The sequence below is a fragment of the Zootoca vivipara genome, chromosome 2 (assembly GCF_965207765.1).
Source record: "Zootoca vivipara chromosome 2, rZooViv2.hap1.1, whole genome shotgun sequence".
Lineage (NCBI taxonomy): Eukaryota > Metazoa > Chordata > Lepidosauria > Squamata > Lacertidae > Zootoca > Zootoca vivipara.
The window spans coordinates 96,044,961-96,333,318 of record NC_142584.1 but is presented as its reverse complement, the minus strand read 5'-3'; the positions used below and the strand labels follow the sequence as shown (position 1 = coordinate 96,333,318).

Genomic DNA, 288,358 nt, shown 5'->3' with positions numbered 1-288,358 from the left:
TGGGCTGGCCGTTGACTCTTCCTTTGACAGTGGTGATGGGATAGAGTTCTCCATTGCACCTGTGGTGGTGGACTAGTTGAGAAGAACAAGAACCACGTAGTATGCCCAGATCTTTCCCCCCACAGTGGAGAATAGTCTGGGGGGTTAGCCTGGGAGATGCCACTGCTTTCCCAAGCAAAATAAACAGATTATCTGCACAAGGCGAAGCCAATGTGATCTAGCAGGGAGACAGGGCATCATGGTATTAGGAATATACACAGGAACATAGGAAGCTGTCTTATACTGAGTCAGACCATTGGGCCCAGCTAGCTCAATATTGCCTATGCTGGCTAGCAAAGGCTTTCCAGAGTTCCAGGTGTGGGGCATCCCCATTCCTGCCTGGTGGTGCTGTGGATTGAACCTGAACTTTTCTGCACGCAATGGAGATGCTCTACAACCAGAAGCGGGGACCCTTGGCAGCTTGAGGGCCACATTCCCGCATGGGCAACCTTCTGGGGCCCACATGCCAGTGTGGGTTTGACCAGAGACAAAATAAAAAATAAAAACAGGTGGAGCGACCTATGTAGCTCCTGCATTTGCATAGTAGGCTACATTCAAGCCATGGAGAATTCTGAGCTTTCTACACAAACGACATCACTTTCCGCCCAGACATTTGCATTAATCACAGTGTACTTGTGATTTGTATCTCCCAACTTTTCAAAGGAACTGCTTTCTTTGTGGGTGAAATTGTAGGATGACCCCATACTTCAGTTAAAACATAGTGGCATGGGATAAAAATCACTGGGTTGGCCTGTTACAGCAGAAGTATCCATCTCTGCTTTGACAGTAGATGTGTGGGACACAAAAAACTAGTCCACCCTACTGGCTTCCAGTTCAGCTGTCCAAAGGGTGGAGACTGCAGAACAGGCAAATGTTTGTGACTCAACTCAAGTTTTGATGGATGCATAATGGTTCCAGCGAAATGCAGACTTCTCTGAAGCGACAGTATCAAATAATCCAGTTACCATCAATCTGCCCTGATGCCTGCTCTTTCCCAAAATACCTCATGTAAATATTTCAGAGGGTCTTTTTTCTAAATAAAAAAGTCCTAAAGATATTAACCTTTCTGAGGAAACGAAAGCCCCTGAATTGTTCTTAGCTGTGTTATTCCTTATTAATGTTAAATTAGCTGCCTCATGCCTAGTAACTGAAGCCTTAATGTATTATTCAAATCTTTCTACTGCTTCAGTCTGCTGCTAGCAAAGCATAATCATGCAAATGGGACTTGAGAGTGTTTTCGCCGCCCCCTCTATCTCCTTCTTCCTGCAGGAGTCTAACTTGGATTTCCAGGCAGAATTCTCATATTTGTTTAAACATGGTTAGTCTTCAGTTGTGAACCACTTTTTTAAAATTTTGTTCAATGAACTGGAAACAACCCCCCCCCCCACAAGAGGTTCATTATTTGCACTATGGAAAACTTAGTGTAACCCACCACATTGTTTGATGCATATATCTTATGGTCAGAGTTACTGGGCACAAATTGATGGGCTGCCCAGTTGAACTGAACTGGGGTTCAGGAAAGGGCTATAGCTCAGAGGTAGAGCATCTGCCTTGCATGCAGAAACTCTGGAGAGCTGCTGGCAGTCAGTGTAGACAATACTGAGTTAGATGGACCATTTGACTAACCTGGTATAAGGCAGCTTCCTGCGTTCCTATGGGGTGTGTGTGTGTGTCTTACACAGCCCCTAGTTAGAAATCAGAGTTTGAATGAATGAATGAATGCCCAGTTGACAGATGCTAAGAAGAAACCTGCTGAATCCAGCCAGAGGTTTATGTAGTCCAGCATCTTGGTTCCCACAGTGGCCAACCAGATGCCAACAGGAAACCGCTATACAGGCAGGAAGTCAAGAGCCCTGTGCCATTGCTATTCCCATGGTGGCATGTTGCACCTGAACATAGAGACTCCACATGGCCAATATTTTCCCAACTCTCCTTTGAAGAAGAAGAAGAAGAAGAAGAAGAAGAAGAAGAAGAAGAAGAAGGAGGAGGAGGAGGAGGAGGAGGAGAAGGAGAAGAAGAAGAAGAAGAAGAAGAAGAAGAAGAAGAAGAAGAAGGAGGAGGAGGAGGAGGAGGAGGAGGAGGAGGAGGAGGAGGAGGAGGAGGAGGAGGAGGAGGAGGAGGAGGAGGAGGAGGAGAAGAAGAAGAGTTTGGATTTGATATCCCGCTTTATCACTACCCGAAGGAGTCTCAAAGCGGCTAACAATCTCCTTTCCCCTCCTCCCCCACAACAAACACTCTGTGAGGTGAGTGAGGCTGAGAGACTTCAGAGAAGTGTGACTAGCCCATGGTCACCCAGCAGCTGCATGTGGAGGAGCGGAGACTCCATTAAGTGAATTCTCTAATATGTGAAAAAGCAAAAACACACGGAAGGCGTACAAGTTCTGCATCCGTGGATGAGAAACAAGAGTGTCCACGCCACGTCCTGCACCTACCTTCCCTTATGGGTCCATCCCTGAGTGTGTCAGCCCTGCCCCCTTCCATTAATTCATTTTCAAACCTTTTGCCTTTCATGTCATCCCATTCCCTCCAACATGTTGAGTCCCAAAACCAGGGCGGGTGGGTGTCTTCCTGTCTGTGCTCCCATGTAAGTCGCATGACCTGCGCAAGATCATGGAGTCCCCCCCCAACACACTTTTTCGGGGTTGTGCTCTCATGACACCCAAAAATGCATGTTTTGGGGCACTGCAAAAGATTGTGGGCCCCCCCAGTGCTTTTCCAGGGTGAAATCTCAGGGAGAAATCGCACAATATCAAGTGCCCAAAATGGCCACTGTGCTCTTCCAGTAAAAAATGGGATGTCCCAGATTTTCCAGGACACTTGTGGGGTATGTCAGCCTCATTATTATTATTGTCCAGGGCAACCCAAAGCAACTTACAGTCAACCAAACAGGCAGATAAAAGCCCCCCACCATACATTAAACCCAAGAGGAGAAAGAAACACATTTAAAACATCCTGTCCGCTTCTAAAAGGTCACAGATATTTAAATCACATTCTTCCTGCATACATATGCCAGCTCATTATTCAAAATAAAAGAATTAATAGGCTTTTCATGTGTTTAAATATGGTAGGGAACGTGATGGGGCTAATTTGTTGTTATTTATGTGTACCATTGCAGCCTGCAATGATGATGATGGCTGCCATATTCCTATCAATGCTACTATTTTGGTTATAGTTACAATAGCAGTGCTTTCCATTATTGCAGCACGTAAGCCCCAGAGACCTTCAGCAATGAAATTAAGCATGCTCCAGTAAAGGGAGGGGGAAGTCCCTGGTTTCCACACAGTATATCTGCTGACGGTATTTAAAATATTTGCTTCCAGCTTATGAGAAGTTAAAAATTAAGAGTGCTACCTCCCAATGAATAATTGAGGCACAGAAGGCATCTCTCCATAAGTGGAATCCATGGTGGTATTTATTCTTCGCACATAGAAGTGATAAATGATCCTGGGTTATATAATTTGAATGCCGTAGTTTCAAAAAACAAACAAAGCAATGACTTATGAATTTTGCAGAAGGGGAAGTGTAGCCACTGGGATCCTTCCTAGATATGAGTAAGTGGGCATATTTTCTTGTATGCACTTTCTCTCTCTCTCTCACTCGATAAGCAGCACTTCATATTTCAAATGAATCTTCACCCAGGCATTGCAGCACTGGGCCTGTTTTTAGGCACATGCTAAATACTTCTTGGCATGTTATCTCTGTGGCTCAGAGAAAATAATCATCACATTAAATCTGCCCAAGGTAACACAGGAGAGGTGTATTTCTAATAGGCAAAGTGAGACAGAAGAGCCATCTAGAGGTAGCCTGGCTGAGTTTATATCTCAATGAAAGAACTTGGTGACTTGGTGAGTTAGCAAGCAATGAATATTAAAGCCAATAAGCAATAAGCATATTTTTATATTGTAAACTGCCCTGTGATCTTCCGAAGAAAGGTGGTTTAGAAATGATCAGTATCACTATGATAATCATCATTATTATTTACACTAGGCACCCCCAAACTGCGGCCCTCCAGATGTTTTGGCCTACAACTCCCATGGTCCCTAGCTAACAGGACCAGTGGTCAGGGATGATGGGAATTGTAGTCCAAAACTCTGGAAGGCCGAAGTTTGGGGATGCCTGATTTATACTATCCATCTTGCTATGCTTAATCATCATCAGTGGCTGCTAGTCACTGGGTGTGTCCCCCCCCCCAATTCTGATTCTTATATTAATTTGATGACATTCTGTTTTCATTTGTGCTCCTCATTGTCCTGTTATCTCTTGCATTACTCGACCATAAAAAAACAACAACCATTTTTCTTCTCCCTAAGTTCAGGTACTCAGATCACCACTTCGTGTATCTGATGACATGAGCTCTGTGCCATCAGTGCTAATGTTGTAATAAATGCCTTAGGTGCCACGAAAATCTTCAGGGATTTTACTGCAGCAGCTACTGTTTCAGTGTATCTGAAGAAGTGTGCATGCACATGAAAGCTCACACCAATGACAAACTTAGTTGGTCTGTAAGGTGCTGCTGGAAGGAATTTTTTTATTTTGTTTCAACTACGTCAGACCAACACGGCTACCTACCTGTAACTAGAGCTAATATGCTATGCACTCACCCATACCGTACTATGGTGCTAGTTTGCTGGGGCGAAAGCTGATCTGGAAGACACAGTGTCTGAATGGAAAGCCAAGGAAAGCCAAGGGCTTTTTGAGTGTGGTGTTCAATAGCGATAGTAAGGCAAGAGTGGAGAACCTCAGGCCCCAGGTGGAATGAAGTCCTCAGGACCTCTCCATCTAGCCCCTTGGACTCTCCCAAGGTGACACCCCTTTCCAGTCCACACCCTCCTCTAGTGGTTTTTGCCTGGATGGAATGTGTCCTTAAGAGGCATGATAATGCCTCTTGCTTGACTGGATAGATGAGAGAGAGGTGTGTCAGATGTGTGTAGCTCTATATTGAAACCTCTGACTTTTAGGATATAAAGGTAAGATTCACAACTGTGGCTCCACCTGCTTCTGGCCCCAGCAACCACAGATCTATGGCTCACAGGAGACTGTCAAAGAGGAAATGTGAGCCCTGAGCTGAAAAAGGTCACCCACTTCCTAGCAGTAAGGCAACGTGCTTTGAAGATTCCATATGTTTCAGAGCTCAACAACAACAACAAATCTTTAATACGGTCAAAGACCAGAGAACAAGTTAAGACAATCCATAAATCAAATATAAAATTAGAAGTTGGAATTGTGTTAAAAGATTAAAATCCACTTCAAGGAACTGGGATTTACATTTAAAGTTAACATTTAGAATTTTAAAATTTTAAATTAATGAATCTCTACAACCTATTAACATTAAGAACAGCATTCCTTCAAGGGTTAAAATTCAGTTCTCAGTCACTGGTCATTGTTGACACCACGGTCTGTCGTACTCTTGTTGCCAACGGGCCTGGTGATCTCCAAATCTTTATCAGCGAAGAGGTGCCTGATATAAGCCTCCTCTGTGCGACCAGGCAATTTCCCCAACAGCGGTTCGATCAGTCATGGTACAGTGGGCAGTATAAGAGAGCCAGTGTGGTGTAGTGGTTAAGAGTGGTAGACTCGTAATCTGGGGAACCGGGTTCGTGTCTCCGCTCCTCCACATGCAGCTGCTTGGGCTAGTCACACTTCTCTGAAGTCTCTCAGCCCCACTCACCTCACAGAGTGTTTGTTGTGGGGGAGGAAGGGAAAGGAGATTGTTAGCCGCTTTGAGACTCCTTCGGGTAGTGATAAAGCGGGATATCAAATCCAAACTCTTCTCTTCTTCTTCTATAAGAGGACGTGCCCGATGGATTCAATCTCATTACAATCACATGGGCACAATCTTTGGCCGATTGGTATATTATGATATCTGCCCTCTAAAAGGGCTGAGGAGAGTCAGAGCTCAAGTGTACCAAGAGGTCCACATATATTTGTAACTCCCTGATCCATAGCTCAGTCCATAGCTGCCAAGTTATCCCTTTTTTAAAGGGATTTTCCCTTATGCTGAATAGGCTTCCTCGCGAGAAAAGGGCAAACTTGGCAGCTATGGCTCAGTCCCTCAGCCACCATGCTATACCAGCTCACCAAGGACTAGATATGAAGATGCATGGGCCTACCACTGAAGATCAGTCCCAGGGTTGACTCTGAAACAGATCAAGGCCAGTCTGGTTTATTTTATAAAACCAGAACACACTGCAAGTGAGAGAACCGAGAAGCAGAACTTTAATAAAAGGCAGCTGTGAACACCTGCTGATATTGATAAAGGGATGGCCAAGTTTCTTGAAAAACTGTGATTGTCTAAGTATCTGCAATAAGTGAAGTTTTAATCTGAGCTTATTATAAATGTACTTCTGTGTGCCTCCCCCTCCCACATGGTAAGTCTGCACATCTGGTTAGCAGATTCTCTTGTGGTTTCCAACTTCATTTCTGTTCAAGCACCTGTGGAATCCTTGACTCTTAAGTGGGGGGGGGAGAAAGAAAGGGAAAGGGAAAGGAAAAGGCCCATCCAGAAAGCTGAGTCCCAAATGCTGTGCTGCCTTCTGCATTATGTATGCACCTTCTGATCATTCTCGCCAGATGTGGGAGGGAAGGTCTACTCCTGCAGAAGCTGCCAGTACAACAGCAAAGGGCTTTTCAAGTCCTCCGAGACGAAGGTTTATATCAATACGTATTCAAAATGAACAGAGTTGAAATATTTACGTGGGGGATTTGGGGCCTTGAGCCGTAAAACTTGCTTGATCTCAATGCCAAAAGCAGAAGAGAAAAAACAAACAAAGAGCCAGCCTGTGGGGGGTGGGAGCCGTCTGCCTACGAATTCCTCTCTTCTGCTTTCACAAAAACCTAGAGCCATTGGTAACATAAAAACAGATACATATTTAAAACCTTGCCTCTTTCACAATAAAGGAGAACAAACAAGGATGTTTTGGCCTCCTATCATAGAGCTGCTAAACATCCTGTAAAACTTCAAATTAAGAGTCATAAAAGTTCAAGAAGAAGAGGGGACCAAGTCGAGATTGTAGATGGTTGGGTTTGGCGCATGATTTATGAGGGAAATACAGTAGGCAGATTGTCAGCTGTTACAGAATGCTGTTCAGGACCAGTCCTATCATTAGGCAGAGTGAGGCGGCTTCTTCAGGCAGCTGGTTTTGTGTTTCATAAAAGGTTGGTTGTGTAATTTAAATTTTATTGCATTGCTGGGATAAGGGACAGGGAGAGGTGCTTGTGGGGACTTTAGGAGAACAACGTACATTTGCTGCTCAGCCTCAGGCAGCAAAATGTCTTGCACTGGCCCTGATGCTGTGAACATAGTCATCGCTGAAATAACTTTACAGGGCCTTAGGATGAAGTTTGATTCAGTTCATTTTTAAAGGTGAATCTACCCAATTTGCACATTCCAACAGAATTTGTGAACTGGTCCACAGCCATACTTTGGAATTTGCACTTCTCTGAATTTTGCAGTCCAGTTCTTTAGACAACTAATGTGTACCCAAAAAAATGTACTTATTAGGGTGAGGTGCACATAGAAATGAATTATATTAGGGAAAATTGCTTTGCAGAAAATGAATATATTAGGCAAAATTACAAAAAAGTAGAAATTCACATGAAAATGCTGGATTTTCATGAGGATTTCTAAAGATATATTAGTATACTTGCAAACTGAACTGAAAGATTGCAGTAATGAGAAACTAAGAGGAACAGAAGTGAACAAATTCACCCATCCTTAACTGGCTCCTAGTTTGGTTTCCGGGTTCATTCCAAGTGATGGCTTTGGATCGTTAAACAGCCTTGCAATTGCTTCTCTCCTAACAGTCCTTGCTTCCTTGTAACCTAAAACCTCTGTTTATTCTTATAACTCCTGCTGTTCTTGAGCAGTGGAAGCACTTGGGTACTAGGAAGAGAAGCATCTTTTCATCTGTGTTGCTGCAGCAAACGTCCAAATGCAGCAACCTCAGACATTTGGCTCTAGGCGAGGCACCACAAGACTTTTGGATAAAATGATCTCGTATTCTCTCCCCTACCACTAAAGTAACACAGATACTGAGGCTGATTTTGGATGTCTGAAAGCACTTGTTTCTTGATGAGCTTAGAGGGGCTACTAGAGTGGTCCTTTGCAATCTTTTCACTTTTTTTCCCAGGAGCAAAGTGCCCAGGGCCATTTCCTATCACGGCATTGACACATCAAGAAATTGACAGAGAGCAACTAGAGGTGAGCCTGGCAAGTCACTGATGTGCTTTGTGAAGGCGGTCTCATCTGATCTGTTCAGTGTGACAAGCAGCTGAGCAAATGGAGGTGGTGAAAGGAAAACAAATATGTAATCTTAGCTGACAGATTAATCGACTACAACTTTAATTGACCCTCCATCATTTTTAATTTTTTTTAAAAAAATATTTTTATTAAATGTTCCAAATAAACAAAAAACAACAAAAACATTTTTAATCCATCATTTTTAATCCATCATTTTTAATCAATGATCACACACACACATTTTTAATGCAACCACAAAAATATTTTTGACACTATTTTTCTTCTGGTATACCTTTCTCTGATAGAGAACTTAAGAGAGTGGAATGCCTTGGAATTGGGCCACCAAACATTAGAAAAGTGGTTTGTTTTTCAAGGGATGGGGGAGATGATTAATTCCATTCCCATTAAAAAAATGAACTCTACCTAATTGTCACTTTCTCCCCCCCCTCCTAATTTTCACTTTCTGAAGCAGTAAACAAACTGAAACAAAAGTACGTCTTTGAAATTTTCAGTATAGTTCTGCAGCCAAATAATATGTACAAAAGTGCATATACTAGGGTTAAGTGTGCATTAAACTAACACACGAAAACACACTCTATGAGTGGAGATTGCCTCGAAAAGATGTGTATTTTAGAGAAGAACATATACAAATAATATGAATATTAGGAGAAAATTGCACTAAAATGTGATGAAATTTCGTGAAGACTGAAAACAATCACAAATACGTTCGGAAACGTGGAGAATGGAACTTAAGACTGAAAACGATGATATAAACAAAAACTCATACAGCCCTAATACGCACCCAGGTTTCTCTTTAGGTATGCAGAAATAAATGTTTGTTGAATATAGAAAATAATAGCAGCAGTAACAGAAATCTCACGAATGCCCCCACAACCCCCTGTAAGGTCGCAGGACTTACAGACTGTTCACGGCAGATGTGCTTATTGTGTGAGTGAAAGAGAAAAGAGTTTGAAACTATAAAAAAAACAGGCAAACTGTGCAGAGAAGGGAGGGGGCAAGGGAAGTAAAACAGCCCGTTCAAGTCCCTTACAACTCATTGTGAGTATCTTGCAAGAGAGGAGTAGCACTGGAGGTGGTAGTAAAGGGGGAGAGGAGGCACAGGGGATTGCAGCTTTCTTCAGAGCAGGAGTGATGCCACCAGGGTAATAGATGGGTCTTCCTTGCTCTGGCAAGTTAATCCTCAGTCTTTCACGATTTTGTGATAGACAGTGTAGAAAACAAAGATAATAATCAAGCAGAGGCTGCATACTTCTTTCTTTTTATTTGACTGAGTTCCTACCTTCAGGCTAACTCTAAGAATGCCAGTACTTTACTGGATCGTCTGCAGTTCTTATTTAAAGCAAACACTGCATTTCAGCTGGCTGAATATCTTTTGTTCAGGCTCGGTGTGTTTTACAAGCTGAATGTCTTCTATAAACACCCATTCTCTGACGATCAGCTGAGCCTAATAAATCGGGGATTATGGGATCCACTGCTGCTCTCTGAAGGGTGCATGCCTGAACAAGATCAAATCACCCAAGGGACGATTTAAAGCAGACTACGGGGAGTAGCTAAATAATAAGCAAATTCAAATAAATAAACTTCTGCCCAGATATGATAACACACATATATTGGAATTGTTTGCCTCACCTTCCTTCCAGATTCTCATCCATTTGATCAACTGTTTTCCTCACACCATTTCAAATCTCCATATTAAATTTCTTCTCATGCTGAGGGTGGAGGAAAGGTCTTCTTCTTGTTTTTGGTGTGTGTGTGTGTGTGTGTGTGTGTGTGTGTGTGTGTGCGTGCCTGCCAGAAATAGACAATTGCTAAGAGAGATTTATTTAATATGATCATATTATATATGGACATCAGCTTCCTTTAAACCAGGCATCCCCAAACTTCGGCCCTCCAGATGTTTTGGACTACAATTCCCATCTTCCCCGACCACTAGTCCTGTTAGCTAGGGATCATGGGAGTTGTAGGCCAAAACATCTGGAGGGCCGAAGTTTGGGGATACCTGCTTTAAACTATATGGATTTAACAACTATATGGATTTAACAGCCTACTGGTGGGGGGGGGGAGAGAGAGAAATACAACTGAAGGACTTAGAAATATTTTGCCCAGAATCTACCTGACACCATTCTTTATGTGCTATGAGAGTGATAGGTAAAGGTAAAGGGACCCCTGACTGTTAGATCCAGTTGCGGATGACTCTGGGGTTGCGGAGCTCATCTCGCTTTACTGGCTGAGGGAGCCGGCATTTGTCCACAGACAGCTTCTGGGTCATGTGGCCAGCATGTCTAAGTCACTTCTGGCAAACCAGAGCAGCGCACGAAAACACTGTTTACCTTCCCACTGTAGCGGTACCTATTTATCTACTTGCACTTTGACGTGCTTTCGAACTACTAGGTTGGCAGGAGCTGGAACCGAGCAACGGGAGCTCACCCCGTTGCGGGGATTCGAACCGCTGACCTTCTGATCGGCAAGCCCTAGGCTCTGTGGTTTAACCCACAGTGCCACCTCAATATTAAATAGATGCTTTTAAAAATATATATTCCAAAGAAATCTGAGCATTTAAAGGTTTGGTAGCTGCACAGTGGGAAGTAATGTCTCGGTTTCCTCCCTGCAAAAACTTGTGCTTAAATGTGCCCTCGGAACCAACTGAGAAAGTGACTGAAAAAGTATATATAAAAAGAACATTAATGGGTAATAAATTATTGAGAACAAACTAAAACAGCATGTAAACAGCATGGCCTTTAAAAGCCTGCTTGAGATGCCTTCTGCTGTCCTGAAAAATGAGCTTCTCATGCCTAAGTTAAGTTGCCGACACTCTCTTGAGCCTCAGATTGCTTCTGACAGAGGGCAATATTTTAACACAGACATATAAAGAGTTGTAAATACCAACAAACATCAAGGAAACAGGAGAAGGAAATGCAGATATGTTATGAGAAAGTACCCGGAGCTGCAATGTTTCCTCATTTCTAGAAAGAGGCACTATGTTCTGCATTATATTATGGGATGGGTAACATGGGCATCATGCTTCACTCTGAATCAAGGCACTATCTGTCAGAAAGTTTGAGATTCGGTTATTATTGACTCATATTCGGTACTACCTCTTCCAAAAGGCGTTTTTCACTGGCTATTCTTTTTGTTGCCTCCAGACTGTCAGCATTTTGTGGCTCAAGTGCATTAGCTGTGTAATGAAAGTGGGTTAAAATGCTTCCTGTCACGCTGGCACAACGGATCCACTTTTTAAAAATAATAATAAACAAACAGATGCTCATTAGTGTATAACCACTCCACAAACAAATCAGAATGACTGCTCAATAAAGGCTGGTCATAGTGTAAGCTCCAAGAGGCTTACCTCCTATTTTCGTTTATGCACAGAGCCAAACCTATGACCAGCCCTATTATTAGGCAAAGTGAGGTGGCTGCCTTAGGCAGCAGAAACTGAGGGGCTTGGAGCAGACAGAACTGTATGCACCACACATAGCTTGGCCTGCTCCTCCTAAGCTAGCTTGCTGCAAATGAATATGGAGATGGAGAAGGAGGCTCCCTACAACCTGTGCTGAAGTAACGTTCAGCTGCACTCTTATTGGCTTCAGTACATTGGATTTGCTTGTTTTCATAGCCTGCTGTTCATTGAATATTTTCAACCCCACAGCAGAGAACAAAGTAAGAAAAATAAGCACCAGGAAAAACACCAAAATACAAACATTTCACAATCATATAAACAGACCCAGTAAACAACAAATTAGCATTAGAAACTGTGTCTTAAGGGAAACAAGCAAAACTACAATGAGGGAAAAAAAATCAAAATTTCTGGTTTAACCAAATGCCTAGGCAAAAAAGAAAAGAAAAAAAAGAAGACCTTCAAACTGATTAAACTGTCTTAGAAACAGTTCCCACCCTGTTCTTCACTAGTGGCAGCTGTCTCTCACACAAAGAGAGCCCCACTCTGTGCCATCAGACTCTGGGGCTTTTTGAGCAACTTAACACCTTCCACCCCCACTCTCAAGGTATTCAGGTTCTCACCCCGAGTGGCGAATTGTTGCCTGAGTGGCATGAATTGTCCCACTCCTTTTCCGAAGGAGGAGGAGGAGTTTGGACTTGATATCCCACCTTTCACTTCCCTTAAGGAGTCTCAAAGCAGCTAACAATCTCCTTTCCCTTCCTCCCCCACAACAAACACCCTGTGAGGTGAGTGAGGCTGAGAGACTTCAGAGAAGTGTGACTAGCCCAAGGTCACCCAGCAGCTGCATGTGGAGGAGCGGGGAATCAAACCCGGTTCACCAGATTACAAGTCCACTGCTCTTAACCACTACACCATGCTGGCTCTCAGTCGCAACAGAGCACAGACAAATATGAAAGAGAGAGAAAAAGAGTGACAGTAATAGCTATTTCTCTCCCTTTCCCAGTCCCCAGGAAACTCACAGTCCTCAATAATGGTAAGGAGATGTGGATTTGCTGGCCTCCCCATCTCTCTTCTTCTCCTTACTAGAGTTCAGGAATGGGTACTTTGCCTCAAGCAGCAAAATGCCTTGGACTGGCCCTTGGTCAACAGCAGCGCTGTGTTTCAACTACTATAAACTGCTATTCTCCAAAAGGAATTATCATTAATGTAAAACTCATAAGGAAAGGGTTTCCCATTTTATTGGAAATTTCAAAAGTTGTTGGACTACTATCTAAAATGTCATTTATTTTTACTTCAAATCCTGCCCACCTATCGCTGCTCACACAGAGGGAACAAACAAACAAAAATCCCAGGCAGGGGGCCTGGGAATGCCCTCCCATCAGATGGCAAGGAAATAAGCAACTATTTGACTTTTAGAAGACACCTGAAGGCAGCCCTGTTCAGGGAAGTTTTTAAATTTCTGATGTTTTATCTGGGAAACCCAGCCAGATAGGTGGGGTATTATTATTATTATTATTATTATTATTATTATTATTATTATTATTATTATTATTATTATTTTCAAGGCTCCAGGGACCAGTGTCCAAGTCCAGTGATGATCCCAGGCTTCCACCCCTGCCAGTTATGTGGACTGCTGGGAACCAGCGTAACCTAGAACAACCTGCATTTGGCCATTGCTCAGTGCAGAGCACCTGCTTTGCATGCAGAAGGTCCCAGGTTCAATCTTCAGCATCTCCAGGTAGGATTGGGAAGGAATCCAACTCTGGAAAGCCATTGCCAACCAGTGTGGACTATGCTAAGCAAGATAGACCAATGGTGTGACTCAGTATAAGGCAGCTTCCAAAGTCTCCTATGTTCTATGGGGATTGTAACCCTTTGGAGGAAACTGTCTAGATGCTCCTTAAGAGGATCTGTAGATGCAGCATTTCAGTTACACTTTAGGTAGTGAAGCTCAATTGGCGCAGTTCAGAATAGCTGAAAGTCAGTAAGGTCTTCTTCATGCTGGTCCTTGGGCACATAACCTTGCGTTATGAAAGGCCTATCTACCTGTATGTATTAGGGAACTTAAGCTAATACACACACAACTTTGCTTTACTTCCTCCTAAGCGCAGCTCAGACACGGTGAGCAATAAAGCAATAGCTGAATTAGAATTCTGTTGAGCAGATAGAGGAAAGAGCCACGCAAGAACACAGGACTGGAAATTTCAGAGTCTGTCAATGCATAAAGGAGAAAAAGTCATGAATCACTCTGCAGAGCATCCTCTACATAACCCTTTGGCTTTCAGTTGTGAACAGCAAAAACGTTACATTCTGTTATTCCCAGTATACCTCATCTATTTATCCTGCCGAAGCTTTGGGGGGGCGGGCGTGTCGAAATGTTTTTATGTACCAACCTCCTGCTGCTTTTCCCATTCAGGGAATGCACTTTGGAGACTGTGGGCCTGCCGTAGAGACCCACAAGTTGCAGCTACTACTCCTAGCTCCTGGACCTATATGAGGCATGTGGCCAGAATTACACATTTGCACTGCTGTACATGCTTATGTGAATTATTTTGCATGTACTAATAAAGCTGTAATATGTGAACTGGTTCTGAGGTACATTGCACCTCGGAGACATCATAATGCATCACATTTCCAAAGTAAATGTTGCCTATAAAACAAAACTTTTCTACCTCTACTGAGGCATCTACAGTATTGATCATTAGGATCCAACTTAATGAATCCCCATTTTCAGAAACAATTAACCTTCAGTAAGTCTTCTAATTCTGTATAAGATCCAGGGCCGTCTTTACTCGGGGGTGCAAGGGGTGCAGGGCACCTGGCTGCCAAATTCTGAGGGGCGCCTGGCGCCCGCCACTGAAACCACCTAAGCTCTTAACTATCTACCTGTTATGAAATAATAAATAATTTTGATCAAGCCTAGAAAAACAAAATACATATAGGAAATAAGGATTATAAGTTAGAATTTTTGTTTTTGTATTTTTTTGTACTTTTTGTATTGTTGTATTTTTTGCATTTTGTATTTTCTTTTTGTGTTTTGTATTTTTGAATGTTTTGTTGTTTGAGAAAATCTTTAATAAATATATTATAAAAAAGAAAACAAAAACAAAAACATAATACATATATACCTAGGTATTACCGAAATGTATACCTATTGTATCACTAAAGGACTTTCGACTTTGTGTGCTCATTTATCAAAGACGCACCATGCCAGTGGTGGTGCTTGTCATTCACCACTTACAGTTCAAATTTGTTTAGAGAAATTGTTAAAAAAATCATGTTTATTTTCGCTAATCGTCAGCATTTTCTTTGACTACTTAGTACTTAGGGCTCTACTACACATGCGTTTCAGCATGCGATTTTAGTTTTCCATTTCCACAAAAACACGCCTAGAGCACACACTATGAATTCCGCGAGCTGCATTTTTTCCTTCATTTTACGGCGAATGCTAAGCGAGAAACACATTTCTTTTTCCTCCCTTCTTTTATAAACAAGAGATAAGGCATAAGCGTGGTGTCTGACAGTAGTATAATAAAAGTTAATTTGGGGGCTGAACTAAATTTGGGGGTGCTGGGCATATCTTTGCACCCTGGCGGCGCATATGCTTAAGACATCACTGATAAGATCTGGTCTATGTCTAGGGCTAGCCCACTACATTTTGCTGCCTGGGGCAAAGGAGAAGATGGGGCTTCCACATACAAAAGCCAACAAGACTAGCAGTTGAATGTTACCTCAGCACTGGCAATGAGACAGCATCCTTAATCACACCTGAGGGCAGCAGGGTAGTTGAGGAGGGTGCAAGACAGTCTGTGTGGTACAGACAACTTAGTCTTCCAACAGAAAAGAATGCTACCCCTCACCCAGCATCTGCCACCTGAAATGGCTGCCTCAGTATGCTGAATGCTAAAGCCAACCCTGCCTATATTTTACCTCAGGGACCACTAAATACTTTAGGCCAATGGGCACATTTGGAATTTGGAATTTAGAGAATCTGCCATGGGTGCCAGTCACCTGCACCTGCACCAACAGAAAAATAGAACACAGTAATCTATTAAACATTAAAAGCCTCCCTGAACAGGGCTGCCTTCAGATGTCTCCTAAAAGTCTGGTAGTTGTTTTCCTCTTTGACATCTGTTGGGAGGGCGTTCCACAGGGCAGGCGCCGCCACCGAGAAGGCCCTCTGCCTTAACACAAAATGGCTACCATATCAAAAAGAGCAGAAAAGGAGACTAGGTATGAAATAGTCCAGGCATCACACACACACATACTTCAGTGGGAAATGGGTTCGATTCCTACAATTCTGTACCTATACAATATGCCCTGCCTCATTGTTTGCTTACTCGTATGTGGGGTTTTTTTTTAGCAAGTTCTAGAAATGCTTTTTCTTCTTTTAGTTTAATGCTATGTGATCTGACTTCATAACAATATTTTTTTTTTCATTGTGTGACTGAATTTGTAATTTAAACCTGCCCACATTTTTCCACTTTGCTGTGTAATATGCAACTGTCAACCAAATACTTTTGGGGTGTTGTTGTTGTTGTTGTTGTTGTTGTTGTTGTTGTTGTTGTTAAACATTAGGGTGTGCTGGTTGGTCTGAAAGCATCTTCAGGAATGGCAGTGAGAACTATGTGAGTTATTTTAGCAGGTCAAGCTGCTGCTTGCTGCTTAAAGCAGTGCACATATGAATGACACTTGTTCCCCCCTGTATTGGGTGACAAACACTCTGTTTCCTGTCGCAGTTTCTGCCAGAATGTTGCCTCTTCCTCACCTCTGAGCAACAGAAAGTAGATTGATGGTCAACTCCAACACCTGTGATTGACTGAAGAATACGCTTCCTAAAGCGATGGCTGTGTTCAGGTCTCTGTACCAGCACATCCACGGGAATGAAGATCAATTCCTGCTATTAGGAAATCGATAGCCTAAAGTCAGCTTAGAGGCCATGGGGCAATAATGAGATTCTCCCTGTGGCGGCCTGGAGTCATACTAAGCAGGGGAGGTTCAACTCCCAATGTTTATGGCAAAGATAGGCAATAAATCACAATGTGCTCGCATTTCTGTCCATGTGAACTATCATGAAAGGCCTAGATCAGGGCTTGCCATTTGGCCAGGGATTTCCTCCCAAGTAGGCTCTCCCATTGCTATTTCCTTCCTCTGGTAGAAATAATAAATAAATAAATAAATAAATAAATAAATAAATAAATAAATAAATGGGAGTAACCAATGACTGGCAACTTATTAGCAACAGCAGGACATTTAAAGACAACAACGGGTGGCAAAGGAGAGCCTATTAGAAATGATGGTATCAGCACATCAGAGTGTAGGTGAGAGAGTATGGGCCACATCCACACTGGCATGTGGCCCTTGGACCCAGAAAGGTTTACCACAAGAGCTGAGGTGAGAGCACTTCCAATGTTGGCCGACTTCTGATGAAACCATTAGGAAGACCATCAGGGCTTGAAGAAGATGGTTGTGTTCAAGGGCACATGGGCTTAACAGCAATAGTTTAGAATTAGGCTCAGTTGTCTGCTTATGCATCTGAGGTGGCTTATGCATTTGAAGTAGATGAATAAATAAATGTGGCTAGGAGACTGTGCTATGAATCAAGAGTCTCCTATCACCTCTTGCCACTTTGGGGCTGGGGGAAACACATTCTCAGTTAGCTTTGCTCTGCAGTCGGGGGGGTTGTAATTCCAACTTCTCTTCCAGGGTTGCTGTGAAAGACTTACAGCTAGATAATGCTTGTGAGCTGCTTGGAATATTCAAATCTTAAGCATTATTTTCTCTCCAAAGGGTTTGTTGCTGTTTTGGCCTCTACTGCTATGCTAGGCCAGGCAAGGAGGAAGGGAATAGCTGGACAGATCTGGGGAGTTCTTACCTGGTTCAGAATATAATCTGAGATGGAGAAGAAGCTGGGGGCAAGGAGGGAAAGAGGAACAGCACTGAACAGCATGGGCTTGACAAATTTGTATCTCAAGCCACTCCTAACTTTAATTTCTCTACTGGAAATGTGCAACTTAGATCTCCATCTGAGGCTCTTCTCTTTGTGCGGAAGGCTTTGGCGGTTAGTAGAGTGGCCATTGGACAGAGGACCTTTTTAATGGTGGGACCCTGGTGATGGAACTCCCACTCCAAACACAGGCAGGGAATCAGGCAGGTGGCCCTCTCGGTAGTGGCGCCCACCCTGTGGAATGCCCTGCCATCAGATGTCAAGGAAATAAATAATTGTCTGACTTTTAGAAGACATCTAAAAGCAGCCCTGTATAGGGAAGTTTTTAATGTTTGGTTTTGTATTATGTTTCCATATATGCTGGAAGCCACCCAAGGGGTGGCTGGGGCAACACAGTCTGATGGGTGGAGTACAAATAATAAATTTCTTCTTCTTCTTCTTCTTCTTCTTCTTCTTCTTCTTCTTCTTCTTCTTCTTCTTCTTCTTCTTCTTCTTCTTCTTCCTTCTTCCTTCTTCCTTCTTCCTTCTTCCTTCTTCCTTCTTCCTTCTTCCTTCTTCGTTGTCTTCACCTGGAATCGTCTTTAAGTGTTTTTTTTCCAATACAAGACTTAGTCCATACTGTTTCCTGTTCCCTCACCCTTTTAAGAGTAATTGTTTTTATTGACTGTACACCATTTCTTACTTGTATTTTATACTGCCTTTGATTGTTACAGCATGTTGCTGCTTATTCAGGTTTAGTTTTGTGCCTAATGATTCACTGTGATATTTTAGATTGTTTCTTTTTATCGATTTGCAAACCACCTTGGGGGTGATTGTAGCAGGGGGAAATTGTGGGTTTAAAATTCTTAAGTGAAATAAATATTTGGTTCTGATTTCAGATCCCATTGCAGCCACATCCACTGGGCGCCCTTGGAAAGTTGCTAACTTTCCAATGCAGTTCTCTTCCAGCAAACAGAAATTATGCCTGTTCATCCTTTTTAGGAAAACTTGCCTCACACAAATTGAAATTGATCACCTGTTTCTTGTGTCCCCACACTCTCATAGCTGGGCACACAACTTGCATGATCCTTCCCCATTTCTTTTTACACCAGGCTGAGAGTGCCCTCAAGATATAAACTCAAAAGTATTTAACTTTATTGCTCAAATAATTCTTTACCGAACAGTCAGGTTTTGATTGTACAATCTGTTTAAAAGCCTGCAATTATGGGTGATGTTGGTCGCTTTTAGCTTTGAAGAAATGCAATTTCTGCAGAGGACCTCAATCATTTGTTCGGTGGACATTTTATGGAATACTTTACAGGCGTGTATGGGAGAGCAAGCAATCATGGAGGCAGCTGCACACAAAAATGGCATACCTGACTCTGTGCTGCTCATGGATCATAGAAGCAAACCTGTTTAAGAGATGCAAGCTGCCTTAGAAATGCCCACAAGATCATTTTAGGTTATGAAACTATCCCTAGAAAAGTCGCTGCTCTTGTTGTACACACTCAAAGCCAATTTGGAATCATAAGAGTTGCCACTCAACAAAACAAAACAAGAAAACACCTACAGTTGCATTTGTGGGATACTGCTGGAAAAAGCAATGTTATTTATTTATCAAGAGCCAGCGTGGTGTAGCGGTTAGAGTGCTGGACCTGGACCCGAGAGATCAGAGTTCAAATCCCTCAGCTCACTTGGCCGGGGGGCGGGGCATGGACCAATACCTGTCTCTCAACCTACATCACAGGGTTGTTGTGGGGGTTAAATAAGGATGGGGACAACTATGTGTGGCACCTTGAGCTCTATAGACCAGGAATGGGGAACCTGCAGCCCTGCAAATCCCACCATCCCTCACCCATTTGAACACATTGACTACAGCCAATGGGAGTTAGAATCCAATAATATCTAGAACACCACAGGTGCCCCAGCCCTGCCATAAACCTATGTCTAATCTAAAGTTTTCTCTCTCCCCCAATTGGTTTAAGTGGTTCCTGCTGTAGTTTTTGTCTGTACTTTGACAAGGCCATTACCCTTCCTTTGCCTACTGTTTCAGTAAATTCAGTATGTTTCCAGAATTCCCATTATTGGAAAAAAGAAATAAATCATCTCACACAATATCTTTCAGAGGTATATACCTTTGCTTTGTCAGCAAGGCTACTTTATAGTTTTTAGCTTCAGAAGTGCATGTAACCAAATGATTGAATTTCCCCCTCCTTTGGATGTGCTATTTTTCTTCTAGCTTTTGAAGCATGCCTCATTCCCCTTATAATTCCATTTATTCAGTATGTTGGTTGCACTGCAGGAAGCTACTAATGTTGAATTACAAACTCCCGAACTGCTCTGAAATATTTGTAGCATATACAAAAGGCAGCTCTTGCTTCCAAGTCAACTTAATATTTATCTGAGGCTACACACAGAGCTCCAATGTGCATGGGCTCCCTTATTTATTTCAATGCATGCAGTCAATTTGCACATGCAGTGGAATTCATACATAGATTGGTTCTTCCATTGAAATTGATCAGGAAACCCCTGCAGATGTATATTAACAAAGGGTTTGGGCCCATGAGGGGAGGTTGCTTTATGGTGAAAGTCTGATAGAATTTAGCTAGGCAGGACTGGTTGGAACAGGACCTAGGACAGCTCCCAGAAAAGATGGGTGTTGTTCCAATAAAGACCAGTGCTCAACAAGTTTCTAATTTGTGTAGGAGGCCTACTGAATATCCAGCCAGGACAAAACTGAAAGGTACAACATCCTGGCTTGAAACCTGGCAATCCAGCATCACTTGATGTTAGTGACTGACAGGATGGTGAGAAGTGGTGGGAGTCTTACCTCCATCTCCTAGGGAAGTCTCAGAGGAGGAAGAATCAGAGCCAGGGGAGTGGTGGTGGGCCACTGAGGATAGGTCAGGGGATGAAGGGCAATGGAAAGGGGGCAGGATTATACACGTTTTTGGCTTTCTGCACTATCTCTGGAAGTAAGTCCCGTGTAAGTTGAGAGTTGCCTGCAATTTACAATGGCCTGGCAGGAGAATGAAAGGATAGGGCAGGTCTGCAAAAAGCACAACAGTTAATATATTTATAAATGAGCCAAATTGTCAAGGGTTTGTCACTGGAATCAATAGACTGATTCAGCCTGGAGTGATTCACAGCTATTTGCACTCCCCCCTGCTAAATAAAACTTCCATACGTTACCTCACCCAAAAATTATGTACTGCCAGCCCAGAGAGAGAAAGAGAAAGAGAAAGAGAGAGAGAGAGAGAGAGAGAGAGAGAGAGAGAGAGAGAGAGAGAGAGAGAGAGAGAATGTACAATGGAAGGTATATAATTTGGTTGCGGGGGAGGGAAATGTTGCAATAAGCATCATTATACCTGAAATGCAAGAACCTTGAATGCTTCCATCTGTTTGCAACTGGTTAATATTTTTCTCAAGTTTCAGGTTGCATTGCAAGCTGCTGCCTGTGCAATCTTTTCTCTCTCTCTTTTGCTTATTTTTCTGCCAGCATCCGGACAATAAAGCTGTCAGTATCATTACAGGCCCATCTTTCTTGGCTGGCAAATTGTCTAGTGAGGGCTATAACCTTCTGACTGCTGCTTTGTATAACATAAGTATCCTGTCTTAACCAAACAGAATTTAAATATTTTTGCGATACGAAGCATGCACAAACATCTGCACGGAAACAGGCTCAATAATATATTTCCCAAATACCTGCTTTAGCATCAATCTTCCTCCAGTGACAATAACACAGATATCCATTTGTTGCTGAAAATGTATTGACATATTTGGGTGCTGGGGGTGGAGTGGGGCTGTTATGTGGCTGCTCAACTGAATTATCTTCAAGGAAGATACGGCTGCTGCTTTTGGAGCCAGGAAAGGTTGATTACAAAGTGGATTAAGACAACTGTGTACTATAGCACAACTTTGGGTATCCCTGGGATTTAGGGAGGGGTTAAATGCATGGAGTGCAGAGGTTGAGCCCCTCTCTCCCCATGTTTCAGATTTATATATCCAGTTATTATGGAATAATCACAACCAATACAATCCTGAACCCTCCCGGCACCCCTGCTTTTGCAATTGTCTTGAATACACCCAGCAGTAGAACCCGTGAACCTTGCTATTGAGGTAGTAGGGGTGTTTGCAAGCTGTTTCTCTAAGCTTCTCATTTTCCCCCAATATTCCACAATAATTTGTGATTAAAAATATATATATTCATGGAAATTTGTCAACATTTTAATGCAAATTTCTCCTAATAAACACATTTTTTGTATGCAGTTTCGACTAAAGAATGCAACAGACATATTTTTGCAAGCAATTTTCCCCAATACAATGACCAATTGGACTGATTAGGCTGTTTTCCAAACCCCCTTCACACTGACGACAGGGAGGGTTTTGAATCCAGCCTTCACCCATGGAGTTACACCAGTCTTACTCCTCTGGTACAGAACTCCCCCTTCTGCCTACCAAACATGCTGGCATTAGCCCAAGGAAAGCCCTAAAACAGGGCATTCTGGGGGTGGTGGATCCTGGGATCCACTGACCACTGAACTGGGCTCATTGCCATCAATATTGGCCCAATTGTTGTACCCACTCCAGAATGGTGTCACAATTTGCCTGCCTCTCGCCTTCCAACCCCGCCAGAATAAGCAACAGGACTGTGGGTGGGGCAATGTCTCTGCCGCTTCGTGCCCTGGTAGTGGTTGGATTGTCTTGCTCATCTCTCAGATAAAATGGCCATAGACCTTCTGGCACTGAAGTACCCATTTAGCCAGTGTGGTGTTGTGGTAAAGAGTGGTAGTCTTGTAATCTGGTGAACCGGGTTTGCATCTCCGCTCCTCCACATGCAGCTGCTGGGTGACCTTGGGCTAGTCACACTTCTTTGAAGTCTCTCAGCATCACTTACCTTACAGAGTGTTTGTTGTGGGGGAGGAAGGGAAAGGAGAATGTTAGCCGCTTTGAGACTCCTTAGGGTAGTGATAAAGCGGGATATCAAATCCAAACTCTTCTTCTTCGTAGCCATGAAACCACACAATCCCTCCTCAATCTAACCTGTCTCACAGGTTATTGTGAGGATTAATTGGGGGAAGTGGGTGGAATCATAAATCCTGCTGTTTGTTGTCCAAGTGTATGGAAATCTTGAACTAATCTATGTTGCTAATGGGACCTACATGGGATTTCTCAATTTCCTTGTACAGATTTGTTGGAGTTTCTTCTGCCTTTTGATTGGCCCAGTTCTTCATAAACACAGAGGACCAAACATCCAACCAATCAAATCACAAAGAACTAAAATAGCCCTCAGCACTGTGCTATTGACAACCGTGTGCTGGTTTTTGTGTGTGTGTGTGTGCATTCAATCCGTAGTACCTCATTTTCATGACAAAGACTGTAATTGAATCCTTACTCCATACAATATTATTCAGAAGAGTGACAAACTGCATAACTCGAAGGATGAGTGGTAGGAGCTTAAAGCCCCTCTCAGATTGGATTTCATACCAGCAATATAACTGAACAGGTTATCACAATTTTCACCCATATAAATCGTTCCCTCTGAAACAAACAAATGCATGGTGTAGAACGCTGGGGCTCTGATGCAGAGCTCTGTAAACAAAACTGAAACACGGTGGCCAGCCTGAATTTATTTGTATTCCACTTCTCTATCAAATGGGATTCCATAAGTACCCAAGGTTTGAGCAGGCTAGTGTTATCATCCCACAGCATCTTGAATTGAGGCACTGTGGAAGCTAATCAAACACTGGCACAAAATCTAGACAGATAGATCTTAACAAAAAGGACATTTGCAGCACTGCCTGTTCTTGAAATAAAATGGGTGGCTGGTACACTCACATTTCCAAAGCTGCTACTGTGTACCTGAGATTTAATGGTTCTTCCTGGGAAAGCTGATATAGGGAAATTCACTCTGGTTTCATAAAAAAAGGCACTAAAGCATTAACTGGGCATTCTTAAACAATCAGAAAACCTAATCACTTTTATGTTTGGTTTTTTTAAAAGGGCAATCTTTCACATGGCAACAGTGCTAGAAAAAAATACCTCTGTAATCATTTTAAATAATTGTCTGCTTAATAAAATAGCTGAAAGAGTCTCCTACTCCACATTTCTAAACACATAGGTTGTCAGTACTTGGCAGGAGGGATTCGAGTGCAAGTAAATTTAGGTTAAATTAAAGTGGATGAATGTACTTTTGTTAGCCTAGTGTAACAAATCCACTTTAAAATGCAGAGACTGTTTGCAGTTAGGAAAATGAAGGGGAGATCATAGAATCATGGAGTTGGAAGGAATACCAGGTGTCCTCTAGTCCAACCCCCTGCAATGCAGGAATCTCAACTAAAGCACCCAAGACAGATGGCCACCCAACCTCTGCTTAAAAACCACCCACAACCTCCAAAGGGAGACCATTCCACTGCTGATCAGCTCTGAAAGGTGTAGAATGGGGTCTGAATAATGAAGAAGAAGATGTCTAAAGCTGCACAAGCAAATCATGATGAATGCTCATCGCCATATAACTTCGCCACAAACAAATCAAAACAAATGCCCGATAAAGTCCTGACATAGTCTAACCTTGGCATAAGATTTGTGCAAGTAATTCAGGATAAATATTCAACCAACAGGTCATCTGGAGGAGCCCACAGCCACGTGTTTACTTTAGAAGGGTATTTGTAGAAGGAAGTTGTCACTTCAGCATTTCCTCAGTGATCGCTTCTCATCTCAAGAAATGGGAATGGAATCAAAGTGAGACCGGGGCCTCAAGCCCAGTAACTAAAAGACAACACCCTTTTGTTGATAATGTTCAAGAGGGTGAAGTTTGAGAATTATTCAAAACACTAAATAAAGATCGGGAAGATGGTTTGCTATCATGAAGAAAGGATGTTGTTGTTGTTTAGTCGTTTAGTCGTATCCGACTCTTCGTGACCCCATGGACCAGAGCACGCCAGGCACTCCTGTCTTCCACTGCCTCCCGCAGTTTGGTCAGACTTATGTTGGTAGCTTTGAGAACACTGTCCAACCATCTCATGCTCTGTCGTCCCCTTCTCCTTGGGCCCTCAATCTTTCCCAACATTAGGGTCTTTTCCAGGGAGTCTTCTCTTCTCATGAGGTGGCCAAAGTATTGGAGCCTCAGCTTCATGATCTGTCCTTCCAGTGAGCACTCAGGGCTGATTTCCTTCAGAATGGATAGGTTTGATCTTCTTGCAGTCCATGGGACTCTCAAGAGTCTCCTCCAGCACCATAATTCAAATACCTGTTTCCAATTTTCTGTGCCTCCTTTCTTTGGCTTCCAGTCTTTTTCTGTCTCTGGAACACTTGATGAGCAAGCTACACACAAAGTTAAATTCATATTTGTGTCAAGGATGCAGTTTTATTTGTTTGGGTTTTTTTAAAATGCAAATGACATGAGTGGAAGAGACTGATAATTAATGGAGCAGTAGTAGAAAGGGAATTATAGCCTTTCTACCTAGGGGCAGTCCTGAGGAATATCCTTCATATTTGCTTTCAAGTAAAATCTCTTGTTGGCACCAATGGAAGATGTCCCTCCAAAATAAATACCAGCTTCAGAGGAGGGATTTCCCTCATGGTAACAGTAGAGGCAGGCAAGAGTTAAATTTCCCTCCTGGCCTGCTCAGGTCCCAGTAAAAATCCTCACCCTTCTTATGCTATTTGCATTTTTAAACAACCCTGCAGATGAGAGGCAAATTCAAGCAAATGGCTCTCACCTGCACGTTCAGACATGCAAAGAACCTGCAAATGTAATCTGATGTTTGAAAAATACAGTGAGTAACGTTTACTGGCTGTTTTCAATATGTTGGATGCCGATATGATACATGACTTCTAGCCCCTTGTTGTTGTTCTTGTTTAGTCGTTTAGTCGTGTCCGACTCTTCGTGACCCCATGGACCATAGCACGCCAGGCACTCCTGTCTTGCACTGCCTCCCGCAGTTTGGTCAAACTCATGTTCGTAGCTTCAAGAACCCTGTCCAACCATCTCGTCCTCTGTCGTCCCCTTCTCCTAGTGCCCTCAATCTTTCCCAACATCCCAAGAAGCAGGCGTCTTTTAATTTCGGGACTGCTGTCACCATCTGCAGTGATCAAGGAGCCCAAGAAAGTAAAATCTCTCACTGCCTCCATTTCTTCCTCTTCTATTTGCCAGGAGGTGATGGGACCAGTGGCCATGATCTTGGTTTTTTTGATGTTGAGCTTCAGACCATATTTTGCGCTCTCCTCTTTCACCCTCATTAAAAGGTTCTTTAATTCCTCCTCGCTTTCTGCCATCAAGGTTGTGTCATCTGCATATCTGAGGTTGTTGATATTTCTTCCGGCAATCTTAATTCCTGCTTGGGATTCATCTAGTCCAGCCTTTCGCATGATGAATTCTGCATATAAGTTAAATAAGCAGGGAGACAATATACAACCTTGTCGTACTCCTTTCCCAATTTTGAACCAATCAGTTGTTGGTTCTAGCCCCTTAAAGGCATAATTTGCATTTTACCAATGTTACCGTAACATTCTTCTCATTTACAAAAGTGAATGTGGTCAAAACTACCTTTCTTGTAGTGTGAATGTGCTCAAACAGTTGGATAGTTTTAAAAAGTGACGTGGCTAATTGGTATGCTCATTTTGGAAATTAAGATCAAAATCATCTCAGTATTCTTGTTTGACCACTCCCCTTCCGGGGGGGTGGAGTTGTGGAAGGGCATTCAGGACCTCACTGTGACCCGGCTGGGGGTGGAGTGATGCCGCCCGCATCATTGGGACTTCCAGCCGTGTCGTGCCCCCTGGCTGACCAATCAGGTTAGCCGGGGGGCGGGGCTGCTGCCATTTAAATTGTGGTGCAGCTGGGGCGGCGGCCTCCTTTCGCCTCCTTTGTTGGATCACCCAGCCCACCTGTGCTCTTTTTATGCATTGCTTGACTCTGGCCTTGCTATGGACTACTGTCGGTCGCCTTATTGTTGGGGCCAGGTAGGAATTTTCCCACTAGGCAAATTGGCACCAGCCATTTGGTTATCGCCTTTGTTGTTGTTTAGTCGTTTAGTCGTGTCCGACTCTTCGTGACCCCATGGACCATAGCACGCCAGGCACTCCTGTCTTGCACTGCCTCCCGCAGTTTGGTCAAACTCATGTTCGTAGCTTCGAGAACACTGTCCAACCATCTTGTCCTCTGTCGTCCCCTTCTCCTAGTGCCCTCAATCTTTCCCAACATCAGGGTCTTTTCCAAGGATTCTTCTCTTCTCATGAGGTGGCCAAAGTATTGGAGCCTCAGCTTCACGATCTGTCCTTCCAGGGAGCACTCAGGGCTGATTTCCTTAAGAATGGATAGGTTTGATCTTCTAGCAGTCCATGGGACTCTCAAGAGTCTCCTCCAGCACCATAATTCAAAAGCATCAATTCTTCGACGATCAGCCTTCTTTATGGTCCAGCTCTCACTTCCATACATCACTACTGGAAAAACCATAGCTTTAACTATACGGACCTTTATCGGCAAAGTGATGTCTCTGCTTTTTAAGATGCTGTCTAGGTTTGTCATTGCTTTTCTCCCAAGAAGCAGGCGTCTTTTAATTTCGTGACTGCTGTCACCATCTGCAGTGATCAAGGAGCCCAAGAAAGTAAAATCTCTCACTGCCTCCATTTCTTCCCCTTCTATTTGCCAGGAGGTGATGGGACCAGTGGCCATGATCTTGGTTTTTTTGATGTTGAGCTTCAGACCATATTTTGCGCTCTCCTCTTTCACCCTCATTAAAAGGTTCTTTAATTCCTCCTCGCTTTCTGCCATCAAGGTTGTGTCATCTGCATATCTGAGGTTGTTGATATTTCTTCCGGCAATCTTAATTCCGGCTTGGGATTCATCTAGTCCAGCCTTTCGCATGATGAATTCTGCATATAAGTTAAATAAGCAGGGAGACAATATACAACCTTGTCGTACTCCTTTCCCAATTTTGAACCAATCAGTTGTTCCATATCCAGTTCTAACTGTAGCTTCTTGTCCCACATAGAGATTTCTCAGGAGACAGATGAGGTGATCAGGCACTCCCATTTCTTTAAGAACTTGCCATAGTTTGCTGTGGTCGACACAGTCAAAGGCTTTGGCATAGTCAATGAAGCAGAAGTAGACGTTTTTCTGGAACTCTCTAGCTTTCTCCATAATCCAGCGCATGTTTGCTATTTGGTCTCTGGTTCCTCTGCCCTTTCGAAATCCAGCTTGCACTTCTGGGAGTTCTCGGTCCACATACTGCCTAAGCCTGCCTTGTAGAATTTTAAGCATAACCTTGCTAGCGTGTGAAATGAGCGCAATTGTGCGGTAGTTGGAGCATTCTTTGGCACTGCCCTTCTTTGGAATTGGGATGTAGACTGATCTTCTCCAATCCTCTGGCCATTGCTGAGTTTTCCAAACTTGCTGGCATATTGGGTGTAGCACCTTAACAGCATCATCTTTTAAAATTTTAAATAGTTCAGCTGGAATATCATCACTTCCACTGGCCTTGTTATTAGCAATGCTTTCTAAGGCCCATTTGACTTCACTCTCCAAGATGTCTGGCTCAAGGTCAGCAACCACACTACCTGGGGTGTATGAGACCTCCATATCTTTCTGGTATAATTCCTCTGTGTATTCTTGCCACCTCTTCTTGATGTCTTCTGCTTCTGTTAGGTCCTTACCACTTTTGTCCTTGATTATGGTAATCTTTGTACGAAATGTTCCTTTCATATCTCCAATTTTCTTGAACAGATCTCTGGTTTTCCCCATTCTATTGTTTTCCTCTATTTCTTTGCATTGCTCATTTAAGAAGACCCTCTTGTCTCTCCTTGCTGTTTTTTGGAAATCTGCATTCAGTTTCCTGTATCTTTCCCTATCTCCCTTGCATTTTGCTTGCCTCCTCTCCTCCGCTATTTGTAAGGCCTCGTTGGATAGCCATTTTGCTTTCTTGCATTTCCTTTTCCTTGGGATGGTTTTCGTTGCTGCCTCCTGTATAATGTTACGAGCCTCCATCCATAGTTCTTCAGGCACTCTGTCCACCAAATCTAAATCCTTAAACCTGTTCCTCACTTCCACTGTGTATTCATAAGGGATTTGATTCAGATTGTATCTTACTGGCCCAGTGGTTTTTCCTACTTTCTTCAGTTTAAGCTGGAATTTTGCTATAAGAAGCTGATGATCTGAGTTACAGTCAGCTCCAGGTCTTGTTTTTGCTGACTGTATAGAGCTTCTCCATCTTTGGCTGCAGAGAATATCGCCTACCTTGTAGCAATTGGTTATCGCCTACCTTGTAGCAATTGTCACAACTTTGTAAGGTTAGGCAGTTAAGCATTGGGTAAATCTTGTTCATGGGAGGGGAGGTGGTTAAGGGTATCCCGTTAAAGGGATCCAGGAGTGTGGTTCCTGTCTGAAGCCTGGGCATGGGCATGGGCTAGGGCCATGTCATGACCCCATCAGGAACCATGGGGGTGCTCTTAATTGATGTATATCATAGGGCTCCCCCTACCAGTGGTTGACCCTTCAGAGACTTCCTGCAGATGGGCAGGAGTCGGGATATAGTCTGGTTTCACCCAATGCCTAAGCCAAACTGCTCACATCTGTAGCCAATAAAGTTGTGGTCTTATTTATCCCATTAACTCAAAATATTTGTGTCTCTGTGTTCATTATCTAAGGGGAACTTTGGGCCCTGGGGCCTTGCCACACAAATGGAATCCTTCACATGGAGTCTTAGATTTAACTAAGATAAAATGTAATTAAGAGGACTCCTATTCACAGGTTCCAATAAGCCAAAAATAAGGCCAGCTGCAAGACTATAGCCAGAACCTATCCTATTATTTTATTTTATTTTACAATGAGGGTATCTCAAGTTTAAATCAGTGATAATAAACAATTTGCCCTTTATACCTGAACATTCATTAGGGCATTAGGTGTTTTCTCAAACATTGTTATGTTCAAATGATTTAATCTAATCTCTAGCCTCATTCCTGCCCCTAGACTGCTAAAAGTAACACACTTACGGATCCTAATCTTAGCTGGAATCTCCCCAGGAAATCTTATCATTTAAAAACAGATGAATGAGGGTGAAGGTTAACAGAGAGGAGAAATATTTATTTATTCTGTTTAACTAATTGCTAGGCACCTTATTATGAAACACTGGAGTGCCATATTTTTAAAAGAAAGATTACAAAATAAAGAAGGAATGAAGTACAGATCCAGACCAAATTTGGAGAGAATTTGTACCCATCTGTACCGATCTTTGGTGTAAGCAAAGCTGTGGAAAATAAGATCATTGTTTGGGCAACTACCTGCCCATTGTCAAAAGCCATGTGCAGACAATACTGATCACTGGACTGCTGTGAGGGCAAATTGCATTTCAATTGCTGTTTTAAATACGTTGCAACATATTTTAATTATTAACTGGCATGCCTTTATCATTATGTATTTTATGATTAATTCTTTTGAATGTAAACCACCTTGAATCCCGATTGGGGAGAAAGGCGAGATATAAATATTTCAGACCAACCAATAAATATCCTGAGATCCGAAAAATCATTTTGACTTGAGATCTAGTGTGTTATGTTTTTGTGTTTCTTCCTAGATATATGATGCAAGTCTTTCTATTCCACTGTTTATGCAGGCAATGTTGAGGCAATTTCTTAAAGTAAACCTCACCCCAAAGTTTGCTGCTTTTGTGCTCCCTGTATGTCATACCTGCCAAGTTGCTGTCGGAGAAATAAGGGACTGGGCGGAAGTAGCAGACCGAAAGTTGCGCTGCCGCCATTTTGGAACTGGGCGGAGCATGCTCAGAAGCTACTTTTGATGCTGCTTTGCCCAGTTCCAAAATGGCCACCATGCCAGAAGTCGCACTGCAGCCATTTTGGAACTGGGCAGAGCAGCATCAAAAGTAGCTTCTGAGCATGCTCCGCCCAGTTCCAAAATGGCCGCCGCGCCAGAATAAACCGGGAAAAAACAAAAAAACCCGTTTTTTTTCAGCTAGGAACAGCTGGAAAAAATGGGGATTTCCCGGGGAATAAGGGAGACTTTGCAGCTATGCTGTATGTTGGCCTTGATCCAGTTATCCAAGGGGCAAGGGTGGAGGACACTATCATTCAAGCAACATCTTCTGCTTTGTGTCGAGGAGGTTTAAAGGGTTGCCCTGGGCCAAGCAGCTTCTGCCTGAGACATTTCTAGTAGACTTCACTTGCAGGTTTCCCCACATAGACTTTTCTGGAGGCCTGCTCAAAAGCAAACCTAAGCGCACCTCTATATCAAAATTAAAAACAATCCTGATCTGGCTGAAGTGATGAGCTCCCTCTGAAACCATTTCCCACCACTTCGTTGCAACTAATTTGATCCATCCACTTCAACGAAACTTAACAGCATTCGACAAGAACCCTTTAAGCAGCGCAAATGATAAACTTTATGCCCTTTTAGGGGGGGATAGCAATGAATCGGGAGCCTAGCAGATATAATAAACGGAAAAGAAATTGCCAATGAGAAGACCTGAGCAAAAGCTCTTAAAATACTAAGCCATTTTTATATTGGTGGCAAGTTCTTCATCCCATCATTTATCTAGGTAATGGGCCTTTATTACTTGCAAGAGACGCTGTATTTGCTCACCGAAGAGGATGAGATGTGCTCTGTTTGTATGAATATTTGGTCAAGAAGATACTAGGCCTCTGCCACGTGTCTTCCACCCACCGTTCCCCAGTCATAATGTATTTACTCTACAGCAAAACTTATTGCAGAACACAGACAGAGCCCCACTTTCCTTCCTTAATAGCTATTCCTATCTGAGGGGATTGTGCAAACATAGACAGACCATCAGACGGTTTTAGCCAAGTGAAAGGTTAAGCTTGGAATGATTTTAGTCAGAATACATTTATTTCAGCAGTGATGATGCTCGAAGTTAAATGAAACTACCTGCCCGCCCGCCCCCTCCCTGATAATGCTAAAATCCTTCATCAAGACCTAAATAATAGGAAGCCTTAGAGGGGCATTGTGGATAAGGTGTTACATGTAGCTTGGGAAGACAGTTGGCCGCAGTCCTGCCAGTCATGAATCTCAAAGTACCAGTTGCTACCCTTCAGCCTTATAGAAGAGTTTGGATTTGATATCCCGCTTTATCACTACCCTAAGGAGTCTCAAAGCGCCTAACATTCTCCTTTCCCTTCCTCCCCCACAACAAACACTCTGTGAGGTGAGTGGGGCCAGCGCCGTCTTAAGCGCCCCTGTCGCCATGGTGCGCCAGATCTCTCTGGCGCCCTTCTGCCCCGTTTCCTGGCGCGGTGGGCGGGTGGGCGCGGCGCTGCTGCGCGGCGGGCGGGCGGGCAGGCACAGCGCGATCTCTCCGGCGCCCTCCCGCCCCGTTTCCCAGCGCGGTGGGCAGGTGGGCGCCGCACGCAGCTGCGCAGCGGACCGGCGGACCGGCTGGCCAGCGGGCGGGCGCAGCTCGCAGCGCCCTCCTGGCGGGCCGGCACCATGGTGCCCTGCGCCACCGGGGGTCTACGACGAGCCGGCCCTGAGTGGGGCTGAGAGACTTCAGAGAAGTGTGACTAGCCCAAGGTCACCCAGCAGCTGCATGTGGAGGAGCGGGGACGCGAACCCGGTTCACCAGATTACGAGTCCACCGCTCTTAACCACTACACCACACTGGCTCTCATATATCTTTAAGCCTAGAAGTCAGTCTCAAGTAGGGATGAGAAGAAATTCCTTGCAGTTCGCAATTCATTGTGAGCCTAGCTACCTCCAGCTCCCCGAAACAATATGTGAACATGGCTGCCCTTTGAAATTTGTACTCCTCTGAATTTGGCGAATTTCTCCAAACAAAAAAGATGTGCATAAGAATCCGTATATTAGGGAGAAGAGTGCAACGCGGAAATAACACACACACACACACACACACACAAAATGTATTATTTAAGGGGAAATGGCTTGCCAAAATACGTATATTAGAAAAAATTGCACAAAAGTGTGCATATTAAAAGAGATGCCCCCTAAAATGCCAATGAACTTTTGGTGAGGACTTTTGGTGTTTTAATGTTGTAACTTGCTCTGGGGCCATAGGGTGAAAGAGAGGTAAGAAACTGAAGAAGGAAAAGAAGGAGAAAGAGCAAACTGATGTGGAAATGTGGCATACTGGACATAAGACTGGAAAAACAAGGAAACGAGACAAATGGGCATTGGCGAAGTCTTCCACCTCTAGTCTCAAGAGCCAAGCATCTATGCTGGCCCCCAGTACCAACTTGTAATAATGGCCCCATTCCTGCACAGATAAGACAATAAGAAAATAATAAGAGCCCCGCTGGATCAAAACAAAAGCCCAAAGGAATGCAGCATCCTTTTCTCACAGTACTAACCACATACCTTTGGGAACTCCACAAGCAGCACCAGTGCAACATCATTTCTCAGCAACTAGTCTTCAGAGGCATCCTTCCTGTGATGCTACATTTTCTCTGTTTCTGAAATTGCATGACAATTCACACTGCTGCTTTTCTAATATGCTCTGAAACACAAACATCCCCTTTGCCATTTTTGTTTAATAAAACATGCAGCCGGAGAAAAGCACAAATATAGGTAAATGTAGACTATCATGCAACTGTTTTGGTTGGTCCTAAGAAAGGAATTGTGATCCTCTTGATGTTTTGAGTGTGTGTGTGCGAGAGAGAGTATCTAGGTTTTGGACTTAATTCATTTGCTATAGGCCTGCCGTCAATTAGATTTCAGTGGTACCTCGGTTTAAGAACAGTCCGGTTTAAGAACGATCCGGTTTACAAACTCCGCAAAACCGGAAATAGTGTCTTGGTTTGAGAACTTTACCTTGGTCTAAGAATGGAATTTGAACGGTGGAAGGGCACTGGCAGCGGGAGGCCTCGTTAGGGAAAGCACGCCTCGGTTTAAGAACTATTTCGGTTTAAGAATGGACTTCCAGAACAGATTAAGTTCGTAAACCGAGGTACCACTGTTGCTGTCTTCGATCTTTAGGAACACAGGAAGCTGTCTTACACTAAGGCAGACTACCGATCCATCTCAGTTTTGCACACATTGGCAGGCAATTCCTGACCTTTAACCAAACTGGCAAAGGCTGATGGGAGCTGGAGTCCACAGCCTCTGGAGGTCCACAAGTACTAGGGGGGGGGGAAGCACCTTTGGCATTTAGGTTTTATTTCAAAATATATAAAAAAGCTTTTATTACTTGCTTTGAAGATAGCTTTCAGCAGATAAAGCAAAACTGAAATGGGTAATATTAAAGGGAAGGTTTCTGGCATACTCCTGTAAAAAAAAAATTGTGAAAGTTGTGGCCTATTAATAGCTGGTTTCTAAAATACAGCTTCTTTTATCTTTAATCAGTATCTGGTTTTTTTTTATGCTCCTTACCTCATAGATTGGCATGTTGCCATCCATTTGGGGCCGAAATGCAATTTAGATACGGACTGGCTGTGATTCGATTTGCTTCTGCTCAGATGGAAGGAATGGCTTCCATGTTACTTCTACTAATGCTGCATGAACTAAAATAAAAATAAAAATTATAAAGTGTTTACATTACGATGAGCCACCATGACGGCTACCCTAATGGAACTGGAGTTCTAAAAATGCTCATTGGTGATATGCATGCCAAGAAAAAGTGTCTTTCCTAATCTCCCCTGCTTTTATTTTTAAAAAAAGCACATGGAATTTTAGCAAATAATAACATGCCCCGTTCAAATTCATGACATGCACAACTAATAAAGCTCAAGAGAATGAGGACCATGGCTATTTATTTGCATGAAAAAGCTTCAATCTAGGATAAACTTTGGCTAAATTAGTTTTTAATCTAGGTGACTAGATGAGAGTTTGACCCTGAACTGTTTTCAAATTGACCTGGGAGAATTTATTCAGCGAGAAGGCTATGAAGCTGATGTTCCAGGCTGGCATAGCTTGCTTTTTATTCATTAATCTCAAAGCATCTCTTGCGCAGCAGAAAAAAAATCACCCTTTTTTAAAAAAACAAAAAAGACTCACCTTATGTGAATTTTCGTTTGATGAGACACAACAATAATAATAATAATAATAAAAGGCTGTTTGAAACCTTAGCAGGAATGTATTCTTTGGAAATTTGAACAAGCAAGGAGGTAGAGGCATCGATTCAGCATTCATTGCCCTCGCTTGACCTGCATAAAAGAGAAATCTACAACTGTAGCCCTTTATGAATACATTAACGGGAGAGATCTGGCTGGTGCATCAGCACTCTATTACCCAGAATGATTGTTCTTCGCTTTTTAATAATAAATGATCTGACAAGTCCTTGACACAAAAAAACAGCTTTTAAAACACCATTGTTCAGGGGGCTGTCAGAGGAAAAGAGGAAATAAACACCATGCTAATATTTCCCATTTCCAGGTTGAGGAATAACCTCTGCACATCACCAGAGGTGAGGGATATTGCTCACTGCGCTATGCCATTTATCCAGGCTGCGTCAAGACTGTTCAAAACTTTTGGCAATGGATCCCCTTGGACTCTGGCATACGGCACTGAGCTAAGACTATGTGGAAGATGAGGTCACAGCACATGACGCCTGGGATTCGGGATTGGATTGAACGAATGAAGTTGCCTTGTTTCAGTAGTCTTCAACTTTTTCAGATCCAGGACCCACTTTTAACCAAAGCATGCATTTCTTAAGGTTTGAACATAGACTTCTATGGTGGTTGTGTGTTGTGACACACTTTAGATTAGAGTGCAACCCGGCTATTGGTCCTGACTAACCAGTTTAAGATCTGTCTCTGAGTGACAGGACATTAGCATGTCTAGCACAGTGCTGGTTACTCCAACAGGTAGTGTCTCTATAGACAGAGGTCTGCCTAAAGCAAAGATGCTTTAGCCGGATTTACGTATAAGCTAAACAAGCTATAGCTTAGGGCTCCACTCTTTTGGGGGCCCCAAAAAAATGTAAAGGAAAAAAAAACCCTGGATGTACATTTCCAAAATCTAAGATAAAAAACAAATAAAATAAAACCTACATACAGCAACAGTGTTTTGTGTTGTGTAGGCTCCTATGATGTAAGTAATGGGCTTCGCCTGCTAGCCTGCTCCCTAAAATATCACTGGTTTTCTCATTTCTATATATAGAGTGCCTACATTCTGCATGGACTGGTTGCAGGGCAAGATGTGCAAATGGCTTTAGATACCTGTTAGGACCACAAATTACCATGCAGCATATATTCAACACAAAAAACAGTGACCATTTCTTGTTGACAAAGGACAGCTGGACGTATGTTGTTGTTTAGTCGTTTAGTCGTGTCCGACTCTTCGTGACCCTATGGACCATAGCACGCCAGGCACACCTGTCTTGCACTGCCTCCCGCAGTTTGGTCAAACTCATGTTCGTAGCTTCGAGAACACTGTCCAACCATCTTGTCCTCTGTCGTCCCCTTCTCCTAGTGCCCTCAATCTTTCCCAACATCAGGGTCTTTTCCAAAGATTCCTCTCTTCTCATGAGGTGGCCAAAGTATTGGAGCCTCAGCTTCACGATCTGTCCTTCCAGGGAACACTCAGGGCTGATTTCCTTCAGAATGGATAGGTTTGATCTTCTTGCAGTCCATGGGACTCTCAAGAGTCTCCTCCAGCACCATAATTCAAAAGCATCAATTCTTCGGCGATCAGCCTTCTTTATGGTCCACCTCTCACTTCCATACATCACTACTGGGAAAACCATAGCTTTAACTATACAGACCTTTGTCGGCAAGGTGATGTCTCTGCTTTTTAAGATGCTGTCTAGGTTTGTCAACCTAGCTGGACGTATAAAGGGCCCCATTACCTTCGGTAGCTTAGGACCACATCAAACCTAAATCCGGCCTTGGTTCCATGTCCCTCCAGATGTAGCTGGTATCCATTCCGTTCTGCCTCAGCCAGCATGGTCAAGGGTCAGGTGTCATGGGATAAGGCAACAGGCCAAAGGTGCCGCATCCCTGACCTCAGGTCTTTCAACTGGAAATCCTAGCTTTTGAATATGGATGGGAATTCTTGCACTCAGCAAGTGTCATTTTAGGCAATATGAAGGGAAATGTGAAATAGTGTGTTCATGCAAAACAGCCACAAACTAGTACAAATGGTACACAGGACTCTCAGAGATAGCTGTAGAGATGAAGCTAATGGAGAATTGCCTCCACTGACTCACAAAATCTATCTAACACATTCACCAGTCATTGTTTCTTCATTACTGGATGATAATGATAAAATGCAGCCAATTGTATTATTATTTCCCTTTTTGATTGGGGGGGGGCTTCTCTCCTATTTCCTTTTACTTTGCATTTCGTTTCCTTATTTGATTCTGCTTGATTCAGTATTATTACGTTCCTTACTTAATTTTGTGATATATATTTTTAATATTTTAAATATATCCAGCCCACATAAGATTGCCGCCTTATTGGTTAATAATTCAAACATGTGCCACATGCATTACCCAATATGTTATCTTTATTAAATTCCAGCCTATTTGTTTCAGGGTGGAACTTCCAATTTGTTGAGGTTGCCTTGAACTATCGTTCTTAGAACTGCTTACAACAACCTCTTCCAGTCTGGTGCCAACTCATACTTTTTAGAAGTCTACGGCTGGAAGATAGAATTGCCTAAGGAATGTCCAGTATCTACATTGCGTTGCTTGGAAACAGTTTCTTCCTGCTGTCACTTTTAAAGGGTGTGTGAAACGGAGAGCAACATTGAAATGAGACCTAGTGATTGACCAGGAAAAATATAGTTGCTTGTTGTAGTATTTATGGTTCCGTAACAAGTGGATCTATGTTGATATTGTCCCTGTGCTGTAGAACACTGTGTTGCTAACATAGAATCAATGGGTTAGATGCTGTCCGGTGGCTTGTGTGATTTAGAGGTAGCCAGATGTTGTTGGATTCCAGCTCCCATCAGCCCCAGACAGCATGGCCAATGAGCAGGAAGTTATAGTTCTGTAACAATCTGGAGGGCGCCACATCAGGTAACCTTGGAATAGCTAATTGCTTCTAGAGTGCAATGAATTGCCTCTACTGAGCAGATGGTCATCCCACTTCACTCAGTCACACATACACTCCCTCCTCCTCCCTCTTGTCTGCATAGTGATACAGAAAAACTGTGTTGGGATAGAGCCAAACGATATGCTTCCTTGTATGATACAATAACCTATCTTGTTTTCCCTTAAATAATTACAGGCACAGTTGAGCCTGATTCTTATTGGAATGGCAGCATAGGTTAGGGGAATCTGATGTCTTCACTCCCCACAGAAATCAGATCTACCTCCACATGGCTTGGAAAGTTAGAAAAAAGTCTCCATTGGTTATGAGTTAAACGAACCTCTAGTTTGACACTTATTCCAGCCTAAGGGCTGTTTCCCATGCTGTGTCTCAAGTATAATGGACTCTAGTCTCTGAAATATATGTGTGTTAAAAAAATGTTTGTTTTTAAGATCCAGCAAGACTCTTTGATGTTGCTGGAACAACAAGCTAACAGGGCTACTGTTCTGAAACTCACGCATAGATTGACATTCTATAAGTCAACTCAATAGATGCAAGGATCCACCCGTCTAGACACAAAGTGCTTTTGTAATAGCATCAGTTCTTCTCTTGCGAATAGATGAAATGAATGCACTTGCAACTTTCACAAACCTTTTCTCTCACACACCTCTCCTCTATTGCAGAGGGAGAGAGAGAGAGAGAGAGAGAGAGAGTTATCTTACCCTGTCTCTTCTTCAGTGTTCATGGAGATGTAGCCACTACAGTCAAGTCATTTTCACACAAAACAAAGTGCAGAATGTAATAGGATACCACCCATGTGACCAAAGTTAACCAATCACACGAGAGTGACTGGGGAGCATTCTGGAATCAAACACACAGTAAGGCATGTAAGCATTCCCAATTTCAGTAAATTAAATCACTATGCTTGCTTAACACAATGTTTCACCACGGATATTAATTTTAGTTGCTATGATTATTACATAGCCATTTTAAAATCCGCAGAACACAATGTATATGGATTGCACTATGCATCTCATTTTTGTGGGAACAAAAGTTGAGAAGTAGTGATTGTGTCCAAGCAGGTCATGGCAAAGAGGAGAGAAGAGGATCCAGTACGACTCCACCTCTGTCTTTCTGTTTGCATTCATATCTACATATCTACTTATCTATCTTACAACAACACACACTATGTGTATGTGTGTGTGTGTAGTCTAGGAGACATGTTTCAAAAACTGCAGGAAAAAACTTAAAGTGGAGCTTAATGTGATTTCTGTTGAGAGTCTAATTGCTATGCAGCCTCATGTTTGGAGCCCGAACTGTAGGGGGAACGAGCTGGAAGGTATGCGCCAGAACGACATTGTCTCATTATGCCACATGCTTCCTCACTTGGAAAAATCAGCTGTGACAAGCCACTTTCGTGGGTGAAGTGCTCAAAAGGCATTGGGGAGGCTTGGGGCTGGATGAAAGGTATTTGATGTCAATAGCATTTGACATATGCAGGTTTGATATGTTTCCCGCTTCTAAGCGATGCCACAGAATGCAACTTATGAGAATAATACAAAGGAAGAGGACACAGAGCTAAACTCCTTGAGATAATTGCTCTCAGTTGTTGCAAGGTGACCTTCCCTTTTCTCTCAACACACAAGCAACATATTGGGCAGAGTATGTAGCACAGCACATTCTCCTCCCCTCTCCTCACACAGTGGTAGCTGTTCACAACGCATCAGATGTTGCAAAGAGGAAGCAATTATGAAGCCCAAATATCTTGCTCAGAGAGGCAATGCAGATTGTGTCCAGGGCTGTATTTAAAAACGCAACCTTTTCTAGGACTGGAGGAATCTTGGATGCATGCATAGATTTTTTTAAAAAAGCACAGAAGTGGCAGTGGCCTTCAGTGACAACAGCAAACAGCTTCAAGTGCCCTTTCTCCAACAGAAGCTCTGCCCTCCTCTTTTCAGATAGTTTGCTAACAGCATCTGACTAAAGAGAGTCATGGAAACATAGAATTGTAGAGTTGGAAGCGACCCCAAGGGTCATCTATTTCCACCCTGCCCCTCCACAATGCAGGATTCAGAAATAAAGCATCCCTGGCAGATGGCCAGCCAACCTCAAATAAAAGAGGTAGCCTGTTCGTTGTTTAAAACTATCCACTCAAATCATGAGGGCTAGAAACCTGCTTTTAAAACCAAATCTGGTATCTCTGAGAAAACAAGATTTTTTTAATGCTATGAAGCACAACCATGGTAATGCAGATTTTTTTAGAACATGTGGCGTACGTACCTGTAGTTGTCTTTATTTACCACAACCATGGTAATGCAGATTTTTTAGAACATGTGGCGTACGTACCTGTAGTTGTCTTTATTTTGTATTTCAGCTGCCTTTTCCATTTTGCCTCAGGTGGCAGAATAGGATGTGCTGTCCATGGCTATGAGAGCCAGCGTGGTGTAGTGGTTAAGAGCGGTGGACTTGTAATCTGGTGAACTGGGTTTGCTTCCCTGCTCCTCCACATGCAGCTGCTGGGTGACCTTGGGCTAGTCACACTTCTCTGAAGTCTCTCAGCCTCACTCACCTCAAAGAGTGTTTGTTGTGGTAGAGGAAGGGAAAGGAGATTGTTAGCCACTTTGAGACTCCTTAAGGGGAGTGAAAGGTGGGATATCAAATCCAAACTCCTCCTCCTCCTCCTGTAGCAGGTGGAACAGTGTGGGGTAGGGTGGCTTTCCTAGTTTCCCAACATGGTGCTCTCTGCCAGAACCCTAGGAAGAGGAGGGACGATGTCTGTGCAGTGCGAGTACAGCATTGGGGGTGTTGTAGTCACACTGCTGCTGTGCCTGCACCACACTGACCTCCTCACTGCCTCACCCCTGCAGTGACCTCCACATTGGGAAGCCAGGTAAGCAACGCCACACCAGCCAACTCCACCCTGCCAGCTGCTACTGGCTATAGACTCAACATGATGGATTCCATGTTGGCCTCTGTAAGCAAAATGTATGGTACAATACAGGTGGTACGACGGCGGTGACACTGTGGTCTAAATCACTGAGGCTCTTGGGCTTGCCAATCAGAAGGTGGGTGGTTCAAATCCCCATGACGGGGTGAACTCCCGTTGCTCGGTCCCAGCTCCTGCCAACCTAGCAGTTCGAAAGCACACCTGTGCAAGTAGATAAATAGGTACTGCTGCAGCGGAAAGGTAAACAGCATTTCTGTGCACTCTAGTTTCCATCACAGTGTTCCATTGCGTCAGAGCGGTTTAGTCATGCTGGCCACAGGACCCAGAAAGCTGCCTGTGGACAAAAGCCAGCTCCCTTGGCCTGAAGCAAGATGATTGCTGCAACACCATAGTCGCCTTTGACTGGACTTAACCATCCAGGGCTCCTTTAGCTTTTTCTACCTTATAGGCTCAACATTATTGATTCCATGTTGGCCTCTGTAAGTTAAATGTATGGTACGATACAGGCCAAAGCACCCCACTTATTAGCATTACATGAAGCAGAAATTTGCTTCTTGTCCCCACCGATAGAGCCACCTAGAAATGTCACGAGTCCAGAGGAGTCCTCACTCCTCACCTTGGATTAGAGCATCAAACATAGACAATGTGCGCGCCAACAGCAGTGCTACACTCTCAGCTTAACAGCGCAGGCCACAACCACCTTGTTTCAGAACCCACGACAAGAATTTCTCATTCGAACACCCAGTGCTTCCGGGAGAAAATTAACGTCTGGCCAATTCCCTGGCCTTTTTGCCACAGGCGGGAAGCTGCTTTCAACACGCCGTCGCTGGAAGCAGAAGCAAACAAAATGAAATAAATAAACAAATCCCCACAGCGTACCATTTTACAGCTTCATTTTACTCGAGTTTGAAACCTCAGTCAGTGCCGGAGACACTAGAACATGAGTAATGCTCTGTCTGAGGAACTGGAATGTTCCGGAGGCCCTAAGCCCCTTTGTCAAGTGTGTGCATTTTTTAAAAAATAATAATATAAAGAACAGAGGCGATGAGAAATAGGCCTGGTTTATTGTTGCATTCAGGGAATAGTTCCTTCTCCACACACACCCCTCTCTTTTTCTATATACAAGTCACCACCACAGAATGTCCACGGGTAATTTATTTCCAGGCTCCAGCCAATATTAAGTTTGGTTCTGCATCACAGAAGCGTGGAATTTGGAGGGCTTCTCTTAGGCCATCTGCTCAAATCTCCTCTGGACGTAGGGCAAAGTAACACAGTAAGACAAAGTTGTTAAATTGTTATACTGTGGAAAACTATATGCAGGTGCTGTCTGCAATCTTACTTATTTATTTCTATCAAGTATTTATGTGCTGCTCTCTCGTAAAGTGTACGATGATAGGTGCACAATAAAATACAAAACCCATTACTTTCTAGTTCTTCTTTGGCTAGTACCCTTAAAGTGATTATAAGAAGGTTATGAGAACTCAGGCTTTACATTTTTTTCAGCTCCATTTGCAGCCTTCTGCGTAAACATTTGCAAGACCGCATTGCACACAGTGTTATGCAGCTTTGAGTATTTGTCTAATTGGGCACATCCTACCCATTGTTTCAAAACAGATACAGTTGTGAGAATTTAGAAATTGCATTCCATTTGAACTGAAACGAAACACTGTGCTTAAATATGGGGAACGTTTAAGCATTAGTTAGGGTTCAGGGTATTTTACTGGAGCAGGCATGACACAAACACTGTTTTCTTAAAAAGAGAAAAAGAAAAAAAACTTGGCACTGGTGGGGTGGAAGGAATCTCTACAGCCCCTCAATGCAAATTTTGTATACTTGCATGTAATTATTTTTGCATGCTTTGTTCTGAATTCCCTATTGAGGGAATTTGAGGATTTTTATAGAATTTGGAGAATTATTTCAGGGAATAATGTGGTAAGAGCAAATCGTAATAGGAATCCTGCATTTAAGAGAACTTGGCGGAAGAAGCTTGCAGTCATCGTCACCCAACCCACCCTTCTTTTGCAGGTCTTGCTCTTGGGTTGTCAGCCACCATAAGGACTAGAAACATGGTTATTTTTATAGAACTGCTAGATATATTCAGTGGTGACATCATATAAACATTTAAATGGTTACTTATTAGTGGCAGAAAGAATATTGATAGCTAGAAATTGGAAAGAAGTGAAGAGTTTAAATGTACAAAAATGGTATAACAAGGCAACCCCGTATCGAGAAGTTTTTCATATGTGATGGTCTGTTGTGTCTTTGTATATTTGTTGGAAGCTGCCCAGAGTGGCTGGGGCAACACAGATGGATGGGTACACAAAACAAATTGTTGTAGTTGTTGTTAATGTAATTCAGGATCTGAAAACCAATGCAAAAACATGTGTAGCTAGAGGGCAACAAACCTGAGGCTTTCAGGGCAGACTTGCGCCATTCATCCAGAACACAAACATGGACAAAATGTACTTGCTTAAATTCCTTAATACATATGGCTGTATTAACTGTTTCCTTTATATTGATATTAGCAATTTCCAGTCTCTCACCACTTCAGTGAACTTACTACTATTGTTTACATCTAAACCATGCTTTTGGGTTGGGGAAAAGGGGAAGGGAAAGTGAGGATATTCAGTTTGTAATTTTTTTCCTTTTCCTTTTTCCAATGCTAGAAACACAGTGTTTTTTTTTTAAAAAAAAATGAGCATTCATATTCCCAGGTACTATGCCATTGCTGGTTGAACCCCAGAAATGTGGTCAGGTGACATCATTGCTTGGCTCCCACAGCTCCTGCACAGTAGAAGAAATGGCCCAGTCAATATGCAGCACATATGGTTAACGTATTTTAAGTGAATGATTGACCTGCCATTCTTAAGCATCAGAAGCAGAGATCCAGGTAACCCGCCAGTTCATAATAGGATGCGACATAATACAATTAGGTCTCATTCAATTCTATCTTTGAATGCTCTCAGCATGCATTAAAGTTCATAGACATCAATGAAGAATATAGTTGAAAGATCCAGGGAAAAACAGGGTTCTTGCCTGCCTTTTTATTAGCAACTAGAAGGAAGAATTCTGTTGACTGCAGCTTCTCCTATCAGAGCACTGGAGTAAATGAACCCTCCTTTCTGTGACTTAAAGGAAAGTCCATTTATGTGTGGAAACTGTTGAGCATATATCCCACATGTTGTCTCTGAACAGAGGGCACCAGAAGGCATGACCAATGGTCTAGGATGATGGGAACTGTAGCCCAACAACATCAGGCAGGTACCATATTGGCTACCCCTTCATTCACAATGTTCTTCTTAAAGCTAACAATGATGCCATGAATGGATGAGTATCCAGTGTGTTGTCCTAGATTTTAGCTGATTCCCATTTTTTCTTGCAAACTGCTGGGGAAACGGCATGGTAAGCACTTGTTCGCTTATGCTACACCATTAGGTCACTTTGAAGATGCTCGAACTCAGGACAAAAGGGAGAAACGTGCTAAAAGGAAGGCACATTTGGCAAACCCTCACTGTGATCAACTTCTGCCTGGAAACCTATGTCCCCACTGTGGAATCATAGAATCATAGAGTGGGAAGAGACCACAAGGGCCATCCAGTCCAACCCAAGGAAGGACGTGTGAATCCAGAATTGGTCTCCACAGTCACTTACGGACTCACTGTTAAGACCATGTTCATGGAAGACAATCTTACTCAGCTATGAGGGATTGCCAAAGAAGGAGGAGGAGGAGGAGGAGGAGGAGAGATCAGTTGGTTATTCCTCTACGTAAATGCCTACAGATACAAATATTGCAATGTTTGCAAAATAATTGGAAATCAACACTAATGTGCCTGTTTATAACTTCCAGAAAGGTACTGGCACAACTCAAAAGTTTGAGCTTATATAATTTACTAGTATCATGAAGCCTGTTAAATTAACGGGTGCTAGAATTAATGCTATGGTCCATGGGGTCACGAAGAGTCGGACACGACTAAACGACTAAACAACAACAAGAATTAATTAGTGAGGTCCCCCCCCGGTGACTCACCCACCGCCACCACCTCAGCCCCTCACTCAGTCCCTTCCCTGCCCCCTGCCCCAGCCAGCTGCCTCCTCAGCTTCCTCTCTCCCTCCCCATTTCCCACCCTCTTTTTTCTACTCTTTTCTCCCTCTCCCTCTCCCTCTCCCTCTCTCTCTCCCCCCTCGCTGGTCCCAGTTGCAGCAGCCCTTCCAACCCCCCCCCAATCCACACACACTTCCAGGGACTAATTCCCCCTTCCCCCGCGGGTGCGCCCGCCCTCCTGCTTTCGCCCCTCAGTAACGGCTAAACGATCCTTCAGCCCAGCAGCCGCATCACTTGCGGCTCACGCTCTCTCTCTATCCATACCCACCTACCCTCCCTTTTGCCGGCACACGCCTGCCTCCTCTCTTTCCCCTCTAACGGAGAAGAAACCAGGAGGAAAGAGAGAGATCCTTCCGTAGCGCAGCAGAGGCAAGGGGAAGCCGCACACCTTTTTTGTTTGTATGGTTGTGTATAAAATGCAAGCATGTAATCTCTCTCATGGTCCTGGTTTATCCCATCCGAAGTCTCTGCGCTCCAAGTCCCAACGGCTGTCCGTGGGGCACATGCGCAGTAGCGCAATCCCACGGACACACGGACTGGACGCAGAGACACTTGCATATTATTATATAGGATTGTGCCTGATGTCAAAAATGATCATGCAGTGGGCCCTTTTTGGATATTAAAGCTGAATCCAACAGCTTCGTGAGACTCACACTTTACATATGAAGATCTGATTGGTGTTTATTATGGAGGAAAACTGGCTGGCTGAAAAGAATGATAAAACGATGGATGAAAATGGGGAAAGCAGTGGAATGGATCCCATTCTAAATATAGCTTCAGGCTGAACAGAAATCTTAAAGAGTCCAGTCAAGTAGAAATATGCAAGAAAGGAACCCCAACACTTCCCCTATAACGAATCAAGGGTGACTAAAACTTGCTTTACCCGAGCAATACATCTAGAGCTGCCAACTGACCAGAAAAAAAGGCCTGGCCTGCTCCTGTGCCTTTAACAGCAGCTTCATATGCCAAAATGAGCAGATGAAACCTAGTATGGTATGGATATGAGCATTATCACATGCAAAGGTCTGTTGTTAAGGCTACATAGGAGCAGGGGGCTCACACAGACCAACTACATCTACTGGCAGTGGTCTTCCCCAGAACTTCTATCCTCTAGCTGGAGATGAAGGAAATTGAAAAGCATGTAGTCTTCCACTGGGCAGTGCCTTCATAGAATTGAAGAGTTGGAAGGGACCCAAAGGGTTGTCTAGTCCAATCACAGCTTCCTTCTAAGCTTTCTCCACCCAGCAACAGTTTTGTCTCTAGTTCTGCTACTTGTGTGTTGAATGGACTTTTCCGTCTCAGCCAACAAGTCCATGCTACATTCAGACATCAGTAGCCCACTCCTGGAGGCTTGGCAATGCTAGACCAGTTGCACTTTATGTCTTGAGCATTCAAATGCAGTGAGAAAGTACCCTGGAGTTTCTGTTTACAAGGAAGAAAGTTTCTTTGAAGTTCATTTAATGGCGATCAATCAAGGCACAATATATTTTCAAAGGAAGCCTTCCTCATCATTCAGGGTATTTCCTCCTCCCCCCCCCAAAAAAAAGAGCAGTGGAATAATAAATGGCTATTTCCGACCCAGTTTCTATTTGAGGCATGCCTTGTTGAGCAGCATTGCTCCCCCTTCTCAGCAATTCTCGCTCCACAGCACCAGTTTTATTTGCTGGGCCCTCCGAACAATGCTCTATCCATCCATGTCATGCATATAATATCAAATTTATTACAGCAGCTCCTCAGCATATTTTCAGCCGAGGCTTCATTCTTCTCGCACTTTCTGCAAATGAACAACAGTTTTAGTTACAAATGTTTCCCGGCGAGACGGCGGACCTGACGGTAGAATGAAACGCAGTGCATTTCTTCCCGACGTCTGACCCCCGTACAACCAATCATTATGACACACTGCTGAGAAATGCCATTCCCGCCCTGCACCTGATGTATTTCCACTCTAAAGCGAACAGTTGTGGAAACTGAGAGCTGCTGAGCCCTTGATTAGCACTTGAGCAGAGCCAACGTATATATCTCTGCATCACTCTTAAGGACGGGAGAATTAAAGTCCCATGTGACCAGGAATCAAGGAGAGGCTGCAAGTGGAGCGGATGATGGATCAGGAATCATCTTCCCACTTAGGGACATTGAAATGCCATCATTCACAGAGACTGGGGCTGTCGTGAACATGCTTCGACTGTGTTCTTGGCCCCACTAGATTCTGACTGTGAGATACATTGGTACATTGAGCTAACCAATAGTCTGAAAACTCTCCCTTGTGGAAGAAGCTCCTTCCATGCTTGATGAGGAACCTCTTCATGTCATCCATAGAACTCCTGTGCATCGCGGCGGATTCTAGGGCATAGTCTGGGATGTACACAATTTGCACAAGGTAACTGAACAAGCTGAGCCTCATGCCACACAGTGGGTACTGAAAGCATGAACATGCCCAACAAGCTATGAATTTCACGGGCATATCAGGAAGCTCTTTATGATAGAAGGTTGTCAGGAAGCCACGCAGTCAGATGGGTGGCATATAAATAATAAAATCACCACACATCCCTTTTGATACTCCATCCAGTCTAGTCAGAGGCATGATCAGCGTTCAAGGATAGATTCCAGCCAAGCAACAACAGCCCTAAGGGGTGTGCTAGGGAGGGGTGTAGCCTGGGGAGGGAGTTGTTTATTTTCATTGTATTGAGTTATTTGTACGCTGCTTAGGGATGGTTAAGCAGTATAAAAATTGTCGAAATAAAACAAAAATTAGAGTGGATTAGAGAGCAACATGTGGCACCCAGGCCCAAGGTTCCCATGTAGTGTAGTGGTTAAGAGCGATGGACTCGTAATCTGGTGAACCGGGGATCGTGTCTCCGCTCCTCCACATGCAGCTGCTGGGTGACCTTGGACTAGTCACACTTCTCTGAAGTCTCTCAGCCTCACTCACCTCACAGAGTGTCTGTTGTGGGGGAGGAAGGGAAAGGAGAATGTTAGCTGCTTTGAGACTCCTTCGGGTAGTGATAAAGCGGGATATCAAATCCAAACTCCTCCTCCTCCTCCTCCTCCTCCTCCTCCTCCTCCACCTCCTCCTCCTCCTCCTCCTCCTCCTCCTCCTCCTCCTCCTCCTCCTCCTCCTCCTCCTCTTCTTCTTCTTCTTCTTCTTCTTCTTCTTCTTCTTCTTCTTCTTCTTCTTCTTCTTCTTCTTCTTCTTCTTCTTCTTCTTCTTCTTCTTCTTCTTCTTCTTCTTCTTCTTCTTCTTCTTCTTCTTCTTCTTCTTCTTCTTCTTCTTCTTCTTCTTCTTCTTCTTCTTCTTCTTCTTCCTTAACAGTGCTGACAGACTTCCAAGCAGAGCTTTTTTCCCCCAACCGAACTCAGCAGAACTCTGTTCTGGCACTTCTCAGGCGGGTACCATTGCCATTCTAAAAGAATGAGGTGAGTTCCGGCACTTCTTTTTCTTGAAAAATAGCACCTCTTCCAAGGATCCTCAAGCTGTCGCCAAAGCATGGTTTGGAAGCCACTTACATTAACTGGGCAATGCCACAATTTGTACACTTATACAGGGCAAAAAATGCTGCCCACATACAATATACAACTTAAGCTTAAGCTTGCCTTGCACCAGCACAACAAAAAAGACTCAATTTACTCAGTGAGCAATCTAACAAATACATACAAAAGGCCTTGTAACTTTTGTTAAGCTTCACTGCATTTCTTTCCCACACAAAACTATCACGCTAGGTCAAAAACAACAACACACCAATCTGGGATTTTATTTTATTTTTTTTGCTGGCTTTATTATTCTTCTTATTATTTTTTGCCAGTGTTACACTCATAAGATTTTATGCTTCGCTGCTCTAATCATTTGCTCCAAACCAGTATTTCTTATAAAGTGCCTCAGATTCAGAGAAAGACATTAAGGTGATTATTAGCCCTAAATGAACTGAGGAAAATATCTTTCTGACTAGCCTGCACGTTGACTTGCTTTGCGTTGCACTCCGAAACAGGATAATACCCAGAGGGTTGTTTTGTTTTTTTAACACTTTGCATTTCAAGAAACCAGGGACTGAACTTGGAATGGTGGAAGTCTGAAATACTTCAGCTTGAACAATGCCCAGTTTGAAAAAGTCTCAGTGGGCCAGGTCCCGACTTCTCCAAATTCAGGTCTAAGCTATTCTCTAAAGTACTTCTTCGCACGGGACCCAGGTGGCGCTGTGGTTAAACCACTGAGCCTAGGGCTTGCTGATCAGAAGGTCGGCGGTTTGAATCCCTGTGACGGGGTGAGCTCCCGTTGCTTGGTCCCAGCTCCTGCCAACCTAGCAGTTCGAAAGCACGTCAAAATGCAAGTAGATAAATAGGAACCGCTACAGCGGGAAGGTAAACGGTGTTTCCATGTGCTGCTCTGGTTTGCCAGAAGCGGCTTTGTCATGCTGGCCACATGACCTGGAAGCTATACGCCGGCTCCCTCGGCCAATAATGCGAGATGAGCGCGCAACCCCAGAGTCGGTCACGACTGGACCTAATGGTCAGGGGTCCCTTTACCTTTACCTTTTACTTCTTCGCACAGCTCTTTGTTATGGAACTTGCTCCCACAGGAATCCTTTGAAGACAGAGGTCCTCTGGCTGAGTCGGGATGGCATGGGGATGAGGGACAAACTCCCTTCTCTTGCAGGGCCCCAATTAGTGCCATTGCCTTCCGTTAAGAGCTTGGGTGTAATCCTTGACACCTCCCTTTCTATGGAGGCGCAGGTTACTACAACAGCTAAGGCGACATTTTTTTACCTTCGCCGCATTAAGCAGCAGTTGGTCCCTTACCTTTCCCGCCCCGACCTAGCCACAGTGATCCATGCGACGGTCACCTCCAGGCTTGACTACTGTAATTCGCTCTACGCAGGGCTGCCCTTGAAGCTGTCCCAGAAACTCCAGTGGGTGCAGAATGCTGCAGCGAGGCTCCTCACGGGGTCCCTGCCATGGGAGCATATTCACCCAGTGCTTTTCCAGCTGCACTGGCTCCCGGTGGAGCACAGGGTCAGATTTAAGGTGCTGGTTTTGACCTTTAAAGCCCTTTATGGCCTAGGACCCTCGTACTTATGGGACCGTCTCTCCCGGTATGCCCCGCGGAGGACCTTAAGGTCCATAAACAGTAATACCTTAGAGATCCCGGGCCTGAAGGAAATCAGATTAGCCTCTACTAGAACCAGGGCCTTCTCAACACTGGCCCCGACCTGGTGGAACACTCTGTCTCCTGAGACCAGGGCCCTGCGGGACCTGATTTCCTTCTGCAGGGCCTGTAAGACAGAGTTGTTCCGCCTGGCATTTGGCCTGGAGCCAACTTGATTGCCTCCCCCATTTTCCCTTTCTTTTTCCCTTTTATATGAGGCTGCATTTTTAATTTTTAATTTAATTTCGATGTATGTAGTCTTGTTGAGTTGTATTTTAATCAGTTGTTTTATATTTGGTGCTCTGAGCCTGGCTTTGGCTGGGGAGGGCAGGGTATAAATAAAATAAAATAAAAATAAATAAAAATATATTATTATTATTATTATAGGAGACAGTGATGGCTGCCAACCTGTATGGCTTTAAAAGAGGACTGGACAGATTCATGGAGGAGAAGGCTACCAATGCCTACTAGCCATGATGGGTATGCTGGAGGAGGGGAGAGTGCTGGTGTGCTTGGTTCCTGCTTGAATGTTTCCCACAGGCATTTGGTTGGCCACTACGAGAACAGGATATTGGACTAGATCAGGCTTCCTCAACCTTGGCCCTCCAGATGTTTTTGGCCTACAACTCCCATCATCCCTAGCTGGCAGTACCAGTGGTCAGGGATGATGGGAACTGTAGTCTCAAAACATCTGGAGGGCCAAGGTTGAGGAAGCCTGGACTAGGTGCTCTCCTTATGCCTTTGGACTCCAACTTCCATGAACCCTAGCCAGAATGGTCATTGGTAAAGGATGATGAGACTTCTAGTCCCACAGTATCTGGAGGGAACCACACTGGCCTTCCTGCCCCATGGTTTCATTTGGACATAACCCCAATCCATGGTTTAGTTTAGGGACCATGATGGTCCATGGGAATCTCTACCACCTGGCAGTTGCCTAATTTTTGTTAATATTGGAGATGACACTTCGTTTTTGTTTTAAAAAGAAAGCACAGAGAGATGGTTTAAATGCAACCCTAGTTTTCAGGGGCATCTAAATTAGGTACTACACTTGGATCTTAGCCAAAAGGCCGAGAAGCGTGAAGCTGAGGCTCCAATACTTTGGCCACCTCATGAGAAGAGAAGACTCCCTGGAAAAGACCCTGATGTTGGGAAAGATTGATGGCACAAGGAGAAGGGGACAACAGAGGACGAGATGGTTGGACAGTGTTCTCAAAGCTACCAACATGAGTCTGACCAAACTGCAGGAGGCAGTGGAAGACAGGAGTGCTTGGCATGCTCTGGTCCATGGGGTCACGAAGAGTCAGACACGACTAAACGACTAAACAACAACAACAACAACAACAAATTAGGTAAGTTGCGGTTTACATCAAAAAGAGGACAAACCATTCTAGGAAGCTTTTAAAAGTGAGAACTACCACGAATTTTTTAGCTCCTCCTGTGCTCATGCAATGACTGTGTGTGTTTGTTTTTAAAGAAAATTCTAAAATGTCTCCAAAATTACTGAGGCACATCGGAGATATGAAGCTAAACCCCCCCCCAAAAAAATGGATGAAAAAGAATATGTTCTTAGTGAACACTGAATATTTGAGAGCATCCAGAATTCATATCAAGTTACCACCTTTCCTTCCAGGGAACTTAAAAGATCCTGTAAAAAATTCATTGCTTCCTCAAAATGCTTATGCAACTAATGCACAAGCTCCTCTTGCCTGTTCTTTCCATTCCCTGGCCCAGTCAGCCCACGTTTCCTGCCCTATATTCCCCTGGGATGTTGCAACAACACTCCACATTTTTTTAATGAGTTGCAATCCTGCTTTACAAGTCCCATCCTATTACAATGACTGGCCCAAGAAACAAATGTCACAGAACACAGAGCTGCATTTTCTGTGGAGAGAAGCAGTCCAAACAAAGAGGTTCTAACCACAGGTCATCGAAATCGAAACAAAATATGCAAGCTACGTTCTTTTATATACATTTACCCTCTGCTTGGCAGGTTTCCTCCTCAGAGAGTGAAGAAACAGAGAAGACTTACGGAGATGCCTGTCTCTTCTCTCCAGGGATCCTGTGGCCCTGTATGGCTGAAAATACCATCTCTCTGGATGGCTGAAAATACCATCTCTCTGGTTCCCACGGGGTAATTTACGAGGCTGTAAATGGGAGTATGCAGCCTCCCGAAGTCTTCCCGGGGGTGGGGGGGTGGGTATGGGAAGATGCAGTCTCATCCGCAGATGCCCACCACCAGCTTCGACTTTGGAAGGAAGGAGGGGCTGGGGGCACTGGATGGAAAGCCCCCATGGGAGCCTGGATCTCCCGGGACGCCAATTCTATGAGCGAAAACAGGCTCCATGACAAGAGAAAGAATGGATATAAGTCGTGGACATGCTTCAGACAAGGAAAGAAGATTTATTCTGCTAAGCTCAGCCACTGAGAAAACAAAAGATAACAGAGGAATGTACCCAGGAGCAAGAAATGGTATGTGACGAACCAGAAGGGGGGAGCGAGAACTTTATAACTCTGCTTTACTGTGCCTTAAAATTTACTTAACAAAACTCCCCCCTGAAGAACCGTAAACAACATTTATAAAGCAAGCGAGATCGGAGAGTGGGAAATTTATTGAATTAATATGGTTTCTTAAATATATAAACTGTGTGACTTGAAAATATAAATAATCAAAGTATGTATTCTTGGATTCACTTGGAATGTGGTTAAAGATTCCTTAAAACATGGACATCAAAGAGAAGCAATCTCATTAGCGGCTGGAAACTTGTCAAGAAACTTCTGAGTTATGACGCAGTTATAATTTAGATTCCGCCATACTGGAGATAAAGCCGGCTACAAAATTAGTCAAAGGGGGAGAGAGCCATAAATAAGACATTAGATGTGTGTTTATAGTTCTGACCTGACAAAATCTCCCCTGAAAAGGCTATATTGAGTAGTGATTGGGATCGATCTGGAGAAATCACCACAGAGGCTTAAAGATTTGATTTATGGGGACTGCTCGAAGATGGCGGCTGCTGGCTGTGAGAAGGATCTTTGGATTTCTGGACGGACTTGGCAAGATACCAGCATGCGAAGAGACAGTGCTAATTTGCAGAGGAATCATAGGCATAAATTCACACAGAAACATAAACAGTTTGGTCAAACTTGCTTGCTCAAATAACTCAGGGGCTTGAAAGAAGATAGAAGGATTTTAATAGATTATTGGATAAGATCTGGACTATATTGATTAGAAAGGCAGTGACTATAAGAGGACTAGGCTTTCTGAGTCTGAAGCATGGGAAGTCAAATTTAAATTTGTATAATTTGGCAGAAGATTTGGATTGTTTAATTGATATTTGTATAATTTGAAAATGGATTAGATATTTAAATTGGAAAATCTAATAAAAATGTTTATATATATAAAAAAGAGAGACCAACTAAGTTTGTTCTTCGTATAAGCTTTTGTGTGCATGCACAGTTCTTCAGATACCTTCAGATACCTTGCGGTCCTGCAGTCCCATTAGCCCAAGCCAGCTTGGCCAATAGCCAGGGATGATGAACGTTGTAGTCCGGCAACATCTGGAAGAATGCAGGTCCCCAGTCTTTGAGATAGCAGCATGCTCTTACCATGAACATATAAAGCTGCCTTAAACTGAATAAGACCTTTGGTCTATCCAGCTCAGTATTGTCTAGACTAGCCTTGGGTCCTAAGGTGTTGCTGGACTACAGTTCCCATCATCCCTAGCTAGCAGGACCAGTGGTCAGGGATGATGAGAGTTATAGTCCAACAACAGCAGGGACCCAAGGTTGAGAAAGGCCGGTCTAGACTCACAGCAGCCTTCCAAGTTTCAGATGGGGATGACATGGATTAAATCTGAGGTCCTCTGCATGCCAAAGTGATGCTCTATCACTGAGCCACGGCCCTTCTCTACAGAATTCAATTTTATTTTTATTATTTATATGCCTCTCATCTGACTGGGTTGTCCCAGCTACTCTGGGCGGCTTCCAGCAAAATATAAAAACACAATAACATCGAAAACTTCCCTATTCAGGGAAGCACTCTTTGCAGAAGCTGATGCTTTTGCGTGAGTGTATGTGGCTGGGGCAACCTAGCCATTTGGGCAGGATATAAGTAATAAAATTATTATTATATAACAAAATTGTTATGTGGAGCCACTGAGCGCTGCATCTCAAAGAAACCAACTGGCCACCTTTCACCATCACAGACACCTTAGGGGAACAACACTGTAGAAATATAGCTGTTGGTTCACAAAAAGAGCAGACCCGTACAAGAGTGGCCCGGACAGAAGTTTAATGAAGACCTGGTACAGACCGTGGGCAATTGCATGAAGACTGACATCATCATCATCATCATCATCATCATCATCATCATCATCTATTATTTATACCCCGCCCATCTGGCTGGGTTTCCCCAGCCACTCTGGGTGGCTTCCAGCAGAATATTAAAATACAATGATTCATCAAATGTTAAGAGCTTCCCTAAACAGGGTTTGCCTTCAGATGTCTTCTAAAAGTCAGATAGTTGTTTATTTCCTTGACACCACTACTGAGAACCCCCCCCCCCAGACCATCCAGATTGGATGGCCTAAGAATGACGTGGCCGAGGACCATCCAATGGCGCAGGGGCTATCCCGCCCCGTGCGCATGGGATGGTTTGCTCCTAGCCAGCAACATCATCTCCCCGGGAACAGGAAATGGCTTTGTAACCAGGTTTTTTGTTGTTGTTGTTTAAACCCGATGCGAAAGCAGTAGCTTGGGGAAACAATGGCTGTTTAATAGGTGCAAAAGTGCAAGAAAGAGTGTCGGGCAGAGGTTCCTTGTGATCCCACCCACTCATACTGCAAAAATCCAGCACAGCATTAACAGAGGCATCTTCCACCAAAGTTGCACTTTTACCGCGCATTCATGGGCTACTGGTCGGAGGTCCCACAGAACTAGTCATTGCAATAAATATTTGCAGAGGTCAGCTGCATCACCCCACTGTTAGGATTCATTCCCCGTCTGCAGTCATAGGGTTATTGTGTATCATATGACTGTATGTGTTTTCATTCCCACAGAGTGGAAGTGACGTAGACAGGATGTTTACGTGGGACTGTTGTTCCTTTGTTCTTTCTCTTTACTGGCTGTTATGCCAGAGAGAGGGAGACAATATGTAGAGCTCCCAGTTTGTTTATATGTAAATAAAGCAGTTTAGCCTTATTTACTGACTTGTGTGTTGTTCATCACATTTGTGAGAGCAATCGCATATTTGGCCTGTGGGACCAGTCTAACAGCTGGCCCCGGGGACGGCCGAATTATTGACACCCACCCTCTGCCCAACCTTTTCCCCATAATGATGTATCGTAACTCCTTGGTTTCTTTTTTAAAAAATGTTCTTATTTATTGTTGCTCGATTCCTAACAGAATTTGTTCCATGAAACCAGTCTGGTTTCTATTCCTTTTTCTTTTTACAAGAGATAATTTGTTACCAGTTTCAAGCAGCCTAATTTGTATGTCATAATAAACTCCAGAAGCTTCACTCTATTAGCTAGAGAGAGTAATACTGAAATATATTGCTTGAGAAAAAGGAGACCCAATGCTTCTTGGCTAGAATTTATCAGAGCAGATGCATCCCTTCTATTGGGCACAATTTGCTTCAATTATTCTTAATGCTTAACGGCAGAATAATTGGGACAAATATTGATGTATATTCTAATAAAAACACTTCCATCAAATGCTTTAATTGCTGGATCCCATAACTACGGCATTTCGCTTTGCCTATTGACATTTGACAAGACTGAAATACGAACCCATCACGTTCATATAAATCTCCAAGCTTGGTTTCGACAGGCATAAACACTTATGCCAACGGAAACACATCTCCAGCTGAAAATAGGCTGCAGGACTAGAGCCATAGCCCTTGGTGGGAGAACTGTAGCTCACTGGGACAGCTCCTGCTTAGCATGCAAAAGGACCAGCTTCAATCCCTGGCATCTCCAGGGAAAGACTGAGGGCCTGTTTGGATGTAACAGTCCTGAGTTCCTAAACCAGGTGTAGAAACTGAATGGGTCTCTTTATCCAGACCTTGGAATATCCCATAGGTCGCATCATTAACTGAACATCCTCAGCTTCCTCAGCTGTTTTGCCTGGCTAGCATGTGGTCTTGAATTGTGATTATGGTGTGTGTGTGAGAGAGAGGCCTCTGAATTTTGGAATTTCACATTCATTACCTACCCCACTTTTGTCTCTAGTCATGCCCACCACCAGCAGGTGACTCCAAGAAGGTCCTCGAGCTGAAAGTGTTTCCTCAACCCTGCCCTAGAGGCTTGCTAGTTTAGGAAGCCAGAATGGATTGTCAAGCTCAGGGGTCAGCAAACTTTTTCATCAGGGGGCCGGTCCACTGTCCCTCAGACCTTGTGGGGGGCCGGACTATATTTTGAAAAATATATATGAATTCCTATGTCCCACAAATAACCCAGAGATGCATTTTAAATAAAAGGACACATTCTACTCATGTAAAAACATGCTGATTCCCAGACCATCCGTGGGCAGGATTTAGAAAGCGATTGGGCCGCATCCGGCCCCCGGGCCTTAGTTTGGGAACCCCTGGTCAAGCTGATGTACTCCTCTTAATCCTATTGAAATACACCCACACCCACACCCACACCCACCACCCACTGCTTCCTTGCAATGATAAGCTGAAAGGCCCACATGCACAGAACAGCTAAAGAAATTCGAAAGTGCTCCAAGAAAAAGGCAGCAAAATGGAAGCCTTTTTCACAGGCGAAGGAATTGGACAGATTTCAGAAAAGCACTGGCCATGAGCATGTGATGTCCCTCCTTAAATACAGAGAGCTCCTTGTTTGCTCCCAGATTTTGCACAAGCTTATGATTATCTTCCACGCCCCTGTCCCTAGCAGCTTGCAAGCTGAAATTTGACACAGGGTGACAAATGGAAGGGAGGGTAAACAGGGGAATGTGCATTCAGCTCAGGATGATGAGTTTCAGTAGGAAACGTATTCTGAAGCCTCAGCAGAAGACCTGAGATTTGAGAGGACATCTGGAAGGTTTTCAGGGAGCTTGTTCCAGGAATAAGGGGGAGCAAGGGAAAAAGAATGGAGCTAAGCAGCAGGAGACCCAAGCACTCTGCATTCAAACTACCATGCTGAAGGATGCAAGACTGGCGCCAACATTGTACTCTTTCCAGCACCAGATTAAGGCATTTTCATTCGCTTTTCAGATTTGCTGTATCGTTTTAGCTTGATGAATAGCTTCCGGTCCTTACTTTTCAGACGTTGCTATATTTTGATTTTTGTTCATTAATATTGTGTTGGTGTTTTTATGTTTATGTACCCTGACCATGTTTGGATTCTTGAAATATTACTGTATTTTGTAATTAAACTATAGGAGTTTACTATAGTAATCATTAAAATAATTTAAAATAATTTGAAAAAAGGTTGGTGTTGATGGAAGAGGTGAGAGACGTTTGGGGGTGTCAGGAGCTGCCGGAGCTTGGATTGGGGCCCTTCATGTGTGGCTGCCCCATGTGGCGAGTCCTTGAACTGCATGCTGTAGCTGCTACCAAGGAAGCTTCGTCTCTTCAGAGCCAGGATTGTCCATCCGGTCAGAACAGGGAGACTTCCTGTTAAGCAACAAGGTTTTCCGAAACCCTGGTGTGCTCCTGTGTCCTTTGGCCCTGAATTCTGGCCAACTCCTTGATTGTGTATTGCCACAGGGAAACAGTGAAGAGTCTTAGAAGTATCCAAAATTGGCTGGTTTGGTTGTATTGGCCAACAACTCATTGTGTCCATTAAAACAGAAGATCTGTTGTCATCCTGGTTCCCTCCAGATGTTTTGGACCATAACTCCTATTAGCCTCAATCAGCATGACTGTGCTGGCTGCAACTGAAGGGAGTTATGCTCCAAAACATCTGGAGGGAACCAAGTTGGCCAAGGCTGTGATGGAAAGATCACATCTCTTTTTCCTGCTTGTGGAATTTGCAGGTCTGTCTTAACATGGAGCATCCGCCGAGCCTTGCCGTCCCAGAAGTGTTTACAGATGCTTTGTCACTGTCAGCCTTCCTCGCCATGACCTGCTTTTTTTCTGGAAGCGTCAGTTTACAAAATGGAAAGAGGTCTGCCTCAAACTCCCATCATGTCATCTCCCTCAGCAGCAGCTCATTCGCAGAGTAACCTACTTCTGTCACCGACTGGCCCCATTAGTTTTCAGAACAAATTAGTCTTGATTTCAATAGGAATTTAGTGTCAGATTATCAGTCAACTTTCTGACACCGTTCCTGTACATCTGCCCTAGGGGGAAACGTTGGCATCACTCCTTCACTCCCTCCCCGTAAAATCTGGAGGAACAAACTGGCTATAGCCCAAAAGAGTCAAGCGAGCTATTAATGGCAGGTACACTTTTTAGCTATGCAGGTAATGCATCCTGCATCAGGGCATTGGTCCAGGACTAGAGAACCAGTTAAGGTAACAGGGCTGCTCTGCATTTGCAATTTTAAAGGGAATCCTTTAATGCTGGGGGGAAATGAAGAAGGATTGGAAGCTGCCTTATACCGAGTCAGATCACATGTCAGGGTTGGAGTCAGCAACAAAAGCAATAGATCACCTGCAGTTAAATCTTTATTCGAAGGAACAAGCCATAGCTCAGGCCTAGTGTTCTCAGCAATTCTTTCCAGGTCTTGCCCCGATGAAGCAGTTGCGAGGACTGAAGGTCGCCGCCTTCCCAGTGTCCCAGTGTGGTGTAGTGGTTAAGAGCGGTAGACTTGTAATCTGGTGAACCGGGTTCGCTTCCCCGCTCCTCCACATGCAGCTGCTGGGTGACCTTGGACTAGTCACACTCTCAGCCTCACTCACCTCACAGAGTGTTTGTTGTGGGGGAGGAAGGGAAAGGAGAATGTTAGCCACTTTGAGACTCCTTCGGGTAGTAATAAAGCGGGATATCAAATCCAAACTCCTCCTCCTCCTCCTCCTCCTCCTCCTCCTCCTCCTCCTCCTCCTCCTCCTCCTCCTGTCTTCTTCTTCTTCTTCTTCTTCTTCTTCTTCTTCTTCTTCTTCTTCTTCTTCTTCTTCTTCTTCTTCTTCTTCTTCTTCTTCTTCTTCTTCTTCTTCTTCTTCTTCTTCTTCTTCTTCTTCTTCCACCTGGAGTCCTCCTCTCCAGGGTCCTTCCCATGCAGTCTCATGCTCTGTCTGTGCATCTTGTTGGTATGGGCCCAACACAGCTTTGGAATTGGCAGTTTGCCTACTACTTCATGAGAATCTTGTAGAAAAAACCAAAACAAACCCACAGCATTAATTGGAACTAATGAGATATTAACAATGAAAAATTTATTAGATAATTTTCATTTAAATTAGTTTCAACAGTCTTTCCTGAATATTAAACAAAAAATTCAGCACATGAATTTCTGGTTTAAGTTAGTTAGACAATGTGGTGTTTCCTGATTGTAGAGCTTGTGTAAATTACCAGCATCGAAAACAAAGTAGATTTCAACAGTGAACATTCCAGGTTTTTTTGTTTTTGTTTTAAAAAACAAATCTTTCCATTACGAAATAAGCATAATGGTTATTGAATCAGTTCAACAGCTTCTGCACCTTTTTTGCATACATACTTTCCACAAATCAAAGGCACGATAAAGCCAATGTTAAGTACTTAAAAGTCCAATTTATTGCAAAATGAAAATGAAGCACATGATTAATACCTTCTTCGCAATTAACAGAACTGGAAAGTTCTTATCTCAAGCCAGATTATGCCCTAATAATTCTCATTATGGTTTATATATTTTTTCACATTCTTTTTAATGACGGCAGGTTCCCTGATAGCTCATACTAGGCAGGTTTGACTAATCTCAGTGGGATAACAGTATAAATGTTTGAAGAACTGTCACCCCCACCCCACAAAAAGATCTTCAGCACGCTATGTCGATTCTCCAACAACAATGCACATTGATTAGGAAGGTCACAGTCAGTATTAAATGGACACACAGTTATCAATATAACATGGCACTATGCTTTGCAGTCACCCTTCACTGCTTAAAAGTATTCACACGAGAAACTCATCCATTCACGATATGATATATCAGTATGATTTCACACAGCTACATTTTTTAGTTTTCTTCTGATGTGAGGTATACAGTGGATTTCAAAGCACAAACATTTAATTTTAAGGCATGTGTGAAACAGGTACACATCTTCTAAGTGAAAAAAATCCAATTCCTGTTATTTTGGCTCAAATGACATAATATAAACGTAACCATTTCTCTACCTTTTCCCTAATTGGAAAAGCTATTTTTTTAAAAAATGGCCAAGATTCAGAAAGCTTACACCCTGAGGGCTACTGGGCATACCCCAATTTGGAGTCTTTTTTTTGTCTTTTAAAAATTCAATTGGCAAGTCTTATCACAAATGGCATTTGTGAAACTTTCAAAAGTGTCTCGCCATGTTGGAAGGCTGCTGTTTTTGAGAAACAAAATTCCCATTGTGTGCTTCCTTGGATCCTGGCCATGATGACCAATAAAGAGACGAACCATTCTCTACTATCCCTCCAGGACATTAAAGATGTACCAAAATACCTTACAAAAATTACAAGTCACTAACAATGGCATATTATATGAGGAAGAAACCAGAGTGGAAATAGATAGTGGTTACTCATCATATGTGCTCACGGATCATTGTGAAATATCACTGAACAACAGGAGCTCTGTGTGAAGTTCCAAACTAATTTTTTTTACACACCAAAAAACTCGTAATTTATTATGGATAGGTTAGGCTGACCAAACAGAGTTTTACTCCTGGCTGGTTAAAAGAATCCTAAATATACATTCGATACAACTTGGGGAATGTTGTGTGTTATATAAAGTCCTTTGCTGGAAGTGTCTTCTATTTCTTCGTCACACTGGCCACTGCCTTCTTGGCAGCATCTTCAAGGTCACTTGCGGCGGTGATTGGGAGCCCACTTTCAGTCAGGATGCGCTTGGCTTCATGAACATTTGTCCCTGGTGGGAGAAAGAGGAGGGGAAAAGTTAACTTCCGGTTTTTGCCTTCTAGGTTTCGCAAGTCCAGAAGAAGGAGACCGAATGGAGATCCTATTTTACATCTAATGAACATTTTGATGTGAAATCACAACACACACACACACACACACACACACACACACACACACAAAAAAAAAAAACCTCAGCAGGTTTCCACTAGTATTCATGACTGCACATGATAATCTCAAAACACAAAGACAGGGTCTGTTAAGGCTTCAAGAGTCACAGAAATACAACTTCAAGGACACTCTTCTGAAACTTGGAAAGTCCCTGCCAGTGTATACAATACTGAATGAGGGGTAGAATAGAATCATAGAGTTGGAAGGGACCCCAAGAGTCATCTAGTCCTACCCCCTGCAATGCAGGAAACTCAGCTAAAGCATCCATGACAGATGGCCATCCAAGATCCGCTTAAAAACCTTCAAGGAAGGAGAGTCCACAACCTCCTGAGGGAGACTATCAAACAGTTCATACTGCCAGAAAGTTTCTCCTGCTTTTTAGCTGGAATCTCCAATGGCCTGATTTGGTATAAGGTAGTTTTCTATGTTCTCATAGAACCTTTTTGATTGGAGATGCCAAAGGTTGAACCTTGGACCTTTGGTATGCAAAGTATATGTTCTACTGCTGAGTAAAAGGTCCTCCTGGAAGCCTGCTGTATCTTCAGAACAGGCCAATATGTGCTCAGCAGTAAATTGTTTAGGTTAGGGGCAGGGAACCTTTGACCCTTTAGACATTGCTAAGCTATTACTCCCATCAGCCCTAGCAAGCATGGTCAATGAGCAGAGATGTTGGGAGTTGTAGTCAACAACATATGGAGGGCTAAATTTTTCCCTACATCTGATTTAGATTAAGGTCGCTGCAATGCAATGCATGTTCCTTGGAAAAACGGAACACTCTTTTGAGCCTAAGGTTGCAATCCTGTGCACATTTACCTGGGAGTAAGCTTCATTTAGCAGACAGTGGGACTTAATTCTGAGTAAATATGCACAGGACGGAATAGTAAGAGCCGCATTAGCTGATGCACACTTCATGTTCAGTCAACAGCAGCCCTGCATCCCCTTTGAAAAAGAAAATGCCATAAATTAAGAGAGACATTTCAGGGAAGTGTGCGTTACACTCTGTCAAGCTCCTATAAAAGGCACATGCATAACTAAATGAGAGTAGATTAATTAAAAGAGATGACTGATTGCTGCTCACATCCTGTAGCTCTTTGCTCATTAATGCTGAAAAAAAGATAGGCGCAGTTGAAATGTTCTGGCAGAGCGATCACACAAATTCCAGCTTTCCCAGAAGCCTCCTATGCGCTCTGGGCACCTCCTGACAATGATGGCACCTTTCACAGGGTAGGAGAAAGGGCAATGCACAAGACAAAAAGGTCTGTCAGAAATTGAGACAGGCGCTCCCCACCTCCAAGCTCTGGAGGCTTTAATAAGCACAGGCACTGAATGTCAATAAGGAAGATCAATACAAAAATGACAAGTGCCGTCTCAGAACCATCCTGGGAGTGGAGACCTCATTTGGGCCTTGGGTGAAATATCCACATGTATATGTTGGGACTAAAGCTAGAAAGAGGACAGTCACCTTTATGTTTCATTCCTGGAGCAGTAAAGCATTGCAATAAATCAACGGGAAGGCGATCAGTGTCTGGCAGTATAACGTGGAACAGATATATTTCCCCCATGTAAGTCAGGATGGCAGGAACATAGAAAGCTGTTTTAGGCAAGCCTATCGTCTGCATTGATTGGAAGAGGCTCTCCAGGGTTTTGGACTGGGGACATTCCCAGCCATTCCTGGAGATGCCAGAGGTTGAACCAGGGAATTGAACTTCTGAATGCTCTACCAGTGATCGACAGCTCTTCTAGTTAAGTAGGGCTGGCTAAGTCTTATGCAACAAGTGCAAAAAGTGTGGTTCATTTTTAAAAAGCTTCAAAGCGGCTCAATAAATATGCACCAATGAAGTGTTATTCAAATGTCTATGCCCTACAGGAGCTTGTCTACTACTATGCATTAATATTAGAGATGGGGAATGTGATCTTCCAGAAGCTGATGGACCACAATTCCCATCATCCCTGCTGGATAGGGCTGATGGGAGTTGGAGTCAAACTGTCAGCATGGTCAATGGTTAGAGATGATGTAGTACAGAATATCTGTGGGGGGGTATCATGTTAGGGGAAGGCTGGTTGGCTTATTTTTATTCAGAGTGGATTCTCAAGAAGTTCAATTCTCTGTGAGACTTCAATTTCTACACTGGAACACAAAATAAGCAGAGGCTTATGCCCGTTTGTTAAGTAACTACATTTCAATTGGATGAAATGAGTTTCACATACCAGGAATATTAGTAGGTGGCTTAAATCACCATTAACCAGAGAGCTGCAGAATTATCTTAATTGTGGCGGATGAAAAAAATTCTTGCAAAATCTTTCCCTCAAATTGCATGTGAGTGAGAACATCGATCTTTAGGTTTAAGAGCCAATGGTTTCACAGTCCCAACAGCAGGTAAAATCTCTCCATCTCAATTGCAGGAAGGCCAGTTCAATAGCGTTTACTAAGCTTCGAACTGTAAGTAACAAAACCACCGAAGACCACTTACACTAGTCATTTACCACCCACTGTGATAGGTTTAGCCTGTTTCTTTGTTCAAAGTATCACCAAACTTGCAATACTTCTTGTTATAGTAATGTACTAAATGCACCTTTGCACTGAATATACCCATGAAAAGATTATCTTGATTCAACTCATTTACCTCTAATCAAAACTGCTTGATTGTGATGCAGGGAGGGAAACTGAAAAAGCAATGCCAGTAGGACAAAGCCACTTTTCCCTTAGAGTCAAAGTGGCGAATGTGGAGTCGGCATACCTTTTTCCAAGAACAGGATGGAGCAGAGGAACTTCCTATCATACAGTAGTCATGGCTTGACTCTACCTGGCAAAAATTCTAGCAACGTCATCAGAGAACAAAGCCGGGGTCCATCTGTATGATTCAGCTGATTTCACTGCTGTGCTCTTCTGTCTTGTTGAATGGTTAAACCAGGGCTGAATGACCCGTCTTTGTCCATGGAGTTTTCTTGGCAGGGATACTGGAGTGGCTTGCCAGTTCCTTCTCCAGGTGGATCATGTTTAGTCAAAACTCTCCACTATGACCTGTCCATCTTGGGTGGCCCTGCATGGCATAGCTCATAGCTTCTTGTGGTCTCTTCCAACTCTACGATTCTATGATTCTCTGAGTTATTCAAGCCCCTTTGCCACGACAAGGCATTGATCCATGAAGGGATCCGTATTGAAGCTGAGGCTCCAATACTTTGGCCACCTCATGAGAAGAGAAGACTCCCTGGAAAAGACCCTGATGTTGGGAGAGATGGAGGGCACTAGGAGAAGGGGACAACAGAGGACGAGATGGTTGGACAGTGTTCTCAAAGCTACCAACATGAGTTTGACCAAACTGCGGGAGGCAGTGCAAGACAGGAGTGCCTGGCGTGCTCTGGTCCATGGGGTCACGAAGAGTCGGACACGACTAAACGACTAAACAACAACAACAAGAATGACCCGTGGCCCTCCAGATTCTAACTCAACACATCTTTGGCAAAGCATCATTTCCCTTCCTAGGGTCAGATAGGTCTAGAAGGCTATGCAATGTTTACACAGCATAGGAAGAAAGCACGGAGGTTACAAAATGCAGGCACACAAAGACCAAGGCTAATGCATTCTATCTAAAAGGTTAAACACAATTGATATTGGGACAGTTAGAGCAGAATCTAAACCTATGTCTATTATTCTATCAAATATCACAATGTTTGCATCATTGTTGAACTCTTAACTGCCATCAGCCTCGGCCAGCATGACCAATGAGAAGAGATGATGGGCCAGTGCTGTCAACTGTCCCCCCTTTTTTTGCGGGAAATTCCCTTATTCAGCGCCCTTACTTTCATATCCGGGAGTTGACAGCCCCATAGGATTCCTTATCTTCAAATCCGGGGGTTGACAGCTATGTGATGGGCACTGTTGTGCAAAAAGCAACTGGAAGACCACAGGTTCCCAATCACGATGTTTAAATAGTCTAGCACAATGTGCATAAGCCTGCCCTCTCCTTGAGGACGGCATGCTCCGCCCACCCTTTCTTCCTATGTGACTGCTTTTAGTTAACAGAAACTTCCCATGCTGCCCAAACTGAGAATTGTGGTTAATAATAACTATGGTTTGTTTAAAGAAGCCAGTTTTCATAAACAGCGTTTCAAAATGACATGTTTGAGACTAACCGGTTAGTGTTAACCGCAGTTTGTTACACCTGGTGGCAAGATAAACCATGGGCAAGGAAAGAGGAAAGCTTCTGAATTTCTTCTCAGGAGGAGAGGCTGAGAGGGAGTATGCAAGCCCAGAGGAGGCCATTTGGGACTGTGCATGAGCAGGGAATTATCCTTATGATTAATTGCTGCAAAACACTCAAGAGTTATTAATGGACTTATCTGACATTTAAAAGAGTGGGACAGCTCCAGCTTGAACAAAACTCTTGAATGTGTAGTGAGGCCCCGTGGAGTCTTAAAATGCAATCAGACGACTTCAGGCCAGCTCTAGTTAAAAGGGACTTCCGATGCAACATTTTAAAGGAAAAGTGAACTTTGGCACGCAGTGCCGGCAATCTGGAGAGGTATACATAAAAACCTTACAGTAAGTTTTACTTTGTTTGTGCACCAAGTGTGCTGAAAAACACAGGAATAAGGTCACAGAAACTTCTTCCAAAGAAGAGCTTATCTGGGCCACTTTTTGTTGATAATTGGCCATCTCTGAAAAACTATCACTTGGCAGTGCTTGGAGCTTCCTTCTGCCCTGTTTTCTTTCTGCACACATAATGTAGTCCCAATGCAGCTTCCAAAAGACAAACACAGTTTTGACCTTAACTCCCTCTTCCTTTGCCACTAGAATGTAATTAATGTCATCTCAATATTTAACAATTTGTGCTGCTTCAGCCCTTTTAATCGGAGATAATCCTAAATGAGAGCAGAAGGATGTTAGTCATTCTGGGGACTACTGCTTATGCTCATGAATATGCCAGGACGTTTCCACAGAATGTGAAGATAAATTATAATCAGGTCACATCAGGACGAGAATAGGGAATTTTTAAACGGGATAAGAGGCTGAACCAATTTAAGCTTCCAAATTGCATCAAGATCATTTTAATTTGTGTGTGTGTGTGCCAAATTCTTTTTATACTTTCATAGAGGGGTTTTAAGATTTTATTTTCCTGCTCTTGATATCCCCTTTGCCAACTTTTGTATCAACGATACAGAATCCCTAAAATGGCAGTCACCCTAAAATGGTAAAGAAAGAATAAGAATTTGTAAAGATAGATTTTTTTGTTGTATTTGCATTGTTTTTGTGTGTAGAGGTATTTTTTTGTTTGTTATATTATATGGTGCTGGAGGAGACTCTTGAGAGTCCCATGGACTGCAAGAAGATCAAACCTATCCATTCTTAAGGAAATCAGCCCTGAGTGCTCACTGGAAGGACAGATCCTGAAGTTGAGGCTCCAATACTTTGGCCACCTCATGAGAAGAGAAGAATCCTTGGAAAAGACCCTGATGTTGGGAAAGATTGAGGCCACAAGGAGAAGGGGACGACAGAGGACAAGATGGTTGGACAGTGTTCTCAAAGCTACCAACATGAGTCTGACCAAACTGCGGGAGGCAGTGGAAGACAGGAGTGCCTGGTGTGTTATGGTCCATGGGGTCACGAAGAGTCGGGCACGATGAAACGACTAAACAACAACAACAACAAGTGCTTAGAAATTCAACAAAAAAATTGGGGGGGGGGAGAGAAACAATACAGAATCCCTCCTGCAGTATATTGACTTTCAGTGTCTTCAGTTCACATAAAATCTTAGGTGAACTTTTCATTCACCAGGTAAAGTGGTTTATTTGCGCAAAGGAGCCATGAACGAGTAGCTTTTAGGTATCCGGTACACTAATTTCTCTAACTTCTCATGTATGAGTAGTACTCAGAACACTGAAAATCGCAGAGGCCACTGCAGCTGAGCATTATTAAACTCCCCTGCTCCTTTTAGGGAATGAACGATATGCTCTGAGAGAAAAAGATTCCGCAAATACAATCAACGTATTGTGTGAAATGTCCTCCCGCATTCCACCAAGATATTGAAGCACGTTTTGAAATGAAATTGTTGAAAAACCTGGAGTATCGCAGATCAGAGTTGGAAAGCGGCTCAAAAGCCAAATTGTCCAACCCCCTATCAAAGCAGGAAATACAGCTTCCCCGACAGGTGACCACCCAGCCTCTGCCAATAAACCTCTAAGAGCCTATCACCTTCTGAGGCAACTTGTTCCGTTGCTAAATAGCTTTCCCCATCAGTTTCCCCTAATGCTTAGTCAAAATCTCCCTTCTTCTAAATTGAACCCATCCTTTTAAGGTTCTGATAGCACTGGGTTTGTCTCATGACATGTGGCGGTGTTGTGCTAAAATAGTGGTCAGCACACTCCACCTTGAGCAATTATTTGCTGATGCTAAGCAGGCCTCAAAACTGAGGTGCATGGCTGCAGATGGTTGCTGGAGCTGTCTTCAGGGAAATGTCACTGAGAGATCACTCTGAGGTTATCACTCTGGTGTATTACAGGCTTGGCACTTTTGAAACACCATGAAACATCAAGCCGGGACATCTAAAATCGTACTGCTCCCTCTTTACTTGTCAGCCTTCCCTAAACCAAATTCCTTGTTCATTTTGCCACATCAAAATGCTTAAGGGAATGTTAATGAGATCGTCCTAAAAGAAAGCTAATTATACTAGCAGCTTTCTTCTAATGACACCCCTTAGCTGTTAACCATAAAGGATAATTTCTGCTACACAGATGAGATATTTCTAAAACATGTGGGAGAGCAATATGAGCAGGGCAAGAGACACCCGGGCTTGTATCCAACTAAATCATTGCATGAGCGAAACAGCATTGTGCAATGGAAAACCACCTGCACCCACTCCAAATCTGCTCCGAGATTTTACTTAACCTTTTTTCCATAGCAGATTTGAGTGCGGGACAGGAAGCATGCAGGAGAAATAAAGGGAGGGGAGTTCTGTTTTGTTATCTAACTACTTAGTTGGCTAAATGGCAGTTGTGACCCACACATGCAAGTATATCTCAAAAGTTGCCAAGGGACAGCAAACTCATGTCCAAATGGCTCAGTCGATACAGCATGAGACTCTTAATCACAGAGTCAGGGGTTTGTGCCCCACACTGGGCGAAAGATTCCTGCATTGCAGGGGGTTGGACTAGATGACCCTCATGGCCCCTTCCAACTCTACAATTCTATGATTCCTTTGCCCTTCTTTCTTTCCCCATGGGGATCTGGTTGGCCACTGTGAGAACAGAGTGCTGAACTAGCAGAGCTCTTTGGTATGTCTTGTTCTAGCTGTATGCAAAAATCATTTGCAAAATGCACAGTGACTTCAATAGTGGTCTCCTAGTGCAGGCGAAACTCTTGGAAGTTCTTCATCTACAGAGCAGGCAAGGAGGCCAATATGGATAGTATCTCAATAGGAAGCGGAAGGGATATTCACTAGAGCTGAAATTCATAAAACTGGCAGTGTAAGTAGGTGCAGTAGTGTAAATTATTAGAACTTGGGCCACGAGGCTTCTTCAGAAAACATCTAGATTTCTATAAAGCCATTCAAAAATGAGTGAAAAGGGAAAGTAGTAAAGATTCTCACTAATGGCAAGGAATAATCAGCAGTTTGTTTTATCCGAACCATTATTATTATTTTTTAAAAATATCCTCTCTGGTGTTTTGGTTTTCATTTTTTTTTAAAACTCAAAAGTTACATGCAGCTCTACAAAGGACGGTAAACAGAATTGATGTGAGTAAAAGTTTCCATGCAAAAATAATAATAATAAAAAATAGACAAAGTCGGGTGTTCTCATGACGAATATAAACGGGTATGAGTAGTTCATACGGTATCAGTCGCACAAAGCAAACACTTGAATTAAACTGTCTTGTGGAAATGAAAGGAAACAGGCAAATGATGTACAGGCAATAGATATACTATGAGCAAAATTAACTATGCACAGCATGGTGAGGTTTATTTAAAATCAGAGGAGACATTTCAAGGATGTCAATAAACAGAAACGTAAGCTAAAAGCGTTCCATGACCTAAAACGGGTGGAAGCAACCAATTGTTTGCGCCCCCTTTCCTGCCACAAAGCACGGGAATTTGATAAACCTTGCTTATTTTGAGAAATGAATGAGAATATCACCAGAAAGCGCAGCAAATACTGAAATATTTAAAACCTAGAAAGCTCAAGAAATAGGCTTTTGGGGGGGGGGGAGCTTCCCCCTCTAAACTAAACCAGCATTAACCTCCTGCCACTGGATGGTGTTAGAGAACTGTAAACAGGTTTCCAACGCAAAGCTATCAAAATAATCTGCACTTCGCTTGCACGAAAGCAAGTTTGAAAGAGAAAAGGCATAGGATTTGAAGAGAGATTTATGCTGCCTTACTCCAGTCACACCAGATAATAGGGAAGATTTCCCTCAAATTTTAGCTCTTCCAAAGTGGGGCAAAATGATGAACCATTTTATTAAATACACTGAGGAGCTGGGCACCAAACAAATTTGGGCCACTGATGGCCTGAAAAATATACATCTGTTTCCCCACATTATTTATTTATTATTTTTATTTATTAATTTTACTTTTAGAAGGCACAGTAGTGTTACTTTTAGATGCATACTTGCATCTGAAGATGAACAATATGGCAAGTTTCAGATAAGTGTCCTGAATTCTAAGAATAGGTTGCCAAACATTTATTGCAGATCCATGGAGAGATAAAAGATAGAAAGAAAATAAAAACATGTCAAATTTTCATGCAAGATGCTGCACAGGGTAAAACAGTTATACAAAAAGAGGGGGAGAAGCACAAGATCGGCAGTGCAGATCCATATACACTTAGGTTCCGCTATGCAAACCTAATTCGTTCCTGAGAAATGGTTCGTAGGGCAAGCATTTGCATAGCGAGTCGAGCATTTCCATTATTTCCTATGGGGGAAATTCTAATGTGTTCCAAACCAAGGAAGTTTAATTCCCAAATGATTTTAAAAAGCCCAGCAAAACCATAAACAGCAGCATTATTATAAGGAGAGACCACACTCACATTCCTGCTCAGAGAATTGTTCAGGATGCTGAAGAATTGCTTCCTGATTTGTATGAATGCAGGTCCCATCGTTTAGACCAGGGGTGGTCAACCTTTTTATACCTACTGCCCACTAATGCATCTTTCTTGATGGTAAAATTTCCTGACCGCCCACCAGTGCTTGTGCCGGCTTGTGCCGTAGAACCCCCTACCGCCCACCTAGAACCCTGAAACGCCCAATAGTGGGAGATAGGGACCAGGTTAACAACCCCTGGTTTAGACATTTGTACAAATCCTTAAGTTCTTAACTCGAGGTACTATTTCTGGGTTAGTGGAGTCTGTAACCTGAAGTGTCTGAAACCCGAGGTACCACTGTACTGTTTTGAGCACTGTGGCATTGGGAAGTAGTCAAGAGTCTTACATAGGCATTCACACAATTAGTATCGTATACGGAAGTGGGTATGCATTGTTTAGCTCCGCCCCCTCCACTCCATCCGCATTACATAGCCCTGCGGTGGGAATCCCATTCAGTGCCTAGAGACAGGCAGCCAAGTCATGTACCGTATTTTTCCGTGTATACCACGCCCCCATGTATAACACGAGCCCTATTTTTGGGGACTCAAACTGAAGAAAATGGGGAGAGATTGCTCAGAGCTGTTCAGCTTTTTATTTTTTGGCGAAGGATTGACCAGAGTTGTTCAGCTTTTTGGGGGGAGGGGGGGTTGGACCAGATTTGTTGAGCTTTTTTTGGGGGGGGGTATTGCCGAAAATTGCTCGCCCGTCTGAGCAGCGCTGCCACCCATTCTCCACAAAAAACTGCCTATCAGCTGTTCCTTCCCCGCCAAAAACCAGAAAATGCCACCAGCCCTATTACCGTGGCAAAAGCTAATAGACGCCAGACCTTGTCGCAGCCACCAAAGACACCACAGACCAACCAATCCCACATCAACCAAGTATAAGACAAATTGCTAAACGTGATTTTTTTTTTTGGGGGGGGGAAACCTTGTCCAAATAACAGAAAATAACGGTATCCATAGTAGTGACCACAGGAGGAATGACTGCTGGGAGGAGTGTAGAGAGAAGAAACGCCATGGCGCGTCTGCAGCAGCACAACCAGATGCCTTCATCTGCCCCAGCTGCAACAAAACATGTCTCTCCTGTATCGGTCTCTACAGCCACAGCAGGCACTGCAACCTTCCAATGGTTTGACTTCACACTCCTCCACTGACAGACAGATGCCCATAACAAAAAACATAGCCCTGCTACCCTCCGTGTACTGGGAGGGGAAGTGTCTGCGGCAGGGCTCTCTGGCTGTAATTGTGGTGGATCCCCAAGTGATTCAGGAAACCTCCCTCTCAAGATCCTAAATTGTGCAAGGAACCTCCGTAAGCACAACAGGCTCCCCACCTCACATGTTTGTCTTTGCAAGGCGGGGAAAGTGGCAGGGCTAGGCAGGGGCGTGCGATGGGGCTTGATCCTCATTACGCCTCGTGGTGTGCGCTGCACACCTGAACAGGGCTAAAGAGCTGCTTGCCTAGCAATTAGTCCTGGGATTCGCCATCTCTATATCCGGCTGCCATGAAGCCACATACAAATCTATGCCTTACTTGATGCAGTGGGACAGTTAGTAATGTCCCTCGGCGTGTTTTCACTAGAGCTCCCCTATTCGTATGCCACGCTCCATCTTTTGTAGCATGTATCCGAGTCCAAAAGGTATACCTTCACCGTTAAACATTATTACTCAAAAAGGTGCCTCTTAAATCAGGCTTCCTCAACCTCGGCCCTAACACGCCAGCAGAGATGTATTCAAACATCACATTATCTGATCATCCAAACCAGGCATCCCCAAACTCGGCCCTCCAGATGTTTTGGGACTACAATTCCCATCATCCCTGACCACTGGTCCTGCTAGCTAGGGATCATGGGAGTTGTAGGCCAAAAACATCTGGAGGGCCGAGGTTGAGGAAGCCTGTCTTAAATCAATAACAAAATTTTGATGTGGAGCAGCAGGGAAACGTGGTCAAAGGCATTTTCACCATGCTTTTGATTCAACCATTTATTCTGGAGCTGAACATCTGCGTTTGTCGGATGTCGAATTTTAACTGCCTCGTAGTGTCTTCTGTGGGAATCTGGTATCTTACGTACTGTAATAGGTGGACGTTCATCATCTGCATATGTTACACCAATGCATGATGTAAGTAAGGCAGAAATGGAGGTGGGATGACAATGATCCTGGTGTGCCATATGCACTGATTTTATGTGAATTGGTCCATCATCATCATCATCATCATCATTTATTATTTATACCCCGCCCATCTGGCTGGGTTTCCCCAGCCACTCTGGGTGGCTTCCAACAAAACATTAAAATACAATAACCCCTTCCTCTACACCTATAGTTATGTCTGTCAAAAATCCCAATAACTAAAGAGATTCTGGTTTGTTTATTCATTCAGTGGTGTGTTGAGGAGATGGGAGCCCTGATGTCTCCTTAGCTATGTTGAGTTTCCTATTCATTTATCCAAGGGAACAGGTGTGTCTCTGCATAAAATTACACCTGCAATCAGAACTACTCCTTCCACTAAAACGAATGAAGATATGTGAATTTTGTGTGTTGTGCGTGTGTACACAAGTATGGAACCCCAACCTGGAGACCAGACTTACGGAAAGCTGGTAACAGTGGGTTGTATCCCATGCCAGTCCTACTCAGGGTAGACCCACCGAAGTTAATGGATATGGCTAACTTAGGCTCATTAATTTCAATGGGTCTACTCTGTGTAGAACTTAAGTCAGATACAACCCAGAGCAGGCACCCCCAAACTGCGGCCCTCCAGATGTTTTGGCCTACAACTCCCATGATCCCTAACCAACAGGACCAGTGGCCGGGAAAGATGGGAATTGTAGTCCAAAACATCTGGAGGGCCGAAGTTTGGGGATGCCTGACCCAGAGCATCTTGACTGAGGGAAAATCCTGTATCATTTTGCAATTGTGTCTACTTTGTGTGAGCAGTGCCTCTCTGGCTTTAATCCTGTACTTTTAACTATTTGCTATAAAAATCCTGTTAACAAAAAATTGCTAAAAAGGAGCTGCTCTTTCCCAGCACAAATGACTATTTCAAGTTAAAATGCAAAATACACGGTTCTTCCAGTCACCCTGGCTCCTAAAAAGAAAAGAAATGGCTTTTCTGCTGGAAAATTCATACTCTCTCTCTCTCTCTCTCTCTCTCTCTCTCTCTCTCTCTCTCTCTCTCTCTCTCTCTCTCTCTCTCTCTCCTCTCCCTCTCCCTCTCCCTCTCTTTCTCTCCTCATCAAGCAAGAAAATACATGTAATTATAAAGTTACCATTTTCAAACAGGTGAATAATCCTTTCTTTATCCACTGGTAAAACAGCTGGTAATTATTATATAGCTGGGAACAAAGATTTGTCCATAAAATCCAGCTAAATCAAGACAGATCTGACTGATTAAAACTTTACTCATCCAGACATTTGTAATACATTGCATGTGGGCAAATAGTCTTTAAAGTCCAGGGCACAAATCTGTAAAGATTTATGGGAATAATCATGAACCTCCAGTTAGGGGGAAATGTGCCTAATGGAAAACGCAAAACATACTAGGTCCCTCTTCACCATCTTATGAAGCTGTATTTTATTGTACCTGTGGACTCCAGTCTCCCCATAAAAAAATAAGGAATTATTAATTTTAATTAATTTTAATCTCATTCCAAGCGGTGGGAAGTTCAAAGAAGAGCAGATAATACGATTAAGGGTCCGCGATGGAGGATCAGCTACAAGGGAAGATTAAAGAAACTAAATCTACATGCATCTCAGCCAATGATTACGAAACTTGAGGGTGGATGTTTTGTGTCACACGATTTTGGCCTACAAGTATAGTGCTGTTAAAATGCAGATTGTAACAAAACGCTGCTTCCAGTGATCCAAAACCCCCAAAATAAAAATGAAGTATAGAAGGAGTAAAACATCGGAGATCTTTAAATGTGGGACATCTTTGCTCAATGAAAGGGATGTTCTGGAAGACACCAAGGACCTTTTTCACAAGTTGTAGCGATGGCCACCAAGATGGCTTTAAAAGAAGATTAGACAAATGAATGAAGGATAAGGTTACCAATGGCTAAAAGGCTATGATGGCTGCGCTCCACCTCTACTGTCAGAGGTGCTGTTAGCCAGAGGACAGAGCCCTGAATGCCATTTGCTGGGAATCACAAGTGGGGGAGAGGGCTGCTGCACTCTGGTCCTGCTTGTGGGCTTTCCCTAGGCATCTGGTTGGCCACTGTGAGAACAGGATGCTGGACTAGACAGGGTTTTTGTCTGATGCAACAGGACTCCTCTTAAATTTCTCACCCACATCTGCTCTAGGATGCACTCTACAGGACGAACACAAAATTGAACAGGTTATGTACTGTTCTCTCTCTCTCTCTCTCTCTCTCTCTCGTGTGTGTGTGTGTGTGTGTGTGTGTGTGTGTAATCTCATTTCAAAGACACCCACGCATGCGTGCACACACACACAAATCTGGATAGAATTTTCAGTAATTTGTCAAAACTTATCCACTCAGAAGGGCTAAAATGCTTGCAAATTTTATCCACTTCTGTTAAACAGAAATAAGTTATGGGCAATAGTGAATGGGGGAAGCGTGAAGTTTCTTTTCTTCTGAATCAAACTGAGACCCTGAGGTTTCTGAATGTTGCTCCTTTCTGAACCACTGAATTAGAGTCAGAACTGAATGTGTGGTATAATAATAATAATAATAATAATAATATTTATACCCAGCCCATCTGGCTGGGTTTCCCCAGCCACTCTGGGTGGCTTCCTACAGAACATTAAAATACAATAATCTATAAAATAATAATAAAAAGGTCAACGGATGCAAAGGAATGTTGTAGATTTCAAACTTACCTTCAAGTCTGACCACTAGAGGCACTTTCAGTTCAAGCTCTCGGCAGGCTTTGGTGATGCCGTTGGCTATAATGGCACAGTTGACAATCCCACCAAAAATATTGACCAGAATTGCTTCAACCTGGGGGAGAAAAAGAAACATACTGTCAAATTTGTTAAAACATGTGCCTTTTAAAATGGAGGCATAAGGCCGTAGCAGTAGATGCAGCTACTACTAGAAGTGGATGGATATGACCTGAGCCAGTGGAAGCCTGTAAGATTCAACATATAGTCTGCTGGAAAAGTTAATGTAGATTCCTCAATATTATGCAGTAATGGGTGAACTCCCCACAGTCTGAATTGGATTGGATTAGACAGAAGTTCGGTTGCTTTCTCAAAAGTCAGAAGCTTATTTTTTGAGCCAATTTAGACTTCAGAAGTTGTCCTCACCCTTTGTCCTATTTGCCACCAAACTGGCCTTGGGAAAAACTACAGTTCTCAAAAGCTACTTTTGCTTTTGGAGTAAAAAAGATAGATCACTTCCTCTTCTCTTCTCTTTCCCTATTGCAGGGATGGGGAACCTATGTCCCTCCAGATGTTGCTGGACTACAAATTCCATTATCCCCGACCACTGGCCATTTTGGCTGGGACTGATGGGATTTGGAGTCCAACAATACTGCAGGGGACATAGGTTAGCCACTCCTGCTTGAAGGAATGTAAACAGAACACAGCTCTGTTACACTGCATAGGGGAAGGCAGCGATTACTTTCCAGGTCCTATTGAGAGGCAAGCTTTAACAAGCACCTGAGTTTTTTTCCCCTGAGTGTGGCTTGTAAGAACTGGTCTGGCATCTTTAACTGGAAGGGAAGTGGGGAGGGCTATTGAGAGTTGAGCAGGCAAGCCAGGAATTCTTTTTTAGCTTGCATTAAAAACTGAGCTGGAAAAGCTTCCCTTTTCTTTAAGGAGAGCTTTATGAGCTCCAAAAGCTTATATCTGAGTATCAGAGAACTTCACTGGCTTTTACCGCTTGACTTAAAATTGAAGGACATCTTTCAGATTGCGTATTAGGGACCAGCTGGCATACTCTTGATGTGAAAGGTCTGGGTTTTTGGTTTTACAAAGCCTTGAAATGTTTGAGTTCTGGGTTCAGAAGTGGGCACACTGAGTAGCTGTGGGAAAGCCAGATAATTTCAGATGTAATTTCCCATGAATAAAATTGTGGTAATATTGACAAACATCAGTATGTGTTGAAAATGCATAAGGTAATGGACTGAAGTACTTTGAAACATATAGTATATAGGCTGAGCTTTGAGAATGGTGATTAGTGACTCAGCCAGACCTTCTGACTTAAGATTGCCCTGTATAAATAGGTTCTGAAGAGGCCTTCAGTGCCATCCGTTTTGGTAATCTGCATAATTTTCTCGTTTGTTGCAGAATATGCACCTATAGGTCGCACTCCTGTTACTGGGAGATTTGCATACCCAGCAGTTAGAAACATAGTATATAGTACCTGCGAAAATGCAAAACTTTCCCAAAGGTTTTGCCATCTACTGCTTATTGTGATTGCTTTGTGGAATGAGATTGCGCAAGTGTCATGGACAACTGCTGGATAATGTATGCCACGATTAGTGAGCAGCAGCGATGTCCCCTGCAATGGCTCTATTTTGTAAACTCCCCCCCCTTTAAAAATGCTTATTCTTCTTCAATTCTTTTGCAAAAAATTCGTCTTGCAAATCGCGGTTTCCCATAGGAATGCATTGAAATTTAATTAACGCGTTCCTATGGGCAAAAAAATAAATTTCAATGCATTCCTATGGGAAACCACGATTTGCAAGACAATTTTTTCCCAAAACAAATTGACTCGCGGAACGAATTAAATTCGTCTTGCGAGGCACCACTGTAAAAGGACACATTCTACTCATGTAGAAACACCAGGCAGGCCCCACAAATAACCCTGAGATGCATTTTAAATAAAAGGACACATTCTACTCATGTAAAAACATGCTTATTTCCGGACCGTCCGTGGGCCAGATTTAGAAGGCGATTGGGCCGCATCCGGCCCTGGGGCCTTAGTTTGGGACCCCCTGGTTTAGGATAAGCACATGCAGAATTAAGAGCACAAGGGAATGCTAAACTTAGTGTCATTTTAATACGATCAGGATGGCACTGGTATCTTCTCATTAACTTCCTTTTCAGCTAATTTTTACTATATTCTTTTTGTGCTTCCCTTGCAGTCTAGAATAGTTTAGATCTTGCTTTTACATTTCCCTGCTAAATACTGCATTGAATACCACACTTGATGGCATAGAAGGATTACCACAGCGAAGCTCCCCTAGTCAAGAAATAAGTGATTGGAGCCACATAAGACAAAATGTGTGTGATGGGATTTATTAAGGATAAGAATGCACTATGAATAGCTGTCTCTGCTGATTTTGACCTTTCATTTAAAGGGAAGAAAAGACTTGCTTCTTAATCTCACGTTTGAGATGGAAAAACCTGAAAACCTTTTATATAGCTTCTTCAGAAAATGAAAACAAATAATCCAGAGATAGATGGAGCTGAAGCTACCACTGTTGGGAACCACTTTAATTAGAAAAGATTCAATTCCTTGACCTTCGGCAACATAAACTAATCCCACCTTCCCATTTCTCCTCAGATAACATATTTCGCCTTGGAGTCGGACCATAATCCCTTTTACTCTGGCACAGTTGGAAGCAAAGAGACTTCACCAAGTCCATGGAAGAGCAATGAACAAAGGCGCAGGCTTTGCATATAGGCTTTCAAATATATAGAAGTTAAAAGGGCCTTCTTGGTGGCTGCTCCCAGACTTTGGAACTCCCCTAGAGAAGCTAGACTGGCTCTCTCCTTGTTGTCCTTTCATCGGCAGGTGAAGAATTTGTTGTTCCAACAGGCTTTTGGGAATTGACTGCTTTAAGGGCTGGTGCCATGCTGCTTTTATTGTATTCATTGCTACCGTGTTTCTCCAAAAATAAGACACCGTCTTATATTTATTTTTCCTCAAAAAACACACGGCGGCTTATTTTCAGAGGATGTCTTATTTTTTTTAATTAAGTATGGTACAGTTTAACCTACAAGGTTAAACTGCCTACCACTATGGCTTATTTTCGGGGTATGGCTTATTTTCGGAGATAGTTTTGATTCTATCAATGTTTAATTGTTTCAAATGATTGTGTTTTTTCTATATTTGTAGCAGCTCATATTTAATCTGCAAGCTGCCTTGCGTCAGGGGAAAAAGCAGGGTATAAATTAAAATAAAATAATAATAATATTCTGAATGAGAAACTGTAATAAGCACACAGTTGCAGTTTTCAGCTATGTGTTTAACTTCTCTTTGTAAGAACCAGCAGAGCTTGCCAGGCATTGTGATGTCACAATGCTCTGCATTTCTCCATCTCCACTGCCCACGTCTCTGGTTGTGAGGGGCAACCGATGTGGACAAGTAAACTTCTATCATACACTACAGACAAAAGAGAGGAATGAAATGTGATTTCCAGCAGCATATGCATGTTCAAAACCTTCTGGTTTAACTAACACGCCAGCAGAGATGTATTCAAACATCACATTATCTGATCATCCAAACCAGGCATCCCCAAACTCAGCCCTCCAGCTGTTTTGGGACTACAATTCCCATCATCCCTGACCACTGGGGTCCTGTTAGCTAGGGATCATGGGAGTTGTAGTCCCAAAACATCTGGAGGGCTGAGTTTGGGGATGCCTCATCCAAACCATGACTTGGAAGAGTGAGAGTAAGCTGTGCGCACACATGCTTTATCCTTCCCTTTCCTCCTCCCATTAACAGAAATCTTCCTGGTTTGTCAAAGTTTGCTACGATATCTGAACTGGCGAATTGGTTGGAGCAAATCTTCTGAGCCAACTCTCATGATGAACCAGGAAGTGTTCTATTGAGCTTGAGGAAAGGAAGGGGGGGGGAAAGAAGTGTGTGTGCGCACATAACTCAGTCGTGATATTCTAAAATGCATCCACCGAACATGAGCTCTGTTGCTAACACAACTGAAAACCTCCTAACTTTTTCCCTCTAACGTGTTCCTAACATTGGGGGACTGGACCAGCTACATGACAGATCCACTTAAGAAAGCGTGTTTACATCATTAAAGATAAGGAAAAGGATTTTATGCCCAATATAGACACTTAAATTCCTAATGCAGGCACTCTCATTTAAAAATCTGTCTTTTCAGTTATCAAGCTGAATTCTAATCAGCTCCATTGCCAGCCACATGAAGAAGAAGAAGAAGAAGAAGAAGAAGAAGAAGAAGAAGAAGAAGAAGAAGAAGAAGAAGAAGAAGAAGAAGAAGAAGAAGAAGAAGAGTATTTTGGAAGAAAATTAAATTCAGCACTGGATAACCAATGTTATGTGTGCCTGGCTTTAATAATGACAACAATAATATAAATAAAATCAGCTAAATTAGAGAGGAGCCTGAATGAGTTCAATCAGTAGGAAACTGAATCAGGTGGAGAATTTAATCATGGGCTTTATTATAGTTTTATAAAAAAGCCAAAAGACCGGTTTAGACAGCCAAGAGATTCTGTTACAAACTCTGCTGAAAATTGGTGAACATTGTTTATCATTTCTTTGCTGCCCTAAATGGATTTTGCAGTTTTTAACATTCTGGCAATGCATTCTGATGAAGGGGTTCGTTCTGGTATTTTTGTGTTCACAGAAGAAGGAAGGAGACTGAAAATGTGCTCAGTGGGGAAAAAGAAAAACCACCCACTGCATATTGCAAACAAGTCTTCATTAACATACCCAGCATCTGAGGACACAGAACATAAAATGTGCACAGAGGACAGAGTACCCTGCCTGCAGAAGAGAGCGATTTCCTCGAATGGCATATTAATGATTAACATTTCCACCTTGCTTCATGCCTTGCAAGGCAGAGCTTTATCTCTCAGGTAGCCTTTTAGTAGGAAGTATAGATGCAAGCATCTTTGTCCGGTAACTGTTTGCTTTTACTGACTCAGCAGACATGAAATATCCATCAAAGGGAAGCCACGGCCGACGGCAACAGCTAATGCTAATATGTAAAGACATCCACTGCTATGGCCAATGCACCACTCATCAATACGAAGGATTAATGTTGGGAAATAGGTGCTTCATGAGGACTGTCAGCATTTTACAACAGCCTCTCACAAGCTGCTCACAGAATCCTGTTCATCTCTGGTATCTGCAAGTCGAGAATGACGTTTAGCAGCCAGAACCCTAGGGGGTTAAGAAGGGGGCCGGTTAACTTCCTGCCTGCCTGGAACAAGGACCTCCATGCAATTCATTCACATTAGCCAATCACATTTACACCCTTACTGAGTTGCCTTCAGGACCCATTCTTCATAAACTAGTTGCCACAAAGTGCCTGCTTATTGTTAATTTATTAATCCTGTCAAGAGCGTATTATGGCTTATTACCAACCAATATACAAAATATGAAGTACAGTGGACCCTCCGGATAAGAATTAAATTAGTTCCAGGGGTCCGTACTTAACCTGAAAAGTCCATAACTGGAGGTGTCGCTTTTGCGCATGTGCGCGACACAATAGAGCGCTTCTGCGCATGCACGGCGAAACCCGGAAGGTTGCCGCGTTCGCAACCTGAAAATTACGTCTCCAGAGCTGTACGTAACTCGAGGGTCCACTGTACAAAACCACAGCGTCAGAAGGAGGTTATTTTGTTTTAAAAGACAACCTGAGGATCAACTGTCACAGAGACAAACACAACTACATTCAGATATTTTGCCACCTGTTTGATTGTGAATGTACCGGTATTGGTCCCCTCAAGAAAGATATTCAGAATGGTCTCTGAAGGTCAACTAGGAAACCATCTCATAAGAGAATATATTATGCATTCCGTAACCCCCTGATAAACAGCAAAATAAAATGAAAGGCCATTTCAACCTGTGAGCGGTTGAACAGGCAGCATATTATTATTCTAAAATAATATTTTATTATTATTATTATTATTATTATTATTATTATTATTATTATTATCCATAGGTAAACCTATAATAAAGTTCACCGGTGGCTCAAAACAAGAAAAAAATCAAGGGATAGCAGGGCCTTGCATCTGGTACAGGAGGATTTGGAACCCGAATTAAAACTCACAGATTTTTCTCAAAGCAGATGTCTGCACCTAATGCTAGGTTCATATATGGATTAGTGGCTAAGTTCTCTAATGGATACACAAATGGTTTTAAACAACAACAACAGGAAAAGTAGTTTACTCATTTACAAATGATGTGCAGTCAGGGTTAACCAGCAAAAGAGGCAAATCTATGGATGACAACACCAAATGATGGCAATATAGGTGATGGTGGTACCAGTTGTGTTTGTTTGTCCATGGGTCTTTCACGTGGGGTGGGCTACAATTTCATCCTAAGGGGTGCGTGGGTGAAGGGAGCCAAACCTCTGCCTATCATCTTCATATTAGTTAATTGGGTTCGTTAAATATCCACCCTTCACCCTAGGTTCCTATGCGACAGTAAAAACAGTATAAAACTAATTGCAATCATAACAAGAATAGATCCTAAAAGCATACATCCCAAGCGTCAAAGGCCAGGGTAAAGAGATGTGTCTTCAGCATTGGCCAGAAGCTGTATAATGAAGGTGCCAGACACACCTCTGTGGGGAGTTCTACAACTTAGGGGCTGCCACAGAGAATGCCCTTTCCCAGGCCACCCCACTACTTCCTCTTGTTTCGGGGGGGGGGGGGGTGATGGAACTAAGAAGAGAAGCACCCACTCTGCTGATCTTAACAAGTATGAAGCTCTGTAGGGAAGGAGGCTGTCTTTCAGATATTTGAGGCACAAGTCATTTAGGGCTTTAAACACTAATGTAAGCACCTTGAATTGGGCCTGAAAACAAACTGGCAACTAATGCAGAGCTGTTTTTTTAATAATTTGGTTGCTGCATTTTGGAACAGTAAAAGCTCTGAGACAGCCCCATTGCAATAATCCAGTCTGGAAGTTATCAGAGCATGGAATACAGTGGCCAAGTAATTTCTGTCCCAAAGGGACCATAGCTGGTGAGCCAGCCAACGCTGGGCAAAGGTGTTCCTAGCTGGAAAAGGGTACTGGGGCCATCTGAGCTTCTAGGGGCAGGGCTAGATCCAGGAGCAACCTCAGGCCTGCTCCTTCTATGACAGGCCATCTCTCACCACCCAGACTTGAGAACTTGGGACACATAAAATCTGTCTTTTCAGGATTCAGCTGCAATTTCTTGGCCTACATTTAGTCCACCACACCCCTTAAAAACCTGTCTAACACCTCAACTGCCTCCCTCAACTCTTGGAACAGAGAGATGGAGCTGGGAGCAATAGCCCAAGTTTAAAGAGTCCATGGTCAGGGAGAGGAGCAATGGAGTAGTTCCATGGATTGCTACCCCACCAAGACAAGACAACACATGCTTATTGTCAACACATTTGTGCCTTGCAAGAAAGAAAGGAGTACGACAAGGTTGTATATTGTCTGCCTGCTTATTTAACTTATATGCAGAATTCATCATGTGAAAGGCTGGAGTAGATGAATCCCAAGCCGGAATTAAGATTGCCGGAAAAAGTATCAACAACCTCAGATATGCAGATGACACAACCTTGATGGCAGAAAGTGAGGAGGAATTAAAGAACCTTTTAATGAGGGTGAAAGAGGAGAGCGCAAAATATGGTCTGAAGCTCAACATCAAAAAGACCAAGATCATGGCCACTGGTCCCATCACCTCCTGGCAAATAGAAGGGGAAAAAATGGAGGCAGTGAGAGGTTTTACTTTCTTGGGCTCCTTGATCACTGCAGATGGTGACAGCAGTCACGAAATTAAAAGACGCCTGCTTCTTGGGAGAAAAGTGATGACAAACCTAGACAGCATCTTAAAAAGCAGAGACATCACCTTGCTGACAAAGATCCGTATAGTTAAAGCTATGGTTTTCCCAGTAGTGATGTATGGAAGTGAGAGCTGGACCATAAAGAAGGCTGATCGCCGAAGAATTGATGCTTTTGAATTATGGTGCTGGAGGAGACTCTTGAGAGTCCCATGGACTGCAAGGAGATCAAACCTCATTGCCTATCTCAGTCTGCCACTCCATTGCTGAGCCTGGGCATGGCTCTGGACATGTCAGGGAGCAAATGATGTCCAATGGGCAGTTGGAAGTCAGGAAGAGGGGAGAATACATCTCTGCTCACCCAAAGCTCCCTTTTAATATTAGAATCAGAGGCTCCCACCTCCTGCTTTAGACATTCACATAAGGAGGTGAACAACAAACATGGCTGCTGTTGCCATGTCTACAATGGCCTCTATACACACAGTCACTCTGAACTAGGCAAAATCTACTAAAGTATCTATGTGTTTCAAAAGGAAAACAAACAAACAAACAAACAAACAAACAAACAAACGAAAAGCCTTACCACACGCGGAGAACACATCTATAAATCTATATGCAGTCTAGCTGTTTGACGCAGCAAGAATCTCACCTATCACAGGTATCCTTTGAATCCTACATCAGCAAAATGAATATTGCACACAGTGGCTAAAAGTATTTGTGCATGCCAGTATAGGAGTTTTCAAAATGGCTTCTCAAATATGGACCCTCTTAGAAAGCACTGGACAATACAATGGTGTGCATATTACACCTTCATAGCCTCGGCATACATTTATTATTAGCAGCACAGGACGAAGAGCAGAAATTGGTATCGCCGTGAGAAAAACAACCCCAGCTGCTTCTGGACCAGAATGCCAGAAACACTTATCAATTCATAAGGCAGCACAAATGTTGACTTAAAATGAGAGATTGCAAATGTACTTTCTGATACTTTTATAGGCACATGTTAATTCAAAATAAAGACCTCTCCAAAACACAATGGGTCTTCTCAATATAAAGTGGGGAAATAATTTTAAAAACAAGTCCCAGTCTCCCTTTCTCTCTCTCACACACCGAGTATGTAATTGAGGGGGCTAATTAACAGGAGTCCTTAGATCCCAAGAATCAAAGCTGCTGCTAATGTTCTCTTTATGAGATGCTTCTATTGAAGACAAATTAAATGTTATCTAATCTTGCAGCAGTAGGAAAACCTAATCTTCTGGGTTAGTTTTTCATCTGCTGCTGGTGTCAGATGTCTCCATCAGAAAACACCAGCACAGGGAGAGGAGAAAAAAATCTGTTATAAACAATATTCTAAAATTACTGATATCGCTGTCTGACCTTGCTGTAATCTGTTGCTCTGTAGCTTGATCCATTTATTTTAGCTGAAACAAGCAGCTCAGTAACTGTCAGTAAAGCCGTGTCTGCAGTGAATTAAAAGCTACATATTGGCAGAGAGCTTGCCTCAAGCCTGATGTGATTGAAATCTGACAAAACCTTTTTACACCTGCAGGTAGCTCAATGCATTTGTTGAACACTCCTCCTTCCCAAGGCAAACAAGCTCCGCTTAACCCTTTCATTGGCTGCAGTGGTACCCAAAATCCTGTTGTTAAAGAGAGCATTTCCCTTCCGATTATTTCACAAAGATGTTACTGTCACAGTTTTCCCAGGCACAGGAGAAGCCAATTTAACACGGGAACTAAGGAACGTTTTTGAGTATCTGGGTGTTGTTGCCGTGAACTTTTGCATCAGCCATAGAAGGGCTAAAATCTGTGCGGAGGTCTCTTCGGCGACTCTGTTAGAAATAAGTCCCAGCGTCTCTTTGGGATGAACATGGAGAGATTTTAAGATAATGTAACTATAACAATTGCTTCAGACTTCCACTAGAGGACAGTAGAAATTCAGAATGGGAAGGGAAAATAAAAATGCAATGGGGGCTTTAGAAAGCAAAAGACCCAAAAACAGTAGTTTGTTTCAATACTTTGGGGTGTGGATTTTTCAAAATCCAAGGAAAGTAAACATGCAAGGTAATTTAATATGACCACCTCTCCCGTCAGCCTAAGGAGGGTAGTTAAAATTAGCCACCCTGGGCCAAATTTAACTAGCTAACTGGTGCGACTCTTTTAAGAACACAGGAAGTTGTCTTACACTGAATAGGACAATTGGTTCATCTAGTCTAGTATTGTCAACACTGATTGACAATGCCTCTCCATGGTTTCAGGCAGGGGGTCTCTCCTGGCCCTTCCTGGAGTTGCCAGGGGTCGAAACATGGACCTTTTTCTGATGCTGAGCATGTGCTCTACCACACAGCTGTGACCTTTCCCTCGTTCCCTTGTGATGCCTTTGATGAAGTATCCCTTTGAACTGGTTCTGTGGGCTGGGGGATGTTCTGCTCTTAGTTGCAGGACCATCAACAGGAGGCAGGACTAGGGGACTACTGCTAGGCCCCATCTCTACAAAATTCAGGAGTTCCACCCTGTTCTATTTGCTTTGTCATATCTATGTGAAACCGCTGGGCAAGATCATCGGGGGACTTGGGGCCAACAATAAGCAGGCGACATTCACATATTTCTCCTTGTCATCAGAATCAGGTGATGAGATGGATGTATTTAATCCAGCACCTGGTTTCAATAATGGGTTCAATGATGGCTAGTAAACTAAAGCTTAATTCTAGCAAAATGGGAGGTTCTGTGGGTGGATGGTTCCTGTGCCCGGGGAAATGGGGATCAATTTGTTTTGTAAGGGGGTGCACTCCATGTGAAAGTTCAGGTCTGTAGTGTGGATGTGCTCAGAACAACTGTGTGAGCTGGTTAGGTTGAGACAGTGACTGACCTAAAGTCATCCAGTGAACTTCGTGGCTGAGTGGGGAGTTGAACACTGACCTCCCAGGTTCAAAGCTAAGGGGCTGAGTGACTTCAATGTGTGGTGTAGTGGTTAAGACTTGTAATCTGGGGAACCGGGTTCGCGTGTCCGCTCCTCCACATGCAGCTGCTGGGTGACCTTAGGCTAGTCACACTTCTTTGATGTCTCTCAGCCCCACTCACTTCACAGAGTGTTTGTTGTGGGGGAGGAAGGGAAAAGGAGATTGTTAGCCGCTTTGAGACTCCTAGGGTAGTGATAAAGCGGGATATCAAATCAAAACTCTTCTTCTTCGACCACTACACTAGAGTGGATTTCATAGGGTGCTGCCTTATGCCAAGTCAAACTATTGGCCTATTGAGCTGACTACTGTGCACCCTACACAGACTGGCGGCATCTCTGCATAGTTGCAAGCAGGGGACCTTCCAAGCCGTACTTGGGAGATTTCAGGAATAAAATCTGGGAATTTCTGGAAGTATGTGCTCTATCACTCGGCTGCAGCCATTCCTCTACAGGTGAGATTCATAAAGGAGATGGTTGTGTTTTAACTGATTTAAATAAAAAATAAAAAATCTTAAAGACATCAGCAGGGAAAGAGAGTGGTGATGGGGAGATGTCTGAATACTAAGTTGGGTCTCGTTAGAAACCTGTAAGTCTCTCAACTCTCTCTGCCCTTATGATTGAAAATTTAATAACAAATACAGGAATGAAATGGCAAGGAGCCCCATTTTATCACGCTTGCCCCTACCAAAGTCATCATAATTCATTGTTTTCCCATTTCATGACTTTTTGAGGGGCTGGCTCGATTTTCTTTTTCTTAGCTGCATTTAAACAATTCCAGGACGTTGCCAGGGCAGGGCAAATGAAAACCCATCTCTGTTATGTCTTGGCATCCACCGTCCAGGCAAATGAAGTGGAAAGATAACGCAAACGAGTTGCTTCTGTCAAAAGCGCCACTTATTTCCAGGATGGCTTGAAGAGAACCCATCAGATCCCATAGCAGGGGTTAGCTGGCCTGGGCACTATGACTGCCTAGATTGGCTCTCAATCGGAATCAACTTGAAACGTTTTCTTCTTCCTTCCAGTTTGCCCTCCCTGTGCCCAAAGTGGTCATGTTATGTGGAGAGGCTCAGGAATTAATAGCTTGTTTTCCTACTTGGCCACCGTATCAGGGAAAAACCTCGTAATGAACTGACTAGCATGTGAGCCACAGTCCCCGCTCAGTGTGGTATAATCAGTATCCTACCGTATAATTGGTATAATCAGTGCAGTGATTAGAATGCTCAATATAATTGTGGCTGCTGGGACGCTGGTTGCAGGACTTCCAGCGATAGCAGCTGAAGGAGAGTTTCCTTCAGCCAAATTGCCCGAGGCTTCAGCTACTGTAGGGGGGGGGGAAGGCTAAAGGGCTATCCTTCCTTGCCATCATAAAGTCCAGGACAGACATGGTGTGTGGCCAAGTGACACCTGTCAGCGCTGCTCATCACGTCAGCTTCAATCTCCGTTTTCTAGTAAGACACCCCAGGTACTGGCAGGGCTTAACGTGGTGCCTTGTTTACAGGACAGCTTTGGCTTGAATCATCGGAAAATAGATGGTAAATAAGATGCAGCAGCGCTAAATTCATTCCTGCACAGGGTGAATACCTAATGCCGTTTTATCGAGCGGACACCACTTCACATCTCAGGAAGCTATCTCAATTTGTGTTTATTTTTATGGTGTATGAAAAATGGGAATTTCTTTTTTTAAGGAAAAATAATAACAATAATGAAGCAGGACTCAAATTATTTATTATTTAAGCCAATGCAGCAACAACACGCTGCATGTTCCTCTGCAATTAGTCCGTGGCACTTTTAAAAATGAACCGAAAGCTCCAGTGACATATAACAAAACAAGAATTATGCAGTGATCTGAGAAGTAAAGCGGGTGGTGTGGAGGAGAAAGCAAGCGTAGGATTAATAATTTAAGCAATGTGACACAACAGGTTGTGTATTTCTCCGGCGTTTTACCAATGCGCTGTGACAGAGAGCGCGTTTCTGTACAACCTCATCATGTTCTACGTGGCGTTGCAAAGCTAAGGGGCTCAGCAACTTTAACCACTCGATAATCTTCTGAAATGACACAATCCCATGTATGTGTGAATGTTCTGAAGGCAAGAGAATGCCCAACGAAAACAAAACTAGAGGAGTTCTTCTGCCAAAAAAAGAATCTTATATAAGAAATAAGATCTATTTTAATCAACCGCAACCTTCCAAATTAGCAAGAGTTATGTATCACCATGACATAGAATGTAAATTTCTTCCAAGGAACTGAAAATTGCAGCTGCTTCTCTGAAGATGGCTCTGTGAGTTAGGTTCAGGAAAGCGTAAATCTAGGCCTCAGTGACTGGCTCTCTCAGCGGAAGGTTTTGGCCTACTCAGCTTGGATTTTGGCTGAAGCGCTTCAGCAACTCTGTCCAAAGAGTGGCCAATGCTGCCTGTATTTATGCCACATACTAAAGCAATAAAACACCACTTTAAACAGTCATGGCTTCCCCAAAAGAATCCTGGGAGCTGTCATTTGCTATGGGTGTTAAAGAGTCATTAGGAGACCCCAGTTTCCCCTCACAGAGCAACCATTCTCAGGAACTGAGCGTTAAGCCATTCTGGGAACTGTAGCTCTGTGAGGGGACTAAGATAGGCACCCCCAAACTTGGCCATCCAGCTGTTTTGGGACTACAGTTTCCATCATCCCTGACCACTGGTGCTGTTAGCTAGGGATGGTGGGAGGTGTAGTCCCAAAACGGCTGGAGGGCCGAGTTCGGGGATGCCTGGGCTGGCGTGGGGGGTCTCCTAACAATTCTCAGCACCTTTAACAAACTACAGCTCAATAATATAGAGGTGGGGAGAGCCATACCTATTTAAAGTGGTGTTATAACAGTATATTATGTTATGCAGTAGGACCGAGAGGCTTGTGTGAAGGATTGAGGGCCGGTGGCTGGAAGGGGGAGGCAACTATGGTAATTATGATGAATCTTCACCCAAGTCGACCCTCACATCAAGGACTGCATGGAGATTATTCTACAGAGTACTAGAGTCTGGTGTTGTCTATCTGTATAGTCTTGCTTCTCCCGAAACCGTGTGGGCTGAAAGTGGGGAGAGGTGTACAAGTAAGCCCCACCCACTGCATGCTAGCTCCAGTTCAGACCTTGCTGCATTGATGGGGGAAGGTTGGAAGGGAAATTCTGACTTGCAATCCTCTTTGTGGAAAAGACCCCTGTCTTATCAGGGTTCCCGATCTCAAGGTATCAAAGTGCAGGACACCCAAACTGAAGAGGGCTAATGTATAGGTTGGAAAGCAAAACCTGTTCTCTCCATACTCCTGCTGCGACCTTCTGAAAACCACACAGAATGTTGAATTTTTCTCCGTCTCTTTTTGGCTGACATTTAGTGCTGTCTCTTATTATAGGCAGAGTTCCATATTTTCCTTAGGGCGCAGGGCAAGTGCTATACTTTAAAAGGACATACAACATACAACAAGGGAACAGCAAAATCTCACCCTGTAGTAACATCATGCCCTGCTAAACAGCATTCCCCAAATATATGCTGCCTTCACTTGCTGCACCTGTCAAAACATTTCCTTTTGATACCCACCCACCAGAATAAAAACAGACGAAGAAACTGTTAGTCACCAGCTAGGAGAGATTTGGGAATTTTCAGCATTTTGTCACCTGAGAAACATCTTTGGCATTTATTCCCTGTGCAGGAGGGGGGGGGAAGCAGCTTCTCAGTAATTCCTATCTAGGTCAAGTCACTTTTTAATTGATAGGCAGACGCTTCTGGAAATAAGGATTCTTAATAATAAGAGTAATAAACATATAAAAACACAGTGTCAGGAGTGGTGAATTGCATCTGTTATGTCAAATATTTACACCTGGCAAATAATTAAAAAAGGGTCTTTTGAGAACATAGTAATCAAAAAGGGTACTTTAATTGTGGCAATTTTAAAAAACGTATTTTTGATTTTGTTGGCTGAGGGTGCAATCCTAATGGTGGCAGTGAGAAAATTGAAGATGGACTAACCACAACATTTTCTCCTGCCCTGGAGGGTAGACTTGAACCCAATAGCTTCAAGTTACAAGAAAGGAGATTCCGACTAAACATATGGAGAAACTTTCTGACAGTTAGAGCTCTTTGACCGTGGAAGGGAGGTTGTGGACTCTCCTTCCTTGGAAGTTTGAAAGCAGAGGCTGGATGGCCATCTGTCATGGATGCTTTAGCTGAGATTTCTGCATTGCAGGGGGTTGGACTAGATGACTCTTGGGTCCCTTCCAACTCTATGATTTTGTGATTCAGCGGTCTGTTGGGCTCCCACAGAAGTGAAGTGCTATTACTTGTGCATAGCCACTGGGGAAGTTGTCTTTGGGGTGGGTTAGGGAGGTGAGCAGTTCTAACAGACTTGTCAGGGTTAATAGCTGTTCAAAATGGAGATCTGGGATGCAGATGCCATTTGGTGAATTAATTTTGCCTTTTGAATGCTAAATTGCAGTGAATGGGTCTTCTGGTTGCATTTTGTTGGGATTCTAGCCCACGTGGGAGTATAGCGGGATCAGGAGACTCAGAAGGCATTGGGACAGGACACTAACTTTGTGTTGCAATTGTCCTCTTTGCAAGTTTAAAGTGGGGTTAGGGGGAAAGTGATGGGTGAGTAGCAAAGACAGTGCAAATTTCCGACAAGAGCATGGGTTGAATGTGCAAATAATTAAAGTACACACACTCCTAAGAAAAGCAGACAAAACGTTACTTCAGAGTAGGATAATAATGAAGCATCTTAGTATACCCAGTAAATATGGTCCCTTGCTCACTTCCACTTAGACTTAAAAGGTCTTAGGGAAGAACTTTTGTCCTTAATGTTATCTTCAGGGACTGCCAGGTTACTTGCTGAGTATATTAAAGGCCATCCATTGTGAGCAAAGTTTTGGGAAGATGAATGTTCATTTTTATCTTCTGCAGGATTATATAAAACTAATTTGATTTTTTTTAAAAAAAAAACCTGAGTAACTGTGACAGTTTAAAAATTAATGATCAGTAATAACGCTCATACAACTGAAGTGCTAACTTCGGAATTCAGATTATAGGATGAACTAGATGGCTCACAGGCTCGGTAATGAGTTTGAAGTCCTTTTATCACTGCCAATTTGAAGCTATAATATTTGTAAATTTGCTGGGCAGCTTTAAAACAAATCACATTTCAGATTTAATGCTCTAGTCCGAATCTGAAGCAAGCATAAAAATGAAGGTGTCCGCATTTACATGTGCTATGTACCTGGTATATTAGCCCAAACAAAGCGTGGCATGCAACAAAGGAACATGGATCCAGAGATCAGATGTGGGTAAGGTATGCCCATCTGCATAGCAAGAAGGACTGAGACACATATCCTAACCTGCAATGCATGGCTCCAATAAAGATGCACATTACCATCATTATGTACTTGTGCCCCCCATCAGTGCTTCTTTCCAGGCATATCACTCGGCTTGTATGATTACAGAGGTTTCAAGAGCTGGATGCACATGACATGCAGATCTCTGGATATACACCTGAGACTTGCTCCATCCAACTCAGCAGACTTCTTTGCATGTACACAAAAGATAGCCTACTATAGTGTGCATCTCTCTTATACAGGGCATAGAACTTCATTTTATGCACTTTTGAGGGGTGAGAGCATTGCTTAATTGCATACTCTCCTATATAAAGGTAAAGGGACCCCTGACCATTAGGTCCAGTCGTGACCGACTCTGGGGTTGCGCGCTCATCTCGCATTATTGGCCGAGGGAGCCGGCATATAGCTTCCAGGTCATGTGGCCAGCATGACAAAGCCGCTTCTGGCAAACCAGACCAGCACATGGAAACGCCGTTTACCTTCCCGCTGTAGCGGTTCCTATTTATCTACTTGCATTTTGACGTGCTTTCGAACTGCTAGGTTGGCAGGAGCTGGGACCGAGCAACGGGAGCTCACCCCGTCACAGAGATTTGAACCGCCGACCTTCTGATCAGCAAGCCCTAGGCTCAGTGGTTTAACCACAGCGCCACCTGGGTCCCTTCACTCTCCTATATACTACTAGCCAAATTAAAGGTTTTTGTGGTAAGACACAAAGCACTAAACAACTTGGTCCCCTTGATACATCAAGGTTGTCAAAGGGTGTGGTACGCCACATGGATGTGGCAGAAGCGGATGGCAAGCCATGGTAGGAAGATTCAAGGACAATCAAAGAAACGTTTAAACATTTCAGTGTAGTGTAGTGTAGTACAGTACACACACACACACAACCAGAAATAGTATCCGTGCCTCTCTTTAAGAGCACTGCCTATTCTTTTACAGTTCCCCACAACATACTGTTGTGAGCAGGGATTTTCAATTGGCAAATACGAAAGATCAGAGAAGAGAAAGGCTTATTTGCGCTGATGAGACGAGAGCTTGTTTGTCTTAAATTACTGTAGACCTAGTATAAAAGGAGATCACCTGGCAAAAGCAAGCTCACACCTCTCGCCGAGTTTGTATGCATACTTAAGGTACATATTCAAGAGGCTCACTTATCATTATATTTTGGGAATGATTCATATTCTTATATAGCTGCATTGTTTTCTACTTTCTGGACGTCCAATGATCATATTATAAAGTAGCTGTGTTCTATGTTATAAATCAAGCAACGCTAGGAGTTGTTCCTTCTTGTTTTCCAACGTATTTCTTATCAATTTAAAATGCGGTGTGAGCAAATTTATCTTCTGAAATTTTAACCTAGAGAAAAAAGTTTAAGAACTATTGCCTTAACACTGCTGGTTGTTCCCTGTGTTACAGAGGCCCAACCAGGAGTCTTGCTGTTGGTTTCGCGCTGTGGAACATTCTTCCACCGGAGATTTGCTGCTCACTTCCAGGAATCTCTTAAAGACCGTTTTATACAGGCAGCCCTATTTGGTTGTTCATATTTTCCTCAGGATTAGTCAGCCATTGTAACAATTATTTTGCATTGCTTTCACAGCCTTTTGTGTTTTATTGCATTTGTATATATTGATGTGCAGTGCCTTGATATTTTATATGAGTTGGCAGTATAGAAATATGTATTTTTTATACAAATAAATGAAACAGTTGACAAAACAAGCTTGCTTTTTTCTCAAGCAGCAAGTGGCGTTATCACAGTTTTGTTGCAGTTGTATAATCTGCCCAAAGCGTTTTGGGATCACTTGGATATAGAAAAACTAAGGGGCAGGTGACATGAAGACCAAGCTGGGAAAGATGAGAGGTTGTGACAACAATCTAAATTTTCCCAATGGTATAGTCTCTTCTTTGAAAAAAGAACAACAAAAGATCTAGATACCTAAAAGAACTGATAGTTTCCATCCTACATAGGGCTTTTCTAGAATTATGCCTACAGATTTGCCTTTTGCTACATTGGACGGTAGCTACAAAGAGATACCTGTCTCCAAACATATTTGCATCTGTAATTTGAAGCAGGCAGAGAATACAATCCTTGGTGTACTGGAATTCCCTTTATCTGACGGTCCAAAGGAACTATTCTTGAGAAATATTTGATCTCGTTTCACAACCTGTTCTAATAAAGAAATTATCTGTTTTCTGTTACAATATATTTACCAATTTGTGACATACAGCACTACATGCTTTAGCTGCAAGGAAGTGTCAGAAGATGGAAAGAACCAGTTAAGGAACCAGCTGTTTTCCTGAGAGTTTAAGGATTTATTCTCCTCAGTTATTTCAGAGTGGTTTTGTTCTTTTTATTATGCCGAGTAATGGTTTTTAGTGTAATTATACCATATTTTCACTTTTATCTTATTTTACCTTCAGTTCAATGCTTATGTGTCAAAACCATATTAGAAATCTATTTTTAAAGTGGCCAAGATCACTTCAAGGCTAGCACAATAAATGTGTCGATTTAAGCAAGCCTAGTGTCACCATTCTGCGCTCCCCCCCCAAAAAAAAACTTCCAAGTAGTCAGGCCAACTGTGTGGCTGCAGGAAACCTGTTGAGAGGATGGCCCTGCTGCAACACAAACCACCAGAAGTGTCTCACCAGGTAAGGTGGAACTGCTGTGCTGGCTTCCCAGCAGATAGGTTGCTGCTGTTTTGCTGCTGGATGAAGGGCGGGGGGGGGGGGGTTGGCAGGGTGTCCTGAGGTCCAGCCCCGAGGGCCTTCTGGCGGTTCCCTCGTTGCGAGAAGCCAAGTTGCAGGGAACTAGGCAGAGGGCCTTCTCGGTAGTGGCGCCCGCCCTGTGGAACGCCGTCCCATCAGATGTCAAAGAGGAAAACAACTACCAGACTTTTAGGAGACATCTGAAGGCAGCCCTGTTCAGGGAGGCTTTTAATGTTTAATCCATTATTGTATTTTATTTTTCTGTTGGAAGCCGCCCAGAGTGGCTGGGGAAGCCCAGCCAGATGGGCAGGGTATAAGTAATAAATTTATTATTATTATTATTATTATTATTATTATTATTATTATTATTATTATTATTATCATCGCACCAGTACAGTCATACCTCGGTTTAAGTACGCCTCGGTTTGAGTATTTTCAGTTTAAGTACTCCGTGGACCCGTCTGGAAAGGTTTAATCCACTTTCCATTACTTTCAATGGGAAAGTTCGCTGCAGGTTAAGTACGCTTCAGGTTGAGTACTCCGCGGACCCGTCTGGAACGGATTAATCCACTTTCCATTACATTCAATGGGAAAGTTGGCTTCAGATTAAGTACGCTTCAGGTTAAGTACAAACTTCCGGAACCAATTGTGTTTGTAAACCGAGGTACCACTGTAGTAGCACTGGATTACTATTATTCATAATAATGATAATACAATCTTATTACCTGCCCTTCACCTTAAGGTCCTGGGGGTGGGTTGTTGTTGTTGTTGTTATCATTATTTTGTATACTACCCTATACTCGCACATCTCAGGGCGGTTCAAAACAACATCAGTCTAAAGTTCAGTATTGACACCAATTTAAAACAAATTGCAAACACAGGAATAGAGCCTGTCCTGAAAATATATACAGTGGTACCTCGGGTTAAGAACTTAATTCGTTCTGGAGGTCCATTCTTAACCTGAAACTGTTCTTTACCTGAGATACCACTTTAGCTAATGGGGCCTCCCAGTGCCACCGCCGCACGATTTCTGTTCTCATCCTGTTCTTAACCTGAGGTACTCTTTCTGGGTTAGCGGACTCTCTAACCTGAAGCGTCTGTAACCTGAAGCACCTGTAATCCGAGGTACCACTGTGCAGCCAACTCAGTTTACACCAGGGTAATGTGTATGGTCAAAACACACTCTCTTTGCTCTCCCAAGGCCACGTGTACTCTCCCTGCACTTCCGAACGCTCGCCCAAGTCGAGTGCAATGGTGGGTGGGATAGCCGATGTTTTTAGGCCGCAAACCCAACCCCTTTATTTTCCTCCCCGCCCCCCCTCCAGCCAAGTGCATAAATCTGAATTCGCAGTCAAAGGCCAGGGTAAGGAGGCGTGTCACGATGCGACGGGAACCATGCCAACCTCCCTCCAACACCCCCCCCCCAACGGTGAGGCACATCTGCAAGCCGCTCTCTGCTCGGTGGCGCCCTGAGAGAGCGCTCACACAGAAAGTGCAGACTTCCCTGCTACCCTTCGGTCTAATTAAAATGTTTAAGAACCATTTAATTACAACGTGCCAAACTATACAAATGCAAAGATCTTTTCTACAGAGACTAGTGAGATGAATTGAACGTTGGGTTGTTGTTTTTTTAAAAAAAAAAACAATTTTTTAATCAAATCTTTAGCGAGTACGCGACTTCCTTGTTTGTAAACAGCTATACTAATGCTAAACATATTTATTCATGACTTGACAAGAAATATAGCTCTGTAATTAATCATTTCCCTATCTAATTCAGACCGCATAGAGAAAAGCACAAACAGAACTTGTAGCCCCTCTCCCATTGTGAAAGTCAGCTATATACAAATGAATAATTATCTGCATTATCAACTATCTACACATGTGTGGCTCTTTTCAGCAGGAACAATGCCATACCCTTGATGCATGTTGCTAATCTCACCCGCATTCGCTCAGCCGTTGTTTTGTTTTAAACTAAGAAAATCCCCTCACATATTAAACGCTCTCTATCATGGGCTATTAAAATTATTGTTTTAGGTTATCTATTAATTGCAGGCTTCTCCATCTGTATTCACCGCTAAGAAGCTAACCCTTTATTAATTGAAAACTCTTTCAAATATCTGGCGGGGCAGAAATGTTAAAGGTCAAGGGTTAAGATGAATTCTTTGAGAGAGCTGCCGTAACTCCTTTAGCTTCTGAGGAAATTAACTCGCTTTGAAAATAATTTTTAAAAATGACTTGAGTTCTTACCGCAAAGGCAAAAAGAAAAAAATAGAAAAAAATACCTGGGAATAAACAGAACAAATATTTAGTAGATTAGAGGACGTTATTAAAAGAAGAGTTTGATACTCAGTTTCAAAGTTCTTATGTGCTTTGAGATATTATCACTGGATGCTATATTGACAACATCCAAGAGGAGGGAGGAGAGGGGAGGTTGGAGGCACCAATTCTTCTTCCAAGTGCCAACTGGGAAGGCCCAACAGAGACTCCATTTCCTCAGGGTCTTGTGAAAGAACAATGTTAAACAACAATTGATGACCTCCTTCTATGAGTGTCCTCTCATATTGTATCACAGTGTGGTACGTTGGCTTGACAGCCACAGACAGAAAGTAAAGAAGAAGTGTGCATGCACAGGAAAGCTCATACCAGGAAAGCTCACTGGAAGGACAGATTGTGAAGCTGAGGCTCCAGTACTTTGGCCACCTCATGAGAAGAGAAGAATCCTTGGAAAAGACCCTGATGTTGGGAAAGATTGAGGGCACTAGGAGAAGGGGACGACAGAGGACGAGATGGTTGGACAGTGTTCTCGAAGCTACGAACATGAGTTTGACCAAACTGCGGGAGGCAGTGCAAGACAGGAGTGCCTGGCGTGCTATGGTCCATGGGGTCACGAAGAGTCGGACACGACTAAATGACTAAACAACAACAACAACAAGGTGCTACTGGAAGGAACTTTTTTTATTTTTTGTTTCGACTATGTCAGACCAACACAGCTACCTACCTGTAACTAGTTTATTTCTGTATTATTGTTACTATTTCTTTTATTACTGTGGAATTTCCAAAATAAAGCATTTGTAAAAATAAAAATAAAAAAACAGCAAGTTACATTACTGAAATAAATGCACTTTCCGACGATATTCTAATTTTCCGAGTTTCACCTGTAACTAAGGAGGTGGGGTGCCCCATCCATTTGGCAGTGAAACAGAGCCAGCCAAAAATAAGGTTGTGGCTCCTACATAAGGGACTATCCCGCGTATGCAGAAGCATGACCTCCTTCCTCCAGTTAAGAGACAGTATGCTTCAAATATCAATTGCTGAAAATAAAAGGAGGGGAGTGCTGCTGTGCCATACCACTGCTTTTAGGCTTCCCATAGGCATCTAGTTGGCCACTGGGAGAACAGAATGTTGGACTAGGGATGTCACTGGCCTGAACCAACAGGCTCATATTATGCTCTTTATATATAACAGAATATTTATTTATTTTTGAGACCCAATGGGCTTATGGGGACCTGTAAGATTTTGAGACATGCAAGGAGAAAAAACAAGGGGTGGTGGTGGTGGTGGTGGGGATGAGTAGGCCATTCAAGCCCCCAGCAGCTTACAGTATGTAACCTGGAGGGGCAGAATGGAGTTTGAAGGATGTGTGTAGTGAAGTTCAAAATCATCACCATCCTCACCATCATCATCCAGATTACGCCTCCCCCCATCCCCACACCATACAAGGAACGAAATTTTAAAAAGGAGTTTTCCTTACATCATAGAAACAATCCTTTACCAGCCAAAATGCTGGACTACGCCAAAATGGCAAAACTAACTGGGAGACTCAGGAACCAAGAAGACAAGAACTTTAAAAAAGAATGGGGATATATATATACACACACATTACCTAGGAGCCCTTTGTAAGCAAATCAAAACCTTAGCTGGACTCTAAAGAATCACTTGTAAAGTAACAAAGATTATGGATAACTTGGAGATATGAAAATTGTGGAGAACGTACTGATATGTAGTTTTAAATACAGTGATGTCTCGCTAGACGAATGCCTCACGCAGCGCTTCCCCGCTCCTCCACACACGCTTCCCCGCTCCTCCACATGCAGCTGCTGGGTGACCTTGGGCTAGTCACACTTCTCTGAAGTCTCTCAGCCCCACTCACCTCACAGAGTGTTTGTTGTGGGGGAGGAAGGGGAAAGCATTCCTCTTCAGGTGTGTGTGGGGGGGGCATGCTGCATTGTATTGCAGGCCTTACCTGCCATGTACAACACAGACAGCAACTGATTAATGGGCATCCGAATGCCACACAATTGCACAATCACGTATGGCACCGAACCTGGAAGTGACCCGAAAATGTCACTAAACAAATCATTAAAAGGGTGGAATGGCGGTGGGACAGACCAGGGCATAACACACTTATGCACGCTCCTCCGATGTGCACGGGGCCCGGGAATGGAACCTCTGTGCAAAATGGTTGTCGACTGTACACATCAATACCAACGAATCCACACAATATTTGCTATTTGTGGTGGCAAATTCACATGCAGCCCTGAACACCCTGCATGCCGATACTCATCCCAGGGCGAAACCTAATCTCACCCAATGGCCATTTTTCTGACAAACAAGCAGGCTAAATAATAATATGTGAAAAGCAAGAAGTGTATTTGTGTCATAGAGGAGGCGGGGGGGGGGAGGAGAGAAGAGCATCAGTTTAATTTTAGAGCTCCGTTGAATTCTGCAAAGGACGACAAAATTATTCTGGAATAACTGCAAATGATAATACATTCATTATCATTGTTTCACATTGTCATTTGTCTAAGTGTCTGCAACCGACAGATAGACCCATTTATAATCCCTTGCCCGTCAGAGACAGGAAAATTCTTTTGAATTAGCTCCTAAACTTGAGCTACCCAATCCAATTCTCTCCGCGAATGACTGGGCAACGGTTCAAAACTTTGCTTGGTGCTGGTGTGCATTATTCAGCCTCTTCAAAACAAACAAACAAACCAACAATCCCCAAATTAGTAAACAGAGACGAACTGATGGGATTTTTCCAAAACGTTTGCCCGACTACTAGCTTCAGTTTTGTTCTGAAGGAAACAAAACAAAAGAATATGTAAAAACACAACAACACAAAATATAAAAGCCCCGATATAGCAGACCCCAGCAACACCTGCTTCTCCACCCCCTGGACTGTAGAGACCCGATACGGACACTCTAGACAAAACATCAACACGTTGCTGCCTGTCATGTTATTCTCCCCCTCTCTTTAAAGTAGGGATAGAATTGTATTGGCATCCTAGTCTTGGTGGAAGGTGTGTGCCATTTCCCTGCTACTATTACTACTATGCCAGTGTGGCGTAATGGTTAGAGTGTTGGTCTAGGACCTGGGAGAGCAGGGTTTGAATCCTCACTCAGCCATCAAGCTCGCTGGGTAACCATGGAACAGTCAAAAACTCTTAGCCTCACCTACCTCACAGGGTTGTTGTGAGGATGAAATGGGGAGAAGAACCTTGTATACCTAATAATAATAATAATAATAATAATAATAATAATAATAATAATATTTGTACCCCACCCATCTGACTGGGTTGCCCCAGCATCTTGAGATCCTTAGAAGATAAAGGTGGTATATGAATGTAATAAATAAATAATAATAACAATACATCTTTAGCAGACAGCTCCTGTTCCCTGCTGTCACGATCTGAATCTCGCACCCTCCAGTTGTCATGCAATTGCTATTTCATATTTTTTATAATCAGGACAGGCAGTTAGTGAGACATGTTTAACATCACATCGAGTTTGACCCAGAGTTTGGACGTGAATGTGGTACTGCCTCGGACAATACACTACCCATTACACAGATTTCTAGTCCTTTCACCACGGCCGGATTACAGAATGTACTAATGGATTACTTAAACAATTCCAACCTCAGCAGTGCAAGAGTGAACTTTATGCTTGACAGGTATGCGGGGCTGGGGCAGGAGGCCAAAAATGAGGAAGCTGTATAGAAAGAGAGGGAATAGAAAAACCATGAATGAATGCATTAACTAAGCGGGAGCCATGTTGTTTTGTGGAAATAGCAGCAAATGGAAGTGGACCGCCTGAAAATGTATTAACGACAGGCAGACGTTCTACAAGTTGCCAGGTATACAAAAATAGCTTGTGATAAAGTTGCATAGTGAAAACTGCAGGTATGCTAAGTGGACCTGGTGAGCTAAATCAAAAACGTGGTCTAGACCTTTGTTTGCAGTTCTTTACAAATGCATTAGTAATGTCTTCAGCAAGACACAGAGGAAGAGAGGATAAGACTGTGAAGAGTAGAGCGGAGCAGGAAGCTTCTTAGGCATTTTTAGAAGGAAAGTCCATCCCATTTTAAAATGTTGGATGTTCCACCTCAGAGTGCGTAATACATGGCAACCTTAGGGCACCATGCCAATCACTGCAGTAATAAACAGAATGGCAACTTTGGACCTAGAAAGATGAGTGCTATTGATAGGGATTTCGGCTCAGAAACCCAGAAGACAAAAGTCAGAGATTGATGTGCATTATAATGAGTGAAATAAGTATTTGATCCCTTTGCAAAAGATGACTTAGTACTTTGTGGCAATACCCTTGTTGGCAATTACAGAGGTTTGATGTTTCTTGTAGGTGGCCACCAGGTTTGCACACATCTCAGGAGGTATTTTGTCCCACTCCTCTTTGCAGATCCTCTCCAAGTCAGTAAGATTTCGAGGCTGATGATGTGTAGCTACTCAAACCTTCAGCTCCCTCCACAGATTTTTGATTGGATTACAGTCTGGAGACTGGCTAGGCCACTCCAGGACCTTAATGTGCTTCTTCTTGAGCCACTCCTTTGTTGCCTTGGCTGTGTGTTTTGGGTCATGCTGGAATACCCATCCTTGACCCATTTTCAATGCCCTAGCTGAGAGAAGGGGGTGTTCACCCAAGATTTGATGATACATGGTCCCGTCCATTGTCCCTTCGATGCGGTGAAGGTGTCCTATCCCCTTAGCAGAAAAACACCCCCAAAGCATAATATGTCCCCCTCCATGTTTGACGATGGGGATGGTGTTCTGGGGTCGTAGACAGCATTCCTCCTCCTCCAAACGCGGCGAGTTGAGTTGATGCCAAAGAGCTCAATTTTGGTCTCATCTGACCACAACACTTTCACCCACTTCTCCTCAGGGTCATTCAGATGTGCACTGGCAAACTGCAGATGGGCCTGTACATGTGCTGTCTTGGGCAAGGAGAACTTGCAGGAGTCCTTCATGGCGTAGTGTGTTACCAACTGTTTTCATGGTGACTATGGTCCCAGCTGCCCTGAGATAATTGACAAGTTCCCCCCGTGTAGTTCTGGGCTGCTTCATCACCATTCTCATGATCATTGCAACTCCACGAGATGAGATCTTGCATGGAGCCCCAGACCGAGGGAGGTTGACAGTTATTTTGTGTTTCTTCCATTTGCGAATAATTGCACCAACTGTTGCCACCTTCTCACCAAGCTGCTTGGCAATAGTCTTGTAGCCCAGTCTAGCCTTGTGCAGGTCTAAAATCTTGTCCCTGACATCCTTGGACAGCTCTTTGGTCTTGGCCATGGTGGCTACTATGGAATCTGCTGGATTGATTGCATCTGTCGACAGGTGTCTTTTGTACAGGTACCATAACGAGCTGGGATTACAGGTAAGACCTCTCCCTTACAGCAGGTGCTTCTAATCTCAGCTCATTACATACAGTGAAGATACCAGGTAGCCTGACATTTGGCTGGCTGATAGGGGATCAAATACTTATTTCACTCATTATAATGCACATCAATCTCTGACTTTTGTCTTCTGTGTTTCTGGGGTTTTTCCTGGTCATTTCTTTGTCAGACGGCAAACGGGCAAATTTAGCTGGGGATCAAATACTTTTTTCCCTTCACTGTATGCTTTCTGTGAAGAGTTAATCTCTGACACAGCCCCATTTCTCTGGCTTCTCCACTTGATGTAATTGCCATAGTACCAATATTTTGAATGCTGATGCTTTTCATTTGGTAAGAGGGGGGGGGTTGTCTTCAGAAATCCCGTGGTGTTATGCAGAAAACACACAGTTTCCCAAACGGGAGTGAAGAATTGAAGCCAGATTTAGCTGAACAGCAGCCTCTCCATAAGATGAACCAAGAATGCACACTCTAGCCTGGTGGGGACATCTGCGTTGGAGCATCATTTTTGGACATATTGTGTGGGCAGGGACTGTTAGGGTTTTGCTATTATAGTCAGGTCATGAAACGTATTCATGAAATGGTTGCTGTAACCATGTTGTCCCATCTGTGCTGAAATCTATTTCAGAGCACACAACATCTTAACCATGCCAGACACCCAAGAGCACGCTGTAAAATCTTACATTTGCAGGCAAAACCTGAAAGGAAGAGACGTAATTCTTCTGATTTGTTGGATAACTGTGTGGGACTTGCCATTACTGAAAGGCTCAGCTGCCTTGTTGCTCATTTCCCCTGTAATTCTACTCACCGAATCTAAAATCTTCTTTAGGAAGCATTATAGGAAATGTTTAAACACAGCATCTTTTGTGATGCTGTTCATTGTTCTCTCCCCCCCCCCTCTGTTTTCAATTCCATTATGTGGTTGTCTGTGGAACTTTGCACAATCAGCTGCGACAGGAGAGTGTTTTGCACACACAAAAAATGTGTAACTGGCATATACCTGGGGCACTCGTGGTAAGAAACAAGTCTTTCCAAAAGAGACGAGCTCTTAGAGATGCTCCTAACCCTGACAAAACAAACACAGCAGAATCCAAGGAATGTCCAGGCTTGACCTTGCCTGTGATGCTAATCTGGCCCATGGTGAGGAAATGTGTGGTTAAATGCTTCTCTCATTTGGGGATGGGAGGAACCTGCTGAATTCATGACATGCTAGCTCTCTCTATATGAAGGGAGCATTTTTCCTGATGGAGCAAACATGCCTGAACTAAACACCTCTAGCCTAAAGAGCTCTAGTCTAGATTCACCACAAAAGACAGTTCATTATGTGAACTGGCGTGAACCGAGCCTGCCATACGGTTCAGAATAGGAGTCACCACTTCCACTAACAGCGAAGAGGGCGTGTGTCTAACCAATTAAACTTGACGGATGGATTACTTCAATTGAGGAGACATTTGCCTAATTGGTTCCATTTCAGTCTGTTTGCCGTGAACCTATAAAATGTCACTTTTACTTTGGATTTCCCCCCTCCTCCCTGCCCTACAATAAAGGTGAGGGGTTGCTTGAGGATAAAGTTGCAATTGGATTCCCCACAAATTAACGAGACACAATGGCAGATGTTCTGCCGTGGAAATCATTTTAGCTCCAGCAATTTCTCCTGAGTTATGCTAATCTCCATCAGCTGTGGAGCTAGTCCATGGTGTTTATTTCTTTTGTTGACTGAAACGCACCACTTTTTCATGTAATTCAGAAACTATGCACACACACGCAAACACACACACAGAGAAAGATAGAAAAGGAAGGGAAAACGCTGAAAAGAATGGCAGAACTTTAATCCGACAGATGAAGACAGCATATCCTGAAAATCAAAGTGGGTAGACGATTCCTTAGAATACACAGATGCCTGCATGGAACTGCTGATCTAGTCCGAGACACTGTTTGCCAAACTAAGAGACAATTAGGAGAGCTACGGCAACACAGGCAATGATGGTGCACTGAGAAGGAAACTGAAAAGGACATGGTAATTTCAAGGTCCATTAGAGACACGGAGGGTGGGAAGGAAATCAATGTTTGCCAAATAGAACGGGGCAAAATCGGTAGGAAAAGGAATTTTAATTTCAAGCTACTAAGCAGGTATTATGAATAATGCAATGCGAAAATAACCCATATATCTATATATGTGTGTAATATTTGCATTTTAAGAACTGGGGGAAAGGTAGAGGGGCTTAAAATCCTCAGAAAATGAAAAGACAGGGCCAGGAGCACCAAAGCTAGTTGCTGCGCTCAAGCCTGGACTACTGTACCATTAAGAAAAGCCCTGCTGGATCTCACCGAAGGTCAATCCAGTTCTGTGAAGATTACGCGTTGATCAGCGTGCACTGATCTCCCATATGTAAAACTAATTCACACACAGGCTTCTTCCAAAACCCATCCTGTTTCTTACAGTGGCCAACCAAGTGCCTATGGGAAGCCCACAAGCAGGGCATAAGCTTAATAGCCCTCTCCTGCTGCTGTTCCTCAACGACTGGTATTCAGAAGCCGGCATGGTGCCTCTGATCCCGGAGGCCATCAAGACCAGGAGTGATTGACAGCCTTATTCCCCCAAGAATTCATTTAAGCAGTTTTGAAAGCCATCCAAGTTGCTGGCCATCACAGTGTCTTATGGTAGCAAATTCCACAGTTTTACGATGCACTGGGCGAATAAGTATTTCCTTTTGTTTGTCCTGAATCTCCTAACATTGAGTGGTACCATTGGATGACCACGGGTTCTAATATGAGACGTGTAGGGAAACTTCCTCCAACAGCAGTCTCTCCTGGAAATCTTCAGGCCAGTTAACAAAGAAAGTACCAAAAGGAAGTACCCAGAACATTTGTGTACTTTTTTTGTGTGTCCAGGGATGGAGGAGATCAGAATGTGGATTCTGGAGTTCCAGTTGAAGTCTCACCCAAAAAATAATCATTATTATGTGTGTATGCGCACGTGTCTTTTGGGGGAAGGCATAGCTGCCAAGTCTCCCGTATTCCCCGGGAAATCCCCGTTTTTCCAGCTCTTCCTAGCTTAAAAAACCGATTTTTTTTCCTGGTTTATTCTGGCGTGGCAGCCATTTTGGAACTGGGGAAAGCAGCATCAAAAGTCACTTCTGAGCATGCTCCGCCCAGTTCCAAAATGGCGGCAGCGCTACTTCCGGTCTGCTACTTCCGGCCGGTCCCTTATTTCTCCGACAGCAACTTGGCAGGTATGGGGGAAGGTGTGCTATGGTATGCCCTATACTTTACTTGCAACAATGAAAGAACCTACGCAGAAGAAAACCATGACTAATGGTCTATAAACGAGAATATGAGAAACTATGGGGCGGCTATGGAGGAGTTGTGGTATGAAAACCAGTAAGGAGCTCAGTGTAGTTAGTTCAATTGCAAAGTAAAAATGGCTGCCTGGGTGGCTGCAGCATGCCCATCCCCCCTTAAAGGTCCATGAGTGGCACACAGCAGAGTGCTCAGCTACCACCCTGATATTTATTTTGCAATAACGAAGGTGAGCTGAATGCAAGCCACTCCTTGGAGACTGGTGATCAGTTGACTTTAATTGCCCTTAATTATACTTGAGCCATCAGCTCCTCCACGCTAGTCATTAATCCCTAAGAAATGTCTTAATGCCTGAATTGTTACTGCTTAGGCATCACACTTGTTTATTTCCCAGGCCTTAAATCTTAAAAAGTAATTTTTCCTCCTACTTTATAAGACTGCATTTCACTGCAGTTGACAAGCTGGGTAAGACCAAAGCGACTTGACCAAACCGCAGCCCCTACCTGCCTGTCAGCTTTCTCCTCCTTAGTCTCAGTGCTTCCCTTGTAGGCGGAGGATGGGGCCAAAAATAGAATTAGCTTGGCTCTAGCTGGCTCTCAGTCTTCTCCCCTCCTAGTCCAAATGAGCACAAGCCACCACTGACCATCGTATCTGGTTTGCTCATCAAAATGCCTACTGTTTTGTTGTGGTGGTTGCATGTAAGATGAGGCTAACCCACATACATACTGTACACACACACCTTTTCTGGAAAAGGAAAAACAAAATCACGCTACGTAGAATTAAACACGTATGTAATCACATTAATGGTCCTCCTACAAGCTGTGACAAGAGACCAAAAATAAAGGATATAGGCAGTTGGGGAGGAAGGAGAACCATAAGGTATTAGGCCAAATTCAATATTCAAGAAGTGGCCAAAAGAGGAGTACTGAATGAGACGCGGAAGATCAATACCTGGTTCTGTTACTCACTTGACATGTGTCTGTAGAGAAATCATTAGGGTTTACATTTTCCAATTTAGCCTTTGATATTGAGTGACCTCCTTGGGCCTGATATTTCAGAGGGGAAAAGGAATGGAAGTGCCCATCGATTTCAGATAAAAATGGTGGGTGCCGAAATGCTTTTTTTGGGGGGGGGGAACCAAATGCACACAAAGATGCACAAGGGGCACAGACAGAGTAGGCAGCAATAGGCGCCCATCTCATGTGAGCTCAGCAGGCTGAGGTCAATAATGACAAGGAGGACTTGCTTCAGAGTCCCAAATCATCACTCCTACACAAAGGACTGTTGCAATAGGGCATGTAAGCAGCCCCTTGAGAAAAGTATAACACTGTTCCTAGACAAAAAGCATTGCTGTTAAGAGAAAGAGCAAGAATCTTTATAAGGCTAAGTAGGATGCCTCTTTGTCCATATGGCTCAGCTTGAGCTTGAGCTTGGCAGATTCAGGCAGGTTCATTTTGTTACCTGAAGGAGCATCTCCACCCCCATCATTCTGCCTGGACACTGAGGTCCAGCGCCGAGGGCCTTCTGGCGGTTCCCTTGCTACGAGAAGCCAAGTTACAGGGAACCAGGCAGAGGGCCTTCTTGGTAGTGGCACCCATCCTGTGGAACGCCCTCCCATCAGAGGTCAAAGAGAACAACAATTACCAGACCTTTAGAAGGCATCTCAAGGCAGCCCTGTTTAGGGAAGCTTTAATGTTTGACGGATTTCTGTATTTTAATATTTTGTTGGAAGCCGCCCAGAGTGGCTGGGGGAACCCGGGCAGATGGGCGGGGTATAAATAATAATAATAATAATAATAATAATAATAATAATAATAATTTCCATTGCTTTGACCCTTCCTCTTTCAAAGGCACACCTTCTCATCTTCCCACACTGAGGGAAGTGGCCTTTTGGAGCAGGGATGGAGAAAGTCTTGTCTTCCAGGTGTTGCTGGACTCCAACTCCCATCAGCCATAGCAAGCGTGGCGTATCATAGGACGAACGGGAGTTGTAGTCCAGTAAGTTCTGAAAGGCCACAGGTAACTTTGTTATGGCTTGGGCATTTGCAATTTCTTCGAGCTTTCATGTAAAACAAAAGAAAGTTCCTAAACACCAGAGTCGAGAATAAAACGTTCAACAAGAAACCAGATACTGATCTCGAATATAACTTCTACTAGGAAAGTCAGGAGCGGAGAGCTTGATCCTTGCAGTGGGTCAGATCCAGTGGGCCCAAGTTTGACAGATGGACAGGGTTGCCCACCTGACATCACAATGACATCAAAGGAACAATCTGCAAAGCACAAGAAACAGCTGGCAGCCAGAGCTTGTCGAGAGCTGTGCTCTAGGCTTTGCAAGACCTGACGGTCAGTGTAGCTCCACCACAACACCCATTTCTTATGCACGAAGATGTCCATATTTGTTCATAAGGATAAATAGGTGCAACCTCTACAACCCTTCCCCCTCCCAATGTTTATGCAAGGAAGTTTTACTATTTGTCAAGACAATTCTGGGCAACACTTTGGAAGCTGAAAAGCAACTTGCGTGCACAGTAAAGTTTAATGGCAAATATCAAATTCACCCTGACCTTTAAAAATATTTACAAGAGGGAAAAATGGATTTATTTTTTAAGCCTAAGAGAGAGTAGCACTGTGATATAATTCGGGGAGGAAAGGGACACACACACACACACACACACACCCAACAAATCATCTGAACTGGATAATAGCTTCAAGGTAAAGTTTGCTTACACTTGTTGTGATAAAAATACGCGTATAAAACATGTGTGGAAAATTGGTTATGTGGCAGAAGGAAAATTATGGGAGAAGTATGAAGTGGAACAGCACAAGGCCCTAAAGAGATTTTATGAACAGAGCTCTTGGTATGACTTCTAAGCCCAAGGGTGTCCATACAGATGAAAACTATGTAGATTTTCTCTGCACAAGTAGCAACAATTTTATGCTTTCCTACATCTTCAAAATATTTTACAGATACTGTTTCTTCTGTGTCATTTTTCCTGCTGCGGCGGCTCCCCCCCTTTTTTTTACTCTCAGGGTTCCTTCCTCCCTTGCCATCTGAGACAAAGGTTTCCCTTCCTGAAAATATCTTATCTATGCTACAGTAAGTGTTCAAACCGCCAGATTGCTGGCAGCCATGAAAGAATGCTACTAGCCCTCATACACCTGGTGAATGCCCTGGAACGTCAAAGGGCAAACACGGCCAGGTGCAAAACTGGTACATGAAAGTGCATCACGGAAAGGACATTTCTGTCTGATGCTGGGGGTGGGTGGGTCTAATGCCCCCTGACTTTACCACCTGCAAGTGAAGGGCATGACGGAGAATGGATTCAGGACACTTTTTTAAAAATTCCATAGCCCACTACAGAATTTCAGTGCCCATCCCTAATCCTCATGTTGCCTGCTTCTAATCAGTGGCGGAGCTCCAAGAACTTAGCTAGAGGTCCTCCGCTGGATAGAAGATATATAAACACGCAAGCATTTAAATGATTGTTTGCAATATGCAAACAATGCCACGCAGCACCCATATTATTTCACATCTTATCTAAGTCGGAGCTGATCCAGGAATCCCTTTGATACCGGGACATGATCTCAAAGCAGGTAAGTTCAATAAGCTGTGCGGTTATATTTTTTTTACTTCTTTTTGAGAGGGGTGGGGGCATCACTTTCACCGCATGTTTGAAGCAATTTCCTCGAGTGACAGGCTGTGTTTTGTCTTACTGAACATTTAACCTCTAGATTTGGACAGCACACATTTGGCTTAGCCACATTTCTTTAGGGAACACTGGAGTGGTTACTTCAAGTGACAGTTTTCTAATTATTCTGTCAAGCATCAATCTGTGAAGTCCTACATTCCTCAGAGCACTGACTGACTGGGCAATCAGCACCTTACTTATAGCCTAAGTATCATCTCCCCTGGAGCGCCTGCCCTGCCGAAGGCTTTGGGGGGGGGCCCTCCAAGCATACACACGGCAAAAGCTGAAAGTATCATAACATGCTGCTAGTGCGTATTCGCACCCTAAAATCAGTAGCTTAAGATAGGCTGTTTTGCATCATGGCCCCTGGATGCAGACTGATGCGAGATTAACAGCAGCAAATGGACATCGCTAGCCAGGGGGCTCCAGATGGATGCTCTTGGACACCACAGAAGACAGAATGCTGAAATAGATGGACCATAGTGTGTCTCAGCATAGCAAGTATGATTGATTATTTAATTTCTATACCACTTATTTAATACTGTAATAATAATAATAATAATAATAATAATAATAATAATAATAATTTCTTTATACTCCGCCCATCTGGCTGGGTTTCCCCAGCCACTCTGGGCAGCTTCCAACAAAACACAGTGGTACCTTGACTTACGAACGACTCGACAACCGAATTTTTCGACTTACGAATGGGGGTAATGGCCGCGCGCTTACGAATGTCTCAACATCCCCCCCAAAAAACCCGCGGCGGTTTTAGATAGGAATTTTTCGACTTACAAATTTTTAGATAGGGTTGCTTCGACTTACGAATTTTTCCGTTTCCAATGCATTCCTATGGGAAATCACGTTTCCAATGGCGTTTTTCGACTTACGATTTTTTCAACTTGCGAAGGTGCCTTTGGAACGGATTAAATTCGTAAGTCGAGGCACCACTGTATTAAAATACAATCATCCATCAAACATTAAAAGGTTCCCTAAATTGGGCTGCATTCAGATGTCTTCTAAAAGTCTGGTAGTTTTTGTTCTCTTTGACATCTGGTGGGAGGGTGGGTGCCACTACCAAGAAGGCCCTCTGCCTGGTTCCCTGTAACTTGGCTTCTCGCAGTGAGGGAACTGCCAGAAGGCCCTCGGCGCTGGACCTCAGTGTCCGGGCAGAACGATGGGGGTGGAGATGCTCCTTCAGGTATATGGGGCCAAGGCCGTTTAGGGCTTTAAAGGTCAGCACCAACACTTTGAATTGTGCTTGGAAACGTACTGGGAGCCAATGTAGGTCTTTGAAGACCAGTGTTATGTGGTCTTGGTGGCCACTCCCAGTCACCAGTCTAGCTGCTGCATTCTGGATTAGTTGTAGTTTCCGGGTCACCTTCAAAGGTAGCCCCACATAGAGCACATTGCAGTAGTCCAAGCGAGAGATAACCAGAGCATGCACCACTCTGGCGAGACAGTCCGCGGGCAGATAGGGTCTCAGCCTGCGTACCAGATGGAGCTGGTAAACAGCTGCCCTGGACACAGAATTGACCTGCGCCTCCATGGACAGCTGTGAGTCCAAAATGACTCCCAGGCTGCGCACCTGGTCCTTCAGGAGCACAGTTACCCCATTCAGGACCAAGGAGTCCTCCACACCTGCCTGCCTCCTGTCCCCCCAAAACAGGACTTCTGTCTTGTCAGGATTCAACCTCAATCTGTTAGCTGCCATCCATCCTACAACTGCCTCCAGATACTCACACAGGACCTTCACCACCTTCACTGGTTCAGATTTGAAAGAGAGGTAGATATATTTAACCTGCGTACAAAAAACTGAAGCAACAACAGACAACTTGAACAAAATATTATGAAAATACACAGCAACATATAAAAATGTTATACTAATACAAAGTTACACACACACACACACACACACACACACACACACACACACACAAGTTCACTTTCCTTCTGACACATTAATTTTCCTTCCTCTCTCTTAGCTTCCAGGTTCTCACCCACAAACTCCCTGCTCACCCACAAAAGTCTCACAATGAGAAGAGTTTCTAGAAACCGCGGACATCACCCTAGTGTCTCATTCTAGCCTTGTTTTTTAATGGGCAGGCCCATGGTGGATGGTACTTCCTCAGGCTATGCTAGAAGATGTTGCTTGGCTACTTTAATAGTCTTTAGCTACTGACTATTCTGGCTGTAGCTGGTGGGAGTTGGGAGTCCAAGAAAGTGTGGGGAGCCACAGGTTCTCCCACCTTAGCTTACACAGAATGTACATAGTTACTGCTTTCTATATAATTTTGTACATCTGCTTATCTATAATTCCACTTTTGTCTCTCATGAGATCCTGGGCCTGCTTTTGTAACTGCAATCTTTCTATAGTAATAACTCATTTTGCAAAGTATGAGGTGAATATTGACTCTCAGTGGGTCTGTGGCTCATCTGTGTAGAGCAGGGAAAATTTGGCTCATGGGTCTGATCAGGCCTGACAGGCCATTTTAGACAAGCCACCGTGCTTTTAAGTCCTGACAACCAGCTGAGAGGGCTTTAAAATGCACCAGGAGTAGGAATGGGGAGATCCCTACTCGGCCATGAAGCCCACTGGGTAACCTTGGACCACTCACCAACGAGCAATCCATCCTCACGGCATTGTTGTGAGGATAAAATGGTGGCAGAAGGAGACGACATACACTGCCTTGAACCCATTGAAGGAAAGGCAGGATACAAAATGAAATCAACCAACCAAATCAATCAATCAATCAATCAATCAATCATAGGCTGTAGGTTTGAGGAGACCCACATCAGTCGCTTCTTCCAGAGCATCTAGTTAAAAATGGGGACAGTCAGAGCATCTTGTTGCTTGATGTGCCTGAGGTCTAAATCACAGTTAGGACAAGATATATATTGGGAAGTATATTGGTTTGAAAACAAAATGGGTAATCAGTTGTAAACTGAGAGCAATCGTTTCATGGAAAAAATTATTCCGGAGATCCGCTTTATACTAGGAAATCAGGCTCTTCTCCTGATCTGGTGGTTTTGGTGCCAATATATATGGAGCCCTGCTCAACTGAGTACTTCTCCATCCCCCATTGTGTGGCAAACAATGCCTTTCTTCATAAGCATGTGTTAATTATTATTTTTTGTAAATAATTTTATTGAAAATTTTCAGCCAATTTTAACATACAGTATTCAGAAAATTACATTTTACATTTTCAGTTTAACCCCCCCCCCACGACTTCCCCCAACTTCCCTTTCTGGTTTAGAGTATATTATTTCTGTTCTCCATATAATTTTATGTACCTTCCATGGTAAAATAAATTTATTTCCTAATGTATTCTTAACCTCTTATTCCATATTTGTATTTACCATTTGTATTTGTTCATTGTAATGTATTACTCAAATCCTGCAAGTGAGTTCATTTCAATGAATTGCCATATATATCTTAAATCCTTTTAAAGGTCGTTATTGTTAATTATGTTATTAATTATTTGTTAACCACCTACAAAGAAGGGTTATATACAGGTTAAACTTACAGTGTAGATGGTTCGGGTTTAGTAATTTTAAAAAACTGTCATTAGTTCAAAGGACTTCTGTGACTCATGATAAAAACAAAATAGCCCGCTGCCAAATAAGGTTTTCTTCTAAGTAACACACAATACGAAAAAAGTATATAAGGCTATATGAAAGTTTTGATTAAAGGCAAATCTTTCACAATCCACAGAGCACATACTCAATCAGGGGCTGAAGAGGAAAACCTCTAGAGAGCTGGAGGAACTAAACAATCCTGGTAAGGTTTCTGTGACTTTCCAGCAAATAGTAATTTGCTCTTTTATATTTCTTCAATGAAAAGTCATGCATTGCAGTCCCAAAACCTTTAAATCAAATGATTTTCTGGGCATCAGGCATTCAAGTTTCATCACCTACTATAAAATATTGACTCTGCACATTTGTTCCCCTCCCTATACCCTCTCCACGACTTACTCTTAACAGTAATTGATTTCTTTTTTTCAAAGACTTGCCTCTGAAGAGGGCTGCAATAGCATCCAGAAGGCATAGCTTAATCGGGACTTAGTTTCAACAAAATTAACTTTGCTTAATAAAAATGTTATCAGTAAATAATAATAATACTCTCAAAACAAACAAACTTAGAAAACCCAATTAGTTAACAAGCTCCCTTTTTTTGGTTCAGAGAAATGATTATTTTAAGAAATCTATCATTGTTACATGTTTTCTGTCTTAATGTGCTTGCTTTAATGACGTACAATTGACATTACCTTGTCAACAAGAATAAAGCTTCACAAACTCTCATGCTTAATAAAACTCTCAGCTGGAGTTCATTTCTGAGCACAACTCAATCTGGCATGTGCTTGCAAACCAAATTAAAAGATTTTTCTTCTCCCCTTTGAACACTGCCTTTCAGCAACTATTTTACTTTTCTGTAAAACGACCTTTGGCTCGGTCCAATATGTTCGCAACATCGTGCAAATGCAAACGCCGTCCTTGGGACAAACGTGACCCGGTAGCCTTGCTGGTAAACTTATCAGGCTTGTTGATGCCATTTTTGTAACGGAGGTGGGAAGACACGGCACGGCCCATCTCCGCCACCGTACTCCCAAAGTCAGGCAGAGACGCTCTGTGTGGGTGGCCCGCAGCTCAATTCTAATTGAGGGGAAAGAATTGCACAATCAAGCCTTCACGCACACAGGCCTCAGCATGGATCGCGGAAAGGAGGGCTGTGTGCCTGCTTGGCCACCACTTCAATTGCTCTGCCACCCAAGTAATTGTCTGAAATGGCTTCTGCAGAGCCACCACCTTCCTCTCAGATAATGTGCCTTCCCTTTCCTGCGCAACAGGGATTTTGCGAAATGCGCCGTAAATGTCTCCCGAACATCCGTTATCAAAATGCATAGGACCTGCATAAAGTCATGCTTTTTACACAGTGACTATTCAGTTACCAAGGGGGGCGCAGGGAAGAAATGTGTTTTTACTCTCTTCTAAATGGTTATACCCCTGCCTTTCCTCAGCACGGTCTCACCACACAGCAAAGGCTAATATATAAACTACAATTCAGATTAACAACAACACAGAGAAAATAAATAAATTCACACAAATATTGCCTGCTGGATTTGAGACCCGCTATGTCGCTCTTTTGTACATTAGCTTGCGTTTTTGTTACATTGCCAATTTCTGCTGGCCAATGCTCAGGGATGATGGGAATTATAGTTCAGCCACATCTGGAGAGCCACAGGCTCCCCACCCCTGCTTTAGATCTACAAGCCAGCCCCCCCCCAAATCTCCAACTCCTAGCAGCAAGTCAGAACCCAAATGTGAAATTCCTAAAAAACATTCACCTATGTTTTCCTGCCACAGAAAATAAAGCTTTATCCCGCCCCCCTCGGTATTTACAGTGCAACCCTATTCCAATATGTCTTTCTCAGACGTGTTTCTCTAGGGTTGTATCCTTAATCACTCTGAGCACCCTTCCCCAACCTGCTACCCTGCAAACAGCCACTTCTTACCACTTCTCTTGTTAGACAAGGCTGATGGTAGTTGAAGTCCAAAATCTCTAGAGGGCACCAGGCTGGGGAAGACTGACTTATAGGCACACGGAATCTAATTTGATGCCACGACTTCATAGAGCACTTTTTAAATTTAATAAACAGAGAGATCTTTTGTTTGTTGGAGAACAGAGCACACAGCCTAACAAGTTTTCTTTTCTTTTCCCACAGAGCAAATAACAACTAATACAATGCTGTAATTAAAGCATCGTCCCTGAGTTGCTTCAGATGTCTTGGAAAGATGCATCCTATTGCCCGGGTTTCCCCTGACCCATAAAATTGGACTCTGCTATTGCTGAATTTCTCTTTTCGTGAAATACTGCTTTACTGGCTTTCATGTTGTATCTCTGGTTTTTATGAAACTTCCTTCCTTCCTTTTATGCTTGTATCTCTGGATATGGGCTTAGAGATTTTTAAATAGAAAACGTTGCAGAAATGCTTTTAAACAGACAAACAAACAAACAAGCTTTGGTAGAACAAAACTGTTGCCAGTACTGATATCCTTATGAAAAATGTAGAAAAGGGAAATGGATTTTCAAGTTACTACACAGTTCATATAACATGGCTCTGAAACGTTCCCCTAAATCAAATGCTCTCGCTTCCCCTATGTAAGGCAAATGCGGTTCTCATCTTTCTCAACCCCCCCCCCTTGCTCCTCTGTCATCCCCTTGCCATAAACACGTTTTGCTGTTCCTCAGTGGCAACCTTGCTGTGCACACTGCCACATACCGCAAGGGACGTTGGCTAAGGGCAAAATCAAATACATAAGAAGAGCCCCATTGGATCAGGCCAAGGGACCCACCTAGTCCAGCATCCTGTTCTCACAGTGGCCAGCCAGTTGTTCATGGGAAACCTACAAGTAGGACCTGAGTGCAACAGCACTCTCCCTACTTCCCCTCCCCATTGCCCTTGGTGCCTAACACACGGGTGGCGCCGTGGTCTAAACCACTGAGCCTCTTGGGCTTGCTGATCAGAAGGTCGGCGGTTCGAATCCACGCAAATGAGTGAGCTCCTGTTGCTCTGTCCCAGCTTCTGCCAACCTAGCATTTCGAAAGCACACCTGTGCAAGTAGATAAATAGGTACTGCTGCGGCAGGAAGGTATACAGCATTTCCATGCACTCTGGTTTCCATCACAGTGTTCCGCTGCGCCATAAGCGGTTTAGTCATGCTGGCCACATGACCCGGAAAGCCGTCTGTGGACAAACACCGGCTCCCTCGGCCTGAAGCGAGATGAGTGTTGCAACCCCATAGTTGCCTTTGACTGGACTTAACCTTTCAGGGATCCTTTACCTTTAAAGGTAAAGGGACCCCTGACCATTAGGTCCAGTCATGACCGACTCTGGGGTTGCGACGCTCATTTCGCCTTATTGGCCGAGGGAGCCGGCATACAGCTTCCAGGTCATGTGGCCAGCATGACAAAGCCGCTTCTGGCGAACCAGAGCAGCGCACTGAAACGCCGTTTACCTTCCCACTGTAGGGGTACCTATTTATCTACTTGCACTTTGAGGTGCTTTCGAACTGCTAGGTTGGGTAGGAGCTGGGACCGAGCAACGGGAGCTCACCCCGTCGTGGGGATTCGAACCGCCGACCTTCTGATTGGCAAGCCCTGGGCTCTGTGGTTTAACCCACAGCGCCACCCTTTACCTTATAACAAAATACACACAGATTAAGGGAACTTCATTAATACAATTCCCGTTTTCACTGATGGTTTTTGTTCTATTTTTCTGCTGGAAAAATTGGGATTATTCATTCAATGGGAGCAACTGCCCATACTCCTCTCGCCTCACCGCCCATGGATGCCCTTGCCTGAAGATCATGTGCTACTGCTCCAAATTTTGTTAATTCAGAAAAGGACAGATTTCCTTCAGTCTAAGTAAAGACTAAAGAAAGTGGAAGAGGACGAAGACTGGATGATGATGATGATGATATTAAGTATTCGCACACAGAAAGTGTGTGAATGCAGAACAGCAATTCCACACTAAATTCCTTGTCTGGAAGCAAACCAAATTGTTTTAGAAGCCGAATCAGGCCCACAGGCCTGTATCCATGCTCTGTGGTTAAGCTGTTCATACCTATTTCAAAATGAAAGGGATTCAGCACCTGTAAAGAATTTTAATGGTTAATTAAGCCTTGCTGGCATCAAGCCTCATGTTAGCATGCTTCTGCTAGCGTAGGACTTTGTGGCTAAGTTTGACAATGCCTCCATTAACACACACACACACACCCACTCTAAGCAAACCATTACATCTCCATTCATCAAATAAAAAGGTATTAAATCACTTCTCCTTCCAATGGCTTGAAAAATGCCCACACAGCAAATGAAGGTTCTACCTTGTAATAAGGAAGGACAGTGCACTAAATCATGGCAGAAAACGTCTGCTCCCCAAAAAGGAGGGAGGGGTTGGGAAAGGAAAACACTGGAAAATTAAATGCACAAAATGCAACGATACAAAATGAAAACCGCTTGCCTGAACACCCAGTTAGTTGCCGGTAAAACAACCAATCGCAGACTAAGTGTTTTCTATTGTATATTAGTATTTTTATTGAGTGCCATCCGAATTAGGTGAGCAGAGTGCAGCTGAATGTAGCTATGGGCAGCCTGAGGAACGACCATCCACCTTGGGCCTCCTATAAAAAGCAAGGCTAGAGTGAGAGACTAGGGTGATGTTCGCTGTTTCCAGGAATTCTTCTCATTGAGAGACTTTTGTGGGCAAGAGTTTGTGGGGGAGTTTGTTTGGACCCTGGGTATTCAGATATGCCTTTGATGATTATGCTTAAAGCCTTGTGTGTGTGGGTGGGGGGCTGCAATCTATGGCACCTGAGAAAGGTCTTAGTAAATATTGCCTCAAAAATCCATAATGCACAAAAGACTGTTTCCTCTTCCTGCTCAGTTCCTGGCTCAATCTGTCTTAGAGTGAACCTGCACCCTTAAACATGGCTGTATTTCATTGTATTCCAGGGCTGAACAACCTCTTCCTCATACAGAAAGGAGGTACAAAAAGCTCACCTCACACCATTTTGTGTGATTCTATCCTTTTTCTGTCCTTTTGGATGTCGTAGCCATTTTGTGCTATGCCACATGTCCTTACCTTCCAAGTTCCGGACTGCAGAATCCGGGACCGGCAGCCATTTTACACCGGAAGTTGCGTCGATGTAACTTCCGGTGTTGCTTTGCCCTTCTATGGGCACCCAAAATGGCCGCCACCGGCTTCAAAAGTCGCTTGTACACATGTCAGGAAGTGTGCCGACGCAACTTCCGGTGTCGCTTCGCCCATCTATGGGCACCAAAATGGCCGCCGCCAACACCGGAAGTCACGTCTATGCACTTCCGGACATGCGTAGATGCGACTTTTGAAGCTGGCGGCGGCCATTTTTGGTGCCCATAGAAGGGCAAATCGGAAAGAAAAAAAATGGCCGCCGGCAGGAGAAAATAATGGAGAAAAACGGGAGACGAAGTGATACGGGGGACCACCGGGAAAAGGTAAGAAAAAATGGGTTTTCCCGGGGGAAACAGGAGACTTGGCAGCTATGCATGTCCACAGCAGCCACTTTGTGATATGCCACCCATCCCATGCCAGCCATTTTGTTACTGGCACCCACAACCCTTTCTCAAAATTTCCAGTGTGTCCACTGTCCTCAAAAGGTTGCCAATCCCTCATCTGTATCATCTCCATTTGAATTTATGAACCCTAGAACTATGTGGAATCACCCAGCCCAGGGATGGATGCTCTCTTGCATCTTAGACAGTGGAGATGCTAAGGGCTGCATGCAAGACATTATGCTCTACCCAGGGTGACCTCATGCCTAAGCACAAGTCCCTCCGCAGGCCAGGTGATGTGGGTCATAGTTTAATCTTATTAGCTCTATGCCCATGGGTAGGCAAACTAAGGCCCGGGGGCAAGATCCAGCCCAATCGCCTTCTCAATCCAGCCCTCGAACGGTCCGGGAACCAGTGTGTTTTTACAGGAGTACTGTAGAATGTGTGCTTTTATTTAAAATGCACCTCTGGGTTATTTGTGGGGCGTGCCTGGTATTTTTGCATGAGTAGAATGTGTGCTTTTATTTAAAATGCACCTCTGGGTTATTTGTGGGGCATAGGAATTTGTTCATCCCCCCCACCCCCCCCCAAAAATAGTCCGGCTCCCCACAAGGTCTGAGGGACAGTGGACCAGCACACTGTTGAAAAAGTTTGCTGACCCCTGCCTATGCCTTTTGAGCAATAAACTTTCTTTTCTTGGCCCCAACTCTCCTCTAGCTTCCCAGCAACTTCATACTGCATTCCTTGCATGGGGTGGGGGTGGGGTGGGGGTGGGGGAAGCAAGTCACAAATGAAAGACGTTTTCATGCTGCGCAGAGGAGAACTGGGCAATGAGGCGTGTAAAAGATGCATGGTTATTTGAATCGGAATGCAAAAGGCTTGTTAATGACCACAGAAAAATATGGTTGCTTCTCTATTACCTAATGACATGCAATCTGACATGTCATGGAGCTGTCGTCATCATGAACAAAACTGATTACATCCAAGAGGCCCACAGACAACTTTCCAATACTGCCTTTTACATGAAATTGGACTCAGACCCCACACAAGCATACAAAAAAGAACTGAACAAGATTATTAAGGAGCTACCCCTACACATCCAAGAACAGATCCTCACAAACACACCAGCGGAACCTCGGCCAGGAACTTTCTATCTTCTACCCAAAATACACAAACCAGGAAACCCAGGACGCCCCATCATCTCAGGTATTGGCACCATTACAGTGGGTGTTTCCGGCTATATGGACTCTGTTCTGAAACCATATGCTATCAGTGCTCCCAGCTACGTACGTGACACCACAGATTTTCTGAGGAAAATACAATATTTGAACAATCTTCCTAACAATACTATACTAGCCACTATGGATGTGGAATCTCTATATACCAACATCCCACACAATGATGGTTTACAAGCCATAAGGAACACCATTTCAGATAAAACCACAGCGGACTTTGCTACCAAACTCTGCCACTTTGTCCTTACCCACAACCACTTCAAATTTGGTGATGACCTGTTCCTCCAGATCAGCGGCACAGCCATGGGCACCCGCATGGCCCCACAGTATGCCAACATCTTCATGGCAGATTTAGAACAACGTTTCCTTAACTCCTACCCACTCAAACCTCTCCTGTACCTGCGATACATTGACGATATTTTTATTATCTGGACACATGGACAACAGACCCTGGAAACCTTCCACCAGACATTCAATGACTTTCACCCCACCATCAACCTAACAATGAACCAATCTATGCAAGAAATACATTTTTTGGACACTACTATAAAAATACAGGATGGACGTATAGACACCACCTTATACAGAAAACCAACTGACCGACAAACATATCTACATGCTTCTAGCTACCATCCCAAACATACCAAACAATCCATCGTATACAGCCAGGCCTTACGTTACAACCGCATCTGTTCCAACTCTACAGACAGAGAATCTCACCTAAGAGATCTACAGCAAACCTTTTTAGAACTAAAATATCCACCTGATGAAGTTAAACAACAGATCAACAGAGCCAGACAGATACCTAGAGAGAACCTGCTGCAAGACAGACCCAAAAAAGAAAATAACAGAACACCACTAGTCATCACATACAGCTCCCAAGCTAAAACAGTACAACGCATCATCAGAGATCTACAGCCTCTCCTGGACAATGACCGCTCCCTTTCTCAAGCTCTGGGAGGAAGACCTTTCATTGCCTACAGACAGCCACCCAATCTTAAACAACTCCTCACCCACAATAATACAACCACCAGACTTAACATGGACACTGGTACCAGAGCCTGCAATAAACCCAGATGCCAACTTTGCTGCCACATACACCCAGACAACACCATTACTGGCCCCAACAACATCCAACATACCATCTCAGGACTATTTAATTGCTCATCCTCTAACATTGTGTATGCCATCAAATGCCAACAGTGCCCTTCAGCTCTCTATATTGGACAAACAGGCCAAACCCTACGCCAAAGGATAAATGGACATAAATCTGACATCAGGAACCAGAAGACAGAAAAACCAGTAGGAGAACACTTCAATCTCCCAGGACATTCTATACAAGATCTCAAAGTAGCTGTCTTACTACAAAAGAATTTCAGAAATAGACTGGAAAGAGAAGTTGCTGAATTGCAACTTATCACCAAGCTCAAAACCATGGAGGGACCTGGTTTGAACAGAGATATCGGGTTCTTATCTCATTATACATGATAAGCGATCTTCAGCCATCTCAACCCTTGCTTTTTCATGCAAAACCATTTGCAGTCGTTTGCGGTCATCAACAGCTATCAGTCAGTCAATCACCCATTTCCACCACCCTTCTGAGTGATCCCCCCTCCCCATCCCCACCCCTCCCCACCCCTTCTCTACATAAGTGCCTGGAAACTTCCATTTCACTGTATCTGAAGAAGTGTGCATGCACACGAAAGCTCATACCAAAATAAAAACTTAGTTGGTCTTTAAGGTGCTACTGAAGGAATTTTTTTATGCAATCTGACAATTCAAATAAATCCACTCCTGACATTCTGCGTTACATTTAGAAGGGAAGGCCGTTGACATTTTGCTTCGTTCATTACCGTCTGCCAGCAATGGTATACTGGACAGCGGTGTGTGTGTGTGTGTGTGTGTGTGTGTGTGTGTGTGTGTGTGTGTGTGTTGCATCCACTTAAAACAAACAAATAATAGAAGCCTTTACAGAGTCATTGGGTGCCAGGAAGCATAATCCATAAAAAAGGCAAAGGCATTCTTCAGCCCAGCTACATTCAATGCAGCTCAAGTGCCTCAATGTGGACTGAAGTCTCATTGATTTGAATGGCACTCAGGCACTTTTATCTTATCTGGACTACGCCCAAGAAATGCAAAAGTCTTTTATGAGAGACTGATTTAAACGCAGCAGTAATGAAGGACCCTCTTTAAGGCTGCCTCGAATTGCCTTGAGCCAAGCAACTTGCTTGGCGCTGGCGGAAAAGGAACAGTAGTTGGAACTGCCATGAAGATTCACCCACACTGGGGAGGGGAGGAAAATATACTTTGGGACGAAGCTCTTTCTACTGCAGACGGTGCCAGAATGAGCTTCAGTCAGGAATTGGTACCGTTAATGTACATGCGAGATGCAGAGTCCATGGTTGGATCTATTTTTAACAGAGACTGGATTGGAATAGCAGCGCTAAAAGAGGTGGCGTTTAACCCTTCTTCAAATGCAATTCTCTTTACCACCCCACAAAACTGAGTGTCCAAAGTCATCATTGCAAGCAGCTTAATGTATTTTAATGGAAGCCAGAGGTTTTCTAAATGGGGTGGGGGCAGGTTCTTCCACCTCCTACATCAATTGCAACAGCATACTTATTTGTGGTGCTTAATAATGATAATAATAATAATAATAATATATTATTATTATTATTATTATTATTATTATTATTATTATTATGTACTCCATCCATCAGGCTGGATTTCCCCAGCCACTCTGGGCGGCTTCCAACAATGATTAAAATACATTAAAATTAATGTAATTAATTAATTAAGGAGGAAGAAAGTATATTTCTCCCTCCTCTATCTCCACTTTCTGTTTTTTTTGTTTCAATATTCATCTTAAATATAATTTATTTCCTCTTCCACCATTTGACCTCTGTTATGCTTGATAATCAGAAAAGCTGCCCGTTATGCTGCAGAACAGGCTGCAATTTTAGGGAAGGAAATCCAGAAGAATTGTTGCTTCAAAAGGAAAACAGCAGTGGTAAGAAAGCATTTTTTAAAAGGACAACTGGTATTATCTTTATAGCCGCGGCAGCTTCGAAAATAAGCAAATAGCAGAAATATTTAATGATACCTTCTTTTCAGGATTCTGATCACTGCCTGAGATGTTGAGAAAATGGAAAGCCAAAAGATCTCCAATTCACACACACACACACACACACACACACACACACACACACACACACACCATAATGGCATTGATGTTCCCCTGCCATTATTTTACCTTCGCTGCCTTAGACAGAAGTGATTCGTTGGACAGGAGTAAACAAGCTTAAGAAAAGTGACATGAATAAGAAATGCTTATTCCATATTCAGAAAACAACAGTCTGTGTTTGGACTGAGGCATGGCTGCAGAAGAAAACAAATTAAGCTTGTCATCAATTATTCCATTTATGGAAGCTAACAGCTGCCAATAGCCAACATTTTACAGTGTTGGAGAAATGTCAGTCAATATAATCTCCTCTGAATACGACAAGTAAAGAGTTATTAATAATCAGCTGGTTTGATTAAAGGTCTAATGTTATTATTGACCATATTCTAAATATTATAAGTAGAAGCTTCTGTTCCGTTAGCAAGAGATACCGCGCTATTCCTGCCTTTTCAAACCTACTTTCAAAATAACATTACCTCGTTTTAAAAAGAGACAATTTCAGAACCCACCTAGTCCTCATTTCTGTGGCCATATGATGCCATGGCAGTTTGGCTACCTATACTTTTCTACTGCTATCTATCTACTTATTTAACTCCCTACGCTGCTATGGTTTTTTTTTTAAGCACCACTTTAAATTTATTAATGTCATGTTTTAATTAATTTTTGTTTTGGTGGTTATTTTGTTAGCTGCCTTGGGTATTTTATACAGAAATGATTGATTTTCTTTTTTAAGCAAATAAAGAAGGAATAATCTAAAGCAGATTTTGGTCCAAGGGCAAAATTCTAACAATTAAGAATGCACAATTGACCACAGCCAAGCATTAGACACACTCAACATAACCTGAGTCAATCACTTGTCTCTAGCAGGTACTCCACTGATATATGAGTGTGAGTGTAGAAGAACAGCCCTTCTGGATCAGGTCAAAGGTCGCAGCTTGTCCAGTGTTTTGTTCTCACCATGGCCAACAAGATTCTGGGAAAGCCGGGAAGCAGGACCCGAGCTTACACCATGCCTACAGCGAGTGTGTTGCAGTCACATGCAAAGGTTTGTGTGATCCTTCTGCCTTATGGAAAGGAAACAAGTGTTCACACAGGTCAGTCCTAAGCAGAGCGGACAGCCTCCCCTGCTATGCTTACAGAGGAGTTGTGTGAGATCTGCATCTGAACTTGACCACAGAAGCATTAGTGACCTCGAATAAACTTCTTTTATTACTCAGTTTCTTGTTTATAGAAAACCATGCCCCTGAAACAGTAAGGGTTTGTTTCAACACGGTGGGCTTTCTGTATACTGATACCATTGCTCAAATAATCAGTCGGAAAGAGGAGAGCAACTTACAGAACCTAATTACAATGCAAGACATGCCTAGAAATACAGTGGTACCTCGCAAGACGAATGCCCTGCAAGACGCATTTGTCTTGCAAAAAATTCGTCTTGAGAATCGCGGTTTCCCATAGGAACGCATTGAAATTTAATTAATGCGTTGAAATTTAATTAATGCATTCCTATGGGCAAGAAAAGAAATTTCAATGCATTCCTATGGGAAACCGCGATTCGCAAGATGAATTTTTTGCAAAACAAATTGACTCGCGGAACGAATTAAATTCGTCTTGCAAGGCATCACTGTAACTGGATTCTGAAGTCTGATTGTCACAACAATGGCGGGGTATTATTTCCCCACCCCCACCATACCAGATATATAAAGATTTCAATTCTTGGATGCAATTAGCCACTCCCATTCAGTAATGGCCACTGAACATTTTATCATGGCAATGTCAACAATGCTTCCCAGAAGGGAATGCCTGAAAGTCTAATGGCAGCCCGTCTTGAACCTTGAAGGATAGGGGGAAGGATGAGAGAGGCGTGGCATCAGTGCTCCAATTGTGGCGAAGAACGTTTAGCCCAGGCACCCCAAACTGTGGCCCTCCAGATGTTTTGGGCTACAACTCCCATGATCCCTAGCTAACAGGACCAGTGGTCAGGGATGATGGGAATTGTAGTCCAAAACATCTGCAGGGCCGAAGTTTGGGGATGCCTGGTTTAGCCAAACCATGCTCTTCCTCTAGCTTTCTAAAAACAGCATCTAAGGAAGTCGTTACAAGTAAACTTCCCCACCCACACCTGCCCGTCTTGTAATCTGGACGCTGCACTATAAAGGTGAGGAGAGGTCTTGCGGCAACTGTGTTTTGAGACCTGAAGCAACTGGTGTCTGGAATGGTGCTCTGCTGCTGCCCTAATGACAGCAGCATCACTGTGGACTGGGACGGTGTGGGGCAGAGGCAAGATCAGGGTTGTGCAGGCATGCTGGCAGGGCTGATCGGGTGCTCCCACTGCTGCACAGCTCTGATCTTGCCTTCACCATGCCCCTGCCCCCATCCTAGTAAGTCATAGCAATTCTGCCATCAAGCAGAGCAGCAGCACCCCTCTGTGCTGTCCACTGCTGCCTTTAGGGGTGGAAAAGGCAGGTGCAAATATAAGAATAAGAATAGTTTTCACTGCACCATCAGTGTACATGGATGTGCATTATAGAGTGGAATAGTCCAGGTCCCTGCTGTGAAGAGCTTACAATCTAGAATTTCACAGAGGAGAAACAACAGAAGGAGGGAGGTTGGTAGAGACAAGGCTGAACAGGGAAGCAACATGCAGTTGTTTCAGTAACATGTGCCTAGGCTTAGTTGCACACTGAGTCACCGGAGGGCATGGGAGGCGCTAAAGGATAGTACCAAAGGCTTCATGGAAAAGGTGGACTTCGAGGAGGGATCTGAAAACAGGAAGAGGTGGCATCACACAGGTCTACGAGGAAGGAGGGGACCTTCAGGTGTTGGTGGAGCTGGAAAAGTGAAGACAGGGATGTAATAAAAGAGCAAAGGAAGTAGGGGAGGGCAAGTCCATGGAGGGTTCTGAAGGTAAGGACAGGGAGCTTGTGCTGGATCTGAGAGCAGATAGTATAGTGATTTGAGGAGTAGCTTGGCTACAGCATCTCAAGGCTACAGCATCTCAGGGAATGAATGTCCTGATGCTGTCTGTCCCAGTCTTGGCCAGCGGTGGAAGGCCAAACAGTTCTTTTCAGCAACATAAACACAATGTGATTTGAGGCAGATGAATGGGAAGCAATGCCGAAGAGACAAGAGGAAATGTAAGTGGAGCAGGCGGATTTTTAGAAAGGCTTTGCAAAAAAGCGTTCCTGTCTGTTACATTCCAACAAACAGTGCCCTGAAAACTTCCCCACACTATAGGAGTACTGATTATGAAAAAGAGGCAATCTGTAATTCTTCTTCTGAAACCATGCATAGCTGATGCATGTCTGCATTGAACAGGAGACAGATCGCTTGAAATATTTCGATGGAAATCCCAATTCGGCTCCGCCTGCAATATTCCTCATAACTTGCTGTGGAAAGGAAAAGGTGACGTGATCTCTCTGGTGTGCACAACTAAAGCAGTGGCACGAGGGGCAACGCTTAAGATCAGCCTCACTCTGCAGGGCTAAAGGGACAGGCAGCTTAGATGCGTTTGATTTAAAGGGAACTGCAGCATGAATATATTTTAAAAGCAACAACTCAGGAAGCAATAGCAATGGTATACAGAGGCATACAGTCAAAGCCAATGGGGTTAATATTTTTCCCTTTTTTGTTTTTTTTAAAAAAAGGATGGCAATAATTTCAGTCTGATTTGAAATCTACAGTGGACAAAGCCACAGGCTCCAATTGTACCTACCTGTCAAGGCCTGACATTCCTATTAGCAAGGCGCCCAAGGGCAGACACCGCTTTTAGCAGGGCACTTATTTTACAAAGGAAGGCAAAAGCCCATCTGTTCAGTGGGATGCTTTATATATATATATATATAAAATGAAAGTGAAAACTAAAAAGACATATTCTGAAAAGCAGCAGGACGCAAGCTGGAGGAAGAACCGAGAAAGTAAAAGTGGAAAGAGTGAAAGAGAACAAACATGGCGAGGGAGGGAGGGAGAGAAGCAAGCTCGAGGTGGCCAAATTCCCTCCGACTTACAGAACAGGAAGCATTTCTATCAGAGAGCCAAGTGGATAATATTAATTAAAAGAGATAACATGAAACAGAAAAAAACAAAAGGAGCAGATGAAAGGAAATCAGAATTATTAAACAAAATTGCGACGGATTAAAAAGAAAGAAAAAACACCAAATGGAATAGACACTATGATCAAATGCACCAGGCCCTTTGATTCATTTGCCATAGAAAATCTCTAGCAAAGCCAGGAATTGAAACTCGATGTTTCTGAGATGGTGATAATAGAATAATAGAATTGTAGAGCTGGAAGGGACCACGAGGGCCATCTAGTCCAACCCCCTGCAGTGGAGGAATCTTTTGCCCAACGTCGGGCTCAAACCCACAACCCTCATGTTCTACCAACCGAGCTGTTGTTTGGCGAACAGCGTACAAAAATCCAGTTGTGGTGTTGTTTCTTTGCCGCCACTCACATTTACCCCTTGAATCATGGCACGATGCCAGTCACTGCTACAGCAATGTGAATATGGGGGGAAATGTAGGCAGGGGTAATTATACTAGTCTTTCCTGCCCAACTGACTCAGTTCATGCCCCTTTTTACATACTCAGCTAAGAACAATGGAACTGCTTCTCACTGCACTGTGATTCCAGGCTGTTGGGAAATTTATAAATACCCCATCAAGACTCCTGTGCTTCTCTCCTTCACACCATTAGAATATCCACATAAGCGACCCAATAAAATGGCATTACACGACTGGCATGGTGAGCAAGTGTGAAAGCGGTCTGCATATATTCTGTATTCAGGTGCTCATTGTATCACAGTGGTGCAGGAACTCAGAATAATAGAATGGATGGGGCCCCAAGCTACATCTGGTACAACTCCCTGCAATGCAGGAATTGCAGCTAAATTCCTGGCAGATGGCCATCCAACCTCCAATGAAGGAGAGCCCACCACCTTCTGAGACAGCCCCACAGAAATGGCTCCCACACAACTAGGAATGCATAAAAGTGTGGCATTGGGAGATAAGACTTACTGGGCTTGCTAGCTTCAAAATGCAATGGCTGTGGTGGAAACGGCCAAATGCCTGCTAAGTTTTATGACATGATTTCCTCCTTACACTTTGCATACATACAATCAACATCCATCTATCTCAAAAGACAATGGAGTGCGCCTTCAGGGGTGAAGTCAAAGCACAGCGTTAGCAGCACTGAAGTGACCTCTCCAGGGCGCAAGCCTGGACAATGTCTAGGGAGGTTCCTGGGCTGCCCAGATGACAAGACCCTCCTCCCAGCCTGTGGTCGAAAGGAAAACAGAGCAATACGTTTGGCATCAGTTTGGCTGTAGGAGTTGCCGGAAGGAGGTGTACAAGGCACCACCCAACTATCTTAGGGACTTCACTCTGGATTTATGTAGGGTTTACTCCTTGGCCCTTTCTTCTCAAAAGATATCCTGCAAAGCAGTGGAGGGTGAGGATCAGAGCTGTCCTCCTCCTACATGGGCTACCTTCTCAGGTTGAAGAGCCCCATCTGCCCCTGATACAATCAATATATTTAAATATTTCAAATACAATAAAATTGTGGCTGGGTGAAAAAGGTGCTTGGTGTTACTTCCAAAGGAATCAGAACAACGGGACCACAGAAAGATTTTGTGCTAGACTGTGAACCTGAGCTGAAGGTTTACAGAAGGTGGTGAACCCACTCCCGGGATCAAGCTGTAGTTGTGAGCGGCCCAAGCACACATAACAACCGGGGGCCAGGAATGCAGATGCATGTCTCCAAAATCAAAAGGGGGTGTTGAGACAGATCAGCAGGGCTGGGAATAACTTTGTGCTAGGGGTGGGGCTGTACATCTGCATGCACAAACGGGAGATGCCTGCATGTGAAGCTACCAGCCCATGGAGCTATGGCATTTCCTCTCTGCCAGTTTGGAGCTCTGCCACTGAGCCATTAAGGCCCTTCTCTTGTAGCTGAACGGGACTGAGCCAAGGAGACTCGAACTGTCACAACTTCAGAGAATTGCTGCATTCGATGCTGCTCAGTGCATACCTTTTGGCTTTATGAAGACAAACATACGAGTGCATCGAGAAAGCGTCTGTGCGGAGTCAACAGGTTTTACCTTGGGATCAGCAGTGAGCAGTTTGAATGCTTGATATACTTGTGCTTCTTTCACGCCTCCACCAAGGTCCAGGAAGTTGGCAGGCTTTCCGCCATTGAGGGAAATGATATCGCATGTTGCCATAGCAAGCCCAGCGCCATTGACTGCAATTAAGAGAATCAGAGTTGCTCATTTTAAAATGACGAGATGCAGACTCCTATGGATGTCGTTTAAAAAGTGCCACTACCACTACCACTACCCAGAGAAGTTAGCATTTAAGAGCGGTAGAAAAACGCTGTAACTAATAATACAATAAATAGAGAAAGAGAGAGAGAGCAGGGAACAGTGTAAAAAAGATGGACCCTCAGGTTTAATGCACATGGACACAAAGAAGACATCAGCAATATTTGGTGCCTGGCATTCTTAGGCTGCTATTTATTGATTCAACCCCCCCCCCCCAGTGATTATGCAGAACCAAATGGACTAAGACACGTTTCACTATTGGGGGGGGGGGGGCGTGTCAGAAAGAAAGGCCACACAGCAGCTTCCTGCTCTTTGCTGCAATTGCCATTTATCTCTGGAAATAGAGCAGCGCTATTTGCAAGTGTACTTGGTGCTTGCTCATTCACACGCACACACTCCTTAAAATATATGCATTCTTTAAGAAGAGTTAGGGAGCACTGTGGTACATGGAGTGTTGAAAAAGAGGAGCACGAAATGGGAGGTGCCTTAAAATGCTAGCTGAAGTTTATTTGTTTGTTTATTTTATTTTATTTATGTCCTCTCTTTCCCCCCAAGGAGCTCAAGGCGGCATATGTGGTTCTCCACCTCTTCATTTATTCCCCACAAACAACCCTGTGAGGTAGGCTAGGCTGAGAGGCAGCGGCCAGCCCAAGTTCACCCAGTGAGCTCCGTGGCTGAGCGAGGAATTGAACCCTGGTCTCCCAGGTCATAGTCCAAAGCTCTAACCACCACACCACACTGACTCTCTGGGATGTGATTTAAATCATACAGATCATCACCAAGCCTTAAATTCAAGTGGTTCAGGTGCCTATCAGTTTGAAAGCAAAATGGAACAACCCAAATTAAAGAAGTGGTTTCAACATACTTGAAGGACTCCTTACCATATCTTAAGTAAATACATTTGTAAATTAAAGGGTGCTTCCCCCCCTTTTTTTCTTTTTAAAGTGGGCCTTCCAGGACAGCAACACAACGAGAAAATAAATGCAAGATTGCACTGTCTGAAAAGGGAAGTTCTGGGTTTGCTAGGAATTCTATAAACGAAGTCCTTTCTATCTTGCTACCATTTGATTGTGGAGGGCAGGACAAACCTCTGCCACGATCACAGCTTTGCTAAAATACAGGATTTCTTCATTTTATGTCTGCGAAGGTCGCCATGTATGTGTCTGGCCATGCACCCCTGACTATAAATCTGATTATTATTATTGCTTGGAAATTAAACAAAGGGTCTGCTGGTTTCTCTTTAAGGTTTCCAGACTCAAAAGAGAGCAGGGCAATTAAAGGCACAGAAGTCCTGTCCTCTATTGAGTCTGGCAACCCTACCAGTGGGCCTGTTTGCTGTTGACTCTCCAACTACCATTCTCTGAGTGGTGATTTGCAGAGTCCTGGACTTTGGCTTCATGGTTGAACTCCAGCTGCACCACTAGGTTCAAGGCCCAAAGTAGTATGGTGGGGTGGGGGGGGGGAAATGGGGTGCTAAGAAGTCCAAAACAGTGGCACAAGGTTCCTTTTCCAGGCTGGCTGAAGAGGAACAGTCCCTTCTAGAGTCAGGAGATATACTGCAACGTTTTGTTGCAGGCTCCCCACTGGTTTTGTATAAAGAGAGGAACCCTGACAGATGCTAGGAAGAAAACAGAAAGCAAACCTTGCTTGGGGACTGCATGTGACTTGCAGGCTAAAGTATGCCCATTCATAGGGTAATTTTAATAGATTAGTACTTAATAAATGAGGCATAATTTTAATTGTGCATAATACAATGATGTTTTCACAGTTTTATGTTCTGAACTTGCATATACTTTCCCAGGGAATTAGGAGCAAAAACCATGTTCTGAAACCAGCAGAAACCCCACGAAACGTCTCCTTCACTTACCACTGATCCCTTAATTCCCCTGGCAGTTTTATGGACCATGTCTAATTTCATTAACCTTGGCATAAAGCTAACATCCTGTTGGAAAATATTTAAAAACTCAGTTCTTCTTTTAACCAAACTCCCACTGGATATTCTTTTGATGACAATGCTTTAGATTTTATCTTCTTTTTTAATGGTTGACACCTCTGCTATGTTAAATGTTGCCTGTGTTGCAAATACATTAACTCATCTGGGTAAGAGAGAAGAAAATGCTTTGGCACGTTAAAATGATTGCTTCTTTACAAAGTAAGCTTTTTTTTAAAAAAAAATCCTTGAACAGGAGCCTACAATCCGGATGGGATGTTTTAGGCATATAGTTTGATTGTGCTATTGGTTTAATGAGCTACAAATCCTTTTAAAAATGTTAATTCCAGTTAGATTAAGACCTCAGTACCAAAGCTACAAATTTGTTCTACCACAATCTCTGAATCTCGCAATTGAGCATGGAGAGAAATCAACGTGCCATAAACTGTGAGGAGCAAAAAGCTACTTCTCTACATTTTTTTTAAAAAATTCCCATGAAGGCTTTAAAAAGTGTAAATTGGTACAGTGGTGCCTCGACTTACAAATTTAATCCGTTCCGAAGGCACCTTCGTAGGTCGAAAAAATTGTAAGTCGAAAAGCGCCATTGGAAACACGATTTCCCATAGGAATGCATTGGAAAGGGAAAAATGCGTAAGTTGAAGCAACCCCATCTAAAAATTCGCAAATCGAAAAAACCCTATCTAAAACCGCCGCGGTTTCCGTTCGGATGTCGAGAAATTCGTAAGCGTGCGGCCATTTGCCCCATTCCTAAGTCGAAAATTTTGGTTGCCGAGTCGTTCGTAAGTCGAGGTACCGCTGTATATCTATGGTAGCTTTTGTTACGTAAATGGCGCCACGGACCCCCTGGGTGAACAGACCACCAATTTGGGAACCACAGATCTAGAGGCTTATCTACCCCCACCACCAAATTGCTAATAGCAGCTTGGGGGAGAGAGGCAATTTAGATTGGGGAAAATGCATGGGAGGAGCCAGCTAAAGTCCACTCCCCATTCCCCTGATCCATTAATAGTCCCATATGGCTGTGTCAATGTTTGAAAAAGTGAAAGATTCTGATCACGGATTGCTTGAGTGACATCTAGTTGAGGTCTCAGCTATTCTAAAATCTTGCCCGGGTGGTGGGTGCGGAGCCTGGACTGGCATCCACCAGAACATAATGACTTGCTCCAGTGGATAGGTCTATGCATGTGCAGAAGAGCATGAACCATTAAAAAGGCCCCATTCATTGTCTGTAGCACATTTTCTTCTATGGCTTTCCATACCGGAAGCAATACAGAAAACACCGAATCTAAATTCAAATGATAGTTCTGGGTATGCAGTCAAAACATTCTGCCCAGATTCCTTGGGGCAGCAATTACTTTTTCTTCCGTTATTTAGAGTTCATTTCTATTCAAATGTTGACAACTTTTTGGATACATGGCTGACAATTCCAGTACTGTAATGCAGTTGTGGAGTAAGTAAAACACCCACCCACCATCATTTGGCATCTTTGATGTTCACAGAGTGCGCATATGCCAAGGATAATGACTGCATGCAGCTTAAATGTGAAGAACAGCGCTCTGCTGCACATTTTTAATGTTACTAAATGGCCATGTTTGGACGATCATATCGCAGCTTAATTAGCCAATCTATGAATGAGCCGTTGAATTCAACCTTTGAGCTGGCAAACAAACCAGGAAGTCTTCAGTTAACTATAGTTTCCTGTTTCGTCCAACCTGGGAGACTACGGTGAACAGCTTCAGAACAAGCCAGGATATTAAGTCAACTTCAACATCTGAAGCTCTTAACCATAGTTTCCTGGGAAAGCCAAGTTTACTGCAAACTTTCTATTTTGTTCTGAACCATGGGATGTAGATGCAGCCGTGAGGCTCATTCATACCATGGCTCATTAAGCTGAGATACGATTATTTGAATGCAGCCTCCATGGTTGTTAATGGTTATGTCAAACACATGGCTGGGAATCCAAAAGACAACTTTAGTTATCATCAAAGACCTGCATGCATGGCAGAACTGTTGACCGGTTTTCATTGGACTGCATACCTCCATGTCCTATTGCATGCTGGTTTTGAAACTCCCCCGGTTTCCAAATTATCCCCCCCCCCAATCTTTTAACACATAAGGTTTTTGAATTGAAGCGAGAAACTTATAGTATGAATGCATTTTTGCTTACCGAAACAGGCAATGTTTCCATCCAGGCCTATGTACTTCAAGTCATATTGGGCAGCTTCGTTTTCTATAGGCTCATTCTCAGATTTGTCATCCATGGCAAATATCTCTTTTTGCCTGAACTCAGCATTGTCATCAAAGTTTATCTTGGCATCAAAGCACACGACTGAATGAAAGGGAAAATGAAATCAATACATCAGAGCTATTGAGTGGTTAGTTCTAAATCTAAAATGGAGTTGCATAATTTTCAAGCACCACACTTTTCAGTATTGAGAGTGCACAGTCCTGATCTCTGCAAAATCAATGCCCCCCCCCCTTGAAGGAATAATACAGAAGCAGGCCTCAGGGACTTAGAACAGCAGACATCAAAACTCAATTTGCCATAGGCCTACCAGGTGTCAAGAGTCTTAAACTAAGATGTGGAACGCCAGCATGGCGAAAACACACAATGAAAGTGAGGGCAGAAAATGGACACTCAACAGAGCAGTCTCCCATAAATGTTCTCAACAGACTGACGTAACAAAGTTCAGCAGCATGCGTTTAATTACAAATCTGTAACTGCTGTAGCTCTTACGCGTTATGTTAATAAAGCCTTTAAGCGATTGTTTTAATATATCCTGCACAGACAGGCAAATAAACACAGTCAGAGAAAAACAGGAGGATAAATTAGGGAGGAGGAGAACCACATATGCCTTCAGCTTTTTTTGGAGGAAAGGTGGGATATAAACAGATCTAAAAAAAGAGAGGAAATGCAACCTAAAATCAAACAGAAGTAATCAAACAAAAAAGCAGCTAAATATAAACAAGTTGCAATTTTAGAAGCAGATCACGCACACAAAGAGCCATGCGATTGCACTCTCCTTCCCGCTTCCGGCTCCAACCTTAACCAGGGTTTGCTCCTAACCGAGCTATGAAACCCTGATCCATGCCTGCACCGCCAGCAGGACTTTCCTGGCACACCTTTCTAACGTCACCATGGAAATCTCATTTCTGCAGAACTTTCACCATTAACAAGAGCAACATTGCAAAAACAGCAGGGAAACAAGCCCACCTATTAATATTTATAAAACATTTTCTGCCGTCAAAAGAATATTGTTACATACATGATAGATTATACAAATGCACTTTTTCCTTCTTCTGAACAAATTTCATAGAGAGCCCCGACACTTATATACTTGGAGTGCTTCCCCTCTGCTTTTGCTATTGACATGAAGCTGTCAGAGATGCGTGAATTCAACAAGGGGCAAGGAGAATGCTGGCAGTCCTTGGGGCCAGCTAGGACAGACATTTTAATCTCCGATTTAAGCAAGAACTGCAACAACACTTGCAGAGTTCTTCACAGTTCCTGTTCACCTACTCTAGAATGTACCTGCTTATACCCTGGTCCACCTGCAATATATATTTAAAGCAGCAGGGTTAGTGTCGGGAGACTCCTTACAGGGACCCTCCCCCAGTTATCCTGACCAGCACTTCGCCCAGGGACAGCGCTAGCAGAGGGTCAGGAGAAGGGAATTAGGAATGGAGCTGAGTGAAGTGGAGAGGAGAGGGGGCTCTCAGACGTGTCAGAGCCTAGGCACCGACACAGCTGGCCAGAGGAGGAAGGACAGCGCAGCGAGGTGTCGGAGCCTCTGCAACGCTCCAGCCAAAGGACGGGAGAAGGAATGCAGCCCCTTCTTGCACCCGAATTGAGGCATGCGCCCACACGCAGGGCTAGGGGGAGGCGCTTTGGGGTGCCCAGGCTTTTATGCTGGTCCAAGATGCGACGTAAGCCATTGCCGGGTTCTGAATCGGACTACGCAGTCATGTTTTCTGATATCTCTGCACTGTAAATAATATGCACAATAAAGCTCTTAAAGACAGAGCGGACTGCAGCATCTTTACTCGAGAGTAGCCACAACAATCCCCTGACAGTTAGGGTTATGGCTTCGCCCAAAGAATCCAGGGGGTGAGGGGATACATGTGGGCAGTGGCCACATTTATAGTACCATGACACCACTTTAAATAGGCATGGCTCCCCTGCCACAATATTATGGGAGTTGTAGATTGTTAAGGGTGCTAATATTTGTTAAAGGGTAAAGGGGCCCCTGACCACCAGGTCCAGTCGTGTCCGATTCTGGGGTTGCGGCGCTCATCTCGCTCTATAGGCCGAGGGAGCCGGCGTTTGTCCACAGACAGCTTCCGGGTGCTCACCTCATTGCAGGGATTCGAACCGCTGACCTTCTGATCAGCAAGCCCTAGACTCTGTGGTTTAACCCACAGCGCCACCTGCATCCCTTCGCTAAGATTTGTTAGGATTTGTTAGATTTGTCTCAGGGAACTCTGGCAACTGTTGCTCTGTGAAGGGAGAAGGGGTCTCTTAATAGGTCTTGGCACTCTTAACAAACTACTATTCCCAAGAGTCTTTGGAGGAAGTGACCGTTGTTTAAAGTGGTATGATACTGCCTTAAATACATAGTGCAGATGGGGCCTAAGGTGAAGTTCTCCTATTTCACCAACAGTTATTTTTGCATTCTTTGAAGACTACCAATTTCTTTTCAATGGAAAATATATATTAATTTAATCCAGGTTTTCATAAGGGGGGGGCAGGAGGAGATACAAGAGGTAAACAAATTGCCTACTTGCTCCAAAGCAGCAGAACATTCTAATCCTATTCGTAACCACACTCATAGATTGAACGTGGATATACATTTGGATGCAAAACACCCAATGCCATTCCCAATATTAAAGCAGGATATTTATATGGGCTTCTGTCATCAGTCTTGAAATCACAGAACCGTAGAATTGGAAAGGACCCAAGGGTCATCTTGTCCAACCCTCTGCAATGCAGGAATCTCAGCTAAAGCATCCATGACAGATGGCCATCCAACCTCTGCTTAAAAACCTCCAAGGAAGGAGAGTCCACAACTGTTCCACTGTTGAACAGCTCTTGCTGCCAGGAAGTTTTCCCGTATGTTCAGTCAGAATCTCCTTTCTTGTAACTAATGTAAACGAAGATCACTATCCTAGGTTCCTGGTGACATGTTACATAACAATTGCAAACTACTGTATCCAGATTGAGGCCAGGATCACGGCATACAATAAACCCACCACTATCTACTGCATCGGCTTCCATTGAAAGGAATGGGAAATGTCTAGTAGTGTAAGCATGGGACTGAAATCTCACTTGGTTGTATGGCTAATAATTTCCATAGATGTCGATGGGGCTGCTCACATTTAACTGATGGGGATCCGCTCTCAGACATGGGGAGAATTTCCTGATTATAACGCTGGCACTTCTGTTCTGTTGTCTAATGTTCCTCTCACACTGCAGTACCTGTTGTGTTACGGAGATGTGACTTTTCATGCCAGTGATTAAAATGTCACTTAACAACATGGCTTCTCCCCCACCCTTTGTGCACATTCATGATTCTGTCCCCCAGTGAAAATGGTAGGAAAGTATAGTGTGCTGTGCTGGGATCCTGCCCCAAATGTTGTCATTTTACTCCCATAATTTCCTGGGTTAAGGGAGCTGCAAATGGATTTTTTTTCTGAAATCAGGTTGCATGGAAATGAGTGCTAAACGTGTGGCATATTCCATTAGTTTTCCAGAAGTGTCTTTTACATTACGTGTAAGCTCAAATACAATGCAGAAATCAACAGTGAGGAAAACATCAGGGAAATGGAATAAACTGCTGTGTGGCTGCAGCCCTAATCTGCATGCAGTTTGGATAGCTCAAAACACCTAGAATCCAGCTAGAAAGTGTAATACAATAATTTACAAATAATACATCTTTCTTTTCCATTTTTTTTAAAATCTGGTTTCTTTTACTGTTCTGTTCGTAGTGCCACAAATCTATTCAAAATGCCGCAGGGAATTTCTTAGAGGCGAGGGGGAGAGCAGCAGCTCCTGCCACAGAGGCAGCATTTGTAAATTCTGATCATTAATCATCTCCCCCAATAATTCAGTTTAATTTGACTATTGTGTGTTACGGTCATAAAACAAACACACACTTGATCATGACTGTAATTCAATCTCTGAATTATTGCCATGTGTTACTATAAATGAATTATTTTTATGATGTTTCGCCATTTTTATATAAAAAAGTCACTTTACTATATTTCATTTTGTGTGTCCAAAGGAACACGATCTTGAGGCAAAGGGAAAATGTATCTTTCCTGCATCACCGAAGATCTGTGGCTTGTAAGAGAGCCATTAAGTAACCAGATATTTTCACTCTAGGACTCAAAACATTCTGTTTTATTCACTAATGTGGCAAGTCCCTTACTGGGTTTATCTGTTAGATACAAATTACAGCACAAGATTATGCTATTTGCTTATAACAGTGTGGACTAAAACTGATGGCAACTTGCTGCATTTTTATAACCAAGACGTAGGAAAAAATATGTCAAATCAACGGGTTTCTCGTTTATTTGGGTTTCTTTATGCACAGTTATATTTCTTTCTCCATTAGTGGATCGGATCTATGGTTCACATCCACCAGGAAGAAAGGGTTCGGGCTTTGTGGGCCTGATTCTGTGGAACTCCCATTTGCAGTCAGATACGCCCTTCCCTGCTGAATTTCAGGTGTTGGGCAAAGATCTTTCCATTTCAGCAGGCATTTTATGAAATTCCATGAGCAGGCATAATACAACTTATGTTTTTTACTTGTGGGTTTTGTTTTAAACGCTGAATTATTTTGATTGGTGGGTATCTTTATTGAGGGTGGTATACACTGCTTTTGTGACTATCTATGGTGCAAATCTTTCCCAGAAATATTAGAAGTAAAATAGAATAAAAACAAGGTTGTTCACCCTAAAAGCACCGCACTATTTAGACTTCAATCTAGTCCACATGTTTCTTGGGATTTGGACAGTCTTGGGATACTGTCTGTCTGCCAAGAAATAAATAAACTACTGCAATTTTGCATTGCCTCTCATCCCTGAACATTCCTTATGACACAAATGAATCAATACAAGTTTCACTCACATATTGTATCAGAAATGGGGAAAATAATCAAATAAAGCAACAACAGGGTGGAAAATCCATGGAAAATGAGATTTTGACTGCTTGAAATGTGACAGTAGCTATGCTGGAAGCTGTTACGAGAAGAGTTGTATATATAAGCCTCCCATAAATAAACATCTGTTAAGGGAGATAAAGATCCTGTCGAGAGTCTAATTGGTCTTTAACTCAATGCTGTGTTAGCCAGGCGAGGTGCAGGCCTAAAGTGAGTTTCAAGCTATGGCTATGAAGGCAATTCTGTTTATAATTAGCCACTGCCCTAGCCACGAGCGTGCATGTATTTAGGGTGCTCACATGCAGCAAGAGAAGAAAGGACGTGCTCAGGGTGGTCCTGTCAGGATCGGGCATGCTCAAACTCATGAGGCAGAAGCAGAACTCAGGGTGGTAGTGGGGGTTTATGATAACCAAGGATGGAGGCTCTCCCCCTTTTGCCTCTCCCAGGGAGTGTAGAGCTTCATTTAGGGTCAAGGAGGGTATTGAACTGGAAGGACAGATCCTGAAGCTTAGGCTCCAATACTTTGGCCACCTCATGAGAAGAGAAGACTCCCTGGAAAAGACCCTGATGTTGGGAAAGATGGAGGGCACAAGGAGAAGGGGGCGACAGAGGACGAGATGGTTGGACAGTGTTCTCGAAGCTACCAACATGATTCTGACCAAACTGCGGGAGGCAGTGGAAGACAGGAGTGCCATGCGTGCTCTGGTCCATGGGGTCACGAAGAGTCGGACACGACTAAACGACTAAACAACAACAGGGTATTGAACATCTGCTGAGCTGGAGGCAGCAGAGGCTGAGCAACAGTCAAAAGGGAAGGACAGAGAATTGTTGTCAAGGACCAGGTGACACTCTCCATAGATGGGAACAGACTCCCTCTCCCAGAGTGTGCATTTATAACCTCAGCGGTCTTGCACGGCAAGAGAGCCATGCAAATAAGCACACCGGACCTGGCTTTTAAAGGCTTAGTGGGATGGGTGTGGAAATTTGTTGGGGCATCTTGGTTGCCCCTGCTCAGTTCCGAACTTCTTTGCCTGGTTCTTGAACTCCTGACACCTACTGCCAAGTCGGCTGCTTCATTACTTATGTGAATGAAGATCTCTGTAAGAGCCCCTGTCGTCGTGTTTTGGGCAGGCGTCAGGACTTGCTCATGCAAAGAAACATGCAAACAGGACTAGAGTTTAGCATTGGTGAGGGCAGAATCATACATCACAGTCAAACCTTGGGAAGAAGGTGGGGATTTTGAATGTGACAGTGGTGGAAAAGAGGCAGATGGTGTGCCCATGGCACATTTCTTAGAAAATTAGGAAGGTTATGTTGGCACAGGGATGTAGTACTGAACTCCCATGCATGTGAGTTCATCTAGAAATTCCTATTTCTCTGTTAGATCAATGTGCTTTTTAAAATCTTTCTTCTTCTCTTCCGTACCTTGTCCTTCTGGAGTTTCGCCAAAGGGATTCACTTCAACTTGAGTGGCATCAATTTTCAGGAAAAGGTTGTACAGCTTCTTAATTTGATCGGCAGCCTAAAGTTGAAAAAGTGGTGCATAATTACACAAAAGGAAACCAGCGGAGGCAGGCAGAGAATTATCCTGAATTAAGACGCTAAAGATGTTTGTATTTTCTGCATCAGTGTAAAAGCAGCTACAAAAACGTTAATGACATAATAGCATTCCTTTATGAAACACTAATGCTATCTATTGCTTTTAAATCAGTGGCCGATTATTTTAGCCAGGGGGAAATGGAATGCTGATTTGAAACATTGTCAAACATTAGAGGCTCACTCTTCGCAGGGCACTAAATAGAACTTTGTAGTTAAAAAAAGAAGAAGAGTGGTGTCATTAATTCAAACAAACTTAATTTAAGCAAAATGAACCAAGTTTGAGAGTTGATAATGAATACATTATGCTGATATTGAAGTTAAAGTGATTACCTTAATGAGGCTAAATTCAGAAACTGTGAAGCAATATGCAGCTGACAAATGCAGATTAGTTGCTGAATTTGTTTGGAAAATGTATAAACCCTCCCTTCCAGCATCAAAATGCAACTCTGACAGAAGAAACAATTGTTGAAAAATTGGCTTATTTGCTCTCTAAACTCAGCTCTTATCTGTTTTCTTGTAAGCAGCATTGGCACATGATCAGAACTAACTAAATAACTGCTGCATATTCCTTAAATGTAATTGTAAAAAAGCAAATAGGGAAGCCACTATTTGGAAACAGCACTAACTTTATGATCTGCTGAGCCTTTTATAACTCCCCCCCCCCGCAACCTTCCTTGCAATGAACTACAATTCATTCAGTGTTCTACTTTGATAACTATATTAGAGGAGGGCAGCTCAACTGTTTGTGCCCACGTTTTGTTCTCTGGGAACTTTATCCTCCAATATCTCCCCACCCCATCATCATATCCTAATATTTTCAAATCCTTTGAGTATCTCAGGGATGTGGACCTTCTACGCGTTGTTCAGCTCCCATAATCTCCAGGCAACGTGTCCAATTGTCAGGGTTGATGGTAGCTGTAGTCCAGGGGTCCCCAGACTTACCGGGCTTTGGGCCGGTTCCCACCGCGCCGATCTTACTGGCGCGGCAGCGCGCTTCCAAGTCGGAAAAAGCGCCGGAAATCGTTTGTGTGCATGCGTATGGGCCTCCCCCGACCCGGAAGTGCACCAGAAATGACCTCTTCTGGGTCGGGAGAGGCCCATACGCATGTGCACAAAGGATTTTTGGCGCTTTTTTCCAACCTGGAAGAGCGCCGCCACGCTGCACGCTGTAAGAGCGGGCGGTGGCGGCGAGGGTCGCCGCGGGCCGGATTGTGAGGCCAATTGGGACGCATCCGGCCCCCGGGCCGTAGTTTGGGGCCCCTGCTGTAGTCCAACAACATTTGGAGAACCACAAGTTCCTTGTTCTTGGAGAAAGTGATCTGGCTACCCCAGTGATCCTCAAACTTTCTGCTTTCAGGAAAAAAAACCCTTGCACAGTCCCTTCCCTGCTCAGGAACTCCCATGCATATTAGAAGATTCTGGGGAAAGTTTTGTGTTGCTGATTCAGTATTATTTCACATGTGTGACCTAGAGGATGCCACACGATCTCCTGTGGCTGTGTGAAGGGGGAACAGGGGGAACATTAAAAGCCTCCCTGAACAGGGCTGCCTTCAGATGTCTTCTAAAAGTCTGGTAGTTGTTTTCTTCTTTGACATCTGTTGGGAGGGCGTTCCACAGGGCAGGCGCCACCACCGAGAAGGCCCTCTGCCTAGTTCCCTGCAACTTGGCTTCTCACAATGAGGGAACCGCCAGAAGGCCCTTGGTGCTGGACCTCAGTGTCCGGGCAGAATGATGGAGGTGGAGACGCTCCTTCAGGTATACTGGACCGAGGCCATTTAGGGCTTTAAAGGTCAGCACCAACACTTTGAATTGTGCTTGGAAACGTACTGTTTCCAAAAAGTTTTGGAACCATTGGTTTAGCCTGCAATCTCTGAAGTGAGAACCTTTGTTCTGCTTTATGCATTCTGAAAAGCTCCAGAAGGACACAATATGCAAACCACTAAGTTTGTTAATTTTTTTAAATAAAAAAAATCAAAATTAAAAGATAAACATCCCACAAGAAGTTGGACTGATACAGTCCTCACTCAACAGCAATTGATTATCTCTCCCCCCCCCCCATTGAACAAAGGGATACGATCAAACATCTCCTAGAAGAACAAAAACCCAAAATAGGATGGAAGCAGAAATAGCAACACTCTTGCCACAGATGACTGAAATAATTTAGTAAGGTCTACCTTGGCTTTCTAGCACTAAGGCACTATGGTGAGGACAAGCTAGCGCTGGAACTCTGAGCATTAGTTAGATGGATTCCAGCACTCATTTATAACGTGTTGTTGTTTAGTTGTTTAGTTGTGTCCAACTCTTCGCGACCCCATGGACCAGAGCACACCAGGCACTCCTGTCTTGCACTGCCTCCCGCAGTTTGGTCACACTCATGTTGGTAGCATCGAGAACACTGCCAGTCATCTCGTCCTCTGTTGTCCCCTTCTCCTAGTGCCCCCAATCTTTCCCAACATCAGGGTCTTTTCCAGGGAGCCTTCTCTTCTCATGAGGTGGCCAAAGTCTTGGAGCCTCAGCTTCACGATCTGTCCTTCCAGTGAACACTCAATGTTGATTTCCTTAAGAATGGAAAGGTTTGATCTTCTTGCAGTCCATGGGACTCTCAAGAGTTTCCTCCAACACCATTCTTCAGCGATCAGCCTTCTTTATGTTTCAGCTCTCACTTCCATACATCACTACAGTGATACCTCACAAGACGAATGCCTCACGCAACGAAAAACTCGCAAGACGAAAGCGTTTTGCGATCTTTTTGTTGACTCGCAAGACAAAGTTTTCTATGGCCGTGCTTCGCAAGACAATTTTTTTGCCTTATTTTTTATTTTATTTTGCTTTGCTTTGCTTACATTGGAAAAGCGCGAGACGAAATTTTCGTAATACAAAACGACTTGCGGAACGAATTAATTTCGTCTTGCGAGGCACCACTGTACTGGGGAAACCATAGCTTTAACTATATGGACCTTTATCGGCAAGGTGATGTCTCTGCACTAGACACATGCAAATAGGGCAGGCAGATGCAACTGAGTGCTTGGATCCTGTAGCTAGACAGGACATGTTTGCAAGCCTTAACAATTCACACATAATGTGACCAGGTACAAAGGAAAGGTGACAATAGGTGCACCTGCATGACTGTGAAGAAGTACAGGTCGCCTTCTATTCAGACTGCCTACATTTCCAAAAAAGACTAGGCATACTCAGATGGCATTGGAACAACTTAACCTTCAATATTGTGGTCTACAACCCGGAGCAACGAAACAGAGGCTGGTTTATCTAGCAGTTTGTTCCTCTGTATCATTATATTGGGGAATCAACAACCACAGATCAACAACCGCAAGCCTCTAAAAGAATCAGCTAGCCTCTGGTTGCCAACTCTGAGGCAAAACAGAAGTACGGACAGACTGAAGTCTGTGGCTGTCTTGGGGAAGAAAGGGGGTGTGCCCCCCATATGCCACAGCATCCCTCCAATGGTCCTACCTTGAAACAAACTGCTGACCTGGTAACAACATAGAGGAATTTGTTCATAAAATAACTGCATGGGTGCTATGAGGAATCTTAGCCCTTGGATGCTTGTCTCTAAAGCAGAGCTGGGGAATAGGTGGCCCTCCAGATGTTGCTGATCTCCTATCAGCTTGGCATGCAGAAGGTGCCAGGTTCAATCCCTAACCATTTCCAGGTAAGGCTGGAAACATGCTGCATCAATCTCTGGAAAGCCACTGCCAGTCTGAGCTAGATGAATCAGGGTCTGTCGCAGGACAAGGCAGCTTTCTAGGTTGAGAGTACTCTCTGGTAGGCCTCGTCCTCTGTTGGTGGAGCTGCTCGTTCAAAATTTATTTGATTGACTGATGGATTTCTATACCGCCCTTCATCAAAAGATCTCAGGGCGGTTCCCAAGATAAAAGCACAGATAAATATTTAAAACAGAAACAACAAAACAATAACCCCCGCTTCCCACAGACACATTTAAAAGGCCATGGAATCAGCCCAAGGCCTGGTTGAAGAGGAACATTTTCGTCTGGTGCCTAAAGATATATACTAAAGGTGCGAGATGAATCTCCCTGGTGAGAGCATTCCACAAACAGAGAGACGCTGCAGAAAAGGCTTGTTCTCGTGTTGCCACCTTCCAGACCTCAAGTGGATGGAGGAGGCAATGAGAACCGTTCTTTAAAGGCCTTCACTGATGTTCTGTGCACAAAAAGTGGCTTACATAAGTGGGAACCAGTGGCCTAGGGAGTTCTGAGGAGAGCAGAAGTTGCTGGAGACAGCACTAGATGGCTGAATGTGAATTTCCCACAGTGCCCCAGAGCAACCGTGCGATGATCAGGGGCATTTAGGGGGAATTAAAATGGCAGCTGGGTTTAGCCATGTGGTGCTGCTCAAAGCATGGAGCTGGGAGGAGAGCAGGCATCAGCAGTGGGTTCTCCCGGCTGCCCAAGGATTCCACGTGCTGAGGCCATAAGTGATTTAGTGACTACTTGTAGCTGTTCATAGTTTACTTCGTCCCAACGGTGCTTATGGTTCTCACTGACATAAGACACTTTTCTGCACAGAACACCAGTCAAGGCCTTTAAAGAATGGGTCAAATTGTAATTTGAATGAATCGCTCCACACGACCAGTACTATAAACCCCAAATGTTTTTAATCTGAAGAACAAAGAGCAGTTCCCTAACCACACATTTTATCAAATCAAATATTTACCATGTTTACAGTAAAGTTGTCCACAATAATGTTTGAAATAATTTGGATACTGTGAGGGGGAAAGGGTACAGAGAGGGCCCCCCCCATCCTGAGGAGCAGCTCCTCCACCAGCAGTAGCGTCAGCGGGGAGGGGGAAGAGTCCAGTGAGGAAAGAGGAAGGAGGAGACGGGGCTCTAGCAGCATAGGAGAGCCCCTGCTGCACGTGGGAGAGGAAGAGAGAGAGGGGGAAGAGGGGGAGAAGGAAAACATGGAAAGGAGACCCTTTCCCCCTCCGGTTCCGGAATTACGCAGGAGGAAACGCGGGAGGAGATTTGGGGTGCCCAGACTCTTATGATGGAAGAGGACGCGGAACGCGCCATTCCAGGGTTCTGGGTCAGACTGAGCGGATGTATCCTGTACAGCTCTAGCACTGTAAATAGCCTGCACTTAATAAAAGCATGAAAAGGCAAAGGTCTGGAGAGTCGTTACTCTAGAGTAGTTGCAACGCATCGCCTGTGACAGATACTAATGGAAAATGTTAGTATAAACTGAAATTTAACCCACCCTCCAAAAACAACAACAAAACAAAACACCCCACAAGGCAGTTGTCAAGCAGTATTAAGATTTGTCACAAGGACTCCACAGTATGTTAAACGGAAGAATTTCACTGTCGTACTAACTAGAATTCTTCCGGCATCTACCTACTGGGGAATATAAACGATTATGATAAGACCAAATTAAATAGACCTTTGATTGTACTGATGTAGACATTATGTTTCTATGCTCCAGTAAATCACACAGCAAAGGTTATAGCACATGGGAAGAAATGTATTAGCTGTTGTTTAGTTAAGCAGTTCATGCATTGTGCTAATAATTAAGTGCTAGAACATGCAAAGCTAGAAAGATTTAATAATAATTCTCTCTCATTAAAGATACTGCTAAATCTTCAAATGGGTGTTAATCATCTTAATGATTATGCATTTGTTAATTGCACAGTTGGGATAGAAATTAATTAGAAGTGGTGTATTAAAAATTCAAAGGTTTTACAAAAGTGGCATTTTGATGATAGGGGAAATTCTGTGCAAAACCCCTCACAAAAAAACAATTTATCATCCTTCTCTTCCCAGAGCAGTAAAATAAAGATTAAGCTAGTTGCAAAACAGGCCTGGTGGCTTGCATTTTCATGCTCCCATTTTGGAACATTAATGATAAATTTTAAGAGGGAAATGCATGCTGAGAATCTACCATCTACAAAATGGCAAGCTTTTGCTTTTCAATAATAAGCTGAAAAAATTGCAGGAAAAAAATTCTGTAGAAAAATTGCAGAAGAGAGCTGTGTTGGATGGTAGTCGCAAAAAGATCAACACTGCATTCCAGAGCCATTTCAATCAACAGGCATTTTCACATTTTTCAGGATTGGCTACCCTGGAAGGGATGGCTGGGGACATTTCTCTTAAGCATCTAGTGAAAGAATTAAGTGCTACCTGTTTATATTTGCATTGTATTTGTTATTTTATGGTTTGCTGCACTGGGCTCCTTAGGGAGGAAGGGCAGAGTAGAATTGAAATTAAAATAATTAATTAATATACAGTCGTACCTCAGAAGTCGAACGGAATCCGTTCTGGAAGTCCGTTCCACTTCCAACGTTCGGAAACCAAAGCGCAGCTTCTGATTGGCTGCAGGAAGCTCCTGCAGCCAATCGGAAGCCGTGTAAGCCGCATCAGATGTTCTGGTTCCAAAGAACGTTCACAAAGCAGAACAATCACTTCCAGGTCTGCGGCGTTCCGGGGCCAAAATGTTTGACTCGCAAGGCTTCAGGATCCAAGGTACAACTGTATTTGATATAATATAAGTCTCTATTGTTATGCAGAGTAAGAAATGGACAGTTTGTATACCATGGATGCATGTAATCTTGTACACTCTACATACAGCCATTGGGGTACCTCTTGGCATTGTCCTCATCACAAAACTGCACCCAGGAGCAGGGATTTGCAAACAATTACAAATTGTGGACATTCCTGTGTACTGGAGAAAGTACAGCACCATCCCTCCAGCTACATATGGGCCACTGATGCTGTTTCTTAGTCATGGGACGTGATGGAATTCTGGGAATGAGCTTCTGGAAAGACGGATGGGGAAGCACAATTCAAGGTAATGGCTGAAGAAAGTAGGTCATCTCCAGTAAGCAGTGAAAGGCTTATTGGGTTGGATTCAAACTTAGTCCAGCTCAGAGTATATTCATTTATTTCAACGGCTCTATGCTCAGCAAATGGGACATGGGTGGCACTGTGGGTTAAACCACAGAGTCTAGGGCTTGCCTATCAGAAGGTCGCCGGTTTGAATCCCCACAATGGAGTGAGCTCCCGTTGCTCGGTCCCAGCTCTTGCCACCCTAGCAGTTCGAAAGCATGTCAAAGTGCAAGTAGATAAATAGGTACCGCTACAGCGGGAAGGTAAACAGCGTTTCCGTGTGCTGCTCTGGTTCGTCAGAAGCGGCTTTGTCATGCTGGCCACATGATCTGGAAGCTGTACACCGGCTCCCTCGGCCAATAATGCGAGATAAGCGCTGCAACCCCAGAGTCGGTCACGACTGGACCTAATGGTCAGGGGTCCCTTTACCTTTATGCTCAGCAAGCCTACACCTAGATCCTACCTATTTGTTATCCCAAACCAAGTTGGCATGCTCTGAGAATAGATTCTTGGGATGAAGCCAACCAAGTTACACTCAAGAGCTGACCCACTGAAATCAATTATTGCAACCAACTTACAGTAAGTCCATGGATTTCAAAGGACCTGCTCCGAGTATGATTTAGTTCGAACCCGTATTTTGAACACTGATTGTCTGCCATAACTCCTAAATGAGAAAGGAAACCAGAGGCAGTGGTATCTCATGGGCTCTGACGCCACCAAGGTCACTGGCACACTGGGTGCAATCCTACCTACAGTGGTACCTCTACTTACGAATAACTCTACTTACGAATGTTTCTACTTACGAATGGCGCTCCGTCCGCCATCTTGGATGCGGTTTAATAGGATTTTTTCTACTTACGATTTTTTTCTCCCAATGCATTCCTATGGGATTCGACTCACAATTTTTTTCGACTTACGAATGTGCATTCGGAACGCATTAAATTTGTAAGCAGAGGTACCACTGTATATATGAAAAGTCCCTGGAATTTCAGAGAACTACTGAGTAGAAAAGGGTCCCAGACACCTGAACGCAGTCATGGTTTTGTTCCTGGGAAAATTTACCTGCTGTTGCAGAAGTCCCTTGAATCCCAGATTTTCTGCCAGCCGTTGGGCTTGAAGATCCTTCACACCTTCAAAAATATCTATTTCCTCCTGTTGCAATAAAGTGCACAAAACAGAACTAAGATATTCAGTTTGAAAACAGATCCATAACTTCAAAAGTACCCCCCAAAATGCTTAATATATATTTGCAAGTTATTAATTAAAATGTGGCAAGTTGCCAAAAGTCTGAGACTGAGGCTATAGCAGCTGCCTATAGGGTATGTTATAATTACCATGCCAGCCAGGAAAGAGAGTCCCTCCCCAAAACTATGTAATTCTTCAGTGTGGCATGCTGACAAGACAATCTGACACCAGTTTTCACTTTTAATTACTGTACAGATGGCATCGATGAATACTTAGTCTGTTAATTTTTGTGACTGGTCCTGGCAAGGAACCACAACACTGGTGTCATTGCCCGGTAATGTTTCTCCATTTGTGTACATTTCAAATGTGCATTATGGAACTCTACGTGCATGTGCCGTTAGCTCACCAAATGTATAAAAGGGATCCTTGTTGCTAAGTGACTGTCTCATGATAAATACTTTTAAGACAGTTCTAGTTACAGGTAAGTAGCCGTGTTGGTCTGCCGTAGTCAAAACAAAATAAAAAAAGCACCTGAGAGACCAACTAGGTTTGTCATTGGTATGAGCTTTCGTGTGCATGCACACATCTTCAGATACACTGAAACAGAAGTCACCAGACCCTTATGTATAGTCAGAGGGTGGGGAGGGGTATTACTCAGAAGGGTGGTGGGAATGGGTGATTGGCTGATAGGTGTGGTAAACCTGTTGAGGACTGTTAACGATTGCAAGAGTCCCATGGACTGCAAGAAGATCAAACCTATCCATTCTTAAGGAAATCAGCCCTGAGTGCTCCCTGGAAGGACAGATCGTGAAGCTGAGGCTCCAATACTTTGGCCACCTCATGAGAAGAGAAGAATCCTTGGAAAAGACCCTGATGTTGGGAAAGATTGAGGGCACTAGGAGAAGGGGACGACAGAGGACAAGATGGTTGGACAGTGTTCTTGAAGCTACGAACATGAGTTTGACCAAACTGCGGGAGGCAGTGCAAGACAGGAGTGCCTGGCATGCTATGGTCCATGGGGTCACGAAGAGTCAGACATGACTAAACGACTAAACAACAACAACAACAACAACTGCAATTGGTCTTACAGGAAAATTACCAAACTTAAAACCATGGAGACCTGGTTTGAATAGAGACATTGGATTCTTATATCATTATACACGTTAAAGCTATTTTTAGCCATCTCACCCCTTGCTTTTTCCTGTAAGACCTATTGCAGTCGTTAACAGTCATCAACAGGTTTACCACACCTATCACTGTGAGAAGCAAAGCTACAGGGAACCAGACAGAGGGCCTTCTCGGTAGTGGCACCCGCCCTGTGGAACGCCCCCCCACCAGAGGTCAGAGAGATAAACAACTACCTGACATTTAGAAAACACCTAAAGGCAGCCCTGTTTAGGGAAGTTTTTAGTCTGTGATATTTTAATGTATTTTGATGTGTGTTGGAAGCCGCCCAGAGTGGCGGGGGAGACCCGGCCAGATGGGCGGGGTATAAATAATAAATTATTATTATTATTATTATTAGCCAATCACCCATTCCCACCACCTTTCTACGTAATACCCCCTCCCCACCCTCTCACTATATATAATGGTCTGGTGACTTCTGTTTCAGTGTACTATATCTGAAGAAGTGTGCATGCACACGAAAGCTCATACCGATGACAAACTTAGTTGGTCTCTAAGGTGCTACTGGAAGGATTTTTTTAAAAATTTTAAGACAGTAACCACTATTAGAAGGTCATAATACAACCAAGCATTCCAGTAAAGTAACATGAAATAACAACTAGCTCTAATGTGGTGGTGGTGGTGAAACGGCATTTCACAACAGCGAGTAAACCATTTGTATTGCTAAGGAGTGATAACTAGAGACACAGCGAAAGAGCATTTTTTTGCTGAGGGAGCAATAGAGGCTAATTTATAGAGGAGCAGAACCAGATAGATAGCCACTGCTGGACAATACACTTCAGACTGTAAGAGAACAATGCATGTTTGTTTGGATGCTCCCCTCATGAAATCGCCTCTATGATTGTGGAAGCCTTGACACTCCAATTTTCTTTTTCCTCAGAGGTAAGTCCCCTTGTGTTCAACCTAAGTGACCTTTCTCTTTAGGGCCAGTTTGGAATACCAGCAGAATCTGGTGGCAAATATTCGCTTAGAATGTGCCCCTTTAGGCTGTAGGTGGGGTGTGGAATATTAAGAGCTTTGTTTTGGTCCAGGAGGAGATGGCTTAACTGTATCTTGGGTTCAGATGACATGCTAAGCCGGAAGTTGGTTTAGCTGTCATGCTGAGCTAAAGTAAAAGTACTGGGAAGAAGCAGAGTGAGTATTAAGCTCCTCTCAGGGAGCCATCAGTTTTGCAGTCCTGGTAAGCCATCTTTTGACTTGCTATGACACTCCTCTGCCAAGAGAAGTGTCTGTGAACAATTGCAGGTCTGCAATACTTTGTTCAGAACACCGGTCCTATCTATCTAGCCGCCCAGAGTGGCTGGGGAAACTCAGCCAGATGGGCGGGGTATAAATAATTTATTATTATTATTATTATTATTATTATTATTATTATTATTATTATTATTATTATTATATCCCAGAAGCTACTCTGAGTAGCCGAAACTCTTCAAAGTCTCTGCAAACTGTAATCCTTTCAACTGGAGATACCAGAATTTCAGCCTAGGGCCATCTCCACGTGAAGCACCCTGAGCTGCGACCCCCCCAATACAACATGTGTTTGGCACATGAACAGCCCATTCTGCAATGCGCCAAAGGCACATAACTTGTATGCATGGAGACTGCGAGCTATATAATTGCAAACTCTGAAATGGCAGGGTTCTGACTATGTGGGCCACTGTGTGCATGGTCTCTGCGAGCAGCGGGTGAAGCTGTCCCCTGCACACACATCGCTGTACACACAGAGGACCTGATCTAATACCGGCAAAGAGAAAATGGATCCATTCAATCTGCATTTGAGCACTGGTATTGTAATAGTCAGATGGATTCACAGTTGAAAGACTGCAAAAGAAGTGATAGTTGTCAGGGATGTTGTAACTTAGCAACAGGGAACTTCCAGACCAGGATCTGCGCTAGATGCTCCAGTCCTCCCTATTTGACCAGCAAGGTGATTTCATCCAAGGCAAGCCATGCCCACCTTCCCCACACATGACACCATCAGCTGTACTCATTGGTGGGGATTGCAAAGAACAATGTTTTTGCTTGCATGATTTGGGTCAGGGCTGCCCACCAGCCAAACTTGGTCCGCAGGGGAATGGGAGGTAATGATGCGGATCCAATCCAGAATGCCGGCCATAGCTGACAATCTCCAACAACAGTTTCCCATTTGTACTGTAAGCTGCCCTTTGCTGTTCCCAATGAAACCAAACCAAACCAAGTTAGACCCGTTATTGTGTGCTGTATGAACCTGGCTAAAGGAACTCAACACGCCGCCCAGTTTGCTTTTTCATGATATTGGAAGAAATTTTCAAGCTGGGGTCATGGGAAGCTCCAATTTCCCATGCAAGATTTGCTGGTGCAAACAACAACAACAACAACGATGATGATGTAAAGCAGGCATCCCCAAACTTCGGCCCTCCAGATGTTTTGGACTACAGTTCCCATCTTCCCCGACCACTGGTCCTGTTAGCTAGGGATCATGGGAGTTGTAGGCCAAAACATCTGGAGGGCTGCAGTTTGGGGATGCCTGATGTAAAGATTTTTAAAAACCCAAAGTCACCAAGCTTTGAAATGTACCTTGAAGATGAGTTCCGGGCTTTTAGCTGCCACTTCTTCTATATCAACCCCACCTTGTGGGCTACCAACCAGAACAGGTCCATTGCAAGCTCGATCCATTAATATTGCAAAGTAAGTTTCTCTTGAAATGTCTAGTGCTTCTGCCACCATGACCTGCAAAGTACAATTTGGCAATGTATTATTAGCACGTCTTTGCTGGCAATATCCAACGGAGACAGTATTTCGTTAGCTGCCTTGGAGATTCAGGCTTCCGAGTGAGGAAGTGGCCATTATTCAGAGAGAACACATTGTACTGTAATAAATGTGCACTGGAGTTCGACTCACATTCTTGAATCCATCATTGATTTCTCTCATCACGGAAGAAATCAATGACTTCATTAGGACATTGGTATCATACAGTTCCTTTCCATTTCATTTTCCTCGGGATTATGGAAATAACCCACAATGGAGATGAGAGAACACGAGAGGAGAAACTACCACAAACTAAGAAGGGACATTTCCACAAGTTATTTGAAACGAATGCAGTAACAGTATACTTACCTTGGTCCTATTAGCAAGCTCTTACATCAAAGGAAATAAAAATAAGAGACAAATTTAAAAGGGCAATTTTAACTATGTCCAAAGCTGAGAGTGATGGGAGAATTAATTTACATATTCTTCTTCTTCTAGAAACCTGAATGTTACCTGTGCAAGGTAGATTAGGTTGAGAAACAGTGACTGGTCCATGGTCTCCCAGTGAGGTATTTATGGCTAAGCAGGGCTATGAATGAACCCAAAAGGCAGTGTTTTGTTGATATCCCATATATTTGTTTTTGCTATTTTCCCATTTCTGAGCATAATCTCTCCCCCCCTTCCCCCCCCACTTAACAAGGGCTTTTTCCCCAGCTGGAACTCACTGGAACTCAGTTCCAGCAATTCCCAGGTTGGCGCCATTATAAGAGAAACAAGGGAGGTGTTTGTGGTGAGTTCTGGCACTTCTTTTTCTTGAAAAATAGCACTGCATGTATCCCTCTTTTTATCTAGATTTTTTACCCCCTTCCTTCCTCCCTTCCAAAACCCAAAAAGCACACAACCATTTTGTTTAAAAAACCCCTTGGCATTTGAAGAAATGATTACTAATACAGTATGCTCTAATTTGTAGCAGTAATTCAACTACACATTTCTGAGTTACTTTGAACAGAATTCTGATTTTTTTAAAAAAGTATAATAACAACAATTATGATAATAATAATAGTGGTTTATCCATGACACTCCATATATTCTTTTGTCCCTTGCAATCTTCCTCTGCTGTGTTATCAGTGGCCACTTACGATGGCTCTGTTCTACTTCAGTATGCCTCTGAATGCTAGTTACTAGAAATCACAAGTGAGGAGAATGCTGTTGCGCTCAGTTCCTTCTTTTGGGCTTCCCATAAGTGACTGGTTGGCCACTGTGAGAAGAGGATGGTGGACAAGATGGGCAATTGGCCTGATCCAGAAGAGATCTCCTTAGGCTCTTATACAGGCTTGCGGTGGTCTCCTTCACCATACTATGCTGTTTCAATATAACTGGCCTGTGACATGCAATGCTCAGCCACCTCATAACCATCATTTCTGTATCGGTCCCTCTTACTCTGCGGTTGCGCACATTCAGGCCCTGCTCACGGGCTTCCTATACGCATCTGGTTGGCCAAGGTGAAAAACAGGAACCTGGACTTCAGAGGCCTTTGATCTGATCCATAATGCCCTTACGTTATTCTCCTAATGCTTTGAGAAGAGGTGGAAACTCGGCATTCTAATCTAAATGCCAACAGATCCCTTCCCCTCACTTGCTTTTGAAAATCAAACAGCCTTTGACTCAATATATACCGATTAAGGAATAAAGAGGGCATGAAAACGCATTTCTAGTGGCTGCCCTTCCACCTCTTAGAAATCTTGGCATCTTTCAGGAGCTCTACAAGATATATCCGTGTAGATTGGCTTTTGTGAATGCTCTTTTTACCTTGCACTATATTATTTCTGCTCCAAGCCTTCAAGATGAGGACCACTATGAATTTAAGTGAATGAATGAATGAATGAATGAATGAACGGGATCCTCTATTTAGAACCCATTACTGAGAGGTTGTGTAATATCTTCCAAGGATCAACCATGACATTGAAGTCTTTTTTTAATATAATAATCACCCAGATCTTTAATTCAAACTTTAATAAAGTTAATTCCCTTATTGCTCGGAGAAAAGGGACAGGTAGTGAGTTGTGATAAACGGAAACTGTCTTTGCAGATAACCAGGTTCTCCAAATGCCATGAGGCCGTAAGAGAATTTTATGTAAACCTATAAAATAGCTGCCAACTTCTGAAGGAGCCGAGGGGAGTGCTGTTTATTTAAGACAGATTGATCTTGCACCAACATATTAAGCATTACTTCAGGGAGAGGAAAGTCTTTACCTTCTAAAGCTCATTTGTTGATAAGGACATCATCTGTACTCAGGACACAAACCACAATGCTCCTAGTTCCTCCCTCCCAGCAAGCCTCAGAACTGTAGTTTCATTGGGTTGCTGAGAATTCTGCATTTGTGGTTCTTACTGCCACTTGCAGGATCACACCCCCAGGCTTCTAGGAGCAGGGGTGGGGTGGGTATAAAACAGAGGAAGCAGTAGAGGTGGAGAGGAAGTAAATCCAATATTTCACAATCCTCACTACACAGTGTTTGACATCTGCCAAATATGTCTAACATTTTAAAATAATTACTGCAGTGGGGGGACAATGGCCCCAAACACACACACACACATACACCCAATTCACGGGTTACAGCGGGTTCACGCAGGAGACTGTGTGCCATTTAGCACATGGCAGCCGGTGTGGCGTAATGGTTAGAGGACTGGACTATGACCTGGGAGACCGGAGTTCGAATTCCTACTCAGTCATGAAGTTCACTGGGTGACCTTGGCCCAGTCACCATCTCTTACGGGTTTTTCATGAGGATGAAGGGGAGGAGGAGAACCCATGTGTACCACCTTGAGCTCCTTGGAAGATAACGGTGGCATATAAATGTAATAAATGAACAAACAACTATGACATGCTTCTGTCCTTGTATGCTTCAAGGAAAGCTAGGAAGGTGAGATGAAAGGGAAGCTGTTTGTTGTGGATGAATCCACATGTGTTTGCAATGACTAGGGAGCGCGCAAAACGGACTTCAAATAGGAAATAGATTGTGCTCCATGTCTTTCAATAACAGGTCAAAGTAGTTGCTCTGATTCCTTCTTTCTGTACTGAAATGGCCATTCCAATGAAGGAAAGCAGAGATCTACTTGTATGGGAGCTGAAGAACTTGCAATTATCTGATTCGGGGCAATGAGTTTAATCTATTGCCATGTTCCATGAGGTGCCCTCAACAGACTTGTAACTTCTGCTCCTCATATTTATGATCATTTTAGCATGAGCAAATGGTTTTTTTTACAGCGACAGACCAAATCATTTTTAGCAGCAATTCACTTATAATGTTCCAGCTTGCATTCATCTTTCTTCAAGTATGGTTGAGAAATTAGACACAAAATTCAGGTGTGTCAGCAGGACAGAAACACCCTTCTATGCCATTCAATGGACCGAATTTGCCCTCTTTGAAACGGTACCACTTTGATGGCTCATAGTTGTTAACGAGCATGGCTTTGGAGCAAATCTATGTGCTTGATGTTGGTGATCATAGAATCATAGAGTTGGAAGAGACCACAAGGGCCATCCAGTCCAACCCCCTGCCAAGCAGGAAACACCATCAAAGCATTATTGACATATGGCTGTCAAGCCTCTGCTTAAAGACCTCCAAAGAAGGAGACTCCACCACACTCCTTGGTAGCAAATTCCACTGCCAAACAGCTCTTACTGTCAGGAAGTTCTTCCTAATGTTTAGGTGGAATCTTCTTTCTCGTAGTTTGAATCCATTGCTCCGTGTCCGCTTCTCTGGAGCAGCAGAAAACAACCTTTCTCCTTCCTCTATATGACATCCTTTTATATATTTGAACATGGCTATCATATCACCCCTTAACCTTCTCTTCTCCCACAAGCTGATCATCCCACAAGCTGTGGAATGGAAAGGGGGAAAGAACTATCTCATGAGAGAAATAGCCCTGATAGCCTGTATTGAGGGCAGAAATGTTGACAAGGCCTTAGCCAAGCTCATATAATACACCCATGTAAATAAGAATACATTCTATCTTTTCTAAATTGCAGTGTGTTCACTGGCCTTCTGAGGTTGTCATTAAAACAAATCTTCTCTAACAAATTTTGGCCTTGGGAGTCCTGTCTAGTCAATACTGTCTTGTCCACTGGGGCACTTAAAAAACCTCCTTTTCAGTAGCCATCTTGTGATCCACCAGTAAATACCGTTAGATTTCCCCCTCGCCGTTTCCCCCCAGCTGATTTGGTCTCATCTCACTGCAAAAATATCCAGCGTTGGTTCCCAAATTACTTGACATTGCCTCCTACCTTAATGCCATCTGCAAATTCCATCAACATGCTTCTCCATCCCTTTCTCTCACCCACACTAGTCATTAATAAAAACTGCCCACACAGTTGGGTCACTTAAACATTTTTTTCAGCTGTGCAGGAGCTCTTGACAGATAAGCAGCTTCCACGCGTTGGGAGAACATCAAAAGGGCACTTCAGTGCACATTCATTTGAATAATCTGTTCTAAACATACAAGGCTTTCATTTCATATCGATTTCAGAAGAAAAGCAGAAAGCCTAACCATCTAATAATGGATGTGCAATATTTCAATTGCAAGTGAAAGAGAAACATTTCCCTGTCGGTATACCAAAGGCAGTTTTTAAGCAGTAACTGGAGAGATATGGGCCCTTTTTTAGAGCACATGCATTTAGGAAAGATGGGTGTCGTTTTCATACACCTAAAACATCCTGGCAATGATCCTGCACACAATTATTACAGATCCAGTGAAATCAATGAGACTTCTGCACATAAAATGGAGCAGGCTGGAATAAACGATTTAAGTCAAGAATGCTATATTATTATCTGCTTATCACATTTAGCATTCATTGGGCATAATCTAGTTCCTGCTTTTTTTCTGCTAGATCAGGGGTGGCCAATTCCCAAGAGACTGCGATCTACTCACTGAGTTAAAACTGGCAGTGATCTACCCCCTTTTTTTCAGGGAGGAGGTAAAATGTTGAGCTTTCTTTAGGGGAGCCATAGTTGTTCAGCTTATTTGGGGGGAGCAAATGATCTACCAGTGATCTACCGGTAGATCACAATCTACCTGTTGGACATGCCTGTGCTAGATCATTGCTTGTTATTAACTTCTGTTTGCCAAGCCTCCCTTCAAACTCTCAAGCCCTCTTCCTGATAATCCCACCAGATCAAGTCCATATCAGCCCTGCATCCATCAGAAAGCTAGCTTTCCTGTGAAAAGGATGGCCAACTGTTTCATATTCCTAGAATCTCCAGCTAGGGCTGGGAAAGGCCTATCTGAGACCCTGGAGGACCGATGCTAGTCAGTGTCAACAGTACTGAGGCAGATGGACCAATTGCCTCACTCAGCACAAGACATATTGCAATGGGCCCACTAGCTTCACGCCTGACAACATTTATTATGATTTGCAGGTTGGGGACTCTCTTACCTTCTGAACTTTGACACCACCCTTCGGAGTTTGCTTTGTGGTGAGATTGTATCCAATCATCTGTTCAGCAAGCTTCCCTACCACTTTAGGGCTAGGAAAAGGGAGAGAGAAAGGCAAAAATCTACATTAAGATGGATGGCTTTTTTAAAAAATAATAATAATAATATTGCTGTAATTTCCCAACTTACTCCTTGGTTAGATGCACGCCTCCTTTCAGCCCGCTGCTGAAAACACCTTTTCCTCTTCCTCCGGCCAAGATTTGAGCCTTCAACACAATTTCTGTAGCATCTGTGAAACAAAACGCAAGGCACGTTGTGGTGCAATCCAAACCATGTTGCCGTGCAAGCTGCCACCACTGGGACAGCCCGGAAGAGAAATGTCCCCTTTGGGTCACTACTGGTCACTCTGTCAGACTGCAATGAGGGCAAGGGCACATCTCCCAGGAAACTGTTTGTGGATGGGCACGCAACCTAGATGACAAATGGGAGGACACTGGGAGAGGGGGTGGAGATATGAGTTAACCTGGCTTCTAAGTGCAATGCTTGGAAGCTGTGTCAGAGAATGAATATATATTCATTCAATGTACAAATGTGTACTCATTCAATGTACAAGTGTATATCCAGTGTGACGGGTGGGTGTTAGGTGACTTTGCTATTTTATGTTTCTTTGATTTGTTGTATTTTTTATTGTATTTCCCTTTTGGATTGTTCACTGCTTTGGGGCCATTTTGGTCAAAAAGTGGCATATAAATTGTAACGTAATACAATGTACTCTTCTACCCAGCTATTTGCTTCCCTTGTTCTTTACATTTTGCTGCTGTGCTTTGTCCTTGTTCTACTAACCGATGGTGATTTTATAGACAGGCTATTTAATGGTTTGAGGGATTTTAATATGAATGCATTTTGTGAACGAATTTATTGTCTGAGTGTGTTGAGCACCACTCCGAAAGGCATTTTGCCTGGTAAGTGGTCAACGATTTTTAATAAATAAATAAAATTTTAAAAAATTGTTTTTGCCTTTTTCCTAGACTGTCCTTCATCCAAAGTATAGCAGGGTAGTGCATGCAACCAATAAAGTAACATAAAATAAGAGCATCAGTTCAATAATTCAATAATTAAAACAATACAGTGGTTTTAAACTCATCTGAGTTACAGCCCTCACTCAAATGCCTGTCTGAAGAAAAGTGTTTTCAATTGACTTGTAAATACCATCAGTGAGGAGAACATTGTATTTCCAAAGGGATGGAGTTCAAAAATCAGGAAACTGTCGTGGAAAAGGCCCTCCCCCGGTCATATTGGGTCCTGCCCATCAATGGACCATGGGGAGAGGCTCCCCGACAGAACACAGAGTCCTAGGGCAGATATGAGAGAATGAGGTTCTTTTTATAGTGGGGGGCCTGCTTTGCGAAGTATGGGTTCGTACACTAACATTCGCATTGGGCCTAGCAGCGAATGGGCAGCACGTGCAGCTCCTACAAAATAGTGAATATGGGTTCACCAGGTAGCCCCACACAAAGCACATGACAGTAGTCCAATCCTGAATAATAATAATAATAATAATAATAATAATAATAATAATAATAATTTATTATTTATACCCCGCCCATCTGGCTGGGTTTCCCCAGCCACTCTGGGCAGCTTACAACAGAAAAATGAAATAAAATAATTAAACATTAAAAGCCTCCCTAAACAGGGCTGCCTTCAGATGTCTTCTAAAAATCTGGTAGCTGTTTTTCTCTTTGACATCTGATGGGAGGGCGTTCCACAGGGCAGGCGCCACCACCGAGAAGGCCCTCTGCCTGGTTCCCTGCAACTTGGCTTCTCGCAACGAGGGAACCGTCAGAAGGGCCTCGGTACTGGACCTCAGTGTCCGGGCAGAATGATGGGGGTGGAGACGCTCCTTCAGGTATACTGGACCGAGTCCATTTAGGGCTTTAAAGGTCAGCACCAACACTTTGAACTGTGCTCGGAAACGTACTGGGAGCCATGAAGTCGCATGAGCATGGATCGTTGTGGGCAAGCAACCCTAACTCAGAAGGGGCAACCAGTCTACGCTGGAAATAGGCACAGGTGGCCATTGAGGCCATCTGGACCACAAGCAACAAAGCTGGATCATAGAGTGGATCATAGAGTGAAGGTCCTGTGTGAGTGTCTGGAGGCGGTTGGAGGGTGGATGGCAGCTAACAGATTGAGGTTGAATCCTGACAAGACAGAAGTATTGTTTCTGGGGGACAGGGGGCGGGTGGTCCTGAATGGGATAACTGTGTCCTTGGTGCGCAGGTGCGCAGCCTGGGAGTCATTTTGGACTCACAGCTGTCCATGGAGGCACAGGTTAATTCTGTGTCCAGGGCGGCTGTCTATCAGCTCCATCTGTTATGCAGGCTGAGATCCTACCTGCCCGCAGACTGTCTCACCAGAGTGGTGCATGCTCTAGTTATCTCCTGCTTGGACTACTGCAATGCCCTCTACGTGGGGCTACCTTTGAAGGTGACCCAGAAACTTCAACTAACCCAGAATGCGGCAGCTAGACTGGTGACTGGGAGTGGCTGCCGAGACCACATAACACCGGTCCTAAGAGACCTACATTGGCTCCCAGTACGTTTCCGAGCACAATTCAAAGTGTTGGTGCTGACCTTTAAAGCCCTAAACGGCTCCTTCGGTCCTGTATACCTGAAGGAGCATCTCCACCCCCATCGTTTAGCCCGGACACTGAGATCCAGCGCCGAGGGCCTTCTGGCGGTTCCCTCACTGCGAGAAGCAAAGCTACAGGGAACCAGGCAGAGGGCCTTCTCGGTAGTGGCACCCGCCCTGTGGAACACCCTCCCATCGGAGGTCAAAGAGATAAACAACTACCTGACATTTAGAAAACACCTAAAGGCAGCCCTGTTTAGGGATGTTTTTAATCTGTGATATTTTAATGTATTTTGCTATTTGTTGGAAGCCGCCCAGAGTGGTGGGGGAAACCCAACCAGATGGGCGGGGTATAAATAAATAAATAAAAAAATAATAAATAGAGTGCCTCCTCATTATGCGACTCCATCCAAACGGAGATTCCCACTAACATCCCCACCCCACCCAAGCTCCTACTATAAAAGAAGTGGGTTGATCTAAGATTCGGCGTTCCTGCATCCTGTTACTGAGAATCCTAGGAGATCAATGCATACATGGGTAGAGCTTGCAACAGGATTGATGAGTTAAAGTGTGTGTGTGTGTGTGTGTGTGTGTGTGTGTGTGTGTGTGTGTGTGTGTTCCTATTACAAAAGCATAAAATTTAAGCCAGAAAAAAGAAATTACATTCTCCCGTCCACACAGCTTGTAGGAGGTGTGCACTAGAAAATATCTGCTTCCCAAGCACTTATTTTTGACACGTATCACTTTGAACCTTAAATCCTTCCCCTTGAAGATCTGCCGTGCATTCCAATACCCCCCCACCCCGCTTTCCCCATCCCCAGCTTTTCTATAATTCATGCCGCCCAAAAGCCACATAAGAAGGAAATCTAAATGCAACCAAAAAAATAAAATAAAAAACAAATCCCGTTTTATATCTGTGTTGTCTAAGCAAACAAATTATTAAGATGAATTTTTAAAAAATAAGCCACTTTCCAACTGACGATAGCAAGCCAGAAATTGCTCCGCCCGCTGTGATAAAACATCTATTTTGGCATTGTTAATAGACGCTACGAGCATTTAATTAGATTACTTTGAGTCGCTAACCATCCCGACAATGAAAGCCTTGTACGCACCATGATAAGTGCTGTCAATTATGACTGCGATCATTACCCTTTGTGCCACAGGCTCTTCAGGCCAAGTCAGTTACATTCATAGCCTGCATGCTGATTACTTTTTACTTGGCAACAACAAATAAGGAGAGAAGACAGACTGAGAGAGAGCGGGGTAAGGGGGGATGAAAGAGGTGGTTAAAGGGGGGGGGGGGACTTCGGTGAACCTGCCAAAAGAGCATCAAGGCAGTGAAAGAACTTTCATGGCAACTAGTATGAAAGCCATAAATAAGTGCATAAGAAAAGTAAGATAACTATGGAAAGGTTAGACCTCCAAGTACTAATCAATACAGCGACTTAGCGGAACACTTTACAAACAGGTTCCTGACACCCTTGGGGAAAGTGACACGGAGTAATTTAATTCCACAGCTATTTGCCCAAGCTCTGGAAAATGAAGTAAACCAGCCAAATCTTATTTTACAGTAACTAGGCCTGATGGTTTAGTATTTACCAAGCTGATTCGCTTCTCCAGTGTCGCCGTTTCCATTTTATTTAAAGACCCGACTCTCGCAAAGCGCACCACAACCAATTCCTATTTGCCGTTGCGCTTTCCGTGTCGTCTCCTGCCTGAATTCCCAGATTGCGTTAGGAAAGAGTACCTCGCACAGGAAATTTAATTGCATCCGAAATATATACATGGTTCGACTGTCCTCGCAGGATGATGCACAAAAGAAAGGCACAGCTTCTAACAGGCTTTGTATGGAAATGAAATAAGCCCATATTCAAGAAACAACATTAAAATGGATCTCTTCAGTTAACGTCTATCATTCAGCTCCAATAAAGCTACAAATAATTCCAAGAGAGAGAAATCTTTTTCTAATTACACACTAGATGCCTCTCTCTTTCCCTGCATGTATATGTATGTCTCTGTGTGAGAAAGTGGGGGAAATTCCAATACTGTAGCCTATTGCTATTTTTCTTTATTTAAAAAAACCAGGTGCCGGAACTCACAATTGAATGTCTCCCTTGTTTTCTTATAATGGCAATGGTGCCAACCTGAGAAGTCCCGGAACTGAATTCCAGTGAGCTCCAGCTGGGGGAAAAAGCCCTGATTTTATGTAATTTTAGAAAGTGGCTGGCACAATTAATAAAATGTCATGTCGATATTTACAACCAGGGGTGTGCTACAGTGCAATATAATGTAGCATTTTCAACACTCCTTCACTTTGCAATTAAGGCCTCTCAATCAATTGCTAGTCTCGTCTTCTGGCCGATAAGACTTACTGTGAAACACATTAGCGAGTTTTATAGAGCTCCAAAGTAAACACAACAACAACAACAAATTAGTAAGATAAGTCAAACGCTTGTTAGAAGTGCATTGCTTTTGTAACCAATTCAGTCATTAAGTATTGTACCAGCAAATCTTAAAAATGCATTATTAGCCACAAAAAAGCTTTCCTGAGAATTTATATTATATTATTACAACAGGATGATCCTGATATATATGTGGATCTCCACTGAACTGACAGGAGAAAACATCAAAATTTGTAGCCCTGCCTTAAGATGGGGTTGGCTGAACGGAATTCAGCAGATTCTACAGCTTATGGTTAGACTAGGGTTGCTATACATCCAAAATTTTCCGGATATACCCTGGTGGAAATGATGTCCGGGGAAATATGGACGTATGGCAAGCCATGTCAGCAGTGCTATTTTTGTTGATTTGCATGAATAATAGCTCAGAATAGGCAATTATTTCTGCTCAACAACTTTTTTGGGGGGAGGGGGGAAGCTCAACAACTTTTGTGTCTGGATTTTCACCTACGGTAGGTTAGAAAAGGATTTGGGTGACTGATTTGAAACTTGGTAGTGCACTGGGTAGGGGACCCAGGTGGCGCTGTGGGTTAAACCACTGAGCCTAGGGCTTGCTGATCAGAAGGTCAGAGGTTTGAATCCCTGTGACGGGGTGAGCTCCCGTTGCTTGGTCCCAGCTCCTGCCAACCTAGCAGTTCGAAAGCACATCAAAATGCAAGTAGATAAATAGGAACCGCTACAGCGGGAAGGTAAACAGCGTTTTCGTGTGCTGCTCTGGTTCGCCAGAAGTGGCTTTGTCATGCTGGCCACATGACCTGGAAGCTATACGCTGGCTCCCTCGGCCAATAATGCGAGATGAGCGCGCAACCCCAGAGTCGGTCATGACCAGGGTGGATAAAAATCAATGATTTTTTTTAAAAAAAATCAAAAAAATCGGATTTTTTTATTTAAATCAGATTTTTTTGATTTAAAAAGAATTTTTTTAAAATAAAATGCTTTTTGAGGGAAATATATTACCATCCAAAGGTTATTCCATCATGAAATAAAGATTAGTTTTTTAATTATGTAGAATAAGGTTGTATATGTTTAATTTTGGGGGTAAATAAATTCCATTAATCCATTCACAATGTCATGCTCTTCCAGAGGTTTTTGTAAGATTATTGAGCAGTTTCTCTGCCTACAAGATATTATCACAGATGCTTGGTTTACTTTTGCAGTTCTCAAAACTGAATTTGACTCAACAGAGATCACATGCCTCTTCTTCACAGCAAAAATGTTATAACATGAACAGAGTTGAGAAAAAGACCTTAATCCTATTGTTCTACAAACCTATGAATACAGAAACAACCCCTTCAGTGCTAAGTTTCAAGAAGTTCAGTGAATAGAATAGAAACAATATTTTTCTGATTGTTTGGAGTGGACAGTATTTAGGTTTTTCATGTGTAGGCTGGGCTGACAGTCTAAATTTCTTTAAATATATATATTTTGTTTTTGTTTAGCCAAATTAGTTAACAAGCATGGATGTTTGTTTAAGCAAATAACATATGCTGTAATGTTATTGTTTCAGTTGAATAAATCTATTTAAATAGTTATTATTAAGGTAATGATTATTTTTCTCCTTCCTAAGTACAACAGTAAAGTTGTCCAAATATAAATGATTAACCTATTAAACTGGGGATAAAAAACTAATATGAAAAGTTATTCTAAAAATCTTCATCTACTTGCATATTAAAGTTATACCAGCAAGAATTAGTCTTTACATAGAAAACTATGATTTAAATCAAGCCTTACTGACTAGTGATTTAAATCGTGATTTAAATCAGTTTGATTTAAATCAAATCCACCCTGGTCACGACTGGACCTAATGGTCAGGGGTCCCTTTACATTTACTTTACCTAGTGCACGAATTGAAGGTTTGAGGCCAAACCAGTAGGAAGGATAAGAAATTGCTTAATACAACATGGGGTACAAGTTAGATATGAAAGGAAAAGGGGAGGAGAAATTACAGAAGATGAGTAAGAAGTCTGATGGATGGGCTGGGGCAGGAGAGATATAAAAGAAAAAAGCCCTCTCTAGAGTCTCTGGACCACCAGCAAATAAACACAGTGCCTGTACATTTGCCCGTCTTTTAGATTCTGCAATTGCTAGAAACTTACTCTTTTTAAAATGAAAGCTGGGAATCTAGATGTTATCGATCACCAGGCACGGGCAGCCAGGAATGCTCTATTACCCTCTCTGTGTATGTCCATGGGTCATACTCTACATATGGTCTCTGCTCCAAGGTGTGAGAGTGACCATCTAAAGCAGGAGTCAGCAAACTTTTTCAGTAGGGGGCCGGTCCACTGAGCCTCAGACCTTGTGGGGGGCCAGACTATATTTTTTGGGGGGAAATGAACAAATGCCTATGCCCCACAAATAACCCAGAGATGCATTTTTAAATACAGTGGTACCTCGCAAGACGAATGCCCTGCAAGACGAATTTTTCGCAAGACGAATGCATCTTGCAATCTGATGGTGACTCGCAAGACGAATTCGTTTTGCAAAAAAATTGTCTTGCGAATCGCGGTTTCCCATAGGAATGCATTGAAATTTAATTAATGCGTTCCTATGGGCAAAAAAAGAAATTTCAATGCATTCCTATGGGAAACCGCGATTTGCAAGACGAATTTTTCAAAAAACAAATTGACTCGCGGAACGAATTAAATTCGTCTTGCGAGGCACCACTGTAAAAGGACACATTCTACTCATGTAAAAACACCAGGCAGGCCCCACAAATAACCCAGAGATGCATTTTAAATAAAAGGACACATTCTACTCATGTAAAAACATGCTTATTTCCGGACCGTCCGTGGGCCGGATTTAGAAGGCGACTGGGCCGCATCCGGACCTGGAGCCTTAGTTTGGGGACCCTGTTCTAAAGATACAGGGTGGTAGAATAACACTATTGTCATGGTCAGACCAGTGAGGTCTTTTGGTAAGGATTCCCCACTTTTCAGAGGGATGGAAGCCAAATTAATATGGTTCACCCCCAGTGTCTTCTGAAATTCAATTGATTTGGGAGAAAGGCCAGGATATAAATTTAATAAAGAAATGAAAAGAATGCTGGTCAATTATTCCTGCAAAAAAAATCCTACAGGGTTGGAAAAATCCTACAGGTTGAAAAGAAACCTTATTAATATTCATGTGTAGGGAGTAAGATCTTTGGCTGCTGTGAGCAGAAAAATGCTCTTTCAGGTATGGTTCTGGGGAGCAGGGAGATTGCTTAACAGCAGCTACTGTCTAAACAACTGCACAACTAGTTGTTGGTCCTCAGCAAGGGCCGGACTCTAGGTAGTCCAGTTGTGGGATTCAAAGTGGGCTGCAAACATTACATGGTCCACAGCAGGCAGGTGGTGAGTCCTGAAGCAGCAAACGAAGACGAGAAGGAATTTCACAGTGAGCCCTGGATGCCATCGTTCTAAACCCACTTGCTTCCTAGCTCTAGTTCATTTCAATGTCAACTCGGTGAAAGGAGTGCCTGTTTGGAGGATTGTGTCCAATTCAAAAGACTTGTACTCAGTCTGGGCCGACCTGTCGCAGCAAATGAATTAAATCTATACAGAGCAATTCTTTCAAGGGACAAAACCTTTGGTATTAGATTTTACAATACATCTCCTTGCGTTTTAGTGTTGTGAATACAAATTGAAGTGCTGCACCTTGAAATTGCAACAGGACTCCATACTATAATGAAAGCTTATTGTGAATCAATAAAAATTGGACCTACTTTAGCAACTATGATTGCTCTGGTCCACTGGAAACGCCTGGAGCAGAAACGAGCAGCTTGTTTTCAGCCCACTGCTGTGTCTATTTAACTGCTGGATTCCTGATCACGAAACAATATGGCTGGGTGAGAACAGTGACTGAAGTTTTGATGTGGGATTGCTAATTTTACCTACCTACACATTGTTCTAATATTCCATTCACACTGATGGGAGTTTACAGTCTGCTGCAAGAATAGTAACAAAAATATTTTGCTCTCTACACATAAATAACACCCCATGATATGAATGTGTTATTGGGCTATTATTGGGGGGGGGAGCCACTTGTACTAAAATAATCAAGCAACTACTAAAACTTTTAAATAACCTCCCATGCTCCCATGAATGCTTGATCCAGGTATTTATTTAGGGATTTATATTCCCCCTTTGGCCACCTCATGAGAGGAGAAGAATCCTTGGAAAAGACCCTGATGTTGGGAAAGATTGAGGGCACTAGGAGAAGGGGACGACAGAGGACAAGATGGTTGGACAGTGTTCTCAAAGCTATGAACATGAGTTTGACCAAACTGCAGGAGGCAGTGCAAGACAGGAGTGCCTGGCGTGCTCTGGTCCATGGGGTCACGAAGAGTCGGACACGACTAAACAACAACAATTCCCCCTTTTGTACAGACCATATGGTAGCTAACAAAACTGAAAAACATTTTTTTAAAGAGGGAGAGGGCAAACAAGTAGCTGGTCTATAACGGGAAGAAGAAGAAGAAGAAGAAGAAGAAGAAGAAGAAGAAGAAGAAGAAGAAGAAGAGGAAGAAGAAGAAGAAGAAGAAGAAAAAGAAGAAGAAGAAGAAGGGAATATTACCCTGTTTCTCATATTTTAAGACATACCCATAAAATAAGCCATAGCAGGATTTTTAAGCATTCAAGGAATATAAGCCATACCCCGAAAATAAGACATAGTGATAGGCGCAGCAGCAATGCCGGCTGCGGCAGGAGGAGGAGGAAAAAAATAAGACATCCCTTGAAAATAAACCATAGTGTGTTTTTTTGAGGAAAAAATAAATATAAGACGTGTCTTATAATATGAGAAACACGGTATTAAAAGGTTGCTGGGTTCCATTAAAAGCTCAAGTGTGTAAGACGAACATTTGCCTAAACCTAAAAGATAAGTACTGGGTCCTCCATAATTTGGGCACTATCATCAAGGCAGCCCCTTACAGTGACACAAATAACCCCAACACTTCTAAAGGTCAAAACCAACATATTGAATTGGCCCAGAAACTAACTGGCAACAAGTAAATCTCTTTTAGCAGAATATGTTCACGGTGGTCAACTCCAGTTAACATCTGGTTGTCACCAGATGCTTCAGGAGTATATCCACATATACACAGTTACACAAATCCTGCCTGGATGTCACCAGAGTATAATGCACAACAAAATCAGTGGTCAAAGCCTGGCTGTAGGGCTTGACTTGCCCATTTGACTTCAGAGCAAACAAGAGGGGATTCATTACCTTCTCTTGCCTGTGTCTTCTACGGGTTGCCGGGCTCATCATTTGACACCTATAAGTTTCTTCCAATGAACACGCCCCTCACTTCCTGCTCCACACCCGTTCCATCTGATTTTTAGGGCTGCAAAAGCTGCACATGCTCTGTAAAGTTTCCCCAACACTCATTTCTGTGATAACCTATGTTACCACACAACCTGAATGCAGTGAGTCTTGTGATTATGGGTGCCTCACTGCTACTTGTGGTTAAAAACCCTTTTCTTTTTGTTGAGCCGATGTGGTACAGTGGTTTAAAGCATTAGACTAGGGCTCAGGAGAACCAGGTTCAAATCTCCACTCAGTCATGAAGCTCACTGGGTGACCGTAGGCCAGTCACAGCTTCTCTGCCTAACCTAAATCACAGGATTGTTGGGAGGGAAAAAAACGAGGACAGAGAAGGAGGAACCAAGTATAGTCATACCTTGGAAGTCGAAAGCAATCTGTTCCAGAAGCCCGTTCGACCTCCAAAACGTTTGGAAACCAAAGTGCGGCTTCTGATTGGCTGCAGGAAGCTCCTGCAGCCAATCGGAAGCCACGGAAGCCGCATCAGAAATTTGGCTTCCCCAAAAACATTCGAAAACCGGAACACTCACTTCTGGTTTTCGATCGTTTGGGAGCCGAAACATTCGGCAGTTAAGCCATTCAAGATCCAAGGTACAACTGTATGTCACTTTTGAGCTGCTTAGGAGAAAGGCAGGATATAAATGTATTTTTTAAAAAACTACGCCCCCTTTATACTCCTGGGCCTTTTATTTATATGGGCTATATTCCTAGCACAGAAACCTAGCAGGTGAACTTTTTTTTTTCTGGCATAGAGATCCAAGTGGCAGAAGAAAAGCCTCTTCCGCTGTTAAAGACAAGGGACTGGGGCCAGAATAAAGGACGACAACCTAACCTGGGAGCTGATGATCCTTCAAGCCACAGAGTGCTTGCATCACCAATAATATTTCGAGAGGAAGTGGCAATTCTTTTTCCCTCCCCTGCTCCCCTTCCGAGGAAGAAGATCCAGAATGGTGGGCAAGACAGCTGCATGCAAAAACCGGCCTCTGCTTTTATAAAGATAGCACTCCCACAAATAACAAGCGGATAAATGAAACTGAGGTGTGAAATGGAAGTTTCTCTACGAGACAGAGATCAGCCTCCCACCCACAAGCAGAAATCGGCAGTGTCATATTTATGTTAAATGCCTACGTAGCAACTTGCATGGTTCTTTATTTTTAAATCGATGCCACCCACATTCTAAGCAATCCCCCACTTACGTTTCATCCTCCACAGAGGCAGCCAGGCCTTTCCACACAGGTTTCCAGATCCTGCCCCATACATTCTCCCCTCCCTTGTTTCAGAACTAAAGACAGATAAATTATATATATATATATATATATATATATATATATATATATATATATATAACTCCAAACTCTTTAAAATGTTGTCTATTTATTACAAGATCGTAGGCCTCATTAAAATCCATAATGATAAATTACCCAGTCTCTTGATCCCATCAGCCGATGTTATTAATTGTTTTCATATCAGTTATTACACACTTCACTAATATTAAAAACTGAGGAGGGGGGGAAGCTAGATAAACTCAACTATGGTGTACCTTGACTGCTGCAAAGTACCTCTTCTATGTGGCAAAAAGCTATGTTTGCGTGCCGAGGCACCAAGAGGACCCCCCAAAAAACTCACACAGACACCATAATTTTTGTTGTTTTTGGCATTAAAATTTGGCCACAACTTTTTTATTAAAATACGATCAATCAAATGTGAGTGGTTGCTTAGTCATTGGTTCCCAGCCATCTGTCTCCCGCCTGGGACAGATCTGACTCCCTCTAGCCAAGTAGGGGAGTCAGTAAGTAAGCACCCCCTGAGAGAGGACGGGGCAGGGGGCACAAGCCCTTCTTTGTCCTCTCCCCAGATGCTCCCCGAGGCTCATGCGTGGTCCTGACCCCTAGAGGGGATAAACAGACAAACATGTGGAGCCCAGGATTCCTTTAATGGAATACTTCTATATGGCAGCAGCAATCACATGAGGGTCAGGCCCAGCCAAAATCCGTACCCCTCGACCAATTATTTGAACCAATGACTAACCGCAACCTTACAAGTTGTGACTAATTGCAGTATGGTAGGCAAAAAACGCCTGACACCAGCCAATCAGTCAAGTGGAAAAATTCCTACCAGGCCCCTGAATACAGGCAACCCCTAGACAGGCACTGCAAGGTCAAGCAAAGGGGCCTAAATAAAGCGGAGGGCGGGCGGGAGATTCGAAGCGAGCAGCAAAGAGGCAGCACAAACTGCTCCTTCAGTTTAAACCAAGCAAGGGCTGTCAATCAACAAATTGCAACAGGGAAAAAAATCCCCAGCAACAATTAAACCACCAATCAAAGCCAAATATCAGACCCACCCCAAAGCCCTGGGTCGTCTTGTTAGCCCTGCCGCAACCCATGCTCTCTCCTATGGAGAGAACCTGCTGTATATGGCAACCTTCTGTGGTCATGGATTCTAGCACAGGAATGTGCTTAATTAGTTGTCTGGTATATGAAAGCCTTCCACAAGCTGGTGCCCTGACCTATAATTCCCAACAGCTCCAGCCAGTCTGGCCCCAGTAGGATATGATGTCACAACCTTGTATTAGTAATAGCTGTGGGTGAAACCAAAGAGGATATGTACAGGGAATCAGGCAGAGGGTCTTCTCGGTAGTGGCACCCGCGCTGTGAAACGCCTTCCCATCAGATGTCAAGGAGATGAAAAACCATAACTTTTAGAAGACGTCTGAAGGCAGCCCTGTATGGGGAAGCTTTTTAATGTGTAATGTTTTATGATGTTTTCATATATGTTGGAAGCTGCCCAGAGTGGTTGGGACAACCCAGTCAGTTGGTCGGGGTACAGGTATTAAAGTTGCTGTTGCTGTACTCTAACAATGCTAATGCTTTCCTGAATTAGTTCAGCTATCACGGATGTGGCACCAATGATGTAAGGAACACAGGAATAAGGCAAACCTTACCGGAAGGCTCACACTGCCATCTTGAATCTTGCAGAGAGGGACTCAGCAGCCATGCTGGTGAATACTGAAGATACCAATATCTCATTTTGGGGCAAGGTACTGGAGAGTGTGGTAGCCTCTAAGCTCCAGGGGTTTCTGGAGGAGACTGATTTTCTAGATCCATTTCAATCTGGTTTCATGTCAACCCATGACTTGGGTTGCCTTGGAGGATGACTGCCAATGAACTGGGCAGCAGGAGTGTGTGCCTATTCGTTCAGCTGGACTTCTCAGAGGCTTTCAATACCATCAGCCACGGTATCCTTCAGGCCAACTTGCTGGGATAGGACTTGAAGGCATTGTTTTAAAGTGGTTCTGTTCCTTCCTGGAGCGGTTAACCCAGAAGGTGGTCCTGGCGGACCCTGTTTGATGTCTTGGCCATTAGCCTGCGGGGTCCCTCAAGGTTCCCCATTTAACATTCACATGCAACTGCTTGGAGAGGTTGTCCAGAACGTTGGGACTTTGGGACTATTTCTCCTTTCCACCTAAATCCAAGGACGCTGTTTTGGTTCTAAACCAGTGTCCGTTCTCAGTAACGGACTGGAAGAGGGTGAACAAATTGAAACTTAATCCAGACAAGTCAGATGTGCTCTTGGTCAGTCAGAAGGCAAAACGGGGAATCAAGATTCAGCCTACACTGGATGGGATAACACTAAAGCTGAAGACACAGCAGTTTGCATGTACTCCTGGACTCAGACCTGAGCATGGTGATGGCCATGGTTTCTGTGGTGGCCAGGAGGACATTTGCACAGTTAAAGCTTGTGCACCACTGCACCCGCTCCTTGAGATGTCTGATTTAGCAACAGTGACACATGCCTTAGTTACATCCCGTTTGGATTACTGTAATGTGGTCTACATGGGGCCACATTTGAAAAGTGCTCAGACACTCAGGTCTGTCTTAAGCATATGCGGTGTGGGGTGCAAAGATCCGCCCGGTGCGCCCCTGGTTGCCCAGTCCCAGGCGCGCAGGATGACAGGGCCGGCCGGCCGCCCCAGTGTCTTGCTGGCTCGGTCGCCCCCAAACTCGCAGCGCAGAGCTGTCCACAGCAGAAGAGCCCGTCGTGGTGCTCCGACCAATGGGTGGGCTCTTCCCCGGACTCAACTCTTAGGCCACAGGCACTCTGTGTGTGTGTGTGTGTGTGTGTGTGTGTGTGCGCGCGCGCACGTAGTTTTAATTCTATTAAGTTGTAATTGTTTTTTAATGATTCCCCCCTATCTTTTTAGTGATTCTTCTTTTTAGCTATTGGCTGCCTTGAGTGCCATCTGGGAAAAAGGTGGGGTATAAATAAATATATTATGAAATATAATGATGATAATAATAATAATAATAATAATAATAATAATAATAATTTCAACAACCAACAAAACAAATTGGTACTGTTGTTTTGAGGTTTGGGATAATACTCATTGATCTGTGTCAAGCCACACCCCAGTGCTTGCGGTACAGATTCCCGTCAATGCAAGAAATTTTGCCCTCCCTCCCCCCTAAATATGTTCTCGGGATTCTCCCAACCTTCCAGAGCAGGTGTGGGGAGGACGTGGGGTAAGTGCAGGGGGGAGAGAGGGGAAGAAAGTCCTGTTGCAGAAGCAGAAATCCTTGCCCTAATGAGAGGCATTAGCCGAATGCCCTCCCCTGCCTCCAACCTTAGCTATGCCAGCTTAGTACTGCTACTAAACTAAACATGACGGTGGTCACCATGATATCATTGTCACATTGAAACTCACCAGCAAATAAAGAATTTAGGTTCCGGCAAGAGATTAGGGATGCAGGTGGCGCTGTGAGTTAAACCTAGGGCTTGCTGATCAGAAGGTCGGCGGTTTGAATCCCCACGACGGGGTGAGCTCCCGTTGCTTGGTCCCTGCTCCTGCCAACCTAGCAGTTCGAAAGCGCATCAAAGTGCAAGTAGATAAATAGGTACCACTCCGGCGGGAAGATAAACAGTGTTTCCGTGTGCTGCCCTGGTTCGCCAGAAGCGGCTTTGTCATGCTGGTCACATGACCTGGAAGCTGTACGCCGGCTCCCTTGGCCAATAACGCGAAATGAGCGCCGCAACCCCAGAGTCGCTCACGACTGGACCTAATGGACAGGGGTCCCTTTACCTTTAAGAGATGTGATAAACAGGTAGAGGTGCTATAATCAGCTACCATTGGAGGCTATGATGGACCCAATTCAGCACAGAAATCGTGCTTGAGAAAACGTGTAAGCCTATGTCTACCCATAACAGCTACATGAGCAGACAAAGGGAAGTCACACAGGAGGTACGGTATTCCCCGCCTTCCTTCCTTCCTTTTTTTTTTTAAATATTATTGTTATTAATGCAGGTAAACGTTAGCAGCGAAAGATTGCTCAGCTGTGTCTTCAGATTCATAATAGCATTTATTATAATGCAGCTTGGAGGATAACTTTTTTTTATGCATCATGAAGTAGGCAGTGTTGAAATCAAGTAGTCATTAAGAACGAAATACACAGCTCTTGCCCCCAGCAGCAACAATATGCACACCTGTGCTTCCCTCTTCTTTTGTAATGATGGCAGAACAGAGCTGGGAGGTGGGAGGGAGAGAGGGAACCTTTGCTTTTTAGCCTGCTTCTTTATGCATGGCTGAACTGCGGAATTCACGGTGGGAATTTTTATTCATCTCCAACTCCAGAAAATGAAGAATTAGAATAGCTTTGTGAATATATATTCCTCTCTCTCTCTCTCTCTCTCTCTCTCTCTCTCTCTCTCTCTCTCTCTCTCTCTCTCTGAAATAGAAATAAGTTTTCCTTAAGAAAGTATATGTCTGAGACAGCACTTGGGCCCTACTGTGAGAATGGCAAAGCGTAACAGAGGCTATAATCCAACACACAGTGAGTCCCATTGATGACAATGGGGTTAGCTTCCGAGGAGACATGCATTGGATTGCAATGGGAACCTCTTATCCATGGCAGACAAGCTTGGGAGCTCTGGTGGCCAGGAGCCTCTCACCACAGTCCAAGCGAGCAGAATAGACCACATTGCAAAAGCTACTGCTATGTAATAAATCAACACACTCCGATAGATTGGGGCACTTTATAAAGTCCAAGCAGACAAGACCCTGCACCCAGAGTCTTACAATCAAAAACCTGACATAGGAACATAGTGGTGAGGGGCAAACAATTTTTTTTAGTGCTTTTTTTCCCTACATCTACAAAACAAACTAAACACAGCCGTTTCATAAGTTCATTAGTAACAGCACATGGAAGTAGTTACAGGTAGGGGTAGCTGTGTTGGTCTGACGTAGTTGAAACAAAAAATAAATAAAAAATTCATTCCAGTAGCACCTTAGAGACCAACTAAGTTTGTCATTGGTATGAGCTTTCGTGTGCATACATGTATCTGAAGAAGTGTGCATGCACACGAAAGCTCATACCAATGACAAACTTAGTTGGTCTCTAAGGTGCTACTGGAAGGAATTTTTTGTTGGTTGTTTCAACACATGGAAGTCAACTGAAAATAATAATAATAATAATAATAATAATAATAATAATAATTAAATATTATTTAAATATTACAGAAGCTTGGCAGTTTCTAATATTTTAACTTTGTTTACCAAATACAATAATATAAACATGCTGAATTAATCACTCCTTCGAGCCCCAGAAAATACCCCCGTGCAAACTGGAAATATTCCAATGCAAATTACGCCCGTTTAAATGCAATTCTAGATTTTCTAGAAAAACTCCTATCACTGCATAGAAAGACAACAAAGGAAGGAAAGGGAGATGCGGGCAAGCATAGCACACACATTTGTTTCAGCTACCGTTATCTAGGATTGTAGGGTATGGAGACTAAGGAATTGTGCCAAAGGTATCGTGGAAAATGTGAGTTCTGAGAAGGGATGTGAAAGGTGCCATTGTGAAGGTGCTCTGGAGGACAGTCCAAACTGCAGAGGCCAGGAAAGAAGGAAAGAAGGGGTTAGTGAGGAGGAGGAGGAGGAGGAGGAGGAGGAGGAGGAGGAGATTACACTGTTTTTAGACTTGAATTCCAAACCTGGACAGAGTAGTTTGCCCACCAGCAGGAGAGAAAAAAAAAACTACATTGAATCCAACAAGCAAATGTTCTATGGAGAAAGCTGCTTATATGAACAGCACAGGAGGAGGTAGAAGACAGGTAAAGTAAAGATGTTGTCATCACCTGCCCGGCTCTTTCACACAGGGCAGGTGACGACCCCCCCCCCCAAAAAAATCACCTGTGGAGTCTTGGCACCCATTTGATAGATGTGAACAGTCAAATATGAGACACAGGAAGGACGGAACCCATCTCTGTGCAAAGAGATTTGTGTACTATTCAAGTCTTCTTTGGATGATCTAAACAGAACTAAATTGGCTCGCTGTCCTTGTGCTGACCTTCCTGCTTAGGGGCAAAATTTCACACACAGACATGCGGAGAGCAAAAAAATAAATAAAAGGAATAAAAATGAAAGGGATGGGCGGGGAGTGGAAATCTGACGGGAATTCGTTATGATGTTTCTTTTTTGTGCAGTGAAGGCTGAGTAATTGGAAATTGCTGGTCAAAAGCTTGTTTTCATGTCTAACGCCATCGAGAATCGAGGGAACACAGTTCACCCAAGCTATAGAGGGACACCACTTATAGATGCCACTGCTTATAGATGCATGGGCTATACTCAAAAGGAGGAAAAGAAAACAAAGAGGGGGTGGGGAACTGCAGACTAATTATATACAGTACAGAAACACCGCAGAAGGAAAGTGAGGCATGTATTTATTTTTGAACGCGTCTTATTGCCCTGTTTATTGAAGGATGTGAGGTATATCTGCAAAGAGTTTTTATTTGCTAGCATTAACAGCATTGAGCTCCCTCACTTCACCATTGAAAAGTGACTGCATTAAACAGTATGAGAGAGAGAGAGAGAGAGAGAGAGAGAGAGAGAGAGAGAGAGAGAGAGAGAGAGAGAAATATTATGGCCCCGAGGCAACTGGTACATATTAACTACTGCAAAGAGATGAAGTCTCTCAGAAGCAGGCACCACCATTTTATAATTTAATATACACCAGAACAAATAATAAACTGAGCACTGGTAGTTCTGCAACATACAAATTTTGAGCCCATCTCCAAAAACTGTTTTAAAATAAAAGACAGCTTTGAGGAGAGCATTCGGGTGGACGTCATGGGTACATGACAGGTATTTATTATTGTTTACCTCTAACATAAATGCCTAGTTCTATTTATTTATTTATTTATTTATTTATTTATTTATTTATTTATTTATTTATTTTTAAAAAAGAGTTTCATGCACACAGATCATTAGGTATGTTAAGAAGAAGGCTAGGTTAGAACTCTTCTCCTTTATATCCAGGCTGGGTTCAAACATAAAACAAAACCACGGTTTGCATCTGAAATTGGTTAAGCCCACAAATTGTGGTTTGGTTTGGTGCTGTTTGGGAATCTGATGCTGCAGTTTGAAACTGGTTTGACACTACAGTCTGTGATAACTATGTTTTGCTGCTATTTCAGAGTTCAGATTTCACTGACAAACCATGGTTACACAAACTGCTCCATCTCAACAGGCTGCTTCACCATAGAGATGGGAGCAAACTGACAGTGCTAAGCACTGAGCAGATGGGGAAAACCAGGAAAACAACTCAAAACTATGGTTTTTCTTGTTTTACAAAAGGAAGCTCAAGTAAGGTGTAAGTTCTTAATCGAGGTTGGCAAAAGCCATGGTTTTCTGTTACACCTGAACTCAAGTGTGGTGGAGTCTCCTTCTTTGGAGGTCTTTAAGCAGAGGCTTGACAGGCATATGTCAGGAATGCTTTGATGGTGTTTCCTGCTTGGCAGGGGGTTGGACTGGATGGCCCTTGTGGTCTCTTCCAACTCTATGATTCTATGATTGTCTCCCAAGACAGACGGATGCCAGCAATAGCTGATGAGCCCCTAAGCTAATGAACAGAAGGGATCCCCACAACCTTCAGGCTTTTATCCTAGGAATTGGGAACCTGCCATCAGACTCTCTTCAGTCGCATCCGTCTGCGAGAGTCGGCCTATCCTCTCACAAATGTGTTTGCACAGACCTTGGAACATGTTCCCGAGCAGTGTGACTTGTGGAAGATAAACAGTAGTGGTTGAAAACTACCAGTCAATCTCCGGGATCCCAAATGATAAGGGGCTTATTTTAGGAAACTAATGATTGAGGGTATGGGGAGAGAGATAAGCAGGACGCAACATAAAAAAGGAATATAAATTCAACATCTAGCAAGCCTAACAGTTTGAGTAAGCTGCCAAGTTCCACTTATATGCCGGACGTATTAAAACGGCAAACAAAATGATTACCTCATCTATACCCTGTTTGACACTGAGGTGGACAGGCAGAAGCCGAACCAATGGGGAATCTGGATCAACATGAGGTAGAGCACATAAGTCAGGCATCCCCAAACTGCGGCCCTCCAGATGTTTTGGCCTACAACTCCCATGAACCCTAGCTAACAGGACCAGTGGTCAGGGATGATGGGAATTGTAGTCCAAAACATCTGGAGGGCCGAAGTTTGGGGATGCCTGACATAAGTCTTCAGAGATGGGCATTTGAGGGTGATTATCACTGCCCAGAGTAGGAAAGAGGTACAAACTGGAAGGATCTCTGTAAGTTCCTGTCAGACATATTAAACTGAAGAGAAAACGTTTGGCAGCCTTGACTGGGACTGAAGGGAATTGTCGTCTGAAAAATCTGGAGGGCACTAGTTTTGAGACTGGCTGTGCTATTGTGTATTAGAAGTGTAGATGGTTGAGATGAATCTATTCCATATTTGAGCAAAGGAATCTTTGCTCTAAGGCAGTGGGTCTCCAAGTATTCCTCCCCATGGACACACTTGACAATTGCTGAGGGTCCAGGCAGACCACTTCATGATAATTTCCTGACTGCTGTAGCAACTATTAGATGCTGCATGGATTCTAGTTATATGTTTATTGCTTCTTTGTTTTCTTATGATGTATTTTATTGCATTATAATTTGAATTCCACAGAATTCTTTAGAATTGAAATTGTAAGTGTTCTTTACAAACATGCCACAGGCGACCTGAAGGGAGCTGTGGTTTGTGACGACACGTTGAGAACCCTTGTTCAAAGGAAATCAGCAACCGCGAAAAAAGATTTCTCACAGCTTGAGTCAGCTAAGGGACCCTGTAATGCATTCACAATTTTCTGCAAGGTTCAAGGGAATGGAGGGAGAGAAAAAAATATACAACATTCAATGGCAGCCAGCATACAAATTAAAATAAATAATCAACAAAGTATTAATTGCAAAAGAATGCTGAAGTCTTGCTAGCTCTTTAACAATACTACATCTTGTATTTCTTTTTCTTAAAAAAAAATGCCACATTTTTATAGCGCAGATGTCAGCCTTAAAACACTCATATGTTGTTGAATTTATTCTAGAACTACACAGCTACAGAATGCTAAATAAAGATGAGAGATAGGAACACCTTATGGACTCCAGTTATAAGAGCTGCTTAAATATTTGTAAGCATTTAGCATAAAACAATAAGAGACTTCAAATGATCTTGCACACAAGCCCACTGAATCCTAGTGATATTTAAGCATCAAACCTATATATATATAGGTTTGGCCACCGACTTCCAAATACAGTCGTACCTTTGATCCTGATCGCCCTGGAAGTCAGACGTTTTGGCTCCCGAACGCTGCAACCCCGGAAGTGATTGTTCCGGTATGCAAACGTTCTTTTGGAACCTGAACGTCCAACTGATTGGCTGAAGGAGCTTCCTGCAGCCAACTAGAAGCAGCAATTTAGTTTTTGAATGTTTGGGAAGTTGAACGACCTCTGGAACGGATTCCGTTCCAACTTCCAAGGTATGACTGTAGCTGAAAAAATGCTAGCACAGGGAAACAAACCTCGGTCTGATTGAACAGGGCAAACATAATAATAATAATAATAATAATAATAATAATTTATTTATACCTCGCCCTTCTGGCTGGGTTTCCCCAGCCACTCTGGGCAGCTTCCAACAGAATATTAATATAACAATAATCTATTAAACATTGAAAGTTTCCCTATACAGGGCTGCCTTCAGATGTCTTCTAAAAGTCTGGTAGTTGTTTTTCTCTTTGACATATAGTGAGAGGGCGTTCCACAGGGCGGGTACCACCACCGAGAAGGAGGTGCCAGAAGGCCCTCGGCAGGGAACTGCCAGGAGGCCCTCGGCGCTGGACCTCAGTGTCCGGGCAGAACAATGGGGTAGAGATGCTCCTTCAGGTATACTGGACCGAGGCCGTTAAGGGCTTTAAAGGTCAGCACTAACACTTTGAACTGTGCTCGGAAACGTACTGGGAGCCAATGTAGGTCTTTCAAGACCGGTGTTATGTGGTCTCGGCGGCCGCTCCCAGTCACCAATCTAGCTGCCGCATTCTGGATTAGTTGTAGTTTCCGGGTCACCTTCAAAGGTAGCCCCACGTAGAGCGCATTGCAGTAGTCCAAGCGGGAGATAACCAGTCACCAGCCTAGCTGCCGCAAACCCAATATTTGTTTATGCTGAGTGCCTTCTCAAGATCACTTGACCAGTTTATTTATGCCTTAAATGCAAAGAGTCCCCGAGCCTGCACTTCATAAACTTCATAAAGCTAAACACATATTGATTATTCAAGGGGATTCTAGTGAGGGAAACACAAAGCAGTCTGCATGATAGAAGGCAGCCCAATTATCCCTGCACACCAGCCTTCCTTATTCGTGGTGCCTTCCAGATCTTTTGGACCATGATTCCCATCAGCCCTAGCCATTGTATCCAGTGGTCAGGGATGATGGGGAGTTGTAGGCCAGAACCTTTATAGGGCACCAGGTTGGGGAAGCTGATATACAGGACCTAATGGGCTAGCATCTCAGACTTTGCAGACTGCACACCACTGTGTTTTCAGTCCTCAGCTTCATAGCAAATACTGCTGAATTTAGTCAAAGCTGCTGAAAGGGGTTTTTGTGTGTGGTGTGTGCACAGTTAATTGCAAAGCACTACTTTGGATAGAAATGATATCTACCTTGCAGACTCTCTTTCTTGACCTTTACCCCCCGTGTGTGTCAGATTTCCTATGCGGCTTTATAAATAGTGGCTTGTTATCATAAACAATTACATCACACAGTGTACGAAGGCACCCTACAAGCTGCCAGCTTTATTAAGTTAATAATAGATTTCAAAGTGTGAATCCTAATTAATTTCATTTTCCATACGCACACAAGGCTCCATGGGAAGCCAAAATTATAGAGTAGCCATATGGTGCCTCATAAGTAATAATTAAAACTAATTTCCTAATCTTCACTCGGTAAAAGGGAAAAAAAATACAAATAGTTTTCAGACAATGGAGAAAATGAAACTTTGGTGGTCATAACTTCAGTCATCTTGCGGAGAGGGAATCTTGTCCCCCCCCCCATTTGTTTATTTATTTACTTGTGCCACGAGCCAACTTCGAAAGTTGATGAAATTAAAATAAACAGCTGCTCTGATTCTGACAATGTGAGCTGGTGATCTAAGAGAACTTAAAAGATCAAAGGTATTAGGCACAATTCAGAGAACAAGGTCATAAAAACATGGGAAGAACATAAAGAAGAGCCTGCTGGAACAGACCACCGGCCTATCTAGTCCCATCATCCTGTTCCCACAGTGGCCAACCAGATGGGCGTGGAAAACTAGCAAGCAGGATTCTCCCCTCCTGTGGTTTCCGCCAACTGGTATTCAGAAGCATTACTGTCTCCAACTGTGGCTAGCAGCCATTGATCACCCTCTCCCCCATGAATTTGTCTAATCATCTTTTAAAGCCATCTAGGTTGGTAGCAACTGGAATGATAGGGTTCCAGTGGAATCACCAGGACTTCAGTGCTTATCCGGAGGGTGTTCATATGAATAACCCTCACTTGTTGCTAAGGGAGCAGGGTTGTGCCCAGCTTCCACCCCTACAGCACAAGAGCAGCCATGCCACCCACTAGTTGCACATACATTGGAAGAGTGTACCGATATACATGCATAGACATGCTCCATGTGGGAGAGATCCTCACTGGGTCTTCTGAATGTGTAGATCAGTGTTTCCCAAACTTGGGTCTCCAGCTGTTTTGGACTACAATTCACATCATCACTGACCACTGGTCCTGCTATCTAGTGAAGATGGGAGTTGCAGTCCAAAAGCAGCTGGAGACCCAAGTTTGGGAAACGCAGATGTAGATGTTGATAGAGTGGCCGCCACTCCCCACATCAAAGCTTGAAGAACAATCTTTATATGTCATAAAACATGCACCATTCTTGCATTTTGCCCAAGGAAAACAAGGGTGCTCCTGTCATGAAACACAGTAAGTCAGATATTAGTTTGTACAGTAAGTGTGAAATATAGTAAAGGTAAAGGTACCCCTGACCGTTAGGTCCAGCTGCGGATGACTCCGGGGTTGTGGCGCTCATCTTGCTCTATAGGCCAAGGGAGCTGGCGTTTGTCTGCAGACAGCTTCCGGGTCATGTGGCCAGCATGACTAAGCCACTTCTGGTGAACCAGAGTAGCGCACGGAAACGCCGTTTACCTTCCCGCCACAGCAGTACCTATTTATCTACTTGCACTTTGACGTGCTTTTGACGTGAAATATACTCATGAGTTAATGGCACTACACTTCTATTATTACAGTTTTTAATGTAATCAATAATGATCTGGATGAGCGAGTGAATGTTGGAATGAATATTATCTCTGCTTAAACTGTTGGATGCTGTAAATGGCTATCTCAAATAAACCGGCTTTTGCCACAGAAAAACCAAGATGTGAGCTACCTTCCTTGGAAGTTACGAATTAGCATAGTATAAATTGGGTGAAATCACGCACTCAGGGAAGTGGTCTTCCAGAAAGGGCAACAGCATCCTGTTAAGGCCAGAGATCCCTGTACTCATGTCAACAAGCTTGTCATTAACTTTCAGAAGAGGAAAAAGAGAAAGGTCTGAGCAATTTCTCAGAGGGCTGAACAACTAGATGCAAAAAATTACAAGAGCTTTGGCGACAAAGATGTCTTGAGGCAAAAACCTCTGCAACATCCTAAGAAGCAGTCCATCAGCATCCCGTTCCACTATTCCTCTGCACTACTAGAATGGCCATCTAGTTAGTCAGAAGCCCAATCTTCGGAAACTCTCCTTTGATTTTTTTTTAAAAAAACTTTAGCTGCAAATTGCATTACAAAACATAAAAAAACATACTTGTACACCAGAGTTCCTTACGAAAACACTTAAGGATGTTGGCATAAAGCTTAACAGAGTCATGCATTTTCTTAACGGGCCCCACAAAAAATATAGATAGAATCTTTCATCATCCTTGCGAGATATTACTGGGTGAGGAGGCCTAAGTACATTTCTAGTTACAAACATTTGTCATGTTCAGTCTTTATTTAGACATTATTCCAAAGGTGTGTATATAGAAGATGTTGCATTGTATTATGACCCAAAGCTTCCAGGCTTTCTGTTACACTTTCTAAGCTTATGGGTTTATTCGGCCCTTCACTATGCTATTGTACACTCTAGTTCTTGCTATGTCTCAAAAATAATGAAAAAAATAAGCCTTGGCCTCTCTGGGAATCTCATGTGGGGCAGTGAATTTGCTGGTTGCATATCTTGCTCTCCTCTTCCATCACGTTTCCCTTTCTTTATCTGATACAGAAAATGAATGAATCTCTCCTGGCTTCTGTCAGGGGACAAACAGGGGAGCACCGTTGCCTTTGTGCCCTAATTTAACCTGTGGAGAAGAAGATGGACCAGATGAGGAATGAAAGAAGACTCTCCATCTGGGTATAAATAATAGGTTGTTGTTGTTGTTTTGCAAACCAGCGTTACCTAGTTGACACATTTTTTTACAAAGCAATTTTGCTTGCATAATGGTTCTTGGTTCACTAACGCAGACTTGTTTTCGGTCCGATACAGCCTGTATTAGACTAGACCAGTGGTTCCCAACATTTTTTTGGCCATGCCTCATCCAAACCATCTCTAAAATCCTGATGCCCCCCTCCCCGTGACATATAATTCTTACTATTCAAAAAATGAACTCCTATTCACATGGAGGAAGCCTAAAAGGCCATTCACTGTTAATAATGCATTCTCTAATTGCCCCCCCCCCAAAAAATCAAACTGCCCCCCTGTGGGGCGTGTGCCTCATGTTGGGAACCACGGGACTAGACAATCTTCAGCCCTAATTTATATCCTGCCTTTCACAACATGGTCCCAGGGAAGGGCACAACATCTCAAAATGCATTCAACAAAGTATCAATAAATTACTGTAATAAAACTCGATTTAAATCAAAGCAGTACAAATTAAGCATATGCATCCCTTACTTACAGAGGGATGTGGGTGGCGCTGTGGTCTAAACCACTCAGCCTAGGGCTTGCCGATCAGAAGGTCGGCGGTTCGAATCCCCGTGATGGGGTGAGCTCCCTTTGCTCAGTCGCTGCTCCTGCCCACCTAGCAGTTCGAAAGCACATCAAAGTGCAAGTAGATAAATAGGGACCGCTCCAGCGAGAAGGTAAACGGTGTTTCTGTGTGGTGCTCTGGTTTGCCACATGACCTCATGTATGCTGGCTCCCTCGGCCAGTAAAGCGAGATGAGCGCTGCAACCCCAGAGTCGTCTGCGACTGGACCTAACTGTCAGTGGTACCTTTACCTTTGTCCCTTACTTGGGAACAACTGAAGGCTTCTTCACATACCTTATGCATGTAGGCGCTCCATGAACAGAAGGGGAGTGGCCCAATTTCAAAGTCATGTATTTTCCCTTCTCCTAAACGCTCACAAAGAACTACTATTAAAACAGCTGCTCTCTTATGGCTTTGAATCCACTCAATTGCCCCCCCCCCAAGCTACGGTTACACCAGATTAATAAAGGACAATATTGTGGTTGGGGAGATATGAAAAGCGTCTTGGCGAGTTCTCGCTAGATTGCTCTTCAAAGCAAATTCGACACACAGCCTTCAGGACTGGTGTTTTAAAGCCAATTTTACTGGGTAAATGAGAAATGAAATGAGATAATGTGTGCAATAATTGTCTTCTAGTTCATTACCGCTCTTCAGAAACCCAAACGTGTACAATCAAGTCGTTTTCTTGAGCCAGTGAGATTGCAACGTTAAATGCCTATGTGTTTCTCTCCACCCCCACCCCCCTCCCGCCGCCACCTAATATTAATTCAGTAGACACTTACAGGACCTGGTACATCTGCCTATGAAACATATAAGCAGCGGGAATTAAATTGGGGTTAGCTTCTTAGTTACAGCCTGAAGCTATGTTGGAGTATCAACACAGTCCTGGTTTATTTTTTTGTTTTGTTTTTTTCTACAAAGGGAATTGTATTAAAAAGAGAAATGGATTACTCCTCTCCTAAAATCCAGCCCCCTGAGCATCGAGGATTAATGGTCCATGTACAGTGAGAAACTCCACCCTCTGAGAAAGAAGCTGCAGGTCTCTTATAAAGGCCAGATCTGAAATAGAGGGAAGCAAAGTGCAAGAACTGCCATCCTCAGAGAAACAGCACTGGCTGCGGACTTGGAACATGGAAAATGGGGGGGGGGGGTAAAATGCGCACGCGAGCGTAGGAAAATCAGAACATGTGTGAGGTTGAGCAATCATCTCTCCTAGAATAACACAGCTCTCCTAGCCCTCTCCAACGAAGCGCTAGATAAAAGCTTTAGCCAACCGTAAAGAAGTAGTGAAACATTGGCTGGCAGAAGCATAGCCAGTGACAGAGGTCGCTGTCAGCTGCATCCACGAACAGTGGTCCCTCGACTTACGAACGATTCGACAACCGAATTTTTCGACTTGCGAGTGGGGCAAATGGCCGCACTCTTACGAATTTCTCGACATCCGAACGGAAACCGCGGTGGTTTTAGATAGGGTTTTTCCGACTTACAAATTTTTAGATGGGGTTGCTTCGAGTTAATAATTTTTCCGTTTCCAATGCATTCCTATAGGGAATCGCGTTTCCAATGGCGCTTTTCGACTTACGAATTTTTCGACCTACGAAGGTGCCTTCGGAACGGATTAAATTCGTAAGTCGAGGCACCACTGTACGATCATTTCTTCCTGCACTTGTGCATGCGTCACATGGAGGACATAAGTGGGGCTTGCATTGGAAGCTCTAAGCCTCCCATGACCTAAGCATTTAACTGTGCAGTTTAATCCCACTTACGGTAGTGGGACTTAGTCATAACTGACTTTCATTGTGCACAATGAGCCTAAGCCAGTGTGACCCTAGCAAAAGATTGCGGGCATCAAGCCAAGATGTCTCTGTGTATCTTAGCTCAGACACGGACAGGGCAAACAGCTATCCCCTTGCTACCTGTACTAACTTCTCACCTGCAGCCACCTGTACTTTCCCAAACACCTCTCCAGAGTATCGGAGGTACATACTAAATATTGTAGTCTGCGCCGTATGGGTTCATACTTGGAGAGGCTAATAGCCTCACAACAGGTACAATACAGGTAGGTAGCCGTGTTGGTCTGAGTCGAAGCAAAATAAAAAAATTCCTTCAGTAGCACCTTAAAGACCAACTAAGTTTATATTTTGGTATGAGCTTTCGTGTGCATGCACACTTCTTCAGATACAATAGTTTTGCACAAACAGAGCACATGATTTCATCTACCTGATTTGGGGTGATCATTCCCTCCTACTGCAGCCCCATATGATTCACAACATTTGACAAGCCTTCAATTATCATGAGAAGCTTTCCAAGAGGTACAGGGGGCTGCAGCTGTTGGTGGAGGAAGAAGGTCAACCTGTTACGTTGCATGACCTGGCCTTTTCCTAGTGCAACACCTGGGAAGGCGAAATTACAAAAGCAACAGAGCATATTATTCCCAACACATTTTGAGTGAAGGGAGATTTACGGATCTGCTTTCTCTTCCCATGCTGCCTTGAAGGATGAGGCAGGATATAAAAAAATTAAATGAATCAATAAATGAAAAGGGCCATTCATGAGCAGAAATAGAAGCGCAGACACAAAACATGATAATAAGCCTAAACTTTGATTAAGACTTGTAAGCTTACCGCTGTATGATTAAACATAGATACCCTGGCTCATAAATAATCAACATTTCAGACTGCAATAAAATAATTCATTCAAATCTCAATAATTCAATATCTATCCTAACACGTTTCTATATATAACAATCAAGATCAGAAACATGCCTACCACTTTAATGCATCAGAAATCAAATGAAGCTCTCTCTCTCTCTCTCTCTCTCTCACACACGCACACACACACATTCCCTCTGGGAGTGGGGGGGTGTAGCTGTTGATATAACTAATACATTTGTAGGGTGCTTTCTAGAGCCTACTCTGGTTCGACACAAAAAGTTGCCCTCATCCTTCTCTTCCTTCTCAAAGACTGGCTTTTCAGCTGGCCCCCAGGTCTCCTCTCAACAAGCATTCAGGAGAGGGTGAAATAAAGTGAGGGTTCCTTTAAACCGAAAGAAATGCTAACATACTTTTGCTGGTGACATAAAGCAATGAAATATTACAATGTCACTTCCTTGACACCGCAGACCAAGGGGGCACAGTTGGCAATTTTCTGCTGACATCTCCAAGGATGCTATCGAGGGATCGAGTCGCCTGAAACTACTCAAACAAGTCCAAAAGCTATTCTCCTCTTCCAAACAATTCCCCGAGCCAGAATGATGTTGTTTTCTTAGACCAGGATCCAAAGTAGAAAGTTGACCCAATGAAATTTTCATTAAAAGAAACAAGGAGACACAATAACTGATGCTCTGAAGAGGTTGGATACTAAAGCTGGGGTTCAAAGAGTGGTTTTAGGTACCCACACCCCAAAAATAAGCTTATCTCTATTCAGTTACATTCGAGGCCATGGGTAGCCAAAGTGCATCCTTCAAGTGTTGTTGGACTACAACTCCCATACTGTCTGGCCACTGGCTATGCTGACTGGGGCTGATGGAAACTGGAGTCCAGCAACATCTGGAGTGTACCATGTTGGCAACATCTATGTTAGAGAATTTTTAAAATATATATTTTAGTATTTAAAAGCAGGCTACATACCTCACTCCAAACACACATCGTGTCTATAACCAGCTCTTGAATTTTATCAGTATTTGCTACACAATGCCGTGTGTGTTTGCTGCTCAAGAAACAATTCCGAAGCCTTCAAGAACAAATGATAGGCATTTTGGATTCTGGAAGTCAATTTTGGCCCAATATCTCCTCCCTTCCTCGTGTGGAGAACCTTGACACCAGTGTTTCCCAAACTTGGGTCTCTAAATGTTCTTGGACAACAATTCCTATCATCCCTGACTGCTGGTCATGCTGGCTAGGAAGGATGGAAGTTATAGTCCAACAACATCCTGGAACCCAAGGTTGAGAAAGGCTGCTCTAGATGTTCAGGTCTACAATTTTTATCAAGCTGGCTGAGTCTGTTGGGACTCATAGCTCAAATAGTACGGCAGAACAGTTATGTAGGGCTACCCCAAAGTTCCTTGTGCTTTCTATGGTAGAAGTAGTCATATTCGTTGTGAAACAGGGAATGGGGGGGAGCATCCTTCTTTTTGCAATTTTTGCATAAAGAAAAAAATCTTTACTTTAACTCTTCTCTGTACAGTCTAAGTAGCATTGTCCTCAGTGAGGTATGTAGGATACACTGGCCCAGTTCACACATGACACTAATCCAATCCAAACCATGGTTTAACATGAATCAGGAAATGTGTGGGTTCCCAGAATGAAGACCATGGCTGCTGCACTCAGCCCTTGGTGCTGCTTCTTCACCAACTGGGTTTGAACACAAACCATGGCTTAGCTGAATCGTAGCCACTGTTCTGCTCCTCTAGTCATGCCATGGTTTGGCTTAGCATTATGTCTGAACCCAGGCTCATGGCTTGTCTCACTCCAGATAACCCACAAGCTATAACCAATATTTGTTCATGGTTTACTGTTTATGGTTTGCCTGGGGGATACAAACCATGACCCTCAGTTTGGACATACAATGGTACCTCGGAAGTTGAACGGAATCCGTTCTGAAAGTCTGTTTGACTTCCAAAACATTTGGGAACCAAGGCGCGGCTTCTGATTGGTTGCAGGAAGTTCCGAGGTACGACTGTAATGCTAAGCCAAATTCTAAACCACAGCTTAGTCTCAGGTAGTGTGGCAACATCAGGACCAAGAGTGGAGAGCTGTGGCTATGAGCTTCACTTCAAGAACCTAAAAATTTGCTCATTTGTGCTAAGTTATGGTTTCGCTTAGTACTGCATGTTAACTTGGCCATGCACCTGAAAACTATTTGAATAAGTCTCTGTATATCATTTTTCCAGTAGCAAGAAACCTAGAAATGCCATAAAAATTAATCTAGCACTTGATATTTTGAAGCTCTTTTCCATTTAAAATTCTATAACTCATAACATTATTGATTTATGGGAGGGTGTGTGGCATAAACTTTATTTTCAGCAAGTGCATTCCGCTTAGAGAAATGCCTAGATAAAGCTCACCAGGGAATAGGAGAGCAAGCAGCGCTTCACACCTTGCCCTTTGTTTAGATTGTCAGTTCTTCCTTTTGATCTCTCTTCTACACTTGAAAAACCCAAAAATTGATTTTCCCAGATGAGCGAAAAGTAGAAAAGGGACGATGTTTTATTAAAAGATTCTTCATTCTCCCCACAAACTCTTATTTCCTTATTTATACACAAAGAATACCAATAATCTTTGTTGTTTCGGGAAACTCGATTACAGGAAAGAGATACTCTCAGAAATTCATTCATTGCAGAATAATTCACAGAACAGCTGTTTCTAATCACTCTAAGTTGCCTCAATGTGGAGATTTTTTTAATCTCAAAAAATGCACAAAATGAGCCCTGTAATGGCATACAAAACAGAATCTCCAAAAAAAGAAAGAAAGAAGAAAAAGAGGAAAATTCTGCACTGTAAGACCATATAAAAATGTCTTTGGAGGTACTCAGTGTGAACGGTTTAGCTGAAGAATGGAGCCATGTTTTGGAGTGGTGATGAATTTGAGCATAGGAACCTTGCTGACTCTGTGTTCATCTTGTTACTTGAGGTCCATCTAGGTCTTTACTGCCTACCCCTGTTCTCCACAACCACATGCAGGACTCTTTCCCAGTCCTGCTACTTGAGACCACCTGAAAAAGAATATTGGACCTGGGACTTCCTACTGAAAGAAGCATTATCGGTCTGGTTCCCACGTGCTGAGCCAAAACATGGCTTAGTCAGAACTTAGTCAGCTGCTGCACTAAGTGAACTAAGTCAAAGTTTGCCTCAGCATGTACCGGTAGTCTGAACCCAGGCTCATTGTTTAGCTCTCCCAGACAAACCACAAGCTGAAAACCACTGAAAACCCCTTGGTTATAGCTCATGACTTTTGTGGAGCAACCACAATCTACTCTCCAAGGGGTCGTATTTTTGTGCAGGGCCATGATTTGCCTCGGTGTGACACAAAAACCAGGCTCCTATATCACGGAGATGTGCCTCCTTCCCATTTTTCTCAGGAAAAGAGATGGAACCACAGAAATGATCTCTGACACTGTCGTAACTGCATGTCTTTGGGTAGTGGTCTTTTGACAAATTTCGACGTCTGGCTGGGTTTCCCCAGCCACTCTGGGCGGCTTCCAACAGAAGAATAAAATAATTGATTAAAGATTACCCCTTAACCTTCTCTTCTCCAGGCTAAACATACCCAGCTCCCTAAGCCGTTCCTCATAAGGCATCGTTTCCAGGCCTTTGACCATTTTGGTTGCCCTCTTCTGGACACGTTCCAGCTTGTCAGTATCCTTCTTGAACTGTGGTGCCCAGAACTGGACACAGTACTCCAGGTGAGGTCTGACCAGAGGAGAATACAGTGGTACTATTACTTCCCTTGATCTAGATGCTATACTCCTATTGATGCAGCCCAGAATTGCATTGGATTTTTTAGCTGCTGCATCACACTGCTGACTCATGCCAAGTTTGTGGTCTACCAAGACTCCTAGATCCTTTTCACATGTACTGCTCTCAAGCCAGGTGTCTCCCATCCTGCATTTGTGCCTTTCAATTTTCTTTGCCCAGGTGTAGTACTTTACATTTCTCCTTGTTAAAATTCATCTTGTTTGCTTTGGCCCAGTTGTCTAATCTGTTAAGGTCATTTTGAAGTGTGATCCTGTCCTCTGGGGTTTTAGCCACCCCTCCCAATTTGGTGTCATCTGCAAACTTGCTCAGGATGCCCTCAAGCCCATCATCGAAGTCATTGCTAAAGATGTTGAATAAGACTGGGCCCAAGACAGAACCATGTGGCACCCCACTAGTCACTACTCTCCAGGATGAGAAGGAGCCATTGATGAGCACCCTTTGGGTTCGGTCAGCCAGCCAGTTACAAATCCACTGAATGGTAGCATTGTCTAGCCCGCTTTTCTCTTTGAGAAAAAAAATCTGGGGTTTTTTTTTTGGGGGGGGAGAGAATGAGTGAACACTGTCCACATTCAGGAATCCCCTCCAAGTTATGTTAAACATATGAAGAAGGGAAGCTCCCAACATCCGTGCCTTCGATGGGACATCCGACAAGGGAATCCAATGAGTGGGACTCCCAATTTGTTCCACAACTGAATTGTTTGCTTCTGTTTGCTGCACAGTTTCTTCAATGCCAGGAAAATGGGGGTTGTCAGTTGCGACCTGTCATTTCCTCACACCAATGCGGCCTGGGGAAAGAGCAGAAGACCCTACCCTGGAGAGGACACTGGTTCACTTCACTCTCCAGTGACCAGGCTTTCATCAGTACAGTGGTACCTCGGGCTACAGACGCTTCAGGTTACGGACGCTTCAGGTTACAGACTCCGCTAACCCAGAAATAGTACCTTGGGTTAAGAGCTTTACTTCAGGATGAGAACAGAAATCGCGCGGCGGTGGCAGGAGGCCCCATTACCTAAAGTGGTGCCTCAGGTTAAGAACAGTTTCAGGTTAAGAACGGACCTCCAGAACAAATTAAGTTCATAACCAGAGGTACCACTGTAGTTCCTAACATAACTTGCAAGTCAGCAAAAGGAAAAGGGAAATGACAACTATTTATATCTGACTGTGCTCATAACAAGTGGGTGAAGGATGAAAATGTATCACCATTTTGGTTTGCTACCTGAGAGGGAAGAATCCATGACCAGACAGGAGAGAGAAAAGCACAAGGATGTTACCTAGATTAGTTATTTGCGAGCTATCACAACCCTAGCAAGATATTGTAATCAAGTGCATAGTGCCTATTTCTTTTAGGAGTATGGAAAGAGAACTCCGATCCTGTGTTCAAACTTTGAACCAAAGGAGTTTCTGACTTGTAAGTTGACAGGTAGATCTTTTATGGTTATGGTCTGTTTAGGAATTGCTAAGTTCAGCTGTGTTGTAGGTAAATGACAGATGTTATGAACAAGCAAACCTTTAGACTGTCCTGTCACCTCAACAAACAGTGGCTGATTAGGAAGTGGCTGATTAGGATTTTATTAGAAATGTGTTTTTTGTTCTTACTTTCACATCAGGTTTCAGCTCTCATATACCAAAGAACTCCAGAATGTGGAATATTAGGTAATTAGTAATGATAATGGGTTGCATCCTACAATAGGAGTAGCCCCATTGGGGGGAAAATGGGCATTTCAGTAACTTATCCACAGGGAACTTAAATTGCCGCCCTTGTCCTTACAGAGACTGTGGAATACTGTGCTGTACACAGATAAAGAAACAGACAGTGGGAGATGATCCTTTACTCTCTCTCTCCATCATTACAATTAAGTTAATGAACTAAATGTTCCTGCCAGAGTGTTCTTTATACCGGTACCCAGCATTTCCAATATCTCCCTTGATATTCAAGAGTAACATGCAGTCACGATTTTGCATTCCTCCATTTGTCTAGGGTGCCTTAAAATCCTTAATTTGCTGTGTAATGCTGTTTCTTCTAACTACATGTTGAATACTAAAATCTTAAGTAAAAATTCAGATTTAAAAGGTGAATGGCGATTAAATCTTTGTCCGCACCTAACAGGAGCAATGAGAAACTGTGAAACAAGAGGAAAAAACACAGAGAGTGAAAAAACTCCAGAAGGACAGCACTTTGGAGATACACTACATAGGCACCCCTCTCTTTGTACACACACAAACTCACAATATTATTAAAGTAGTACTTTATATCCTCAAAGGAGCCAAAGGGCAGCAAATATGCCAATACTGTGGAAGCTCGGGTTGCGAACGTGATCCGTGCAGGATGCATGTTCGCAACCCGCAGCGTTCACAACCCACATCTGCGCACGCGGGGTTTGTGATTAGCGCTTCTGCGCATGCGCCGAACCCGGAAGTAACCTCTTCTGGTACTTCCGGGTTCGGCGCGGAGCGCAACCCGAAAAAACGTAACCCACAGCGGACGTAACATGAGGTATGACTGTACTAAAACAACCCTATAAGAACCGTTCAAAACTTATTAAAGCAGGCACCTACTGTCACACCAACAATTCCAGAGTTGCCACAGAGAGGACTTTTGTCATCAAATGCTTCAGAAAACAGATTTATTTTATTTTATTTTTTTAAAAAACTACTAAAAGTTTAATCATGCATGCACAAACACACAAGGCAGAAGTTTTATTCTGCCTGTTTATTTTATTTATACTCTCTTTCATAGCACTCTGGAAGGAACACTTGGCGTTGTTTTTCATTTGCCAAAAATAGAAGCCGGCCATTGTTTTATAGATTTAGATAAAAGCTAAATTACGAGGATAAATATGTAACATTTGCTTTCTTAGCAGCAAAATTTAGACAGGCTTTTCTGGATAAAAATGTAGGAGAACGTTAATTGCTAATTTTATTTTGTGCTTTTGTACCAGCTCTTAATAATACTCAGTGGCTCTCATGGCTGTTATTATTCATTTTGAATACTGTACTAATATAGCTATATACCTAAAGTCTCATTTAGAAGTAAAAAAGAAAAGAAAGAAATGTAGGAGGAGATTGCAGAAGCGATAATCTAGATACCTAAACCGTGTCTGTCTCCCCTTTTCATCCCTCTATTTTTTCAATTCAGTGCATTATTTTTTGTGGAAATTGTTCTGCTTTGTGAGTGCATTAGTAACAATGAATGGATGCTAATGGCAAATACAATATTAGGCAAGCTTGGCAGTTTCATAGTTGCAATTAACGTTTTTCAGGTGATTAGCCCAAGAAAGTATGTGAGTCAGCATACAGTACACAATTCTTTGGGTTGCTAAAAATTTGTTGGCGTGTCAACAGTTTTCAGTACATTTGTGTTTTTTATTGAGATTTAAACAATGAAATGGTTGTCTGAAATGCTGTTGTCTTTAAGTAGTATTCCAATTACAATTTCTGTCCAATATAATATTTATAATCACATAAAGTATGTTTTAGTCCCTCTCCCCCCGCAATATTCATGATGAAATACTTGTGGTATGCTGGGACAAAAATTAACATGAGTGTCTTTTTTTCTAGCTTTGTTTACTAAATACAAGTAAATACGCTAGATTTTCTAATGCAAATTACCCTATGCAGATTTTTAGGAAAACCCACATATCATTGTTGACGTACCTAAAGGCTTCCATAGGATCAGGCAATTTACCTCAAGCAGAGGTCAACTTGAGCCTTGCATAGGAAGGTCCAGAATCCCACCAGATCCCCAGATCCTGTGCATTGCCCAACTGATGGATAAATATGCTTCCAGAATTTCCTAAAATCCAACCAGATCCACATCTCTAGGGGCAAATCAATGTAAACCCACTAGTATCTAGGACAACTCCTTCCAGTGGCTTCCAAACTTCTGCTGAAACTGGCTACCTTAAAAAAAGTGCCACCTCTTCCTCTGTCATGGAACCATTGCAAGGAAGTCTTGGACGTTCAGGAAACATGACCCATGCCCAACACTGTCAATTCCTCCACCAACCATTCCCTCTCATCTGCTGGCTGCATACTTGGCAAGTACATTCTGCTTCTTTATATGAGGGGAGATCCTGAATAGCGCAAGGGCCACCCCTCCACGTGGTGGTGTCTGTGGTATGTGCATTGACACATGAACACAACAACCCTTTCCCACAACTCAATGAAGTAGTCGAGTTGGCAGCAGCAGGGCAGAGCTGAATCCCCCCCCCCCCGCTCCCTCTTGTGTGCTTTAAATGCGTGAGGGGGTAGATCTGAACGTCCCCGAAGAGACCAGCTTTTGCCTGGTTCCCCTTTTCACTATGCTGACAAACGAGTATAGAGCAATAACTGGGGAGCATCCCTCAGAGTATAAACACAGGCTGGTGTGGGTGGGTTGGTGGGAGAGCAAATGTTGTTCTGGGCAACTGTCTGTTTCCAGGTGAACAAAAACAGACATTTCTTTCGTGAGCACTTTAGGTATGATTTAAAACATGATATGTGAAAATCAAAACCGAATTGTGTGCATGAGGAGAAGCACACAATTAACACTGAAACTATCACTGGAAAGTGCAATTAAACTCCATTACCTCTATGTGCTGTGCTTTTTTCCCTAGCTAATCTCTACCTAAATTGGGAAAGCTTTTCGTACAGCTGAAGATGTTCTGGCATTTGCTTAATCTTCTGCTTCAGATTTGAGAAGTTGTTATGACTTTCAAATCTCTTTATTACTTCCAAAATTTGCAGATTTTATTTATTTATTTTTTTAAAAAAGTATTTAAACACGTCTAAGATTGTATCTCTTTATAGAAATGCAGTCATACCTTGGTTGCTGAACAGCTTAGTTCTCAAACATTTTGGTTCCTGAACGCTGTAAACCTGGAAGTGACTGTTCCGGTTTGCGAACTATTTTTGGAAGCCGAATGTCCGATGGGGTTCCATGGCTTCCGATTGGCTGCAGGAGCTTCCTGAAGCCAATCAGAAGCCAACTGTTGGTTTCCGAACGTTTCAGAAGTCAAACGGACTTCCAGAACGGATTCCATTCGACTTCCAAGGTACGACTGTATTGGATTCAGTTGGAAGAATCTAGCTTTTGCTACATTTACTGATTATTTTTAAGAGATGGTCTTAAAAAGTATCTCCAACATTGTTGTTGTTTAGTCGTTTAGTCGTGTCCGACTCTTCGTGACCCCATGGACCATAGCACGCCAGGCACTCCTGTCTTGCACTGCCTCCCGCAGTTTGGTCAAACTCATGTTCGTAGCTTCGAGAACACTGTCCAACCATCTCGTCCTCTGTCGTCCCCTTCTCCTTGTGCCCTCCATCTTTCCCAACATCAGGGTCTTTTCCAAGGATTCTTCTCTTCTCATGAGGTGGCCAAAGTATTGGAGCCTCAGCTTCACGATCTGTCCTTCCAGGGAGCACTCAGGGCTGATTTCCTTAAGAATGGATAGGTTTGATCTTCTAGCAGTCCATGGGACTCTCAAGAGTCTCCTCCAGCACCATAATTCAAAAGCATCAATTCTTCGACGATCAGCCTTCTTTATGGTCCAGCTCTCACTTCCATACATCACTACTGGGAAAACCATAGCTTTAACTATACGGACCTTTGTCGGCAAAGTGATGTCTCTGCTTTTTAAGATGCTGTCTAGGTTTGTCATTGCTTTTCTCCCAAGAAGCAGGCGTCTTTTAATTTCGTGACTGCTGTCACCATCTGCAGTGATCAAGGAGCCCAAGAAAGTAAAATCTCTCACTGCCTCCATTTCTTCCCCTTCTATTTGCCAGGAGGTGATGGGACCAGTGGCCATGATCTTGGTTTTTTTGATGTTGAGCTTCAGACCATATTTTGCGCTCTCCTCTTTCACCCTCATTAAAAGGTTCTTTAATTCCTCCTCGCTTTCTGCCATCAAGGTTGTGTCATCTGCATATCTGAGGTTGTTGATATTTCTTCCGGCAATCTTAATTCCGGCTTGGGATTCATCTAGTCCAGCCTTTCGCATGATGAATTCTGCATATAAGTTAAATAAGCAGGGAGACAATATACAACCTTGTCGTACTCCTTTCCCAATTTTGAACCAATCAGTTGTTCCATATCCAGTTCTAACTGTAGCTTCTTGTCCCACATAGAGATTTCTCAGGAGACAGATGAGGTGATCAGGCACTCCCATTTCTTTAAGAACTTGCCATAGTTTGCTGTGGTCGACACAGTCAAAGGCTTTTGCATAGTCAATGAAGCAGAAGTAGACGTTTTTCTGGAACTCTCTAGCTTTCTCCATAATCCAGCGCATGTTTGCTATTTGGTCTCTGGTTCCTCTGCCCCTTCGAAATCCAGCTTGCACTTCTGGGAGTTCTCGGTCCACATACTGCCTAAGCCTGCCTTGTAGAATTTTAAGCATAACCTTGCTAGCGTGTGAAATGAGCGCAATTGTGCGGTAGTTGGAGCATTCTTTGGCACTGCCCTTCTTTGGAATTGGGATGTAGACTGATCTTCTCCAATCCTCTGGCCATTGCTGAGTTTTCCAAACTTGCTGGCATATTGGGTGTAGCACCTTAACAGCATCATCTTTTAAAATTTTAAATAGTTCAGCTGGAATATCATCACTTCCACTGGCCTTGTTATTAGCAGTGCTTTCTAAGGCCCATTTGACTTCACTCTCCAAGATGTCTGGCTCAAGGTCAGCAACCAACATGTTTGCTATTTGGATCTCCAACATAGTGGCCATCAAAATATTCAAGAATATTGAACAAATGTGCTCTTCACATGCGTTCACCAAGCGACCAGCAGTAACTCCAGGTGTCTTTCTGGTGACCATGTTGCCCATCACAAAGCGAGATGCCGTTCCAGTCTAACTCTCTGTGCCTCACAAATCTGAGAAGATCTGAGAAGAGGCTGGTGGGTGGGTGAGTGACAGACCCTGCCCTCTCTTGAGCCATCTGTCATGTGCTCAGAACATAGAAGAGAGCGTCGGACTCAAACTTTACACTTGGGCTTCACAGACACCCTGAAACAGAGCAGAGATTCTCACTTCTCATAAATGTCTTAAACGTCTGGAACGAAGTGAGAAGCTAAATTGTCTCAGCATGACAGGAAACATGGGGGAAGGACTAGAGTCTGTGGTGACCACAAATAATTGCTGGCATCGAGATCAGTCAAAATCTATTGAGCAAAAACAAAAGAACAGTTCTGCTGGATCAGGCCAAATGTCCATCCATCCTATCAGACCAAAGCACCCTGCTTCCAACAGTGCCCAACCAGGGCAAAAGCAATACGCCTCTCCAAGGGTGTCTCGCCAGCAATGGGCATTTGTGTATGTGTCTATATTCACATAGGTTTAAGGAGAATTAGTGTAAGGAACATTCTCTATAAATGCCAAACGCACAATATGCTTCTTGTATACTATAAATATATACACTAGGACAGCATTCCCCATAGAACAAATGGGAAAATTGAGGCTAAGAGATTGGCTTGCCTAAGGCATGACAGTTAGCTTAGAAGGCCAAGGTGAATTTCCTAGTTCATCCCGGTCCACAGCTCACTCTTTTAAATCACTAGGCAGCACTAGCTTATTATGTAATTTCTGTCTTCATGCTGCAGATTTTGGCTTAAAAAATGAAGACTGTTCTTGCTATGCATATCAATATGAGGTAGGCAGATCATATAAATGACAGTGGGGGGGATGGCTTCTCCTATGAATTTACATGGCCCAGTGCATTGCAGCAAGATCATATTTGCAGAACAACAGAAATAAATTTCTGGTTCAGAGGAAATGAAATAGCTAAGGTAACTACAAAACTGGTACATTCCAGTTAATATCAGAATGTAAGAAGTGTTTGGAGTCCGATTGCACATTTTATGATGAAGGAATTACTTGCTGTAATGCCTTGATATTTTATAGTTATCTAAAATCCTTACTAAATTTTAAAAGGGGGGGACCAAATACAGTGGTACCTCCAGTTACAAATGGGATCTGTTCCGGAAGGCCAGCCATATCCTGAAAATTCTGTAACAGGAGGATTGATTCTGCGCATTCACGAGCGGCAAATCCATTTCCAGGTTTGTTGCGGCAATAACCCGAAGATTCTGTAACCTGGAGAAAATTGGATCTCGAACACCTTGGCTCCTAAACAAATAGGCTCCCCAACGATAAAAACCCGGAAATGAGTGTTCCGGTTTCTGAACTTTCTTTTGGAAGCTGAACGTCCAATGGGACTTACGCGGCTTCCAATTGGCGGCAGGATTCTGTTTGACTTCCAAGGTACGACGGTATATGTAAAGCATTGGTTCAGGTTTAGGAGACAATTATATGCTGAACTTACAAGTGGATCTCCAAGTCAGCAGAGAACTTATTTTCCATCATATTCCAGGTTACTTGAGTAACTTTCAGATGTAGGTAAACAAAAAGGAAACTTCCTTTTGTTACACATCACATGGTGGCAGTGGACATCTCTAAAGTCATGGGAAAAGTTAAAATACTAGCAGTATACCCAGCACAAGGAACTATAAATAAGACCATATTCTTTCCCACTGCAAATCCTCCCAGCTATCTGTGTCCCTCGGGGCTTGTTAGTTTCATTTCTAGATCCGGGGGACAAAGCACTTGCTGCAACTACCTGGAAAGAGACGGCTGGAGACACATTCCTTCTTTGTGACTGGGAAGAATTAAAAGCCTATTAAGAGAAAACAATGAAAATGATGTATAAATGGTATCTTACACCAGTAAAATTAGCAAAGATATATCACAACAATGATAACAAATGTTGGAGATGTAAAAAAGAAGAAGGCTCTTTTTACCACATGTGGTGGACATGTCCAATAGTAAGTGACTTCTGGAATAAGATTTATAATGAACTCAAGAAAGTGTTGAAAAACACATTTGTTAAGAAACCAGAAGCATTTCTATTGGGCATTGTCGGGAAGGAGATCCCAAAGAAAAAGGTATCTTTCTTTCTGTATGCTACAACGGCTGCTAGATTACTGATTGCTAAGAACTGGAAACTACAAACACTACCAACGATTGATGACTGGCAGATGAAGATGATCGAATTCATGGAGCTGGCGGAGATGACCGGAAGAATCCACAACCAGGGAGAGGAAGTGATGGAGGAAGAATGGAAAGACTTTAAATTGTATTTAAAAAAATATGCTAAAGTAATTTTTTAGATCAGAAAATAAGTTGCAAACAAACTGTGGAATATGTGAACATGATATTTTAGAGGGAAAGAAGTTTTTACAAGGTGAATAATCTGATATAGAATTTGCTAATTATAATTGTATTTAAGAACCACAGGGAGGGGAACCCGAGGAGGTCCCAATATACACTGTGAGGTGAGATAAGATTCAATGCCTTATATGTATTTGTCTTTTTGTTGTTGTTGTTGTTGTTTTTGCCATTTTTACTTTTTTCTATTTTTTGTCTTTAGTGTTTTGTATACTTTTTTTCTGGAAAATTAATAAAATATTATTATATATATATAAAAAGCTGACACACAAGTTTAACTGCATCCACGACCTTCCTTTAACAATAGAGATTAAAATCCAGCAGGAAAACAAACGAGGAAAATGTGTCAATTTCAGCAACACACATGAAACACGGCAAAGATTGTGTGTGGCAGTGGCAGGTTATTCCCATTAATAATATCATTTGGGGCACAATCAAACGAAAGTTTAGTAATCTTAATGACGGAAATTAAGGAGAACCCTGTCTGATGAGACCAAAGGCTTGATCCAACGGCCGCATCTGAGCAGGAGAGCAGATGCTTCGCAGGCCAAAGATCCCTGGTTCAATCCCTGACATCTCCTGGTAGGGTGGAGAACCAGGGAGGACCATGTGGTGTTCTCCAAATGTTGTTGGACTCTCATCAGCATAGTCTAGGCATCCCCAAACTGCGGCCCTCCAGATGTTTTGGCCTACAACTCCCATGATCCCTAGCTAACAGGACCAGTGGTCAGGGATGATGGGAACTGTAGTCCAAAACATGTGGAGGGCCGAAGTTTGGGGGTGCCTGGCATAGTCAGTGGGTCAGGGATGATGGGAGTCATTGTCCAACAACATCTGAAAGATGCAATGTTTGCTACACCTGGAATAGTGAATAGATAGCTAGATGTGTCCCACCCATACCTGCCAAGTTCCAGCCTGAGAAATAAGGGACTGGACCGGAAGTAGCAGGCCGGAAGTAGCAGTGCCATTTTGGAACTGGGCGGAGCATGCTCAGAAGCGACTTTTGATGCTGCTCTGCCCTGTTCCAAAATGGCCGCCGCACCAGAAGTCGCGCTGCAGCCATTTTGGAACTGGGCAAAGCAGCATCAAAAGTCGCTTCTGAGCATGCTCCGCCCAGTTCCAAAATGGCCGCCGTGCCAGAATAAACCGGGGAAAAACAAAAAAATCCATTTTTCGGCTGGGGACAGCCGGAAAAACGGGGGTTTCCTGGGGAATACGGGAGACTTGGCAGCTATGGTCCCACCTGATTTGTGTGCCCCATCCAGAGCAGAATCCCTGTTTCTCCCCCAACCTCCACTTATTTCCCCAATGATGTTCCTCTGCTGTTGGCCTCTCTCCCAGCTGCCCTTCAATGCAGCCCAAAGGCAAGTACAAGGATAAGTCTCTAACTAATCAGCTTCTGACAGCTTGTTTCCCCAGAACCCTTTTTTTGGGGGGGGGAGTAAAACTTGTAAGTTTGTGAAGAACTGAGAAGCTGGGCAGAAGGGAGGTGGGCAGAAGAACCTGGAGCATGCTGCTTTTCTTGAGGGAAGAATGACATACACCATGCTTATAGTCCCGCTAAAGAAAACAGATTTCAGGCTCCTGCTGGGATGAGACTTGGAGCATTCAGTAGGAGGACCAGAACAGAACAAAGAGCTTTCTGATGGCAGAAGCAGGAGGTGGGGAGATGTGAAGAATAGGAGTGTTTTTTTGTGCAGGGCTGCTGGAAAGGAGGTGGGGGGACGACCCAGAGTAGCATTTTGAGAGGGAAAGGGACCAAGCTCTCTTGTTACGTACAGCAAGCTGACAAGTCCACCAGGCCACTGACTAGCTTTGAGAAACTCCTCCTAACAACAGAGGGGTGGTCTCTACAATATATAAAATATTACTCCAAGACACTGCAACCCCCCCCCTTATCACGATTAAAAAGCTGACAAAGAAGCTGGAGGCAGTGTTTAAGTTTGTGGACCATGATTTAATCAGGAATAACTGGTCCGTGTGAATGGTACTGTCAGGGGGACTCCCTACAGGGACCCTCCCCCAGTCATCCTGACCAGCACTTCGCCCAGTGACAGCGCGAGCAGCAAGTCAGGAGGAGGAAATGAGGAATGGAGCGGAGTGGAGAGGGGGCTCTCAGACGTATCAGAGCCTTGACCCAGCTGGCCAGAGGAGGAAGGGCAGCACAGGTGTTGGAACCTCTGCAAGGCTCCAGCCAAGGGACAGGAGAAGGAACGCAGCCCCTTCCGGCGCCCAGTTCCAGACGCAGGGCAAGGGGGCGGCGTTTTGGGGTTCCCATACTATTATGCTGGCGCAAAAACATACAAGCGCCATTGCCGGGTTCTGAATCGGACTAGGCAGTCATGTTTTCTGATAGCTCTGCACTGTAAATAATATGCACAATAAAGCTCTTAAAGACAGAGCGGACTGGAGCGTCTTTACTCGAGAGTAGCCGCAACAATCCCGACAGGTACCAAAAGTGAACTGGAGGTTGAAGGAAGCGTGAATTCTGCGATTAAAAGGTTTGTGGGAAGACACACTTAAGTATGTAACAGCTCAATGCAGAAGGCAGTTAAAGTGATGTTGCTGCTTAAGATGAGTACCTTGGGTGGTATCCAACTAGTGTTTTGGGCTAGTCCAAATATTGTCACTTGTGCAATGTGCACAACAAAACCAACAAAAACTGTTCTCCATCTCTTCTCTATACGTTCTCACTGTCCAGTAGAGCTTCCTACAACCTTGCAATTTTACTTTCTCATTCCTTGCTCCTACGTCCACACCATTTTTCATTTGCAAGCCAAGATTCAGAAAAATTGGTTACTCTGCATTCCAACACTTAGGGCTGTATCTGTTAGTCATGCTGAGAGTATACTCAATAAAATTGTTGTTGTTGTTTAGTCGTGTAGTCGTTTAGTCGTGTCCGACTCTTCGTGACCCCATGAACCAGAGCACGCCAGGCACTCCTGTCTTCCACTGCCTCCCACAGTTTGGTCAAACTCATGTTCGTAGCTTCGAGAACACTGTCCAACCATCTCGTCCTCTGTCGTCCCCTTCTCCTAGTGCCCTCAATCTTTCCCAACATCAGGGTCTTTTCCAGGGAGTCTTCTCTTCTCCTGAGGTGGCCAAAGTATTGGAGCCTCAGCTTCAGGATCTGTCCTTCCAGTGAGCGCTCAGGGCTGATTTCCTTCAGAATGGATAGGTTTGATCTTCTTGCAGTCCATGGGACTCTCAAGAGTCTCCTCCAGCACCATAATTCAAAAGCATCAATTCTTCGGCGATCAGCCTTCTTTATAGTCCAGTTCTCACTTCCATACATCACTACTGGGAAAACCACAGCTTTAACTATACGGACCTTTGTAGGCAAGGTGATGTAATGGACATTAATACGAACAAGATAACATTCATTGCATTGCGACCTACACAATCTCTGTCTTTTGCAAAAAGCCTAACAATACAATTCCCACCAGTAAAATCCATTCCTTTACACTTTACTCAACATAAAAACTACCCCTCTGAATCAGATAAGAAGTCAACCTAGCCTAGCACTCTAGCTTGGCTCTCATGGGCAGCTGCCAGCAGGGACAGGATACAGATTAAAAGCCCCCTACTGATCTTCACATCTGACAGAAGAATCAATGCCTTTTAATTGTCACGTCTAATAGGCATTGACAGACTCGACCTCAGGGATTTATCCAACCTTTTCGAAAGCCACCCAAACCAATGGCCACACCTTATGATACAGTTACCATGACACAAATTCTATTAATTATGTGTTGTGTGAATTGAGGCCTTCTATTTTTATTGTTTACTGTTTGCAATTTCAATTTCATTGCACGTCATTAAATTCTATCATGCTTAACTCTTCTTTCTCCTTCTCCTTCCAGAGCTGAGGATCCCCAACCTATTTAGGCTTTCCTAAACGGCCCAATCCTTTTTATCAGTTTAGTTGAAATATGCCACAAAACAACACCTAGGGTGTGGCCTTTCAGCCCTGCTTGTGTGATTCCCAGAAGCCTCGGGTTGGCCACCATAGGAAGCAAAGATACCAGACTACATGGACTTTTGCTCTGATCCATGATGAATCTTCTTATGCCCTTATACTGTATCCGCCCGCATTCTTTTGATATGGAGCCTAAAGGTAAAGGCACCCCTGACTGTTAGGTCCAGTTGCGGACTACTCTGGGGTTGCGCGCTCATCTCGCTTTATTGGCTGAGGGAGCCAGCGTACAGCTTCCGGGTCATGTGGCCAGCATGATTAAGTCGCTTCTGGCAAACCAGAGCAGCGCATGGAAACGCTGTTTACCTTCCCACCAGAGCGGTACCTATTTATCTACTTGCTATTTGATGTGCTTTCGAACTGCTAAGTTGGCAGGAGCAGGGACCAAACAACGGGAGCTCACCCTGTCACGGGGATTCGAACCGCCGACCTTCCGATCAGCAGGCCCTAGGCTCACTGGTTTAGACCACAGCGCCACCTGCATCCCTTGATATAGACCCTAGTACATGCTAAACAGGGGCGTGCCACGGGAATGACATTGCGACCCTCTAACACTGCTGTTTTTAGTTCCTTTCCTGATAACACCATAGCATTCGCTTCCCCCACCCTGTCACCCTCAAAAATTATAAGTTAAATGAAGTACCATAGAAAGCATAGTATTCCTTAGAACGTACAAGAGACAGATGGTTCAAGAAATGTGAGCAGGCGTATGCACTCAACGTCCTACAGAACAGACACCAGAGTCAGTCTACGCTGACCTACTTTCAGAGTTGGATGCTGCAGTTCCAAACATTTGCTTGCCAAAAAGAATATTTCACTTGATAAATTAATCTCTTTTCCAACTGTTAGCCACCCAGTTCTGTTCACAGAGATTGGGGGGTGGGGATTAGAGCTCACAATATAGCACCCCATCTTTCCCAACCTGGGGTCCTTGCATTTTGTCTCCCATCAGTTCCATTCAACATGGCCAATGGTCAGGGACTATAGGAGTAGCAGTCAAAGCATCTGGAGAGCTCCAGGTTGGGGAAAGCTGTAGCAATGTGTTTTGCTTCTTTGTCAACCCAGATCTCATCTATACAAGCAACTCATCTGCATGACCGCTATTTGGAAGTAACAGACATCTGCTGCAAGCCACAATGGCAATTTTAGGCCAGGCGGACCTCTAGTTGCAATATGGCATCTACCTTTACCTACCTCGGGTTAAGAACTTAATTCATTTTTGAGGTCTGCTCTTAACCTGAAACTGTTCTTAACCTGAGGTACCACTTTAGCTAATGGGGCCTCCCGCTGCCGCCGCACCACTGCCGCACGATTTCTGTTCTCATCCTGAAGCAAATTTCTTAACCCGAGGTACTATTTCTGAGTTAGCAGAGTCTGTAACCTGAAGCGCTGTATACCGAAGTACCACTATAAATGCAGTCATTTTTTCTGCGGGTACACATACCCCTAAACATTTTGTGAATATTTGTATTTTTGTCCATTTCCCCCGAGTTAAACTATAAAATGGTGATTTTCTTGAGTCAAAATGAGAGTACCCCTAAACATTTTTAAAGGAAAAAAAGCACTGCATACGTGAATGCATGAATACATAGCTAGATAGCTGTTTTCATACTATTCAGCATATTATAGCGACATATCAGAAGTAAAAAAAAAAAAAAAGTCTGGAGACATGCAGAGGACTAGAAACATGGATGTCCCTTCTCTGCTACAAAGCAGCAGAAGGGGAACATGGTTCAGCAATGGACATGGCATGTGCAGGGGAGGAGTGGCTTATCCCTACACTGATGGGGGACAGCCGGGGACTGAAGAAGCAGCGGTCCACATTCTGAGATCCATTTTCACCACCAACCGTCTACAGCCTGTCCCTCAGGAAAAACCTGCCAGTTCCACCCCTCCAGCTTATGGAGGAGTGCTCACAGGAAGCTGTACTGGATCCAACTGAATATTACTAAACCAATCTGTGCTAATGAATGTAGCAATATTAACAGGTAATTTTTGGGGAAGCCTTTGTGATGCCAGTGGTCAACATCAGGATAACACTGTTTCTGGAAGAAAGACAAAAGTTATGGCAATCACATGCTATCTGGTTTTTCAACCGTGACTATTATTTTACATCTTGTCTGAGTATTTCAGGAACATGAAAGTGACAGCGAAATTAATGTCAAAACAAACTGACAGCCCTCGCTGTACTAATGCATTCCATGCTATTGGGAAATTCTGATTCAATCATACCTAGCCTGCTCTGACAGCAAGAAAAACAACTAGAGGAAACAACGTTCTTGAACTTTTTAAGCCGAGAAACAAGAATGCCACACCATTCCTCTATCCTCAGAAAATCAACTGAATAGCAGATTAAGAGGAATGGATACAGGCCACTCTCCCTTCTCCCATTTCCCTTTAAAGTGGGCCTTTCCAAATATCTGATGGATCCCCCTTTCAGGTTCTTCTATAAGGGACATTCATAGAAAGATCCAGCAGTCATGGGGAGACCCACCCCAACCTTTTAACTATGGATATTTCCTTGGTCAAATGGACTTACAGCAAGGGAACCTTCTGTTTTCCAGTTCTATGGAGTTGGCTTGTAGTAACAAGTAGAGGTCACTACTGGCAGTCTGAGTCTTCCACGATTTTCCCAGGCCCAACAGCTTGGAAGCAGTGAATATTCTCTCTACAACGGCAACTCGCAGAGGAACTTAGTGTTAGCAATTTCACTCCTCCGATGCTGCATTTGTGATTGGTGTAAATCACATGCCTGTCTGAGAAGAGTCTGGGAAACGGAAGACATTCTTGTCTCTTCCGCCGTATGTACTTTGTAATGTACTTTCACTTTTACTTTTTCTTCTCTCGGAGCTGGAGAGAACGGACGCCATTATGCTTTTGTCTGTACATAAAGGTAAAGGGACCCCTGACCATTAGGTCCAGTCATGACCGACTCTGGGGTTGCGCACTCATCTCGCATTATTGGCCGAGGGAGCCGGCGTATAGCTTCCAGGTCATGTGGCCAGCATGACAAAGCCGCTTCTGGCAAACCAGAGCAGCACATGGAAACACCGTTTACCTTTCCTATTTATCTACTTGCATTTTGACGTGCTTTCGAACTGCTAGGTTGGCAGGAGCTGGGACCAAGCAACGGGAGCTCACCCCATCACAGGGATTCGAACCGCCGACCTTCTGATCAGCAAGCCCTAGGCTCAGTGGTTTAACCACAGCGCCACCTGGGTCCCTAAAAAACACACTTCCTTGTCTGTACATAGTGTGTAAATAAATAGTAGATTAGCTCTACAATGTCTCAAGCTTCTTGCTTTGTTCTGGCAGAAGGTTGTGTGCATATATCATCTCGTATATGTCGCTAGAAGTGCACTGGAAGAGAAGGGAGATGCCTTTGAGAACCACTGCTTTATACTCAATACACAACACCCTTTGAGAACCAATGCATTATATATTCCACACCTCCCTCCTTCCTTTTTAATACCTCTCTCCAAATCAAGTTGCTACTTTACCCATGCCTCAGCCATATTCTTGTAAAACATTTCAGACATGAGGCACTGTCAAGGTTTAGAACAGTGACAAGATCTATGAAGCTCCCTGGGCAACCTTGGCTCTCTCTCTCTCTCTCTCTCTCTCTCTCTCTCTCTCTCTCTCTCTCTCTCTCTCTCTCTCTCTCTCTTTCCCTAACCTACTTCATGGAGGTGTTGTGGAGAAAAAATTGGGGCGAAGAGAACATGTGTAGCGTTCTGAGCTTCTCATTGAAAATGTGGGATAAAAATTAAACCAACAACAAAACCTCTATGGACAACTTGTGGCTCTCCAGATGTTACTGGAAGACAACTCCCATCGAGCTCCAACATGCCAGTCTTGTTGGCTAAGGCCAACAGAGTCGGAGCCAAACAACATCTGGAGACAACAAGTTGCCCAGCCCTGTCGCAGAGGTTAAGCAGTGTCTTAAGTAGGCTATCCTGTCTTCACCGGAAACTGCTGTTGACATGGAATAGGAATAGGAATAGGAATAATTTTATTGGCCAAGTACCAAAATACTTGGAATTTTGCTTCAACTACACTGCAATGTAAACATACCTTATACAAACACTGTTCCACTCACAATACAATAGCACAGCAAAGGAACTCCACCCACAACTGGCCTCCCCTTTCGCTACACAACTATGAATTTAACAATTTGATGGCACAAGGGGGGAAACTGTTCCTGTGCCTAGCCGTTTTTGTGTAGAGTCCTGTAGCGATGTCCAGATGGAAGTAAATCAAACAGATGATGACTGGGATACAAAGATCTGCCACAATTCCATCTGCTAGCTCGGATAGCATAAAGTGTCTCTACTGAAGGCAAACTAGCACCAATTACCCTTTCTGCAATTCTTACTGCTCGTTGGAGCCTTTTCTTGTCCATCTTGGAGGCTGTGCCATACCAGGCAGTAACAGAATTACAGAGAACACCACATGATTGTATATCTTGCGTCAGAGAATAAAAAATTCAACCTGGGAAAGTGGTTGGGTGGACATGGGTAGACTCATGTCTATGTGGTTTCCTCAAGTGAGAACATTGGAGGACTTGAAGCCCATAAAGCATGTGTCAAACTGCCGTACATGGAAACACAGCCCATGTTAAGCATGCAATAGTTCTGTATTTTACACATCAGGAAGGTGGAGTTACTCAAAACACATCCTCGCTTGCACGCCTAGTTATTTTCACAGTTGAAGAGTAACAGTATACATCATGATAAATTAGAAATAAAGAACCCAAATTATCCTTGTGCTCGTGTTATTTGTAATACAGTCTGGCTTTTTATCACATTTATATATTACGAATCGTGCCTTCTGCGGAAAAAGTCACCAATCAAACTCCCTTAAAACAAACAAACAAACAAACCACACAACATAGCCAGGATTAAAAAGAATGGTTTCTATGGCATATGCTAACTATGAAATTCAGTACTCAATTTATAACAATATTTTGTTTGTATTTTTGTCTCCATTCCCACTTCCAAGTGGCAATTTTAGTAATTTGATCAGAAATCCAACACGGAGAACAGTAACTCAGCACAACATTAGTGTCAAACAGCTGAAATGAGATTTTGATTTGCTGGCCCCCTATCCATTACTCACATTACTATAAATCTATTTGATTCAAAGACGTTTGGTGGCAGAGAAGGGTTATAAAATAACTAAAGGTATGCTGCAGCTTGCACTCACTTACGTCCTTAGTGAAAGTTTCTAAAAGTATAAATGGATATTTCTAAGTGCTGGAGGGCAGGGGAATAAGAGAGGGAGGGAGAGTAATTTTCTTATTCAAGAATTTCCCTATCAACACTGCTTTATTAATTACGCTTGATTTGTTTGGAGACCACATGTTACTTTGAGCTGAGGTTAGGGAATCCTGTGGCCCTCCATATGCTGTTCGACTCCAGCTCCCATCAGTATAACCAATGGTCAGGGACAGTAGGAATCTAGCAAATTCTGTAGGCCATGGGTTCCCTACCTGCTGACTTAAAATATTATGATGAAGAGAGGTCCTTGTTGACTGACAGCCAAGCTGGAGGCTTACATACAAAATCTCTGCTCAGGTATTTATTTTCTTGGTGGTGTTGGGCAAATGGCTTACTCCCTTTTGTCTGTGTCTGTAAAATCAGCCAACATGAATAAATCCACCCCTTAATTTCAGAGATTCTTGAGTACATTAAAGGTCTTAAGGGGCAAAATTTGGGTACCCCTCCCCAAAGTCTAGACTGCCATTTTATGCACCTTGGAATGGTGAATGAAAAGAATGCTGTATGGGCATGGCAAATGGAAAATTCAGAAGATCTCGCTAGACTGGGAGTTCAACACCATATTAATTTCCAGCAACAAAACTGCCCTCCGGCTCAGGTGCAAAAAAAGATAGGTGGTAAATAATAATAATAATAATAATAATAATAATAATAATAATAATAATAGTTGTTGTTGTTGTTGTTTAGTCGTTTAGTCGTGTCCGACTCTAATAATAATTATATCCCGCCCATCTGGCTGGGTTTCCCCAGTCACTCTGGGCAGCTTCCAACAGAAAAATAAAATAATTGATTAAACATTAAAAGCCTCCCTAAACAGGGCTGCCTTCAGATGTCTTCTAAAAATCTGGTAGCTGTTTTTCTCTTTGACATCTGATGGGAGGGCAAAACATATTAAGGACTGATGGAGAAGTGATGATAATTAGCTAGCATGGAGATTAATTTCTTAGTTAGAAGAGAAGGTGTCAAGGCAGCCTTTGTTCGTTTACCTTAAGCCAACACCAGTTCTTACCTACAGTACATACTCAGCTTCTTTGTTTGCAGCTCAGCTTCAGGTTTCCCAGTTGGTATAAAGGGAGGGATGAGGAACCTTTTACGATCTAGAGATGCCATTCGCTTTGGGGCAATCTTTAGTGGGCATGGACAGAGGCAAAAGTGGCTGGAGAAAATTTTACCTCTGCACAGAAAGCTGTTTTCTATAGACACACTCCTCTCTATTCTCCATCCAGATAAAAAAAGAGGCATCATCAGGGTACAGGGACACAATTACAAGGAGACAGGGTACAGGGGCATGGAGCTGCGGGACTTCTTCCAGCAGGTAGAAGGCATCAAGATCTGCATGTCCTCTGATGACGAGGAAGTGACTGTAAAGATCGGCGGAGACCAGGTAGTCACATTCCCTGATTGGCTTGGGGTGAATTCTGCAAAATTATGCTCAGTGGAGGGGAGACATCGCGATAAGATCTGTCAAGTTTGACTGACGTTCAGCTGTTCCTTGTTTGTGTGTCAACAGAAGAAAAAAACAGAAAATAAAACATGTTACTTGACCTTGTCTGCCTTGCCAGCTTCTTGGGGATTCCTATTGACCCTGGGAGTGAGAATTATTAAGTTGGTTTTTGTTCTTAGTTTTACTATGTATTTTGTGTTTTTTTTATATTGTAATTTTATGTTATGAAGCGCCCTAAGATCTATGGATGAAGGGCGGTATATAAATTTAATATATAAGAATAACCGGGCAAAAACATTCTGGGGTAGTGAAGCAGGGCCTGTGAAAGCTGCAGCAACAGTAAGTCCGGTCCAGGAGCAATGGCCAAGGTTCAGGAGTCCAGGATTAGCAACAAGAGTTCCAAGAATGCGTGACATTTGCAAAGTTGTCTTTAAGGTGCTACTGAAGGAATTTTTTTATTTTGCTTCGACTCAGACCAACACGGCTACCTACCTGTAACTTGTTCCAATGAGTTTCCCTCTTTTTTCTTGATGCGCCACCTCTTCTTGAGGTTTATGTAAATTATGTAAAACTATGTGTGTGCAAATGCGCTTCGACGAACTCACAGAAAAACTTTTAAATGTATGGTTACAGGTAGGTAGCCGTGTTGGTCTGGGTCGAAGTAAAATAAAAAAAATTCCTTCAGTAGCACCTTAAAGACCAACTAAGTTTTTATTTTGGTATGAGCTTTCGTGTGCATGCACACTTCTTCAGATACAGTGAAATGGAAGTTTTTTTTAAATGTATGTACTTTAAGTGCAATTTTTTTGTTCAGTGCACACAAAATGCGTACAATGGGATGGATTGGAGGATTAATTGAGTGTTGAGGAGATCAAAATTAGCTGCTTAGCACATCCCCCACCCACAAGGGAATGCAGCTTTTTCAGCAAAAAAATGCCTGCTCGCAGAAACGTCTATTTGAACCCAAAGAACTACGCAACCCCGCACAGAGCTGTCCTCTTCTTGACAGTGAATGGAAAAGTTTTCTCACACAGCAGAACCTTCACTCACCCCACCAAATGAAATTCTTGATCAGAGATAGGTGGAGGTGGGAATCCAAAATACACAACAATTATAAGCAGGGCTCACATCCTAGTATTAAATCCCTTCGTCACAAAGAACTAACTGAAGGCAGCCCCCCCCCCTCCAGAGAAACCTTCCCTCAGCAAGTCGAAGCCATAAAGGGAAATCTGATCTTACTCTTTTCATGCAGCAAAACCAAAATCTAGCAACTTCAAATGTATCTGCAGCTCACAAATGAGGTTGTTTATTCACGTTCATTAGAAGTCAATACCAATGCTGATATTTTTAGGTTGCTACCTTAATCCCATCTGACTCCTCTCTCTAAAGAAGTTCAGCCTCATACCTGACAACGATCAAAAGCCCCGTGCACATACTAACAATACATTATGATCGTTCTCTCACAGAAAATTTTGGAAGCAAGCTCTCAAATCTCTTGGCTTGCTATGCCATGTTAATTACAGATATAAAAAGACAAAATTGTTTATTTTGAACTTCTATCATAAGTGAGATTGGGCATAACAGAGTACTTTCATGATTATACAGAATGTGTTATTTCCTTATTTGTCGGTTACTTGCAGGCTCTTGACCTGGAGCATAAAATGACTTAATGCTGACTTATAAGCAGTGCTTCTTATGAAGTCGTTTCAACTAAGAATTGCTTAGCAATGTGCAAAGCCAAAAATCCTTTGGGTTCTGTCTTTTACTAGACAGAATCCCCTTTGCAGGCACGGATTAATGCCATGACTTAAATTTTCTAGTCATCCGCTATGCTTGGGGTGGGGAGAGTCTACCAACTCCATTAAGCATGTTTACAAATCCTTTTATGTTCTTTCCCCCTTTTTCACTAGCAACTTCCAGCAGTTTCTGACATATTTTCAGGGAAACCGTTAATCAAGAAATGTATTAAATACATAGGGCGTTCTAACATTGCCACCGACTTTAGTATTGCAGAGGTTTGTATCTGAAGGGACTGTATTCACCACTAAAAATTTCATTTGCAAACAGAAATTTTTGGAAGCTGTTTATTAACTGCAAGAACTGGCAGTCAGGCAAACTATTCCAAGGCTGTCTCTCCCTGGCTCAACGCAGATGCAACACTTCCCAATCTCTGGATCATGGTGAATGAGAGATCGTGAGCACCCCACAAGCTCACACACCATCCACGCCCCTCAAGCTGAGATGCTATGGTCAGCTGAAACAATAATCAGAATCGGGTTTCAAATGCTGATTTACATCGAACTACAGTTAGGGACCCAGGTGGCGCTGTGGTTAAACCACTGAGCCTAGGGCTTGCTGATCAGAAGGTTGGCGGTTCGGGCTTCCGGTCCGTCGCGCCGGTGGAATAGGACGCAGGGACTTCGCGCTACGAAGTCCCTGGCTTCGTGGAGGGGGGGGAAGTCCGCAGAGCGAGCGGACTCCCCGAAAAAACACCGGGTAGAGAGTCCCGGTGACATAGCCGCCCAGCTGTTTGCTCCAGATGCGATTCCTCCGCTGCCCGAGAGCTCCGTAGATCGAGAGCCAGCGGAGTGGAGTCGCGGGAGCCATTTTTTGGGTATCATCTTACCTCCTTGAAGTGAAGCTCCGAGTCCTTAGCCTGCAAGCGGCGGATTCTTCCAAGAAAACAAAAGATTTCTATAAAGTAAGTCAAATCTTTATTTGGACTTTAAAAATATCAATTTTGAAGATAGGAAGAGATTCCAAAATAACGGAAGCCAATCTCTTCCAAATGGCTAATCGGGAGGAGCATTAAATATCCTCAAGCCGAAAGGGGAAAAGTTTTCCAGATTGTGGACCCGAGAGAAAGAAAGACTTTTTCAAACCTTCCCAGCCCCCGGTGTCGGTACCCCTTGAGGTTCAGCATTAATAAGGGAGAAAGTGCCTTGACAGCTGTCAAAAGCTGTCAAACTGCTAAAAGACTAAGAAAATCAATTTTATTGTTGTGGATTGTAAAAACTGGTTGAAGATGATTCAGAAGTAATTTAATTGGAATTCAAATTTGATTTGTGATGAAGTTAAAGACAAAGGAGAAGATCAGCCAAGATGGAGCCGAAAACGTGGTAGAGAGGAATTTTCCAGTACCCTTTGGCCCTTATCTCCTGCCTGCCTGTGGTTAAGTGAAGTATGAAAACAAAGTTTTCTCGAGCCTTCCAGGAGGCTGTGTTGAACTATCTACAAATATGGGAAGACATTTACAAGGAACGGCAATATTTGAATCCAACAGTAACGGAGATTGAGGTGCAAGACCAAGATTTAGCGGACAATTTGGATTCTGAGAATGTGTGTGAGGAGCAACAATTTCATGATAATTTGGAGACTGATTTGGACCAAACAAAATATGTGTTGGATGATGAAAAACAAAGATTTGAACAAGGAGACGAGGCCGACAAGGAGAAGCAAAGTGAAATAAAGATTGATGGAAATGAGGACCCTGGAGGGACTGAAATGTGGAGTGGTGTTAGCGAGGGGAGGGAAAGGCAGAGAGAGGGGGGAATAAAGGCCTGGAATTGGAAGTGGGAAAGAATTGGTGTGGGGTGAAAACTTTAGTTAAAGGTTTCTTTTTTCTGGCTGGTGAATAACGGTTTCTGAAATCTTGGCTAGCTAAAGGAAATGCTGATCCAATTGGGGGAAAAGACATTGGGAGGGGGGAAGGAGAGTCTCGTATAAGTTTAGGGTTAGGAGTTTTCTGGAGGGATTAGAAGAATGGTTGAGGAAATATTTTAGAGTTTTGTTTTTAATATTTTTTGTGTTAAGAGAGGTGTTTGGGTAGAGAGCTGCCTGTCTCCCTCTCTTTACTCTTTGCACCCAGTGGCAGGGGGTGCTCTGAGGGGAGAGGGAGGGGTAGAAGGAAACCCAGACACAAAAATGGAACCTTTAGAGTGCTGAGCCCCTCGGGTTATCCTCGTGGCAGGAGGGGACTCGGGGGGGGAGCAGCATGAAGAAGGAGGAGGATTAAGTTATTATGATAGGAATAAGATTTTGAATTAGAATAGAAAACCCGCCATAATCAATCAAAGAAGTCAGGGAATCCAGGAGGAAGAGAATCGAGGAAGCCACAAACATATTGTTAAGAAAATAAGATTTGAGAACTTATATTTTTTTCTTTTTCTTTTTTCTTGTTTTTTCTTTCTTTTTTCTTTCGTTGTTTTATTGTTAAGTAGATTGTTATGTTGAAGAATTAGCTGGGGGGGAAAACCAAACCTCAGAGAACCTCCGCCTCTGTCCTCTCAGTGGCAGGGGGGGTGGGGGTGGAGGAGGGAGGGGGAGGTCAAACCCAGCTTAAAATGGACCCCTTTGTTTCTCAATGCCCATGGGTACCACTGGTGGCAGAAGTGGTATTGGGGGTGGAGGGAAAATGAAGGGACAGAGTTTATTTTGTATGTTTTGTCTGTCTTGTTTCTATAAAAACTAATAAAAATTATTATAAAAAAGAAGAAGAAGAAGAAGGTTGGTGGTTCGAATCCCTGTGATGGGGTGAGCTCCCGTTGCTTGGTCCCAGCTCCTGCCAACCTAGCAGTTCGAAAGCATGTCAAAATGCAAGTAGATAAATAGGAACCGCTACAGCGGGAAGGTAAACGGTGTTTCCGTGTGCTGCTCTGGTTCGCCAGAAGTGGCTTTGTCATGCTGGCCACATGACCTGGAAGCTATACGCTGGCTCCCTCGGCCAATAATGCGAGATGAGCGCGCAACCCCAGAGTCGGTCACGACTGGACCTAATGGTCAGGGGTCCCTTTACCCTTACAGTTAGCATTCAGGACGCAGGTGGTCTAAACCACTGAGTCTAGGGCTTGCCCATCAGAAGGTCGATGGTTTGAATCCCCACAACGGGGTGAGCTCCCGTTGCTCTGCACCAGCTCCTGCCTACCTAGCAGTTTGAAAGCACGTCAAAGTGCAAGTAGATAAATAGGTACCGCTCCGGCGGGAAGGTAAACGGAGTTTCCATGCACTACTCTGGTTTGCCAGAAGCAGCTTAGTCATGCTGGCCACATGACCAGCGGACAAACGCTGGCTCCCTCAGCCTATAGAGCGAGATGAGCGTGCAACCCCAGAGTCGTCTGCGACTTTGCCTATCTTGTGGGCATGGAGAAAGAGAAGACACCCAGCTAAGATGATCTTTCTAGGGAATGCCAGGGTTTCTCAACCCCAGAGTACAGCAGAGAAGCACATGGCTCTGTATACCAACTGGAAAACCTGCAGAAGTGCAATGGTGGTTTCTGTTTATGTAACTATCATGGCATCATATCCTGCAATGGCCCAAATGACGTTCTAGATAGCTAAATGAAACATAAGTTGGTTTGTAGGGATAAGTAGACGAACAACATATCAATTTTGAAATGCATTATTCAGACTGAATTCTAACTAAACACAACAAAATGATGCCCCAACAAGCAAGTTAACTACAAGGACTCTGTTAATTAACGGCTTAGTGGAGCATGGCAGTAATTTCATAGCTCTTGCAATTCCCTTTACACAAAAATTCAAAGATGTCTTAAATAATCCAGTTAATTCACTGCACACTTGATACACTTAAATAAAATGGAACATTATCGCTGCGAATGATGGAAACATGCTTTCAAAGATGAAAGATGAAAGACAGTTCAATGAATGAATCATAAACGTTTTTCCACTGCCATGTGCTTTACTGACATAGTGCTGAAACACTGGCAGTAGATAAATAAATTTATATATTGCTTAATGTTGAAATGGGCCCCTAAGTGATTTACAAAGTGCAAAAAGCCACAAATATTTAAATATAAAGGTAAAGGTAAATGTAAAGGTACCCTCACTGTTAGGTCCAGTCGTGGATGACTCTGGGGTTGCGGCACTCATCTCGCTCTACAGGCCGAGGGAGCCGGCATTTGTCTGCAGACAGCTTTCGGGTCATGTGGCCAGCATGACTAAGCCCCTTCTGGTGAACCAGAGCAGCGCACGGAAACACCGTTTACCTTCCTGCTGGAGCGGTACCTATTTATCTACTTGCACTTTGACGTGCTTTCAAACTGCTAGGTGGGCAGCATAGCTGCCAAGTTTTCGCTTTTCTCGCGAGGAAGCCTATTCAGCATAAGGGAAAATCCCTGTAAAAAAGGGATAACTTGGCAGCTATGGTGGGCAGGAGCTGGGATCGAGCAACAGGAGCTCACCCCGTCGCAGGGATTCAAACTGCCAACCTCCTGATCGGCAAGCCCTAGGCTGAGTGGTTTAGACCACAGCGCCACCCACATTTAAATATAAGCACCCTTAAATAAAACAGGCAATGAAACAATACAATTAAACAGAGAAATTTAAAAGGTCGGGAGATCAAGGGAATGCCTGTGTAAACTGGTCCATTTACAAAAGCCAACAGAATGCCGGTACAGATGGGGCTATCATACTTCAGCAGAGACACTTTCCTCCATCGTTCTGTATCATGCTTGTTTTCAGAACTGTTCAAGCCCACATTGGCTAGGCTCTGAAACTATGCGTTCCCACTATGCATTCCAGTTTCGTACAACACTGTTCAGTCACAGCCGGGCTCCTGACTTGCTCCAGTCCATGGACCAACCATGGCCTGCCCAATGCATTAGACGTGAACCCCCACTTCAGATCCCAGTTTGGGTTGGGTGACTCTCAGGAATGGGGACCTGCAGAGAGGTAGGGGAGCTGGCAGAAACTTGTGCAAGCAGAAACGCATTTCAGACTTGACAATGCCGCTCCCTTTGTTATTGTTGTTTGCTCCATGTTCGAAAAACACAATATGCCCCCCCTTCTGATATTAATATCCCTGTAATCATACACTGCAATCAATGGCAATATCATTAATAAACCATGGAAATGCCAAACAGTGAGAACATTACTCAGTCTAGAGATCCGTCTCTTTTTATTATGACAGGCATACAACTAGTTTTCTTTTCAGTCCTATTTATAAAAGCCCTTATCTTATTAAGTAGTATCACATCTCAAGTTAAAAGCAGCGAGTAAAGGTATGCTACAATGTCTTTTTCTGGGCTCAGCAGTCCTTAAAGTGAGCTGATGAGAGAATGAAAAGGGAGAGATTAAAAATGATGAGTTCAGAGCCTCACAGGAGATAATTTTCATTTAATCTGCTGAAGTGGCACACACCGCTTTCTCCTGCCTTATTGTCATTGTAATCTGAAGGACTATTACCGAAACAACTTTCACCTATGGAAGAGCAAGGCTGCATATGTAGAGCTTAGTTCTTTAATTTGGAGCGTAGCACTTACCGGCACTAAGCACACAGTTACGAATTGACTTTGAAGTCCCATTAAAGCAGGCATAGGCAAACTCCGGCCCCCCAGATGTTTGGGGCTACAATTCCCATCATCCCTGACCACTGGTCCTGTTAGCTAGGGATGATGGGAGTTGTAGTCCCAAACATTTGGCGGGCCGGAGTTTGCCTATGCCTGCATTAAAGCCTATAGGTTTCCAACCGAGGTGCGGGACCCATACAGCTCCTGGGTAGCTCTGCCACTTTTCCAGAATGTTGTACGTGGCTTGAATGGCATGGAGCCAGACCGGTTCCTGGCTCAGTTCTTAACTATGAGTGCCCCTGGGTCTTCCCAATTGACCTGAATTAATCGTATGACAAGAGCACAAAGTAGCCAAGACAGATGGCACTTGCCCAATCTCCACATGTGTGACAGGGTGGGCAGAAATCATGTTGCCCTTCATAAAACAGGGAAAGGAAAGGTGAGACTTCACCACAAGACTTCACTCCGCCCCACTCCTTTGCCCCAGAGGTGCTCAGTATAAGTTGCTGCCCAGTATGTGGTGGACGAAAGAACATATAAGGGAAAACACATTATACTACGAGAATCTTTAGTAAGTCACTTTGGGGCTATAAAGCAGGATAAAAGTGCTCAATGAAATATGTTAGGATTCCAAACCAACTACCTGACTGATTTCAGAAGGTTCCCCCATGACATTATGGTACTGGATTCTGCACGTTTGTTGGTTTGTTTTGATTTCCATTCTGTTTTGTGTCTACGTGACACATGCAGCTATTCGGGGATTTGGAGTGAAGCATCGGACATCAAGATCTGTTTCCCTTTTTCACCGAACGCAGGTGAGACTGTGGACATTCTAAACAGGTATCAGGAGTCAGAATCGAGATGGCTGAAATTGAATTACAGTGGTACCTTGGGTTACAAACTTAATTTGTTCCAGAGGTCCGTTATTAACCCGAAACTGTTCTTAACCTGAGGTGCGCTTTCGCTAATGGGGCCTCCCACTGCAGCCGCCGCCGCTGCCGCGCGATTTCCGTTCTCATCCCGGGGCAAAGTTCTCAACCCAAGGTACTACTTCTGGGTTAGCAGAGTTTGTAACCCGAAGTGTTTGTAACCTGAAATGTTTGTAGCCCGAGGTACCACTGCACTCGATCAATATATTTACAGATGGTGATAGAGTTGACCCCGAAATAGTCAACTCTGGTTTGGATGACATTGCACTATTCCTAAAACTGGGTTCACAGCAACAGAGTGCTGTTAGGTCCCCATCTGTGGGTGTTCATACAAGTGTGATCTGCTGGCAATATCTAGGTTAGATCCCTGCTACATGGGCTCAGTTATGCAGACTTAAGATGATGTTTTTAAGCACCAGGTAAAAGCAGCTTTGATTTCCTAGCTTTTAATTGCCTTTGGTGGTTCCCCTGTTGATTTTGATGGTTTTACTGTGGGGACATTTTTTATTGCTATTGTTTGACAGTTTATTTACCTGGTGATCCAAGGAACCTTGGGAATTTGACGCAGAAATGTAATGAACAAAAATAATCTACTTAGAGATGGCTTGGAGCACAGTCCTATGCAGTTTTTTTTTTTTTTGCAGAAATAAGCCCCAGAGTCTGAGGAAACTTGCTACTTAATAATAGTAATAATATTTAGATGTATTAGTCACTTATTACCAAGGTTTCCAAGTGACTTACATAAAGATAAACACATTATACCATTAAAAATTCATACAAACCATTAACATTGATACTGCAAACACCTACAATTCACACATACACAGGGAGACCACCCCCACCCCCTGGCATAACAGCCACAGGGAGTTTTGGCAGCGCACTAACAACATAACAAAATCAGCTCAGTAAATAAGCATGCACAGAGCTGTAGACTTGCATACATATCTAGTAACCAACTAATGGCATCTGGCAGCTTGGTCACCATGCAGACTAAGCAACAATTCCTCCCGCCAGCCACACTTTCTTTTCTTTTCTTTCTTTCTTTCTTTCTTTCTTTCTTTCTTTCTTTCTTTCTTTCTTTCTTTCTTTCTTTCTTTTTTAAAAAAGTAGATATGGGACCTGGCAACACAAGATTGCAGTACCCTCATTATCTAACAGCAAGTTTCTTGCTTAGGGGCCTAGGCAGCCCCATTCTGGAATGCCATTCCAGTCTTTCCCACACACCACTTTCCTTTTCCAACTGATAGTCAACATTTCAGAATTAGTGAGCATGCTAAATTAATAATAATAATAATAATAATAATAATAATAATAATAATAATAATAATTTATTATTTATACCTCGCCCATCTGGCTGGGTTTCCCCAGCCACTCTGGGCGGCTTCCAACAGAAATATTAGAATACACTAATTTCTTAAAGATTAAAAGCTTCCCTAAACAGGGCTGCCTTCAGATGTCCTCTAAAAGTCTGGTAGTTATTTTTCTTTTTGACATCTGGTGGGAGGGCGTTCCACAGGGCGGGTGCCACTACCGGGAAGGCCCTCTGCCTGGTTTCCTGTAACTTGGCTTCTCACAGCGAGGGAACCACCAGAAGGCCCTCGGCACTGGACCTCATTGTCTGGGCAGAGCGATGGAGGTGGAGACGCTCTTTCAGGTATACTGGACCGAGGCCGTTTAGGGCTTTAAAGGTCAGCACCAACACTTTGAATTGTGCTCGGAAACGTGCTGGGAGCCAATGCAGGTCTTTCAAGACCGGTATTATGTGGTCTCGGCGGCTGCTCCCAGTCACCAGTCTATCTGCCGCATTCTGGATTAATTGTAGTTTCCGGGTCACCTTCAAAGCTAGCCCCATGTAGAGCGCACTGCAGTAGTCCAAGCGGGAGATAACTAGAGCATGCACCACTCTGGCGAGACAGTCCACGGGCAGGTAGGGTCTCAGCCTGCGTACCAGATGGAGTTGATAAACAGCTGCCCTGGATGCAGAATTAACCTGTGCCTCCATCAGGGCCGTCTCAAGCAGGTCGGGCGCCCTGGCGCTGAGGCGCGGAGATCGCTCCGGCGCCCCCACCCTCGCAGCGCGCAGCACAGCTTCCGCACGGCTTCGTTGTGCAGCGCCCCCCCCCCTGGCGCCCCGCGCCACCGGGACTGCACCTAGAGCCGGGCCTGGCCTCCATGGACAACTGTGAGTCCAAAATGACTCCCAGGCTGCGCACCTGGTCCTTCAGGGGCACAGTTACCTCATTCCACATTGGGGGTTTTTTTGGGGGGGGTTGCCCCCTTTGGTGGATTTTGTTTTTTTAAAAAATTAAGATTCTGCAATACTAGGGTCCCCAGCCCTACCCCAAGTACAGGAATATCCCTCCTGTTTATCAGTGGTCTCAGTCTACAACCCTGTCAGCGCTCACTATCCAAGTTTGCTGTTTCGCAGGACTGATAGCAAGAAAGGGAAATGAAATTCTGGAAAAGTCATATTGAGCAACAGCATCCGCTGTTCTGTTCTGCACTACACTACACGTTCCGTTATATATGTATATATGCTGACACTCAGAGCCTCTGGGACTAAATGGAATAAAGATTGCATATGAAACCATGTTCGTTATCTTTATATATTTCCGATCCCTAGAATAAAAATGTGTCTTCGCTTCAAAGACTGTATGCAACATGTATGCAACGATATATTTGCAGCACAACATAATTTTCCAGGCCGGTTTACAGCCTCTGCAGGTTTCACTTCATTACTAGTCAACTTACTTAGTCTCTTAGCAGCCTCAAGAGCATCATTTGCAGTGTCAGCCACGAAGAATCTCTGAACTGTGACCCCGTGATCAGCCATCAGTTTCTTGCTCTGGTATTCCTGCAGGTTTAGCCATCGTCTAGGGGCCAACTGAACAGCCTACAGAAATGAGATGGGGAGGAGATCACAATGTTGATTATGAGCAGTTCATGCAGCAGTCAACAGAGCTATTAAGCAGCATAGTTGTGGTCACCTGCAACCCGCAATAAACAAGGCTAGGAAATAACTCTTTAAGGTTTTTGCATAGAGCACACTGTATGCATGTTTATGAGCAAAATAGTCCACATCCTTAGAAGGCGGCATTTAGATGGCACCAGTGTATGGTACTGTACAGTACTTCTTAATTTTATCCAGGTGTGCTCCAGCTTCTGTGAAATAAATTGCATCTTGGTGGTTTCCCTTTCCCAAGCTCCCAAAGTACAAAACATCGTTATCAGCTTTATTAGATTAGGTTGTTCACGCTTCCTTCCAGACAAGTCCCAGTCACAATATTGGGGTTTATTCTTGTGTAACTGTGTGATTTTCAGTCTTAATTTCAGTGCGGTTCTCACCTGAATTTCAGACTTTCCAAGCATCCCCAAATGAACAAGAAACGTACATTAAAAAAAAAGGCATCAGGGACAAACAGGTTCTAAATAAAATCTATATTAAAAAAAATGAGAACCACTATGATCTAGCAGATATTTCATCCATCTCTACTGATGGATATCTAGTGGAGTACTGGTTAGGGAGCCCTGTGCTGCAACCAGCCATGAATTTGTTATGTGCTCCAAATCTGGCTACTTCTCTCCTCGGCTATGCCCCTAACTCCTTCCAATTGTCACTGAATTGTGCAGAGAGAGAGAAAGAAGATTGCGCGGGGGGGGGGGGGGGAGAAACCTTTGCATGGAACTGAAGAGGGTTAAATTGGCTGTTAAATTTCTATTTCCTATACAACTGAAGATCTGCAAACCTAAGAAACGGGGCAAGTTGGCCCTCAGTGCCGAACACAATGAACGCTTAAGACCTAGCCTACTATTACAGTCCTGTAACAGCATGGATTCTTCTAGCACCACAACTATTTCAGATTTTGCTGCTATAATCACTTTCAAGTTGACCTAAAATTAGAACCTGATCAGCTTAATAGCTTCTTCAAGCCCTATGATCCTGTGCATACTTACTTTTTTTTAAAAAAAATGCTATTTAAATATTTGTGAGCATGGCTACATTTTACACTAGTTCAAACCAAAATGCCAAGATTAAAAGGTGCCATAGATCTTGAACCATGGTCCCTGGGCCTCATCCCCTTTGCCAATCAGGCATCAGTCAGGCCATATAACCACAACACATTATAATGCTGGGATAGCTCAGTCGGTAGAGCCTGAGACTCTTAATCTCAGGGTTGTGGGTTCGAGTATCATGTTAAGCAAAAGATTCCTGCATTGCAGGGGGCTGGACTAGATGACCCTCATGGTCCCTTCCATTTCTATGAGGGGCTCTGTGGCGCAATAGATTAGTATGTCTGTCTGTTAACTAGAAGATTGGTGGTTCGAGCCCTCTCAGGGATAGCTGTGGGCAAGATTCCTGCATTGTAGGCGGCTGGAAAGGATGACCCTTGGGTTCCCTTCCAACTCCACAAACCTATGCCCCAGAGGCCAAAATTGTGAACTATACAAAATCAAAACTCCATCCAACCACTGTCTGCTCCACCTGGAAAACCAAACTTCAAGCTACGCCGCATGCAGCCCAGTGTTCAACATCTACTATGTAAGGAATGGGGATCCTGTGGCTCTCCAGATGTTGATCAACTCCAGTTTCCGTCAGCGCCAACCAGCATGGTCACTGGTCACCAAAAGTGGGAGGAGGAGGAGGAGGAGGAGGAGGAGGAGGAGTTTGGATTTGATATCCCGCTTTATCACTACCCGAAGGAGTCTCAAAGCGGCTAACATTCTCCTTTCCCTTCCTCCCCCACAACAAACACTCTGTGAGGTGAGTGGGGCTGAGAGACTTCAGAGAAGTGTGACAAGCCCAAGGTCACCCAGCAGCTGCATGTGGAGGAGCGGATACACGAACCCGGTTCCCCAGATTACAAGTCTACCGCTCTTAACCACTACACCACACTGGCTCTCAAGAGCTGTAGTTCCAACAACACTTGGAGAGCCACAGGTTCTCTGGCCCTGCACTATATGAAACTGTCTAAGTGGCTAGCTGTCTGAGCAACTCAGAGGTCCTGGTCAAGCCTGCCACCAATTCTCACTTGCTTATCCATCTTGAAACCTTGCTAACTCAACATGCAAGGCTAACTCGCCTTTTCGCCCCAAACGCTGAGTGTGCCAGTTCTTCCCTTGTACTCTTCCACGTGCTTGCATTATCCAGCATATGGGTGCAACCCTGCAAAGGACTGGCCCCATAATGAGTTACTGACAATCATATTCCAAGTCAAAGTAAGGGCATAAGGAGAGCCGTAGTGGATCAGGCCAGAGGCCCATCGTGTTAATCATCCTCTCTTCACAGAGGCCTATGGGAAGCCTACAAGAAGGACCCAAGTACAACAGAGCTCTCTAAATTTGTGATCCTCAGTAACTGGTATTCAGAGGCGTGCTGCCTCCAACCATAACCAGTCCTCCATCCATTTGTCCATTCCTCTTTTAAACCCATACAAGTTGGCGACCATCATTGCCTCCCATGGGAGCGAGCGTCATGAGAGTGTCATATGACCACGTAAAAGTATTTCCTTTGGACTGCCCCACATCTTTCAGCAATCAACTTCATTGGCTGCCCCTAAGTTCTAGTACAGTGGTACCTCGACTTACGAATGACTCGACAACCGAATTTTTCAACTTACGAATGGGGGTAATGGCTGCGCGCTTACGAATGTCTCGACATCTGGAAAAAAAGCGGTGGTTTTAGATAGGGATTTTTTGACTTACGAATATTTAGATGGGGTTGCTTCAACTCATGAATTTTTCCGTTTTCAATGCATTCCTATGGGAAATCGTGTTTCCAATGGCGTTTTTTGACTTACAAATTTTTCGACTTGCGAAGGTGCCTTCGGAACGGATTAAATTCGTAAGTCGAGGCACCACTGTATTATGAGAGAGGGAGGGAAAACTCTCTGTCAATAGCAATGTCAACCTAAACAACTGTAGTACTACCCAGCCGTGCTGTAATTACATTCTATGTCCTGTGGAAGACATCCTCCTTATGGAGAGATGAACTGTGCCCCTCTGGCAGCTAACCTGCTAGAATCAAACAGCTGTTCATCTAGCAAAAGCTACTATCGGTCCACCAGCTGAGACAAAACAGACACATAGGAATTATTGATTAGATTAATACTGCAATGTTATATATATATATATATATATATATATATATATATATATATATATATATATATATATAATCTCCACACACACAGTGGAAAAGTGGGTTCTTCCTCGACAGCTTTGCATTACAAAAAAAATAAAGTAATTATCTCACAGCTATATACGTATATGGCTTGCATGCAATATTAAAGCCTTATATCAAAAGGAGCCGTCCATATGCTGCTGCCTCTACTTTACGACTGTACATCATGGACCACAACTATCAAAACATGCAAGGATGTATTGCATCCTATTTGTAGGATGCAATAAATAGGCAGCGCCACAAAAAAAGTGAATAACACAAAACAGTAAGAACACGTTGACTTTCCTTGCAATAAACTGGCTTTTTAAAAGTATATTTGGAGATTTATTTATTTATTCAATCTACACAGGAGGGCTGGAGCTGGAACGAAAAGCTTTGGTATGTGCAAGGAACACTGTAAGAGAAAGAGAGAGTGTGTTCTGCGGGCTCTCAAATGCCTGGGAATGCTACACAGAGTGAATCTTCCATGGAAGGAGCACTTTATGGCCCAGTTGGTATGTACACAGCTCAGCTTATTCAAGCAAGCGATGAACAAGCCTCGGACCTGCCTTTTGTGTCCTCAGCGCACAATTCAACATTTCCAAAAATGTTCCTATTTAACCAGGACTTTGGTTGACTGACATTCAATGCCCTTTAAAAATATGTCCTGGGGTTGCTCTTGTTTTTAATTTTGATTATGTATTTTGTGCTTTTATATTGTGGTTTTATCCTGTGAACCACCCTGAGACCTGTGGGTATAGAGTGGTATACAAATTATTATTATTATTATTAATTAATTTATTATTATTATTATTATTATTATTTATTTCTCAGGCTAGTTGACCATCGTTTCTTATGCCCCAATCAGGAAACTTCTGGTTACCAGGTTCAGAGTATGCCAGGATCTTAAGCCAACTTCAAACCATGGTTTATGATCTTGGCTCATTCTGGCCTTACTAGCTGTAGTCTCCCTAGCTTGGACGTAAATGGAACTATGGTTCATTAAATCAAGAAACACTGAACCACAATACAGAAGGTTTCCAGCAACTGATACCCAAGAAGCATTGCTCCCTCCAACTGTGGAGGCAGAGTAGAGCCATCATGGCTAGTAGCTAATCCTAGCCCTCTGCTCCATGAATTTCCCTAACCCTCTTTTAAAGCCATCAGAGTTTGTGGCCGTCTCCTGTAGGTGCAGATTCCATGGTTAAACTATGTGCTGTGTGACAAAGTATTTCATTTCTCTGTCCTGAATCTTCCAACATTCAGCTTCACTGGAGGTACAAGAGTTCTAGCACTATGAGACAGTGTAAAAACAACAACTTTTCTCTATCCAACATCTCCATGCCCTGCATTATAGTCACCCCCAACTTTTCTCTAAGCTAAAAAGTCCCAAATGAGATGCCTCAATTGGCTCTTGGTTGCAGAACCTGACAAAGACAGACTGTGATGTTAACTTCAAAATGACCGAGAGATATACAGACTTTGGCTTGCCTTGGGCTGCCCAAAAATCATAATGAGCTTCCAAGGCTCAGAACCATTCTGAGATGCACTCCTCCCAACAGGAAGAGGTCTGGACCTTTTCCATATCCTGCTATTCTTACAAGATGTCTCTGTTGCCCATAGCTGCCAAGTTTTCCCTTTTCTCGCGAGGAAGCCTATTCAGCATAAGGGAAAATCCCTTTAAAAAAGGGATAACTTGGCAGCTATGCTGTTGCCTCCACAGCACAGTTCAAACTAGCCCCAGTCCAATGCCGAAGCTCGAAGCTAAGGAAGAAAGTGAGGGAAACTGACCCTGGCTTTGGGTTTTTAATTTCAAAGACAGCTTCAGAGGGCCAATGCATCTTAGAACAGGCTACATACTGATTCCCAAGACTGAGGCTGGAAAGATACATCTTCGTCTATGAAGTTGACATGCGCTTGCAAGGTGCTCGTAGGGCTTCCTGGGTGCAGTTCCTCACAGACAAGCTCTCCTTCAGCCTTGAGGGCTTTGAGATGCAAAGCTGGGAATCAACACTCAGAAAAAAATGAACCTCAGGCACTTCCCCAGAGGCAGGCAACCCACCTCTCAATGGAAGAGGAAGCATGGAAGGCATGTGGCTTAAATGACAGTACAGTGGTACCTCGACATCCGAATGCCTCGACTTCCGAAGGTTTCGACTTCCGAAGCCGGCAAACCCAGAAGTCTTTCTGCCACACATGCGTCGCATGTGCAGAAGCGCAAAATCGCACTTCGCGCATGCACAAAACGGACGCTTCGACAACCAAAGGATTCGACTTACGAAGAGCGTTGCGGAACGGATCGCCTTCGTAAGTCGAGGTGCCACTGTAATAGGCAGTTGCTGTCTACTCAACAGAGAGCCCTTGTTGATGGGTTGGGGAAAGCACCTCAAACCCTCCAACAGCAATTTGCAAACCTGGTGAGAGGCATAAACCTGCTTATTTAGGTTTAGAAACTCCCGGCTGCCATCTTAAAGGCAAGAATAAAATGTGTAAGACCGAAAAAAGAAAAAAGAAAAAGCAATGCACATTTTTACTATGATTTTCCTTTCTTTTCTATTTTTGCCCTTTAGACGATGGCTCAGCATGCACAGTATTTGCCGACTACAGGCTGAAAATGACATTTGCTGAAGCTCTCGCAAACTAAGTTATTTCCTTTCCGCCCCATTCTGGGTAAAGAAACGCAGCTTGGCTTTGTGCATGGGCCTGTGCATGGGAGCCTGCCAACGCCCCCCCCCCCCTGCATACAACCGCTTTGAGCGAAAGCCAGGCTCCGCGCTGCAGTAGGGGAATGGAGTTGCACAGATGCTTAGAGCTGTCAGAGGTGACCTTGAGGCACACAGCCAAGTTTGCTGCACAGTTAGCTGGGGTTTGTGACAGGCTCTTTGTTTGCCTCTGCAACTAAGGAGCAGCAGGAACGAGGACCTCTGGGGGCAAGTAACAAATGGGGCTGGAGGAGCAAGATGCATTTGAGGCGGAGGTAGAAGAGAGCACATCGCTTAACCTCAAGTCACTCAAGGTCTTGTGCACTGGGGTGGGGGTGGGGGACAAAGGAAGCAAAAAAGAAAGGTCCGTTTTGGAAATCCCGCCTCCCTCTCTATAAAAACTGCAACACTAATTGAACATGATGGGATTGCAATAAAATGGGAGGGAATGAAGGAAACAGATAATCATCTTTTTATCCTTTCACTACAATCCTACGGGTCAGTTTTGGCATTCTGCTCGCTCGGGTTTCTGCAGGTGCCTGGAGTCCTTTCCACGCCTGTATTTGTCTTGTTTTGTACCCTTTTTAAGATCATAACTGCTGCCCAATTATTGTTCATTTAGAAATATTCGTGAGTCCTGGAAAACGCTTTCTAAAACAAAGACCAGCTTTTCCCAACCTGGTGCACTCCAGATGTTTTGGACTACAGCTCCCACTGACTGTGTTGGCTGGGGCTGTTGGGAGCTATAGTCCAAAAACATCTGGACGGCACCAGGCTGAAGGTTGACACTGGCCATTACGATTAATGTCACAAATGTAAAAGCACCATGCACATCTTCATTGTCATTAAAACACCACGGGAATATATTTAAATTATTCTTGCATTGCAGTGGGTTGGACTAGATGAGGCTTGAGGTCCCTTCCAACTCTACAATTCAATGAAAACATCTTGCAAAATATTAAACTATGAAACCTTAAAATGAGCTATGGAGAACCTGTGGCCTTAATTAGGTGACCAGGTCTCCTCATTTGGGTCCTAATGTGGCTTGCGATAAACCACACCAACCTGACATCGCAACACTTCAGGCTCAGGGTATGGAAAGTTAAATTCAAAAGGAAGAACCAGAAGAGTGTCTCCAAATTCTTTTCAGCTACTAGAATCAAGAACTTTTTTCACTTTTTGACATTTTTCTTGGCACCAAAGCTGTCAAAGTGGCCCACAGAGGGTAGGATATTCCGGATCCGGCCTCTGGAAGGATTCCGTATCTCGGCCCTGCCTTAAAAGCATCTCAAACAAGAAGTTAGCAACTATTTCTGCATGGTGAATGTCGCTTTTGATGTTTTTATTGGTTAGTTGGCTGTAGCTGGCTCTAATGTTTATACTGTGTTGCAAATGACTTTGAGACGCTTTTGTGAGTAAAGCTATTGATAAATATAAATGACCATAGGTCCTTTAAAGATTTTAGATTCTAATTCAATAAACAAGAAAACTTTTCAGTTGATAAGAAGTTGTGCAAAGGGCTTTCCATGTTCACTCAGTGTTGGGAAATTAAAGCTGCAAAAGAGCATGCCCTTAACATATGCATTTTTTAGACAGTATTTCTACGACATCTAATCCTGTGGTTAGTTCCACTACCTCGGTGCTGGGTGGTTTACAGGGTGGCGATCCCAGATTTGTCTGCTCTCTGAATCAGACAAACAAGAGTTTATGCAAATGACATTCCCATCCCAGATTCGGTGCCGAACGGAAAAGCGATACCGTCCATGGCAAAACATCATAAGGCATCTTCTCTATGAGCCAATTAAAGGTGAGAATGAACAGAATGGAGACTAACATTGTGCTAGCGCCAGAACGATGTCACCCATGCAGTGTGAGCTGTTGTGATTCCCCAACCCCAGCCCACCCTAGGATACCGGTGAGGAGAAAAACAAGCAGTGCTGCTTGGGGCAGAGGGTCCCTCAGTACCTTCCACAGAATTGGGCACACTCCAATAACAGACACATTCCCTTTTCACGATAGAAGAAAACACTTGCGGAATCGGACAAGGGCCTTTTAAGACAGAACTTCTTCCAAGATGCAGGACCAAGTACAATATAATCCTAACCGGTCTATATAAGACTTCAGATGGCCTCAACTCTCCACTGAGAGAACGTCTATCCATAGCAGAGGTAGGGGAGGCTCACTGGGAGCTGTCCAGGGTCCTGATTTCTTTCACCTCCACTTAAAGAGACCTGACCAGCTATGCCTCTGATGTTACCTGCTTCATTCTACAGCTACTGAAATATCAGGACAACTAAAAAATATATTTAAAAAATGCATTGCATCATATAGGCAATAAGTCCTTGTTTCATCACTAAATAGGACATGGGATAAATCAGAATAGCTGGTTAGAAGACAACAGGTGAAAGCTATTTTGGAAGGTAAAATATTATGTACAAATCTGGATGCAAGCCATTTTGCCGTTACATTCGAGAAATATGCCTTCTTTGTCAAAGCCCACAGCTATAGTACTTTCTCCCTTCACGGATTTTCATTTAGTCATTGGCCAAGTTCTTAACATATGCTCAGAACAGACAAGTGCACACTCACGTTCACAATGAACAAACTTTGCAGATTAGTTGCTAGGCATAAGATTCTGGGAGAGAATAAATCCAAAAGGCAAGTACAATGGAGGGTACCATTGGTACTCCTGCTGGTATTCCTACCCACCCCCCTGCCAGGCAAAGGATGAGAGAAACCGGGGGGGGGGGTGTAAAGAAGCAAGGTATTTTAGGTGTTTGCCATTTTTCTAATCCTGATTATTTGTTCAGCTAAGTTACCACAGTTCCTCATATATTCTCTGCCTACCTACCTGCCCCCCCCAATAAAGAATTGGGATTATTTCTTAATCCGATGCAAACTTTGGAGAGGACCCCTATCACTGAACACGGAATAATATTTGAAGAATTCTTAAGGTCCTCTTTTGTAATGCACATGCTGAGCTTGTACAGGATCGCAAAATAAACTAGCTTTCCTTTTATTACTTTACAGTAAAACAATTATATCAGCTTTCTGCATAGAGCTCCCAAGCCCATTTACAATTGAATCTTACAGCAAGTTTAGCAAGTTGAAACATTTACTTGGAAGTAAGGCAGGCAACTAATCTTGAGAATGACAGTATAAAGAAATCATCAGAAGTCTTAGCACATTGTCAATTGAAAGACAGAAACGCACACGCCAGGCATTCTTATTTATCAACATTTCCCTTTGTGGACCACAAAAAAAACATTCCAATCGTCAAGCAAACACTTTCCATCCTGAATTTCAACCGAGACAGGATTTCAATCAGGATTTTTCACAATACACAAACTCCTTGTGATAAATGAACTACCGGTGAAGATGAATGAATGCAGCCTACCCCTGCATACAACAGTCATTGATTATCTGTACACTTTGGAAATCGCTGGAAATTGACTGTGTATTAAAAGCTCTGCAGAGCTAAAGAAAACATGTTTAAAAGTTACATTACAAGGTTCAGAGAAATAGAACCTCTCTCTAAAGAGAAGAAAAATATCCCTCCTATGAAGAACAGCTATCCAAATGGTTTACATTGGGGTTTTCACATCTCATCAGAGGAAGTAATATTAAAGGATTTTTTTATTTTAAAATAAGTGGGTGAGATACTTAGGAAAGCACAAAAATGATTTACCATACAGTGGTACCTCGACTTATGAACGACTTGACAACCGATTTTTTCAACTTACGAATGGGGGTAATGTCTCGACATCCGAAAGAAAACCACGGTGGTTTTAGATAGGGATTTTCTGACTTACGAATTTTTAGATAGGGTTGCTTTGACTTACAATTTTTTCCGTTTCCAATGCATTCCTATGGTAAATCGCGTTTCCAATGGAGTTTTTTGACTTACAATTTTTTCAACCTACGAAGGTGCCTTAGGAACAGATTAAATCCGTAAGTCAAGGCACCACTGTACCTTGAATGTGAGGGAGAAAGCTCATTATTTTGTCACCAGGCAGTTTCAGATGGGCACTGCAAATCTGATTTTCTTTCTTTTCCAGAATTCCTGGACATTATTAAATGTCCAGAAATTTCACATATACATTCCAATACATAATACATTTTTTTTTCCGTTTTGACAAATTCCCACCCCATTTCCATGGTGTTTCCTTATTTCTGCGCTTTGATGCACCCTAACTTCTCTCTCTTATATCAAACAATAATACACTAATGCAAACCTGACCTTCTTGGCGCTCAAAATACTACCATAGACATCTGTTTGGTCATTGCAGGACGAGAATGTAGGACTAGATGGGCCACTGGCCTAATCTAGCAGGTTCTTCTTATGATCTTATAAGCCAGTGTGGCCAAAGCATCTTGCCATCCCCTCCAAAAAATAAACCTTTTAAAAGATATTGATGGTCCCTCATAATCAAAGGATCAACCAATCATCATCTAAGGGCACATTCCAGCATGGTAAAAAGCATGTGAGAAGGTTGTGGAGCAGAACTGGTGAGAGGGTGTGGCTTGGGGAGAATGGGTGTGGCCTAGCAATGGGTGTGGCCTGAGAAGAAGCCCTAGGGTTGGGTACAGGGTTCTGGACCACCAAATACAGTGCCTGAGGACTCAGCACACCTGATTCAGGCAAAGAGTTTTCCTCTTCTTTATATTGATTAATCCAGGCAGAGGCAAACTCCGGCCTTCCAGATGTTTTAGAACTACAATCCCCATCATCCCTAAGGTAACAGGACCAGTGGTCAGGGATTATAGTAATTGTAGTCTCGAAACATCTGGAGGGCAGGAGTTTGCCTATGCCTGGATTAATCCCACGGCAGTATGTTTGTGCAAATCAGTGTGCAGGAAACATACAAAGCTAAGCATGGGCCACACTACAAACATGCCAGATATTTGCAAAGACCACGAACCAGCCTTCCTCGCATGTTGCACGCACGAGAGCTGTAAAATAACTTTCACGTTTGGAAAGAAGCCCTACATTTCTCGGACCATCCCTCTGGCAGCGTAGCCCCCTGGAGACTTACTAAACAGGCTGCTTTCATTTGGCAGGGAATCAAAGCAGCATGTGAATCCAGCTTCTGCATCAGGTACCTGCCAGCTGTACTACTCATTCTGACAATCCCTTCCTGCCACTGTGTGCTGCTGTCAAGAACCTCTAGGTCCTTGGCAGCATTATGCCAGAGGTAGCCATGCAGTCTGGCCTGGCCATGACAGATGGACAGCAGGGGGAACCAGGGTTCGAACAAGGTTCATTGGATGTCACCTGAGATTTACTTACAAGAGAGCAATGTGTGTCTGCCTGTGATATAGATTTAAAAAAATAAATTATGCATTTCCATTTCATTCAAAACAGAGGACACAATCTTCTCACAGTGTGTTTTTATTTTAAAAACGTTACGCTGAGAATGGATCTTTTGCTTCTAAGTAGAAAATTCTAATAATAATAATGTACAGTGGTACCTCGGGTTAAGAACTTAATTCATTCTGGAGGTCTGTTCTTAACCTGAAACTGTTCTTAACCTGAGGTATCGCTTTAGCTAATGGGGCCTCCCACTGCCGCCGCAAAATTTCTGTTCTCATCCTGAAGCAAAGTTCTTAACATGAGGTACTATTTCTGGGTTAGCGGAGTCTGTAACCTGAAGCGTCTGTAACCCGAGGCACCACTGTACATAATAATGTACATAAATATTTAAAGGTCTATGTGTTGTATTTGGTTTTTTTGCACATAGATGTGGTGATTTTTATTTTGTTTTTGCCGCTTTACTGCTTAGTTAGAACTGTGTGATTCATAGAAAGGCAGGATATAAATATTTAAAATGAGATAAATGTTAGGAAAGTCACTTAAATAACACAGATGGGAGTCCAGAGAGAAAAGTCCCAGTAACACTTTACTGAGCAAACTGAGCCAAAAAAAAGGGTATAATTCAAAGAGAAAGGAATAGAGAGGTTTTGTCTCAGGCCTTGTACACGAGCAAGGAGATGTTCAACCAAACATATAGGGGAAAGATCCCTGGTTGTTAAGCAACATATCTACCTATCTCCCTCTTGGCTAGTTAACTGTAACACTAACAAAATTAACTCTTAGGTCATGCAAAGAATGATCCCTGTTGTTGTACTTCCAACAATTAATAAAAAGAGCTTTGCTGGATCACCACAAAGGCATATCTAAGCCAGAATCATGTTTATTACAGTTGTCAAACAGATGCCATTATCCAAGAGGCTGGGTTCTACAGATTCTCTCTGTAAAGATTGAAATGAAAAAGGTCGGCAATAAACTTTTCCTAGGCTTTTCTCCTGGGTAACCAGTTGGGAGCCGCCGACAGCATCCTGACATTCATACACGTATCCTCCATGAATTTGTTCGACACACATGGCCCCTTTGGCAGCTGTAAGCATCCTTCTCAGAGGATCAAGGCTGAATTTCTGAAATATTTACATTCAAGCCTTCATGTGCATTTGTTAAGAAGATAAACCTGGGGTGGAGATTTTGGCCCTTCAGATGTTGGACTCCCATCAGCCCCGGACAGAATGGCCAATGGTCCTAGGCCAGTGACGGCCAAACTTGGCCCTCCAGCTGTTTTTGAGACTAAAACTCCCATCATCCCTAGCTAATAGGACCAGTGGTCAGGGGTGATGGGAATGGTAGTCCCAAAACAGCGGGAGGGCTAAGTTTGGCCATCACTGTCCTAGGCAATGACAGCATTTGGGTTTCCCAGCCTTGATATAAACCATGAGGGTCAAATCCATAAATTGACACACACACTGCAATGAGGAATGTTATACTGCCTGGTAAAGCATCAACATTGGGGAGAGGATTTTTGTAATTTTTGTTTGATTCTCTCAAAGACCATTTAAAACTTGCGTTCAGGAGGGGAAACCCTGCACTTTCTGCACAATTGCCTTTTTCTTTTTTTAACTGTGTTTCTTTATATGCAGCGTAAGAAAAAGAAGTATACATTATGCCTGAAATGGTCTTTAATAAACAGAAACTGTTTTATCGACATTCATCTGGTACCTATTATTCCAATATAAATAAAGGCTATCCATCTTTGAGCCAAGCCATTAGATTTTTTTTTTGTCTTCTATCCTGAAGATGAACATAATTTGTTGATTTCGACAAGGCTGCCATTTCCCATAATTTGTTTATCCACCGACTTTCCAATAAAAACAGTCTCGCTATGACCATTATTACAAACACCAATTCCCGGCTCTGTCTTTTTATTAGCCCATTTATATAAGATGGCAAAAGCATTTATGGATTCCTAGGAACAGGGCAGCCATACATTTCTGCCATTGGAGCTGGCATAAGCTACCTCTGCCTGATTCCTTGATTCCTTCCAGCCCACAATCTAAGCCTTTTCCAAGGTTCCACAAAACCTTTCCAAGGGCACAGGGCATTGCAGCAAGGAAGAAGGTTGAGGAACTTCCCCTTGCATGAACACACTGCATAAGCACTGCAGTGGATCTGACTCTATCTAACTGCTGTGGCTAATAGGAGATTTAAGCTGTATTTGAGATGATTTAGACCCACTCCCGATAATGTGCAGTTTCATTTTATCCAGTCACTCAAGAGCCTTTCATTGAAATTCTCTCATCACTGCACACACAGGGAAGGGGTAGCATAATGGAGAGCAGCTGATACTACCCTCTAAGGGGAATACAGTATTTACTAAGCGACTTTCAGATCCCAGTTTTTCTTCCAGCAAACTCAAAGTACTGTGTATGGGTGGGGACTGATGCGCAAGGGCCTCAAAGCTCATGCTATGCTACTTCCCCACTGATTCTTAGCAACTGAGCAGGATTCCCATACATTAAAAAGCAGGAATGATGGGAGGTAGAAGCCAACAACATCTGAAGAGCCACAGGTCCGCTCCCCACCAATCCATTTTTTGTGGAAACCAGAGAGGAGGGATAGCCAGTCCTTATGAGTCATGTTGATGGTTGGCATCCATCTGTCTCTGGAGACAATGGGAGAGTGTGCCTTCAAATGCAAAGTCAAACCATTGGAGAGCCTGCCGAGGCTATAAGGACCAATACAGGAGAGACATGTTTTGTTGCAGCTGGGGCAGATGAAAGCACCTGGCTCTGCTGCTACAGGTGCAACACCGAATCTCTCTATACACCTCACTGCAGTCATGCCTCCTCTAGTCACTGATGTGGATACACAACCTGACTCTCCTCCAGGCACTGTTAGCGTCTGTAATGGATTCCCACCCAGCAAGGTTGATGTTGCCTGTCTTCATGTCACATTTCCAGACAACTTTATAACACAGAGTTAGTACTTTCTCGCTGAACCATCATTTAATCTGTTTTCACAACCTACTTTAAATGTTTCTGCTTCACACTCTAAATCAGCTTGAGGGTTCTTCTTCTTCTTTTTAATGCAGGCTCCAAGCTAGCAAGCATGTTTTTGACTGGTACATAGTTGACCACCCCGAGTGGCCAAGTCAGCTTCCAGCTGTCCACCTGCCCACGACACAATAAAAACTCTGCCAGCTCAATGGGCAGGGAGTGTGCTGCTGCTGCTGCTGCATAGCTGGAGACGCTTCAAAAACTATTTCAGGAGGCCAAAGGAGATCATGTCATACACACTCTCAGCCACTTTCCATCCCAGTTTACAAGACAAAAGAACTTTAAATCTTTAAACACTATGTGTATTCTTTAAATATTGATAGCGCAGAGGTTGTTTCCGTGGTCTGTAAAACAAATACGAAGCATGGATGCAATGCAAATTGCTGCAGAGAGAAGTACACTAGGAAGGATGGATCTGATAAACATCTGAAATCTTAGACGTATGCCTGCACCAAATACTATTAAGTTTTGTCCGTGCTTTGTTCAAACATTAATTCTGTTTGGTTAGGGGTATTGGAGGAACTAAAGGAGAGAATGTGCCAAAGGAGAGGGATGAAAGAAATCTCAAGGGTGCAGAAAAACAAATGTTTTACTGGGGAAATGCACCAACAACCTGAATATTCGCTTTGGTTCTTCTAGAAGCTGAGAGAGAGAGAGAGAGAGAGAGAGAGAGAGAGAGAGAGAGAGAGAGAGAGAGAGAGAGAGAGATACTGCTAGTTTTTTTCCTTCTGTATTAGGCACATGGGAATCAGAGAACACAGCAAATGGGACGGCGTCACAGTGCTACAACACTGAAGTGTTCGATAAGATGAAAGGTCTACCAATGGCTGCACAAGTAAACAGCAATATGTGAACACAAAGAAGTAAGCTTCAAAAATAAACTCGGTAGATGCAGCAGCCACAGGTCCTGCAGAAGAAGAAAGCACTAGTTTCATGACACACAGTATGTAAAGGAAATGGGAGGGAAATGAAGTCTCCCTCTCGTTATGCTGCCTCACTCAACTGACATTGTTTGCAACCCGGGATCACAGATTTCCTGCTGGTGTTGGAACAGCTCTAGCATTGCAAATGACCAGGCAATTATCTACCAATTACTTAGACTTTGGATGGGGTGGTAGAAATGTGAAATATCTTTTTTTAAAAGGTATTATGTTAGCAAAAGTCAACTTGATGTGGGTGGATGGGAGAGAAGCATTTAGAAAACAGTCTTTAACAGGAAAAGGCAGATGAATTGGGAATCCATTGCTGGGGGAAAGAAGAGAGTAAACATATGTACTGCCTTTCTTGCTGTTCAACATTTTATTCGATTTGCTTGTGTGCTATGACCTGTAATACAAAGCACTCTTTGCAATTTCAAGGCTTCGTGAAAGGAAATACGCCAAGTTGTCTATAATGAAAAAGGGTACAATTCATCAATAAAATGAGCAGAGCTTTTCTATTGCAGACTTTGAATTATTCAATAAACATAACTGACAACACCTTTGCTGCAGCAGTTCATAGCCAAAGGAGCATTAGGAAAGTTAACTTGAGCCAATACAATTTTCAGATGAGACCAACGTAATGCACATTAGGTCACAGACTATAAACTAGTGCCTGGGCCTTGGGCAACCCAGGAACAGCTTCTCCTCTGTGCCCCCATCATGAGGTTTTGTTACCCCAAGCGAGAACGCAACTAAAAGAAGCAGATAACCTAGTCACATTTAACAAAGACCTACCATCAATGTCCCTTAGCACTGAAGATGGCAAGATAAATATTGCTTCAGCAGCAGGGGGCACATAGTATGACAAAATATCAATTATCAACTGGCCCATGTTTTAATTCCGGGGGGGGGCGCATCTTGCCGCCCCATCACTAGGCAAAACACTTATGTGCTGGGATATAGGACAAGGCCTTCTTGGTGTCGGTGCCCTGATTTTCAAACACCCTCCCCTTCAGTGATAGTGCTCCGACTTTGTACACCTTCCCACTGAGGTGAGGGGGGCACAGAAGCTGCTGGCATTTTGGCACCGGTCAAAGAGGTACCTCTTCACCCAGGCTTTTCACCCAGGAAGCTGCTTTGCACAGTGTCAGACCGTTGGCTCATCCAGGTCAGCCCTGTCTACAATGACCGGCAGTGGTTCAACAGACAGTGGTCTTCTCCAGCCTTACCTTGTGATGCTGGCGACGGAACCTCAGACATTCTGCATGCATAGCCAGTATTCTACTACTGAGCTATGAACTTCCCAATAGTCAATTTGCTGCTCTGCAGACAAGTGAATTGAAGTGCTAGCTATTATATTTTAATCTCTGCGAATTTTATTGTAGTTTGATTCTGTTTTGTAGTGTCCCTTGGAATCATGACCTGATGCAGGCAGGGACAGTTCCAGAACAAATATTAAAGTTAAGAACTTTAAACAAATATTAAAGTTCAACTCCAAGACCTCTGAGAATTACAGGCAAGTTTACAGAAGCATTGTTTTGTTTGTTTGTTTGTTTGTTTACTATTAGAAGGGTGAGAGGCAGTATTTGGGGGCAGGCTGGTAGTCATGGAGGCTTATAATTAGTAAAAAAAAAAAATTAAAAAAACCTATGTACTATCACTCTTTGTGAACAAACAGGAGCACCTGATGGTCTGATCCAAATGTTTCTGCTGTATTTGACAAACTTCCAGGTATGTCACATTCCTTTTACCAGATTTGTTCATTCCGATTGTATACAGGCCTAAATTCATGGCAAATACCAACATCCCGCCTCTGTCTTTTAAAGGGATACTTGCGGTCCCTTTGAAGACACGCGTGACTCTAATAGGGAGTCTATTTATTTAAAATATTTTTGTACTGCTTACTCTCAAGGAAAATCTCAAAACGGTTCACAACATTAAAAACATGACATTAAACCACTTCAAAAAGATTTTTTAAAAAACAGGACTGTAGAACCCACTGTTAATAATCAGAAAACATCAGAGCAAAAGGCGAGTGTTTCAGATAATGGTTGGAAACACACTACGGTTTATGTTTCCTAAATAATATGGGAGGGGAGCATTCCAGAGAACAGGCCCCACTACAGAGAAGGCCCATTTCCACATCACTAGATCACAGAATCATAGGCCAGTGTTTCTCAACCAGTGTGCCTCCAGATGTTTTGGGACTACAACTCCCATCATTCCTGACCACTGGTCTTGCTAGCTAGGGATGATGGGAGTTGTAGTCCCAAAACATCTGGAGGCACACTGGTTGAGAAACACTGTCATAGGCCCATAGAGTTGCACGAACCTTTTGTCCAACATGGGGCTCGAACCCATGACCCTGAGATTAACAGTCTCATGCTCTATTGAGATATCCAACATTTGACACGGTCTGTAGGTCCACTGGTGAGTTTCTGGATCTGGATGACTCTGTGGAGCCAGTTCTCCCACCCAAAAACCTTAATCTCTTCAAAACAGTATCTGACTAACCCGAGCTCCTCCAAAGGTGAGGCAGATGTGGTAATTGGTTTTCCGTACGTGTGGAAAGAATGACTAGGAGCGATATCTTTATTATTCTTTCAATTAAATTTTTATCATGTATTCACAGGCAATTTCTTCAAGAGGGATAAAACATTATTTTCTCATTTAAATTTCAATGGTCTGTTCGTCCTGCACAGATGCAAAATCGGGCATTTCTGCTGCAATGCTCTGAAGGCATAATGATTAGACCTAGCACCAAAATATTCAGATATGAACATCCATACACTTACGTAGAAAACTAAGAGATGGTTAAAGGGTTCTCGTTTATCTGATTAACTGAATTTCAATTAGTTGATCAAAATGTAAAGATTTCAGCATAGAAAACCACAGAATGACAATAGGTTGATCCAACCCCAAAGGTTCAATATCCAAATTTATTTTTATGAGATTTTTGAAAAAAAAAAAAACACTGGCAAGTGCTGGCAACATCGGGACCAGTGTGCTAAAGTTCCTGCAGGTTCAGGGCCTACAATAAATAGACAAAGGTGACAAGCATCAGTAAGTGACAATGTAAACTCCTTGTCATTTGGTACTCCTCAAAAGTGTATTGAAGGACATGAAAGAAGGATAGCAGATGGTAAATGAGGGCAAATGAATGATTATGGGAGGTGCAGACAGGCTGGGAAAGATTGATACGTGGTTACGCAAGGCAGGAAGGCTAAGACTAAATAAGGAAGATAACTGTCAAAGCAGATGTCTTGCCTACAAGTCCCCACACAGAAACTATAGAAAAGGATCACCAGGGCAGCGCTCTCTCGAGCTGGAGAATAATAAGGTGACCCAAAGGGGGTCTGTCGTAGTATGCATGCAGCTCTCCAAGCAAGACAGCGACTCTAAATATGCAGACAATCCCAGTTCAAGACCTTTCCCCTCTTGTTTGCGTAACAGATTAGGTGCAGTTTCATGTTTCCATCCATTCTTTTGAAACATTACCTTTAAAAAAGATAATTACTCATTTTGGCAAACGTCTAGATCCAGGATGGAAGAGCAGGCACCAAGAACAGCTGCGGCATATGTTTTAAGTCTTTAGCAAGGAGGAAAAACTCCTTTCAAGATTCCAGAATCATAGCATGGGAACTCGACCACAACTCTGCAAGACGGTCCATTCATAAAAACAGCAACAATCCACTGCCCTAGACTTCCCCATTCCAAACATCTTACGAAGATCCACCGGGGGGGGGGGCGGGGAGAGGGAGAGGGGGAGAGGGGGAGAGAGAGAGAGAGCTTGGAAAAACCAATGCAAACCACATGCACATCTCTCCTAAGCAACCTAATCCAATTCCTGCTTTCATATGTTCTAGTATTCACATACCCCACAAATTCCTTTATTGGCTATAACAAAAGAGGACATCAACTTTATTCTGATGACTTATGAAAGAGATCCTCCCTTCTTTACCTTAATTTACGTTCGTGCCAGAGACCTGTACTGAGAACTCATAACCAAAGTACAGTGGTACCTTGGTTTACAAACAGCCCAGTTCATGAAAAACTCTGAACCCAAACACTTTGTGAACTTTGCCCCGGAAGCCGAGCGTGCTTCTGCCGTTGAGCAACTCGTTTGCGTCCTCCTATTTTAATTTAAGCCTTTTCCTTCCTGCTTCTGCCCTTGCCCCCCTTGAGTCGCCCCCTCCCAATGATAATTAAAGTCTTCTGTTTCTGATTGCTGTGTTCTTAAGTGATATTTGGTGCTTTTGTTTTTGCTATTTTTGTGTTTTTGTTTGTGTGTGTGGCTTTTTCATTTTTGTGACTGTGGCTTGCTTTTCATTTTGTGACTATCATCAGTGCAAGTAAGAAAAAAAAGTAATTTTAATTTTCATCATCTACAATACTGTCTTATTTATTTTATAGTACAGAACATTGATTATTGCTTTCATTTTATGGATCAATGGTCTTGTAAAATTCATGTTAAATTTCTGTTTTAGGGGTTGTTTTTCATCATCTGGAACGAATTAATTCATTTTCCATTACTTTCTATGGGAAAGCACGCCTTGGTTTAAGAACGCTTTGGTTTAAGAACAGGCTTCCGGAATGGATTAAGTTCGTCAAGGTACCACTGTAAAGGATTCTCCCCATTTCTCTCACCGGGGTGGGTTGGGGGGTGGCCCACTGTTCTCCATCCAAACTAGATCTAAGGCAGGCATCCCCAAACTTCGGCCCTCCAGATGTTTTGGACTACAATTCCCATCATCCCTGACCACTGGTCCTGTTAGCTAGGGATCATGGGAGTTGTAGGCTAAAACATCTGGAGGGCCACAGTTTGGGGATGCCTGATCTAAGGGATCACTCTTCATACAACCTTCCTTTCTGCAACACCATTGTCCATATCAGAACTCTCTGGAGCCAGGTTGATCACAACTAGTCCGTGACACAGCAGAGAGTGCACAATTTGAGTGTGTATCAGTGAACCCACTCCCAGGCAGATGCCCAAAGTTTAAAGGCTCCCAAGGGAGGTGCAAATGACTTCCTGGGAATACTTTCTGGTCTGACTTGAGATAGGTAGGGTTTTTTCTTTCCCCTGACCTAGTTGCTGCACAGCAGACTACTGTGTGTTCCCTATTGCAATCTGCAGTGCCCTGGGAGAAAGCCTCTTTTCCCCTGCGAGTTAATTCTGGCTATTCTAGAGATCCTCCCCGGAAACCTGAGAGCACACTGGGGAATCCAGAAGAGAAAGAGAGTTGAAATTGATCGGAAAGTCTTCATGAGATAAGACTGAAGTCAAGGGAAACGAGAACCCCACAATTGCTATTTACTCGATGTCCGGCAAGGGGGGGGGGGTAGGATCAGGCGGGAATGAAGCAACTTGACGCAAAGGTTAACAAGAAGCCGGGACAACACAGCAAAAGTGAAATTCATCACGAAAACTTTCCCCCACCCTCTCTCGCCCTCTAGCTCAGCCCTTCCGGAGAGCTTAATGGTAAGGTTCTAAATATACAACCCGTTAACTTTCCCTGTAAATAATCAGATTGAAATGATAAAAGGTCAGAAAGTGAGTAAAATCAGGAGCTTAAAGGTAAAGGGACCCCTGACCAATAGGTCCAGTCGTGACCGACTCTGGGGTTGCGCGCTCATCTCGCATTATTGGCCGAGGGAGCCGGCGTATAGCTTCCAGGTCATGTGGCCAGCATGACAAAGCCGCTTCTGGCAAACCAGAGCAGCACATGGAAACGCCGTTTACCTTCCCGCTGTAGCGGTTCCTATTTATCTACTTGCATTTTGATGTGCTTTCGAACTGCTAGGTTGGCAGGAGCTGGGACCAAGCAATGGGAGCTCACCCCGTCACAGGGATTCGAACCGCCGACCTTCTGGTCAGCAAGCCCTAGGCTCAGTGGTTTAACCACTGCGCCACCTGGGTCAAATGCTTAAATGAGCTTTGAAAAATTGAACTGGCTCCCAGCTTGCCCTTCAAAAAGCCCCTTCGTTTTGGTAAGAACATTTAATACTTTTGTGCCATTTATCCTGTGTGAGTAGTTACTATGTCGTATTACAGAGAAGGCAAATCATACAAAGAGTCAGGGCATATGAGAAACTTGAACTTAGGGTCAATAAGCTGAGAGACACTCCAACAGCAGAGCAAGACTGGGACTTTCTTACTTTTGCCCCTCATGGTATGAGCTCAGATACAGGCTGCCATTTTCCTTCCATGCTTACCATATGCTTAATTTTACTCACTGTCTTTGAACAGCAAAAGCTAGAAAACCAGGCAGCGTGCTCCTAACACATTCCATGCACCAGAAATTGAGGAGAGTGGTTTTGCGCCGGGTGTGTGTGTGTGTGTGTGTGTCCTCAAATAGAGAAACAACAAACAGAGAAAAACCACTTGGCTTCACTGTTAACACTTAATCTTTGCAACCAGGGAAGAGCGGTGGAACAATAAATTGGTTCATTAGAATAAGGACACTGAAAGCTATTTCAATCCATAGGAAATGGGATAATCAGCATGGAATATTACAGAAACCCTTAATAGCCTCTGACCAAAACAAAAGCTAAGTGTCAAGCTACACAAAGCTCATCTCCCAATAAGCCCACTAACTAGCAAAAAGCTAAAACACTGGAGGGGAATCCATAGAACTGAAACTGTATTCACTAATCCACCAGAATCGCTGGATTATCTACTTAGCATACCAAAATGGGAGGGGAAGGGAGGGCCCCCATTTAATTTCTCTGCTTAATTACAAGTCAAGTTTTGCAGGACATTCAAAACGTTATAAACGAAACAAAACCCTTTAAACAGCTTACTTAACGCTGAGCTGTGAACCACTTCCCTCCCCTCCGCCAAAAAATTAATTTAAACGCATCTCCAAGTATTTATTCTGCTTTTCTTCAGTCTGTCTTCATTTGTTCAGCCTTCAGCATTAACTCACCAAAACATTTTGACTCAAAAGAAATCTATCCTCTCATTAGCGCTGAGAAGTTGAACAACTCCATTTAAGCTTGATAGAAGTTACAAAACCTTAAGGGAAGTTTTGCAGCAAATGAAACAAACAGATTTGGTTTAAGAAAGGGAAAGGAAGATTTGGAGGTTCAATTACAGCCAATGGAAGGCGGCATATCTGAAAACTCGCCCGCTGCACCAATCCAGAAAACGAGTACAATTTCCCCTTTCTCTGCAAGCCCCTTCGCGGCCACCCCATGCTGTTTGAAAGGTCCCCTCCAATTTGTAGCAGATTTGGGAGGTCCAAGGAGCAGCTCGAAGGAAGGGAAATCGCTGAAAAATCACCTCTCGCCATTCTACTGACTGAAGCTTCTACGTGAACTCCATCAATGGAGGGACAGAACCCTATACATTTTGAGTGGTGAGTGATATAGTTCATAAAGTTTGTTTAAGAACAAAAATGCAAAATCATCAATCTGGAAGCCTTCACAATAGAAGGCGCAGGTTTAAAAGAAGGTTTAGGAAAAAATACAATATATCTATGATAAATAATGCACGAATGAGGAGTATACATGAATAGCTAACAGTTGCAGGGAGAAGATCAAGTGGGTCAACGCTCAGAATGAGCACAGGCTTGCAAGAGAGGTTAAATATAATAAAAAGGGTTTCTTCAGCTATGTGAGGAGTAAGAGGAAGAACAAGCAAGCGGTAGGTGCACTGCATGGAGAAGATGGAGAAATACTATTGGGTGGCAGAAAGAAGGCCGAACATCTCAACACCACCCTATCTTCACTGAAAAGGAAAGCAGTGACCAACCTGGTGATAACAGAATAAATGATGCAAGCAGGGAGCTACAGCCAAAGATAAGGAAAAAGTTGGTAAGGGAACACCACAGTTCAAGAAGGATACTGACAAGCTGGAACGTGTCCAGAAGAGGGCAACCAAAATGGTCAAAGGCCTGGAAGCGATGCCTTATGAGGAACGGCTTAGGGAGCTGGGCATGTTTAGCCTGGAGAAGAGAAGGTTAAGGGGTGATATGATAGCCATGTTCAAATATATAAAAGGATGTCATATAGAGGAGGGAGAAAGGTTGTTTTCTGCTGCTCCAGAGAAGCGGACAAGGAGCAATGGATTCAAACTATAAGAAAGAAGATTCCACCTAAACATTAGGAAGAACTTCCTGACAGTAAGAGCTGTTCGGCAGCGGAATTTTCTACCAAGGAGTGTGGTGGAGTCTCCTTCTTTGGAGGTCTTTAAGGGGAGGCTTGGCAGGCATATGTCAAGAATGCTTTGATGGTGTTTCCTGCTTGGCAGGGGGTTGGACTGGATGGCTCTTGTGGTCTCTTCCAACTCTATGATTCTATGATTCTACTTTAAATGAATTCAAATATACAGTGTCTGATGAGCAGCACCTAAGGGCACTCAAGGAGCTAGCAGGTGTAACCTCAGAGGCTCTGTCTATAATCCTTGAGAATTTTTGGAGAACAGGTGAGGCTCCTGCAGACTGGAGGTGGGCAAATGTTGCCCCCATGTTCAAAAAGGGGGAAAGGAAGACCTAAGTAACTACCGACCCCTGAGCTTGACATCAATACCAGCAAAGGTCCTAGAACAGATAATTAAACGGTTGGTCTGGGAGCACGTAGAAAAGGATGCTGTGATTACTACGACTCAGGATGGGTTTCTCAAACACAAGTCATACCAGACACATCTTTCTCTCTTTTTTAATAAACGTTTGGTAGATCAGAGGGATGCTGTGGATATAGTGTACCTTGATTTCAGTAAGGCTTTTGACAAAGTCCTACATAAAATTCTTGCAGAGAAGCCGGTGAAACGTGGGTTAGACAAGGTAACTGTTAGGTGGATTTGCAGCTGGTTGACTGACCGAACCCAGAGAGTGCTCACTAATGCGTCATCATTATCCTGGGAAAAAGTAGGGTGCTACACGGTTCTGTCCTGGGCCCATTGCTGTTCAATGTCTTTATATTCCTTAGATCAGGCACGTCCAACTGTGATCTACTCCCACTATTAAAAAAACTGGCAGTTGAGCTTTTTTTTGGGAAAGCTTCATCAAAGTTGTTGAGCTTTTTGGGGGAGGATGAGCCAAAGTTGTTGAGCCTTTGGGGGGGGATCAGGATCCAGCGATCGACCAGAATCAACAAGGGACATCCCGCGATCAACCTCATAGACAGCCCTGAATTTAGAGGGTACTCATCAAATTTCCAGATGGCACTTTACCTCAGGAGGTGGTGGACTCTCCTTCATTGGAAGTGTCTAAGCAGAGGTTGGGACCCAGGTGGCGCTGTGGGTTAAACCACAGAGTCTAGGGCTTGCTGATCTGAAGGTCGGCGGTTCGAATCCCTGCAACGGGGTGAGCTCCCGTTGCTCGGTCCCAGCTCCTGCCCACCTAGCAGTTCGAAAGCACATCAAAGTGCAAGTAGATAAATAGGGACCGCTCCGGCGGGAAGGTAAACAGCGTTTCCGCGCTCTGCTCTGGTTCGCCAGAAGCAGCTTTGTCATGCTGGCCACATGACCCGGAAGCTGTCTGCGTACAAACGCCGGCTCCCTCGGCCTATAGAGCGAGATGAGTGCCGCAACCCCAGAGTCGGGACCTGGTGGTCAGGGGCCCCTTTTAAGCAGAGGTTAGATGGCCATCTGTCATGGATGCTTTAGTTGAGCTTTCTGCATTCCAAATGGGTTGGACTAGGTAGTCCTTGGGGTCCCTTTCAACTCTACAATTCTATGATTCTATGATTCTGTGACTCAGTTCCAATGTGCCAGCTATCAACAGAAATTATATTGCATATGTAATTAACTCAAGTCAATTTATGACTATTTTGCTTAATGAAAACTTCAAAGCTCTGGGATAGGCATGCTTTCCTGACCTAAAAAATAAGCACTTTGAAGTTCCGGATGAAAATAGATTCACACTGCAATATACAACTGTATAATCAATTGCATAAAATACTGTAATACATTCACTGCATTTGCAAATGAAATAAGATTGCATGTGATATGCATTAGCAACCCCAAAGTTAAATGAAATTATTTTCTCTCTATGCATTGAAAATGTTCTTTTTTTATTTTAAGTACCTTAAGGGAAAGTTTAATGTTTTTGCTCTGATCTTATAAAATGCCTAACTTCATCATTTTACTACATTAAAATTATATTTATGCAAAACACAGAAGTGTTTTGCGTATTTAATACAGCCAAGAAAAAAGTAGATTTTATAGTGCACAAAAAACCCCTATTTTACTATCTTCAGTGTGTGTTTTCCTGTAGTTTTGCTACACACAAAGCTGCTCTACCTTCTCTGAGAGCTTAGTGAAGCCAACTTATGATCAATGATCTTGTCAAGAAGAACTTTTAAAAATTCTGGGAGCTGACATAAATGTCATTTCTACTGCACGAGGAATCCTGACCCCAGCCACAACTGAAGTATCTTTAGGAATATCGAACACAATACAAAATATAACTTGGGAGTTAACTTTACCTATTTTTTCCTCTTGTTTAGCGGTAACAAATTAAACAGAAGCCAGCCGCTTAAAAAATATTCTTACTACTTATGACTAAAATTAGTTTCTAACAATCTCTGTGCCACCTAATTATGTTTTGAACAGTTGTGATTTCCAAGAGGAGGCAGTCTAAGTTCTCTGATAAATAATAATGTAGCCTTATCCATCAAGAATTTGTCCCCATCTTCTTTATAAGCCATCCAAGTTGACGGCTTTCACTTTCTCATGCTCCAGTGAGTTCCACAGTTTAGCTATGAGCTGTGCGAAGCTGTCCGGAATCTTCCAACATTCAGACTTGTGTATGTGTGTGTATGTGTGTGTGTGTGTGTGTGTGTGTGGCATTAGCATATCATTTGCCCTTAATTCCAACACCTATGTTTCTTGTCTGCCTATGAGATTTACTGCTGAACCGATTTGTATCAAATCCTTCTTCCAAAGAGCATGGGGATGGATGCATGAGTTTTCTCCTATATTGTCATGGGCAGTTTGAATGCAGAGGAATGGTGGGAGGAACCAGCCGGGGAACCGCCAAGGGAAGAAGGCTCAGAGCCCAGGGAGCGGCTGGGGGCCAACGATGAGTGGTCAAAGGGAGAAGAGGGAAAAGACCGGGGAGAACCCCCATCGTTCTGCCCGGACACTGAGGTCCAGCACCGAGGGCCTTCTGGCAGTTCCCTCGTTGTGAGAAGCCAAGTTGCAGGGAACCAGGCAGAGGGCCTTCTCGGTGGTGGCGCCCGCCCTGTGGAACGCCCTCCCATCAGATGTCAAAGAAAAAAACAGCTACCAGATTTTTAGAAGACATCTGAAGGCAGCCCTGTTTAGGGAGGCTTTTAATGTTTAATAGATTATTTTATTTCATTTTTCTGATGTAAGCCGCCCAGAGTGGCTGGGGAAACCCAGCCAGATGGGCAGGGTATAAATTATTATTATTATTATTATTATTATTATTATTATTATTATTAGTTGAGGAGGTAACATGGATTGGTGAGCTAAGAGAGTCTGGGGCAGAGAGTAGTCTCAGAGAGAAGCTTAGGCAGGAGAGGAGGGAGGCCAAGAGGCAGAGATGGGTCCTGGTTAAGAGGTGTCTCCCCCTCCTCCTGAAAAGGGCAGAAGAAGCAAGAAAATGGTGGAGGAGAGAATGGCGACGCCAGACACAGCCTCCAATTCCTTGGAAAAAACCCAGGAGAGGAGGGGACTTAGGCAGGTATGGGGAGGCAGTCTCAGCAACTGCTTCACGGCGCCAAGACCTACTGGGTATGAGTCGCTGTGCTCATTAGGTCTGACACTCCTGGGCAGATTGTGTCTCTGCTAATAAAGAGTTAACTCCAATTTGCTCAATGTCATTTAATGCTGGCATGCTCCTGACACATTATATTCTCACACACAAAAAGTCTATGAGGTAGGTTTGGGCTGAGAAATAGTGAGTAACTTAGCTTTCTGGCAGAATATTGATCCAAACCCAGTTCTCTCCAGTCCAAGTACAATAGTGCGCTCGCTACGACCACAGCGGTTCATTACAGAAGGTGTTCCACAAAGAAAAGCAAGTGCTGTGTTCAGTCTGCAATATGAGAATGACTATCCCACTAGTAGGGATGGTTAATGAGTCACATATTTCTACTGTTCTTGTACATTTCTATAACACCCAGCCACTGCCACGAATGTACACAGTTTCCCTTAGTCTTTAGGTCATTGTCTATTTTAATAGCATACTAAGAACTGCCAGAGGGTGGAATGGAAGAGGGGGAGGACAGAGAGGAACAGAACAAGAATGACAGATCGTTTCAGCCTAAGAAGAAAATCTAAAGAAAAAGGGGAAGAAATGTTTTTTGCAGCCCATTAGGTTTGCTCAGCGTATCAGCAAAATGCTCTAATGGTAGGAATGGTTGAGCAATGCAGCAAGTTGGAGAGGTGATGAAGAATTACCTTTGCTTGAAGAGGAACAGATCCCAGTTGAGAAAATGATCAGAGAGGCTTCCGGTTGACCGCGCCATCTTTGCTCAGACGGGGGTCCGATCAGCGGAGCGGACCTCGGCGCTTCAGAGGTGGAGGGAATTGCTCCAGCGAAGCAAAACCTCCTTAAAAGCCCCAAATCGAGCTTTTTGGGGACGGATTTTGCCTGGCGGCGCCAAAAGCGGGCTCTCTCCTCCCCAGATCGGCTTTGTTTAAGCCCCCGAGAGCGAGGAGGTGAACCGTGGCGGACAGGCTGACACTGCTGCTCTGAGAGCGCGAAGCTGCGAGTCTGGGAAGTGGAGGCGGCCAATTCTTCCAAGAATAATTAGCAAATGAATAGACTGTGAGTAATTTGGATTGTTTGGAATTTAAATTAAGGCAATTTGGATTTGGGAGAGAGGGGGAAAAGAGGAAGCCACCCCCCCCCACGGTAACATAAGAGACAGTAAACAGAAACCCGAAGCCGTAAACAGAAGATCTTAACTTAAAAGGATCCCTCAAAGGCATCAAAGAGAATCTCCCCTAAATGCAGGGTGAAAGGGGAGAGAGACTGTGGTTGTGAGTGCTCTGCAGCAAGAGGTAAAGACTAAGAAAAACCTTTCAGGATTTATAAGTCAATTTTTATTTCATTGTATTTCTGAACTTTGTGGAAATTCTTTTTTGGTTTAAATGTTTGTGAAATGTGAGTTCGAACTTTATTGTCAATAAGACTTGAAGAATGCAGCCAGCTTGTTAAAATGGAGTCGAGAAAATAAACTGTGATCATATTCCACCCCACGTGACAAGTTTTGACCTTGGCAGGATTGAACTATGTCAACAAAAAAGTGTTCCCCTGAGTTCCAGCGGTCTGTTTCGACCTTAATGTGGGAAACAAGAATAGAACTATGTCAAGAGGAGACAAAACGGCAAGAGTTACAGCAACAATTTCAGATGGTGATGGCAGAATATGATTTTCTAGAAGATGAAGCTTTTGAAACTGAAAAAGATGAATGTGAGAATGACAATGATGGTGACTGTGATTTGGAAGAAAAAGATGAAGATGAGGGCTGTGATGATTCAACACAAAATGAAGCACACCACGAAAAAAATGATGACTTTACTCTACAAAAAGTTGGATGGAGTGCCCTGCATTTGAGGGGGGCACGATTGGTATTACTGGAACTCCAGAACACCCACAGGGAAGAAGGAAAAAATATGCAGAGAAGAGAAGAAATTCAGGGGTCTTGTATGGTGGCCTGGATGGCAAAAGACTGTAAACAGGGGGTGGGGTGAAGGGAAAGTGATGTTGTGATTATAAGGATGGATTAACAGGTTTATAACTGGTCTGCTGATTATGGAATTTGCTGGATTGGGGGGGTGGAGCCGGTAATCGGGGATGTAAGGTTAAATTGAGAATAGTTATAGTTTTAAAAGTGAATGGATTTTGGAAAAATGTGAAAATATGGAGGCTTATAGAGGGAGTAAAAATTAGGCACGGGAAGATAAAATGGGAGTTTGATTTTTCAGTGATTTGAACATTAGGTGAAAATGATAATAATTGATTTATAAGTTGTATAAGATATAAAGGTGTATTTTTATAAAGTAAGAAACTGTTAAAGATGATAAAAAAGGGATGAAAACCGGGGAAGGGGGGGAGGGGAAGCCCACAAAATATGGTTTTACAATTATGAATGTAAGAAAAAAAAATTCTGTTTTGTACTGTTCTTTTTCTCTTTTTTTGCTTTTTCTTTTTTCTCTTTTTTCCTATTTCAATTTTTTTCTTTTTTTGGTATGACAATAGATGGTTGGATGGATGTCCTCCTGCGTACTGCCCTGGTTTGCTGGAGCTCCCTGGTGGCAGGGGGGGGGCTTTGGGGTCAGGGGAGGGGGAGGAGGACAGAAATCCAAGCATAAAATGGACCATCTCTGACTGTTCACCTACATGAGATACTTCTGTGGCAGGGGAGGATCCATGTGGGTGGGTGGGAAGGAGGTGGAAAAGGTGTTTATGTATGTACCGTTTTTTTTGCAGTTTGTAAAATTAATAAAAAGTATGTTTTAAAAAAAGAGAAAATGATCAGAGAGGCTTCAGTAGCACCAATGGTATAATCCAGGTGTAGGCATCCTAAGGCCCGTGGGCTGGATGCGGCCCAATCGCCTTCTCAATCCGGCCCACGGACAGTCCGGGAATCAGCTCATTTTTACATGAGTAGAATGTGTGCTTTTATTTAAAATCCATCTCTGGGTTATTTGTGGGGCATAGGAATTTGTTCACTCCCCCCCCCCCAAAAAAAAAATATAGTCCGGCCCACCACATGGTCTGAGGGACGGTGGACCAGCCTACAGCTGAAAAAGGTTGCTGTCCCTGGTATAATCCTACACCCAACTGTCTACGTAAATCAAGTCCCACTGAAATTCTCAATGCCGCTTACTTCTGAGTAGATATGTACAGGACTGAACTTTAAAAAATCATACCAAGGAATATATAGGTGACTAAATTCCGTCTCACAACCCGTAATTCTAAGGAATTCTTAATTCAGAAATAATAAGAGTGCACATTGGAGAATAAAAAATCAATCGCTTTTGCCAGCTACGATTTGTATGATCTTAAGGGATGCGGGTGGCGCTGTGGACTAACCACTGAGCCTTTTGGGCTTGCCGATCAGGAGGTCAGCGGTTTGAATCCCTGCGACAGGGTGAGCTCCCGTTGCTCGGGCCCAGCTCCTGCCAACCTAGCAGTTCGAAAGCATCCCAAAAAGTGCAAGTAGATAAATAGATACCGCTCCGGCAAGAAAGTAAACAGCGTTTCCATGCACTGCTCTGGTTCACCAGAAGGGACTTAGTCATGCTCGCCACATGACCCGGAAGCTGTCTGCGGACCAACGCTGGCTCCCTCAGCCAGAAAAGCAAGATGAGCGGCGCAACCCCAGAGGCATTCGCAACTGGACAAGGATTCTTTACCTTTTAATATGTATTTTAGAATCCCAATACGTTGGCATGCTGCAGTATGATGTGCCACCCTTATTTTCAGATAGACGTGTTTAGGATTTCACTTTTGGAGTGTTAAGATCTGTAGCAAATGTTGCAGTTACTTCTATTTGGAAGTTTTTAATATGTGACATGTTAATGTATTTTAAATCTTTGTTGGAAGCCACCCAGAGTGGCTGGGGAAACCCAGCCAGATGGGCGGGGTACAAATAATAAATTTATTATTATTCTTATCATTATTGTTACAGTGGCGGTGGTGGCTACTCTAGAGCAGGCATGTCAAACCTGCGGCCCTCCAGATGTTTTGGCCTACAACTCCCATGATCCCTAGCTAGCAGGACCAGTGGTTGGGGAAGATGGGAATTGTAGTCCAAAACATCTGGAGGGCCGCAGGTTTGACATGCCTGCTCTAGAGTAACGACTCCTCACAGCTCTGCATTTTTATCCTTTTATTAGTGCAGTCTATTTACAGTGCTTAAGCAGTGCTATATACATGTTGTCAGTACATGTTGTCAGTCCGGTGCAGAACCTCCGAATGGAGATTCCCGCGTCTTTCTCCAGCAAAGTAGCCTGGGGATACTAAATCTCCGCCCCCGGCGCTTCTTACGCAATTCCGGGGTCGCTGGGATCGGTCTTCGTCCCGCGGTTTCCCTGCTTCCCCCTTCCTTTCCCAAGCGGCGGCTCGGCTCGGCTACCCTGCCTGATCCCTGGCTTCTGCTTCCTGATTCCCCGCTCGAAACATCCCCCTCCCCACTCCCACTTGGCGAAGAGCTCGTGTTTAAGATGGGAGGGGGCTGTCTATAGCTTCTGTCCCTCACAATTATCATTATCATCATCATCATTTCCCCACACACTGTTCAAATCACCTTCAATTATCATATCTGCACAACTGACACGAGATGATTGGAAACCATGCTGGAGAGGAACAGAACTGAGAACAAGCGGATTTTGGAAGCACTGATAGCTTAAGTCACAATGGCAAGCAACATAATCACCTACTCGCAATGATCAAAGAGGCTGGCCCTAAAGATTTTTATTCCAAGCAAATGAAAGTCCGCTAAAAAAGCGTAGCCGTCAACCTTCCCCATTTTTTGCTGGAAATTCCCTTATTCCAGTGCCATTTCCCAATGCTATCCTGGATTGTTAGATATACCATAGACTGTCCTCGGGACAGGCGAGGCTGCTGATCCCTTATTTTCAAATCCGAAAGTTGACAGCTATGCAAAAGAAAAGGATGTCTGATTTCTTGCTTCCTGGAAATGCAAACATTGACTAGGCCTCTGGAACTTTTTCAGACATGCCCTAACGTTTACCACGTGGTAAGAGCAAGAGCAGGTAAGTGGAAGGCACGGTGAAGAGCAATTTTCCACCAAAACTCAGGAGGTCTTGAAGGAGACCCAGCTGCTGGCAATATCAAATCAGGCTGCAGTATTAGAGGTCATCGCCAAAGCAACTCATAAAAGTAGCCAGGCACTCATAAGAGGCAAGGCGGCAATGAAGAGCTTTTATAGGGACGTTCAGTGGATGATGGGAGCGCCCAGGTGTGCAAATCTTAATAATAATAAAAGGCGATAAAGTTAGGAAATGCGTCAGCATTTCACATTAAGTCCCCAAAAGGCACAAATGAAAGGTATAAACGTCTGAATTACACATGCATAAAGATACAGCAAAAGAAGCTGTTTCTATCTCAGAAACCACCTGTGAGTTTATCCATATGAGCATGCCTGACAACTTTGCTCCTTCTGCTTCTGGTGCCACACAACAAGTGCAAACCTGGGACACAGCCTTTTCAGTTGTGGCTCAACATCACTTGGGAGACCCTCCTGGCCCCACAGGCTTTACGATGGACCAAGAAGACAGTTCTGTTTCATAGAAAGCTTGCAAATTACTCCCATTGTATTGATCTCATGCTACAACAGTCTTTTCAGCCATTTTCGGTATGGTTTATTAGATTGTTTCAGTGTTTATTACGCATCATTCAATTGTTATTATATAGTAAACCCCACCTTGAATAGGATATAGGCAGCTGAAATATAGGTATGAGACGAAAAAACAACGAAAATACATTTTACTCTCCCCAGTTGAGAACAAACTCCCACCTCTGACAAGCTACTCCTGGGATTGTGTATCTGTGGCAGGGTTAGGCGAGCTGCAACCTCACAGAACTACCAATTCCCAGGAGTAAAAGTGACTGAACCATTTTTAGAACCAATGCAAAAGTTCAGTCCTCACACAAAAGCAACAGATCATCGCATGGATGATGTTTTACTCAAAAGATGAATAATGGCACAATCCTAATCATGTTCGCCCACAAGTTGTTGTTGTTGTTTAGTCGTTTAGTCGTGTCCGACTCTTCGTGACCCCATGGACCAGAGCATGCCAGGCACTCCTGTCTTCCACTGCCTCCTGCAGTTTGGTCAAACTCATGTTGGTAGCTGTCCAACCATCTCGTCCTCTGTCGTCCCCTTCTCGTTGTGCCCTCAATCTTTCCCTACATCAGGGTCTTTTCCAGGGAGTCTTCTCTTCTCATGAGGTGGCCAAAGTACAGTGGTACCTCTATTTACAAATAACTCTACTTACGAATAACTCTACTTACGAATAGAGCTCCGTCCGCCATCTTAGATGTGGTTTAGATAGGATTTTTCTACTTATGAATTTTTAGATAGGGTTGCTTCTACTTACGAATTTTTTCTCCCAATGCATTCCTATGCGATTCGACTTTCAAATTTTTTCGACTTACAAATGTGCGTTCGGAACGCATTAAATTCGTAAGTAGAGGTACTACTGTATTGGAGCCTCAGCTTCACGATCTGTCCTTCCAGTGAGCACTCAGGGCTCATTTCCTTAAGAATGGATTGGTTTGATCTTCTTGCAGTCCATGGGACTCTCAAGAGTCTCCTCCAGCACCATAATTCAAAAGCATCAATTCTTCGGCGATCAGCCTTCTTAATGGTCCAGCTCTCATTTCCATACATCACTACTGGGAAAACCATAGCTTTAACTATATGGACCTTTGTCGCCCACAAGTAAGACCTACTAAATCCAATAGGGCTTCTTCACAGATAAATAGGGCGAGGAGTGGCGCCTCAACTAATCTCCCTTATAAATAGCAAACTGCGGTGGTGGGTACCAACAAAATGGGTCCCCTGAGAAGCAAGAGGTAAGCATCAGCAGGTGGGGACCAATTCAGTAAACCCACAACTTACATGGGGGTTATGTTCCAGGGATCGTTCCTAAAGCCCATAGTCAAAACATATTGGGTGCAATAGTGGGCAGCATTGCCAAAGTCTTTTTTTTTCTTCAGATGCCCACCCCCTTACAAACATTTTGCCAAGCCCATAAAACTGTATGTGTGTAAGTTGCAGGTTTCCTGTATATATTTAAAAAGAAACTCTAATGTGGTTGAGAAGGGAAGAAAGACTAATGGGGACTGAGCATGCTGCCCAGTAGCCACAGAAAAACAGAAAAAGAAAAATGGGAAATTGGCAGTGGTAGAATGGGCTGGTTGGAGAAAATGGCTGACAGAAACATTGAGGAGAAGCTGCAACCTTTAGTTGCAGCCCTGCATTTCCTGTTAACGTGTCCCTAGCGATGATACCCGATTTTTAATAATAATAATAAAAGCTCATGCAGCAAAACAGGCTCCCGTGACATGACAGGTACCAACGCCTGCAAAGAAATATTTGCCATGTCAAACTGACCAGATTTTAAGAAAAAGAAATCTCTCTCCCTCTAGCTCTCTTTTATGAAAGAGAGAGATGTGGGAAATTGGATCCAAGTTTGCAATGCAGATGTAACTCACATTCTGAGCCGCTAAAGCAGAATGTGTCAGACGCCTTGCTTCAGGTAGCCTGTTGCACATCTCATCTGCATCTCCCCCCCCCCTTGGAAACAGGTGCAGCGAATCACATGAATATTCAAGCTCCTTTCCTTTTTACTGCACTCTTCTCACAACAAAAGTCTTATCTGAATCGCCCCCCCCCCAAAAAAAGCACACTAACTCCCAGAAAAGCCAATCCTGTTGACCTGCTTGTCTTGAATATGATGCAGTCCAAGCAGAAGAGGGAAGAGGAGGCCCCCAGGCACCACAGTTGCATGGATTAGCCCTGAGGGTGACACAAACCATAATCTCTTATCATTTTTCACCTTCCCCGGTTATTACCATCATCAGGCTTGCTTATCATTCCTGAATTACTCAGGGCACACAACATCCGAACGAGCGCTTTTATTTAAGCGGCTGAAAGTGATATGCCGAGAAGTAACCATTCATTTTCTGGCAAACATACTCTTTCATTTACAGTTCAGTCATAAAAGCCTAATTCAATTTAGGGCAAAGCGGGATATCATTTAAGGTCCATTGAATCCTGAAGGTCAGTATTCTTTCTACTACACACTCTTAAGATAAAGCCTAGTCTTCAGGAACTTAAAACTGCTTGGACATTTTAAAGTCGCATATTCATCCTGCAGAGCAAAAGGCTGGCGTTGCTTGGAGACAGGCCATGAGGAAGGCGCCCAGAATGCTGCCACCAAAAGTTAGACCTGTACAGACCCACCTAGCTGATAAGAATATACACAGAACCTTTGGTCCTTTCCCTTTGTTAGTCTTATTTATCTGCTACTGCTTCCCAGTGAGCTAGTTGAACCATACTAAACCACTGAGCCTCTTGGGCTTGCCGATCAGGTCGGCGGTTCTGTTGCTCTGTCCCAGCTCCTGCCAACCTAGCAGTTCGAAAGCACGCCAGTGCAAGTAGATAAATAGGTACTGCTGCGGTGGGAAGGTAAACGGTGTTTCCGCGCGCTCTGGCTTCCATCACGGTGTTCCGTTGCGCCAGAAGCAGTTTAGTCATGCTGGCCACATGACTCGGAAAGCTGACTGTGGACAAACACAGGCTCCCTCAGCCTGAAAGAGAGATGAGCGCCACAACCCCATAGTCACCTTTGACTGGACTTAACCATCCAGGGGTCTTTTACCTTTTTACCTTACCCGACCCATGGGATTTGGGGCTGCTGTTTTTCCATTCTGAGAAATAACATCCTAAAAAATAGATTTGTTACTGAGCTTTTCTAAAAGGTGCATGCAAACCCAACCCACCCACCCACCAAGACAAATTGTGCTTCTGTTCGTGATTTCCCCTCCCTACAGGGACAAATTCTGGATATTAATCATGAAAACTTTTCTTCAGGCAGATACTGTTACAATACGAAACACCTGCTGGCATTTATCAGTAAGTTATAAGAGTTAGGTTCAACATTATCAAAATCTATTGCGGGGAGGGAGAAATAAGAGGCTAAAGAACAATGAAACTTAAATATCCCTACAGGTAGCACCAGAAGCCTTCCAAAAGGAAGCCATAATCATAAGTGAAATCTTAGCACAGAGAACCGTAGGGTGCCTTCAGATGCCATCAAATCAGATTAAATAACAAGAGTAAGAAACAGGTCAGGTCTGTTATAGGTTTAAAGCAGGCATCCCCAAACTGCGGCCCTCCAGATGTTTTGGCCTACAACTCCCATGATCCCTAGCTAACAGGACCAGTGGCTGGGGAAGATGGGAATTGTAGTCCAAAACATCTGGAGGGCCGAAGTCTGGGGATGCCTGGTTTAAAGAAACACAATTAACCTTGACCTTCCCAAACAATTGTAGAATACAGGTGCGAGTGAATGGTTAGGACACCGAGGCTACAATCCCATGCATTTTCAGACAACTCCCACTGAATTTGGTAAAATTGTTTCAAAGTATGCATGCATAGGATTAAACTGCAAGGATGAAATCCTATGTACATTTATTTGGGGACCAGTCACTGGGATTTGCCAAATGTGAACATTTGACACCAAAGAATCAAGAATGACACTGAAGAATGTTAGAGAGAAGAAACCTCTGGTTTTTGATTGGCTGTACATCCCCCATTGGGACGCGGGTGGCGCTGTGGGTTAAACCACAGAGCTTAGGGCTTGCCGATCAGAAGGTCGGCGGTTCGAATCCCGCGAAGGGGGGAGCTCCCATTGATCGGTCCCAGCTCCTGCCAACCTAGCAGTTTGAAAGCATGTCAAAGTGCAAGTAGATAAATAGGTACCGCTACAGCGGGAAGGTAAACGACATATCCGTGTGCTGCTCTGGTTTGCCAGAAGCGGCTTTGTCATGCTGGCAACATGACCTGGACGCTGTACGCCGGCTCCTTCGGCCAATAATGCGAGATGAGCGCCGCAACCCCAGAGTCGGTCACGACTGGACCTAATGGTCAGGGGTCCCTTTACCTTTATACCCCCCCATTACTCCGCCCACTTGTCCCTGACCCCACCCACTGTTGACCTCCCACCCTGGCTTGGAATGTAGCCCCTAGGCTGAGACTAATTCCCCCACCCTTAATTCACAAATTAATTTACTGTTGCACCACTTTAAAAGGTTTCATTGTTGTCAGTCACTGTTTATAGTATTCTATTCATCTTTGTCTCGGTCCCATCTTCCCATGTTTTGATATTGTAGGGATTTTGTTTTACACCTTTCGTCTCGACTCGGGAGGGGAAAAAAGTGGGGAATCTTAAAATAATAATAATAATAATCTCCAGCCTTTTCAAGACTGCCCTTTTCTAAGCCGAGCATCTGCCTGTCTCTTTTCAATGACAGGCAGTCAACACTGTTAAACAAGACAGGAATAAAGCAGATGCAATGGAAAGTTGTTGAAGGGGGAGCGTTTTTTTCTCTCTCATTAAACTGTCTTGGAGACCTCCACGGACTTCAAGCAGGTGTCTGCCTAGGCAAAGATGTTCAACTGCTGGGTAGAACTTGCAAACGTGGGACTCATGGCTGGTTTTCCCAAGGATAAATAAGTAGGGCAAATGTGTTGTGTTTGTACTAATAAAAAATACTTGATGAGCATCTTCAGGTCTCCTTGTCACAATGCAGAGACACAGATTTAATCAAAGTGTCCGTCAAAGTGTCCAGGGAACTCAAAATTAGCAAAACCTTCAGATACCCTCCTTCCTTGCTTATTTGCCTGCACTGAACATTCTTAGAAGCCATCTTATGTGTATGGTGCCTGCAGGAAAGCTCCATGTACAGACCAGATAACCCTCGGGGTCCCTTCCAATTCTACAATACTATGAGAAGGAGGCCTGTTTCTGGAGTACTGTACAGCAAACGATGCTTGCTGCCGAGTGCCAGCAGATCAGGCCTCGCTGGGCACAGGTGACATGATCAGCTATGATCCAGTACAAAAGCCCACTGACCTCCACCACTAAGTGCCCATTCTGCCCAGCCTACCAGAACTTGTACCATGTTCATAGAAGCGAAGGAGTTTACAGGGAGTGTGGCTGCCTGGGACATTTTAAAATGTCACACGGCATTTTTCCCTCTGGGAGAGGTGACACCTACTTCTGGCCACACCCAGCTGTTCACAAATCATGGTGGGGGTTTATATAGGCCCCATGTCAACACAGTGGCTCAGTGAAATCAAGAGTGCAGAACTTTTGCTGGCCACTGGGACAGATCTTTATCCCCTGGTGTCAATATGCTGCCAGGCAATGCTGTGCTTTGAAGCCCAGGTTGTGGGGCCTTCCAAACAGGCTGTTTGAAAGCCCGCTTGCAAACAGCCGTGCACTGCTCCTTGATCCTTTGGTTTTCTGAGGTTCAAAGAGCAGCAGGGGGCCTGCTTGCAAAAGGGCTTTCAAACAGCCCAGCACACTGCTCTTTGAACCTCCAGTTTTCAGAGGTCCAGGAAGCAGCATGGGGACTGAGAAGTGGTTTCCCCAATGGATACTACTTCACCCTCCTGGTGCCGGGACGGAGCAGCGCTGGATTTTTTTTGGCGGGCTTTGCTGTTGTCTCCGAGAGCGAGTGAGGCGGCACTGGGGAGCCGCCGCCCGCCGCTTCCCTTCCTCTCCTCAGCTGCATCCGGGAGGTGGGTGAGCGAGCAGGCGAAAGGGACGCGGAGTGAGCCTGAGGGGGAAGTAGGTGAAGCGCAACAGCCGCTCTCTTGATGGAGCCGGGTTTCTCTTCCCTCTTCCCCCGTTTTCTCCTCATAGACACTCGGGAGGGTGCCTGGCTTTTGCTCTGCCCCCCACCCCACCCCCGAGCCGCCCTTTGGCTTCTCAGTTCCGGCGGAGCTGCTCCCCGGGGGGACATTTTGTGACATTTTGTTGCGATGGACAATTTTCCACCCATCAGTGTGCCTTGCTCCAGCAAAGGAACGATGGGAATCTCTCTTTAAGCTCCTGTTTGGTTTTGGGGGGGGGAGGTTTGAAGCCCTGCCCTCACCTGAAGTCATTATGACATCAGGTATAGGGCAGGTGGGTGTGGCTTACCCAAAGCAACATGGGGAGACCTGGAAGACCTAGCTTGGCCTGTGGGCAGAGCTCCCCCACTCTTGATATAGATCAGGCATAGGCAAACTACGGCCTGCCAGATGTTTAGGACTACAATTCCCATCATCCCTGACCACTGGTCCTGTTAGCTAGGGATGATGGCAAATTGTAGTCCCAAACACCTGGAGGGCCGGAGTTTGCCTATGCCTGATCTATGCCTGATACAGATGGTGTCATTTTCCCTACCTTGAGCTGCAAACTCACCACCAGCAAGTTTCACAGGCGATTGCATATATATATAGCTACAACGGTATTTTTTAAAAAATGCCTGCTTTACTGTCATTGGGCCAAATATGCAGCAATGGTTTTGAAAGCTGAAAATGCATTATGAGGTTGCTTTAAAAAAAGAACACACAGCCTCTGAACCACCTAATGCACAGCTTTACGGGGATTATGTTTGTGAAATTTTAATACGCAAAGTCCAGCAGCCTTCACTCAAATGAGTTAATTTTCTTAACCCAGAAGTACAATATATTGGGCTTCAGGCTTCAAAGCCTTTAACTGGCAATGAGCATTTCTTTCTTTCTTTTAATGTAACTCGTATAAAAGCACTGAAGATATAGGTGTGTCTGAATTTCAGAATAAAGACGCACATTGAAGGAGCACTAAATGGAAATACAGAATCATCTTTGACCTAGATGCAACTGAACAAAACTCTGTGTGTCCCTGGAGGAGTTATCGTGCAAAAGGGCCCTAAAAATTCTATTATGGTTATTCATTTACTTTCCCTGAATCCTAAACAAATTGGAGCAAAGGGGGCTCTGAGCCACACAGGTTTTACAAGGATGTGTTCCTAAGGTTGGTTCATATGGTGCCTTTAAGTTTGGGGGCTTTCTGGCAAGGTTATGAAAGTGCATTGCATGACTGGCCAACGTTGCCATATAAATGCTCTAAACCATGGGTAGGTAAACTAAGGCCCGGGGGCCGGATCTAGCCCAATCGCCTTCTAAATCTGACCCACGGACGGTCCAAGAATCAGTGTGTTTTTACATGAGTACAGGTGAAACTTGGAAAATTAGAATATCGTCGAAAAGTGCATTTATTTCAGTAATGCAACTTAAAAGGTGAAACCAATACTGTATATGAGATAGGTGCATGGCATGCAAAGCAAGATATGTCAAGACTTTATTTGTTGTAATTGTAATCATTTGTCGTTAGACGGGTCAATTATAAATGGAATGTAATTAATGAAATGTAATAGCAATGTTCATTTTTGTTTATTTTTGTAACTATTTATTTTATTACTCTGGAATTTCCAAAAGAAAGCATTTGTAAAAATTACAAGAAAAATAAAAAAATAATAAATTGCATTACTGTACTGAAATAAATGCACTTTTCGACAATATTCTAATTTCCGAGTTTCACCTGTAGAATGTGTCCTTTTATCTAAAATGCATCTCTGGGTTATTTGTGAGGCATAGGAATTCGTTCTCCTCCCCCCCCTCCAAAATATAGTCCAGCCCCCCACAAGGTCTGAGGGACAGCGGACCAGCCCCCTGCTGAAAAACTTTGCTGACCCCTGCTAGTAAACTTCACTACAGACACACATGCAAGGGTTCTTTTTATGCCACTCCATACCTGCCCTGCCACTTTTTATGCCACTCCATACCTGCCCTGCAGAGTTAATAACTTGCTCATAAATACAAAGAAAACAAAGGAGCTTGTGGTGGACTTTAGGAGACAGAGGAACAAGTTCCATCCACTTTTGATTGACGGAATCTGTGTGGAGAGGGTAACAACGTTTAGATTTCTAGGCATTGAGTTACAGGAGGATCTGTCCTGGAGTGTTAATACAAGGGGGCTTGTGAAGAAGGCGCAGCAGAGACTGTATTTTTTGAGAATTTTAAGGAAAAACCATCTTCCACAAAAGCTGCTGCTTGCCTTCTATCACTGTGCCATACAGAGCGTGCTCACATATGGTTTATGTGTGTGGTAGGAAGCTGTACTTCTCAGGATAGAGCAGGGCTGTGCAGAATTATTAAAACAGCAGAGAGCATTATTGGCTGCTCACTCTCCACCTTAGAACAAATCTACACCACCAGGTGCCATAGAAAAAAGCACTAGACATATCAAGAGATCCAACGCACCCTGGTCACCATTTGTTTCAGCTCCTGCCATCGGGACGGAGATATAGAACTATGCAGGCAAGAACGAGCCGTCTCAGGAACAGTTTCTTCTCTAGAGCGATTTTGGCCTTAAATGGAAAGCCTGGACTTTGAAGTCATCTTATTTTACTTGTTACTTTGTATTATATTTACTGTTTTTAATTAGGTTTTGTAATTTTGGATTATGCGGAATGCTTTATCTGAGTGGATGTAGCAACCGAGTAAGACAATAAATATATCTTATCTTATCTTGAGGTAGGAGACGATTTTGTCTACCTGGACTCCACCACAACCAGCAACCTCTCCATCGAAGCCAAGCTGTGTCAACATTTCTTGGCATGGCTATTGTTCCCCTGTTGTAATAAGAGAAAGAGCGACCACACTGTGTCCTAATGCAATCTCTGTGTTGGGAAACTCCCGGCAAACGGTGCCAGCGGCCAGACCAGGCTTCAATTTGCTGGATCTTCCTGGCAATCATTTGGCATAATGACCCATTCGCCGTCTTGATCACATGAGAACACTTACCAGATTCAGAGAGAGTAAAGCAAGGGGCCATTAGCAAGCCCTTCCCTTGAAATATGCCACCAGAGGAAAGCCTTTCGAGGCTTGATGCCAAAGAAACAGATCACCCAGGGACCCGAATGCGGTGCATGAATCATCGGTACATAACAGGGGACCAAGCATTCTTCTTCAGCAAACACGATTACTGAGTGAAGGATTTGACACCAAGGATAATGAATTGTGAGAGAGGTTCTGCTTTGTGTCTGAACATAATCAGCACAACACAAGCTACAGGGAAGTTCTGCCAATTTTTTCCCTCTCTCTCTCTCCTTCTCCAGTGAGGCACACAGAGAGAAGCATGCCTCCCTCCCAAGTCACTTAGAGGGCCTTCCGTGGTCCCAAATTCAAAACAAGGACAGGTTTCCAAACTGAAGACTGTGAAGGAGAGCTTGCAAAAAGCTGCAACGGTTTACTGGAGTCAAAGAAACAACATTTCTTGTACCCCACCCATCTGACTGGGTTGCCCCTAGCCACTCTGGGTGACTTCCAACAGATCTGAAAATATAAAACATCAAACATTAAGAGCTTCTCGATACAGGGCTGCCTTCAAATGTATTCTAAAAGTAAGATAGTTGCTTATTGCCTTGACATCTGATGGGAGGGCATTCCACAGAGTGGGCACTACTACTGAGAAGGCCCTGCGTCTGGTTCCCTGTAACTTCGCTTCTCACAGTGAGGGAATCGGAAGAAGGCCCTTGGAGCTAAATCTCAGTGTCTGGGCTGAATGATGCGGGTGGAGATTCAGGTATGCGATTCAGGTATACAGTGCCGAAGCCATTTAGGGCTTTAAAGGTCAACATACTAGGAACCAGGTTTTTTTCCAGGGGGTACTCAAGGATATGCACCTCTTTTAGTTGTTGTTAATAAGTGACGGTAACAACTTCATGGTAAGTACCAGCACCTATTTTTCTAGAAAAAAGGGGACCAATGTAGACCTTTTAGGGACAGTGTTTTGTGGAATTCCAGAGGCCACCATTTGTGCTTTCCAAGCTCTTCCAGCAAAAGCAAGGTTAATTTCCGCTTGGCAGTGCCAAGGTTTTGTATCAACCAAGAGGCCTTGTGGAGAGAGGGCTAACATGAGACGAGCCCTGCTCGATCAGATCTGAGGGTCAACCTGGCTTCCCACCAACCAGGTGATTCTAGGAAGCCCACAAGCAAGTCATGATGACAATCATTCTCCCACGGTGTGATGGCCCCTCAGCAACTGGTACTGAACACAGAGGCTCCATTTAACCACAATTGCACCTCCGTGGCATTCTACAATCCACTTCTAAACCCTCGGCCATCGCCGCGTCCTATGCTACCAAATTCCATCGCTTATACCAGTATTTATCAAACCTGGGTCTCCAGCTATCGTTGGACTACAACTCCCATCATCCTTGACCACTGGTACTTCTAGCTACGGATGATGGGAGGTGTAGTCCAACAACAGCTGGGGACCCAAGTTTGAGAAACACGGGCTTATCCGTTCCTTTGAAAAGTATTCCCCTTTCGCCTGCCCTTAATCAACAACCCATTAATTTCATTACATGGTGCAGAGGAAGAAAAGGGCCCCTTTATCCCTGGAAAAGACCCTGATGTTGGGAAAGATGGAGGGCACAAGGAGAAGGGGACGACAGAGGACGAGATGGTTGGACAGTGTTCTTGAAGCTACGAACATGAGTTTGACCAAACTGTGGGAGGCAGTGGAAGACAGGAGCGCCTGGCGTGCTCTGGTCCATGCGGTAACGAAGAGTCGGACACGACTAAACGACTAAACAACAACAACAAAATCCTCTTTCAAAACACCACAATTTTTTTGCAAACTTCTAGCACATCCTCCAAGCTGCATCCCCTAGCTCCACAACAATTTTATTTATTTATTAGATTCATATCACACCCTTCCTTCCCAAGGAGCCCACTCACCATCTTACATTAGAACCTGCGTAAACAATGCACCCACAACGGGATGTCGATAACAAGTGCTTTTGTGCACAGTTGTTGAAAGTTTCTTTGATTTTGTGGCAAAAGAACAAAACAACAACAAAAACAACCAACAAAACGACACTTGCAATTTAAATGTAGCATTCTCAGACAGGTTTTTAAGAGGTGGGGCCATGTGAGGGCAGGAGAGAAGGAATTATTTCTTGCCATAAGGCGCACCTGTTAATAAACTTTTTTTCCTGGTCATTGCAAATCCTGTATCTGTTTTTTCAGATACGTCAGAAACCCCAAAGCATTTTTAGTTTGTAAGAAACGATATAAAAGGAACAAGTAAAATTATGATTAACAACCTAGACAGTTTCACATGGTGTGACGCAGTTAACTGAAGAATGTTGCCTTTGAGAAAGTCTTTTCACTTGTATTTAGTAATTAGACACTGAATTAATTGAACATTTTTATCAACACATTTAATATTTCACATACTCTTTTGAAAAGGCTTTGGACTATATGAAGAACAAAGAACATGCATTTTAAAGCACTAGCTCTTACTTCTTTCAGCCTCTCCCCATCCAGGAACTTTTAAAAACTTAGTTACAATTGCAACATCCCTTTGCAAAATTGAAAGCTTGTGAGAGAATAGCCGGAGTATGCTTGGCTCCATAAAACAAACTATGTTTAAAGAAGAGAAAAGGCATTTTGAAGTTATGGCAGACAAATAAATACCAGAACTTGACAGCTTCTTTTACCCACAGCATTATTTACTGCTATTACTTTCAGCCTGACTTAACTGGTTTCATCATACATGAAAACAAGATCATATTTACATACTAAGCGTTAAAACCTACTGTAAAATCTGGCTATTATTTTTGCTCAGGAGCATGGAACTCCAATTAATTCCCCAAAATTATAGCAAATGAGCATTTTTATTTAAATCCACACTTCGCTTGCTCTAGCACTTTCCCCCAGGAAACAACAATTGAGTTTTCCAATCACAGAATCATAGAGTTGGAAGAGACCACAAGGGCCATCCAGTCCAACCCCCTGCCAAGCAGGAAACACCATCAAAGCATTCTTGACATACGCCTGTCAAGCCTCTGCTTAAAGACCTCCAAAAAAGGAGACTCCACCACACTCCTTGGTAGCAAATTCCACTGCCGAACAGCTCTTACTGTCAGGAAGTTCTTCCTAATGTTTAGGTGGAATCCTCTTTCTTGTAGTTTGAATCCATTGCTCCGTGTCCGCTTCTCTGGAGCAGCAGAAAACAACCTTTCTCCCTCCTCTATATGACATCCTTTTATATATTTGAACATGGCTATCATATCACCCCTTAACCTTCTCTTCTCCAGGATTGCCATTTGTTCCGATTTAGCACTAAAGAGTGGGTTTTCCAGGGCAAAGCAGTGGGGCAAAGGTAAAACTGCTTGGACTCATGCCTAGAAAGCACGGGACAAGTGGAAAAAAGCAGACGAGACCTAAGGCATGTAGGATCTGTGTTAGCAGCTTGTTGCCAAAGTCTGGGTCCAGATGAGCACCCTGTTATCATGGCCAGGACCTGCTGACCTTACATTGAAGACCACAGCTGGCCATTTTCCTTAATGCATTCACATTATCTGAAGAAGTGTGCATGCACACGAAAGCTCATACCAAAATATAAACTTAGTTGGTCTTTAAGGTGCTACTGAAGGAATTTTTTTATTTTGCATTCACAGAAGAATTTCTGACTGCCTTGGCTCTAGAGACAGAATTTATACATTACAGAAAGCACAGGTAAAGGACCCCTGGACAATTAAGTTCAATCGTATTCGACTATGGGGTGTGGCACTCATCTCCGCCTTCAGGCCGAAGAAGCCGGCGTTTGTCTGCAGACAGCTTTCCGGGTCATCTGGCCAGCATGACTTAACCGCTTCTGGAGCAACAGGACACTGTGATGGAAGCCAGGGTGCACGGAAATGCCATTTACCTTCCCGCCACAGTGGTACCTATCTATCTACTCACACCGGTATGCTTTCAAACTGCTAGGTTGGCAGGAGCTGGGACAGAGCAACGGGAGCTCCCCCTCAATGTTCAAAGTTAGCTAGGCGCTGGGAACATTTTGCACCCATCGCTCAGCCTGGACACTGAGGTCTTCCCCTGAGGGCCTTCTGGTGATTCCCTCACTGCGAGAAGTGAGGTTACAGGGAGCCAGACAGAGGGCCTTCTCAGTAGTGGCACCCTCCCCATGGAACACCCTCCCTTCAGATGTCAAGGAAACAAACTATTTGACTTTGGAAGACATCTGAAGGCAGCCCTGTTTAGGGAGGTTTTTAATGTTTTGTTGTTGTTTAGACGTTTAGTTGTGTCCGACTCTTTGTGACCCCATGGACCAGAGCACTCCAGGCACTCCTGTGTTCCACTGCCTCCCGCAGTTTGGTCAGACTCGTGTTCATAGCTTCGAGAACACTGTCCAACCATCTCGTCCTCTGTCGCCCCCTTCTCCTTGTGCCCTCAATCTTTCTCAGCATGAGGGTCTTTTCCAGGGAGTCTTCTCTTCTCATGAGGTAGCCAAAGTATTGGAGCCTCAGCTTCAGGATCTGTCATTCCAGTGAGCACTCAGGGCTGATTTCCTTCAGAGTGGATAGGTTTGATCTTCTTTCCATGGTACTCTCAAGAGTCTCTTCCAGCATCATAATTCAAAAGCATCAATTCTTCGGATTTAAGTGTTTTATGTTTTGCTTTTACTATTCTGCAGGAAGCCACCCGGAGTGGCTGGGGAAACCCAGCCAGATGGGTGGGGTATAAATAATAAAATTATTATTATTCTGGTTGACCACCGTAAGAACAGGATGCAGGATTAGATGGGCCACTGGCCTGATCCAGCAGGCTCTTCTTAGCTTTTCCAATCCTTTAGCACCCACCAAGATTCCCATCTTACCTATTATTAGTAGTAATAATAGTTTAATTTCTTGGCCACCCTTCACTCTCACATGCTGGGTCTGAACCACAATTGCCTGTTCTCACTTCCAAATCCATCTATCGCTATTCACTCACACACAATACTGGGTTAACTTGGGGCTGATTTTAACCCAGAATAACATAGTAAGAATTGGTCTATACAAAAGCAGGAAAAAAGTATTTGCAAGGCCATAACATATTGATTCCCCTTGTATTATTTAAAGAACATACTGGTATATTACACAGAGATCATCTGTGTTCCATTAAAACAGCTAATGGCGGTTTTAATTGAAATAAAGCTCTCTCTACAGTGAAGTAGTCTAAGATTGAATTGCAAGGAGGAGGAATTGACCTCAGAGAGTAAACTTGCAGCTGAAATTCTGATCACAAATAAATGCTACCCTAAAACTATTAAAGACTAGTTTAAATCTCATTTGAAAACAATATTAGCATTATAGTTGATTCAGCATGAACATTCATTTTCTTCTCATTAATTAGTAGAGAAAACAGATAAGGGCTTTGCTCAAAGGCCCTTTTATAAATCTAAAAATCTAAAATAGATTTAAAAAACAAAACCCAACAACCTATGTTTATGAAAGATTTCAGAAACAATTAGTCCAAACTAAGCCAAATAACATTTTGGTAAGATGATATGAATAGGACTGCAGACAATTAATTAGTAGCTTACTCAATTCATATATTTGTTGGTTAATTGGTGTGAGCAAAGGCCAAATTTAAACAGTGAGGTAATCAATTAAGGGCATACACATGTTTAAAATATATTATTTAGTTCAGGTGTGTTACTTTTCAAGCAGTAGCCTGACTGAGGAAATATTAATTAATTGTGTAAGCAACTATAAAATGATCAGACTGTTTAATTAAATCTGCATGAAACTGAATTTAAATGTCTTTTTTTCTTAAGCGCAAAGTCTCTTTGTTTCACAGGAAGCATCAACTTTGAAGAGGCACTACCCACGGCCTCATACATAGGAGGGAATGCCTCCTATGAAAGCACTTGTCTGCAACACACTTGTATTAAAAAGCATTATTTCTAAAACCTGCTGACCAATTAATAGGAAAAGCTTCTTGATCAAAACATTGCAGCCCTATTTACTATGCTTATGAGCTATGTAGCCCTGTACTGGTGTTTTAATATATGCTGGAAGCCTCCCAGAATAGCTGGGAAAACCAAGACAGATGGGCGGAATAATAATAATAATAATAATAATAATAATAATAATAATAATATATTTATTATTTATACCCCACCCATCTGGCTGGGTTTCCCCAGCCACTCTGGGTGGCTTCCAACAGAAAAATAAAATACAATAATCTATTAAACATTAAAAGCTTCCCTAAACAGGGCTGCCTTCAGATGTCTCCTAAAAGTCTGGTAGTTGTTTATCTTTTTGACATCTGGTGGGAGGGCATTCCGCAGGGCGGGTGCCACTACCAAGAAGGCCCTCTGACTGGTTCCCTGTAGCTTTGCTTCTCATAGCGAGAGAACCGCCAGAAGGCCCCCGACGCTGGACCCCAGTGTCCGGGCAGAACAATGGAGGTAGAGACGCTCCTTCAGGTATACTGGACGGAGGCCATTTAGCGCTTTAAACGTCAACACCAACACTTTGAATTGTGCTCGGAAACGTACTAGGAGCCAATGTAGATCTTTCAAGACCGGTGTTATGTGGTCTCGGCGGCCACTCCCAGTCACCAGTCTAGCTGCCGCATTCTGGATTAATTGCAGTTTCCGGGTCACCTTCAAAGGTAGCCCCACGTAAAGCGCATTGCAGTAGTCTAATAATAATAATAATGTCATTGAAGTTTGAAAATATCCAGCTTACTCTGCCCAGCAGTTACCCAGCTCGCAATTCACAAACACAGGGCGAGTTCCTTTCCCACGGGTCTTCTCCTCACAATGAAGTTAAGACTTCCGTGAACATACTTTTCTCTTTTGCTCCTGTGGAGTCTGCATTCCAAAAACCAGGAACACACACACACACACACACACACACAAAAAAAAAACCAACACCACTGCTGCTGTGTTGTTAGTGGCATATTCAGCCATTGCACAAATTGATTTCGACTTCTATCAATGCGCGTGTCCAGCGTTCAAAATTTGCCAGGCGCATTTTGCACCTACAGTGGATAAAGAGGAAAGCAAACAGGTACCACTTCTAGGCAAAGCCATTGTGGGAGCATGACATCATAGTGGCCCCAACAAAACACATCGTGGCCCAAAGCAGGACTTGCTAAGAGAGAACCTATAGAGAACGAAAGCTTCAAAATACTGAAGTGAAAGATTCTGAAGCCATCTTTTTTAATAAAAAAACAACACCAAATTGCTTGAAGCGGAAACAAATACTCTTAGTTTAAACTCTCATTCAAGTTCACTACACAACTGGATCATGGCGTATGCTTGCTGCACATGCATAATGTATATAAGGCCTTTATGAGCAGGGGAAAAACACTATTTAGAAAAATGAAATGTGACCATTAGCGGGGGGGGGGGGGAGGCTTCAGGATCGACGAACCAACTTAAAAAATTCACAAAACAAACCAATTAAGAAGCCAATCGTAATGCAAGCTACCATGATGCACAACATAGCTATGTGGAAAGGAAGGGGGTGTTATGCAATTGTCTAGACAACAATTCCCCCCCCCCACAGCATGCACAAAAGGAAAATGCTACCTGGTTTAGAACAACAATCTGTACGTCTTAAGCATTTGCAGAGGGCATTCATAATTGGTGACCTAATTATAATTTGGGGAGGGCAGCTCAAGCATCACTAGAGGATAGAAAGGAAAATATTTTAACTGGTCAGGTAAGAGACATGATTGAAAAGAAAAAAAGAAAAGCAAGATTTATTTATCGCTTCCATTTCAAAAATTTATATTCTACCCTTCAAGGGTCAATTGGGATTTCCAGGGCAATTTCAAGCAGTTGACAGCTCCAGACATTAATCATTTTTATAATACGTTTAAGATGCAAAGACCTTGGCAATATTTTGCTTCTTGTCTATTCTTATATGAGGTTGCAATGTTATGCGTATTTATTTAGAAGTCCCGGCGAACAAAATAAGACTTGCTCCCGGGTAATGATTCAGAGGCTTGCACTGTGAAAGTTCTACCTTTACAGACGAGAAAACAAGAACAAAAACTGGCACTGTAGAATCATGGCATCATAGAGTTAGAAGGGACCCCAAGGGTCATCTAGTTGAACCCCCCTGGCAATGCAGGACTCTCAGCTAAAGCATCCATGACAGACGGCCATCCAACCTCTACTTAAAAACCTCCAAGGAAGGAGAGTCCACCACCTCCCAAGGGAGTCTGCGCTAAAAACCACGCCGCCAGCAGCATTTCTTATATTATACAATTGATCCACCTAGCACAGTACTGTCTACTCTGACTGGCAGCAGCTCTCCAATCTTTCAGGCAGGGTTCTTTCCCAGTCAGGAAAAGACACCGGGGACTGAACCTGGGGCCTCCCGCCTACAAAGCAGATTGCTCTACAGCCCTTCACACCACTTGGGCACGAGAAGCTTCCATTCGTCTAGTAAGCATCCCTAATGCATCTTCCAAACAGGGTAGGCTAAAGTGTGAAATGCTAATGTGGGGACTGGAAACATGGGACCCATCCAATGGCAACCGGGGGGGGGGGCAGAGAGGAAGAAAGAAATGGGGTAGGAGAGGGGGGAGCGGATGCCCCACACAATTTTGGCTCCACCCTCACCCACTACCAGCATGTAGCCAACCCCCAAGGGAATGCAGACATCTCCAAAAGTTTCCCTTCCTCTGCTAAAAGCATAGGAAGCAATGAATTAGTAATTTGGAAAGGACGGGGAATGAATAATTGTGCTACCCCTCGTCCTCTTCAGACATTCGGCATGAATTCACCTAGGGGCAAATACCCAGCTGGTACGTAGCCTAATCGCCATTAGCCTACCTTCCTTGCATGTAAGGCTACCAACCCATTCCCACTCTGCCCCTGTGCATGTTTACAGTGAATGTCTGAAATGGACTTCTGTGTTTTATCCTAAAAGGCAGCTGAGAAAATTAGCATGCAAATTCCAACATTATTATTATTCCACGTTTGGAAATCCACTGTTGCTGGATGCTCTAATTGCGGAGCGCTAGACTCTGTATAAGTTAACAACAGCTCCAAGTTTCGATAACTCATAAACTGGACATCAAAACTAGACAGGGGAACAGGGGACTTCTGGCCAACAATCTCTCTTTTTATTTAAAAACAACAACAACCACCACACACATACGCAGTAAAATAATTTCATGTGAAACAATATCGGCCTCTTTAAATAGGAAATGATCAACAGAGAGCAGAAGGCTATATATTCTGGAGTGCCAGTGAGGGCACGCTCTGTATAATACCATGGTCTTATGGCAGAATATAATGCAGAGTAATAAGGTCTGTAATCATTTGGTACCAGCTGCTTTCAGGGACAACCTTGGCTCAGGAGACGGACCTTCTCAATTAGCAAAAGGAGAGGCCCGATGCCACAGCTCACCTATGTATGCAATGATCCAACCATGATGCTTCTTGTTTCCTGACGAAATGCAATGCTAAGAGCACACATGTCCTTAGGATTTAATGTACACCTGGGCTAGGAAGTTTGTTAGACCTATAAGTCAATGAAGACCAATTAACAGCATTTGTGCCACTCCAGGTGGTGCAGTTTTCAGCATCCTTTCATCCCGCTAAATGTTTTTACTTTACCATATGCCATCAGTTATGCATAAAAAACAACAGCTAAGTATCAGCTTTTTACCTTCAGCAGAACTGAAGTTATGTAGGGAAGGGAGGGTGACGTGATTTAAGAAATCCAGCAGACAACTGCCAAGAGAAAATATGGAGCAAACACATCTACAGACCATTATGTACCCTTGGGGCAGGCATCTTTGAGATATTGTAGTGCAGTAGCACCTAGGCCATTGTTGCAAGCATATACCAGACTAGTGACTAGATAACGTTGCAAGCATATTCTGGGAGTGGGGTGGATCTGGTCAGCCGCTCCTATGAAAACCATCTTCCACAATGGAAGATCCACCATTAATTCACTAGATACAGTCATGGGGAAAAGAAAGTTGAATTATGTGGTTTTACATATGAAGTCATAATAACAATCACCTGTTCCTTAGCAGGTCTTAAAATTAGCTAAATACAACCTCAGATGAAAAGCAGCACATGACATACCGTGTTTCTCATATTATAAGACATGTCTTATATTTATTTTTTCCTCAAAAAAACACACTATGGCTTATTTTCAAGGGATGTCTTATTTTTTTCCTCCTCCTCCTGCCGCGGCCGGCATTGCTGCTGCGCCTATCACTATGTCTTATTTTCGGGGTATGGCTTATATTCCTTGAATGCTTAAAATCCTGCTATGGCTTATTTTATGGGTATGTCTTAAAATATGAGAAACAGGGTATTACATCATGTCATGATTTATTTAACAGAAATAAAGCCAAAACGGAAAAGCCATGTGTGAAAAACTAAGTACACCTTAGAATTCAATAGCTTGTAGCTTAAGCAGTAATAACTTGAAGTAATCGTTTTCTGTAGGACTCATCATCAGTCTCTCACATTGCTATGGAGGAATCTTGGCCCATTCTTCTTCATGTTGCGTCAGTTCATTGAGGTTTGCTGGCATTTGCTTGTGCACAGCTCTCTTAAGCTCCCGCACAGCATTTCAATTGCATTGAGCTCTGGACTTTGACTGGGCCATTGCAACACCTTGATTCTTTTTCAGCCATTCTGTTGCAGATTTGCTGGTGTGCTTGGGATCCTGGTGCATGACCCAATTTCAGCCAAGCTTCAGCTGTCGGGCAGATGGCCTCACATTTGACACTAAAATACTTTGGCATACAGAGGAGTTTATGGCTGGCTCAACGACTGCAAGGTTCCCAGGTCCTGTGGCTGCAAAACAAGCCCAAATCATCACCCTTCCACCACTGTACTTGTGCTGATATGCTGTTTGGTTTTCACCAAACGTGGCGCTGTGCATTATGGCCAAACATCTCCACTTTGGTCTCATCTGTCCAAAGGACATTGTTCCAGAAGTCTTGTGGTTAGCTCAGATGAAACTTTGCAAACCTAAGCAGTGCTGCCAAGTTCTTTTTAGAGAGAAGAGGCTTTCTCCTGGCAAGCCTTTCAAACAAACCATACTTGTTATCTTTTTCTAACTGTATGTACTGTCATAAACGTTAACATTTAACATGCCGATGCCTGTAGAGACTGAGATGTAACTCTTGGTGTATGTGGGGTTGTTTGTTTGTTTTGTTTTTTGTTTGTTTTGCAATTTCTCTGAGCATTGCACGGTCTGACCTTGGGATGAATTGCTGAGACGTCCACTCCTGGGAAGATTGGCAACTGTCTTGAATGTTTTCCACTTTTGAATAATCTTCCTCAGTGCAGAATGATAGACTTTACATTGTAAAAAAATTCCTTCCAGTAGCACCTTAGAGACCAACTAAGTTTGGCATTGGTATGAGCTTCCGTGTGCATGCACACTTCTTCAGATACCAATGACAAACTTAGTTGGTCTCTAAGGTGCTACTGGAAGGAATTTTTTTATTTCGTTTCGACTACGGCAGACCAACACGGCTACCTACCTGTAACTAGACTTTACATTGGTTGGGGGTGGCCTTATAACCCTTCCCAGTTTCATAGGCAGCTGCAATTGCTTCTCTAAGAGCATTGTGTCGTCTTTCCTCCTTGGCACTGTGTTAAAACACACCTGAATGCTCCACACCAGCAAACTGTTGAAACTTCAGCTTTTATAGAGATGGGCACTCTTGCTGATGATCAATTAAGCAAGAGCATTTGATTAGCAGCACCTGCCTGCTTACTTAGCCTCTTAATTCCTGTGGAAGCAGTAAGGGTGTGCTTAGTTTTTCACATGTGATTTCTCAATTTTGGCTTTATTTCTGTTAAATAAATCATGGCACTATGTAATATGTCATGTGTCATCATTAACCTTGAGGTTGTATTTACCTAATTTTAAAACCTGCTAAGGAACAGATGATTTTTTATTACGTATTCATATAGAATAATAATAATTATGTTTTTTATTATTTATTTATACCCCACCCATCTGGCTGGGCTTCCCCTGCCACTCTGGGCGGCTTCCAACAAACATTAAAAAACATCAAATATCACAGATTAAAAACTTCCCTAAACAAGGCTGCCTTTAGGTATTTTCTAAATGTCAGGTAGTTGTTTATCTCTCTGACCCCTGATGGGAGGGTGTTCCACAGGGCGGGTGCCACTACCGAGAAGGCCCTCTGCCTGGTTCCCTGTAGCTTTGCTTCTCGCAGTGAGGGAACCGCCAGAAGGCCCTCGGCACTGGACCTCAGTGTCCGGGCAGAACAATGGCGGTGGAGACGCTCCTTCAGATATACTGGACCGAGGCCGTTTAGGGCTTTAAAGGTCAGCACCAACACTTTGAATTGTGCTCGGAAACGTACTGGGAGCCAATGTAGGTCTTTCAAGACCGGTGTTATGTGGTCCCGGCGGCCGCTCCCAGTCACCAGTCTAGCTGCCGCATTCTGGATTAGTTGTAGTTTCCGGGTCACCTTCAAAGGTAGCCCCACGTAGAGCGCATTGCAGTAGTCCAAGCGGGAGATAACCAGAGCATGCATCACTCTGGCGAGGCAGTCCGCAGGCAGGTAGGGACTCATCCTGCGTACCAGATGGAGCTGATATGTAAAACCACAGAATTCAAAGAGGGTGCACTTTCTTTTTCCCATGACATTTGACAAACTCTCTCACATATCCTCACACTTATGCAATATAGGCTAGACCTGCACTGCCCCATCCTACAGGGTTACAGTTAGCATTACTGAGCTTATGCATGCAAGTGCTTTAAGCTGCATCACTGCTAGTGCTGCTGTTATTCTGCTATGAAGTGTCAATCTAGGCGCAGAGCCGGAGCTCACCAGGCCTCAGTCACAGAGTTTTTATCTGTGATGTCACGGCACACCCTTAGAATATCAGAACTAATGACCTGAGGGTACAAACTCCACGCAGCCACATTTATTCTGTTAAACGAAAATGCAAGAGGTCAGTGGGCGTGTGCCAAGGCCACAGTTTAGAGGGCCACCCATTGTCAGGCACCCACTGGCAACCCACAGCCAGGCAGAGGGTCAATCACTGACCTGAGGGCCCTAGGCCAGTTCCCCTATTTCTTGAAGGTGAAAGTGGCTGGCGGCAGGACCACCGTCACAGCCACGGCCCAAGGGAAATCACATTCCACGAGCTGCTCCAAAATACTATCAGGAAGAAAAATTAAAAACAAAAGGGAGCCCTGAAGTGGAAAAAAGCATTAAGAGAGATCCAAAGGGAGTGGGGGGGTGGGGGAAGTACAAATGAAGATCATAGCGACGGAAGACAGGAAGAGAGCTGTAATGTGGGGATTGGGAAATAAGAGAAAAATAAATAAAAGTCCAGAACTCTGGGGCCAAGGACAGGAGTTGTTTGCATGAGCTGCAATGGCAGAAGAGGATTAAAAAAAAGGAAAGATTTATTGTGGGGCCTGTGGGGCTCTGTTGCCTCCTAGAAACATTGGAAAATGCCTCATTCCCAAAATCAGAAACCAAAATTGAGTTCAGCATCATCTACCCTGACTGGCAGTCAGGATTCCCGCTAGCCTCTCTCCCAGCTCTACCATAAGAGGTTGAGGCTTGAATCACAGACCTTCTGCATGCAAAGCAGATTCCCCAGGACTGAGCTACGGCCCTCCTCAGAATAGTCCACCAGTACCAACCGCTGCCTAACCTGTGACACAGAAACAGTAGCTGCCACCACCACAGATAAGAAGGCCTCCTTCTTTGTGCAGTGAAGTTGGCAGGGTGGTCAGAAGTTCTGTCTTCTATTCACACACTTATTAAACATGCAGAAGAGGGGCCGTTCTCTTTTCTAGCTACCATGCAGTGACAGCTGAAACACTTCCTCCTCTTCATTTCCTTCAGCAAGCAAGCAAGCGTTGAGTTCAAGGAAGCCACCAGCTCCGCTTGCTCTGGGTGGATTAGATCCTGCTGGGGCAAGCAAGCGGTTTCTCCTCCATCCACCACCTGCCCTCTGGGCTGCGCAGCGGAAAGGGCCAGCCCCACAGCATCTTAACGAAGCCCAAACCAACCTGATGGCAAGCTTATTAGCTGCAGCCTCCTGCACCGGATGAGCAAAAGGTAACAGAAGGGAGCTACAGGGAGCTCCACTGCCTTATTTTTCCCATGGGAGAGCATGGCCACACTCAAGCACCAGAGAAGGTGCAAAGCGGTCAGTCAGTACAGTATTCCTTAAACCACTTAAACCAGGGCTCAGCTGAGATTGCCTGTTATGAGCAAGGCAAAGGAAACTGCACCCACTGGGTGGCAGGATGAGGCTCCTTTACGGGAGTCAGGGGATGGACACGTTGCCAATAATCTTTCAAAGTCTAGCCCTGGTTGGTGTGGTGTGGTTTGAAAGGCGAGGCATACAGTAAACTGCCATTCAAATCAATGGGACTTGCCTCCGAGTATACACGCCTAGGATTGTGTATCAGAGCAAAAGCTTGTTATGCGCTTCGAGTGTTTTGAGCATGAACAGAGTGCCTTTCAGTTATCACGGCGAACGGGTCCAGTAAATATGTACTGTATATATAAATCAGCACAGGCTAAATAAGGTATTTAAACACGCTCCTAGAAGAAAAGGCCGAGAGGAAAGCCGAGCTCGCAGAACTGCCACCGGGACCCCTTGCCTAAGAAAAGCAGCAACAGCACCCAAAGGAGACCCAGGGCAGTGAGGGAAAGCTCCGCCTAAGCCTGGCCAGCCGCTCCAACCCTCCGCCGGGACGCTGCGGCGCCCGGGCAGGAAAGCCGGAGACGCCGGGAGAGGCCGGGCGCACTCACCGGGCTGCGCCTCGCCAGCAGGGAAGCTCTGAGCAAAGCCAAGTCCCGCAGCGCTGTCCCAGCCTGGCTTGCCATGGGAGACGCCATCTTAAGTCGGGCCACACGTGGGCAGCGAGGAGGGGCGGCTGCCTGAGCGGAGACAGCCCAGGGGGCGGCCCCGGCGAGGAGGCGGAGGCGGCGGCGGCGAAAGGAAGGCGCCGGCGCTACCCCCGCGCCGTGGCGGAGGCGTCTGCTTGATGGGAAACGCGCCCTTGCGGAGCTTGGAGACCGCTGCTTGGGGACGGAATAGTGCAGCTCTTTCCGAGAGGAGTAAGAAGCGGGAGCGGCTTGCCTTCGCCCGCTTCCAGCCGCTGGCCCGCGGCGACCTTTGAGCCACTCCAGTGGCCCCGAAAAGCGCCTAATGCCAGGGCGACCGGCTACACCGCCTCGCCATGCTTCCCGAGCGCGCAAAAACGCACCCGCGCGCCATGCCCAGATTCAGGCGCCAGGGCAACTCTTATACTGCTTTGAAAGAAGGTGATCTGCACAGAATACCTTGCTGCAGCCGGGGAGTGGTGCTCCCGTGCCCCCATTTATGTGGGAGCGAGTCCCAATGAAATCGAGCTGATTTCAGGATGAGCGTTCATTTCTATACCGCTTTATATTTTGAAGGTAAAAACTCCAAAGCGGTTTACAACACATTAAAACATCCAACAAGACAATCCATAATAAAAGAAATTCAAGCTTCAGGGAAAATATTTCAGATCCTCCTCTTCCCCATATTATGATGATGAAGATGATGAGGATTTCTTCAGTTTGTCATCCGAACATCACAGAGCGATTCAGAGGACACAAATACAAAATGAGAACACAAAATACATGATACAAGAAAGTCAGACCAATAACCTCCCTCCCACAAGTACGTTTAAAAGCCCAGTTTAAAAGCCCATGGAGTGTTCCAAAGCCGGGTTAGAGAGAAACATTTTTGCCTGGTGCCTAAAAGAGATGCAATGAAGGAGTCAGATGAAGAAAAAGAAGAGTTTGGACTTGATATCACGCTTTATCACTACCTTAAGGGGTCTCAAAGCAGCTAACAATCTCCTTTCCCTTCCTCCCCCGCAACAAACACTCCAGGGTCACCCAGCAGCTGCATGTGGAGGAGCAGAGACGCAAACACGGTTCACCGGTCCACCGCTCTTAACCATTACACCATGCTGGCTCCTATGAACATTCATAGGGACAGCATTCCACAAGACTTTGTAAGAAGAGGGCAGTGGACAGCTTTGGGCAGCAAGGATGACTTTTCCTATTTCAAACATAGAGCCACTTTGTGCATGACGTTTTCCTGATTATCTGTGACAAATCTCCCATGTGAATTTGCTGTGGCTTGTGAAGTGCCCCAGAGCATGGGGGTCAATGCATGGACTTCATATGTGTAGTGACCCTTGTATAACGCTTTTATTACAAGCATCTCAGGCCCCTTAAAATTAATCACCCATGAAGACTTTTTAACCAGGATGGCTATTAAAAAAGAGTAATGAGCAGGTGCGTGTTCTACCCTTTCAATACGTACTTATTGATGCAATGGGAATTCCAGCCTGTGCTCACTATTGTAATAACAACAACTCATAGAATCATAGAGTTGGAAGAGACCACAAGGGCCATCCAGTCCAACCCCCTGCCGAGCAGGAAACACCATCAAAGCATTCTTGACATATGCCTGTCAAGCCTCTGCTTAAAGACCTCCAAAGAAGGAGACTCCACCACACTCCTTGGTAGCAAATTCCACTGCCGAACAGCTCTTACTGTCAGGAAGTTCTTCCTAATGTTTAGGTGGAATCTTCTTTCTTGTAGTCTGAATCCATTGCTCCGTGTCCGCTTCTCTGGAGCAACAGAAAACAACCTTTCTCCCTCCACTATATAACATCCTTTTATATATTTGAACGTGACTATCATATCACCACCTAACCTTCTCTTCTCCAGGCTAAACATACCCAGCTCCCTAAGCCGTTCCTCATAAGGCATTGTTTCCAGGCCTTTGACCATTTTGGTTGCCCTCTTCTGGACACGTTCCAGCTTGTCAGTATCCTTCTTGAACTGTGGTGCCCAGAACTGGACACAGTACTCCAGGTGAGGTCTGACCAGAGCAGAATACAGTGGTACTATTACTTCCCTTGATCTAGATGCTATACTCCTATTGATGCAGCCCAGAATTGCATTGGCTTTTTTAGCTGCAACTCCCAAGAGGTTCTGCTTGCAAATTTCCCACGGGCATCTGGCTAACCACTAAAAGAACAAGATGCTGGACTAGATCAGCCTTTGGCCTGATCCAGCTGTGCTCGTCTTGGTGCATTCAAAAATTACCTTGAACCTTACTTCCTTCATTCCAAACATCTTGTTAAGATTCTTAATTTGCAAAGCCTTTCGGAACCGACATCGCATTTCCCCCTCATTTCCTTATACTAATGCTAATGCTAATATAGCCTGTTCATTTCCAATAACTTTTGTATAGGTCCTTTTCTGAACTCCTTATTTGTTCAAGATGAATGCCCAGTGCTTGGGTGGTGAGTGCCCAGCAGTTCAAGGAATGTTGTTTATCATTAACCTTTTATTTAAGCATTAAAAAAAACAAGCATTATTTAAGCATTGACAAATACAAACTCATTTTAACCACCAGGGCTGCATGGAGCTTTCAAAGGAAAGAAAGAAAGAAAGAAATGCCCTGAATACCATCTGAGCTCCTGCTGGTACATGTCAAGAATAAAACAGCTATTACAGCAGTGAAGAAGAAGAAACATTTATGGCTTGGTGTATGTGTGTGTGTTTTAATGGATAACAGATTCTAATTTAGAATGAAATAGACCAAGAGTAAATTCACCTTCACTCATTTCACAATGTTGTTGGTCCCCGTTGACTTAAGTGGGAATTCTTCAAGCAAAAAGGAAAAGGGGGGGGGGGAGGCGAGGAATCACCTTTCAGATTTTTCTCACTGAGAAAAACAAATGACTGATTTGTTTTGACACTAATTTATTTTATTATTTGTACCTATAGCCTGCCCTTCACTGAATGGTCCTGACATATATAAACTGTTTAAACCCATAAGGTAGATTACCGTATTGGCCCGCATATAAGCTGCACCCGAATATAAGCAGCTTATATTTAAAATTCGGGGGGGGGATACCCGGATATAAGCCGCTCCCTTAAAATTCCGCAGGCACTCACACCCGTTCCGTTCTACCTTGTGTCTGTTTCAGCAGCAATATCGTTAAAGCCCATTTTTGTAAGGCCGCGAATTTAAGCCGCACCTTAACTTTTCACGGTCGGAATTGGGGGGGGGGAGTGTGTGAGGCTTATATTCATGCCAATGCGGTATGTTTAAACTTGGGGAATTCCCCCAAAAAAGTCTGAGGAAGTATCTGCATCAGAGCCAGTGTGATGTGGTGGTTAGAGTATAGAACTAAGACCTGCGAGAACAGGGTTCAAACTCCTCAGCCATGATGCTGACTGGATAACCTTGAGACAGGTACTGCCTCTCAGCCTAACCTACCTCACAGGGCTGTTTTGTGGAGTGGTGAGCAAAGGGAAAACCATGCTTACCCCCCCTGATCTGTTTGGAGAAAAAAGGTGGGATATAAATTCAACCAATCAATAAGTATAGGGTTACTTGCTGTTTTTTATTTAGCACTCAATGCCAAAATAGGCTTCTAAAGGGTTTGGCTAGTATAAAAAAACCCCAGTTACTCCAATGTTTAGGGATGGATAATGAGCTGGTTTGGAGCAGGGGATGAGGAGTGCAAATTCTTACCTGAATAATAATAATAATAATAATAATAATAATAATAATAATAAATTTTTATTTATACCCCGCCCTCCCCAGTCAAAAACCGGGCTCAGGGCGGCTGACACCAACAGAATTACAATAAAACATAAAAACAATTAATTAAAAATACAGATTAAAATACAGTATCAAAATTTAAAATGCAGCCTCATTTCAAGTAGTCCACAAATCCAAGCCATGAGGGAGGAAAACACAGGGGTCAGGCTGAGTCTAACCCAAAGGCCAGGCGGAACAGCTCTGTCTTGCAGGCCCTGCGGAAAGATGACAAATCCCGCAGGGCCCTGGTCTCCTGGGAAAGAGCGTTCCACCAGGTTGGGGGCAGTACTGAAAAGGCCCTGGCTCTAGTAGAGGCAGCTTGTATATACTGTATCCCAAGGGAATACATTTTTTTTGCATATCTTCAAGTGTACATAGATATACATGTCATTTTCAATGCTATACATGTCATGTTCAATGCTATACAGTGGTACCTCGGTTTATGAACACAATTGGTTCCGGAAGTCTGTTCATAAACTGAAGCGTTCATAAACTGAAGCGAACTTTCCCATTGAAAGTAATGGAAAGTGGATTAATCCGTTCCAGATGGGTCCGCGGCGTTCGTAAACCGAAAATTCGTAAAGCGAGGTGTTCATAAACCGAGGTTCCACTGTATAAGTCACTTACATTTATAATCATATTGTACTGCTTTGGCTATGTGTTTGATAAAATATTGAATTCTTGCATTGTGAAAAACGAAGATTGTGGTGAAAAGTGAAAAACATGAATTGCAAAAAGAACTAGAGCTTACAGAACAAAACCGACTCCAGATATGAAATCAGCACGTTGAAATTAGGTTAGAACAACTGCAGGTGTCAACGCAAAAAAAAAAAAAATTGTTCCCCAGTGAGAGGATTTGACGGGGTTACTCTCAAAATAGTTACACTACTTTCAAATAAGCAGCAGTGGTGGGGCAGTGGGGCAACTCACCTGAACTCTTGTCTGCTGGTCACGTTACCAGGAGGTAGAGGGGGCGGTGAGGGCGGGGTTGACAAATGCAAATGCACTAGCAAGAGCACGGGGTTGGCTTCACCTGCAACACACCAACCTCACTGACCAATATGTTGTCGGGCAGGTAAGGAAGGGGCTTCTCTTCCCCAAGCTATACAACTATGATTTTTTAAAAAATTGTTGTGTATTGAGTCAAAGGATTTTATATCTGCATTACTGTTGTCTGTATGTGCTTTAGGGTAAAGTAACTGCCTTTTGGTTCCAGAAGGTACAGCTACTATTGGTTCATTTAAGCTGCTGTATTTGGATCCTCTGTCTTATTGGTTTCCTCCAAAAGGCAGCACTGTGATTGCCTGATACTGTTCCCTCCAAAATTTATCCCTTTCTAACTAGTTCCCTGTCCCTATAAATGTAGCCTTTCTGCCCTCAGAGTCAGTCCTGTTTTGCCCTGAATAAAGAACTGTTCTCTTGAAGATGCGTATCTGGACTTCTTAAGCCACGACACAACAAAAATAATAATACATTATTTAATTTTTTATCAAATCATAGAATTGTAGAGTTGGAAGGTTCGCCCAGTCAATCCAGAAATCACAGCTAACACTGGCCTTTCCAGTTGCTCTGAAGCAATGTAAAAACCAAAAAACAAACACTGTAAAAACCCAGAAGAGGAGGAAATAAGGAGGAAATGAATAGGAAGGAAGACTTCCGGTGGCGGTGCGCTAAGCAGCGGGTCGTTAAGGAGAGCTCTGGCGAAACCGGAGCCTTTTAGCAGCGGATAGAACAACTTTTTAGGAGGGGTTGGCGCCCAAAACCCTTCTAAAGAAAGGTGAGGGTACGGGTCCCTCATCGAGTGAAAAAAAAAGCGGCGAAAACCGGCAGAACTTCTGTAGCAGCACCCTGAAGTGGTGAAAGCTGCAGGAGAGGAGCCGAGCGCAGAAGGCAACACAGTATCTGCTGCAGCGGCGCCCGAAAACCCGCCTAGCGAGCACCAAAGCTCTTCGGCTAAGAGATTGGAAAAATACACCGACCGTGAGTGTTACAAACTTGCTTTTAAAAAGATTTTAAAATCGGACCACGGGCGGGAGGTTAAGTCGGAGGATTCACAGACCACATCGCTGTTTTATTGCGAAGAGACTCCCCAGACACTAAAGGGAAAGTAGCTGTCAAAGACGATCCCCACATAATTGCGCCAGGGGAAGGACAGAGAACTAGGCGCAGCAATAAAACATTAAAATCATCTAATTAAAATAATATGGACTCTCGTTCCAAGATGGAGACTGCAAAAGCTGCAAAGTCATTTTGAGGACTTCTTTCCCGGTGGCTAAAGAAGCGGCAGAGGGGGTGAGAGGGGGAGGAGACGAAGGCGAGAAGGAACAGAGATTAAAGAACTGGAGATAACAGCAACAGCTGCTGTCTCAGTGTTACAGAGAGTGGAAAGTTACAAAGTTACAAAGCTGCAAAGTGGCAGGCTGCCAAGACTTTGAGCACTTACGATACAGACAGAGGAAAGATATAGATTGGCAAGCTGCCAGGACACTTAACTTGTATTAAAACTTAAACTCAAGCAATTAATCTTCTCTGACGCCAGTGTACTATAGCAAAAAAGATGTTTTGATTCAGTCGGAAAAGGGTACTCCCAAAGGAAAAAGAGAAATTAAGGCTCTGTTTACCTAAATAAAGGGAAAGTGAAGTATACAATGCCCTTAAGAAAATACAAAGAGAATTCAACAAACCCCACTGCAATGGCAGGGAATAATGCAAGAAGACAGTCAGGGTCAAACCCAAACCCAAACGAAAATGAAGCCCTAGCAGACATCAGAGAGCTAATAATTGAAATGAACAAAACCTTAAATGAGAAGCTAGATTCAGTGGAGAGTAAAGTGGAAGGAAACTCAAAAATGATAGCAGAGTTGACAGGCCAGATGAACGAACTACATAGCAAAAACAAAGAATTGGATAAAGCAGTGAAGGATTTAAATGCGAAAGTAGGAAAACAAGAAGAAGAGATTAAGAAAATAGCAGCAGAAAGCAAAGATATGTTGACAACAAAAGAGAAAGAAGATGAAGCAATGCAGAAGCTGAGGAAAAGACAGGAAGATCTAGAGGATCAGATAGCGCTACTCGAAATGAAACAGAGGGCGCTGGTTCTGAGAGCAAGGGGCGTTCCGGAAACAACAAACGAACAAATAGAAGAAAAAATGATTAAAGGTTTGGCAGAATGGCTGCAAGTTAGTGAAGAAGATCTAACATTAGACATAGACAAGATCTACAGAGTAAGAGTGGATAGAGCAAAGAACTTTAAAGGGCCAGGAGATGTGATGCTATTCCTGAATTCAATGCTTCTTAAGGACAAAATCCTACAGAAGAAAAAACAAGAAAGTTTGAAGATAGAAGGAAAAGTGGTGGCTTTGTTCAAAGAAATTCCGAAAAGACTGAGACTTAAGAGAGAGGGATACAAAATGGTGACAGATACCTTAAGAAAACAAGGGATATGGTTTACATGGGAGTATCCTGAAGGACTATCTTTTACTTTCAAGGGCAGGAGAAAGACTTTTAGATCGGTGGGAGAGGCAGAAAGATTCTGCAACAGAAACAAGAAAGAACTACTTAAAGACCCTGAAGAAGACAACGACGGAAATTAACGAATTGGCTAATATATATATATCCTCTCCCCTTTCCCCCCTCTCCCTTCTCTCCCCCTAGTTCCTCCTTTAATTAATCTATTTTATAAAAGGCCAAAATTATAGATAATTTAAAGTATCCTCAGCTTCTTGGCAAAGTTTGAATTGAATAGAAAATAAGTACAGACGCGCCCTTTACAACTCTTTCCTTATATTTACATTCAAAAATTGAGGAAGATTTTGGTGTGGAAGTTTTGAAATTTTAAACTTTGAAATTTTCTTTTTCCCCCCCCATTATTATCTTTTTTCCCTCCCTCCTTTTCCTTTTTCACCCTTTCTTTCCCTTCTTTCCCTTTGCTTCTTCCCCCCTCCCCGTTTCCTCCTCCTTTTTTTTTCTTTTTTCTTTTTTTTCTTTTTTTCCCCAAGTTTTTTAAAGGAATTCAAATAAAGATATGGATCTCAACATCACCTCTTGGAATGTCAATGGTTTGAATAACAAATTGAAAAGAAATAAGATTGAATATATAATTAAGAAGGGAAATTGGGATATAGTATGTCTCCAAGAGACTCACGTGTCCCTGAAGCATGAAAGAGTATTGATAAATAAGAGAATTGGAGATGAATTTATATCATCAAATATAAAGAAAAAGAGAGGTGTAATCATATATGTCAAACAAAATATTAAAGCAGAAAAGCTATTTCATGATGATGAAGGGAGGATGGTTGGGGTGCGTCTGTGCTTGCCAAAAGGAAATGTGTGTATAGTGAATATTTATGCGCCGAACGGATGCAAAAGGGAGTTCTTTAAAAAATTAGGAAGAAAATTGGGAAACCATATAACAGATGAAGAAGTAATTCTTTTGGGAGATTTTAATGGGGTTATCCAAAGTGAATTAGATAGAACAGGGAGGGGGAAGAGGGACAGAGGGAGATTACCGGAAACCTTCTTGAGTTTAGTAGATAATTATAATCTAGAAGATATCTGGAGAAAGGAAAACCCAAATGGCAAAAAGTTTACTTATTATTCAGGAGCGAAAAAGACGGCCTCCAGAATAGACATGATATGGATTTCAAAAGGATTAGTACCAAAAGTGGTTAAAAATGAAATATTGGCCAAATCAATAACTGATCACAACCCAACAATGGTAAAATTAAGGGAGAAAGAAACGAAAATTAGAAGGTGGAGAATGGATGAAAGAATTTTAAATGATGAAGAATTTACAAAAAAAGTTAAAAATCTATTAAAGGAATTTTTTGAAAAAAATATACAACGAGAAGTGGAATTAACGACAACATGGGACGCAGGTAAAGCCTTTGTAAGGGGATTATACATCCAACAAAAAAGTAGGATTAGAAAAGAAAGGGAGAGAAATATGGAGAAAATTAAGGAAGAAATTAAGGAAAAAGAAAAAGATTTGGCAAAGAATCCAAAAAATGAAAATTTGATAATGAGATTAAAAGTATTGCAAAAAGAATTATCTATATTGATAGGTCAAGAAATTGAGAATAAGATAAGATGGATCAAACAGAGAACCTTTGAATGGGGAGATAAGGTAGGGAAATTATTGGCTTGGAGAATAAGGGAAAAACAAAAAGAGAGGCTGGTCACGGAAATATTACACAAAGGGAGAAAATTGAGGAAAATAGAGGAAATACAAAAATGTCTTACCCAATATTATAAAAAATTCTATAGGAAAAAGGGAATAAATGAAAAGAAATTGGATAAATATTTTTCAAAAAAAAGGAAGGAGAACCAGGTCACAGAAGAGGAAAGAGAAAGGTTGAATAAACCTGTGACGAAACAAGAAATATATGATGCCATCCAAAAATTAAAAATAGGGAAATCGCCAGGCACAGACGGTCTGTCGAGTAGACATTATAAACTATTTAAAGAAGAAATAGGCGAGACCCTTCAGAAAATAATAAATAGTGTCATGGAAGGAGGCTCTATACCTAAATCTTGGGAAGAAGCCTATGTGACACTTATTCCGAAAGGTGAGGAGAAGGATAGGCAAGTAGGAGATTTTAGACCAATCTCATTATTGAATGTAGATTATAAAATTTTCACGGATATTTTAGCAAATAGATTAAAAAAGATTTTAAGTAGGATTATAGGACAGGACCAACAAGGGTTTCTCCCGGGAAGAAAATTGGCAAGGAATATAAGAATATTATTAGACGTTTTAGAATATCTGGATTGGTCACCGGGGAAAAAAGCAGCCTTTATCTTTTTAGACATAGAAAAAGCTTTTGATTCTTTGTCCTGGGATTTCATGAAGAGATCGTTAAAAGAAATTGGAATAGGAGATAATTTCATGAAGGCAATTGATTCAATTTATGAAAAGCAATCAGCTAGTCTAATCTTAAACGGGGAGGTGATGGAGAAGTTTGAGATAGAGCGAGGAACAAGACAGGGGTGCCCTTTATCCCCCCTATTATTTATATTATCTATAGAGTTTCTATTAGATGATATCCAAAAAGAAGAGAAAATTGGAGGAATCAGGGTGAAGGATAAAAATTTTAAGATAAAGGCTTTTGCGGACGATATGATGGTGATGTTAGAAGACCCAGGGGATTCAATTGAATGTCTAAAAAAAGTATTAAAAGTTTTTGAAGAAGTATCAGGATTAAAAATAAATGAAAAAAAGACAAAAGTGATGTTAAAAAATATAGGGCAACCGGATAAAGATAAATTGGAACAATTGATGAGCTGGGAAGTTGTTAAAAAATTCAAATATTTAGGAATTGCAATTAGCATGAATAATATTGATCTTTACGAGAACAATTACGGAAAATTATGGAAGGAGGTTAAGAAAGATCTAGAGAGATGGAAAGATTTAAATCTATCCTTTTCAGGCAGGATTGCAACAATTAAGATGACGGTTCTACCTAGATTCCTTTTCTTATTTCAAACATTACCCATATTGGGAAAAAAAGATATATTTGAGGGTTGGAGAAAAGAATTGAGCAAGTTTATTTGGTTGGATAAAAAACCACGGATTCAATATAGATTGTTGACAGATGTGAAGGAGAGAGGGGGTTGGGGGGTCCCCGATCTGAGGCTCTACTATGCGTCCGCTTGTTTGGGATGGTTGAAAGATTGGATAATATTGGAAGATGATGAATTATTAAAATTGGAAGGATTCAGAAATCAAAGGGGGTGGCATGCATATCTATTACAAGAAGAAAAAGGAAAATCTACTCACTTTACAAACCATGTGATAAAAAAATCAATCCTTAAAATCTGGCAAGAGTTCAAACCCTTATTAGAACCCAAAATACCCTGGTGGGCCTCCCCCTTTGAGATAACTGCACTCGGGGGGAAGCGGGAAAATGGAAAGTGGTTAACGTACAAAGATATATTGGTAAAAGAAAATGAAGACTGGAAGCTAAAAACATACGAAGAAATCAAACCACACTGCAATAGTTGGTTACATTACCTCCAGATACAAAGCCTTTTTACGGAACATAAAAAAGTAGGTTTCTCAAAAGAGAAATCAAAATTGCAGGAAATTTTAATCGAAAACAGTACGAAACAATTAGCAAAAATGTATAAGTATCTCCTAGAATGGGATTTAAAAGATGAGGAAGTAAAAGGGGTAATGACGAAATGGGCCCAGGATTTGGGAAAACCAATATACGCAACACAATGGGAATCTTTATGGAAGGGGTCAATGAGATTTACAGCCAGCATGGGGATAAAAGAAAATATGCTAAAACTTGTTTATAGATGGCACCTAACCCCCGAGAAATTAGCGAAAATATATAAGAAAGAATCTGATAATTGTTGGAAATGTGACGAAAAAGGAGGTAACTACTTTCATTGTTGGTGGGGTTGCAGGAAAATTTTTAAATTCTGGGGAGAGATATATGAAGAGATAAAGAAAATGCTGAAAATTACTTTTGGAAAAAAACCAGAGTATTTCTTATTAAGCATAGTACCGGAAAATTTACCAGTAGGCAAGAGAAATATCTTCCTATATGCTTGCGCAGCAGCGAGATTATTGATTGGACAAAAATGGAGAAAAACTGAAATCCCCACAGTTCAAGATTGGCATATAAAATTAATAGAATTCATGAACATGGAGAGAATGACAGCCGCAATTAGGAATACATCTAAACAACGGTCCAAATTGGAATGGGGGTTGGTCGAAGACTATTTCAAAAAAAAGGTATAAAAACGGAATTGATGATTTGTTTAAATTAAGGGGTCATGGGGAAATAGACAGAAAGTTGAGTTAAATAGAAATAATTTAGATTGGAGACGTAATATTTAGAGATAGCAACGCAAATTAATGAGAATTTGTTAGCTAAGCGATGTGGAGGGATTGGGAAGTTTTGTTTGTTTGTCATCAAATCTTATTATGTTATTTGTTTATGTGATATATCTGTTTATGTATTATATTTTAATAATTTAAATAAAGATTATTTTAAATTTAAAAAAAAAAAAAAAAAGAATAGGAAGGAAGGAAGTCCCATGGGATGGGGAAATGAGGCAGCTTCAGGAAGCGTGGTGAGCCATATGAAATGAGGCCAGGAGCTGCATGAGGCAACGGGGGGCTGTGGGTTGCCCCGCTGTGGTCTGGGTGGTCTGTGGTTGTGCCTTTCATTCCAAGCGATCTGAAGAACCCTGCAGTGAAATCCTAGCTTCAAAGTACTCAGTGACCAACCTTTCCACCTACCTCAAGAGAGCTAAAAATTTTGTTCCAAGAAACATTTACTAACATTCAAGAGGGAATAGCAAGCTGAAGAGAAACAAGAGCAAAAGAATGTGTGTGTTTGTGTTCAAAGGAAATTTACAACTGGTGTGGACAGAATGTACTGTAATAATCCCTCATTCTTTTGGTATAGGTTGGTGTGAACTTCCACACACACACACACACACACACACACACAGAGAGAGAGAGAGAGAGAGAGAGAGAGAGAGAGAGAGAAGTAATTATGATTGAAATGAATGGGTTGAAAACAAACAACACATCAATTTACGAAAGGCATGTTTCATCTTTATCGAAAAAGCTGCTAT

At 43.4% G+C, this 288,358-nt stretch overlaps 1 protein-coding gene across 1 annotated transcript; it reads right to left on the bottom strand.

The window, feature by feature from the left end:
* Positions 1-59,062: 59,062 nt before the first annotated feature.
* Positions 59,063-276,016, bottom strand: SUCLG2 (succinate-CoA ligase GDP-forming subunit beta). Its single transcript, XM_035106696.3, has 11 exons — positions 275,911-276,016; positions 219,368-219,509; positions 156,436-156,535; positions 156,248-156,338; positions 150,640-150,792; positions 146,776-146,865; positions 138,680-138,776; positions 132,262-132,423; positions 127,922-128,064; positions 74,815-74,935; positions 59,063-60,743 (listed from the first exon to the last, which is right to left on the bottom strand). The coding sequence occupies exons 1-11, from the start codon at positions 275,995-275,997 to the stop codon at positions 60,628-60,630; spliced, it is 1,302 nt and encodes a 433-aa protein (XP_034962587.1). The 5' UTR covers positions 275,998-276,016; the 3' UTR covers positions 59,063-60,627.
* Positions 276,017-288,358: the final 12,342 nt, after the last annotated feature.

What these genes read in the sequence shown, in the direction of transcription:
- SUCLG2 (XM_035106696.3), bottom strand. Translation starts at nt 275,997, where the DNA reads ATGGCGTCTCCCATGGCAAGCCAGGCTGGGACAGCGCTGCGGGACTTG. An exon ending in TGCTGGCGAGGCGCAGCCCG is followed by an intron (nt 219,510 to 275,910) that starts GTGAGTGCGCCC and finishes TCATTTCTGTAG; the next exon opens with GCTGTTCAGTTGGCCCCTAG. An exon ending in GTGGTGTCAAAGTTCAGAAG is followed by an intron (nt 150,793 to 156,247) that starts GTAAGAGAGTCC and finishes TGTACTTTGCAG; the next exon opens with GTCATGGTGGCAGAAGCACT.